The sequence below is a fragment of the Papio anubis genome, chromosome 2 (assembly GCF_008728515.1).
Source record: "Papio anubis isolate 15944 chromosome 2, Panubis1.0, whole genome shotgun sequence".
Lineage (NCBI taxonomy): Eukaryota > Metazoa > Chordata > Mammalia > Primates > Cercopithecidae > Papio > Papio anubis.
In genome coordinates, this window is record NC_044977.1 from 187,279,201 (window position 1) to 187,532,546 (window position 253,346).

Below are 253,346 nucleotides of genomic sequence, written 5' to 3' on the forward strand. Positions count from 1 at the left end.
AACACAGATCCTAAAAGCTTATTCTTCCATAGCGTTTCAAAACCTCTGTCATTCAAATATACCTTGATGATATCTGTCCTTATTTATTTAATAAGTTATTTAAATTAACTTTCTAAACTCTATTTTAAAACATTATATCAAGATGGAAAATAGGAAGTCAATGTCATGGGATAGAGAGAGAATATATACATATGACGAAAAATTGTACAATTACAAGTCATATACATAAAAAATAAGATATAAAATAATAAATCTAATCTATAATTCAAAATAAAAACCTGAAAATAGGTTTTGCAATGAAATTGGAAATTTAGATATGCACTGTATTAAAGACATATTCAACTTTTATTGCCTTAATTTAAAAAGTTAAGTATAAATAAGATTATTCCACTTTTTAAAAAGCATTGATGTAAACTGCATGAGGAAATCCAATTCTCATGGGTAAGAAGTTTTCCTGAAAGTGGAAAAATAATTTAACTGTCTTTTGATAAGGTTGAATACTGATTATTCATTTCTTTTCCTTCTTTCTTTCTTTCTTTCTTTTTCCTTTTTTTTCTTTTTAAGATAGAGTCTCTCTGTCACCCAGGCTGGAGTGCAATGGCGTGATCTTGGTTCACTGCAACCTCCACCTCCCAGGTCCAATTGATTCCCCTGCCTCAGCATCTTGAGTAGCTGGGATTACATACCACCACCCCTGGTTAATTTTTGTGTTTTTAGTAGAGATAGGGTTTCACCATGTTGGTCAGGCTGGTCTCAAACTCCTGACCTCGTGATCTGCCCACCTCAGCCTCCCAAAGAGCTGGGATTACAGGTGTAAGCCACTGCATCTGGCCCCAAAATGAATAATCAGGGCCGGGCACAGTGGCTCACACTAATCCCAACTCTTTGGGAGGCTGAGGTGGGCAGATCACAAAGTCAGGAGTTCGTATTTATAATTTTGTTTCACATCTTTTTTCAACAAAGTCTTGTTTTAAGAAATCTGATATAATTTCCAAAGTATTTTTCTGCCATATTTTAGGTAATATTGGAAAGTGATGAAAACTAAGTCCCTAGCTGTCCTTCTGAAATGAAGGAGATATAAAGACTTTCCCAGACAAGCAAAAGCTGAAGGAATTCATCACCACCACACCAGTCTTACAAGAAATGCTAAAGGGAGCTCTTTGTGCTGAAAGAACTGAGTGCTAATTAGTAACATGAAAGCAGCAATGTATAAAACTCACTGGTAGAAGTAAGTACACAGTCAACTGCAGATACTCTAATACTGTCATGGTGGTATATAAATCACTGATATCTTTAGTACAAAAGTTAAAAGACAACACGTTTAAAAATAGTGCTTTAGATGTATAAGCTACAATAATTTGCTAAGGAATACACAATATAAAGTGATGTAAATTATGACATCAAAAACAAAATGTGAGGAGGAAAAGTAAAAGTGTAGAGTTCTTTTATATGGTCAATATTAAGTTGCTATCTGCTTAGGATAGTATGTTATAATAAGATGCTTTATTTTAGCTTCATGGTAAGCACAAAGCAAAAACCTATAGTAGATATCAAAAGACAGAAAAATATGGAATCAAAGCATACCACTAGAGATAAATTTTAATCACAAACAAAGACAGCAAGAGAAGAAGAAGCAAGAAAGGATATACAAAACAACCAAAAAACAATTAACAAAATAGTAGTAGTAATTTTTTACCTATAATTACCTTGAATATAAGTGTATTAAATTCTCCAATCAAAAGACATAGATGAATAAAGACCATACCCAACTATATGCTGTCTACAAGGGACTCATTTCACTTTTAAAAATATATATAAGTTGAAAGTGGGCCAGGCTTGGTGGCTCACGCCTGTAATCTCAGCACTTTGGTAGGCCGAGGTAAGTGGATCACAAGGACAGGAGATCGAGACCATCCTGGCCAACATGGTGAAACCCTGTCTCTACTAAAAATACAAACATTAGCTGGGCGTAGTGATGCATGCCTGTAGTCCCAGTTACTTGGGAGGCTCTGAGGCAGGGGAATCGATTGAACCCAGGAGGCAGAGATTGCAGTGAACCAAACCCATGCCACTGCACTCCAGCCTGATGACAGAGTGAGACTCCATCTAAAAAAAAGAAAGAAAAGAGAAAAAAAAGTAAAAGGATGGAAAAAGATATTCCATGCAAATGAATAACAAAATAAATGGGATAGTTAAGCTTACATCAGGTAAAATAGACTTTAAGACAAAAACTGCAAAATGAGACAAAAGAAGGTCATTATGTATTGATAAAGGGGTCAATTCATCAAAAGGATATAATAATGTTAAATATGTCTATACCAAATATTAGAGCAGCTAATTATGTAAAGCAAATATTGATAGATCTGAAGAGAGAGATCAGCCGTAATACAATAATAGTAGGTGATTTCAATACCCCATTTTCAACAATGGACAGATCATACAGACAGAAAATCAATAGGGAAGCATGAGACTTAAATGAAACTTTAAACCAAATGAATCTAACAAACATATACAGGACATTTCATCCAACACCAGAATACGCATTCTTCTCAGGTGCATACCAAATATTCTCCAGGATAAGTCATGTATTAGACCACAAACAATTAACAAATTTAAGAAGAATGAAGTCATATCTTGTATCTTCTCCAGCCACAATGGTATGACACTAGAAATAAATAATAAGGAATTTCAGAAAATTCACAAATACATGGAAATTAAACAATATGTTTTCTAAACAGCTAACAGACCAAAGTAGAAATTAAAAGGGAAATATAAGAATATCTGGAGACAAATGAAAATGAACACACGATGTACCAAAATTTATGGGACACAGCAAAAGTAGTTGTAAGGGGCAAGTCTGTACCAATAAATGCCTATACTTAAAAAAAGAAAATATCCCAAATAAACATCTATTACATCTCAAGAAACTAGAAAAACAAATCAAATACAAACTAAGCCCAAAGTTCGTGAGAGGAAGGAAATAATAAAGATCAGAACAAAAATAAATGAAATAGAGACTAGAAGAACAATAGACAAGAGCAAAGTAAATAGGACTTGTTTTTTGAAAAGATAAGAAAAATCCACAAGATGTTAGCTTGACTAAGATAAAAAGTGAGAAGACAAATAAAATCAGGAAGAATGTAATAGAAAAAAATTATAATTGACACCACAGAAATGCAATTGATCATGAGACCACTACAAGCAACTGTATGTCAACAAATTGAATAACTTCAAAAAATGGATAAATTCCTAATTTCAAACAACTGCCAAGCCTGAATCATGAGGAAATAGAAAATCTGCACAGACTAATAATGAGCAAAGAGATTGGATTGATAATTAAAAGCCTCCCATCAAAGAAAAGCCCAGAAAAAATCTGATGGCTTCACTGCTGAATTCAACCAAACATTTAAATAACTAATACAAATCATTGTGACACTCTTCCAAAAAATTTAAGAAGAAATAATACTTCCAAACTTATGAGGCCAGGATTACTCTGATACCAAAGCTAGATGAAGACACTACAAGGAAAGAAAGCTACAAGCCAATATCCCTAACAAACATTGACACAAAAATCTTCAGCAAAATACTAACAAACCAAGATCAACAACACGTTAACAGGATCATTCACTATGATCAAGTGTGATTTAGCCTAGGGATACAAGGATGTTTTACATACACAAATGAATAGATATGATCTACTGAATTAATCGAATGAAGAACAAAACTATATGATAATTTCAACAGATGCAGAAGAAACATGATAAAATGCATACCCTTTCATGATAAAAAACTCTCAACATGTTAAGTATAGAATGAATGTACCTAGGCACAATAAAGCCCATATATGAAAAACCCATAGCTAACATTATATTCAAAGGTAAAAATTTGAAACCTTTCCTTCTAGGATAAGGTTTCATACAAAATAAGTATGCCCACTCTCACCATTACTATGCAACGTTGTACTCAAGTCCTAGCCAAAACAATCAGAAAAAAAGAAAGAAAGAAAAGGTAGCCAGAACAATCAGAAAAAAAGAAAGAAAGGAAAGGCATCCATATAAGAAAGGAAGAAGTTAGATTGTCCCTGTTGCAGATGGCATAATCATATATGTAGAAAACCCTAAAGATTCCACCCAGTAATTTAGAAATACTATATGAGTTCACTAACGTTGCAGGATACAAAATCTACATTCAAAAATCACTGGCCTCTATATATACTAACAATGACCTATCCAAAAATGAAATCAAGAATGTCATTTGCAATGGATATCCCCTCCCAAAATTATTAGGAATACATTTATCAAATAAGGTAAAAGACCTGCATACTGAAAACAATAAAACATTGATGAAAGACCCAAACAAATGGAAAGATAGGCTGCTTTCATGAATTGGAAGAATTAATGTTGTTAAAATGTATATACTGCCAAAAGTGATATATAGCTTCACTGCAATCTCTCTTAAAATTCCAATAACAATTTTTTACAGAAATAGAAATAAAAGCAATCCTAAAATTTGTATGGAACTACAGAAGGCCCCAAATAGTCAAAGCAATTTTGAGCAAAAAAATGCTGGAGGCATCACTGTATACTACATTACTGCAATATACTACAATACTATCATTATCAAAGGAGCATGCCACTGGCATAAAAACAGATAAATAGACAAACGGAATACTATATAAATCCCAGAAATAAATCCCATTTAAGATCAATTGATTTTCAACAAAGATGCCAAGAACACACCACAGGGAAAGGAGAGTCTTTTCAATAAGTGCTGTCAAAAAAAATTGAATATTCACATTCAGAAGAATAGAAGTAGACCCTTATTCCACATGATATGCAAAAATCAACTCAAAGTAGATTAAAGACTTAAGGCCTGATACTGTAAAGCTACTGCAAAATAACTACTTTTTTCCATTTCTGTACAAAATTATATTGGAATTTTAAGAGAGTTGCATTGAAGCTCTATATCACTATTTACTACCTTATCCCACACTATATGCAAAAATCAACTCAAAGTAGATTAAAGACTTAAGACTGGATACTATAAAACTACTGTAAAAAAACACAGGTGAAAAGCTTCATGACATTGATTTGAGCAATGTTTGAGATATGATTCCAAAGCACCAACAACAAAAGCAAAAATAGACAAACAAGTTTACATCAAACTAAGCAGTTTTTGCAGAGGAGTTAGTATCCAAAATATCTAAGAAACTCAAACAAATCAATATCAAGAAAACAGCCCAGCTTTAAAACAAGAAAAAAGACCTTATGGAGGGTCCTCAAAAAATTAAAAATAGAACTACCAGATGATCCAGTAATCCCACTACTGTTTATATATCTAAAAGAAATGAAATTAATGTGTTCGGTGCACAACCATATTCATTGTGGCATTATTCCCAATGGTCATGATACTGAATCAAGCTATGTTTATCATGGGATGAAAACATAAAGAAAATGTGGTATATATGCACAATGGAAATGTCTTCAGTCGTTTAAAAGAAGCAAATACTCTCATTTGTGATAAAACATATAAACTTGAAGAATATTATGTTCAATAAAATAAGACAGGCACAGAAAGACAAATATTTATATTTGTCATAATTTCACTTTTATGTGGAATCTAAGAAAATGTGAACTATTAGAAGCAGAGAGGAGAATGGTAGTTACCAGGAGCTTGGGTTGTGGGGAAGGGAGAATGTGAAAGAGATGTTTAAAGATACAAAATATCTGTTAGATAGCAGGAGTAAGTTTCAGAAATCTACTGTACAGCCTAGTGACTCTCATTAATAACAATGTATTTTGTTGTTGAAAATCACTGAAGAAGTAAATTTTAAGTGTTCTCACCACACAAAAATGTATATGAGGGAATCATATGCTAATTTCCTCAATTTAGTCATAACATAATGTATACATACTTCAGTACATCCTGTTGAACACAATAGATGTATAGAATTTTGTCAAATTTTTAATGAATTGATATTTAAAAACAGAAATAGACAAAGAAGTCCCTTTTCCATGACCATTTCCATCCACTTTGGGGGAAAGTCTGCAAAGACCTTTGGTTAAATATTTTCTCTCTCTCTCCTTAATAAAATACTAAATTCTTGTCATGAGTGCAAAACCAAATCATTCAAATAAAAGAAGACGTTTACTATTGATTGTATTGAATGGATAAATGAAGTTAGAATATTTGTTTGGGGAGTTCTTGTTATACACATTTATAGTATATAGCAATATTATTGTTGCAATTTATTTAGCAATCATCACATGCCAGGCCCTGTACTAAGCACCTCACAAATGGTACCTCATTTAATTTCCATAGCAATCCATCAACAGTTGTACAACAATTATAATTTTTCACATTTTACAGTAAAAGAAGACAGTTTTGGAACCAAAAGTGAAACCCAGATCTATCCAACGCAGAGCTACATGCTTAACCCACATGATCTCTTGCCCACATATCACAATTGGGGAAACACAGAGATGGCAAATGATTGGTCCAATAACAGAGACCCCATTTTAAAGAAAACTTAGAAACATTTTAACTTTGTATTTTCAATAGCAATACTTTAATAACTTAGTCTATATATCAATTACAAGATATAAATGGCATTTCCGTTTTGTCAATGAAGACATCATCAAGTTATAATTTACAGGGAACAGATAGCTTTAAGATTCACTTGCATCTGACTATTTCTCATGATGAGTGAAAAGAAAAGCACAGATAAGTGTTAGTATGGTGACTCAAACTAATTTGAATAATTACTTTCAGACTCTAGTAAGCTCTCGGTCTTACTACTTCTTTTGTAGTAAGAAAATTGAAAAATTTTATTTTTACTTCTCTCTGATTATTAATTCTTGGTAGAATTCCTTACATGTAGTTAAATGAAAGAAAAGGCGGGGGAAGGAAGGAAGCAAAAGTAGAGTTTCTGACATCCTAACAAGACGGTGCTTGGAGTTCTTTTTTTCGTTCAAAAGTGTTAACAATGGCCTGAATTTGTTGAAATAAAGTAGAAACATCTGTTCAAATATTTGGCCTTTTATAAAAATTGAGTCTTTTTATTGTTAAGTTGTAAGAGTTCATTGTATTCTGGATTCTAGTTCCTCATCATATACATAATTTGAAAACATTTTTTCACAATCTGAGGGTAGTTTCACTTTCTTGATCATGTCCTTTGAAGAACAAAGGGTTTTATTTGAAAAAAGTCCAATGTATCTATTTTTTCTTGTGTTTCTTGTTTTTGAGTACCATGTCTAAGAAACTATTACCTACTTCAAAGTCACAAAGATTTATGACTATATTATTCTCTAAGAGTTCTATAGTGAAACTCTAAAATTTAGTCTTTGATCTACTTTTTTGTTTGTTTGTTTGTTTTTGTTTTGTTTTATTGAGACAGAGTCTTGCTGTGTCACCCAGGCTGGAGTGCAGTGGCGACACCTCGGCTCACTGCAAGCTCTGCTTCCTGGGTTCATGCCATTATCCTGCCTCAGCCTGCTGAGTAGCTGGGACTACAGGTGCCTGCCACCACACATAGCCAATTTTTTGTATTTTTAATAAAGATGAGGTTTCACCATGTTCACCAGGATAATCTCGATCTCCTGACCTCATGATCCGTCCACCTTGGCCTCCCAAAGTGCTGGCATTACAGGCGTGAGCCACCATGCCCGGCCTGATCTACTTTGAGTAAAGTTTTATATATGGTATGAGGCTGGGTTTCACCTTTATTTATTTATTATTTTCGCATGTGGATATCTAGTTGTCTCACCACATTTGCTTAGAAGATAATTACTTCCCCCATGAATGGTCTTGGTATCTTGTCATAGATGTATGATTTTATTTCTGAACTATAAATTTTATTCCATTGACCAATTTGTCCATTCTTATACAAGTAAAATATTGTTTATTAATGTAGCTTTGTAGTAAGCCTTGAAATTGGAAAGTGTGAAACTTCTAATGGTCTTTTGTGAAAAGCTGTTTTGATTTCTCTATATCCCTTGCATTTCCATATACATTGTAGGATCAGCTTGTCAATTTCTGCAAAAAAAAAAAAAGAGGTTGCGGGGGGAAGCTAGGATTTTGATAGAGGTTGCACTAAATTTGTGAATTAATTTGGAGAAGTATTCCATCTTAAAAATATTATGCCTGGATCTGTGAACACAGAATATCTTTATAATTAATTAGGTCTTAAATTTCTTTCAATGTTGTTTTGTAATTTTCAGTGAACGAGTCTTATGCTTCTTTGGTTCAATTTACTCCTAAATATTTTATCTTTTTTATGCTGTTTCAAGTGGAATTACTTTCTTAATTTTATTTTTGCATTGTTCTTTGCTAGGACATGAAAGTATAATTGATTTTTGCATAATGATCTTACATTTTGCAATCTTGCTGAATCATTTTATTAGCTCTAATATGTTTTATTTATTTGTTCATAGATTCCTTAGGATTTTGTACATAGAAGATCGTGTCAACAAATAGAGACAGTTTTACTCTTTCCTTTTCGATTTGGGTGTCTTTTATTTCTTTTTCCTACCTAATTGTCCTGACTAGAACCTCCAGTACAGTGTTTAATAAAAGTGGTGAAAGTGGACCTTTTTGTCTTTTTCTTGAGCTTAGAGGGTAAAGCTCTCAACTTTTACTGTTAAGGATGATGTTAGTTCTGGATTTTTTTGTAGCTGCCCTTTACCAGATTGAGGAAGTTCCCTGCAATTTCTAGTTTGTTGAGTGTTTTCATTATGAAACGGTATTACATTTTGTCAAATGCCTTTTCCTCTCTATTGAGATGATTATAGAATAAAATTCTCCCGGGAGGCAGAAGTTGTGGTGAGCAGAGATCGCACCACTGCACTGCAACCTGGGCAACAGGGAAAGACTTTGTCTCAAAAAAAAGAAAAAAAAAAACAGAATAAAATTCTCATCCTTTATTCTGTTAATATGGTGTATAACATTGATCAATTTTGTTTGTTAAATAAACCTTGTATTCCTGGGATAAATCTTATTTGGTGATGTTGTGTGTTACTTTTTATATGTTACTGGACTGTTTACTGGTATTTTATTAGGAATTTTTGCATCTATATTTATAAGAGATGCTCTGTAGTTTTATTTTGTATGTCATTGTCCAGTTTTGATATCAGTGTAATACTGGCCTTGTAGAACGAATTGAAAATGGTCTCTTCTCTTTTAAGTTTTTGAAGAGTTTGTAAAGGATTGGTGTTAATTCTTCTTTCAACATTTGGTAGAATTCAATAGTGAATTCATCTGTAGTTTTTCTGTGGGAAGTTATCTTGAAATACTGATTCAACCTTTTTACTTCTATAGATCAATTCTATTTCTTCTTAATTTGGTTTTGCTAATTTGTGTCCTTCTAGGAATTTATCCATTCCATGTAGATTTCTAATTGTTGGCATTCAAATATTCATAATATTCCTTTATAACTATTTTGTCTCTGTAAAGTTGGCAGTAATATCCCCAAACTTGAAATTTGACTATATTTTTTAAATCTCTAAATATTATGTCTCATCTTTATTAAGAAGAGCCATGAGATATACAGACAGTTCATCCAGAAGTGGTTTTGATCTAGTGTGTGAGCATGGCAGCAGGAATTTTCAAACACAAACATGCTGTAATGTGGAAGTTTGGTCTATTTTCAAGCAGTATCTTCAGTAGTGGTTGAGAACATGGGAAATGCCTAAGTAGAAGTGAGGGCCTGGCACAGTGGCTCATGCCTGTAACTCCAGCACTTTGGGAGTCTGAGGCGGGAGGATCTCCTGAGGTCAGGAGTTCAAGACCAGCCTGACCAACATGGAGAAACCCTGTCTCTATTAAAAATACAAAATTAGCCAGGCGTGGTGGTGCACACCTGTAATCCCAGCTACTTGGGAGGGTGAGGCAGGAGAATTGCTTGAACCTGGGAGGCAGAGGTTGCAGTGAGCTGAGACTGCACCATTGCACTCCAGTCTGGGCAACTAGAGCGAAACCCCGTCTCAAAAATAAATAAATAAAACAAGCGAGTAGGGGATTTTGGTCCAGCCTGAGGATTTCAAGTCAAGGACTAGACATACCGTTCTACACTTGTATCACATGTTGCAAAATAAAACATTATTTAGAATCATTACCTAAGGGAAAACCACTGAGCAAGGATTCATCTGAAATATAAAGACCCTGGTAATAGGAAGAAAGCAAAAACTGGATTCAAGCTCCAGGGTGTATTAGAAGATGCAAATTTAAATTAGCAGTGCCTTTGTAAGGAAAAAAAATTATCTAAGCCTAAGCTTGTGGTAAGCAGCAGGAAACCAGACTCTCAGAATTAAGACCAGAAAAAAACTGTCAAGAAAATGATTTGTGACTCCATTTAAAGGATGGACTCCTTGGCCAACAGGAGCTATGAGCTATGATAAATGTCCATGTTCTCACCTTCTTTCTTCAGCTTCCAGGGTTGATGGTAATTCTAAAAAAGTTCCATCCTATCAAGGATCAGGGTCTCTATATGTATTCTTCCAATCTTCTCAGGAGATTTTATATTATCAATTCCTTTTATAGCTTACATCTTTAATCTCTCTTTCTACACAATTTTCCCAACTATCATTAAAAAAAAAAAAAAAACTTGGCCATTACCCAAGTGTGTTGGCGGGCGCCTGTGGTCCCAGCTACTCAGGAGGCTGAGGCATGAGAGTTGCTTGAACCCGGGAGATGGAGCTTGCAGTGAGCTGAGATCACGCCACTGCTCTCCAGCCTGGGTGACAGAGTAAGACTCCATCTTAAAAAACAACAACAACAAACCTTTTGTCTCCCATCTTAAAAGCAAACAAAACACCAAATAAATTTTATTAGGACACTCATAATCTTCTACCTACTATGTCTAGTCTTTCCATCCCATTCAGACCAAGCTTCCTAAAATAATTTTCTGCCTCTAATACTTTCCACATATTTACTCTTCAACCCATTTGAATCTCACTTTCACCTTTCCCTTTACTGAAATACTAAAATAGCCTTTTCTAAAAATCTTATTGCTGCTAAATTAAAAAAGCACTTATCTGTCCTCATTTTCCAGGGTATCTTTGTAGTGTCTCCATTGCTGACAACAACCTGCTCTTTGCAGAACTCCCTATTTTTCTTGTTTTCTCCTACTTTGCTGGTTATTCTTCTTCAGTTTCTTTTACCATTTCCTCTTTCTCTGACCTTTAAAAGAAGAACTTTCTCAGGGTTTGATTCTAGATTTTCTTTTATTATCATGCTTCAATATATTCCTAGTAGATACATGTGTTTAATCATCTTCTACATGTCAGTGACTCCAAAAGTTAGACCTCTCTCCCCGCCTCTTGAGTACCACACCTGTGCATCCAAAGACACTTTCCCACCTGGCTTTCTGATAAGCTTCTCAACCATGTCACAAACTGAACTACTCATTTTTACCCTAATATATCATTTATTTTTCAGTATTCACTATCTTAGAAAATGGCATGACCATTTACCCAGTAATTCATTCAAGAAACTCTTTCTTCTCTGTTGCCTCTTCTTTTCCAATCAATCACAAAGTCGTCAATTAAGTCTCTTATATATTTCTCAAACTTTTCACTCCTTCTATTTTACCAGCTCCCTAGATTAAGAAAGTATCATCTTAAACACCTGCACCGCTGAAATATCCTCAATAAGAAGTCTTCTCATATTTATTGTTTCTCCCCTTCATTCTCCAAAAAGCTGTTAGAGTAATCTTTTGGAAATGCAATGATCAGTCTGTAATACTACCATTTAAAATCCTTCAACTGTTTTCCATTACCCATAGAATAAATATTGTGAGTCATAACATGATCTAGAAAGTCCTACATTACCTGCCTTCACCTGTCTCTCAATCTCATCTAGATCTGTCTTCCCCTTTTCATAATTCAACCACAAATACCCTTCTTTCAGTTCTTCAAAAATGTCAAGCAACTTTCTGCCACAAGGACTTTGCACCTGCAGGGAGGCATACTCCCTTTCCCCAACTTACACACACACATACACACATACTCCATTTTAAGCCTCAATTAAAGTTGTTGCTTCCTCAACAAAATCTCCCCTGATTTCTCCAGATTAAGCGGGTCATCCTGTCAGAGCCTTTCACTCCACTGTGTACATTTCCTGAACAGCTCACATCTCAACCGTAAATCAATTACTCTGTTTTTGTACAGTGTCTCTCTCCATTACACTATAAGCTCCAATATGCCACTGTGTATATTTACCTTGTTCATGATTGTGAACATATGGTTACTATCTCCAGTAACCACAATTCCTGGTCCATAATTGCTTGCCCAGAAATATCTAAAAACTAAACAAATGAATAAAGAAATAGAGTAAGAGAACACTTGTGGTTCTGTTTGTGCTTCCATGTCTCTCCTTATCAAACTATTTCAAACCCCACCTGCTGGAGGGAAGTCTCTTGACTATTTTACACACAAAAGAGGTCTTTCTTAAGAAAAGCGGGAGGATGAGTGTCTCCAAAATTAGGCAGGGCTGGGAATTTCAAATCCAGAATCTCATTGCCTAGAGGAAAAGATAGCAAGAGAAATCGACGGCTGGCATATTTAGCTGTTTTTCTCCTAAATGGAGGAAATAACTGGCGTTGAGCTAGAGAGGTAGAGAGGAATCAAACATGACTATGATTATTTGATAGTCAAATTAACTAAAAATAGATGAACACCTCAATGCATTCATAGAACAGGCAATAAACTGTAATGATGCTTACTGCGCTTGGGAAACAATGTCAGTATCTGTGAGAAAGAACTGAAAAAAAAAAAACTTTTCTTTAAATGAGAATAACTTCAAATGAAGAGCCTTCCTCTAACTTCTGTGCCTTTTCTCCTTATGTGTGCCTTTTGGATTTGGACTGTGGATTATCCTAAAAGTTTTGTCCCTGAGAGGTATGCGACTCACAGAGTAATATTAATACTTCTGTCCTTGGCCACTTTCCAAACTTTATTCTTATTAGGAACTAATTTCTTGAGTCTCATCTGCTCTTCTCTCACTTCAGCTTTTTCTTTTCTTTGACCCTGATAGCTGGTTTAGACCTTGCCTCCCTGTGCAGTGGAGAGAGGAGAATGCTTTCAAGAGACCATTTCTTTGTTCAAGCCTACCTGGAAAACCCATTATTTTAAAAATCTGAGATCCAAGGTCATATTTTCCAATAAATAATTCCTTGATCCTCTTTTTGGGCCAACATTAATTACCTCTTCTTTCATATTCTTGTAGCTTAATATAATGTGTTGTTTTACCTGTTGCAATATATTTGGTAGTAATTAAGTCAAAGTCTGGATCTCCCTCTAAATTCTGGGTGGCTTGAGGACAAGGATAGTAATTCCTCATTTTTCATTGCACTACATAACTTCTAGCCTGTGGTGGGGATTAAAGGAGAAAGTAGATAATAAAATATTTAGCACAGCACCTGGCACATAGTGTTAGTTAAAGTGGATAATTATTTTATCATTATCCTAATTTAATCTCTATTTACTAAGCAAATTAATTTTTTAAAAACCTTATTTATTGTGATAATGCACTTAAATCAATGTTTACATTGTCATTCAACAGGTTAAGTGTTCTTGGTTACCTACTTTAGAAAATAAATAACACTTTCTACTTCTATCATATAGCATTGAGAATTCCATGCACCGGACTTCTGTCTGTAACATGCAAGATATTTAGGCTAATTACATCTGAGATCCTTTCCCTTTGAACACTCTGTGGCAATATTCTGATGAACCCTTTCTTATCATCAACTGTTGTCTAGTTGTAGCATATATATTCATCTTTTTACTTTTTAGGGAAAAAAGGTAAGTCAAGATTCTTATACATTCAACACCCAAGGTAGTACCTAGCACGGTAATAGACCCACAATAGCCTTGTGAAAAACGTATACATCGAATTCCAAAAAAAGTCACTGCTTTAACTTGGAGACACAGTTTGGATTTTTGCCCCCACCCAAATTTTATGTCAAATTGTAATCCTCAATACCGGAAGTGGGTTCTGGTGGGAGGTGTTTGGATCATGGGGGTGGATTTCCCACTTGCTGTTCTCATGAGAGCGAGTGAGTTCTCATGAGATCTGGTTGTTTATAAATGTGTGGCACCTCACCACTCTCTTTTTCTCCTGTTCTGGCCATATAAGATGTGCCTGCTTTCCCTTTGCCTTCAGGAATAAGTGTAAGTTTCCTGAGACCTCCCCAGAGCCATTATGCTTTCTGTAAAGCCTGCAGAACTGTGAGTCAGTTAAACCTCGTTGCTTTATAAATTACTCAGTCTCAGGTATTTCTTTATAGCAGTGTGAGAATGGACTAATACAGAAAATCAGTACCAAAGAGTGGAACTGCGTAACAAGAAGAGGTTGGAAGAGTGTGGAGGACTCAGAAGAAGATGTGAAGATGAGGGAAAACTTGGCACTTCCTAGAGACTTGTTGAATGGTAATAACCAAAATCTTGATAATGATATCGATAGTGAAGTCCAGGATGGGGTGGGGTCTCAGATGGAAATAAGGAACTTATTTGGAACTGGAGCAAAGGTTACTTTTGTTATTTGTTAACAAAGAGGTTGGATGCGTTATGCCCCTGCTCTAGGGATCTGTAGAACTTTGAAATTGAGAGTGATGATTTAGGGTGGCAGAAATTTCTAAGCAGTAAATCATCCAAGATGTAGCCCAGTTACTTCTAACAACAACATATGCTCATATGCACAAGCAAAGAAATGATCTGAAGTTTGAACTTACTTTTGAATTTTTTTATTTTTTTTTTGAGGCGGAGTCTCACTCTGTCGCCCAGGCTCTGGAGTGCAGTGGCGCGATCTTGGCTCAGTGCAAGCTCCGCCTCCCAGGTTCACGCCATTCTCCTGCCTCAGCCTCCCAAGTAGCTGGGACTACAGGCGCCCGCCAACGCGCCTGGCTAATTTTTTTGTATTTTTAGTACAGATAGGGTTTCACCGTGTTAGCCAGGATGGTATTGATCTCCTGACTTCGTGATCCGCCCACCTCGGCCTCCCAAAGTGCTGGGATTACAGGCTTGAGCCACCGCGCCTAGCCGAACTTACTTTTTAAAGGGAAGCAGAGCATAAAATTTGGACAATTTGCAGCCCAGCCATATAGTAGAAAAGAATACTATATTTTCTGGGTAGAATTTCAAGGCAGCTACAGAAATTTGCATAAATAAAAGGTAGGCAAATGCTAACAGCCAAGAGAGTGAGAAAAAGGCCTCCTAGTCATTTTAGAGACCTTTAGGGGCAGTCCCTCCCATCATATGCCCAGAGGCCTAGGACAGAAGGATGGTTTTGTGGACCAGGGCAAGGGCTCCAATGCCCTGTGCAGTCTCAGGAAACTGCTCTTCACAGCTCAGTTGCTCTAGCTCCAGCCACATCTAAAACAGCCCAGGTAAAGCTCAGGCTGCTGCTTCAGGGGGTGCAAGCCATAAGCCTTGGCAGCTTCCACGTGGTGTTAAGCCTATGGGTGCACAGAGTGCAAGAGCTGGGGCTTGAGAGCCTCCACCTAGATTTTAGAGGATGTATGGAAAAGCCTGGATGTCCAGGCAAAAGCCTGCTGCAGTAGCAGAGCCCTCTTGGAGAATCTCTATCTACTAAGGCAATGCAGAGGGGAAATGTGGGGGTAGAGCCCCCACACAGAGTCCCCACTGGGGTATTGCCTAACGGAGCTGGGAGAAGGCGGCCACCATCCTCCAAACACCAGAATTGTAGATACACCAACAATTTGTGCCCTGCACCTGGAAGGGCCACAGTAAATCAACACCAGCCCTTGGGAGCAGCCTTGGGGGCTGAACCCTGCAAAGTCACAGAGGTAGAGCTGCCCAAGGCCTTGGGAATTCACCCCTTGCATCAGTGTGTCCTGGATGGGAGACATGGAGTCAAACGAGATTATTTTGGAGCTTTAAGATTTAATGACTGCCCTATTGGGTTTCGGACTTGCATGGTGCCTGTAGCCCCTTTCTTTTCTTTTTTTAAAAAATTTATTTTTTTATTTATTTTTATTCTATTTTTTATTTTTTGAGACGGAGTTTTCACTCTTTCGCCCAGGCTGGAGTGCAGTAGTGCAATCTCAGCACACTGCAAACTCTGCCTCCCGGTTTCAAGTGATTCTCCTGGCTCAGCCTCCCAGGTGGCTGGGATTACAGGCGCCCAGCACCATGCCTGGCTAATTTTTGTATTTTTAGTAGAGACAGGGTTTCACCATATTGGCCAGACTGGTCTTGAACTCCTGACCTCATGATCCGCCTACCTCAGCCTCCCAAAGTGCTGGGATTATAGGCGTGAGCCACCGTGCCTGTCCTATAGTCCTTTTCTTTTGGCCAATTTATCCCTTTTGGAATGGGAGTATTTACCTGAGGCCAATAAATCCATTGTATCTTGGAAATAACTAACTTGTTTTTAGTTTTACAGGCTCATAGGCAGAAGGCACTAGCTTTGTCTCAGACGAGACTTTGGACTAACTTTTGAGTGAATATTGGAATGAGTTAAGACTTGGGGGACTGTTGAGAAGGGATGGTTGTATTTTGCAATGTGAGAAGGATGTGACACTTGGGAGGAGTCAGAGGCAGAATGACATGGTTTGGATCTGTGCCGTCACCCAAATCTCATGTCAAATTGTAATGTCCAGTGTTGACGGTGGAGCCTGGTGGGAGGTGATTGGATCATGGAGGTAGAATTCCCCCTTTGAGGCTGTTCTCATGATGGCGTTCTCATGAGATCTGGTTGTTTAAAGTGTGCGGTAGCTGCCCCCTCTCTCTCTTGCTCCTGCTCTGGCCCCGTAAGATGTGCCTGCTTTCTGTTTGCCTTCAGGTGTAATTGTAAGATTTCCGAGGCCTCCCCAGAAGCTCTATGTTTTCTTTACAATCTGCAAAACCATACACTAATTAAACCTCTTTTTAAACTAAATTACTCATTCCCAGGTATTTCTTTATAACAGCTTGAGAAAAAACTAATATACTTGGTATGGTCACTCTTTGTCCTCTATAAATCTATTTTTGTGTGCATTCCATTTTATCACTTTTTCTTCTTTTATTTGTAAAAGTGACTTACTGCCCTAACCAAAATACGTCACCTTCCTTTTCCTGCCTAACCCAGCCTGTTCCTCTTTAGGTGGATTTCAGCTGTCTTTCTGGGTGGTGAAACAGACTCCAGAATCTGCATAAGCTTTAGTGAAACCGGAAAAGATTTGTCTCATTCTAGCTGGTGGCCTAAAGATTTGAATGGAAAACAATACAGTAGTTCAGCCATCCCTGGCTTTGTAAAATGCCACTTTGCTCAGTCTTCGTTGAGTCACAATGCTACTACCTTTTCTTCCACAAGTTTCACCGTGTTTCTCACCACAAGGGTGTTGAATGTTTCACTGTGAAGATTCTTCAGTGTTATCAAAACATTGAGTATAGATGAAGTTAGATACGGAACAATCTGAATTTGTTTTATTAACTAAATTTTTGGTAATATTAATACATCTATGGAACCCCTATTCAAAGAGCAGTGCTCCAGAAAGATGTCATTATCAAAATGAGATTTCTTCCTCTGACAGAATCTGTTAGATGGAGTCAATATTTATGGAGTTTTTATCCTGCTTGTGTCAGAGGCATTTGGAACAGAGTGACATCATTTGAATAGGGGCTGGGTAAAACTAGGCTGAGATCTGCTGGGCTGCATTCCCAGCGGGTTAGGCATTCTTAGTCACAGGATGAGATAGAAGGTCAGCACAAGAGGCAGGTCATGTAGACACTGACCTGACAAAACAAGATGCAACTGAAAAGCCGGTCAAAACCCACCAAATTCAAGACGGTGATGAAAGTCACCTCCGGCCATCCTCACTGCCCATTGTAAGCTAATTGTAATGTATTAGCATACTAAAAGACACTCCACCAGCACCATGACAGTTTACAAATGCCATGGCAACATCTGAAAGTTACCCTACATAGTCTCGAAGGAGGAGAAACTCTTGGTTCCTCGAATTTTCCACCCCTTTCCCAGGAAACTCATGAAAAATCCGCCCCTTGTTTAGCATATAATTAAGAAATAACCATAAGCATAGCCCACCAGCAGCCCTCAGGGCTGCTCAGCCTATGGAGTAGCCATCCTTTTATTCCTTTATTTTCTTAACAAACTTGCTTTCACTTTGCTCTGTTGGCTCACTCTTGAATTCCTTCCTGGGCAAAGCCACGGACCCATGTGGCCTCCCAGGCTGAAACTCAATTCTGGGTTTCAACCTGTGACACTTGTATAATTTATAACTCCTGCCTGGATATAATGGTTTAGCTGAGCTCTTCGTTAAGTCCATTCACTACTGTCACAAGATAAACTCATATTTATTGGCACTACTGGTTGCTTTGCTAAGATATGGAGGTTGAGAAGAAAGGATTCTTTGGAAGGTAGAGGTTGTAGAAACTGTTGGGACTAGAAAAATGATGCCACAGAGTATGGCACTTTTGTTATGCTGAGTGCTTTGAACTAAAGGAGAAACAAAGTCTCTCCAACCGTCTCTGTTCCTCTAGTCTCTTGCTCCTCTTTCCCTCCCAAAGCAGACATGAAGGAACTCTCTCTGAAGTTCCCTTAACTCACTAAGGAAAGTTCCTCTGAAAGGAATGCAATTGTCATGAGCCCCCTCCTTACAATATCATCAAACAGGGAAGATAGTAACAGGAAAGGAGAAAAACGATTGACGCCACCTGTTCTTCTGTGGACTGCTACCTGAGAAACTTTATCTGCACAAAAACAGCATTTGTTCCTCGTGTGTTTCTTCCCTTCAGCACCGCATAACTTGTGGCCACCCGACTCCGGAAGTCCCAATCCCCTATTTCTTTTTGTAGCTCAAGATACCATATAAACTTCAACCACCCAACTCTTCTGGAAGTCTCATACTTTGTGGGACCGACGTGCATAGTCATATGATAAATTTGTGGTATCTTTTCTCCTGTTAATATATCTACTGTCAATTTATTTCACAGACTCAAATTGTCAAACTTTCAGAGGCTGGAAGGAAAGTTCCCCTCATCCCTATAAAACTATCAATTTTGTTGTCTTCTGAGGTTCAGCTCCAATCATAGCTTTAATATGAGATATCACTAGCAGACATCCCATATGTCCCTTGAACAAACATTTGCTCTGAAAAGGAAGAATTCAAGATAAAAATGTGAGCAGTAGTATCTGGAAACACATTTCCTTCAAAAAAATAAAAAATAAAACTCACTGTTAATTCACAAATGCCTATTTATCCCCACCATGTGACTATCAGTGAACTAAATGTTACAAGGTTTAAAATCATTCCAGAAGTCGTGTTCCTTATTGGAAAGAGCCTATCACTAGGACTCAGCATGCCTAAATGTAATCTGTGGTGCACTACTCACTAATATGACATTGGATGAGTTCTGATGTTTTTGTCTTGTTTCTCTCCCGATGTTTTTCCTAGTATTTCAGATTGACAGTACAATGAACAGTTCTCTGCAGAGTACCATATATGGTTTTGACCAATGCTCATGCCATTTAAGATTAGAGTCTGGCCACACAGATGTGGTCAGACATAGAACAGGATGAGGCACACTTAGTTAGGTCCAGCTTGGTCCCAGACTCTTCACTGGGAAAGGATATATTGCAGATGAAAGATTTGGCTGGTGGATTTTTTATTTTTTATTTTTTTCTCTGAGATGGAGTCTTGCTCTGTTGTGTCAGCTGGAGTGCAGTGGCACAATCTCGGCTCACTGCAACCTTCACCTCCTGGCCTCCAGAGAGTCTCCTGCCGTAGCTGGGATTACAGGCCTGTGCCACCATACCCTGCTAAATTTTGTACTTTTAGTAGAGGTGGGGTTTCACCATGTTGCCCAGGCTGGTCAAGAACTTCTGACCTCAAGTGATCCACCCACCTCAGCCTTGCAAAGTGTTGGGATTACAGGCATGAGCCACCGCACCCAGCCTGGCTGGTGGCTTTTAAAGGAAACCCGAAGCAAACTTCATCTAGTGAAAGATCAGAATTTGAGAAATAAATATGCTGCTTTCCTTGATCTTCACTGGGGCAACTCTGAAATGTTATTCACTATCATCCCAGTTCCCTAGTGAGATTATGTTCCAGTTGCCCACATTGGTAGCTAGCTAGTTAACATATTCTATTGGCATTTTTCCTTTCCCAGGTACATTTCTCCTACTCACCATTCTCTCCCAGTATTTCCTCCCAAATAAACTACTTCTACTTGAATCCTTCTGCTTCTGCAGAAAGCAAATTTATACAATGTGAATATAATGCTCTCATATCTTCTTTAACCTCAAATTCTATTGTACACAAACTCACCAAACACCAGCTATTTTTATATTGATTTTCATTTTTTCTTTTTAAACTTTTAAATTCAGTGGTACATGTGCAGGATGTGCAGGTTTGTTACATAGGTAAAACTGTATCATGGGGGTTTGTTATACAGATTATTTCATCACCTAGGTATTAAGCTTAGTATCCATTAGTTATTTTTCCTGATCCTTTCCCTCCTTCCACCCTCAACCCTCCAATAGGCCCCAATGTGTGTTGTTCCCCTCTATGTGTCCATGTGTTCTCATTATTTAGCTCCCTCTTAGGAACATGCCATATTTGGTTTTCCTGCGTCAGCTTTAGTTTGCTAACGATAATGATCTCCAGCTCCATCCATGTCCCTGCAAAGGACATGATCTTGTTCTTTTTCATGGCTGCAGAGTATAACATGGTAAATATGTACTACATTTTCTTTATCCAGTCTATTATTGATGGGCATTTAGGCTGATTCCATGTCTTTGCTACTGTGAATAGCGACAATAAACATATGCATGCATGTGTCTATACAATAGAATGATTTATATTTCTTTGGGTATATATCTAGTAATGGGATTGCTGGGTCAAATGGTATTTCTGTCTTTAGGTCTTTGAGGAATCGCTACACTGTCTTCCACAATGGTTGAACTAATTTACACTCCCACCAACAGTGTATAAGTGTTCCTTTTTCTCCAGAACATCACCAGCATCTGTTATTTTTTGACTTTTTAGTAATAGCCATTCTGACTGGTATGAGATGGTATCTCATTGTGGGTTTGATTTTGATTTCTCTAATGATTAGTGATATTGAGCTTCTTTTCATATAATCGTTGGCCACATCTATGTCTTCTTTGAGAAGTGTCTATTCAGGTCCTTTGCTCATTTTTTAAGGAAGTTGTTTGTTTTCTTGTAAATTTGTTTAAATTCCTTATAGATGCTGGATATTAGACCTTTGTCAAATGTATAGTTTGCAAACAGTTTTCTCCCATTATGTAGTCTGTTTATTCACTCTGTTGATAGTTTCTTTTGCTGTGCTGTGCAGAAGCTCCTTAGTATAATTACATCCCATTTGTCAATTTTTCTTTTGTTGCGGATGCTTTTGGTGTCTTCATCATCAAACCTTTGTCCATGCCTATGTCCTGAATGGTATTGCCTAGGTTGTCTTCCAGGGTTTTTATAGTTTTGAGTTTTACATTTAAGTCTTTAATCTATCTTGAGTTAATTTTTGCATATGCTGTAAGGAAGGGCCCAGTTTTAATTTTCTGCATATGGTTAACCAGTTATCCCAGCACCATTTATTAAATAAGGACTTTTTGCCCTGTTACTTTTTTGGGGGGGTCAGGTTCGTCAAAGATCAGATTGTTGTAGGTGTGCAGTCTAATTTCTAGGTTCTGTATTTTGTTCCACTGGTCTATGTGTCTGTTCTTGTACCAGTGCCATGCTGTTTTGATTACTGTTGCCCTGTGGTACAGTTTGAAGTCGCTGAGTGTGATGTCTCCAGCTTTGTTCTTTTTGCTTAGGATTGCAGTGGCTGTTCGGGCTCTTTTCTGGGTTCCATGTGAATTTTAAAATAGTTTTCTCTAGTTCTGTGAAGAAAGTCAATGGTAGTCTAATGGAAATAGTATTGAATTTATACATTGGTTTTTCTTTTCCCTCACTTACTATTTAAGATAAAGGAAGACTACATTGCTTCAAAGACATAAAAAGCACAAGTTAACTTCAGAGACATATTTAACTGGCTCACTGATTTCATCATTTATATTTAAGTATAATGAGGATTGAACCCTCACATTTTATAATTTTCAAATAATCCATCATCTATTTTGTAGTTTATATTTATCATTTTAATCCCTCCTTCCCAAAATTTAAGTCAAGCATACAATAGCAACCAGATTTCATTTTAGTTTCAGAAATTGCCTAATACAGCATTGATAATTGTTCAGAGACATTGATAATGATTCAGAAGACCGGCCTTGGAGTTCTTAAGCTGCTCTAACACTATGTAGTTTACTGTGTTAAGGAGAGGAATGGTAACTAGGGGAAATTTTGGTTTTTTTTGTTTGTTTGTTTGAGATGGAGTCTCTGTCACCCAGGCTGGAGTGCAATGGTAAGATCTTAACTCACTACAAACTCCACCTCCCGGGCTCAAGCGATTCTCCTGCCTCAGCCTCCTGAATAGCTGGGGTTTCAGGCGCACACCACCATGCCCAGCTAATTTTTGTATTTTAGTAGAGACGGGGTTTCACCATGTTGGCCAGGTGAACTCCTGACCTCAAGTGATCTGCCTGCCTCAGTCTCCCAAAGTGCTGTAATTACAGGCATGAGCCACTGCGCCCAGCCAGGAGGGGAAATTTTGATGTTTGGGCTTGCTACAGATTTTCTCATTAACTAATCCCCTCCAAAACCGTGGTTCACCTCTGGCAGCACACAAGAGATGGGTTACTTACAGGAATGAGAGTACAGCCTATGTAATTAAACAAAAGAAAGGTTTTAGGAAATACGTGAAGAGAATGAAACAGCAATATTCACTCCCCAGTTTATTAGTTAATGAATGCCTAGACAGGCTCTGAGTTACTTTACGTATGCAGAGCTCTGTTCCTAGCAGTCTGTGTGAATACAGAGTCATACATTCTTGGAAACTGAGGGTACTTTGAATCCTTAGCTTGACATTAAAGATTCTCCATGACCCAGCCTCAATCCATCTATACTTCTCCTCACCAGTTGAATTTCCCTAGGCCCTTCCTATTCTAGTACCTAGCATCTTAACTTGAGACCTTTAGAAAGAAAAAAAAAAAACTGAGGCAAAATTATATGCTATTGCTTTACTGAAAGGCACAAAGAAGCATAAGAGGAAAACGAAAAGTGGAGCATGGACAAAGGAAAAGCAAACACAACATGATGTATTTCTGTGCTGGCTGTAGTCTCACGTATAAACAGTCGATTGCTGAGTCCTGCAGGATAAATTTGGACTGGCCATAAGAGATCAGTGCACCTAAGAACAGTTCATGATGGGTAGGATGTTCAAAGGATTCTCTCTTGCTTCCATCTCATCTTTTGTGACTGACTGGTCTACCTCATGGAGTGTTAACTTTCCTGCACTTTCAGGCTGTATTATTCTCCTCCCTGTTCTAGGCACCCAGCAGGGAATCTGAAATCTCCCCAAGTTTGTTCTACCAGTACACCATTGCAGTGGCCTCTCTTCTTTGTCAGTCAGCACCTTAGGTAGGGGCTTTCTCTTCTCTTCTCTTCTCTTCTCTTCTCTTCTCTTCTCTTCTCTTCTCTTCTCTTCTCTTCTCTTCTCTTCTTCTTCTCCCCTCCCCTTCCCTCCCCTTTTCTTTCTTTTCCTTTTTTTGAGTCAAGAGTCTCACTCTGCTGCCCAGGCTGGAGTGCAGTGGCGCACAATCTCCACTCACCACAACCTCCGCCTCCTGGGTTCAAGTGATTCTCCTGCCTCAGCCTCCTGACTAGCTGGGACTTTAGACGCACGCCACCATGTCCGGCCAATTTTTGTATTTTTAGTAGAGATGGGGTTTCACCATCTTGGCCAGGCTGGTCTAAAACTCCTGACCTCGTGATCCGCCCACCTCAGCCTCCCAAAGTGCTGGGATTACAGGCGTGAGCCACCACGATGTAGGCACTTTTCTTTTGTGTTAGTGGAAAAAGTAGAAATAGTTGGCCCTTTATCACAATGCGTATGGCGAGAGCTGTCGCTATAACCTCAGTGGCTTGGAATCCAGGCAAGTGTTAGGGCTAGGAATAAAGGTAGAGTTGAGCCACATGAATATGTCCTAAGTGGCAGGGCAGCTTTCACAGGACTTTGGATCTACTACAGAACCTTCTCTTGTACAGGGCCATATTCAAAACAAGCAGTCTTTAAGTCATTCAGTTAGTCAAAGTAGTATTACCAGTTGCTGTAAGTATTACCTCAACAATTCAAAGGGGTTCACATGCACTATATCTTTTTTTGTTCTTTAGGGGTTTTAAGATGAAGCATCATATTTATTATTTTAAGGCAAAGTTTCTCAATCTTGTAATTATTGAGATTTGAGGTTGGATAATTCTTTATTGCCAGGGGGTTGTCTTGTGCATTGTCTGATGTTTTGTTGTTCCCCTGGCCTTTATCCATTTGATGCCATGCCTCTTCTGTGATTTCTGACAGCCAAAAACGTCTCCAGACGTTTCCAAATTTCTCTTTAGGACAAAATCATCCTTGGCTGAGACCCACTGCTTTAGATGGAATGACTAAATATGCCCAAGGCCATTATCCCTGAATCTTTATGGGGTTTATTTCCACTTTCTACTCTATGTGTGTCTTACTAGGATATTGAGGATACTTGCTACTTCTTAGTTATGAGACAAATCAGAATGATCTTATCTGTAGAGTGAACCAGTATGATATTCAACAGAATGTAAAAACGATCAACATGGTCAAGATAGTTGAGGACTATATTACAAAAGAGGCTAGGACCATTAACATAGTCATGTAAAAGCAAACTATATTTGACCCTCTATCCTAAAGGGATCACTATTTTAATAATAGCATACCAAATGCCAGTAGGTGGGTTAATGTGCTTCAGTAACAATAATACATTTGCTAATGAAAGTCAATTCTGAATGGGTATCCAACGTTTCTGCATCTCTTGTGAGCGCAGGAACTGGCTTCCTTGTTGTTGTTTTTTTTTTTTTAACGGAGTCTTGCTCTCCCCCAGGCGGGAGTGCAGTGGTGCCATCTCAGCTCACTGCAAGTTCTGCCTCCCCGGTATTCACGCCATTCTCCTGCCTCAGCCTCCCAAGTAGCTGGGACTACAGGCTCCCGCCACCACGCCTGGCTAATTTTTTGTATTTTTTTTTTTTTTTTTTTTTTTAGTAGAGATGGGGTTTGACCGTGTTAGCCAGGATGGTGTGGATCTGCTGACCTTGTGATCCGCCCACGTTGGCCTCCCAAAGTGCTGGGATTACAGGCGTGAGCCACTGCGCCCTGCCTCTTTGTTTTAGACTGTGTTTTCAATTTAATATTTTCAAGTTTATGTTTGTATTACAAATAGTCTTGGAAGACTGATATGGTTTGGATCTATCTTCCTACCAAATCTCATGTCTAAATGTAATCCCCAGTGTTGGAGGTGGGGTCTGGTGGGAGGTTATTGGATCATGGGGGCAGAGTTCTCATGAATGGATTGGCAACATCCCCTCTATGCTGTTTTGGTAATAGTGCGTGAGTCAGTTATTGTGAGATCTGGTAATATAAAAGCACGTAGCACCTCCCCTCGCTCTCTCTTCCTCCTGCTCCAGCTGTATGAAATGCCTCGCTTCCCTTTGTCTTCCGCCATGATTGTAAATTCCCTGAGGACTCTCCGGAAGCTGATGCCACCATGCTTCCTGTTCAACCTGCAGAACCGTGAGCCAATGAAACCTCTTTTCTTCATAAAATCATCCAGTCTCAAATATTTTTCTTTTCTCCTTCCTTCCTTCCTTCCTTTTTTTCTTTCCTTCCTTCCTTCCTTCTTTCTTTTTTCCTTCCTTCCTTCCTTCCTTCCTTCCTTCCTTTCCTTCTTTCTTTTCTTTCTTCTTTCTTTCTTTCTTTCTTTCTTTCTTTCTTTCTTTCTTTCTTTCTGTGTGTGGCAAGGTCTCACTCTGTCACCCAGGCTGGAGTACAGTGGCATGATCTCCACTCACTGCAACCTCTGCCTCCCAGGTTCAAGCGATTTTCCTGCCTCAGACACCCCAGTAGCTGGGACTAGAGGTGCACACCACCATACCTGGCTAATTTTTTTTTGTATTTTGGTAGAGATGGTGTTTCACCGTGTTGACCAGACTGGTCTTGAACTCCTGACCTCATGTGATCCCCCCGCCTCGGCCTCCCAAAGTGCTGGGATTACAGGTGTAAGCCACTGCACCCAGCCAGGTTTTTTTTTTTTTTTTTTTTTTTTTTTGGAGCGATGTGAGAATGACCTAATACAAAGTTAGAGATAACATCCCCTTTCAAAACAAATAGTAGGTTTCTTTAGAGGCCAGAATAAGAAAGATAAATCCCATCAAGGCAAAGGTCAAGCACACTTAATGCCCATTATAAAAGATTAATGATCCCTAAGTTTGAGATCCCTATCCTATAACAAATCCTATTTAGTGTGCAAAAATCATTTGACCCTTATACCAACTTCGGGCCGTGTGAATTGACGTTTGGGAAAATGGTGCCATTGTTGATTCTCTGGCCATTGCTATTTCTGTGAGTAATGAATTGTAATTTGTCTCTAACCCAAGAATCTCATGTTTCATCCATGAAACTGTGGCAAGCTAAGTAACTTGCTTGCAAGTGGAATAAAATCTCAGATCCTTCATAGTTCTTGGCATCTGATGTAGTAGCAATGATCAGAGTGATAATTTGGTTAAAGTTATAGTAGCTTCCTGCTATCTACTATGATCCAACTCTCTTTTACAGAGATCGAACAGATGAATTGATCAGAAAAGTGCTGCTAACTTCCCTGCATCTCTTAAATATTTGACAGGGGATCACATCTCTTCGATTCCTTTGAAATATATTATTTATTATTTGTTATCTTTAGGGTCGAGATGTAAATTTCAGAAGCTGCAGTTGGCACTTTAAGTTGGCTTTTATTACAAAGGTCAAAGAAGCAATGTAAAGGTTCTGCCAGTGTCTAAGTATGTCCATCCTGATTATACATATCTTGGCTATAGAAATAACTATAAGGTAGTCTATAGACACAGTGAACCCAATGAGCAACAGACTGGGATCAAAACTCCATTTAACACCTGTCCTCTGTAAATGCCCTTCCTCATCAGGTGTCTAAGATGACATTTCAGGCTCCCTGATAGCACTCAGTCCAGTCCTCACACCTAACAGTCTTTTAAAATCACCTAGGATAAGTTGCCTTGTCAAAGGGTTACAGGTTTCTGTGGGAAAATTTGGAGGAAATTTATTTGATGTACTTGCATGTATCTAGTTCCCCTTTCAATCCATAGGACCTAGGTCTGTGAACAGACTTAGATATGAAAACTGAAAGGGCTGTGATTTTCCGAAGTGGCATTCAGAGCAGATTGATATCTCTCTTTCTCTCTGTCTCCACCTATCTGTCATCCCGAGGAAATCCATGATCTATTGGGCATCACCATAGTTCTCTGATAGCCAAGGTTCTCTGATTGCCACTCCTGTATTTCTGCGCATTAACTTTGCACTTGTACTTCCCGTGGTACTATTCCAATGGCCCATACCATTCCAGAGGCCCATTTTCTTCATACTTATTAGATAGCCTAGTTCTATAGCAGCATCTTCCACTGATGAAGGCAGCTACCACTGAGCTTCTCAATGATTTCAGCGCCTTCTTCCCCTGTGCATTCATTAGTACCTTAGTGAGATAGTATCCTTGGGCGTTAGGTGATATTTCTCAGCTGTGGCATAATAAATTCATTCAAACATTTCCACTTCCCTGAGTCCTCTGACATTCTGCAGTAATGTGGCATGAAAATTTTGACATTTAGCCAGGCACGGTGGCTCACACCTGTAATCCCAGCACTTTGGAAGGCCAAGGCAGGTGGATCACCTGAGGTCAGGAGTTTGAGACCAGCCTGTCCACCATGATGAAACCCATCTCTACTAAAAATACAAAAAAAAAAAAAATTAGCCAGGTGCAGTGGCATGCACCTGTAATCCCAGCTACTTGGGAGGCTTAGGCAACAGAATCACTTGAACTTGGGAGGCGGAGGTTGCAGCTAGCCGAGGTTGCGCCACTGCACTCCAATGTGGGTAACAGAGCAAGATTCTGTCTCAAAAAAAAAAAAAAATGGCATCTCCACTTCATTTACTCTAAGCCATCACCAATGCCAGGCTTCAAGAAATCATCACGGCAAATTCTTGGGCTGTGCTTCCCTACTCAGGTTGTTATCAAAACTTGATTCAGAGTCTCAGCCCTGGAGGCAATGAGGAATGAGAGTCAAGGATCCTGAGGATACCAAAAGTCATATTGCAAGTCATCTGCTTTGAGTGAGGTTATTACATGGTCTTTATGTTGGGCTGCTTTCTTCTGGCAAGTGGACAGGACTGATTCTGCTGGCTGTGAGAGCTCAAGGAATTTAGAAGTTCAAACTCCCCAAAAATCTTTATTTCTGGCCTCAGGGACTCATCAGGTTACTTACTTCTTTTTTGCAGTTCTTGTAACTTTGTAATTATAAACGCCCCTGTACAAATCAATTGCAACAGCCACTTGACTTTCTAATGCCCTTCCTTCTACCCACACCTCATTCTACTTAACCACAGGTGAAGTTTTTAATAATTGTGATTCATTATAGGCCAGTAATTTTGCCACTTCACTTGACAACAGAGATGAAGTGAGTCCTTGTGACTTCCAGAAAGTGGCAGATCTAACCCCAAAACGTCATCTTGAGGATTGGCTTTTGAGGCCCCCTCCTCTCCTTATATCAGTTGTATTTGCCTGGGGCTATAAGAAAAGAGAATAGGTGGCAAAACCTACAAAGTGCTAACGCTTTATTGGGAGTTGTGAGAGCAGCAGGAGTAAAGAGAAAAGGATAATGAGGCACAAAAATGAATATAGGGTGATGTTTTCTTTGCAGCCCACATTTTTATGGGAAGTTCAAGGTCATGGGGTAAGTGTACATTTAACATTAATAACTGTCAAACGGTTTTGTTTTGTTTTGTTTTGTTTTTTGAGATGGAGTATCACTCTGTCACCCAGGCTAGAGTGTAGTGGCATGATCTCGGCCTCCCTGGTTCAAGCAATTCTCCTGCCTCAACCTCCCGAGTAGCTGGGATTATAGGCGCCTGCCACCATGCCTGGCTAGTTTTTGTATTTTTAGTAGAGATGAGGTTTCACCATATTGGTCAGGCTGGTCTCAAACTCCTGACTACAAGTGATCCACCTGCCTCAGCCTCCCAAAGTGCTGGGATTACAGATGTGAGCCACAGTGCCCAGCCTAAACAGTTTTTTAAAATGGTTGTGACTTTAACTTACAGTAATGTGTGAACTCTGGTTCCTTCCCTTTAAAGTTCAACTCCATTTTGAGACTAGCAAAGCACATTCCTTGCTGGTCAGGACCCACATTCATGGGATGTTATAGTAAAGGAAACAGCCCAATGATACCTGCAAGGAAACATTCCTACAATAACAAAGTCCAGGTGTCCCAATATCCATAACGATATATGTTTGTGAGATAATAACAGTTATGCTTTGATGTACTCACACACCAGACTGTCAAAGCCAGGTCTCTTTAAGTCAATAGAGTAATAAATTTGTCATACTGTCTGCTCACCTGCACATAGACACAGATTAGCTTAGTTTTTACATAGACAAGACCCCTATATATGAGAAACGTAAAACTAAGACAGTACATTCCTCCACTTGCTTTTTTTTTTTTTTTTTTTTTCTGTCGCCCAGGCTGGAGTGCAGTGGCGTGATCTCGGCTCACTGCAACCTCCGCCTCCCGGGTTCAAGTGATTCTCCTGCCCCAGCCTCCTGAGTAGCTGCCATTACTGACACCCACCACCATGCCCAGCTAATTTTTGTATTTTTAGTAGAGACAGGGTTTCACCATGTTGGCCAGGCTGGTCTCAGACTCCTGACTTTAGGTGATCCACCCACCTCGACCTCCCAAAATGCTGGGATTACAGGCATGAGCCACCACACCAGGTGCCTCCACCTGCTTTCTGAGGACACCCTTCTCTGTAATGGAGTAGCTTTTAATAAACTTGCTTTTTCCACTGCACTTTGTGACTCATCTTGAATTCCCTCCTGCACCAGTTTCAAAAACTCTCTCTGGGGTCTGGTTCAAGACCCCTATTTCCAGTGACAATTCATTCCCTACTCTGTAGATGCTACTTTCTGTTAAGCCTCATGGAGTTTCATGTTACATATATGCAGTACAGGCTTTGACCAAGGACTTGGGAGCCCCTGTGTGCAGCTCTGTCCTCTTTGGTAGCCTACTCCAAAAGGTCCAATTGGGTCAGCAGTCCTGCATTCTGTTCTTTGCCTTCCCAGAGAGACCCTGCTTGGACTCTACTTGCTTCGTAAACGTTGAGAAATAGGCCCCAAGTACAAAGTTGGCAAGAGTGTGGGAGGCTAAATTGCATGTGTTACTCTTCTCTCGTGGGTCATTGTGATATTGTGAAACATATATTTGGTCTTTGACCTTGTTTCCTGGCATACAACTAAAATCTTTAGATTGTTTTGTATGCTAATGATTGAGTAATGGCAAGCGGCCCCTGTGTCGCTTTAGGAGTGTGAGCGCAAGTTCAAGGGTGGGACTGGTAATCAGAAAAAAACAAGTCATGGTTACAGGGTTGATATTTTCAGGGCCACCCCACAACCTCCAGAGATGGGGAAGGGACTGAAGGTTAAGCTGATCACCAGTGGCCAATGATTTAATCAATTATGTCTACATAATGAAGTTTCCATCAAAACCCAAAGGAGTGGCTTCAGAGAGCTTCTGCATAGCTGGACACATGGAGGTTTCTGGAGGATGGGGCTCCCAGGGAGGGCGTGGAAATTTTGTTCCCCTGCTCACCTGCATTGCCCTATGCATCTCTTTATCTATATCCTTTTGTAATATCCTTTATAATAGACTAGTAAGTGTAAGTGAGTGTCTGCCTGAGTTCTGCATGCTACCCTAGAAATGTTGTTTCTTTTACATTGAGTTCACTCTTTCGTCCAGGCTGGTGTGCAATGGTGCAATCTTGGCTCACTGCAACCTCTGCCCCGTGGGTTCAAGTGATGCTCCTGCCTCAGCCTCCTGAGTAGCTGGGATTACAGGTGCCTGCCACCAAGCCCGGCCAATTTTTGTATTTTTAGTAGAGACGGGGTTTCACCATGTTGACCAGGCTGGTCTCGAACTCCTGACCTCAGGTGATCTGCTCACCTCAGCAGAGTGCTGGGATTACAGGCATGAGCCACCGTGCCTGGCCTACTCTAGAAAATTAATCAAACCCAAGAAAGGGGGTTGTGTGACCCCTGATTTATAGCTGGTTGGTCAGAAGCACAGGTAGAACAACTTGGGACTTGTGGTTGGCGTAGGAAGTGGAGGGCAGTCTTGGGGACTGAGCCCTGAGCTGCTGGATCTGATACCACCTCCAGGTAGATAGTGTCAGAATTGGATTGGAGTTCCCCCAGCTGCTGTCTGCTACAGAACTAATTGTGTGGTGCATAAGGAAATCCCTTCACACGTTTGGTGATGGAAGTCTTCTGTTTAGATGATTGTTATTGTGGTGTGAGAGTGGAGGAAAAACAGTTTGTATTTTTTCCACTGCCAGAGTCATGCCAGCTATTGCCTAGTGCTTCAGAACATTTGTCTCATATGTTCTCTCTAGCTTTTTCATCATTTTTGGAGAAGAAATTGTTTAGAATTATTTATTCCTTCTTGGGCAAAAGTTCAAGTCTAAGTATGTTTTTAAATTTTATTAGTTAGGTAATATTTCCAATGAAAAATTAAATAGTCACCAATGTACCAAACTCAGATTCAAGGTAAACATGCTTCCATATCTGTCTTTACGTATATAACTGAAACATATTCTTTTGGTTATCTGTTGCTGCATAATAGAGCACGCTACAGCTTATTAGCTTTATACATTAGCATGTGTTTATTTATTCAAATTTCTGCAAATTGGGTAAGGTCAGAGAGCTTACCTTACCTCTGTCCCACGTGGCTTCTCTTGCCATAGCTCAAGTAGGTTTTGAAGATCAGTTTCCAAAGTGGTTGGCAATCAGCTAGATGTCAGCTGTCAATTGGGAGCTCCATTGAGTATGTTGGCTGGGGTGTTTGTTTTCTTCCGCATAGCCTTCCCATATAGCCAGTTTCTTACAGCATATTAGCATAGTCTTTTTTTTTTTTTTTTTTTTTTTTTTGAGATGGAGTCGCCCTCTGTGGCCCAGGCTGGAGTGCAGTGGCACCATCTTGGCTCACTGCAACCTCTGCCTCCCGGGTTCATGTGATTCTCCTTCCTCAGCCTCCCGAGAAGCTCGGACTACAGGCATACACCACTACGCCCAACTAATTTTTTATATTTTTAGCAGAGACAGCATTTCAGCATGTTGGCCAGACTGGTCTCAAACTCCTGACCTCAGGCGATCTGCCCAGCTCAGCCTCCCAAAGTACTGGGATTACAGGCATGAGCCACCACACCCGGCCAGACAACTGACTTCCTTAAGAGCATGAGAACAAACAGAAGTTGCCCGGCCTTCTTATGTCAAGGCTTATAAGTCTCAGAATGTCACTTCTGCATTTTATTGGTTAATTAGTTACAGGCCCAGCCCAGGTTCAACAGGAGGGGAAATCGATTCCACATTTTGATGGAGGGTTATAATGTCGTACGGCAGGAGGGCATGTGTGATGAGAATCAATGTTGTGGTCATTTTTAAAGCAATAATCTGTGACATGCATTTTCCTACATTCTGTTTTCCTTTCCTCCATTCTCAGAGGTAGCTACTGTAATCAATGTCTACATTTCCCATTTATATTTGTATAGTTTTACCAGACTTCTCTCTAGCACTGAACGCTCTTCATACTTTAAGCATTTTCCACATAGGGCAAAACAAAATCTTGAGGATATATCACAAATCTGAGATCACAAGAAAAGTAGCCTGTAGAAAAGGAATTTCCTAAACTATAGGCCTACTGCAGAAAAATTGACTGAATTGTTCATACTTTAAATTGGGTTCCAATCTTTTCCAGCTTGAAGATCTACTTTTATTTATTTATATTTTTTATTTTTGAGATGTGATCTCACTCTGTTAGCCAGGCTGGATTATAGTGACACAATCTCAGCTCACTGCACCCTCCACCTCTCCAGGCTCAAGTGATCCTCCCACCTCAGCCTCCCGAGTAGCTGGAACCACAGGTGCACACCACCATGTCTGGCTAATTTTTTATATTTTTGGTAGAGATAGGGTTTCACAGTGTTGCCCAGGCTGGTCTGGAACTCTTGAGTTCAAGCAATCCGCCCACTTTGGCCTCCCAAAGTGCTGGGATTACAGGTGTGCCTGGCTGCTGTGCCTGGCTGAAGATCTTTTAATTAAGATTTCCTCCATACATAGTTTTTTTTTTTTGTAACTGTTGGTTGAAAAATACATAATTGGCCGGGCGCGGTGGCTCAAGCCTGTAATCCCAGCACTTTGGGAGGCCGAGACGGGTGGATCACGAGGTCAGGAGATCGAGACCATCCTGGCTAACACGGTGAAACCCCGTCTCTACTAAGAAATACAAAAAACTAGCCGGGCGAGGTGGCGGGCGCCTGTAGTCCCAGCTACTCGGGAGGCTGAGGCCGGAGAATGGCGTGAACCCGGGAGGCGGAGCTTGCAGTGAGCTGAGATCCGGCCACTGCACTCTAGCCTGGGCTACAGAGCGAGACTCCGTCTCAAAAAAAAAAAAAAAAAAAAAAAAAAAAAAAGAAAAATACATAATTGCAAATCACATGATCTTAATAATATTTGTAAATTTTATATGTATTAATCACAGCTGCAGTTGTATTCATTGAAAAATTCAAAATATGCTTTATGAAAAACTTTTATATAGTCTGTAGATAATTTTTGATGCACATATACATTTGTAGAAATTACCATAATAACTCTATCATACAAGATGTTTGTAGCTAACAGGTTAGGAAACTTATGCCATAGCTCACACTTTGCTGAATTTTCCTCTGTGTTAGCTCATAGCCCTCCTTGCATTATGCTCCTTATACGAATCAGTACCTGTGCCAATATGTTTACTATCCCTAGATATGAAAACTGCTCTCATCCTACTCTAGTCCCTGCCAAGCCTCTTGGCAGAGATGCCTTTGCCCTGGCTCCACATTGACCCACTTTATCATTGTCTCTCGCCTACACCCTCATGATAGCCATAGAAAATCTCTCACATGACAATAGCTATTGATAATCTATTTCTTATTTTACTTCTTTTTCAAACTGGACATTTATCTCTAATAAATAAATGGCTCATAAAGAAAAATTAGACTTCACAACATGTAGGTATAGCAAATGTGCCCTCAGGGCACAGCAGGAGATATCTCTTTTTAACTTAGTTGCTTCTCTAAATATTTTAAATTACACCTTCTGTCTATTAAGGTATACATTCTTTTTTTAAAAGTCCTTTCTTAAAAACTATTTTCGACTGAGCACTGTGACACATACTTGCAATCCCAGCAATTTGGGAGGCTGAGGCGGGTGGATCACGAGGTCAGGAGTTCAAGACCAGCCTGGCCAACATAGTGAAACCCCATCTCTACTAAAAATACACACACACACAAAATTAGCCAGGTGTGGTGGTGGGCACCTGTAATCCTAGCCACTCGGGAGGCTGAGGCAGGAGAATCGCTTGAACCTGGGAGGCAGAGGTTGCAGCAGTGAGTCGAGATCATGCCACTGCACTCCAGCCCTGGTGACAGTGCGAGACTTGGTCTCAAAAAAAAAAAAAAAAAAAAAAGCCACTATTTTTTTTAAAAACCTTACTTTTTGGAAAAGTATTATTTAATCAGCGTAGTCCAGATACACTTCAATTATTCTTTACCAAATGCTTTATCCAGCAATTTACTCAACACATATTTCATGAGCAGCTATTACGTGCCAACACTATTCTACGTACTGACAATTACAGTATTAAATCACATAGACAAAGTTTCAGTCTTTGTGGTAGATTGGACAGACATACAATATTGGCAGGAATAACTGACCTGGAGAGAAAAAAAGAGTGGGCAAGATATGGAATGACAGATTGGGTTGCTATTTTAGATAAGATCAGGGAAAGTCACTAGGAGAAAGTGACATTTGAGCAGACACTTGAATAAAATTGGAGGAGTAAATCATGCAGTTATTGGCATAGGGGGCCTTTCTAGGAAGAAGGACCAGTTAAGTGAAAAGGCCTTGAAGCAAGACTATGCATGGCTTATTCAAAGAACATCAAGTTGGTCAGTACGAGGGCAGGGCGGTGAGAAGGGAATGAGAGGAAGCACAGGAGGTGACTTTAGCAGATGATGCTAACCACTTTAGAATGTATTCTGAGAAGATGAGATACCACCCAAGGTTCATGTACAAATCCATGATATGCTGTGGCATGCTTTAAGATATAAGTCACTCTGGCTCCTGTGTCAGTAAACTCCAGGGAAACAAGAGCAGAAACAACACATTGCGAAGGAGGCTACGACCAAAATCCAAGTAAGAGATGATGAGGGTTTAGACCATGGTGATAGCAGTCAGGAAATGAGATGTGGAATTTTTGTTTTATTTTAAAGCTTGAGTTGACTGAATCTGCTGAAGGATAAATGTAGGGTGTGAAAGAGAGTAAAGAATAGATGACTCTAAAGTTTTCGATGTGACAACTGTGTGAATACAGAGATGAAGTATACAAAGGAGCAATAGGTATTGAAGAAATCACGAGATCAGTTTTGGTTATTCATGAATAAGTGCTAATTAAATATTCAAATTAGTATGAAAAAGTAGTCAATTGGTGCTATGGTTTGAATGTGTCTCTCCAAAATTCAGGTATTATCAATTGATAGTATTAAGAGGCGGGGCCTATAAGAGGTGATTAGTTCATAAGGGCTTCTCCCTGGTTAATGGGATTAAGACTTTTAAAACAAGCTTCATGCAACATTATTCCTCAATAAATCCTCCAGGGTAAGAATAGTTAGGAAGTAGAAGAAGTTTGAGAACTGGAGTACTGTCTGAATCCGAAACACTGTAACATTTAAATGTTTGGAAAATGGGGGCGAAAACACTCAAGACTATGATAAGAAATGATATAAGTGTGTGTGTGTGGGCGGGTGGGGGGTGGTTAGTTTTCGCGTACAGTACAGTGGCAGTCAGTTGCCTAGCGAGGAATTCAAACTGCAGGTATTGTAACCCAGATTGTTATCAGAAGGCTATACTCTAAAGGAAGTTATAATAAGACCTTTAGCTATTTTTAAAATCTTAGATTTATAATAGGAACTCTAAAGCATCATTTAATGAATGCAAGAAATAGGTTTTCACTAGTAAAATTGTGGGTACTCAAAATATGTGGAGCTCTATGAATTGCCTGAAATATTTCAAAGAAATTCTACACTTTTATTTGGACAAGGTATAAGCGCCAAAGGAGATTTTCAGCCTTTACTTTTTGCAATGATTCCCAAGGCATGATTCCAAAATAATGTCTGTGTTTTCACAAATCTTTTATAGACTGTGTAGTCAGAATCCATAAATGATAGGAAATTGGGACTTCAACATTTTTCAAAACTGTCTTTATGACTTCTTTGTATCTATCTGCTAATAAATGTGTATGCATACATATAAATATGTGTATATATGTTATATAAAAATATATGTGATTAGGGTCAGGCTACGCCTGTAATCCCAGCACTTTGGGAGACCAAGGTGGGCGGATCACTTGAGGTCAGGTGTTCAAGACCAGCCTGGCCAACATGGTGAAACCCCTCCTCTACTAAAAATACAAAAATTAGCCTAGCATGGTGACAGCTGCCTGTAATCCCTGCTGTTTGGGAGGCTGAGGCAGGAGAATTGCTTGAACCCAGGAGGCAGAGGTTGCAGTGAGCCAAGATCATGCCATTGCACTCCAGCCTGGGTGACAAGAGCAAAATTCCCTCGCAAATATATATATATATATGGCTATGTGTATATGTACATACATTCATTATGTATGTATAATATATGAACATTCATATATAATGTATAAATTTGATTTCAGACATACTTTTTTTGTAACCTGGTAGAAACATTTTAGGTAGAGTTGATAGCCCATAACTATTTCCAGTAATTGGCAGATAACACCATCCAAAAGAAACTCAAGTGTACAGCATTCATTGACTTAGGTCACTTTTCCACAATGTGGTCAGTGATTTAGAGTTGCCTTGGGAGATAAGAAAAACACAAAACGAAATAAAAATAACAAACCAAAAGCAAAACAATGTTTCAGACATGAAAGTAGAGTCATCTTGGTTAAATGCTGACAATTAGTCAATAAAAGGAGAATGAGATTGATCTCTGTGTCAGCAACATGGAAGTCACTGCTAATGTTAATAAGAACAGTTTGGTTTTGGAGTGGTACAGATAAATGTATGATTAGTATAGATTCAAGAAAGAATGAGAGAGTAGGGAGTACAGACCATAAGAATAGACAAATATTCCAAAGAGGTTTGCTGTGAATAGGAGCAGAAAAATATGATAATAGCTGAAGGGGACTGGAGCTATGGCAAATGTTTGTTAAGGTGGAGGAATTACAGCAAGTTTTAGAGGAAAAAATAATGTAGAGAAAGAAAATGTGGGGAGTAATATCTTTGAGAAAATGAAGAAATGGGGTCTCATCAGGGCTGTTGTTCAACAGACATGCACAACCAAAGCAATAATGACTGTTAAGATACTAACATACTTTCAGGACAGTTTGTAAATAATTGCTCTTCTGAGCCCTTTGAGTGCTCCCGTCTCCAACCTCCTTTCCCTTGGAACCTCCTGAACCTGCCCACCATCCAGAAACTATAGGGTAACAACTGGAACCGAAGAAAGCCCCACAAACTGCTTTGGTGCTATGTTCGTGCTTCTGCCATTCTGATTGTTAAATGTTTTGAATATCACTCAAATATCCAGTGTCCAAATGAAGATGTCAGTCTTAGGAGAAGTAGATGGGTTGATAGATTTGGAAAGGGTATGATATTGAGGTTCTCTGTTTAGTGCTCTTATTTTATTTTATTTTACTTTTATTTTTATTTATTTATTTATTTTTGAGACAGACTCTCGCTGTTGCCCAGGCTAGAGTGCAGTGGAGTGCAGAGTTTCACTCTGTTGCCCAGGCTGGAGAGCTGGGCTCACTGCTACTTCTACCTCCTGGGTTCAAGCGATTCTCAGACTCCCGAATAACTAGGGCTACAGGTATGTACCACCATGCCCGGCTAATTTTGGTATTTTTAGTACAGATGAGGTTTCACTATGTTGGTCAGGTTGGTTTCAAACTTCTGACCTCAGGTGATTCACGCACCTGAGCCTCCCAAAGTGCTGGGGTTAGAGGCCTGAGCTACCGCACCTGACCTCAGTGCTTTTATTTTCTCACAAATCTAAGACACTAAGAGTAAAAAGAGGCTAGGGACCTTGTAGGTATAAGGGAAGAAGGTGTGCTATCAGTGTGTTTTGGAATAGGAAATTAATTGATCAGGGCAATATGTAGAGTTTATAGTAGATTAGCCATGTTTTGCATATTGCTATGCAAGTAGAAAACAGGAAGACAGTGACAAGGGAATTGAGGGTATTGAGTAGGGAGTGATTATCAAAATGAGCTGTCAAATTTAAGCCAATTAAGAAGAAAATGGGTATAGGGTTAAGTGAAAGGCAGTACCAGGGTGGTAGGGCAAACAGATTATAGGTTCTTGTGTAATTGAAGAATTGTTGAACTGGGGTACCCCTAGGAGTGAGTTGGAGAGATAGAAGTGGTACTTGGAAGACATTTGAAATTGACAAAGGATGAGTTTTTAGTAACGACAAATTCTAATGAATTACCCTGAGAGGAGTTGGTGGAGACGGTGCAATGGCTTGAATGTTGTGCCTTCCAAAACTCATGTTGAAATTTAGTCACCAACGTGGCAGTATGAAGAGGTGGAGACTTCAAGAGGTGATTGGGTCATGAGAGCTCTGCCCTTATGAATGCATGAATCCATTGCTGAATCATTAATGGGTTATCATTGGAGTGGGACTGGAGGCTTTATAAGAAGAAGAAGAGAGACCTCAACTAGATCATTTAGCCTCTTCACCACGTGATGCTCTGTGTCACCTTGGGTCTCTGTAGAGATTCTCCACCAGCAAGAAGGCTCTCACCAGATGGGACTCCTTCAATTGGAGGCATTCATAAGTGTAATAAATTCATTCATTTTCTTTACAAATTACCAGTTTCAGATATTCTGTTCTAAGCAACCAAAAATAGAGTAAGACAGATGGGATAGGGTGACATGGCTTGGCTGTGTTCCCACCCAAATCTCATCTTAAATTGTAGCTCCCATAATTCCCACATGTGGTGGGAGGGACCTGGTGGGAGATAATTGAATTATGGGGGCGGGTCTTTCCCATGCTGTTCTCCTGATAGTAAATAAGTGTCATGAGATCTGATGGTTTTATAAATTAGAGTTTCCCCTATACAAGCTCTCTTGCCTGTAGCCATGTAAGATGTTACTTTGCTACTTATTCGCCTTCTGCCATGATTGTGAGGTCTCCCCAGCCATGTGACATCCATTAAACCTCTTTCCTGGTGGCTCAAGCCTGTAATCCCAGCACTTTGGGAGGCCGAGACGGGCGGATCACGAGGTCAGGAGATCGAGACCATCCTGGCGAACACGGTGAAACCCCGTCTCTACTAAAAAATACAAAAAACTAGCCGGGCGAGGTGGCGGGCGCCTGTGGTCCCAGCTACTCGGGAGGCTGAGGCGGGAGAATGGCGTAAGCCCGGGAGGCGGAGCTTGCAGTGAGCCGAGATCGCGCCACTGCACTCCAGCCTGGGCGACAGAGCGAGACTCCGTCTCAAAAAAAAAAAAAAAAAAACAAAAAACAAAAAAAAAAACCTCTTTCCTTTATAAATTACCCGGTCTTGGATAATGTCTTTATTAGCAGCGTGAGAACAGGCTAATACAATGGGGTACAAGCTCATCAGAATAAGGAAGTCAAGGCCAGGCGTGGTGGCTAGTGCCTGTAGTCCCAGCACTTTGGGAGGCTGAGGCAGGTGTATCACTTGAGGTCAGGAGTTCAAGACCAGCCTGGCCAACATGGTGAAGTCTCCTCTCTACTAAATATGCAAAAAATTAGCTGGGTGTGGTGATGCACTCTTGTAATCCCAGCTACTTGGCAGGCTGAGGCATGAAAATTACTTGAACCTGGGAAGTGGAGGTTGCAGTGAGCTGAGACTGTACCACTGCACTCCAACCTGAGTGACACAGTGAGACTCCGTCTCAGAAAAAAAAAAAAAAGCTAAAAATAAGGAAGTCAAGGAAAGAGAGATCAGGTTACCAGAAGGAATGACTCTGTATGTTTATGTATACACTGAAATTATCAAGTGTTCTGTGATGACAGACAGTGAGAAAAAAAGGTCTCATCTGTAAGGAATAAGAAGTTACCCAGAAGTGTACAGATAATTGCCATAAGGATATGTAGTAGGTGATAGAATTTGATGATATGAGCTTTAAAGAAGTTGATAATATTTAATAATAGGAAAGACATATGTTCTAAAAAAGGCAATAAGATAAAAACAACCATGGCACCTCCAGGTCCAGTGGGGTTTAGGGTACGTAAGAAGGAACAGCCTCCAATTTAGAGGATTCCTGGAAGAGCAATGTCCCCAGGTGACACCTGAGTTCCAGTAGGAAAAGAAGGGAAAGGGAATAGTTACAAAGGAGATATGAGGAATTTTGTGAGTAACTGATTATGAATTCCATAGGGCAGAGTGAGGGGACTTGAGCAACTGGGGAAATGTTATATGAGAGTCCAGACAAAAATGCCTCAAGGCCTGGAGTAAAGAAGCCTAAACAGGATGGTTGGATTATTGTCCTAATAGTCTCTATTATGAGCTGAATTATGTCTCCCTAAGATTCACATGTTGAAACCCTAGCCTCCAGTACTTCAGAGGGACCACACTGCAGACAGGGTCTTTAAGGAAGACATTTGGGTTGGCCCTAATCCAATCTGCAAACTAAAAATAGTGATTTCAGAAGAAACCAAATGTTCTGACACCTTGATCTTAGACTTCTAGCCTCCAGAACTGGGAAAACATACATAATAATTTCTGTTAGTTAAACCATTCAGTCTGTGGTATTTTGTTATGGCAACCTTAGAAAATTAATACAGTCTTCTTGGTGAAAGTGAGTAACAGTTCTAATTACATCCTCATTTTTGGAACTGCTCTCTTAGATGTATTATGCTGATGAGCTAGGAAGCAGTGGGGGCCAAGGACGTGGACAATTCCTTCCAGAAGTATAGTTCTGTGGGTCCCCTTTCCTGTTTTGCCAAGGTCCAGTGTAATTTATTCTTTTGCCTATATTGTTTCTTAACTTACTTTTAATTTGTCATTCTTACTGATAATAAAATTGGATAACTATATTTATTTATGCAACAAATATTTATTGAGTGCCTATTATGTGCCAAGCACTATTCTAGATACACGGATATTAGGGAATGAAACAGGTAAATCCCTGTCCTCACAGAGCTTACCTTCTAGTAGCTCTAACTAGGGGTTGCCTTTGTGGAATTTGATAGTTTTCAAACTGGAGTTTTCATTTCTTACGACCAATGTTTCCCTACTCCAATCCAAGTATTTTATTGTTACCAAATTCAATTTATAAAAGTAGAAAATGTATCATGTAACTATCCACCTAGAAAAAAAATCAATTGATGCCTCCACATTGCCTCATAAATAAAATCCTTATTTCTCACTATGGCATTCAAGTTGTGCTTTGATGCTGAATCACTTGTTTGGGATCTGCCCCAAATTAGGGATCTGTATCCTTCCTGAGAATCCTTACGCTTTCTTTTTTATTGCAAAATGGACATTTCAGGACACTGAAAGATGTAAACTTGTTACAGAAATTCACCATATGTTCATTCCCTATAAATACTCAAAAGATACTAGCTCTTCCCCGTGTGACTGTCAGTGCTTTGCTAGAAGTTGCCTGCTCTGTAATGCTGAGCTCTAATTGTTTGCTCAGCCTGGGGGCCTATATGGAACAGGTGTGGAGTAGGAGGAGGAAAGCCCAACCATGCGGTAGATTTCCAGGTCATCTGCTCTAGTACCTGAAAAGGACTCCTGGTTTTCACTACTTTTTCTGGTGAAAGCAGCTGATTCTCTAAACAATAGTTGTGGCTATTATATATGTTTCCATTTTTTTTTATCTAGACCAGTAATGTGGATATTTTAATGCATATCTTATTGTAAGCGTATCATATTTTTAAGCGTATCTTACTTTTGGCATATCTTACTGTAACAGTCACAGTCTAGGTAGGAAACAGGAGGTGCACTGAAAGTGATTTTACTGAAAAGAATGTAATGAAGAGACTATTTACAGAGGTATTAGCTGGGTTAAGAGAACTAGGGGAGGCCGGGTGCCGTGACTTATGCCTGTAATCCCAGCATTTTGGGAGGCCGAGGTGGGCAGATCACTTGAGGCCAGGAGCTCCAGACCAGCCTGGCCAACATGCCAAAACCCTGTCTCTACTAAAAACACAAAAAATTAGCCGGGCGTTGTGGTGCACACCTGTATTCCCAGCTACTTGGGAGGCTGAGGCACGAGAATCACTTGAACCTGGGAGGCAGAAGTTGCAGTGAGCCAAAAGGAACTAGGGGAAGCCATTACACTCTAGGCCTGAAGGGGCACTGGAAAGAAATTGTATTATTATTGACCCATGAGAGCTGAAGCCATGGAAAAGAGGCCTCTAGACAGGCCTTGTAGTCCTAGAGGGACAGGACTGTGGCCAAAATTTCGGGTTAAAGGAATGAAGCATATCCTGATATTTCTCTCCTTCCTTCTTTCGATTTTCTGCCAGTGCTTCCCATTAGTCAATCGCAACAGGAAGCCACAGGTCAAGGGGGCCTAGTGATTTATCTATAGGCTTCCAAGGGCACGGCTTGGTAGAGAAGTAGAAACAACAGATTTGGGGAGGGAAACAGCAAATACTGCCATTATAAATATTCTCTAGACCACAGGAAGTTTAAAAAAAATCACTAGATTGCAGGACAATTAAAAAATCCCTATAAATCTACCTTTCTATTACCACTTCCTTCTTATTCCCACATTTAACTTGCTGAGTGTTATCTCTGCCTAGCACTGGGGTGGGTAAACGTTTTCTGTAAAGCATATTTTAGACTTTGAGATTTAAGAGGCAGGGTTGAAAACATTATGTTCTATTTATGTAGTGATTTAAAATGTAATTATTTGAACATATAAAAAACAGTCATTCAAATTCAGTGGGGTAGATTTGGTCTGTGGGCTATACTTTGCTACCCTCTGGCCTTGAAAGTCTTCTAAATTTTTGCTAGCTTAAAATCCACCTACTTTTCAATGTCAAGTTCAAATAAAACCTCCCCTATGTGGCCTCTCATATTGGGACTCTGAGCTGTGAGTGACAGAAAATCAACTATTACTAGCTTAAGCAAAACTGAGGATAAATTGAGAGTTTGCTGGCTGTCGATCCCAGAATCCAGGAGCTGCCGAAATGCCAGCTGCTCTGGGGATATCCTGCTTTGCCAGGTGGTAACATCAGAACATGCCCTCCTCATCTCCCTTTCTCTTCTCTTTGCTTCTGTCTTCAGTTTGGCTTCATCATCTCCTAGAGGCAGACCTTTTCCACAAGAAATAGAATGTATATCTCTTTATGTGCCCGGGAAAGTATTCTGCTTGACCTGTCTTGGTCATCCAGCCACCCTTTGATGAACCCATGTCGATGGAGGAAGGGCGAAGAGTGATGTGGTAGTGTCGAGGTTCAGACATGGCACACGTTTGGAAGAGAAGCTCACCTCTGAGGAGGGGGGAAAGAGACAGTTTCCCACAAGGAGGGTGCATTCTGTTGCCAGGAGATGAAACAGGAGAGGCTGTCTATTTCGGAGAGAGAGAAATGTCACAATTACAGTCCAGTGTGTGCAGCGCTGTAACAGAGATAAGTCTGACGCCTCGTTACCGCCCGCAGTACCTAACATCACACTTGGTAGACACATTCATGCGATTTTGATGAATGAATGACTCAGTTCTCCCAGCTTATTGTGTACACACTCTACTCCACACTGGCCCGGAATTTTATCAGCTGCTCTTTATTCTGTACGTTATATTCGGGGTTTTTATGGCCATCTATCATCTCTCTTCTAATTTCGGGCGCCAAGAGAGTGTGAGACAGAGGCAGGCATGCAGTAAACATCCTGTGTTAATCTCAGTCCCAGATCCAGACCACAGAATGCTGACTCCCCCGCTCACGGGAACGATTGTGTTTTGGGTGACCCGTATGGCCTTTTTGTTGAGGTCTTTAGGATACAAAGCCCCCACCTAAAGACGCGACCCTCCCGTGGGAGGGGGGCAGGGCCCGGGGGCGGGAGCACAGCGGGGCCCCAGCCTCAGGCGCGTCACTGAGCACAAAGGAGACAACGGAGAGGCGGCAGCGGGCGCTGATCTTCGCTCGCCAGCCACTTGCAATTGCGGTTACAGACCTGCAGCTCCCCCTCCCCCACCCGGCCCGCCCGCCCGCCTTTCTGTCTCCTCTCTCCCTCCGTACTGGACGGCCCCGGCCCATTTCCGGGCTCCGGGTATTTGGCACCGACTGGGGCCGGGGACGCGGAGCAGGTGGTCGCGGCGGGGCAGCGTGGTCGCGGCGGGGCAGCTGGGCCGCCAGCCTGGTGCGTCGGGGACCGTCTCCCGCTGCTTTGGTCACCAGCCCCTGCCCGCCCGACCCGCTCCCTTCTCCGGCCTGCGAGCCCTGCCGGCCGGACTTTGCGCCGCGTCCGGCGCTGCTGCTGCGCTCCGGGACCCCGCTCGGCGCCGGCGGTGGCCTGGAAGCCCGCGTTAAAGGGGCAACCGGGACCCCGGCCCAATATGGCTGAAGTCAGCATCGACCAGTCCAAGCTCCCTGGAGTCAAGGAAGGTAAAGGCCGAGGAGGGAGGGCGCGCGGGACCCTCCCCTCTCGCAGCCCGAGGTTCTCTCAGGTCAGGGGCGTTGCCATTGCGGCTCCCGCGGCCCTCGCCCGGTGCCCGTCCTGCGTTGGCCTTGCCTGGACGTGAAGGGAATTGAATTCAGGTTCTAGTGTGGGACCTTGGGCAAGTCACCGACGTTCCGAGCCTGTTTTTTTTCTCCAGGGGGTGGTTGAGGGGGACTAGCACCACCCCCAGCAAGTGGCTGTGCCCGTGTTCTCGTGCATGGCACAGCCTCGGTGAACGCTGAAGACCTGGGTAAATCTGACTTACCACGCTTCTTAGAAATCGAGGCCCAGCCTGGCTGGCTTGAAGGCTGGGAAGTGGGGAAGGGTTGACGTTCGGTTTCGTGTGGAGCCTTTGTTTTGAAACATGACTCTTTCCCTCCTCTCCCTACTTCTCCTAGGCCAGCGTCTGGCTGGCTCACTGACTTTCCCACCTTCCTCAAGGTTTAAAAGTTTAGTCTTGGCTGTGTTCTGCGCAGTCGGGAAGCCACTATAAGCATTTTCTTACAAACAAAACGAAAAACACGGGGGAGCAGGGGACTGATGATTTTGCCATTGCTTTTTATACCAATGTCCGGGAAAATTGAGATTGATCGGTACTGACCTGGTTTCAGCTGACAGCAAGTAGCCTTTTGACTTCCCTTCTCTGTTTTTCCACCAGCTGCCTCAGGACCTAGCTTTTTTTTTTTTTTTTTTTTTTTACTGAGATCTCAGGTGCTGGATCGCCTTGTGCCTTGAGTTATCTTTGTTTATTCTTTGATCCTAGGAAGCATAGACGTTCCAGAGTGCTACTGCAGACCCCTACGTTCCAAGGGCTTGCAAAGTCGGCTTTTGTTGGGAATGTCATTTGTTTCGATTGAATACTGTAGCCTGAGGTGACGTGGAGATGTGGAATTGAAAATAATATTTGCTTTCTTGGAACTGCTTGTTTTATTGCCAGCTTAATTTGACTCAGTTGGTCTTGTGTGTGCTCAGGCCAGCCCAGAAATCTCAAGAAAATTAGGGACTGCTTGATGGCTTTCCCAGAGTTTCAAGCACTAGGAGACTAGTGACTAGTGGTCACTGATTTGATGTAGAATTTCTAATGGGCCTAGTTCTGTCTTATTGTTCCAGAAGGATGTTAAAGCTTAGGCGTGAGATTTTAGCGTTAATAGTTTTCTACCTTTATGTCCCGGGTATGGCTTTGATGAAGAGTTAGGGCTTTCACCTGTGGAAAACAGTTTTCACTCTGCTGTCAAGACTTAAGGACCCCGAGTGATAGGAAAGGCAGATCAATACTTTGAGAGTTCTTATCTTAGAGATTGGTTATCCTTTGCTTTTGGATATAAGGGGTTTTTTTGTGTGCGTTTGTGTTGGGTTTGTCTCTAGAGAAAGAGTGATCCTTGTGCAGTGTGTAGTGCATGATGAGTAGAATGAAAATTGGAGTTCAAACAAAACCTGGTATGAATAGTATTAATCATATAGTGCTATGATTTTATCCAATCCCCTATTAATTTGAGTGACCTGGAAAAAACATAAAACTCTTTATATACATTTGTATTACTCTTAGGTCTTCTGATTTCTTACCAAGACATGAATGATTTATTTTAACGTATTGTTTCTCAAGGAGTTCCACAAATACCTTCCATCTAAAAATGCAAGATTTTCCCATTTCCACACTCTAGAGTCTAATACATTTAAATTAGCTTTCATTTTGCGTAATACGGTGTTTGGCGATCTCTTTTATGTAATCTGGTAAATTGGTAAGGAAATTTAGTGTGGCTCTTTCATTAAGTTAGAATTAAATATTTGTTACTTTTGCAGATGGTCAGGAATTGATGAGATCCCTGTCTTTGTAAACATCTGACTTTTCTGGTTCCAAGATCATCAAAGGAAATGATGTATTATTCTAGGAATGTCCTATTAATGGTGGTGAAGTTTTTGATCTGAGAAGTGTTCAAGTCAAATAAAGTGTATCCTTCCTTAATATGACTCTTAATTATGGCCCAGTTACTCCCTAACAGTGTCTTTATCCTAATTAAAGAGAATGAAGCTGGTGCCCCTGATAGGGTAAAACATGTACAAACATTGAGACTGTGGTAATACTGAAACTCCAACTGTATTTGAGAAGGGTTAGTAATAGTAATTAGTTTAATATTCTGATGTAGATATTTGAAGCCCATTCAAAAAAATTCCTGTATCTGTCTACTCGACTTCTTAATTTAAACTTTTGGTAGATTTATATACAATTACAGTTTATATTCAAGTTGGTATCGTGGGGTAGATTTCAATAGCGATTACGAATAAAATAGTGTAGTGAATGTGTGCCCCTTTCCATTGCTGTTTAGGAGGGGATGGAGCACCCTGTGACCTTTTGTCGTAAATATTTCAATAGAGGTCGTGGGTAGCAGCTGACATTAGGGTAAGGGGATATTTAAAAATCTTTCCTAGGTTGAAATCTAATGATTGCTTACTTAGTTTTTAAGGAAGTCAAAAATACTCATCATTTGGACAGACCTTTTGAAAATACACACACACATCCATGGTAGTATTTATACCTTGTTAAATCTCTTAAACTGGGAGACGAAGGGAAATGGTTGAGTTCATATGTAGGTGAAAAGAATCGAGTCAACTGAGTGTCAGCACATCCTTTTTTTCTGGTTAAAAGTATGTTTGGAACATCTGTATGCTTTTTGTAATGGAAAACACTGTTGCCAATATTCAGGAATAATACTCTATTTCTTCTGAAACATTTGAGATTCTAGATTTGAAATAATTTCCAGCCATTTTAAACTTCAGTAGATCTGTAACTGAAATGCAAAATGCAATTTGCGAATGTTAGGGAAAGGAACAGGCATGTTTCGATAATATTCTGAAAGTTTCTTAGAGTTCAGAGTTGAAAACATATTTTTCTAAAAATGAACACTTTTAATCACTTGACAAACTTACATTTTTTGGGGGAGGGGGTCAGTTTTAGTTGCTTCTTTGAATTTTTCTTTTCTAAACCAGTAATCAAGACTCCCTACTTTACTTCTGCCCTCCAAGTTCTTGTATGGGTAAATGAATTGTCCACTTGCCATAATTTTGCCGTTTAGCCCTCTCTAACCGAGGTGTTGATCGAAGCCTTTCTAGACATTTTGGCATTTCATCAACTTCTTTCCAATTTCTTAAGCATTAGAGCTTTACCACTTTTAGCCATGCAGTGCATGTTTTCAGCCTCTCCCATTTTCTCCAAGTGTTCATCTTTATTTTTCTTTCCTTACAGCAGTTCTCTCAATCTCGTTTTTTATGTTCTATTCTTATATTCTTTAGGTGGAAAGTTCTGCTGGCTCAAAGTTGGCGAACACTGTGTGTATTGGTGTGCATGTGTCTGCTTAACATCTGAAATCAGTTTACCTAGGAGTGACTTACTTCTTGAAGTACAGGTAGCTAGCTATTCTGGGAGCAAATCCTTTTTCTTTAGCGAAAGGTACAATTTAATACATTTTTAGAAATGTCTGTAAAAGGAGACATACCTAAAAAGCACTCATTTATTTTAGGTTCAGGACACTCCAGTGGCATAATGTGGTAAATTAAGTTAATGGCATACATCCAGAACTTCAAGGGGGAAAGACATAAGATTATGTCTGGTACAGTCAGCTAACCCAGTAGTCTAAGAAATTTAAAGCTTATTACATGCACACTAGGCATCTAAACAGATGGCAGTGTCCATGAGATGTACGTATATCTGGCTACAGGGCAAACTCACTTTCCCTGTTTTTCAAAATTCCGTAACAGTTTTTGTTTTGGTTGTTGCTTTTTAATGAGACCCTGGCTGGGTTTCTTTGAGCTAGGAAAGAAATTAGTTATCTTGCTTTACCCTCATTTGGATGAAGGTCTTTTATGTAGTCAGCAACTATTCAGTAAATATTTGCATGTGTGAATAAATGAATGAGTGAATTGATGAATACATTATTATTCTCTGTTGGTTTAGGAATCTTATCTCTGGCATAATTATTTTGTATTCTTTTTCAGAGTATAAGCTTTTAAAAGGCAGAGATAATACCTTTTAAACCATGTGTATCACTTATTTATACCAGCATTAAATTTATAAAAACTTGGGTATTTTTTCTAATTTTTTATGGGTATGTCTTGTAAATAGAATTCATTCAGCATAGATATGTATTACATAGAAAAATTAAAGAAAGTAATTTGTTGCTTTCTCTTCTGACTTTGGAGATAATCATTAAGAATAGAATTTTAGTAAAATTTTCTAAATGCTGGTTTGTGTTTTTGATTTTTACTTGAGTAATAGGTGTAATTGTTTGTTCTAAGTGCAAAGCAGTATCGCTCAGTTTGGGAGCAGGAAGGACTCTTACATGATTTGCATATCTGCTGTGTGCCGCGCGTTGTGTTGAGGGTATTTCCACAATAAAAAACATTTTCCGTGGCACATGAACATGATCTTTGCTGGGGTATGGAATGCATGGAGTTGTTGAGAGAACTTTCTGAATTCATATGTGCACCAAAAATGGCTTTCACAAAAGGGAAGAAAATAGTTTATTGCCATATGTAGACTTGCAATACTTTTTTGAATGACCAAGGGAATTTTCAAATGGATGTAACTGTTAATTTGTAAAATACATATATTTTTAAACTAACAGGTACTTAACGGACAGCTCACACGTGGGAAACCATAGTTAATTGGTACTTTAAAAAGAGATTTCAGAGTAGAAAGCCTTAAAAAACTCTGTTCTAGGCCAACTTCCTTATTTTCCAGATGAAAATCTGAGGGTCAGGGCGGGCAAGTGAGCTGTATTAGACCACCGAGGATGAGTAGATAGGAATTGGCACGTTGGGGCCTAGAATTAGAAAAGTTTAGAACTGTGATTAGTTACTTACACAGCTTATTCTTCCCTCCTTTTCTTTTTACCTACCTTCTCTTTTCCTTTTCCTCCTTCCCTCTCTTCCCCTTCTTTCTTTTAAATTACTCTGTAGATGCATAAGATTCATTTCTGATGTGTTTCATTTATGTCATATGCCATATGTTTAAGATAGTAGAGTGAAAATAATAAGACTTTTTCTGAGGATAGTTATTTTAAGGGTAATGTATCATATGGATGCTGAGTTAACACAGGTTTAATTAAAATTTTTTACAGCTTTTATTTTTGATTCAGCAAATGAATTACTGAGTGAACTATAGGAAGTCACACTTTTGCCTCACTGTTTTTTCTACCTGAAAAATCTTGTAAAAATGCATGTCTTCTCTGGTATGTTCATTCTAAAGAGGCTAATATTTAAAGGTAGAAACTCTAAAATTAAACGTATTGGAGAAATAAAGTCATTGGCCATGGTCTTTCCTCAGCCCTTGTTAGGGACATAACAGTTTTTGTTGAGATAAGTGAATTTTTCCTCAGTGACAAAAAGCATGTGATACTTTACCATTCATAAAGAAAACAGTTATGGAGACCACCAAACCTAAGCAAATGCTGCTTGAAATCCCGGTTCTCCAAGTACAGAAGCATATTTAGAAATGAATCGCTTTGACCCATAGAGGAGAAAACAAACATTAAAACAACTATATTTGCTGTTTCAGAGATAGCCACTGGAAGTGCCATTGGATTAATGTTTTTAACTGGTGACTCATTTAAAGGGGTCCTGTGCTTCAAAAATGTAAAACCAGGATAACCTAGATCTTAGATAAGACCCACAAAGGATAATTAGTTTTTATATTTAGACTTTGGGGATTACTTAGATGTTTGATTCTAGAATGTTCCAGGTGTTTGAATTTAAAAACCAGCACAAGTGTTCTCAGATATTACTTTTAAAAGGACTGTTAAGCAGAAAACAATCACTATTTCCTTTTGTTATTTCGTTAAAAAAGCATACACACATACATTAAGTGTGTATGCGTATAATAGTTGTTAGCCTACATTGAGAAAAAGGAAAAAAAACAAAGCGGTGGAGACTTTGTAATAAACCAGAACCAGTGTATTACCAGTCTTGTTTATTTATCAGTGGTTCTTTGCTTTTTCTTTGTCGTTTTAGTCAAGTTCAGTGAATTGTTTACATACAGTAAAAATTCCTTCTTTTTTAGTGTGTAGTTCTGAGTTTTGACAAATGTGTAGTCTTGGAACCACCACAACAATCAAGATACAGAACAGCTCCTAACCCCGAAACTTCTCAACCCCCGTTTCATGCCCCCACCGGCCACTGATGTGTTTTCTGCCCTTGTAGTTTTGCCTTGTCAAAATGTTATATAAATAAGATCATATAGTAAGTAGTTTTTTGAGTCTCCACAAACATACTGTTTATCCATTCACTCATTGAAGAACATTTGAGTTGTTTTCAGTTTTGGTGGGTGTCAGTAAAGTCACTCTCAACATTTGTGTACAAATTTTTTTTTTGTATGTGTGTGCGTGTGTATTTGAACATAAGTTTTTGTTTCCCTTGAATGGACTTTCCGGGTTATATGGCGAGTGCATGTTAAAATTGTCAAACTGTTTTTCAAAATGGCTGCACCATTTTGCATTCCCACCAGCAAGCTGTGTGAGCTCCAGTCGTTCTGCATCCTTGCTGGCATTTGATATTTTCAGGGCCGACTTAATTTTTTAAATTTTAACCATTTTAACAGGTGTGTTATGATATCTTATTGTGGCTTTAATTGGTATTTCTCTAATGACTCATGATGTTGTGCCTTTTTTCTTGTGCTGATTTGCTTTCTTATATTATTTGTTGAAGTGTTTGTTTCAAATTTTAGCTCATTTTAAAATAGACTGTTTTCTTATTATTGAATTTGGATGTTCTTTACATATTCTGGATACAGTTCTTATTAGATATACAGTTTGCCCATGTCCGTGGTTTTAAAAACCTTAATTCAATATCAGAATGATATGGGAGATGTAAACACCTTCCTAGCCCTAGTTGATATTAGCTAAATCTCTTAGAGATGGTTTCAGGAATCTGTAGTTTTTATATACAGACTGTGTACTCAGACTTATGCACTGGCATTTGGAAAATACAGAATGAATATACTGTGGCCACCTCAATACAGGGATCTTCTCCTAATTTCTTAAGTTTTTGCAGTGACAGCTCATTTATCTGATAAAGAATGAGCAGTAATCTTCTCTCGTAGTTGGAATTTGTTGCAGGGACCTACACACTGCTGCCACTTGTTTTATATAGCAAGGTAGTTCAGGGTGGCTTTTATATTTTTTAATGATTCAAAAAAATGTTTTGTGATGTGAAAATTATATGAAATTCAAATTTCAGTGTCTGTAAGTCAGTCTACTTACATACTATAGAGGCAGAGATGAGTAGTTGTAGCAGAGACCACATGATTGGCAAAGCTTAAACTTTTTGCGACCTGGTACTAGACAGGAAAAAAAAAAAAAGATTTGTTTTGGAGCCATTTTCAATGAAACTTTCAAAAAACTTTCTTATTTAACCTTTTTTGGACAGTTCATTTATCGGTATAAACACTGTTTATCATAATTTTGCTTTAATATAATGATGCCCTTGGGAATTATTGTTGATTGAACGCTTATGACAGCCTATTTAATTTTTGAAGTGACTTCAAAAAGTACAGACTTAAATCATTTTTCTTTCTCTCTCTTTTTTTTTGAGATGGTGTCTAGCTCTGTTGCCCAGGCTGAAGGGCAGTGGCGTGATCTCTGCTCTCAGCAACCTCCGCCTCCCAGGTTCTAGCGATTCTCCTGCCTCAGCCTCCCAAGTAGCTGGGATTACAGGCGCCTGCCACTACGCCCAGCTAAGTTTTGTATTTTTAGTAGAGACAGGGTTTCACTGTGTTGGCCAGGCTGGTCTCAAACCCCTGACCTCATGATCCAACCATCTTGGCCTCCCAAAGTGCTGGGATTACAAGCATGAGCCACTGCATCCAGCCTCTTTTTCTAAGAAGAAAAAAATTACACTCCCGGTAAATTTCTAGGGACTTTCAAAATCAAATGTAGGTAGAAATCTTATGTAAAATAAGATTATGCCGTATGCTAGCTCTGAGTAAGGGTGTGTGGGGCTTTCAGAAGTTCATGAGTATTCAACAGATTCAACCACCTTAAAATGTTTGCTTATTTTATTTTTTTAGCTTACATTATTGGCCCTGTATAAAACTTATTACAGATATTTGTGTGAATGAAGTATCACTTCATCTTTTTAGAGACTTGTATCAGAGGTACCTAGGCTGATTTATCACCAGAGTTTTCGTCTTGCCTGATGAGCATTTCCAGTCCTGATACAGCTCCTCGGTGACCAAATACCAGGGGAGTCTCCCCTGGACTTTTTTGGCTTTTGTTTTTCCAATGAGTCATAAAGGCTTAGTCATTTTCCATTAACTTCAGGAGTTTTAACTGCATGCAGTAAAACTGTGAATGACTTATAAGGATATCTTTCCCTCTTCACTGCTTCCCCATCAGCAACAAATTCTGTTTTGTTTATTGACTATGGAGAAGTCCATGATTGACTTTAAGTATTATATTCACTAATTTTTGAGTAGCATCTTCCCACCAAATACTTTGAAAATATTAGATTTTTCTTTTTATGTTACGAAGGTCTGTGTAAATATAGCATATAAGAGTTGACAAATACTGTGAAAGACTCTTTTTGTCTAGATGGAATTCCTGACATAAAAGAAAGAGAAAGATAGAGGCTCACTTAATGTTCCACGTTCTTCCCATCTGTACATCTTGAGTTTGCCTTAATATCTGGACCAGTAGCTGTTTGGGAAAGGGCTATTCATGCTCAATGACTACATTTATAGATCGCTTTCTGGCTTTTCCTAGAAAATACTTTCAATTCTGTCAGTGATTGCTGGATTCTAAGTTGACATGTTTGCTTCTGTTCTTTTCCCAGCGTTCTCTGGTCAGACCTCATTATTTCACATTGGTCTTTGGTGTATCCACAAATTGTTCCTTCTTTTTATAGTTTCCCCATTGAAGCTCCATAGAGCGAATCTTTGAAAGATCATTTTGCCTATGTGTGTATGTTAAAGGGGACAGGCTGTAGGTGGAGACAATGGTTAGGGAGTTTTACTGTGCTAACCCCTGAATTCCAGGAATTTGGTTTCCGTGGCACCCAAACTCCCCAAAGTAGAATGACTATTGGGACTTAAAGGCAGGGTCACCAAATAATTTACAAGCCAAACCTAGATACTTTGTGAGTAAAGAGGGATGAGTCTAATAATTTCAACAGAATAGGTGTATTTTGGTGACCACCCAAGTGAAGGGGACTTTGCTGAAATACCACAGGAAGTTGGATATGATGACTGAGCAAAGTCACTGTTACAGAACTTTCTGACTATGCAAATGTAAAGTTTTAATTGGCTCTTAAAACCCAAAGGGTACCTGTCTCCCATAGACTGTCTTGAGGTTCTTAATTTATTTTCTATTTCATAATTGATTACTAAATGAAACATACAATCTGCCCTATAGAATGTAGTTGAAATCATCGGAATTTTATTTATTCCTATTTAGTAGTCACAGAGTTTATCAGAATTCTATTTGGATAGCTTTTTTTTTGGTTCCCAATTTATAGATTCCTCTATGTATTCCCCAAAAATGTGGGGAACAGATGTTGAACCTATTTGTGCAATTGAAGGAAGGTAAGAAATGGACACATTTCTGATTCCTCCTACTTGGCATTCATTTACGTTTTAAATAGAAGTGTAACAGGCCACCTTTTTACTCTCTGCATTTCTGTTATGCATCTTTTCAGTAATTGAGCTTCTCCCAGAATTAATTTTGCAGTATTTTCTTTAGTTTACCAATACATTAAATAATTTATGCATATTGAAATCTATCTTAGAGTATAAAATTCAAGTTCAACTGAGTAACTTGTTTGTAAAGGGAAGTACTTTGAACGTGGATTTGTAAGACCTGGTTTCGCATCTCTTCTTTACTACTTATTAGCTGTAAGAACTCGGAGAAGACGGTATCTCTGAGCTCCAGTTTCGTTATCTGTTCATTGGAGATAATATTTAATGTGCTTTGGGAATTAACTGAAGAACTGGATATGGAAACATTTTGTAAAATGCAGGAGTATACATTTTCTTTTGATGTTACTGTTCAAGTTGACCTGTAAATAATTCCACTTTGCTGTCTTCCACACCATTGATCTGTGAGCCCTATTAACTGTCTATCTAGAATTTCCTTCTTCAATGTCCACATGTATCCTACTTCTGTCCTACCTCCAACCCCTGGCCTCACTCAAATGCTGTTTCTCTGTAAAGTCTCCTGCTTCTTTCCTGTGTATCTTCTCCAGCCCTCCCTTAAATATTTACTTCCTTAAGCAACATGTCTTCATGCTGTGTATCAGGCTGCTATTTCTCTCAAGATGAAGCTGATCGCTGACTGATCTCGGTGTTTCTTAAAGGTCCTCACATATAGGAGCTATTCCAGAAAACTTAGGAAATATCCGATAATTTGTTCTCAGTGAGCACGCTATTCGAGGTAACCAAATTAATGACATGAGAGTAAGAGCTATGATCATTTGCATGAATTCCCTGGCATAGGAGTCCAGGACAAGGAGCAAGTCTTTTGCTTTTTGTTGTGTGAGTTGGTCCAGCTCTCAAATTTCTGTAGGAAGTTGATTGGTGTTGCGATGGACAACTCCTGAAGTCAGAGTAGTCTCCTTTGGAGGCAACAGTCTTCCTTGTTTAAGGATTAATTTTAGTTCTATAAGACCCTAGTAATCTTTGTACACGTTCTAGTAAAGTGATATTGTCATTTTGTTGCTCTTACTAGAGTATTCAGTTAGTTTCTTAGATGGTATTGGGCTCCATCAGAATTTTTATGTGTGCTATTTTCTCTTTTAGATTCATTTTTAGATAAAGGGGGGAAGACTCTTACACAGTTTAAACAAGTCGAACATAGCATGTATTTTTAAAATTCTTGATATAAGGGGAGACAATTGTGAAGAATCTGAAAGTTTTGGGTTGGAAACAATGAATGTACAGATTGCAAACTTGTCTTGGTTTATATTGAAAAGGGGAGAGAGCATGAGCAAAAGAAAGAGCTAAAGCCTTTTTGCTTTGGGGATGATATGTTCAATTTGTACTTATTTTAGAATGATCTCTTTCAGGTTCATATGGTGTATTAGAAGTTAACACTGGTTAAAAATATGCAGTGCTATGAAAAACAAATGTATGCTTCAAGGGAGTTATGATACAAAATTTTCTGAACCATCTAAATAATTTTGACTCCATATGAAACAAGTGAGGCAAGTGATTCCTTTATAGCAGAAAAGGATTTGGACAGCTCGTCTTCCTGTTCACAGATACAGGCTGCCCCTGATTTTCTTTCATTTCCTCTGCAGAGGGTATTACGTGTTAACCAAGCAAACTGTAGGTTGTACTGAAGCCAATTTCAGTAGCAATCGTAGAGAAATCTAGGGCATTTAGAACACGTTCCAGATGAACATAAAAAATTTGCTGATCTTCAAGAAGCCTTCTGAATATGGAAAGTGTTGACTTTCCCAGGCTGTACTCTGATCATCTGGCCCCAGGAAAACCTTTTAGTAAATGTCACAGTCCACATTTATATTCATTGGACAGTTAGTGACTGATAACATGGTCTCCTTTTACTCTGATAGTGAAGACCCTGTGAAAACTGTTAGTTGAAACAGGAAAAGCTCATATTTTTAAAAGGCGCCAGATTGAACAAAAGATTAAAATTTATGGTTAAATATGCTATACAGATGGGTAGAAGCAGATATTTGTTATCTTGGATGCTAGAAATAGTGAAATCAACAAGAATGAAGAAAGCAGTATTTGGTGTAGGTGAAAGTTAGCATGGCAATTACCCTAGATGAATAGGCTTTAATTATTACATTTTTACATGATGTGTAATACTTGTATCCAAGAGACAAATGTCTATCACTAACACCAAATCAACTACATTTCATTCTACCTTATTTTTAAGTTGGATAGATTCTTAAGAGGTAATTTAATCTGTCTCCTCACAGGTCAGGACATGAGGCTCTGATTTGGAAAGTGATTTGTCAAAGTTCATTCACTTGATAAGCTACTGACAGAGCCAAGACTAAAACTCTGACAGGTATCTGGAATTAAGAGGGCTCTTTATACTATAATTTACTTTTGCCTTATATACTATGATAAAGTCCTTATATTTCTGTAAATTGGGCAAGTAAATCTATATTACATTTAAGATGCTAAAGTGTCATGGAGATGTAGCAGAAAGCTTTTACTACAGCAACTCAAAATACAGAATTAGGAAACTACATTTAGATTTAGCTATGCCAAAAAGTTTTAATCTGCATGTTAATATGCTGGTTAGATTTTGGCCGGCTACACTTCTACTCAACAGTTTTCCTTCATACCCTTCTTGATGGTGATAATTTGATGATTCTTCTATTTCAGTAAACTATAATTATATAATTTTCACATAGAATTCAACTTTCTAATCTTGGACATTCAGCTGAAAAAGTTTGGAGTGGCGGAGCTTATTAAACATTTTAGACATTCTGATTTCCGCGTAACTCAGGTGGACAATGTGTATAGGAAACATGTTCTCCCTCAGGTGGACATATGAGGTTAGAAAGAGCTTTAGACGTGCAGTAAGCTATTGATTATATTGTTATTCCTTGCCAGGAAACATTGCTTCAGATTCTATTTCTTTTTCTTCCAGAGACAGGGTTTCACTCTGTTGTCCAGGGTGGTGTACAGTGGTGCAGTCATAGCTCACTGTAGCCTGAAGCTCCTGGGCTCAAGTGATCCTTCTGCCTCAGCCTTCTGAGTAGCTAGGACTTCAGGCCCATACCACCATTCCTGGATAATTAATTTCTTTTTGTTTGTTTTGTAGAGTTAGGGTCTCACTATATTGCCCAGGCTGATCTTGAACTCCTGGCTTCAAGTGATCCTCCCACCTTAGCCTGCACTGGGATCATTTCTGCAGATTCCTAAGAGCAAGTACTCACTGCATATTCCAGCACAGATTTTGTACTAAACAAGTGACTAGATCTGTGTTAATCAGTGACTTAGTGGGACCTCACTAGAACTAATACCTAGTAGAAAATAACTAATTACAAGGATTTATTAACTTTGATGAGGCCAATAATAGGCTCTATTTATTGAGCTGCTGCTTAGTGAGTAGCAGATGCTTTCTTTGGCCTTTCACATACCTTATCTAATTTAGTCCTCACAACATTGATCCTTATTTTACAGATGAGGAACCTGAGGTTCAAAGAAATTAAATACTTGTCCAAGGTCTTTTAGCCTGTAAGTAAGCAGTATTTGAGTCCTGATCCGGACTCAAAATACTCGTAAGTACTTCTTAAACACTTAGCAAAATTCAAAACAGATCCAGGTTGTTGCTCTGTATACTCTGTTTATTTGTATATTATTGAAGTCTTAGCATCCTCCTCACTGGAGTCTCTCAGTATGACTGGCAGCAAAAGGTTTTGCTTTTCTATTCTCAGAGTGCTAGCTTGTTTTCAGCCTTTGTTGGGAATAGAGAACTATCAAGAGTTCACGTGTAACTTAAGTACCCATAAGGGGAATATAAATTTATTTCTTAAAAAAAATTACCCCACTCTTGTGAAACTACTTGAAGAGCCAAAGTCGTTGACAGAATCACTTCTTAAAATCTATGTGTAACGCCCTGTTACCTGTGTGGGGGTTTTCTGGATGTACTTTGAAACACTGGCTGGCTTCCTCAAGTCTACTGTGAGGTCACCTTATTCTGTATAGACTGTATTTCCAGGGGAAGAAATATTATTTTAACATAAGCTTACTTTTATTAAAATTAGGAAGACATAGCTCCTGATCTTCGGTGGAAGTGTCCCTCTAGATTGTATAAAACTGATTTGATTCTGGGAATGTACCCATGGTCTCAAGGTATCTTTTAGACAAACACATTTCTAGTCAGTGAACATGGCCATTTACTGAGCATGTGGTGTCCTAACAGTGGAATTGCAGAAATTTCAAGATGTACACGTTTGTTTTCTGTTCCTACCTTATGATTTTCATAATCCAAGATTTCTAGAAATGTGTGTAGAGTTCTGACAGATGGTTATCACAATGGAATTGTGAGCATTGTGGTTTGCTTTATGGGAGCAAGATTTTAAGAAATTATTTTACCATGCCTGTTTATCCCGTGATTCTATCTAAAGTAAAGTTGTTGGGGAATTTTGAATATTGCTCTCATTCGTTTAAAGTTGAAATGAATTTACTAATTCTAATAAGAATGTGCTAGCGAAAGTATCTAGTTGCAAAAGAGAATTGGAAAATGGAAATATGTGACTCAAAGGATAAATAGAACTCGCAGTAGCTGGTCCTTAAGGAAGCTCTTTTGTCATATGAAGCCAATAAACCAGAATGGGTTTTCTTCCCCTGGTGTAAACTTGTACTTAAGTTGGGCTGGAAGTGATCTTTGGGTTTTAATGGGCGTGACCGGGTTTATCCTACAGAGGTTTAGGGAGATGGGTGGCTTTTCTTTCTAGGCTAAGGCAAACAGAGTACTGGCTGCCAAACCATTTGAGGGCTTGTGTAAGTGCCAGGAAAAGTGCCATTCAAATAGTGAAGCAACAGAAGGTTGGAGTTTCTTCAGGAATACATGGGGGAAAAAAAAAAAAAAGAATTCTTACTATCTGGATATGCTTTGTGAAAAATTGCTTTGGAAAACATTGTCTACTACTGCTTATATAATGGTATTTACCCTTTTGAGGATGCCTCATGGCTATCAGTGGCCTGTTTTTTTTCATAGAATATCTGACTGCCTCCATGAGAATAATTGATAAGTAGCTTTAAAATTTCCTGCAGTGCTCAAGTACAGTTAACCTTTGAACAATATGGGTTTGAACTGTGTGGGTCCTTTTATACATGGATTTTTTTTCAATCAAGTGTAGATCAGAAATACAGTATTTGCGAGGTGCAAGGCCTGTATATACTGAGGTACTTTTCATATACCTGAGTTCCACAGGGCCAACTGCAGGACGTGAGTGTGCACCAATTTTGGTATCTTTGCGGTTCTGGAACCAGTCCCTCTCATGTATACCCAGGGATGACTGTACTTAGGATGGTTATTATTTCTCTCATAGGGGCATAAACATAAGTGATGTTAGTTTGTTTAAGATTATTTAGTTGGTAAATGACAGAGCTAGGATTGGAATCAAAGTAGGAGTTCTCTTGGTTACACCATGCTGCTTCCTTGTGCAATAAATATTCACTGAGTATCTCAAAGAGCCAGTGTTCTGTGCAGTGTACTGCAGAAGCTACTGTATAACAGTTTCATCTTTCTCTAAGTATAATTTTAAGTCATCTCTTTATGTTTAATTATGAAATTTTATAAACCCATTTAAAAAGTAAACTGAACAATTTAAAAATAGCAGAAGTGCTTCCTTTTTACTCATCTTTATGATTTTAAGAGTAATTATTTAGTTGCTAAGTTCATATATTCCTGTATTGTTCTAAAGCAAAGCAACCATGTAAAATGCAGTTGTTTTTAAAAGAAGGTACGGGAGACAAGAAATCTAGGAGAATGTTTCTTCAGTTGTGACTTGTTTAACTTTAAGGGCCAGTCGAAATTCATAAATGTTCACATTTGTTCATCGGAATCCAGGGTACTTCAGTAAGTGTTTGGTAAAGTATTAGAGATTTGGTGGGTTTATTCAGTACCAGTTGTATTTCAAGAATTGAACTCCTCTAACTATGTTGAATACCTGGTTCGCTTTACTTTCTAATCAGGAATTGGTTCACTTTGTATCTGTGACTGTATCTGCACGATGGTTGCTAGATAAATGTAGGACAGCTCTTAACCTTTCACTCTACTGAGGTTAGCAAAACTATTACGTTAGGCCTGAGGAAGAAGCAGCATAGGAAAAATGTAAATATACAAGCACTTTGAAGATAAATCAGTGGCTGACACAAGACCAGTAATAAACTCAAGACCCTTGGTTGTCTGAAATGGCAAAGCAAATTATAACATCATTATGTTTGCAAGCTCACATGCTTGTGCACGCATGCACATACAGAAGGTTAAAATGGTTTTAAATGCTGTGAAGTCTCTAATTCAGGTTCACTGAGTGGTCCAGTTGTCTAAATTGGTTCTGTCGTACTGTCACGTTGTGATTATCGTCTAGAGCAGTGCTATCTAACAGAACAACTGTGATGATGGAAACGTTCTGTATTCTGCACTGTCCAGAGTAGTAGCCACCAGCCCCGTATGGCTATTTAGCACTAGGAATATGATTAGTGAAACTGAGGAGAACTGAACTTTAAAAATTAAATTTATATTAATGTAACAGTTACATATGATTAGTGGCTACCATATATAGTGTGAAACAATTGTTTGTGACACTAAAGGATAGAATGATGTTGGATTGGTAGAACATATTGATTTTGGTTCAGTTTAAGGATGTCATTTCTGTTTGTTTGGTTTTGGAGACAGAGTCTCGCTCTGTCACCCAGGCTGGATTGCAGTGGCACGATCTCGTCTCACTACAACCTCCGACTCCCGGGTTCAAGCAATTCTCCTGCCTCAGCCTCCTGAGTAGCTGGGACTACAGGTGCATGCCGCCATGCCTGGCTAATTTTTTGTATTTTAGTGAAGACGAGGTTTCACCTGTTGTCCAGGCTGGTCTTGAACTTGGGAGCTCAGGCAATCTGCCCGCCTCAGAGTCCCAAAGTGTTGGGATTACAGGCGTGAGCCACTATGCCCGACCAGGATGCCATTTCTAACAGATGTTCCATTGAGCATTAGACTGTGAGGAATGCACATCATTTGGGGTTTTGAAGAGAACCTTAGTGACTGCGTGGTGGGAATAGAAAGACAGAGCCGAGGAATCAATTTGTTGGGCACTCAGAATAAATGACCTCCTGATTGAGCTCATTTTGAGGTTATGGGATGTTTCTTGAGAAGAAAGGAAGCTTAACTTGAGTGCTTTCTGTTAATACCTGCGTCAGCATCTTCTAAGAATAGACAAGGTCTGAGTCTTAACTTTTCTTGGGTAGCTTCTGTTTTGTTACTCCCACCAAAAAAAAAAAAGGTTTTGGATTCAAAGCACCAGTCCATACAGTTGATTCCTTTAACACAGGAAGCTTGTGAGGTTGTCCATGTTTGTGAGCATTTTAAACATGGTTTATGGTAGCCGAATCAGATAAACCTTATATGGAAAGTTTTATCTGTGTTCGACGGTTTAACCAATATAAGTAAAGACTGCTCTATTTCTACCTTGCTACCTTTCCCCTGCTTTTTCACTGTTCCTCTCACTCCAGATCATTTGTCCTGTCAGATGGAAATTCTGACTCAGCCATTTTCTCTTTCCCAGTAAGTTACCCAGTTACTCTGTGGTCGCTGATAATGATGTAGATGGTCTGTGATACTAAAGTAGTACTTCTGATGTGAGGACTTATATCATCTCAGCATTTTCAAAACCCACTTGCCTGCAATCTGGTGTATCTGCGGTTAGCTATAACATATCTATTTGCCAAATAAGTGGTTTGGGTTGCTGGGGTTTTCATTTAACTTTGAATTTAGGGGATTAGAAAAAATGTAACTCAGGAACACACTTTGATAAATTGCGTGAGAATGAAATGTTGGGATTCAATCAGTAGTTTTACTTTTCAAAATGATTCTTTACAGTGTGCTTATTGAAGTGTGCGTGTGTTGTTGGCACACAGTTAAAACTTATACTTATTACCCTTCTTGTAAAACTATCGATGATGCTATTATATAATTTAGTGCTCCCTATTTTAAGTTGCTACATGATAACTGAATTTACTTGTACAGTTGATACTAATAAAACATTTCTTTGCAGTGAAGAGCTGGTGTAATTTCTCCATTCTGATAATGAAAACTGAACAACTTCTCCTATTTCTCTCCTTACATTGCTGCTCAGGAGTATTGTTGACAAATTTGGGACCACATGTTGGCTTTACTTTTGTTAACGTTCAAAGGAGCATTATGAAATGAATCAATAAAATTGCTACTACTACTGATTTTCTTCCTCGTAAATATTTCTTATATTTACTGTTTAGATGCTTATATTAGAATAAAAACATGTATCTCTCTTTATTATGAAATATTTTGAAGAGGATTATCAGGTTCTCCTTCATGGAAGACGAATTGGAAAAAACAGAAGTGTTTAAAAAGGAAGATAAGCTACATTGTAATCCCATAGTATATTGTTAATGTTAGAATTTTAATTATCCTTTCTAGTACCTTCTAAATTTAAATTGAATAGTCAAGTATTTCAGCTATAGTCAGGGTATACTATAGGGAGGCATAAGATCAGCCCTAGACTCAGCCTATAACATGGAGAGTACATTTGGGACTTAACCTGTGCATTAACCCATATGATATGCTACATGGATAGTTATCCAACAGACGTCAGAATATCAGTTGTTTCTACAAAACACCTACATATACTCTGGAGAATGTGAGTGCTTTGAGGCTGGAACTAGGAACCTAATCACCAGAGGTTGGCAGATTTTGTCCTTTCGAAGACAGTTTTACTTCTGGTTATCAGAAAAATGGGCTGTGTTTTAAAGTAAAGGGGGTTTCCAGTGGCTGAAACATTTAAAAGGAGTCCAGATGATTGCTTGGACAAGATAAGGCTGAATTTGACAACTATTAAGACCCTTTCTGATAATGTAGCTATAATTTTAATAAAGTGATAATTGGCATCTTTTTATGAACAGTGACTGAAATTTAGAAGTATTTGAGGAAACTAGGAAGCCTAGTCTGCCATTTAGGACCATTATTATTGGAAATGTTTCCTTGGGATTACAGATTCTTGATACTCTTGACAGTTTGGTACTGGTAACCAAGAAGGTGACTTTAGCAGGTCAGATATTTGGAAGAAATTTGCAGAGGATCATGAGTTATACTATTCTGGTGTTTGTAAAACTTTTTGTGAAAAAGGCAGCTTTCTATCTGTAATGTTTATTGTAGGATAGTTAACCCTGAAAATGTCTTTCTGTTACTAGAATTTCTGAAGGATTTTCTCCTTTCTTCTTCTTCTTTTTTGGATATCAACCTCGAGTTGTTTTTTTTTTTTTTCTATTCACTTTATACTTAATTTATTAACACTTTTTAATTCTTGGGATGATTTGGCAGTTTGCAACTACAGGGGAGTTCTAAGGACGTGGGGCAGTTTTCTGAAACCAGTAATTCAGGAGACTAGCTCCAGATGGTGCAAATTCCTGCTAGCACCTTGGCACATACTGCTTTCTCTGCTTTAAATGCCACATATATCCTAAGCACCCCATTGCATTGTTTAGCTGAACAAATATATCCATATGTGTACACACATTTTTCTTGATTCTGAGCTCTAATCTTAACAGTGCCACTCATTTAACTGTGTGATCTTGGGAATATTACTACAAATCTCAGAGCTATCATTTCTTTGTAAGTTGTGTGATCTGTTTAATTGTGGCCCAAAGAAACCAAGAATTGACCACGTACTTGAGTATATCACTTTTCTAGGTATTCTAGGATTCTATTAGACAACATATCCTTTCATTATAATAAATCTGAAATTCCAGGTGAAGGAATTTACTCTTGTTTGAGGTCGTGTTGATAGACATGTAGCTCCATAGCCTTGTTTCAGATAAGCTGGAGGATGTGGGTGAGTCAATATGCTGGATGGATGTGGGTGGAAAAATCCAACATTTCATGTTATGTCCTGTGCACTAGCCATCATTGTTCTAAGGATCTATCTTTTTCACAAACATTTATTTGAAAATCACTATCCTGGGCACTGGGCTAAATGTTGGAGATAAAATGATCCATAATATTTTTCTTGCTTTTCAGGATCTAGAATGTATGCTGGGGAAACATGAGTAAAATTTTTTAATAGTATAATTAGTGCTACAGTACTATCCTGTAAACTACGTGCTATGAAAGTACTGAAAGAAAATAATAGATGAGTCTGCTGCATGTTTGTGAGTCAGCTACATAGGTGACATTTGAATGGGGTCTTGTAGGTTGATTGTGAATTTTCTAGATGGTAGAGAGGTGGATGGGTGCTTTGGGCAGATAGAACACAGTGATTCCCTCACCACCATCTGTGTAGTAATGGTGACTAAGCTTCTTGCCCATTTGCAGGGCTCTCCCATTCTCTGTGTTTCATTCTCACAACAATCAAGCAACCAAAAACAGAAACCAAAACTAATAACCATAAGAATCTCTAAACAGATGAAATATTGGTAAATATTGCTTGGTTTTTAGTCATCTGTATAAGGTGTAGAATGAAAATCTTCGTCTTTCAGAAAGGAATTACAGAAATTCTGTGCGGACTTTGTGGACAATTTAGTAGTGGGATTATTGTACTAAGGATAGTAACTACAAGACAGTGAATCTGATTTAATTGTATTATGGATCTCTGTTTAGAAGGATCGTCTATCTCCCAGACAGGTGGAGTATCATGGCATATTGGAAAGAACAGGGCATTTAGAGACTTAATTAGAAAAGTAGCCCTGCCGTTGATTACTTTGGCTAGTAACAAAATAAATGAAGATGAAACACCTATGTAGATTATTTGCTTAACTTCAGCCAAAATTAGATGCCACTACCCTCCCACTGTCATACTGTAGTTAGATTTTGTTAATTTCAATGACACGAAAATTTTAGAACACTAGAAAATGGAGAAGGATCAAAAGTTTGTGTTACCCTTTGTTCTCTAGTAAACGAATTGCTCACGCATTGCTTAAGTGTTCTTTTGTTTTCAGCCTTGAGCCTGAAAGTGAGAAATTTTAGTTATCAGTGATCAGCAACTCAGAGCTATGTTTGCTTTTATGGGGCTCATAATTGGGGTATTTGAGTGAGCATAAGAGAGTGTCTGCTGTCTATAGCCAAGCATCTCTAAGCTCCCTACCTGCCCTGCTGATGGGGGTGGAGGAGGGGGTTGGTTTTGCTAATGGTATTGGTGGTAGTGATACTGATGTCATTTTGTTGATCTCTGTATAAACATTGCTGAGGCTGAGAATGTAGAGGATTTGTCATTAGCATAAGCTCTATTCAGTTTCTCTGAATCCCATTTCTCTTTTACTCAGATAATTTTATTAGAACTTCTAATAAAGAGAAGAAACTCTAACCGATTAGGGAGACATTTCTTTTGTAGGGCAGCATAAGAGTTTTACAAAATATGTTTATTGTTTCAAAGTGTCATTAATATATCTTAGAGACACGAGTCTAAAATTTAACAGTATCTTCTCCACCCAAGTGGAGGGAAACTTGTGGATGTTGAAAAGAGGGTTAGAGAGAGAGATGAGGGCAAGTGGTAGGTCCCAAAGAGAGATTTCCCTTGAAATTTCTCACTGTAGTCACCACCTAGGGTGTCCCATAGGTTACTTAGGAAACACTGAAAGAATCGGAAGGATGGGGTGATGGGAAGAGGGCGAGAGATGAGAAGGTGCTTAATGGGTACAGTGTACATTATTCAGGTGGTGATTACGGTAAAAGCCCAGACTTCACTACTAGACAGTATATCCATATAACAAAGCTGCACTTGAATCCCTTACGTGTATACAATTAAGGAACTTTTTATTGCTATTTTTTTCGGGTGTAAATATAGGCCGACTGTGATTGCTAGAAGTCTATTTTTGGGAGATAGTGAGGCAAAGTAAACTAGGTCTCATTTTTATTTGCGTTTTGGGGGACCTGGAAACCACTTTCTGAATACATGTGCTATCTTTACTAAAAATTACTTTTATCCTTGATTTTAAAGAACTTAATGCACATTTATCTTATTTTAACTAGTATTTCATAATACCCCCTCCCCTTTTTTTTCCCTGATACTCTAAGCAGAAATATCTGGGGCCAGAAGAGGTGGATTTGATTTCCAGTTCATTTGTTTTATTTGTTGGGCAGTCTTGCTCAAGCCGTTTTATTTCTCTTGAGCCTTAGTTTCCTTGTAAATAAAATGGGGATGTTGATAAAGCCTTTATCCTCAGATGGTTAGGAGGAATACATGTGAAAGTGCCTTGTAATCTATGAAGTGCCGTATAAATGTCAGTTGTGGCTGTGTTATTACCAGACTTTCACAAGACAAAATGTATCTCTTGAATATCTTTCTCGTACATAGTAGATGTTTTCGTGTATGTAGAACAAAGGAAAGCAAGCATAATCCCTGCTTTCAAAGCGGAGTGTGTAGTCCATTTGCTATTCGTAGCATTTACATAAAAAGAATAATTCACAAAATTCTACCGTTCTATAAAAGGGAAAACAGACATAGGTGAAAGAAATAGCCTCTTGTTAATGTATTATTAATCCAGGCATTTTTATGTGGGTGGAAGCTTGTAAAGATGAATCATGGCAATTGTAATTTCAGAAAGTCTTAGGATGTAGGTAAAAGAACAAGGGAAGGCGAATGGCTTTTTTTCCACTTCCTTTTTAGGTTATGTAGAATTAGTTGGGAAAGCACTGGGAATGTGCACATTATTTGGATAATGTATAAAAGGAACGTGTAGCCACTCACTGAATCAGACATTTCTGGGTTTGGTTGAAATATGTACTCATTCTGCTTACTTGACTGAGGTGAAAAAAGGAGTTCTTGATAGCAGGAGCACTGTTCACTGTTTAGATTTAGTTAATCTTGTGCATAGCTTTTAAACTTTGGAGCAGAATTTGTTTAGCAAAATGTCCCCCACTAAGTTTTTTTCTCACTGGCGTTGCCAGTATAAATACAAGTTAAGTTCTTGATTCTTGTCCAAAATTTGAGACTGTGTTCATTTAGTGGAAGAGTAAACAAAATTTCTGCTGCCCTTAGGGGTATGCGTGTATGTGGGGGATGTGGCAGGGGTTGGGAGGGGCACTTCTGTTTGTCTCTGAGAAAAAGATAAGGGAATTCTAAAGACTCTTACCCCATCACTTGTCAGTCTGAACCACCTCTTTAAAACAGGCTTTCGAAAGATTATTTTGTTTCTGAGTGAGAAAGAGAAACTTGCTGTAAATGAGCTTTCTAAAATAACAATCTTAAATATGTTTTATGAAAAATGCTCAGTTTACTTATTTCTTTGTTGGTGAAAGCTGAGAAGATCTTAATCTGGTACTGTTAATGCCTAAGAAAAAAAAATGTTAAAGACTATTTTAGGCCTCCAAATTTGTTGTCATTTGGGCCAGAATTTTAAGAGACATTCAAATCAATGTTGGTTTGTTTTTTTCTCTTTTCTTTTAAAATGTTGAATTATTAAAGTATACAAATTTTGTCTCTATTTTTCTACTAATTGCCAATGGTAGGGCAGACGAGGGTGTTACCCGTAGAAGGAGAACGAGTAGTTCTACATCGAAGTTTATGGAAAGCTCCTACAGTTACTGGTAGGGAATGGGGGAGTGGGCTGTGTCTGGAGCTGGAGGGGTGAAGTTGGCAAGCAGACGTACCTGGAAAAAGGTGTGTGAGGAGAAGCAATAAAGCGAAAACAAAAATGAGAGACTTAGGAAGCAAATGCAAAAAGAGAAAAAGAAAAAGTATGAGAGGTCGAGTTTGGTTGGCGTGAGGTGGAGCGGGGTGGTGATCACCCGATTTTCCTTGGTACTTTTCAGGTAAGTTGTATACCTGGAATGCCTAGAAAGGAACCAGTTCCTCATGAGGGTGCACCGGGGCTTTCCTATCACATCTCTTGCTGTAATTCCCTTTGGGGGTTCTGTGCCCCAGGCACACACAACTCCAGAATGGCCTGTGGATTTTCATCTTTTTGGCTTTGTCTATAATTGGCCTCTTTGCCAAGAATGTTTACCACTTCTGTCCGTAGGAATTTTAACTTACCTTGAGATACATTTGGTGTTAATTACTTTAAGGTTTCTTGATACAAAGTTTCTGGATGCATTCTGTTTAAATCACCCCCACTTCTTTCATCTACCCCCAATTCATAACAAGCATAACTGCTCCAGTGTTTATGACTTCAAAGAATTTTCTTTAGTACAACAAATTGTCTTTAGTACAGTGTTTATTAACTTACATTATACTTGTTTTCCTCTCTGATATTTCACCTCATTGATGGCTTGGAGATGACTCATTCATCCTGAAATAGAGTTCGACACATGTTTATTGAGTAAATGAGTGTTTATTAGTTGCATACGATGCCATTCATGTATTTAGGGGCAGATCAACATCTCAATGAAAACCATTCTTTAAGGAAATGGATGGGGGGTGTATATATGTACATGTTTATGTACGTCAGCCAGTCGTCCTTTCTGTTTCTGAGACCTGCTTGGCCTATTGTAAATTAATTCACCGTATCCTAATCTGTGTGTACAGGCATCCCTCATTTTATTGCACTTTGGACAAACTGTGTTTTACAAATTGAAGGTGTGTAGCAAGCATTTCTTAGTAATAATGTGTTTTTAAATTTAGGTATGTACATAACCTGTTTCGACTGAATTCCGTCGCACATTTAATAGACTATCAATAGACTATTAATAGACTATAGTGTAAAAATAACTTTTATATGTTCTAGGAAACCAAACAATCATGTGATTCATTTTACTGCGATACTTGCTTTATTGCAGTGGTCTGGAACCAAACCTGCAATATCTCTAAGGTAGGCCTGTATTTAGATTAACATATCATTGAAACTCCTTTAATGAGAATGGGGATAGGGTTCTAGTTTTATGTAGTTTGTTTATTGCTAAATTTGTTTAAATGATATTTGACATATCTTATGTGTGTTATGCTGTCATAATAGCAGAGTTTAATTCTGTTTATGGCATTATTTTCTCCCTTTCTCCTACTCTTGTTTGACTTTATGATCCAGCTTTTTTTTTTTTTTTTTAACTTCTTTCGATTAATGAGCACACGTTGTGTGGAAGGTGCAGAGTACACCCACAAAGTCCCTGCCATGAAGAGCTTGCAGCTGGATAGGAAAGCAGCTGTGTGCTCGAATTTCAGAGCAAAGTGCATTTTTTTCTGTTAATGCTCTTCTAAGCAATGAGGCAGAGTTGCATGGCTTTTAATGTTCAAAAGAGACTTAGCCACCATCCTTAACACTGGGAAAATGGGCAGAGGGGAGAGCCTACAAGACACTTGAGATCTGGGTGGGAACAAAGGAGAATAGTTGTGTAATTGACTATGGGGGGAAGCTCATTTTAGTAGCAGGCTGGGAGTAGTGGGAGACATTGATAGGGTTGGCTTATGGCAAGAAGGTCAGCCTGAGTTCTGGATGAGTGAAAGTAAACATAGGAGGGAAAAAGTTTGAGAAATGGGAAGGTGAAAGGTGGTTCACCTTAAAGGTGCCCACAGGGAAACGTGGGGAGACGAGTTTATGCCGTTTATCCTCAGTGGACTGTTTATACTGTTTACATCAAAGGTAGAGGAGGTTAGAAAAGGAGAAAAGTTCTCTTCAGGCTCTGAGCTTGGCCTGGCTGTGAAATAGTTTCTGTTCTGGTTACCGATTTACAAAGTTGACTGGATATGTGATTGTTTTCCAGGTTGTACTAGAGTACTGATGCAGGGAATACAGAGGCAAATCTTGAAAAAAAACTAGAGTGGGTTCAGAAGAAATTATATATTGGGCAAGTAATATTTCAGTATAAATGAGATTATATGTTTGGAAACTCCTAGTAAACTCTGAAGGGCTGAGTCAGTGCATTTGACAGTGCAGCTCTGTGTGTATGTGTTTGTGTACTTCCTCATAATCACTGAAAACCTTCTGGATCCTCTTGACTAGCTCAGGCCCTGCTCTTATCTTTTGGGTACTAATTCAGCTTCTGCAGATTTAGGGACAAATCACAATAATAGAATATACTTTAGTCTTGCTGTTTAGATACTAAGAAATCATTATGAGGAGTCAAGGTAATCAGTAATTCGTAAATTTCTCACACCTATTATAATGCGTCAAGCCATATCTTCATGTTCATTGTTTAACAATATGTGCTATTGACAACATGAAATTAAGTTAATTTAATTATATAACTTAAAATGTAATATTTAAGACATTTAAAAAGCACAGGAAATAGAGAAACCCATGAACCTACTACCCGCATCAGATGTTAATATTTTGCCTTGTTGTTTGTCTTTTCTGTTTTTGCTTTTGAAGCAGTAGAATGGCTTGTGCAGCCAAGGCACTTATGCCCCTTTTCATCTCTTTGGAGAGAGAACTACTGTTTGGAGTTAAGTTTGTGTCAGTGCCATATTATTAAAAAAATTTTTTTTTTTACCATAGGTATACCTGTCCACAAACAGTATATTTTAATGTTTAATGTTCTGCTGCCTAAAGTTAAGAAATATTTTTAAAATTATTGTACTTCTTCACATTCTCCACATGGAAAAATGTAATAATTTCATAATTCTTAATTTTAGTTAGCATGGTGTTCGAAACATAGAAAATATATTTTTGGCATTAACGTTCTCACCTAATAACGTAAATTGAAGTGGCTTTTAAACTTTTTGTAATCTATAGAATGATGTGTGTTTCACATTTTGACCTAGTACCTATCATCTCTGTGTATTTCTGTGATCTGTATATATATAATACTGGAAAAGTTTCCCCAAACTAGTTTCCTGTACTGTGTGTGATCTATAATAGTCCCTTGGTATTTGTGGGGTAGGGTGTGGAGTTGGTTCCAAGACCACACATGGATACTAAAAATCTATGGATGCTTCAGTCCTTGGTATAAAATGTGTTAGTATTTGCATATAATTCATACACATTCTACTGAATACTTTACATTGTCTCTAGGTTACTTATAATATCTAATACAGTGTAAATGCTATGTAAATAGCTGTTATACACTGTTTCGTTTAGAGAACAATGATAAGAAAAAAAGTGTGTACATGTTCAGTACAGCCACATTTTTTTTTTCCTAAGTATTTTTTATCTGTGGTTGATTGAAACCATGAATCCAAAACTCAGGGCTATGAGGGCCAATTGTCTTCTGTTATTCTCTAGACCATTGACTTTTAAAATGCTTTTCTCAGGCTTAGTAAATTGATTTTTTGACCTGATAATAGGTTGCCACCCATAATTTGAAAATCATTAAGATTAATCTTAAAATTTGATCTAATCATAATCTAAAATTAAGACTGACTTTAATATATAAGCACAAGCGTTTCCAGTATAATAAAGGTGTTTTAAATGATAGGTCAGTGTATTAAAATAACATTCTTCACACAAGATTTGATTATATTTGTTGTAGCTGATTCATTAATTTTTATAAATTAAGTCCATGTATGTCTTACCCATTTAAAAATCAGATATTAATTAATTGAAGTGTTTTAGAGAGTATATACTGGTTAATGTAGAATATTTTCTTTCCATCCATTCTGACCATGGTTTACCTGGAGGGAAGGAGGGCCGTCATTGTGTCAGGGAAGGGGAAAGAGCTCTTGAGCTCTTGCTGGCTTAGACTTTGACGCCAAGTCCTGTCACCAGTGAACTCTGTGCAGCCTTAGAAAATCCCTTCTTCCTTCTGGCTTTCAGTTTCCTCACTTATTAAATGAGGATGCTATCTAGCTCATCTTGAAAGTACTTTTATTCTGTGAAATATAAGGTAACTAGGACCTGGGCTTCAAGATATTAGAATTTGTTGAGAATATAGCTGATGAAAAAGAACAGGGCTTTCTATTCGAATGACTGGTTTTGCTGTTACGTTTGAGTGAGGATTAAGCAGGTTGTATTCAGTTTAATGTAGTTCTTGGGTAAGAATTATTCCTCCGTTCAAAACCGTTTCAAAATAATCTTGACCTCCCCAAGATCTCCCTCCCTTGTTGTGGCATTATCCCTCAGTAGTGAAGGACACAATTATGTTGAGTGTATATGTGAATATACGTAAGTGCAAAGAACAGCAAAGGAATGTTCTTCATTCTGTTTCAGTTAAGTGTGCTCATAGGCAAATCCAAAGCTGCAGAAAAAAATCTACCACTTTTCCTAAGCTCTAGGGACTGTTTCATGAGTCCTACTCAATTGCAATAACCTGAGGCTTTGGGGAGTTTCCTTTTTTTTTTTTTTAAACATGAATTACATGCTTGGAATAGAGTGAGAACATATCACTTAAACTACACGTTCTTAAAACAGCACTTTCCATGATGAATCCTTCATGTTTTGTCTGTTTGTATATTTACGAAGCAGGAGTTTAAATTGCAGCTTGGGGTAAACATGGATGTTTGAGACTTATTTCTTCCCATTTTGCTTCTAAGAAGACAGGTCAGGAAATACCCTTGCCTGCATCTTCAGGTGGAGGCAGAGTTGGGGCGGATTCCTGGTTTCTTTCAGGCTTCCCATTTTCTTTTGGTTTGTAGATTATTTGGGGGCAGCCCAAGGTTTAGAGGGACCTAGAGACCTAGTTCCAACTCGTGTCCCTGGGGATTGACCCACTAAAGAATGTTTAAGAAATTGAGAATTTTCAAAGTAGAACTCTGCCCTACCTGAGGGACTAGTGAAAATATCTTTTTCCTTCAGAGACACCAGGGTGGACATAAATTGCTGGGAGAGGATCGTCTGAACCACAGAGAAGTGTAGGTTAGATTTCTTTTAACACCTCTAATTACGCAGTAACCCACTTCTCTCTCAGTAGCAATATGCAAAGCATGATTGATACTTCTGTTATTTCAGCAGCACTTACCCTCCTTTTATGGAAGTGGATTGGAATTTCTAGACCTCTGGAATCTGATTCTCTAAGTGTTCTCACCTCAGGCCAGGGGCCAAGGCTAACCAGTGTTTTGTGACACCCTGTGCTTGGCACTAAGCAGGATTTTTGTGACTAAAGACTGCATACTTAACTAGTCACTATTTTATGCATTGAGAATTATGAAGTTTGTCATTCTGAAATATTAGAATTGATTTTTTTAAAAGTAAAAGAAAAGTCCTTCCCTTTGTATGTTAAAGATTTACTAATGAGCCTTCCTGTCTCTTTTTCCTCCTTCATCTTCTGTAGTGTGCCGAGATTTTGCTGTCCTGGAGGACCACACCCTGGCTCACAGCCTGCAGGAACAAGAGAGTGAGTAATACCTCTCATTTCTGCTCCTTCAGTTTTCTTTTTTTAGTGGTAGCTTGAGGCTGGTTTCTTAGGGCTTAGGTAGGGAGAGAGCACAGTCACTTGGCGTCACCATCCGTACATTCTGAAGGATTTCTTTAGGCAAATGATGCCTGAGTGAGCAGTGAAGTTTCGGGCATGTTTAAGTAAGACAGGCTGCCAGGGATTAGTAGACTGCTGCATCTCTAGGAGGAAAAGAGGGGTTTGAACCTTTTTTCTTGCCTTTTGTTGTAGGAGGGACACAATGGTTGTAGATTTATCTGGGGTGCATGTGTAGAAGAATCTATTCTTGCTCCTAGGATAGGGACCTGAACAGTTTTCCCAGGCAACCATGGTATAAATGAGATCACATTGTGGATTTTTCTGAATCTTTTTTTCCGTGTAGTGATGGAAAGTAAATCTGAGTTATGCATGTTATGTTAAAGTACATATTTGTGAATATATGATTTGTGAATTCACATATAAATACAAAATTAAAGTTTTGAAAAATGCAGTTAATAAATAGAGTGACAACATGTAGTAGTAGAAAGAGCATTAGCCCTGGCTTTAGAATATTCGTGTAGATGTCCTGGCACTGCCACTTTGTTGCCGTGTGACCAAAGGCAAATTATTTAATCTTTTTGATCCTCTTTTTACTTAATGGAAAAGTGGGGAATATTAATTCCTTGCTCTTTATTATATATTGTTGTTGAGACAATAAAACGAAGTGATGGATGCAAAGCTATTGCTGTGGTAAAGCTCTTAAGATTATTATGGCATTTATTACTAACAAACTAAGGCGTTATTAATTCCTGTCCTCAATCTTTTTGTTCCAGTTGAGCATCATTTGGCATCAAACGTTCAGCGGAACCGTTTGGTCCAGCATGATCTCCAGGTGGCTAAGCAGCTCCAAGAGGAAGATCTGAAAGCGCAGGCCCAGCTCCAGAAGCGCTACAAAGACCTGTGAGGATTTGGGAGGTGGGAGGGGTAGTGTCAAGACTGGTTTTCTCTGTGGAGCTAGCAAACAGGGCAGGGGAAAAGGAGCCTACTTCTGTTCCTCTGATTCCTTTTACTGTTAGATTACAGTCTTACAGTGGATATCTAACAGTTTTTTTGATTTGAAAATATTTTGTTGTTGTTGGAACACTTGACCAGGTTTAAGGACATGTGGATGATGGGGTAAATTCTAACATTTTTTTAGCTGTATGACTTTGGGCCAGTTAGTTAACTTCTCTGAATTTATTTTCCAATTTATTTTCCTTCCCCATAACGTGGGGAAAATAATCTCTGTCCCCTCTGTCGCGTAGTTTCTATGGGGAGTCCAGTGAAATAGTGGACATCAAAGAACTTTGTGGGTTGTGTTGGTTCCTTTACTGTGTTCTAGCTGTGTTTGCTGCTCTTACTTTCCTTGCTTTGCAGTACATGACAGAATGTTCTGAAAAGCTCTGAAGTGTAGACTCAGTTGTCTTCATAACTTCAGTGTCTGACAAAAGTTCTCTCTAGTAGCCTCGTTTAACAGACAGATAAACGGAAGTGATTATTTCTCAGGTTTCTTTTGGCACGGTGACTTTTATGCTGTTTCAGTGTTATAAAGCTCCCAGGATACATTTCTTGTTTGAGAGTGGCTCTTACATCCTAAATCTTTAATGTGGGTAGATTCAACCACAGATACTGTGTTGAGGAGGAAGGGGTAAAGGAAAAATGGAAGGAACCCCTTAATTTAGTTTAGTGTCATATTCAGGTAAAAAGGGAAAGCCAGTCATTTTTGCTAACTTATAGGAAGGGTTTGCCCTTCTGTTTATTATTTGTAGAGAGGACTTTATTAATCATTTTGTTAAGCTTCCTTGCTTTGTAAATAAACACTTTTATTGATTCATGCTAAATCTGGCACCATGAAAGGAGACCAGAGATATGAGTAAGACAGCCGTTACCTTTAAGGGCCTCAGGAAAACACCTTGAGCATTATATATCTAGAGATACATTCGTGAGTCAGAGATAATTGAAATGTAAATTTCATGCCTATTTAGAGAGAAGAGACTGGGAAAAGCTTCACAAGACAGATGATACGTTTAATCTGAAACTTGAAGGTTAATTAGAAGTTTATAGTGATGGGGAAATCCATTCCAGCCAGAAGGAGCAGCATGCATAAGGGCAGGAGGTAAAAGGACTTGGAATCTCATGTTAACTGCAAGAAGTTCAGTATTGCTGGAGTGGAGAGTGTATTTACGGGCAGAAGTAGGAAGTGAGGCCAGAAAAGTAGTCAAAAGCTGGATCATAAAGGTCACGATAAGTTATGTTAAAGATTTCAGGTTTTGTAGAGTTTAAATGATAAGGGATGGAGAACCATTGAAGTAGTTTTAGATTTCCATTTTGGGATCTTATTCTGGAGAGTAGGTGGGTAAAGGCTTGTAGTGGGCAAGATTTGAAGACAGCTATTGTGAGCAATGGTAAAATTAAGAGATGATGAGGCTTGAATGAAGACTGGTGGTAGTGGTGGTAGTGAAGGTCATGGTAATGGAGATAGAAGAGGAAGAGAGATATTTGAGATGTTACGAGGCTCAGTGTCACAGGTTAAGGTGAGAGCCAAAGCTTGAATGTCCTAGAGTTCTAAATTCATTGCCCTTTACGTTATTCACTATTCTCTGTTAGAAAGGCCAGTTCTGAGGTTGATGCAGATGTTTAAAATCCTGAATTAGGTTAATAACAGTATAATGAGCTTATTCAGAAATTATTAAGACAAATCACTCAAATATAAATCAGCAGTAGAGAGTAATATTTTTTATGTCCTAAATGAGAGAAGAAGCAGGTATTATATTTCTGCCTGAGACTTCAAGGTTTTAGAATTGTTCCTGGATGAAATAAGTAAGCTGGAAGGGAAGACTTTCAGTTCACTCGCTGCAATTTGGAGAGCTGGACATCTCAGGAAGGATGAAATGCTGCCGTTCTCATTGAACTGGAACCATTTATTCAGTCTGGATACTGGGGCTACTGTCCCAGGTCAGGATTGTTGCTTGCTTACTGCTGCTTTCTCCGTTGCGCTTTCCCAGGAGTCTGTATAATTAGCTGACTGAACCAGAGCTGGTACTTCTTGGAAATACGGTTTGAAGTCATTAAGCTCAGATGAAGCTTCACTTACTTATTTTCTGTACCAGAAGGTACATCTTCTGTGTCACTTGTGACCTTTAACACTTCATTTGGGTTTGCCTTCTCTGCGGTGCTTCTCCTTTCTTCCCACTTACTATCACATCCAATGCAGTTATTAGTCACTTAATTCTATACAGATTTTACATTAATTTGGGAGTTTCAGGTAGATGCTTGAATGAAGAGAGATAAAGGCCTTTGAAAACTAAGTCCATGATTTTGTGTATGATTCTTAATTATTATAATGAGTGAATAAAGAGAAATATAGGAATTGCTCTGAGTAGATTTTCATTTCTTTGGTTTGAATAGATAAGAATAGTATGATATTAGACTTGTAATGTGAAGTTACTAAGTGTAAACTTTTATAGCTTATAAAATGGCATGACAGAATGATTTGTGGTTATTAGTGGTAGAGGCAGGACCGAGAACAGGCCCCAGTGGGGTGAAGTGATATGGTGATATAGAAGAGGCATGGAGTTTTCCATTGTTGGGTGTGATGATGAGATTCCAGTTCTACCACATATTTTCGTTGTAATCTTGAGAAAATGATTTAACTTCCCTGGGCCTTAGTTTTCTCATCTGTAAATGTGACTGTGTGAGCCTCTTTGCATCTTTATCTTGAAGATAAAGTGAGAAAAATAATGTACTTCTCATATAGTGAGTATTCAATAAATTGTATTTATTATTTTTAGGAAATACATTATTTTTTATTTTCCTTATTCATGTTTTCACCTTTGCTTTTTAGTGAACAACAAGACTGTGAAATTGCTCAGGAAATTCAGGAGAAGCTGGCTATTGAGGCAGAGAGACGACGCATTCAGGAGAAGAAGGATGAGGTATAACTTAGTTACTGCCCCTCTCCCTCATGGAGAAAGGGGTGCTCAGCTTTAGAGCAAAAACTTTCTGTAGTCACGGGCTCAATGAAGGTTGCTGAATGGGAAGCAGAATGCCTCTTATTTGGGCTGCATTTTCCTCTGTGGACCATGGTTTATACCCTCTTGACTATGTAAGTGGTAAAAGTCTTGAGAGATAATGGATAATTTCACATATGATGTGAGTTAATTTCCTATGACTGCTGTTACAGATTACTCCTGCAAACTTGGCTTAACAGAATTTACTGTCTTAGAGTTCTGGAGGCTAGAAGTCTAAAATCTGAAGTGTTGGCAGGGTCACGCTACCTCTTGGGAAGGATCCTTCCTTGCCTCTTCCTAGCTCTTGACTCCTGGCAATCTTTGGCATTCCTTGGCTTGTATCTGCATCACTTCAGTCTCTGCCTCTATTGTCACATGACTTTCTTCTCTGTCTGTATCTTTGTGTCTTCCTGTCTTCCTAGAAGGACATCAGTCATTGGATTGAGGACCCACCCTAATTCAGTATGACATCAGCTAAACTAATTACATCTGCAAAGACCGTTTCCAAATAAGGTCACATTTTGAGGTTTGGGTAGAAATGAATTTGGAGTGGGCACACTGTTCAGCTTACTACAAGGCGTCTGCCCCTGGGTTGTTTTTGCAGCATTAGAGAGAGCCGACTTTTGAGTGGAGCCTGCGCAGGATGCAGGGAGTAGTCCTTGGGAGAGGCCAGGAGCAGGCATTGCTCTCATTCTTTCTCTTTTTCTTAAAGGTTTCACTTTCCTGTGATCCATTGGTTAAAAAGACTAATCAGTTTGATTCTCTCTATATATTTAAGTCCTATTGTTTAAAGGCTGAAAATGACTAAAATTACTAATAGTGTTTGGTTTGTGAGAAGACTTGAATTTACCATTAGCTATTATTTCCATTTGTGTTATATTTTCAGCACTTCTTTTTTTTTTTTTTTGAGATAGCGTTTTGCTCTATCATCCACGGTGGAGTGCAGTGGTGTGATCTTACTGCAGCCTCCGCCTCCCAGGCTTAAGTGGTCCTCTCGCCTCTTGAGTAGCTGGGACTGCAGGCACATGCCCCCACACTTGGCTAATATTTTTAAATTATTTTTTTGTAGAGACGAGGTCTCACTGTATTGCCCAGGCTGGTTTCAAACTCCTAAGCTCACGCTATCTTCCTGCCTCAGCCTCCCAAAGCACTGGAATTCCTGGCATGAGCCACTGTGCCCAGCTTAGTTTCAGCACTTCTTACGAACAATTTATTTCATTTTACATCATTCCTATGCTACCTGCTTTCACACCTGTTATGCCGTACTTGGTCACTGTCTTGATTTATAATAAAGAAGAAAATGATTTATTATTTTTAATAGTTGGATGATGGTATGGTTTGTTATGCACCCAGAAACACTTTTGAGGGTTATAAGCATGGTGTTAGTAATTACATAAACTGAAACTGTACTGCGCAAACTGGCATTTATGATCATCCTGTTAAATAGATATGATCAGGGTCATCAGTAAACAGCCCACATACACTGCTACTCCTACTGAGTCACTCCTGTTCCTGGGAGACTTCTTGTTCAATGCCAGATGAATGTGAGACACCTGGTACGAGTGTAGTGAGTTGTTTCTTAAAGAAACAAATCATGATCGCATGATAATCAGAACTGCAAGTAAAAATTAGGGATTATTTTTGATACTTCCTGTAATACACAGGAGGCTCTTTCTTAGTATTCAATGTGTTGCCTCTTTATAGTCAAGACTTTGCTTTGGGGATGACACTGGGAACTAAAAGAAGTGATTGTATTTTGTAGACAGGAACGCTTCTATTTAAAAAATACCAGAGTAATGAAGTTGGCTTCTTATAAATGCTACTGCTGTCCTGTGGGTTTTTTTTTCTCCATTTAGGGAAAAACAGGATAGAAAGAGAAAATAAAACACTTTATTTAAATTATGTAGAATCTAAACAGTAATCACAGTAAGTAGTCTCTTGGTAATACTATATAAAGTAAGCAGTTCAGTGATTAAGTCCAGTTTCAAGATGTAGAAATTAAGTATTAAAGAAGTAAGTGACTGATTCCAAGTTATAAAATGCCAGAGAAATGTCTGTACAATTCAGGTCTCCTGACTGCTTCTGACTTAGACGTACTGTGGCATACATGAAACATGTGGACTTTGGAGTTACACTCACCTAGGTTTGGATTTTAGCTCATTAACTGTTTAGCTGTGTGATTTTCAGCATCGCACCTAACCACGCAGAACCTCAGGTTCCGAAATGGGTTGACTCACGGTAGTTGTGCATACCCTAAAGGGCTGTTGTGAGGTAAATGAGTTGAGGCACTTCGAGCACCTGGTGCATGTTAAATTTATAATTGCCCTTTCCTTGATTCTGTCATAGAGAGAGATGTGCTGCATAGGGCGGAATTCAGCAGGCTATGGTGTGCTTTGAGAGGTCCTCAAGCGTTCACACACTTGTCTTTACAGGTCTCCCACTAGCTTGCCCTCAGAAGAGTGGAAAAGTTAAATGAGAAATCCGGTTGTGTAGGTGTGTTGACTAGACAAGCCTATATAAACTTCATTCAGACTTTTTGACTTTTTAACTCATAGCTCAGATGAGAAGATGGCTACTGTGCCGAGGTGGTCTTTTATCATAGAAAATTGTGACTCTCAGCTGACTAGTATGTTGTCAGTATTAAATGAAGAAAATTTGCATGAGTTAAGTTTGTCATTGTGAGATATATGAAAATGCTTGTTTATTTTAGTCTGTTGGTAACAGGGTGCCTGAAAGGGAGAGGAAACTAATACTGAGACAGTAGTGCTAATTCTTCCGGCCAATTTTTGAAAAAGAATTGCTTGTTACTCATGAACTCTCTTGGTTCCTTTTTTTTCTTTTTTTTTTTTCTTTTTTTAAGACGGAGTCTTGCTCTGTCTCCAGCCTGGAGTACAGTGGTGCAATCTCCGCTCACTGCAACCTCTGCCTCCCGGGTTCAAGCGATTCCTGTGCCTCAGCCTCCCAAGTAGCTGGGACTACAGGCGCCCGCCACCATGTCTGGCTAATGTTTTGTATTTCAGTAGAGATGGGGTTTCATCATGTTGGCCAGGATGGTCTTGATCTCCTGACCTTGTAATTCACCCACCTCAGCCTCCCAAAGTGCTGGGATTACAGGTACAAGCCACTGCACCCGGCCTCCTTTTTTTTTTCTTCCTTTTCCCCTCAATGCTCTTCTGCTTCCCCGTAGAGTCTGCTTGGTTAATAAGGATTTATTCAGCAGCAGGGCTGTGGGAAATCTCTCTCTGGGTTTCCACCCAAATCTCTTTTAGAGATTTTTGGGGTCAGTTTTCCTGGGTAGTTAACACCCCATAAAATACCAGATGTAGAGACTGAGAACCTTTTTCTCTTGGAACAGAGATTTTTTTTTTTTTTTAATTTTTTCTGAACAACATTGTGTGTAAGAGGTAGTGGAGTTATACAACCTTGCATGTGTAAATTAGCATTTCTAGCTTTGTCATAGTATAATTTTATTTTGTTTGTTAACAAAGCACAGATGTAAGGAAAGTGGCGTTTCCATGCAGGAGACTGATGTGGAAAAGTTAAAAAAAAAAAAATTTTTTTTTTTTTTTTTTGGTCTTTCCTCAGCTTCTTCACCTTCCCTCCCCTCCCCTCACCTTCCCTCCCCTCGTTCCTCTTCTTCACTTTCTTGCTCTCTCACTCTGTCTTGCTCTTCTGTCTCTGTTTATTTATTTTTAGCTCTTTTACATAGTTTCTCGAGTATAGTAGTTCTCTCTAGGCTTCCTATTGGAAGGAGCTTGTTGACTTTGGGTATACTGGACGCTATGAATTGGTGGTTAATAAAAATGGGTTAAGGTTAATCAGTTAATTTAACTTAGTTATTCTTAAATAAAACTCTAAAAGTGTGTGTGTACCTATGTGCATGACTAGATGTGTGTGTGTGTGCGCGCATTTAAACTTAGGTTTAAAATATATGTGAATTTGCAGCTATTTTAGGGAAAAACTTTTTTTCCCCTTAAATAAATATTAGCATGGCCAAACATGTAATGAAAAGTTTGTGGCACTAGTTTAACTATTTGAAGCCCTTTATAAAAGCATAAACTGCTCAGGGTAAGCCTAGTAACCAATTCACATTAAAAAATGAATCTAGTATGAACCGTGGTACTTACACATAGCACTCTTAGATTAGAATTTCATGTTCCCAAAGAATATTTACACATTATTTGGTAATATTTAGAGGCTAGATCAAACAATACCATTCAGCTATTAAAAATTTTCCTGTGTTGTAAGTATTGTAAAAATAAATTTATATATATATATATATGACTAGAAAGGGAGATGGGAGAGAGATGGGAGGCTTCTTGTTGAGGTCTTCCTCTCTTCTTATTATACTGATGTTTTTACATCCATAGAATTGATATTTTCCTGTTTTATCGAACAACCCTTTTGGATTTATACCTGCCTTGACATCCCTACCGAGTTAGATGTTAATTGCTAGTTAATAAGTTTAGCAATTAAATGGAATGATTTTCTTTTTTTTCTTTCTGACAGTCATTTGATAGTCACATTTTTAAATCACCTTAGATTGTTTTTAAATTCCAGATTTCCTCTTTTTGAAATGCACTGCCATTGGAGGATAGAGGTGAAACGTTGAGAAGTAACCCTCTATCCCTTATATATGTATATGATATAATCCTCTATCCCTTATGTGTTTATATGATATAACCCTCTATCCCTTATATATTTATATGATATAACTCTCTATCCCTTATATATGTATATGATATAACTCTATCCCTTATATATTTATATGATATAACCCTCTATCCCTTATATATGTATATGATAAAACCCTCTATCCATTATATATTTATATGTTATAACTCTCTATCCCTTGTATATTTATATGATATAAATCGTATACAAGTTGAGCATCCAAAAATCCAAAATCTAAAATGTTCCAGTGAACATTTTCTTTGAACATCATGTCTGTGCTTCAGAAAGTTTCAGATTTTGGAGCATTTCAGATTTTGGATTTTTGGATTAGGGATGCTCAACTTGTAAATGACAAAAATACCCCAAGGAACCCAACACCGTGTTTCAGTTACTTGTCATCTACTTAGGAAAGATGTGTGGGGATCCTCTGGGTGCCACTGCACCTTGTTTATATTAATGCTTCTCTTAAAGCCTTGTTTTCACGTCTTACATTATGCTAATTGTTTTACCGCAAGATAAGAACTTTAAGAATATTTACCATATATACCAATCCCCTAGTGCTCATAGCACTATTCTTTAAAGCTAAAGAGTTTGGCACAGGGCACATGTCTGGTCTACTGAAGGGAATCACTACATCTGTGTTTTCATTAAAATTACCTTTCTCTAGTATTCTAGAGATCCTTAACTGTTTCCTTCCTTATGGTTATAGTTTCAAATTTTCCAGAGTTAGCTGAGCTTGGGTAACAGAAGGGAGAGGTGAGATACAATGGTAAACTCCCATTTCAATTAATGTGTTTACTAGGAAGTCTTCTATCGAACAAGGTTATTTTTACATATCAGCCCAGAAGTCTATCTCATTAATTAAAATATAACTAAAAATGACTTTAAAAGAGCCTAAGAGTTCATTTAGATTTGTTTTCCCAAGTTATGTAGAACATTAATTATCTGAATTTTTTAAAAATGTGAACAGAAGCTTCTGTCATACATTTGGAAAATTACAGGTTACTGGAAGATAACAGGTGTTTTTTTTTTTCTTTTAAAGTTTTAAAATTTGCTAATATGCATCTTGAAGAGTTAGATATGCTGCATGCTTTCTATTGAAAGTTGTGGGGTTTTTTTTTGGATAAAGTTTTGAGGCCAGTGTTCTCAGGAACAGGCTTGGAAAGTGCTCTTCTAGACTTACCATTAACAGGAAGGAAGCTGAGGACCAAGGAGATTGTTTATATCAAAGGTGACTAAGCTGGTTAGCTACATCCAAGTACTGTGACTGATAATTGCCATCTTCAGCTTGTTGCAGGGGGATTTACTTTATATTGAAATTATCTAACAAAACTCATTGCATAGTAATGTTGGAAAGCAGGGAGGAGAGCAGACTTGTGCTAAACCTCAGCTATAGTATAGTGGCAGTTTTCCATTGAATTTTTGTCCTTTCTTTCCTCAAGCCTAGCAGACCTTTTCTTTCAGAAAAGAGCTGAGAGCTTAGAAGAGCAAAAAAGTTTGGGTGCTAAGGTGCATGACATATTATGATTATTATTTTTTTGACTTGATTAAAAGCACTTTCTTTGACTAACTAATGCATTATAAAGAAGGGGCATAATTCTTTTTTTCTCTCCTGGTTCTTTACACTGAGAGAGTGGCATATTACTATGCTTCCATTAGGACTAAATTCAGTAGCAGGAGGGCAGTTATAAGCAATTATATGAATAGAACTCTGAATTTCTGAGACTTTGATAGAAAAACTATCCCCTAAATCTGAATGTTAAAATGAATCTCTTCTCTTACAGCTCAAGTTAGACATGATTTTAAGAGACACTGGGAGATAAATAGTCACTACTAATATCAATTTTGGGGGGAACTTCAATTCTTTATCTGTACAATGGAAAGTTTGAACTATTCAATCTTAAAGCCAAATGTCTTTGACTCCTTAATTTATCATTTTAATAAAGCTGTGTCTACCAGGTCCGTGGAGCGTAGTTTATAATTTTTGCTGGAAGTTAGACCTGGTAATTTTCCTTTATGTTTTCCTCAGTTATAGTGGGGGAAATATTTGTTTACTGTAAAGCAAAACACTTAGGAAAATATAGTTCTGGTTGCTTAGTAAACATACAGCTCAAGGAAATGTTTACATTTCTTTCTACTTCTGTAGTAAACATTATAGAAATTTGGAAAATTCTTCTGTAACAAATAATAGTTTTTTGGAGAATAGGGTATCTGTCCCTTTCCTCTCTTCCTGATTGATACATTACTTTGTAAGATATTAAAGCTAAAGAATCTGGCACAGGGATTGGCACCTGGTAGACATAGTTGTTAAAATGATACATTAGGGAGTCAAAGATATTTGGCTTTTTTTGAGATTGAATAGTTCAGACTTTTCGTTGTACAGATAAAGAATTGAAGTTCCCCTCAAATTCATATTAGTAGTGACTGTTTCTTTCCCAGTGTCTCTTTAAGCCATGTCTAACTTGAACTGGAAAAGAGATTAATTTTAACTTCCAGATTTAGGAGATAGTTTTTCCATCAGTCTTAGAAATTCAGAGTTCTATTCATGAAAAGTATACTTGTGTTAAGTAGGATTATGTTATCTTTCACCTCTCACTCTGAGTTGCAACATTTTGTGAGTGCCCACTTAAGTGTCTGACACTGTTGCATGGGCGTTTACATAGATTACTTATCAAAAAATATGTATATATGTGTCAGTTACAAGTGTTTTAATGGTACATTTTAAGTTTGTATTTGGCATAAAGTCAGATTTGTAAGGCTATTTGGATGAATAGTTAAAAAAACAGCTGAGGATATGGATAAATATTGCTAACTACCTAGATTGAGCATCCAGCTTGTTTCTGCATAGATGTGAAAAAAATTAATTCACTTAAATTTTTTTTTAAACTGTATATTGCCATCTTAATGTATTTTTCATTTGCACCTATTCATGAAATTTGAAGAATAGTAATTCTTGCTTTAAATGAACGTTAATGTTAACATTTAGTACTTCTTGTTTCCTTATTGATAAATATAAAGAAGTAAGTACCTCAAACTACCAATGATTGTTATTACCATTTGTACCAGTGAGTATCGTTCCCATATTTGTATGAGCCTTTAAGAATCTGATGATAGCTATAGACTTCTCTCCTTAAAAGTGTGCATGAGCTTATAAGTTTATAGGCTATTTTATGGGGCTTTCACAGAAATAATCTTCAGATTCAGAACATTGTCACACTGCAGCTCAAAACCTGTAGTAATCCTTCATCCCCTATGTTACAGACACCAGACTTCTTAAGATTGTCTAAAAGGAATTCCTGTGATCCAGCCTTAGATTGTTTTTCTAGCCTCAGCTTTTTCTGCAGCACTCCGTATCTCATGTTCTAATTGAACTATTGGCTGTTCCTTAGATAGGTGCCCCTTAAAATGTTCACAGCTTTGCTGACGTTTCCTGTTTCGACTTTGCTTGTTGGAATTCAGTTCTCTGTTCAAAGCTGAACACAATGCAGAATCTTGTACTGATTCCTTTAAGCAAAAATCGTATTCCCTCTTTTGTACTCCCATGGACATTTTTTTGAGGCATTTACAATTTAATTTTATTGTAGTTATTTATTTATTTAAAAGTTTCTATGAAACTTTTGTTTTCATAAAAGGATGATGATCTTTTACGGAACATTTCGGAATGTTATTCATCATTCTGTGCCTCACAGTGCCTCTCAATAACTGCTAAAAATTTGCCTGGGGATGAACAGGTGGGAGACAGAAGGAAGATTGTTTTCTCTTTTTCAGTTAAGACAGTGGTATTCTAATGCAAAGTGAAATTAAAATCCCCATAAGAGTTCTTTTCAATAGTTTTTAAATTAAATTATAATTATAAAGTTTTGTAGATTACTACATCCTGCCCCATCTAGACTTACTGAATCATCAGCTTGAAAAAAGGACCCACAAATATGTGTTTTTAAAATTCTGTTGCGTAACTTGCTTTAGGAAGTACTGAGTTTTGAATGTCTTTATATTGTGTTAGATTTAAATTTCAATTAGAAAAAGCCTGTCTCACTTATCTAGATCATGTGCTACTCCTGTTGAGCAATCATCTGGCGTTTGAAGATGTGAAATTAATGCCAGAAAGTCTAGAGAGCCATGGACAGAGCACATACAAACTTGGCAGTGGAATGTCACGCCCCACTGTATGGAGTTTGTTTGCTCTTTGGTAATGCACGTTTCCATTCTCTCTTGTCTTTGCAGGACATAGCTCGCCTTTTGCAAGAGAAGGAGTTACAGGAAGAAAAAAAGAGAAAGAAACACTTTCCAGAGTTCCCAGCAACCCGTGCTTATACAGATAGTTACTATTATGAAGATGGAGGTAACAATTCCTGCATCATGATCTATTCTATCCTTAGACTCGACCATCAAACACTCCTTTGATTTTGTTCATGAAGTGACCTTAGGGATCTGGGAATGTTTCTCTTATCCCCCGGCACTGGGTACATTTAGATATGTGGCAGAATTCTATTTGAATCTAATAAATTCATGTTTTGTTTTGCTTTGTTTTGTTTTGTTTTTGTTTTGTTTTTGAGATGGAGTCTTGCTCTCTCACCCAGGCTGGAGTGCAGTGGTGCTATCTCAGCTCACTGCAACCTCCGCCTCCAAGGCTCAAGCAGTTCTGCTCCCTCAGCCTTCCAAGTAGCTAGAATTACAGGCATGTACTTCCACGCCTGGCTAATTTTTGTATTTTTAGTAGAGACGAGGTTTCACCATGTTGGCCAGGCTGGCCTTGAACTCCTGACCTCAAGTAATCCGCCCGCATCAGCTTCCCAAAGTGCTGGGATTACAGATGTGAACCACTGCGCCTGGCCTTATCTGTTCTTTAGTTGGACAACCAGAGCCACTTTCATGACTGCTCAAATTTGAATATGATTTTGTTAGAATTGGCATGCATTCTTTTAAACTTCAGCAACTTGGAATGCTTTATTATAATCTAAGCACATAAATGGGGTGTGGAAAATGGTGGATGAGTCTCTGGACTTAACCTTTCTCAAGAAGTCTGGGCAGTACTGTTTGAAGCAGGAAAGTGGTATGAAGAAAGAAGGTATACCATGCATCAGTTACTGGGTAACGAAGCTTTGTTCTGTGCTTTCTTGTCTTTTAAACCTAGGCCAATGGTTTAGCCTGCTGATGACAAACAATATTAAATGTTAAGATTTCCGTGTTCATTGTTTTTCTTTTAATCCTTTCTTTGCTATTTGATTACCGTATAGTATGATTTCTGAGGGAGTGATTCCCACAGTTTCGCCTCTCTGGTGCCTGCTTTGCAGTGTGGTGGTGGTGATGTGGTGGTGGCAGTTGTGGTGGTGATTATTTATCTTAAAAATGTGTTGGGAAATGAGTATTTGCAAGTATTGTTGAGTCCTTTTCAAAGACCTGTCAAAGCAAAGACGTTCCTATAGTTTCAAGTGTCAGTATTTAATGAAATTCAGCTTGAGGACCAATACTTAGGATCGCAAGTGAACAAAACCTAAAGGCAACTTTTAGAGAGGAAGGAATTTAAGGTCAGTGATCCTAAAGGGCCTTGCAAACCAGTCATCAACTGCTTTTCTGTAATTCCATTATGAAAGGTAAGTATGTGTTTCTCTGATGAGTAGAATGAAAGCAATGTATATGTAGGTGATGGGATTATTATAGTTTGAGTGTAATTTTGCCCAGTACCATTTTTTGCTCTAATTTGCCGTAATCAGTAGAGCTCAGCCTTTTTAGTCAGCAGGCTGATTCTCAATTTATTGCTTGATGTGTTCTTCCTCTGTATGTAAAACACTCATCTCTTTTTTGATAGCCATTTTCTTTTTGCTGGTTTTTCTGATGAATCTATATGTTATGTCATTTAAAAAGAAAACTTACTGCAACATTTTGCTGTACTAAAGATCAGAAAGTAAAGTGTTACTCTTCACCTTCAATTTAAATCTTAGAAATGTGGTCCGGTGTTTTTCTCTTTTTTAAAAATTCTGCTTTGGAGGTGTATTCACTGTAAACATTATTATTTTAAACTGTTCAGTCTACAAAAGCATTAGGATGACAAGGAATTAAATAAAGTATTAATTTTAGGATTCCCCTCTTAAAGCCTTATACTGACTTGAATTGAGATCAAACCTGTCTTTTTGATCAGAGTACTGTCATCCCAATTTGTTTCTTTAGGGCAGGATACTATGTTAAGAATTCATTGGTTTTTCAGGGACACATGAAAGCTTTTAAAAGTATTCTATATTTATTTTCATTACTCTGATAAATTTGTAGAGAGTAGCATATATGCTTGTTTCTTTGGGGAGAGACAGACTTTGAGGGACTATTGAGGAACAGGAAGTAGTGACCTCCTGAACATGTGCATGTAAATACTCAAATTTCTCTTGCCTCAGCTGTGGTGTTGGGAGATTATATATTGTTGAACATAGAGTCCTTATGAATATACCCTTGTGTTAGACCAAGTTCAGTTCCACAGAAACCATATTACAATTCAGCTCTTATTTACAAAACAGTCCTTCAGTTCTTTGCAGTGGTCCTTTTCCAACACATCTGGGATATTCTTTCATTATACTTCTCTGTGTGTCTTTGTATATCTATTTGATTTTTTGCCTCACTTGCATAGTAATCACAGTATATCATTACAGAAATGGTCGATTTTTCAACTTTTATTTAACTCGAACTTTAATACATTATCTGTTAGAATGATTATTTATAGATTTTCTACAAATTTAAAATTGTATTAAACATTTGTCAAATTTATATCAACTCTTAAATGACATATATTATTTATTAGTGAATCCATGTTTTTCTTTCAAAGCCTCTTACTGAAGTCATATTAGTGATTTTTTTTTTTTTTAAAGTCATGGTCTTTGGAGTCATAAGACTGTGGTTCAAGTCCTATCCCCTCCTTAGAACAATATTAATTTTAATGAAGTTATGTACTAAATAAAATGGAGATTATAAAAGTAAATCCTTCATTTGCATGTTAAGAAGATCAAATAATGCAATTTTGGTAAAGTACTTATCGTTTATACATATATCAGTGTTATATGTGTATAATGTAATATTTTGTATATCTCTCTTGTTTTGAAAGCCGAACATGGAGGCACACATATAAAATGCAGATCTATATGTGTATAAATATATGTGTGTGTGTGTGTGTATATATGTATTATGTATATGCCAATACATAATACCTATATATGTTTTGGCAGTGAGGGAGTAAGTTATATTTGCCAAATAACTTGGTCTCAAGAAACAAGTCTCAGTCCTCAACTGTATGAGGTTTTAAAGCATTCAGATAGATTCCTCACCTCATCTTTTTCTTTCCAAGATTTAAAGCTGTCACAACAAATTTATTATTAGAGAATAAATTTTTTCCAGTCAGCTCTGTAAAAATGTAGTAACAGCTCTGTAATAATTCTGCAACTTATTTCCTAAAAGTAAAACTATGAATACCAATTAACTATTTAGAAGGAATTAAAAATCATAACATCACAAATTCATGTCAAAACCCATTTCTTTTTGTTTCTTTTGAGCTGGAAGGTAGGCTTCACTTGTGCAACTTGTGAGTGAGCCCATTTTTATTAACACTATAAACCATTGTTCCCTGGATGTGGTCATTAAGTAGCTGGTCTGTATTATATAACTTTACAGCAGTAGTCACTTGATTCTCATGTTGTCATGATAGACTTAAAATAATAGTTTATTTAAAAGAGCAGGTAATTTTTTTTTATCACTGGGTAATTCTTCTGTTTTGCTTTTGATTTTATGTAAAATATAAACTTAACCATAAATGATGAAGATAAATGCTTGTACAGACTGTTTAGAAAACAGATTTTAATTTAGTATTGTCTTTGGAAGCAAGCTTTCTTTTCTTCTGGAAAGCTCAAGAGGAAACAATTTGAAATTTTTAATGGAAACTTACATCATTGGTACATTTAGCACATACCTCTTTCTTGCTGTATTCCTTTAACAGATTAATATCAAATGAAACAGTTTAAAGGAAAACATATAGTTTTTTACTTTCTTTATATCTCATCAACTTACGGCAGCTCTTTGATGCAGTTCAGTGAGTGGTTAATGCCATCACGAAATCTTAGCTATCAGAGCAATTTTCCATGGAATTGGGATTTTTTTTATTTCCGAAACGTAGTAAAAGTTTTAGAAAATGTTAAATCAGTATATTCTTGTAAAGTGCATATGAATTTGCTGCCTTTGTTTTCACATTATACTTGTGCCTAAAAACGACCTGAAAAAGCACTATATTTGTGCTGTTTTTGAAGTTTATGTTAAATTTGGGGACATATACTTAGCATATATTGTATTTTTATACAAATAATACAGTTTTTTGAAATGTATTTAGGAAGCAACTCCTTTTTATATATTCCATCAAAGCAACCCTTTGAATTTTTTTCCTTTGCCAAGTTTCAACTAAGATTGATAACAGTTATCTAAAGATAACAGGGTCACGTACTCACTTAAAATTCTCATCTACTTGACCCTCTTTTACGTTGAACTGTAATAGAGGGCTATTTTCTGAAGTGATTGGGTATGTTTGCTTTGGCCACATAAAGTGGACAGATGGAAGAATATAAAAATCTGTGGATCATTCCTCTGAACTCAAGAGAAACTAGCAATATTCTGATACAGTTTATTGACATTTCCAGTAAGAATATTTGAAAGCCTCTGTCTGAAATTACAAAGCTTAATTTTTTTGTTTCACAAGATTTCTCAACCTCTTTTTACTCTATATTAGTTTCAAATTGGTTTATAAATAGAACTTAATGTTTAATGGCTATAATTTTGTTATTGGCAAATATTAAAGTGTTGTTAGCTCTACCTAATCATGATCAAGCTCTTCTTTCACATTTGTTTCACTTAGTCTTAGTTTCTCACCATTTTGACTGTATACCCAGAATTCTTTAGGTATGCATGAACTGTTTCAGTAATGCTCATCCCCTCTTCTCAATTTGTTAAGTTGGAAAAGCAGTTTTCTCCATTTTTAAAGTACCTTAAACTGGGGCCCAGACTCTCCCCTGTGTAATGAGTTCATACTCTCATTAAATTAATCTGCATTTTTATTTTTCACATCCCTCTGCCTCCACTCAGACCAACCAGGGTCAAGGAGGGCCAGGGAATTGGGTTCTGGATTCTCAAGACCTTGTAGACTCCAAAGAGATGGAAAGACTGTGAAGCAGAAGAAAGAGAAACCAGAACATCCACTGGAGAACTTGGAAGAGCCAGAACAACATCGTTCATCAGAGAGATCCCTGTCATCCTCTAGCTCTGGCAAAGAGAGGGACAAGCCCCAAATTAACAATGAGCAGCATGAAAGGAAACGGTCCACTCAGGAGAGGCCCCGGAGACCTCTGCTTCCCACAATCAGTGGTGAAGTGTTTCTGAGCACTGAATGTGATGACTGGGAGGCTAAGAATAACCATCAGACTCGAAATTGGGAAAAACAGTCTCGACACCAAGATCGACTTTCACCCAAGTCCTCACAAAAAGCAGGGCTTCACTGCAAGGAAGTTGTATATGGGAGGGACCATGGGCAAGGTGAGCACAGAAAAAGGAGACACAGGCCCAGGACTCCTCCATTCTCAGAGAGTGCAGAGAGTGAGGAGCAGCTCCACCTCCATGACCCAGGTAATAGAGGACAGTCTCGATGAAGTCCTGGTATCTTGTATATAACTACAAACCAATGAATTTAATAAGTATCTTAAGCAGCCTTCCTTTCTCTCCAGTTTGTGCTCATGACTTTGAAATAAATCCTAGAGCAACATATTGTAAAAGGTATACACTTAATCTCAGATCTGTAAGAAGAAGGAAAACATTTGTCACTTTTCCCTTGTGTGAGAATGCACTAATTCCTTGGAGAGTTATTCCAGGCCCAGGCTCTATTAGAGGTACCCATTCCAGATGTGGTTCTTCATTTACTGAGACTGTGTATCAGAGATTCTGACACCAAATCAAAACTCCCGAATTTCTGGTTTTACTTCAGTGAACCCAGAAGAGCTGATGAGCCTGTCTTGATAGTGTTTGTCTAACCAAAAGGCCGATAGAGCCGGAAATACTGTTATTTTTTAGGCCTCACCTTTCTCATTTGTAAAACGATGAATTGGATAGGCAGTCTTCTAAGAAAGTGTTTGTCAAATAATATGCCTCAGTTCATTTTCATCAGAATCAGCTGTCAACTAAAAATGGAAATTTCTGGGTTTCACATATATTATCATCTCTGGAGTAAGGCCTGGCAGTTTGGACATGCTTTAGACATGGAGGTGGATTCTTAGGAACTTAAAGTTTAAAGTCATTGCATTAAGTTACTTTTTATGCTCTAACTTTCTCCAGCTCTAACTCTACAGTTGGTGTTCTAAAGTACCAATACAGGTAAGTTATTGGTACCTATATAAGAATGAGGTAAATATTGTAGATAAATCTCAAATTTCTGGCACCACTGAGGCTTAACTCTGAAGTTCATCATTGACACAGTAATGGCTCTGTTTTCTATAAACTGCTGAGGTGGTGTTTTCCATGTGGCTGTAACACTAGGAATCATAGTACCAAGGAGCCAGTCGAGCCCTATCTGTAGTCAGAGAACTTGTTTCTAGGTTGTGGATTCAGGTTAAGTTGGTTTTTCCTGTCATGTTATTTCTTATTAAAGGACTTGGTTATGCAGAAAATTAAAATTTAGTTCCAGAAGCCATTCTGAGTAGCTGCCGCAAATATCCTTGTCTTCGGCTTTGTGCTTGGATTTCAGCCAAAAAGATGGCTTTGTAAACAATTCCAAACTAGATACACTTTGTTAGGGAGGCACAAAGAGCTGTGGAAAAACAGAGGAAAGTGTGATATAATCTATCTTGAGTAGGTTTATGAGGAAATTACACCATTTTCAGGTTTGGAAAGACATTTTGGGATTCCAGAGGCGTGGGGGAAGTATGGAGGAAGAATGGTGATACGCTGACCTCTGCGTTTCTGCTTCTGTGAATCTGACTTGCAGGAGTGCTCTGAGGGCTAGTTAGGCTTTATGGCTTTTAGTTATGCTCCAGGATATTTTAAGTAGACTTAGGAAGCATGACACTAAACACTGACTCACAGGCTCCACTACTAGAATTGCAAATGTTTTGTTTTGTTTTTTATTTTGCCACCACAAGGGATTAAAAAACCGTGTTACTAGGCAGATATTAAAATGGCTACAACATGAGCTGCTTTATTTCTATCATTTTATATTCAGCTTGCTTTTTACATTTTACCTTTCTAGCCTCTGTAGGCATTTGATTTTGTAACTTCCTGGAAAACAGGTCAGAGGATTACATTAAAATATAATTACTAGGCAGTGGCATCTATTCTTGCTGTTGTAAAAGCACAATTCTTAAAGTTGTTAGGACAAGCCAAAGTTCCATTTAACTTAATAACGAAGAAACTAGTAGGATGACAAGCAGCTGGTTCTAAGAGCATTTGCGGAGCAGCATTAATAGAATCAGTTGAAAGGGAGTGCAAAATGAAATTTTAAATTAAGTATAAGATAACTATCTACAGGGCAATAGGTGTACCTAACCTTTCAGAGTTACTTCTCTGTTGGAGTATAAATTCTTAACAGCTTATCATTTTCTGCAGGTTAACTTCTCAACTCGTAGGGCCATAAAATATGTGCACTTTTCTGCTGTGAATTGTTAGTCAGATATACTGTGGCATTCCCTAAATGTCAGACTGGCTTATTACAAATACTCTTACATGATATCAAAAAGAATCTATCATTTTACCTTATTCCAAGCTCAGAATAAATTTATCTTGAATATCAGTACTTTAAACAATTTTATTCTGTAAATTTATTTGAGGCTGAAGTTTTGTGTTCATTTAGGGATGTTCTTGTGTTCTCCAACTGAAGGATGATGAATGGAAAAAAAACGAGGAAGTGTTAAATTAAGATATATATGGAACTTGAAAATACCACTCACCCGCTTTTTTGAAAGCTAGTTTCCAGAGTCTGTTTAGGATACTGAGATGAAGGAAGCTAGTCTGTTAATTTCCTTCATTAATTACATTAAAAAAAATTTAGACATCTTTGTTTTCTTTACTGACGGCCTTACACTTCTCTGTGAGTTCTTTTTCTGTATCCTTACAAAAATTTTTATCACCTTGGGTCCAGAGGACACTGCAGAGAATGGGCATCCTGACAATGCAGAAATTTAGTATTCCAAGCTGTGGGGATTTTCTACTTAATGAGATTTACACATTCCAATGATACATCAAGGGTTTAAATAAACCGTTTCCCCTCTAAATATTTGCAACTGAGAGATATTACCTCAGATTCTGACTCTTACTGAGTCATCATTCTCTTTTTAACTGCCAGAGGTTATAGTGTTATCACCCTGTCAAACTGAATTAGACTATTCAATGGAATATTGCCTTTGGTAGAATTTAAAACAATGTGTCTTTAATAAAATTGAAAGTGAAAAATCTTCTTGACTAATTCTGTGGTGTACTTAAGAAGGCGTAATAGTGGAGAAAATTTGGTCTCTTGAAATTTGAGCACATCCCGCTGTATTATTTCCCTGGATGACAAAAGTGAAGGAGCTAGGCATGTTCCGTCATCCTTAATTAAGCTTTGGGCTGCTTATTGAAGCATCATTTTTTCTATACATTGGAACATGGTATATATAGCAGACTATTTGTCCACTGACATTGCCCAGTACTGAGTTCCATATCTAATTTCATTTTCTCTGAAATCTGCCTTCCTAGTTATGACTAAGCTAAATAACTCAGGGAGATTTATATTCTATTTCAGATGGTCCACTCTTGGGACTATGCCACTGTTTTTTTGTTGTTGTTGTTGTTGTTTTTGCTGTCCCAAACCACTCAGAAATCTACATTAAGCCCAGCCCAGCATAAGACTCAGTGGCTCTAGAGATGCTTTGAAGTGGTCTGTGCAATCAGGTTCTATTAGGTCTGAAGCTAAGAAAGCCATGTTTACTAGTGTTTGAAGGAAATACAGATGTGTATGAGTCTGTGGCTTCTGAAGCCACAGAAGCCAGGTTGAAAGTTGTACAAAGATAGGCTTCACAAAATACTTACATTCTCATCATTTGCCCAGTGTTTGCTTGTATTTTATTTTTTTTTAAATTAATAGCCAGTGAGTCAAGTGTGGTGAGGGATTTTGACAAAAAGCATTTTAATTTACAGTAATTTTAATGGATATAATACACTAAACAGGTGATGCCAATATTAATTGCTAGTAAGAATCAACTGGGGAGTTTTAAAACAAACTTACCCAAGGACAGGGCACACCCAGGGTACTTAATTTAGAATCTGTGGGATTGGGGCAAATGTTTTTGTATGTATTCAAAGCACCCTCATGTGATTTAAATATATAGCCCTGGTTGACAACCACTGGCATAAAGAGACAATCAGGAGTACATTTTCTTTGTCCTCTGAATAGTTAATTTACTGAAATGAACTGTTTCAGATGAATAATCTTGTTCACTGTGTTCAAAATTTTTATTAATTCTAAATATAATACACTCACACTGTCGAATAAAATTTTAAGGCCAGAATTGCTTTATAGGAATAAATTGGAATAGAACTCTGGTCATTGTGCTCTCAATATAGTTCTGATGTTATATTTCCCTAAGATGTCACAGTGCCATCAGTCTGATCAAAGCTGTGGGGAAGATCTAAAGTGAGCGGGTTTATTTACTCTCAGAGCAAAAGCCATGGCAGGGCCACTGCTTGTCTAACAGGTATTATCACATGACTACCAGGTGCTGCTGTTTCTGCTCCCTCTGAAGTAGTAAGTTTGCAGACTGAGATAAATAGAAGCCTCTCCTCTCCTCCAGCCTTGACAGTGTAGCCTCTTTTAAACTCTGACTCTGTAATTTGCTTGTCTTTAAATTCTTTTTGTTTTCAATGACTTTTTTTTTTCACTTTGTATTTTTCCGGGGCCTCACTTGCAGCTTCTTACATAATTTTCTGCTGTTGCAGAAACCATGTGAGAGGGGACTTTTTACCGGGCAGGCTTGGTTAGATATCTTTGTTTAAATGCATGCATTTTCTACATTGCCGCTTCCATTCCTAAGGCAAAAATATTTTTAATGCACCCCACACTGAATTCTGGAGTAGAAGTCTTATTGTCATTGTTAGCTATTAAAGAAAATGTCCTTTATCTTAAATTTCATAACTTTTCAGAAAACATCCTCAGTTGTTTTATTACATTGAGTTTTTTTTTTTTTTTTTTTTTTTTTTTTTTTAAAAGGAATTAAGCCAAGAGTGACGAAAGAAACTATACCTGCTCCGTCACGAACCGCCCACAGGGATCAGGAATGGTATGATGCTGAAATTGCCAGAAAACTACAAGAAGAAGAACTTTTGGTGAGCAAAGTTGAAGGCAAAAGTTTAGATATATTGATGGGTATTGTTTTGTGTGTGTGTGAATTTAGTCCATCTTGAAATTATATTAATAGTCCTCTATCAATTGAGAAACCTTTTTTTTTAATGAGTGGAAAAATCAAGACAATACGAATAAAGTATCCAGTTTTGCTTAGTGAGTAAGCATTAACAGTGAAGTCCGTAACTCCATCTCTCCATCTCCATGATAGATCTCCATGACCCTGCTGTAGGATTTGATAAAATCTAGAGTTCCTACTCTGGTTGGTGACAGCCTACCAACTGATTATCAACCTCAGGAACGTGTGTCACAATTAGTTTCATAAACCAGCTTGATTTGTACAGGATATTGAAAATGCACAACATAGACTCCAATTAAATTCTTTGTTTTTGTATTTTTGATACCGTAGGCTACCCAGGTGGACATGAGAGCCGCTCAAGTAGCTCAGGATGAAGTAAGTTAATGAGTTTAGCTGATAATCTTTGGAAATATCCTAGTATATTTCTATCTGCAACTCTGCAGTTAATGATATTGACTGTATTTTGTTTAGGAAATCGCTCGACTTCTAATGGCTGAAGAAAAGAAAGCTTACAAAAAAGCCAAGGAGCGGGAGAAACCGTCTTTGGACAAAAGAAAGCAAGACCCTGAGTGGAAGGTAGAGTGCGTTTTGTTTGTTTTCTAATTAGAAATAACATTAGAAATGAAAAGGGGACTCTGCTTTTAAATTAAGCTCTGCAAATATAGTTAGGATGTATGGATATGTAAATTAACTATTGCATATGTGAATCTGATCTGTGAAGGTTCCATCAGCATGAAAAATCTCTGAATTTTTGAAAATATGTAAAAAGTTACTGCTAAGATTGAAAACTCATTCTGTTCCCTTTAAGACTGACTGAAATGCAAGTGCTTCTGGTCATGAACAGTCTTAGTTTTCATATACAGTACTTTGATTATAGAAGAATGTAGCATTTTCACATGCTTTCATATTATCACATGCTTTCATATTTTCACATGCTTTCATATTTTCACATGCTTTCGTATTTTTCAGAATGAACTTCTCTTCCCGTCTCTACTTTCTTTGTGCTTGCATTATCTTTCATCTCTATCATGTACCCGTTTCTCTTTCCTTTGAAGTAACATGGTTTGTGGCAGACTGAAAGATACATACTTATCACCAACAATTATTATTTATGTCACAGTGCAAGACCTATCTAGAATGAGTTTGACTGTTATCTTCCCCTCATTGATCAGAAACTGTAGACAAAATAAGCAGTTACTGCAGTTCATTCTGCTGTGGTAGTTGCAAGTTCCAGTTTAGCAGACTTTATTCATCAGTGACAGTGCACAGGGCGACACTTTGGACCTCCATGGAAAGACAAAGACATTTTTCTGATAGTAGTGTAAAATGTACAGAGGAAGACAAAGCGTAAACAGATAACAAATAGAAGGTCAAGCTAGGTGGAAAAAGAGTGGAGGAATAGGGAGAGAATTTGTACAATACAGGGTTTTTAGGGAGGGAGTTTAGGCCCAGAAGAATGAAACCTAGGTTGTGTATTCCTGATACAGTTGGTGTTTAGCACTGGTCTCTCTTGAACAAATTCCTCCATTGGGCTTCTGGTCCCACCTCACAGTCTCAGTAATGGTTGTGAGGAAAAAGAAGGTGTAGAAACTCTGCTAATAGTATTACTGTACTCTTTCCTGTTGCTCAGTTACCCAAGTGTTAGTCTCAAAACAATGAATGTATTATTCTCATATTAATTATGTATATTTAGCTCTGTCTTTTAACTAACTCAGTAATTCAGGATTTTTTCTAACATACTGTTTTAGTCAAGGATTCCCAAATACTTCTGTTAAATAAATTAAGCCACAAATAATTGCCCAGGAGTTACTCAGATTCTTTGCTACCTTAACTAGGAAAGGCTGAGTATTTAAGGATTATAAATCAAGTGTGTCAGAGGGCAGTGGCCACATCTCTAGCAAGTATCATGACTTCTGTAATTTTTATTTTATAACTGGTACTGATACAGTACCTCTCTTGGAAAAGTTGACTTGAATGTGCCTTAGTTTACTGGCTGGAAATCAGCCTAAGACAGGTGTGCGGAAAGAAGTTCAAGTGCACAAACCTGGATTCCGTAGACTCTGGGCGTCCACTGGTTCTTGTCAGTTACCGTGTAGCTATTATGTTAATAATCAGTGGCCAAGCACACCCATCTAGGGAAGCATGTTCCTGTGTGTTTAGCCCATTCCTTTGGCTGCTCTGACCAAGGCTGTCAGATGAGTGGGCTAAATACACCTTCCATGTAAGCCCAAAACATACCTTTGCAGCTATAAGTTTTTTACCTCTGGAGTGGCTATATATATAAATATATTATGTTGCTCAAGTAAATATAATTAATCTGAAATTACTGAGGAAGAGCTTGGCATGATAAAACATATTTTCTAAACTTCATCTTTCCCTTTGATGATTCTGGATTGTGTATGTTATTCCCTTTGATGATTCTGGGCTGGATGTGTGTTTGTGATTTTTTTGTTGGTTTGTTTGTATTTTTGTCCATAGCCCAAAGCAGCTAAAGCAGCATATTCAAAGTCGAAAGAGAGTGATGAACCTCACCGTTCTAAGAATGAAAGGCCAGCACGGTAAGATGACACCTGAAAAGGAAAATGAGGAAGTTGACTTTGGGGTGAGTAAGGAGATGTCAGTTGCCTAAGAAGAGTGTATGTTTTTTGGAGAGGAGATCCAAAAGTCTGCATTTGTGAGGTAGTGTCAAGATGTTCGGAGTTTCATTTTTCAAACTTTATTTCCAGTCTTAAATTGAGTTGTGCACATCAAATCAGGATTTTACAAAAGTTGGGGTGGATAAGGAAGGATGTACTTTTTGTTAGGACTGATTCTTACCTCTACATTCACTGAATTTATGCTTTCAGCTTGGGGAATGAGAGTCGTTTTTTTTCCTAAATAAAAATTTCGAGTTGTAAATTTTTACCGGGTTTCATAGCCACACCGATGTGTGTGTGTGACATTTGTACATGCTCAAACTCCTTTCTTTCTGAGTCCCAGTGCCCTTGACAAAATCTTGAATCCTTGCAGACTGTCTAAATCCTGCTTGGCAGATAGGTGTGGCTATGGTGTACATACTTTCTGATTTATCTCAAACAGTCATGCGTCATAGTTATGGAGCAGATGCTGTCTTTCTACCTCACATTGTCAACATTTAAGTCTCTGGGGAAGTAACCTCTTTTTTTTTTTTTAATTGCTTTTTGTTACCTTTCAAAAGAAATCATGATTGGAATGTGAAGAACTGTTAAAAACAAGACAAAAAAGTAACACTAAATTTAACATTTTGAAAACTCTGAATTATTCAAATTTGAATTTTATTCTTGATTATTATTTATCAATTCTTACAACGTTTATTTCATTGAATAATTGACACTGTTGTTGCTACTCATGCGCACACTGAAGTTCCTAGACTTGTTTCCTTCAAGTGAATGTATTTAGTGTCCTTAAAAAGTCATCCTCTATTTTAAAACTCATTTGCTTTCAGAAGATAACCCTTCAGAAAATTACATTGGGTTTGTATTGCTCTGAGAACAATAGTGGCATATTCTGTCTAGTTATATAAAATCTTTCTTTTGTAGCTTTTGGTTAAGCACACAGCAAACATTTTTTTAGAACTCTGTAGGGTTAGTACATTCCCAAAGTATCCAAGTAAAAGAAGCAGCAGCTAATCTGTTCTCACTAAGTAAATACATCTGGATTATTATCTTTTTTTTAGTCAAATGAATTTAAATCATCTTTAGGCTGATTCTGCGGTCTTCAAATCCTTGGTCTCTTTAGAATAGTAATACCATTGACAGCATATATGATGGAACAGTATTGGATGATTTCTTAAGAAAGTTTATTAAAGTCTGAAAATGAGTTTTTGGAATGTAATACATACTTCAGAAATATTTGGCATACTGAAAGAGTGAATAATCAAATGATCCTGTATTAAAAATGACTATTATAAGTGAATGAAAAGTGACTTACAGCTAGTAGAATAGAAATTTTTGTTTTTATCTTAGAGGAACATTTGTCTTTAAATGTCATTTTAGAAGGATTGTATATATGACAAAAAAAAGTAAGAATTTTATGAAACCTGTATTTTCATTATTGAACGTTAAAGCTTATATATCTTGCATATGTAGATACCTTGCACAACTAATATCAGAATGTATGCTTTCTGGTTAGAATCTGTGGTTTTCCTCTTTCACATTTAATCATCGTGGGAAAGTTTAGCTAGCTAGCTATACAGAAAGAGTTGGTTTCAAGGATTGAAAAACATGGCACTTCCTAGGTCAAGATGTTTATTACTGAAGTGTGGTAATAGTAGTAGTAGAGGAGAAACAAATTCTCATGTACAGTTTGTAATACTTATGGTCAACAATCCAATTTCTTTGTCTGTTACAGAATTTTCTACTCTTTGTGTATGTGTGTTTAACTTTTGTTGTTATTATTTTTCAAAAATTGCCATTTTAATTTTAGATTCTGGGGATACATGTGTAGGTTTGTTACAAGGGTATATTGTGTGGTACTGAGGTTTGTAGTTTTGACTTTGTCACCCAGATAGTGAACAGAGTACCCAGTAGGAAGTTTTTCAGCCCTTGCCTCCCTCCCTCCTTTTGGAGTTCCCAATGTCTATTATCCACATCTTTAAGTCCATGTGAACCCAGGATTTAGCTCCCACTTATAAGTAAGAACATGCAATATTTAGTTTTCTGTTTCTGTGTTAATTCACATAGAATAATGCCCTCCAGAAGCATCCATGTTGCAGCAAACGATATGATTTCATTCTTTTTTATGGCTGTGTAGTGTTCTATAGTGTATATATACCACATTTTCTTTAATTAACTGTTGATGGGCATTTTGATTGATTCCATGTCTTAGCTATTTGCCCAGCTAATTTTTGTATAGTTAGTAGAGACAGGGTTTCACCATCTTGGCAAAGCTGGTCTTAAATTCCTGACCTCAGGTGATCTGCCTGCCTTGGCCTCTCGAAGTGCTGGAATTACAGGCATGAGCCACTGTGCCTGACCTGGACATTTTAACAATGTAGATTCTTCCAACCCCATGAGCACAGAGTGCTTTTCCATTTATTTGTGTCATCTATGATCTCCTAGACTTGATAAACAACTTAAGCATAGTCTCAGGAAGCAAAATCCATGTACAAAAATCAGTAGCATTTCTATATTCCAGTAAGGTTCAAGCTGAGAATCAAATCAAGAACTCAATCCCATCTACGATAACCACACACACAGAATACCTAGGAATACTTCTAACCAAGGAGGTGAAAGATCTCTATGAGGAGAACTACAAAACACTATTGAAAGAAGTTTTCTACTGTTTTTAAGGAAATAGAGGATCACTTAGCAATCTGAATTCTAACTCTTGTAACTGGAAAAAATTTCAACCCGTGTTCCAAATTGTTTTAACTACAGGATTTTATAATGGTAATATTGTTATTCTACTTACATTTTTTCCTTAGAAAAAATAAATATTTTATAAATCTCATTTTATTCCTTAAGCATTCTTATGGATGTGAAATACATTTGTCTCCCATTTTTCATTTATCCAGTATTTATTGAGCATCCTAATAATTGCTCACACGTAATTGGGGTACACATCAGTCAACAAGAATGAACTCTGTCATGTTCTCATGAGTTTGTAATTTAAAAAAATAATTATCCAAATAACTATTACGATTGTGTTAAGTACTATGGATGAAAAGTACAAGATGATAACATAGGGAGACATCCTGGTTTAAGTGTCTAGGAGGGTTTCTTAAATGAATTTTGAAGTGAATTATGAAGTATTTGGCTATATCACTAAGTTAAAGATGTAAATTATTTCATGAGAAAGGTAGGAAACAGGCAGTCTTAATACAATAAACTATACAACAAAGTGTTGGTTAATAAGATTTTTCTAACTTGGATATATATGCCCTTAACTTTAAAACAGTTGTCTCCGGTATAACAAAATAATTTGATGTAGGACTCCTGGCAGCAAGATTTGTTCTCTGTGTAACATGAAACTAAGCAGAACAGTATACCTAAGAGCACTGAAGCCATTCTAGATTGATTTGTTTATCCTTACATGGACATGCTAGAAAACTTCTGGGCATCCTGTGCTTTGTTTCATAACTTTAGCATGCTTTTCCGTGATGATGAGTTGATGGTGAGGCAGTAATCATGGATTGTTTTTGTGAGTCCCGCTCAACTTCTGTTTCCTGATTTTTGACTGCCTAATGACATTAGTAAAAGAGAGAGCAACAGACTGGGTCACTGTAACTACTAACTCTGTTTTTTTGGGCCTGAGTCACTTCTGAAGCCACTTGTTTGCTTTTTGAAGCTAAGTTCTTTAATCCTAGAGTCAGATTGATTTGTGTCAATTTTTCCACCAAGTCTTACATTGTTTTTTAAAGATAAGTGTTATAAATATCAGGTATTGAAGAAAAACACTATTTAATTTCCAATATTTGTAAACAAATGATTTAAAAATAAAAATTAGAAAAATGTATTATTCCCTGTTTCCATTACTTATATGTATACAACAAATGCATGAAATGATATTTGAAAGTATAAGTATAGATACTTATGAAAGTATACTTATGAAAATATACAAATGCGTATATATAAATACACATATATACATATAGTCTTGTATACAGATGATGCTGCTCCTGATAAAAATACACACGTATGTAGTAGAGCATACTAGAGTAGTTAAGAACACTGGTTTTGAAATCCAGTTGAGTTTGAGGCCTGGGTGTGCCACTTAACAGCTGTGTGAACATGGACAGATTATTTACCTCATCTAACCTAATCTGACTCTAAAATATGTATGTGATAGTTAGCATGTAGACTTGTCCTGAAAGTTAATTGAGATAATCTGTGTAGAACCTGTAGCATAGTCCTCAGCACATATACCAGTTTATATCCCATGCTGACCTCTTCTGGATGCTGAATACCCGGGGAAAGATTTATTGCTTGAGGACAAGATAAAAAATTTGAAAACACTTGCTTTTATTTTTACATGACAGAGCCCGTTGTACCAAACCAATTTTAACTTTACAAACCTCAGAATACTTATGGCTTCTAGATTTTACATATAAATATACTTAATGGCCTACAGTATGGTTATATATTTGATAAATCTTAATCTGGTGCTATCCTTTAGTGCAAACTTTGAGTACACCTTTGGGAAATAAAGAATGAGAGGTTTTCTGCTTCAGTGCCACATGTTTGCATAAATCTATGTTAAGTAATTAATAAAAAGTTTAGAGTAGTAAAAATTTTATTTTTTATTTTGTTTACAAGTGTATTACATAGAAGTTGCAAATATATTAAGATCTGTTTTGCCACCTAGTGGATAAAGGAACTTTGATCATGAAATTTTGTTTCTGTTTCCTCCCTCCTTTCTGCCTCCTACCCTTCCCTCTTCTCTTTTTTTTCCTTTCCTTTCTTCCTTGACTTTATTATTTTCTTCTTTTCTGTTCTTTATTCTCTTATTTTTTCTTTGACTTGGGAAGATGCACCAAAACAAAGTTTATTTCTTATAAATGGCAGTGGTCACATCATACTAATCTTTGTTTATCTAGCACAGTTCCTAACATGTGTCAGTTGTTGAGGAGATACTTGTTTTTATTGAATTATGACATCAAAACAAAGGAACGGGAAGATAAATCATTTATTCAAGGCCATGCAACTGTCCAAGAACTACAGTGTGAATTCTGAAGCATTTTGGCTTTTGATTTCGCGAGAAAATGTTTTTACCTTTCAATCCAATGAGAGGTGGAGTTATAGTAAGCATTACTTAGAATGCCCCTTTAAATTTTGGCTTTCTTTTAGGCCACCACCACCTATCGTGACAGATGGTGAAGATTTGGATTACACTCATTTTACAAACCAGCAGAGTTCCACACGGCATTTCTCAAAATCAGAGTCCTCTCATAAAGGTAAGAAGAGTGTGTATGGTCAAGTTTAGGATCTTTTTTTAAAAAACTATAAGCCTCACGTTGTAGTGGAAAAATCAAATTCTGTGTTCCACTAGAGTGCAAAAATAAGTTATTCTCTCAGCACATTGCTGTAGCACTCCTCATTTATTAAAACAGTAACAAGACAAAAAACAGAAAACAGAACACTCTAAATTGTATGTAAGATATTCTGTTTATTTACATTTTCCTCTAGAAGCTTTCATCAGATTCACTTTTTTTTTGAGACAAGAGTCTCACTCTGTCCCCGTGGCTGGAACGCAGTGGCATGGTCTCAGCTCACTGCAGCCTCCACCACCTGGGTTCAAGTCATCCTTCCATCTCAGCCTCCCAGGGAGCTGGGATTACAGGCGTGTGACACCATGCTCGGCTAATTTCTGGTTTTTTTTTTGGTAGAGATGAGGTTTTACCATGTCACCCCAGACTAGACTCAAGTAATCCCTCTGCCTCGGCCTCCCAAAGTGCTGGGATTACAGGCATGAGCCACCGCACCCAGCTCTTTCATCAGATTCTTAAAGGGTGATGGTGACCTCCATTTAGATCTGCAGGACTGCATTTTCTAGAGTGGCTCTTGTTTCCTATCTGCCCATGCCTCTTATTAATTAGATTTAAAATATGCATGCACAACTCCCACGTAACTTTTATGCAAAAGAAAAATGGAACAAAGCATAAAGAAAAAATAGGGATATCTAAACTGGATGAAACCTTTAAAATGTGTTACCAGAAAGGGGTCCCGGTTCAGATTCCAAGAGAAGCTTCTTGGATCTCGTGTAAGAAAGAGTTCTAGGGGAATCCATAGAGTAAACTGGTAGAAGCAAGTTTATTAAGAAAGTAAAGGAATAAAGAATGGCTGCTCCATAGGCAGAGCAGCAGTGTGGGCTGCTGGTTGCCCATTTTTATGGTTATTTGATTATATGCTGATTAATACAAGGGGTGTATTATTCAGGAGTTTTCTGGGAAAGGGGTGGGCAAATCCTGGAACTGAGGGTTCTTTCCCTTTATAGACCTTATAGGGTAACTTCTGATGTTCCCATGGCATCTGTAACCTGTCATGGCTCTGGTGGGAGTGTCTTTTAGCATGCTAATGCATTATAGTTAGCTTATAATGAGCAGTGAGGACAACCAAAGTTCAAATTTGTCACCGTCTTGGTTTTGGCCAGCTTCTTTACCACAGCCTATTTTATCAGCAAAGTCTTTATTACTTGTGTCTTGTGCTGACCCCGTATCTCATCCTGTGACCTAGAATGTCTGACCTCCTAGGAATGCAGTCCAGCAGGTCTCAGCCTTATTTTATCCAGCCGCTGTTAAAGATGGAGTTGCTCTGGTTCAGATGCCTCTGACAGACGAACAGTTGGGTTATATTTGCTCTTGCAAGGATCTGGGTTCACTTATGTACATATTTATGAGAGTTGTAGAATGAAATGCTGAAAGAGATAGTTTCTTATATTGATTTCCTCCTCTACAAAATGGAGGCAGTCTAAATGGAAAGCGTCAGAGTTGTCAGGATCATGAAAGATTACATATGTAAAAGAAGTTTGCAGAGTGCAGTAGACTTTGCAGATATATTAGATCTCATTAATTGATGCGTTTTTTGGTTAGGATTTTTGAAGACTTAGGTGATACTGTTGTTATTCATTTCTAAGTCTAATAATAATGTCCCGAAATGTCTTTAAATTACATTTTCTGCTGTTATTTAAAAATACCATTGCAAAAATGACACTCTAGAATACTTAAATCAGAATCTCTGGATGGAGGTTGTCCAGCACTGGCATTTTTAAGAAAGCTTCCCTCCCCACCATTCTGACTTGCATCCCATACTGAGAAGAAGATAAAAGGCATTATTTTAAAAATAAGGTTAGTTGGACATTATAAACATCTTCATCAAAACATCCCACCTCAGCTTCCATCAGTTGGTGGCATTTTCACTGTTCCCGATTTAACAAAGTGGCTCGTATTTTTCTCAAACTATGTGTATCACCTTTTGAGGGGGACCTTACTGTCGTAGACGTACATTTGATGCATAATACTAAACTAACACATTGATTCTGTATATACGTCACAATCAAGAATAAAGTACCATTTGAAATGTATAGAAATAAAGTTATTTTACTTGGGCAGGGAGAAAAAGCTGTCTGAGTTTCAAAGGTTTTTCCTTAATTGTGTTTCCTTTTTTCTTCCCCTCCCCAGGTTTTCATTACAAGCATTAAAAACCTAGGAATCTGCCTTGAAAATGGACTCACTATAGCAAATATTACTGGGTGATACAGAATGAATTCTACACTTATTTTTTTCTCCTGTGTTTGCATTCCTGGGATTTATCCTCAAGTGTATTTCTGACCATAAATAATTTTTAATTCATTTCAAATATTTTGGTTATTTGTAATCACTTGGGCAGTATAAGAAAATGTAGCTTCTGAATATTGGCCACCTCTATGCTGCATATATCTAAGAGCTCTGTAAACTGCCATTTTGTTAGGTATGGAATTTGGTATCTAGGGAGTAGGCCTTAATTAGCAATTCAAATTTTATGGAGATGAATGATTAAAGTAAAACAATGTTTGGATGCAACGCAGAATAAAAGAATATAAGAAATAGCTTTTTGTTGCATTAGTGTATGATATTTTGAAGGAGAGAGGCTTTGCTTTTTGTATTCTTTAGGAAAAGAAAATCAATACCATAAAGTATTTTCAAAAAAGAAACTCTTGAAGCAATTGAAATATGTTATTCTGACTAGATGGACTATAGAGGTTTTGCATATTCCTTCTCAGCCCTCCTGGTGAGATTGGCCTAGATAGCATTCTTTAACAGTTACTCAGCTTTTGACTCAGTAGCAAGGCTTTCCGAAGCCCCTGGGCAATGGACCATTTATTGGTATTTATTGACAAAAATTTAGTTCTCTGAAATTTTAACTCAGATATATGAAAATCTTTGTATTCCATCTCTTGTTTTTGATTTACTTGTAGAGCCAAGGAAATGGAATTGAAAGATGATTGCATAAGTAATGATGCCATCCTTCTCTGGCTGTAGACTGAGGTTTTTCTCTTGCTTAAAGTCATATCTGTATTTGTTGATAACCTCTCAATAATGTTGTGTTTACATACCAATAATTAGATTAATTCAACTTGAAGTTGAATTTGATAAAGTGGTTATTTATCCAAGTTTTTTTTTTTTTTTTGAGGTGGAGTCTCACCCTGTCACCCAGGGTGGAGTGCAATGGTGCAATCTTGACTCAGTGCTACCTCCACCTCCCGGGCTTGAGCAATTCCCCTGCCTCAGCCTCCGAAGTAGCTGAGATTACAGGTGTGTGCCACCACGCACAGCTAATTTTTGTATTTTTAGTAGAGAGGGGGTTTCACCATGTTGGCCAGGCTGGTCTCGAACTCCTGACCTCAAGTGATCCACCTGCCTCGGCCTCCCAAAGTGCCGGGATTACAGGTATAAGCCACTGCATCCAGCCAGCCAAGTATTTGGTTTTAAACATTAGTATTCCTTTGTTCAAGGGATTGTATTTTGTACAAGACCTTCAAGCCCCTCTTCAAGAAATTGAGTCTTTGTGTAGCTGCTGACCTTACTGCCATATTTATTTTCCCATACTGCTTTGCTGACAAATGGCAATCAAGCTCACTTGTACTCCCCCTCTCTCTCTCTCCCCCACCTTCATATATAACTTGACTTGCTATTATTTTTCATTGTGTAAATCTGAAATTCTTGGCATTTCAATATGGCGTTTGTTTAGGAAAGAAATATATAGGTCACTAGAGAAAAATGTTAATTTTTTTCCTACTGGAAATTGCCTTCTGTTTGCCTTATCTTTTCAGATAGTCTTTAAAGTTGGACAATATTCAAGCAGCTCATTTTGAGAAAGATTTGTAGTTTCATAAAGTTTGTGTATTACAGGAATTTAAGTAAAATCATCTGAATTAAGTGTTGGGCAAATGTTAATCAGAAAGATAATCTGCATCCCTTCGTTATATAGTTATTTTGGAGAAATGGAGGAAAAGGAAAATAACAGGACTTTTTATAGCTATGATAAGAAAAACCTCCATTTAAATAAGGAAGTTGGAGACAAAATGGAAGGTCCTGGCCTTAAGTCAAATTCCAGATAGTGGTTTCAATATCCAAAGCTTAGGCCTTGTTTACTTATAGTAATGCTATATTTTTCTTTATCTGCCCTGTGATTTTGTTTCGTGTCCTTCAAAGTTTTTTTATTGTAATTTTAAAGGAAAAAACAGTGTATTTTTATTTGATAACTAGGCAAAATCATTTGCCATTTTTTATTTCATAAATATTTATTTTTCTATCTCATACAATGATCAGTTTTACTTTAAAAATTCTGCATTTCTCTTGCCTCTCATGTACTTCATCCAGTTATTTATTATTGTAAAATGTTAACTGGAGGTACTTTATTCAAAAAAATTTCATACCACTTAACACTTCCCGGAATGGTAGTGTTTCAGCTGTCTTAGTAAGTGACCAAAGGTGGTATTTCCCTTGTCATAGCTAATTCAACATCTTTATTGAAAATTTGTTACTTTTTTTAAAGGTTTTTAAAAGATTACAATTTTAAAATATTTTATGTTTATTTTATTTTTGTGTAAAGCAAACACTTTTTAAATAATATCAGAGTAATTATTACCCTATGAATAAGGAGATAGAAATGCAATTCAGTCAGTTAAATCCTCTTACTCATTCTCATTCAAATAATGTAATAATGTTTGAGACTATAGAAGCAACTCGTGTATTTTAATGAACTGCCAGACACTTTTCACTGTGTTCTCTGCTTTTTACTTGGTCATTTTTATATAAATGTGGAAGCATTTATTTTTGTTGTTATTGTTCCTGCTGCAAGAACACGTGCAGTTTAATTTGTAGGCCCACAATGTGTTACGCTTTAATGTTGTGATGTAACTAATACTTCTGGCCTTGGAAAACCTTTCTGTTTCTGTATCTTTGTCCTTTGGAGGCCAGGCCTCATTAACACCTGTATTGTTGAATAAGCACAATATGTTATGGAGCCTTATCATAAGGCTGCTTGACATAGACACCCACTCTCCTCCACATTTTATAAATCATTGTTTGGAAGTAAAGTTAGGTGAGAGTCAAATTAAATGTTTTGACTTGAAAAACATTTGACTTTTGCGTTCAAACCACTGTTAGACATATGTATTTTATTAGACATAAGTATTTTATTTTGGGACTGGATAGTTGCTTTACATATATTTAAAGGAACATTGTGATTTTCAGAAAGTGGCTTTGCATACTATTGAATTGCTATTTCCCAAGTTACTTTACAACCACCAGCAGCATACCAATAAGTTACAAAAACAGAAAATGAAAATTAACCCTAGGTGTTCTGATGATAGAGAAATAGCTGAATTAGAAAAGAAAGATATGGATAGATGCTCTTAGGAGGAAAACCTTTTTAGAATGGCAATGACTGCTTGGATCTAGGTCAACAGATTCCAAAATGTGTGACCTTGTGTTTGTGTTTACTGAACTCACTCTAGAAAATTCTGGACCCAATTCATTAACCCTCCTTTTCTTTAATGTGTACTGAAGCTGAGCTGGATGATGAGGGAATTCATTGCTGACTGTTGCTCATCACTTTCCCTCAAAGTCAGAACTTTTCAGTATAAAAATAATTAGCTTTTAACTGATTATTAATTTTCTTTAGTACTGTGAAAACTTGTCTGAAATTCGTGTTGTGCCAGATTGGAAATACCTACTGTAATATGGTGCATTCATTTTACCCCATAAGTGGTTAACATTTTAGGTCCTAGATTTTTAATGTCCTGTCTTTGTGTAAACATCACTTCGGGGAATACCGAGATGATTCATTATTCAGTGATTATTTTCTTGAAAGATAACTATGATGATTGGCTGTAAAATCTTCAGCCTAATAAAGGAGTGAGATCTCTGTGTAAACAGCTCTCTGAAGGACTGATAATAGAATAGAACTTGTAGCCAAAGGCTTTTTCCCTTTTGAGAAGACGGTATTTGTGTAGAGAGTGCTAAGGTAGACTTCATTGTATATCGAGTGCCATATTCTGATGCAACAATCATAACAAAATCAAAAGCTCATGCTTCAGCAAAAAGGAAAAAAGATCTTTAAATTACTTTGTCTGTTACTGCTCATAGAGAACTATATAAAATGGTCCCATTTTCTCATTTCTGGTGGTGCCTGTGAGTCTGAAAGCCATATCTGCTTATCTTACTGTTGATAGAATACTTTTTTCTTTTTAGCCCATGGTAAGGAATATGGGCAGGTAGAAGCAAACTGGAGACTGTCCTGTTAATGCTGCATGGGGCACAGTGTCATTCAAATTATTGGTGGAAGAATCTCTTTTATTCATGGTGAGAGGTAAGAATATTAAAGGAAAGAGTCAGGATATTGTTGCTCGTGGTATTTAACAACTGTCATTAGAAATGCTGAAATTTAATTCTAGAGAAGTCAAGAAAGAAGGAGTAAACTGAGAAAATCTCACTACTGCAGAGTAACTTTTACAATGAGACCTGCACTTTATGCCAGCGCTGTTTGTGAGGAGCAGTACTGCCTTAAATTAGTTTGACTCTGACCGATGTCAGTGTACGTTACTTCCTTTATGTGACTGACAGTCAACTTTCCATTGAGATCTAACATTCACAGATGATCCCCAAGCATCCTTGTCATCAGAAGCTTTGGACCTTTTCTGCCACTGACTTATGGCTGATCTGTAACACAATAAATACATAATTTTATTTCATGTTGTCTGTCAACCTCTGAATAAACAGTGGCATGACCAAAAAGACTGGTAGAAGGAGAGAGATTTTCCTGGCCAAATCGTTCATACCAGGTGGCCACTTCTTGAGTAATTGAGAGTTGACTGTCTTCTATGGTGACGATATAGAAGATACTTCCAAAGGTTCTGTTATGCAGTGAAGACATTCAGATTATTTGTAAGAATTTCACCAACACCCTTGTGTATTGAAGTGCTTAACCGTTAACAGAAAAAAAGGAGAAAACCAAAACAGAGACATTTACTTGAAATGGAAGATTTGCTAATGTGAAGAGTGTTTCTATTTTATTACTTTTAAGAGAAAAGCAGGAAAACTTTTGCTGTGATAAGAAAGACACCAGAGTGGTGATTCTATTTGATACCACAAGCTAACACAATCGTGTGAGTACTCATGTTGAGTTGTAGAAATATGTGGCTCTAAAAACCGTTCTCTTTCCCTTACATATACATATGTGAACACTGCCTAGTAACATTTTAATAGGTTTAAGATGCATTTGTACATTCTCAGCAAACTAGAAAATGTTTTTTCTCTTTTTGAGTAACTTCATAGCATAGGGAACCAGCACTGTGCAGGTTTCAGCATTTCAGATAAGGACAGAATTAATTGTGTAACTTAGTGCCCTGTTACTCATTGCTGAGGTTCCTATATAAAGAACAGAAAAATTGAAAGATGGGTTTGAGCAACATTTTCTTCACAAAAGATCAAGGAGTAAGAACAAGTAAGGGAAGACAGCTAAGAGAACATACTATGACATACAGAATTGGGATAAATTTTTGTCGTGCTGGATTTCAGGCTATAATTGCTAAAATTTCTAGCTATTAAATTTGGCGACAGGGTTTTTGACATCAGAATTTTTGTACTTCTGGTCAAAAGTACTTCTGGAACTTGTACTTCTGGAAATCCCTATGGTCTCTAATTTCAGCTCTTGCTGTAAACTGCAAGCCAAATGCTGTTTCTCAGAAAGAGCTGTATTTTTCTCTTCTTACAGGCAACCCAGTACTTATTTCATAAAGTGTTATAAATATTGAGAGGATACACTGGGGAGATAGAATATAAAAGTGATGCTCCAAAATGAGAATTCTCTGTAATGGGGTTTTCCCTAAGAAGAATCCATCCCAGCACCTATTTTGAAAAGGTGCTGAATTAAAAAGTACAAGAGTTTGCTCATATAAATCAAGTTGCTCAGGAAATCTGAGGTGATGCTGTCATTTGTCTCATAATTTAGAAAAGTGATCTCTTGAGAGAGAGACTACACGTTGCCTGGGCACTTTCCGATTCTTTAGTAAGTGCCGCTTTGATACTTGGAATGTGGATATGTTTATAAAACAAATGGATTGTTATTCCAAATGCTCATGGATTTATAACCAAGCCCCAGAAGAATATGCAGCTTTGAAATAGTTATTTCATGGAATTGAACAGAACCTTGATGGAATATAGTTGCCTGTGTGAGGACAGAAAACAAAGAGACTGCCTCAAACTACATGCCTATCTAGACATTAAGTGAAACTGTGAGGGACATTTTGTGGATGCCTTAAAGGTGACCAGTGGTGGGTTCTGATGGGAATATACACACCCATCTGGACTAGGCCAATGGAAGCAGAGTCTCTTTCAGTTCACCTCCATACAGCAGAAGTTGTTCCTGCTCATGACCTCACTGAGGAAAATGAGAATTGTGGTGCTGGTGACTTTCATGTGTCTTGGGAGGTTCAGGTGTTCACCATCGTTAAGGCACTCCCAAAACGCAAACCTCCTCTTTTAAATGCCAATTGTACATCTACATTAATTCATCTATGCAAGCTTGTGCTTTCATGGTTTGTTTTTTACACCATATTTCTCATTGGGTTCTTTAAACATCAAGTTTAATATTGATATTATGAATAATTTTTAAACCAAAGTATTCTCTAAGTCTCTGTGCTTTGTTTTCCTGGATGGTTTGACCAAGGTAAATATCAATCTTGTCCTTCTCTCTTAATAAAGTCATCCATTTGTTAAGTCAGTGGTTTCTGTCTCATGTTTTTGTTGTTTCTTTAGAACATTCAGGGAAAGTTACGTAAATAGCAATCATAAGTATTATTAGGATTGTTATTTTTTACAAAATGACCCTAATAGGTCTGTTTAATAACAGTAAAATTTTCTCTTACTCCATTTCCATACACTTTCTATACATATGTATAACATGATAATGATGCCTGGTGTATTGAAATTCTCAATAAATACTGCCAAGTATGGATCAGTTGGAGAAGTAGCTTTGTTTTGTGTATGGTGTTTGGTGGTTTGATTGATGTATTTGGGAGAAAAAAACAGGTAAATGGGTATTCACACAATAATTCCAGTGATTAAAGACCCCATGCACAACTCTGCGCTATACCTGACACCTTGTGGACACTTAAATGTATTTTGAGAAAATGGATATTTTTAATAACTGATTTATTCAATATTTTACCTTCATAAGAATTTTGTTATCTTATTTGGTTTGATAGACTAGCCATGATGTGGGAAATGATTCTGCAAAAATGTATCAGGTATGTTAAAAATAATATTTTCAATGACTACTAAATTTATTTTTAAAGATGTCACTATTTAGCCATCCTAGAGCAGATTCTTTAGGCCTCAGATTCCTCTATGGCAAATATAGCAGGGAATCTAAATGATTTCTGTAGTCTCTGCTAGATCTTGAGTAGTACTAATGATGTGCAGGTGATACTGTTTTATTTAGTTGAAGAAGATTGGTATGTTGATTTCAACCTTTGATCTTTAAATAAATACTAAAATTGCCAGTGGAAAAAGTTGATGCATCTAGAAGCCAATTAAAAAATTAAATATGCAAGTAAAATAGCTCCCTTTAATCTGTGGTAAGAGGTACTCAAGGTGATAGGGTGGTTTATGGAGAATATGACTTGAGTCTGATTGTCAGGCTATGGCCATGTGGCCATGTGAAGAGGTAGCATACTAGAAAGTTCCTTCTTAAAGCAGCTAAGAAGCCACCGTCCACCTCGCACACCTTAGAAATTTGGAGAAACCTGTAAGAGGGTTTTGGACTACTGCAAATCCTAGAGTCACAGTTTCAAGACAATTTTGCCTCCATTTCAAGGGCAGGAAGACCAACTCCCTCCCCCTCCATTGTGTTTGGGTATCATTCTTTTTTTTTTTTTTTTTTTTTTGAGACGGAGTCTCGCTCTGTCGCCCAGGCTGGAGTGCAGTGGCCGGATCTCAGCTCACTGCAAGCTCCGCCTCCCGGGTTTAGCCATTCTCCTGCCTCAGCCTCCCGAGTAGCTGGGACTACAGGCGCCCGCCACTTCGCCCGGCTAGTTTTTTTGTATTTTTTAGTAGAGATGGGGTTTCACCGTGTTAGCCAGGATGGTCTCGATCTGCTGACCTCGTGATTCGCCCGTCTCGGCCTCCCAAAGTGCTGGGATTACAGGCTTGAGCCACCGCGCCCGGCTTGGGTATCATTCTTAAATGAACGAACACAAAACTAAAGGCTGCTGCAAAATCAGTGTAGTAAAGAAATCTACAGGAATAAGGAGATGTGGGGTCCTAGTCCAGGTTTTGCTATGAGCTTGTTTCAGGAACTTGGGACATCATTTATCCTGCTGTATCTCAATTCACTTGCCTGAAGTACTCCTTCAGGTATAACATTTGAGGATTCCTGCTGTCAAGGGCTGCTGGTTTCTTTTAAGATGTTGCCAGGAAGAGAGCAGCTTTATTCACTGCTGGGTGCCTGCAAAATCACAAAGACTTCCTAGACATTCCATCATGAAAGGCTTCAGCCATGATCTTTTGTTCTTTACTGCACTATTTTGCTACTTCTATCTCCACATCCAGTAGATTGTCATTAACTTGTTACGTGTTTTTCTAACCAATATCCGTCTCTATGTTTTATTCCCAAGGCTGAAATTTGAGCCTCTTTCCTCAAATGGCCTTTGGATGTTCTTGTAAATTAACTCCACTAGTGTGTCTTGCTTACCATACTTCCAGGACACACCCACTTTTCTTATCAATTCCTCAGCCCAATCATGCAAATTTGGTTTTGGTCATGTAGATCATAACATACCCTTAATTATGCCTGCCATTTTAAATTATGTTGTGTCATTACCTGATCTTTGCCATCACTAGCAGTGCTCTTTGTGCCTAACTAATCTTTTTGAAACCTTTCCTGCTGACCTGTCAATCCCTCATTCCTTCACATCCCTGACCAGGCTGCAGGGCTCTCAAACACAGGTGACTCTGTCATTGACTCTAAGGATTTATGTATGTATGAAAACGGCCTTTTCTGGTCTGGACAGTACCAATTGGTGTATATCAATTGGTGTATAAAATTTCTTTTATGGATTATTATTTGGTGTCAAGCCTAAGAACTCTGCGTAGCCCTACATCTTGAAGATTTTCTCCATTTTGGAGTGGATTTTTGTATAAAAGTGTGAGGTTTAGGATAAGCTTTGTGTTTTTTGCCTGCATGTTCAATTGCTCCAGAACCATTTTCCTGATACCTTTTAAAAATCTCCCATTTCTAGTTTGATTCTGTTGTGGTTAAAGAATACACTCTGCATGATTCCAATTTCATTAAATTTGTTGAAGTTTGCTTCATGGCCTGGGATATTGCCTATTTTAGTATATGTTCCATAAGCACTGAAAAGCACATGTGTTGCTGTTGGGTAGTGTGTTCTATATACTCATTCTCCTTGACTTATTGTGGGGTTATGTCTGCATAAAGTCATTAAGTTGAAAGTGCCTTTTCATGTTAATACTTCCAATTTATGATAGATTTATCCAGATTTAGCACCATTGTCATACAATCAGGGGCCATCTTTATGTTAATTAGATCTTGTTGGCCGTTGGTATTGTTGAGTTCTTCTGTATCCTCACTGATTTATGTCTAGTTATTCCATCAGTTGTCAAGAGAGGTGCTGAAGTCTCTACTTCTGGATTTGTCTATTTTTTTATTTCAGTTGCTATCCATTTTCGCTTTACATATTTTGCAGCTGTCATTTGATACTCCATATGTGTACGTGTGTATTATATATATGTATATAGCAGAGTTCTCCAAAGGGACAGAACGAATAGGATATAAATATGAAAGAGTTTATTACGAAGAATGGACTTCCACGATTATAAGATGGAGTTCCACTATAGGCTGTCTGCAAGCTGGGGAAGAGAGAAGCTGATACCGGCTCTGTCCAAGTTCGAACGCCTCAAAACCAGGGAAACTGACTGCAGCTTTCAGTCTGTGGCCAAAGCCCAAGGTCCCATGGTAAGCCACTAGTACAAGTCACAGAGTCCAAAGGCCAAAGGAACCTGAGGTCCAATGTCCAGGGCAGGACGAATGGAAGGAAGCATCCAGCACGGGAGAAAGAAGGCAGCCAGAAAAGTCAGCAGGCAAAGTTGATCCCATCTTCTTCCACCTGCTTTGTTCTGGGTGCACTGGCAGGTGATTGGATGGTACTCACCCATATTGGGGGTGGGTCTTCCTCTCCCAGTCCGCCGACACAAATGTCAATCTCCTCTGGCAACACCTCCACAGACACACCCAGAAATACTTTACCAGCCATTTAGGTATCCTTCAAGTTGACACCTAATATTAATCACAGATACATACACATTTAGGATTGTCATGTCTTAGTGGAGTGATCATTTTATCATGGACAGGTACTGGTTTTTGGCCTGTCAGGAATCAGGCTGCACAGCAGGAGGTGAGCAGCAGGCCAGTGAGCATTACCACCTGAGCTCTGCCTCCTGTCAGATCAGCAGCAGCATTAGATTCTCATAGGAGTGTACACCTTATTGTGAGCTGTACGTGCAGAACATCTAGGTTGCTGTCCCCTTATGAGAATCTAATGCCCAGTGATCTGAGGTGGAACAGTTTCATACCAAAACCATCTACATCCCGCCCACCTACCCTTGTCCATGGAAAACCTGTTTTCTACAAAACCAGTACCTGGTGCCAAAAAAGTTGAGGACTACTGGTTTTGAAAACTTTGTAGTTTTTTTAGTTCGATATATATATAAGAGAACAAGAAAGCCCAGGGAAACCATATTCCTTAGGTTCCGAAGTTCCTTGACTTATTTATTTTTTATTGAGAGTCTAATGTTGGTTTTATAATATGATGTTTAGGTGTTTTAGTTGTATTTAGTGGGAGGGATAGGGAAAAGTATGTCTATTTTATTTCCTAGAAATGGAAGTCTCCAATATTTACATATTTTAATCTCTCATTTTAATTAGGTTTTGAGATTTATTTCACTAGGAATTCATTTTGATGTAATTACTTATTTTCTGTTCATTTCTGCCTATGCTATTTATTAAACAGCCAACCCATTTTTTATAGATTTGAAATCCACTTGTAATAGTTCTAATTCTATACATTTTCTGTTTAAAAAATTTTCTTACCTTTGTCTAGTGCCACATTTTAAATTACTAAATTAATGTGTAGTGAGACATGTTCACTTTTATTACTCTTTCAAAAAAAATCTATTGGTGGTATTTCATATTCCTCCAGTGGAAAATTAAAGCTGTTTTGGCAATTTCTTTTCCTTTTTTTCTTTTAGCATGTTCTGCATTTATTTATTTTGCTGGTGTATTTTTTATTATGAAATCTGCATAACAAAGTATGAAATTTTACTATTTTAAGTGTACGATCCAGTGATACTAATTTTATTCACAGTGTTGGTCATTACTATTACTATGTCCAAAACTTTTCAATCACCCAAAATACAAACTCTGTACCCATTAAGCAGTAATTCCCCATTCTTTCCCTTCCCCAACGTCTAGCAATCTAACCTTTCTGTCTCTATGAATTTGCCTGTTTTAGATATTTCATAAAGGTGGAATCAAGCTACTTCTCCTTTCATGTCTGGCTTGTTATACTTTGCATACTGTGTTCGAGGTTCACTCATGTAACATGTATCAGCAGTTCCTTTTTGTGGCTGAGTATTCTAAGTATATATCACATTCTGTTTATGCAGTTATCTATTCATAGACACTAGATCGTTTCCACCTTTTGGCTATTGCGAATAATGTTTAAATGAACGTTGTAGTACAAGTATTTGAGTCTCTGTTTTCCATTTCTTCTGGTTATATATGTAGGAATTGCTGGGTCACATGGTAACTCTCTGTTTAACTTTTGGAAGAACCACTAAACTGTTTTCTATAATGAGTGTACCATTTTACATTCCCATCAGCAGTTTCTCCACATCCTCATCAACACTTGTTCTTTTCTCTTTTTTTCCCTAATAGTCATCCTAATTGTGTGTGAAATAGGGCTCTAACTTCATTATTTTGCATCTGGAAACCTAATGTGTGTCTCAGCACTATTTGTTGAAGAAATTTTCTTTTTCTCATTGAATCAACTTGGCACCTTTAAGGAAAACCAATTGGCCATAAGTTTGTGGGTTTATTTCTGGACTTCAGTTCTGTTCCATTGGTCTATATATTTAGCCTTATGCCACTACTACACTATTTTGATTACTGGAGCTTTGTAGTAAGTTTTGAAATTGGGGATTGTGAATCCTCCAGTGTTTTTCTCCTTTTTTTTTTTTTTTTTCAGGATTATTTTGGCTGTCAGGGACCCCATTGCAATTCCAAATGAATTTTAAGATTAGTCTTTTCATTTCTACAAAAATACTGTAGCAATTTTGATAAGGATTGCATTGAATCTACAGGTCTTTTGGGTAACATTGCCATCTTAACTATACTGAGTTTTTCAATCCATGATCATGGAATGTCTATTTATGCTATGTTTAATTTTTTTCAATTATGTTTTGTAATTTATTGTGTATAGTCTTTCACACCTGTGATTAAATTTATTCCTTATTATTCCTTGGTATATTAGAAGCTATTGTAAATGGAATTGCTTTCTTAATTTCGTTTTTTGATTGTTCATTACTAGTGTATAGAAACAACTGATTTTAATTTATTGATCTTAGAACCTGCAGTTTTGCTGAATTCAGTTATTAACTCTGGTAACTATCTTATGGATTCATTGGGATTTTCAGTATATAGAATTATATCATAGGCAAACAGGTAGTTTTACTTCTTCCTTTCAAATTGAGATGCCTTTGTATTAGTCTGTTTTGCATTACTAGGAAGAATTACCTCAGGCTGGGTAATTTCTGACAAAAAGAGGTTTATTTGGCTCATGGCTCTGCAGGCTGTACAATAAGCATGATACCAGTATCTGCTTCTGGTGAGGACATCAGGAGGCTTACAGTCATCGTGGAAGGCCAAGGGATAGCAGGTGTGTCATGGCAAGAGAGGGAGCAAGAAAGAGGGAGGAGGTCCCAGACTCTTCTTAACAACCAGATCTCATATGAAATCATTACTGTGGGGAGAACACCAAGCCATTTATAAGGGGCCTGCTTCCATGACCCAAACACCTCCCACTAGGTTCCACCTCCAACATTAGAGATCACATTTCAACATGAGATTTGGAGTTGAAATCTAAATATTTATATAATTCTGCCCCTGGCTTCCCAACTCTGATGTCCTCACATTGCAAAATACAATCATTCCTTCCCAATAGTCCCCAAGAGTCTTAACTCATTCTGGTATCCACTCAAAAGTCTCATCTGAGACTCAAGGCAAGTTCCTTCCACTTATGAGTCTGTAATATCAAAAGTAAGTTATTCTAAGATGCAATGGTAATTCAGGCATTGAGTAAACATTCTCATTCTGGAAGAGATGTTGGCCAAAAGAAAGGGGCAACAGACTTGGCAAGGAAGTCCAAAACCCAGATGGGAAGACATTAAACCTAAAAGCTCCAAAATAATTCTTGACTTCATGTCTCATATCCTGGGAACACTGGTTCAAGGGGTGGGTCCCCAAGGCTTTAGACAGCTCTACCCCTGTGGGTTTACTGGGTGCAGCCTCTGTGGCTGCTCTCCTGAGTTGGAGTCCAATGTCTGCAGCTTTTTAAGTTAAAGGTGCACACTGCTGGTGACTAGCATTCTGGGGTCTGGAGAGCAGTGAACCCTTTCCCACAGCTGCACTAGGCAGTGCCCAAGTGAGGACTCTGTGGAGCTTCCAACTCCACATTTTCCCTTGGCAGTGTCCTAGTAGAGGTTTTCTGTGGACGCTCTGCCCCTATAGCAGGCTGCCTGGGCACCTAGGCTTTCTGATACATCCTCTGATATCTAGGTGGAAGCTGCCAAACCTCCTCCACTCTTGCATTCTGCACACCTGCAGACTTACCACTCTGTGGATTCTTCCAAGACTTAGAGCTTTTATGCCTTTCAGAATGGCATCGTGAGTTGTACCTGGGTCCCTTTGAGCTTTGGCTGCATCTGGAACCACCAGAATGCAGGGAACATCTCTCCAAAGTGGCACAGAGCGGCAGGACCCTGGGCCTGGCCCCTGAAACTATTCTTTGCTCCTAGGCCTCTGGGCCTTTGATGTGAAGAGCCACCTCAGATATTTCTGTAATGCCTTGAGACCTTTTTAAAAATTGTCTTGGCTATTAGGACATGACTCCCATTTATTCATGCTAATATCTCTAGTAATGGTTGCTTGCTCAACTTCCTCACCTGGAAATGCTCTTTCCTTCTCTACCACATGGCCAGGGTGTAGATTACCCAAATTATTATGCTGTTCTTCCCTTTTAATGATAAGTTCCAACTTTAAGTTCTTTCTGTGCTCCATATCTGATCATTGGCCATGAGAAGCTGACACACCAAATCTTGCATGCTTTGCTGCTTAGAAATTTCTTCCACCAGATACCCTAAGTCATCACTCAAGTTCGGTCTTCCACAAAGTCATAGGGCATGGGCAAATGTAGCGATGTTCATTGCTAGGGCATAACAAGAGTAATCTTTGCTCCAGTTCCCAGTAAGTTCTTCTTTTCCATCTGAGACTTCATCAGCCCAGCCTTCACTCTCCATATTTCTATTAGCATTTTGGTCACAATTATTTAAACAGACTAAGAAGTTTCAAACTTTGTCTTCCTATCATCTTCTGAGCCCTCCAAACTATTCCAACCTGTGCCTACTACCCAGTTTTAAAGCTTCTTCTGATTTGCAGCTGTCATTATCACAATGCCCCACTCCTTGGTACCAATTTTCTGCATTAGTCAATTTTGTATTTCTATAAGGGAATGGTTGAGGCTGGGTAATTTATAAAGAAAAGACGTTTATTTGGATCATGGTTTTGTAGACTGTACAAGAAATATGGCACCAGCATCTACTTCTGGTGAAGGCCTCAGGAAGCTCCCAATCATGGTGGAAAGTGAAGGAGAAGCAGACATGTCATATGGCAAGAGAGGGAGCAAGAGAGAGGGAGAAGTTCCCAGACTCTTTTTAACAACCAGATCTCATGTGAATGTATTACTATGGGGAGAGCACCAAGCCTTTCATGAGGGATCTGCCTCTGTGACACAAATGCCTCCCACCAGCTCCACCTCCAACACTGGAGCTAATGCTTCAACATGAGATTTGGAGGATACAAATATCCAAACTATATCAGCCTTTTATATATTTTTTAATCTTTTTTGGCTGGAATTTACAGTACAATATTGAATAACAAGTGAAAGTGGGCATGAAAGGGCAATGCTTACCTCTTAGAATGAGTTAGGAATTGCTACCTCCTATTTTTTGGAGGAGTTTGGGAAGGATTATTTTCCATTCTTATTTATTTAGAGAATTGACCAGCAAATCCATCTGGTCCTATACTTTTTTTTTTTTTTTTTTTGATGGAATCTCCCTCTGTCATTTATGCTGGAGTGCAGTGACGCTATCTCGGCTCACTGCATCCTCCACCTCCCGGGTTCAAGTGATTCTCCTGCCTCAGCCTCCTGAGCAGCTGGGACTACAGGTGCCCGCCACTGCGCCCAGCTAATATTTGTAGTTTTATTAGAGATGGGATTTCACCGTGTTAGCCAGGATAGTCTTGATCTCCTGACGTCATGATCCACCCACCTCAGCCTCCCAAAGTGTTAGGATTACAGGCATGAATTACTGCACCCAGCCTGGGAGTGTTTTAATTACTCATTCAGTTTCTTACTACAGGTCTGTTGGGATTATGCATTTCTTCTTGAGTTGGTTTAGGCAATTTGTGTCTCCAGGAATTGGTTCTTTTCTTCTAGATTATCTAACTTATGGGTATATAATTGTTCATATTATTATAATCCTTTTCAATTTTTGTAAATTTGAGATAATCCTTTTATTTTTGTAAGATTGATAGTAATGTTTCTACTCTTATTTCTAATTTAGTCATTTGCTGCTTCGCTTTTTGTCAGTCTTAACTAAAGGCTTATAATTTCATTTATCTTTTCAAATAAACAACTTTTGGTTTTGTTGATTTTGTTGTTTTTCTATTCTCTATTTCATTTATCTCTACTCTGATCTTCTTTCACCTTTCTAGTTTTTTCCTGTTTCCTCAAAGTATAAAGTTAGGTTAATGGTTGGAGATTTTTCTCTTTATATGGGTATATACAGTTATAAGTTTCCCTCTGAGTATTGCCTTTGCTTCATCCTATAAGTTTTGGTATTGTGTGTGTGAGTGTGTGTTTATCTTTATTATTTTCTATTTCCTGGTTTACCTTTTGATTTTTTTTCTTCATCCCATTGGTTTTATAGGGACGTGTTAATTTTCACACATTTGTAGTTTTTCCATATTCATTATATTGACTTCTAATTTCATTAAATTGTGATCAAAGAAGATACTTCGATTTTGATTTTATTAAATTTATTAAGAGTTATTTTGTGGCCTAACATAGTCTGTTCTGGACAGTGTTCCATATGCACTTGAGAAGAATGTGTGTTGTGCTGTTGATGGGTGGAGTGTTCTATATGTTTGTTAGGTTTAATGGATTTATAGTGTTATTCAAATCCTCTGCGTCTTTATTGGTCATCTGTTTAGATGTTCTCATTAATAAAAGTGGTATATTGGAGCCTCCAACTATTATTGTAAAACTATTTTTCCCTTCAATTCTGTCAGTGTTTGCTTTATATATTTTGAAGCTATGTTTGGTGCAATATATGCTTATAATTTTTGTACTTTCTTGATGAATTTACTTTATCAATATATAATGTCTTTATTTATTTTTTGTAATTTTTTTAGACATGAAGTCAATTTTGCCTGGTACTAGTATAGCTATCCCAGGTCTCTTGATTACCATTAGCATGGAATATCCTTTTGCTTCCTTTCACTTTAACCTATTTGTGTCTTTAGATTTAAAGTGAGTCTCTTGTAGACAGAATATAATTGAATAATTTTTAAAAAATCCATTCTGCCAAACACTGCCTTTTCATTAATGAATATTAATCCATTGACAATTGAAGTAACTTTTGTTAAAGAAGGACTTCTGCCTGTCTGTCTTCCATATGGATAATGCCTTTTATTCCGTTCCTCATTTCCTCTATTATTGTTTTCTTTTGTGTTTAGTTGATATTTTTAAATGAATTGTTTTGCTTCCTTTTTCAGTTTCTTTTATTTTTTTAAATATTATCTTGATGACTACAATGGGGATTACATTTATCATAATAAATTTATAATAGTCTAGTTTGAATTGACATCAACTTCAATAGCATACAAAAGCTTTGTTCTCTTTACACTTGGACACAGGGTGAGGAACTTCACACACTGGGGCCTGTTGTGGCATGTGGGGAGGGGGAGGGATAGCATTAGGAGAAATACCTAATGTAAACGATGAGTTGGTGCAGCACACCAACATGGCACGTGTATACATACATAACAAACCTGCACATTGTGCACATGCACCCTAGAACTTAAAGTATAATTTAAAAAAAACTTTGTTCTCTTTATATTGCTGTGGTGACATATTATATCTTTATACATTTTATGCCCGATAGTATAGATTTATAATTATGTTTTTGTTTTTTAAATAATGTAGGGTGGGGATCCCCAACCCCGGTACTGGTCCATGGCCCATTTGGAATTGGGCTGCACAGCAAGGGGTGAGTGGTAGGCGAGTGAGCATTAACTCCTGAGCTTCACCTACTGTCAGATCAGTGGTAGCATTAGATTCTTAACAGTGTGAACCCTATCACGAACTGGGCATGCGAGAGATCTAAGTTGTATGCTCTTTATGAGAATCTAATGCCTGATGATCTAGGGTGGAGCAGTTTCATCCTAAAATTATCCCCACCCCTGGTCTGTGGAAAAATTGCCTTACACAAAACCGGTCCCTGGTGCCAAAAAGGTTTGGGAATGCTGCTGTAGGACACAAAAAGTAGAGTTACAAATTAAGAATACTGTAGTGCTGGATTTTACATTCACTCATGTAGTTACATTTATCAGAGCCCTTTGTCTCTTCACACAGTTTTGAGTTATTACCAGTGTCCTTTCATTTCAACCTGAAGGTCTACCTTAGTATTTCTTTCAAGACATGTCTAGTGGTAACAGACTCCCTCGGTTTTTGTTTACCTTGGAATCACCTAATTTCTCCCTCATTTTTGCCTGATACAGAAATTTTGGTTTTCAGTCTTTTTCATTCAGTGCTTTAAAGATGTTGTTCCACATGCTTTTAGTTTTCAGTTTCTGACAGGGGAATTGGCTGTTAATCCTAATGAGGCTCCCTTGTACAAGGGGAGTTGTTTCGTGTTGCTGCTTTCGATATTTTTTGATTTTTGAGAGTTTGATTATAATGTGCCTCAATGTGAGTGTCTGAGTTTATCTTAGTTCTGATTTGTTGAGATTCTTGGATGTGTAGATTCATATCTTTCATATTTAAGACAATTGTTTTAAAGTCTGTAGACAAAGACTTACTAGAGTAAGTCCACTATCTGGACTTTCCCAAGGATAGCGTCTGTTCATTTATTTTGTTCCTTTAAGTAGGCCATATTTTTCTGTTTCTTTATATATCTTGTGATTTTTGTTGAAAACTGGACATTTGAATATGATAACCTTGGAAATTAGATGCACACCCTTCCCTGGGGTTTGCATTTTCTTTCTATTTTTATTGTTGAAGGTTGTAGTAGTCCATTGTCTAGTGACTTTTCTAAACTATTTTGGCAGAGACTATATTGCTTGTCACATATAGTTTTTTTTTTTTTTTTTTTTTTAGTCTTGTGTTTGACAGAGATTTCCTTGAACATCAAAGGTGGGGCCAGTGTCAGGAGGCAAAAAAGTACCTCTTTCAGGCTTTGCAGATTGGCTGTTTTCTAGGACCCTTCCCTTCTTGAACACTTAGCTCTATTTTCATTGAGAAGAGATTCACCCAAGGTGAAACTTAAGATCTTTTGAGGTCTTTGTTGAGCATGGTTGTTGCCCTTGGCATATGTATGGCATTCTAAATTCCCCATAAATATGGGTACCTTTGATTGCTAAGAAACTCTCTTTCCAGGTTTCTCTCTTAAGCCTTGGTCTGTTTGTTGTATGTCTCAACTTTAATCTCTTGTCTTAGATGTCAGTGGGTTGCTTATCCACTTTGAAGTGTTTTCAAATAATGCCCACCGCGTTTCTGGCCTTGATGATTTTTTCAGTTAGACCCACTAAGATAAGCACCTTACATGACTCTTTCAGATCACCCTGTCAGGTTAGAATAGGCCTGTATGATAATTTGCGTATAAGGTTTGCTATACTTCCTTTGGTATTAGGGACCAGGATCCCATACTGGGAATGTGGGTTGCTTTCTTCAAGAGTGTTGCTGAGTCAGGAGAGTGTGGGGCGTGAGCAAGTAAAATGCCAGAAGGCTTTTCAACCATTTATAAATTAGCTTTTCCTTGATTCCATGTTCACTAGGTTGCTGTAAGCCTTTGATTGTTTTCCAGAGTTCTGACAATGTTGGTTCTGAAAGTTTCTGCTTGTTTTTTGATTTGTGTGTGTGTGATTGAGATTGGTGGGGGGCAAGGGGTTTGAGACTGCCTACTTGGCCCTTTTGCTGATTCATTAAGGAAATTGACTTATCTTGCTGATTGTTAGAAAATTTATCTTAATACTTTTAATGAAATAATTGTTATTAATACATTGTGGAGCACTGTTTAGCTTTCAAATGAAGAAGATCTCAGCCATAAAGTGATCTACAGGATGTATTTTTAAATGAGAAAAGAAAGGTGGAGAAAACATGAAAGTTTCTCATCATGTATCTGGAAAAGGGAGGTTGGGGGATCATGCCATTATGTGTGCATATTTGCTTATATTAAGGAAAAGGGAGTAACAAAATTTTTGAGTTTGCTATAGGAAGGGAGGAAATATGTGTGCGTGGGAGATGTAGAATCTAGATATAATGGAATATTTCCTTATTTTGTAGATTTGATGTGAGAATTAGGTATTTCAAGTAATCATGAAACAAAATTTTACAAATACAAAGCAAACTTTAAAAGTTAGTGTAAAATGAAAGACATGAACTTAATTGTATACAACTGGTTAACACTCATACAGAAATGAACTATTTAAAATGACCTTATGTCTCTGTCTCCCTCTCTCTCTCTCCCCCTCCCTCCCCTCCCCCTGCCTCTCTCTCTCTCCCCCTCTCTCCCTCCATCCTTCCCTCCCTGTCTGTCTCTCATCTCTCTGTCTCTCAATAGACACATCCACATATTTTAAAAAAAATCTTCAACTGTGTTTGTCCATTGAAAAGGCCTAGAAACAGTGGGCACACAATAGCAAGGTCAGACATGCAAAAATGAATAAGTATAAATAAAAAGTGTATAGTGGTAAATATTAATGAATATTGACTATGCAAACAATATTGCATGGGTTAAAAATGTAAATACATGAAAATGATATATACATTATGAAAAAGTAAAAAGATTCTGATTAATAGGTCTGGGGTGGGGATGGAGATTTTGCATATTTTTTCTATTTCTTTTAAAAATTTCAATGGTTTTGGGGGTACAGGTGGTTGCTGGTTACATGGATAAGTTCTTTAGTGGTGAATTCTGAGATTTCAGTGCATCTGTCACCCAAGCAGTGTACATTGTACTTAATATATAGACTTTTTTATCCTTTAAAAAAAGTTAAATTTTTATTTTTAGTTCTGGGTTACATGTGCAGGATGTACAGGTTTGTTACATAGGTAAATGTGTGCCAAAGTGGTTTGTTCCACCTATCAACCCATCACCTAGGTATTAAGCCCAGCATGCGTTAACTAGTTTTCATTTTTAACAAATTCCCAGATTATTTTTACTCTTTCTGTCTAAGAAAACGTGGTGGTTAGCAAGGCACAGTTTCTTCACTATCTTGGAAGAAGTAAAATAGTATTAGACTTTAATATGTCAGGTGTGACTGATATAATCATTATTATAACTGTAAAAAGAGTAGTAAAAGAATATAAAACTACCTGTGAAGCAGATTCACTCTTCACTCGTCACCTTACCTGAGTCTGGTGAGACAACACACTCATACACAAGTTACATGAAGTGGTTTATTACTTACTGATAGGCATCGAAGGACAACAGTAGCCGAGGATTCTTCACAAGCCAGTCCCCCAAAAATCAGGAAAACGGCCTTGGACAGATGGAGTCTCATCTGTGTGGGTCTAACTTGCAGCACAGCTGAGGGAACCTGGAAAGAAGCTCACCCAGAGTTTTATACCCAGAGACACTGTGTTTCACTGTGATTCAGTGCTAAGGCACTGAAAGACATCCTGTTTCTCTGGGAAGACTGAAACAGAGCCCAGGCTCTTATGGCCAGGCCCCCCATATCTCAGGATGCTGCATTTCCACCACATTCTACAGTTATTCTTGAGAACTACAAGCAAGAAAAAGGAGAGAACTGGATTGGTCCAAGGCCATCTGGACAACTGGCCTGCACTCTGAAGTTAATAGTGAAGGAAATGAAATAATAAAATATAATTGGGTTGAAAATAACTTAAGAAAAATGGAAGAAATAGTAGTTAGATGGTAGACTCAAACCCAAATATTTCAGTTGTTAAATGTTTGTGAACTAAATGTTTCAATTGAAAGACAAGATTGTCAGGCTGATAAAACTATATGCAACTTTATAAAAAATATTTAAAATATATGACAAAGAATGAAAGTAAAGGACAAAAAATAAAAAAAAAAAGATGATCATGGAAACTAACCAGAAGAAAGCCGTGATAAATATCAGAAAAAGTAATCTTTAATGAAGAATGTTACGGCCAGGAGTGGTGGCTTATGCCTGTAATCACAGCACTTTGGGAGGCCAAGGCCAGCAGATCACTTGAGTTCAGAAGTTCGAGACCAGCCTGGCCAATATGGTGAAACCCCTCTCTACTAAAAATACAAAATGTAGGCTGGGAGTGGTGGTGCATGCTTTTAATCCCAGCTACATGGGAGGCTGAGGCAGGAGAATCGCTTGAACCCGGGGAGGCAGAGGTTGCAGTGAGCTGAGATCACACCATTGCACTCCAGCCTGGTTGACAAGAGTGAAACTCTATCTCAATAATAATAATAATAATAGTAATAATAAAAGAATATTACTGGAGAAAAATAGAAACATTTTGTAAAAGTAAAAACTTCACCTGGAATATTTGAGAAACTGAACAAATGAACTTTGGTAACAGTCAAAGCTTATCTAGATTGAGCTGCTCAGGAAGTTGCAAGTTATCTCCCATATTGTGCTCCAACCATTCTAAACGCACTTTCTCCAAACACACAGGCTGTTTTATAATTCTATGAGTAGATACAAACAAAATCTTTTTAATATGAGAATTTCCTCAAGGTACAATCGGACTACAGTGGAGATAGCGATTTCTCACCAAATACAACCTTTTGTCCCTGTTGCCTACTGTAATGCCTGACACAGAGAGCTCAAAAATCATTGATAACTCTGTGGATGGAAAGAAAAGAGGACTCCTAAGGCATTCTCCAATTCTGACGTTCTTGGAATTCCAATTTACTGAGCAGAGCCTTACTCAAGACCTGATGAATAAATTAATGAGTATTAGGAAGGGGCAAGGGATGAAATAGGGATCAGAGGAGATCATCTGAAAATAGCTAGTGTTTTTAATCTATCAGTTATTTATAGTTTGTGTTTGCAGACCTGTTTGGGTTCAGAGATTTGCAAAGAAGGTCCCTTATTTTTCTTTGTAGTTTTTACTAAGGAAGAGGATGGAGAAAAGGGACCGCCTCACCAGGATTGTGAGTGTCAAATGGCATGTCTGTCTATAAGTGTCAAACGGCATGTCTACATGTACCCTCTCCTCTCCTCCCCTATCCCCGGGGGTCATTCATCTTGAATTCCCAGAATCTTTTGCACTCAGCATTCAGTGGCCCACCTCCAGTTTCTACCTACTGTCAATCCTGTTACCCTCTAGGTGGTCCTCTTTGAGAAGCTAAACCACACAAATAGCTGTAAAGAACACAAAAAGCCCACACCTATCCTGGAGGAAGAAGCATTCTGCACCCTGACAAAGTTTGAAAATGCAGTTACTCCCTGTATTAGGCCATTCTCACGTTGTTATAAAGAAATACCTGAGACTGGGTTATTTATAAAGAACAGAAGTTTAGTATGGTGGTAGTGGCTCACACCTGTAGTCCCAGCACTTTGGGAGGCCAAGGGAGGCAGATAACCTGAGGTCGGGAGTTCGAGACCAGCCTAGCCAGCCTAGCCTGTCTCCACTAAAAATACAAAAAGTTAGCCAGGCATGGTGGTGCCTGCCTGTGGTCCCAGCTACTCGGGAGGCTGAGGCAGGAGAATCGCTTGAAACTGGGAGACGGAGGTTGCAGTGAGCTAACACCACTGTACTCCAGCCTGGGTGACAGAGCGAGACTCCATCTCAAAAACAAAACAAAACCCAGAAATTTAATTGGCTCATGGTTCTATGGACTGTGCAGGAAGCATAGTGACAGCTACTTCTGGGGAGGCCTCAGGAAGTTTGTAATCATGGAGGAAGGCGAACGGGAAGCAGCCACATCATGTGGTGAAAGCAGGAGCAAGAGAGCAAGAGGGGAGGTGTCACACACTTTTCAACAACCAGATCTGGGGAGAATCACTCACTATTGCGAGGACAGTACCAAGAGTATGGTACTAAATCATTCATGAGAAATCCACCCCCATGATCTGGTCGCTTCCCACCAGACTTCCCCTCCAACACTGAGGAATACAATTCAATATGAGATTTGAGTGGAAATGCAGATCCCAAACCACATTCCTTCCCCTAGTCACAGCCCCTGTATTTTGCTCCCACAGGCCATGTGACTGGCCTCTTGAAAAGCTCTCACAGTGGTCCAGCTGATGCCCTTCAATAAACCTGAATTAAGGCATAGGCGCTTCCTACCCTGTCCCCACTCTGAGGAGAGATGGTGGTTTTCGGCACTTAACACATCAGTGATTCTCCAAAATCGATCCAAAAATTGATGAAATTGGCTGGGCACAGTGGCTCACACCTGTAATCTAGCACTTTGGGAGGCCGAGGAGGGTGGATCACCTGAGGTCAGGAGTTTGAGACCAACCTGGCCAACGTGGTGAAACCCTGTCTCTACTAAAAATACACAAAATTAGCCAGGCGTGGTGGTGGGCACCTGTAATCCCAGCTACTTGGGAGGCTGCGGCAGGAGAATTGCTTGAACCAGGAGGCAGAGATTGCAGTGAGCCGAGAGTGCCACTGCACTCCAGCCCAGGTGACAGTGCAAGACTCCATCTTAAAATATACAAAAAAATTGATAAAATCTTTCTCAGATTTTTGTTTTCCCAGTGATTTTATACCATCTATCTACATGAGAATTTCAGGTGCCACGTAACCATTTTTTACCACCTACTTTGAAGTTTCTGCCTGATACTATCACTTCAGAATGTAGCATATTGTAAAGTAGAAAAACAATGCAAGAGATATATGTGTTTTACAATTTTCTGGTAACCATATTTTTAAAGGTAGAAAATTATGAGTTGAGAAAATTTTAATATATCTAAAATAGTATTTTAGCATGTAATCAATACATTATTAATTATATATATTTGACATTTGTTTTTGCCACTGTAACTCTTCAAATACGGTGTATATTTACAAGACTTTCAACTTGAACTAAGTACTTTTCAAGTGCTCAGGTGACTAGTAACTACCATATTGGACAGTCCACCTGTTATCTACGTCAGCTTAAATGAGCAACATTTAAACATGTTAACTAGTGTTATACAATTACGGAAGTGAAAGTGTTTGTTTTGTTTGTTTGTTTGTTTTGAGACGGAGTTTCGCTGTTGTCACCCAGGCTTGAATGCAATAGCGAGATGTCGGATCACTGCAACCTGCGCTTCCTGGATTCAAGCGATTCTCCTGCCTCAGCCTCCTGAGTAACTGGGATTACAGGCGTGTGCCACCACACCCGGCTAATTTTTTTTTTTTTTTTTGTAGTTTTAGTAGAGACGGGGTTTCAGCATGTTGGCCAGACGGGTCACAAACTCCTGACCTCAGATAATCCGCCCACCTTGACCTTCCAAAGTAATGGCATTTTATAAACTTCCCAGTAATTGGTAAGTATGAAGTGGTGTCACCTTCACCAGACTGAACTGTTTCTTTACATGTTGTACTCTCATTTTGCCAGCAGAGGGCACCCGGAGATGGCAAGACAGTATTAACCTTGAAGCACTCCCAGACTGAGTCTACTGGATTGGCTGAATGTGAAAACCAAGGCACTAATTCAGTTAGAAGAAAAAAAAAAAAATCCTGCCTTTACAAAAGCAATACTTTATCAATGAGTACGCATATCTCATTGTGTTTCAAAGATACTAGTAGTAGATGCTAACTGTAGAAAATCTGAGAATATTGACAAGTAGGCTTTAAGAGAATAGTTTGAAGAAAACAGAAAAGAAAGTGCATTATTGCAAAAAGTAACCGCTCGTGGTGGTGCGTGCCTACAGTCCCAGCTACTTGACTGGCTGAGGTGGGAGGATCGCTTGAGCCTGGGAGGTTGAGGTTGCAGTGAACTGTGGTCACATCACTGCACTCCAGCTTGGGTTACAGAGCCAGACTCTGCCTCAAAAAAAAGAAAAATAATAAAAGTATGTTATTGACAATAAAATTCCTGATAGAGGAGTCAGAGACATATAGTCATATACGTTTTATATATACATAAAACACAGACCTAAATATGTATCTATAAGAAATTGCCCTTACGTATATGAGAAATTTGCCTAATATACACCTATATGTGCATATATAAGAAACTGGCCTTTTATAGGCATAGCTCATTGCATTTCAAAGATACTGTTTTTTTTTAAACTGAAGGTTTGTGGAAACCCTGCATTGAGCAAGTCTCAGCACCATTTTCCTAACAGTATTTCAGACTTCTTCATTATTGTTGTATCTGTTATGGTGATTTGCAATCAGTAATCCTGAATGTCACCATTGTAATTGTTTTGGGGCATCATCAACTATGCCCAAATAAGATGGTTAATTTAATAGATAAATATTGTGTGTGTTCTGACGGCTCTACCAATAGCCATTCCCCTCTCTCTCTCCCTCTCCTCAGGCCTCAGTATTCCGTGAGATACAGCAATATTGAAATTAGGCTATTTAATAACCCTACAATGGCCTCCAAGTGCCCAAGTGAAAGGTAGAGTTGTGCATCTCACGCTTTCAATCTAATGCTAGAAATGATCGAAATTCAGTGAGGAACGTATGTCAAAAGCTGAGACAGGCTGAAAGCTAGGCTTCTTGCACCAAACAGCCAAGTTGTGAATGTAAAAGGTTTTGAAGGAAATTAAAAGTGCTACTCCAGTGAATACATGAGGGATAAAGTGAAAGAGCCTTATTGCTTATAGGGAGAAGGGTTTAGTTCTCTGGATAGAAGATCAAACCAGCCACAATGTCTCCTTTAGCTAAGCCTAATCTAGAAGAAGGCCCTAATGCTCTTCAATTCTGTGAACTATGAGAGAGGTGAGAAAGCTGCACAAGGAAAGTTTGAAGCTAGCAGAGGTTGGTTCATGAAGTTTAACGAAGGAAGCCACCTCCATAACATGAAAGTGCAAGATGGAGCAGCAAGTCAGCTGCTTCAGAAGCAAATTGTCCAGAAGATCTAGCAAAGATAATTGATGAAAGTGGCTACACCAAACAACAGATTTTCAATGTGGATGAATTAGCCTTGTATTGGAAGAAGATGCCATTTAGGACTCTCAAATTTGGAGTGAAGTTAATGCCTGGCTTAAAGCTTCAAAGGACAGGCTGACTCTCTTGTTAGAAGCTAATGCAGCTGGTGACTTTCAGTTGAAGTCAGTGCGCACTTACCCTTCCAAAAACCCGAGAATCCTTAAGACTTATGCTTAATCTACTCTGCCTGTGCTCTATAAATGGAAAAATGAAACCTGGATGACAGCACATCTACTTACAGCATGGTTTGCTGAATATTTTAAGCCCACTGTTGAGACCAACTGTTCAGAAAAAAAATTCCTTTAAAAATATTATTGCTCACTGATTATGAACCTAGTGACCCTAGAGCTTTGATAGAGATGTACCAGGATATTAATGTTATTTTCATGCCTGCTAACACAACATCCATTCTGCAGCCCATAGACCAAGGAATAATTTGAACTTTCAAGTCTGATTATTTAAAAAATACATATTGTGAGACCATAACTGCCATAGATTGTCATTCCTCTGTTGGATCTGGGCAAAATAAATTGAAAAACTTCTGGAAGGGATTCAACATTTGCAATGCCATTAAGAACATTCATGATTCATGGGAAGAGGTTAAAATATCAACATTAACAGGAATTCAGAAGTTGATTCTAATGCTCATGGATGACTTGGAGGGGTTCCAGACTCCTGTGGAGAAAATAAATGCCAATGTGGTAGAAATAGCAAGATAACTATAATTGGAGATGGTGCCTGAATATGTGACTGAATTGCTGCAATCTGATGATCAAACTTGAGTGGATAAGAAGTTGCTTCTTCTGGATGAGCAAAGAAAGTGGTTTCCTGAGATGGAATCTACTCCTAGTGAAGATGCTGTGAACATTATTAAAATGAAAACAAAATATTGAAAACATTATATAAACTTAGTGGGTAAAGCAACAGCGTGGTTTGAGAGCACTGACTCCAATTTTTAAAGTTATATTGTGGATAAAACTCTATCAAATAGTATCATATGCTACAGAGAAATCTTTCATGAAAATAAGTCAGTTGATGCAGCAAATTTCATTGTCGTCTAATTTTAAGAAATTGCCACAACCACCCCAACCTTTTAGCAACCATCACTCTGATCTGTCAGCAGCCATCAACATCAAGGCAAGACCATCCACCTGCAAAAAGTTTGCAGTGTGCTGAAGGATCTTTAGCAGTTTTTAGCAATAAAATATTTTAAAATTAAGGTATGTATATTGCTTTTCTAGACATAATGCTATTGCACAGTTAAATTATATTAAGGTGTAAACACGACTTTTATGTGCACTGGGAAACGGGAATATTTGTGATTTTTTTTTATTGCAGTGGTCTGGGACTCAATCTGCAATCTCTCAGTGGTATGCCTGTGCAACATTAAATTAGAGTATACATAGGTCATATATAATATGAAGATGAGGGAAAAAAGAATGCAGATGCACATAGATGTGCTAATAGAAAACAAATAGAATTTCTATTTTTGATTTCTTTGTTTTTTGCCTTCCATGCGGTAGAAGGGGATTTCCTGTGTTGAGAACGAGGAGGCAAGGTTGGAAGTTTGAGGAACGTGAAATACGACGACAAGTTATGTTCTACAATAGAACAGTGAGATTTAGAAGCTTGTGGAGAATGGTGACAGTTTAGAGGAAGGGCTGAGGCAAACAATAAAAGGGACTGACTAGGAATTGCTGAGCACTGTCGATTGAGAAAACAGCTGTGATTGGATTGTGCTCATTTATTGTGGCATCAATCTTCACAGCTGCTTGGTTTCAGCAGCCACATGGGCAACCCCTATGTAGAAGCAGAAGATGTGAATGGTGGAGAGTGATGCATTGTTGGGGTTTCGATGGGCATGTGTAACAGGGAGGTCTAGAGCCAGAGGAGAGAAAGAGGTTAAGGTAAAGCACTATGAGATCTTTGGATGAGGCCAGGGGGCAAGAAGTAACGTTCTTGGAGAGTAGGGAACAGTTTTTCCATCAGATCACCACAAGATCAGAGTTCAGGGGTCACGAAATAAGGGATTTAGTGTAAAGGATAAATTGTTATAGTCAGAAAGAAAATATTTTAGATATGGTATAGGTCTTGAGCCCATATAGTAAATAACTGAGGTGGAGTGCAAAGAGAGGCAACTATGGTTGAGGGGCCAAAGACACGTCATCCTACGTTGTTGGAAGTATCATTTTTATGGGCAGTGAGTCCCAGGACAGGAAAAGAGGAATTATCGTGGACGCTTGTATTAATATCAAAGAAAACAGGTCAGGGAAGGGCAACAGTTTCATGGTGCTGATCTCCAAGTTAATCCTTGGATAATCAGGAATTTGTGTAACTTTATAGGCATATGATTTGGCAACGAAACAAATACTGCTAGGACAAAATGAGAATCCTTTCAAGATAATAAATTTTAAATGTTTTCAGTCCATGCACCATGTGGTTTAAGAGCTTCAGACAAATTTGGGTTTAGAATTATGTCCTTGACTTGCCAGCTGTGTGGCTTTGGCAAATTATGTATGGGCTCTGAAAGTTAGCTTCTCTGTCTTTCAAATGGGAATAATAATATAACATACTTCAATAGTTTACAGCGCCCTTTTCAAGGAAAATAGTCAATAAATGATAGCTGCAGAATCAAAAGTAAGAGAAAAAGCCCAGATATGGTTATTGATAAAAGCCAGAGCATGTTCAAACTGCAAAGATGCTCTGAGTTTATTATATATAATAGCCTCACTTGTGGGCAAAGCAAGACTGAAAAAGTAGCTGGGAGATGTTCAAGATTATATACTAGAATTATCAGATTTCCAGCTGTTAGCTGGAATCTATAGCACCATCTTTTTTCTTTTTGTTAGACTTTCTGGTATAATTCTTCAGTGTGTATATTCCTTACTTCCCAGTGTAAGGAACTCAACACTGCTCAAGAAAATCACTCCATTTTGGCGGGGCTGGGAAGAGGGGAGCAACTGTAAGAGTTAGACTTTTTTCTTTATGCTGCATAAGTCTATTTTACTTGGTTTCCAATCATTTTGACCTTCATGTGCCTCTGGCAGTTCTATTTTCTCTTCTACATGACAGCTCTTCAGCCATCTGAAAACAGTGACTGTTGCTCCTGAAATTTTACTACTCTGACATAGACATCCCTGGGGTCATCAGTATCTTTTTACGATACAGCCCAGGGCCTTTGCACTTCTGATTGTCTCCTCTTGCCTTTTTTAGTCTGTCTTTATCCCTGTTGAAATCTCACCTCCAGGCATGGTCTGAATGCCACAAAACTGAGTTCAAGCTATTGCTTCCTAAAGTTGAACACCGTTCGTGCAGTCACAGCTCACATTGATCTTTTATTAAGCTTTCAGTCTGTTTTCTCATACACCATTTTTATGAACATCACCAGAAGTACAGGTGAGTTTTACAATAAGGGGCAAAGCTTGCTGTTTTTCCAGCGTTCATTTTGTTAGATTTGCTTGTTGTCTGTGTTTGATGATTTTTTTTTTTTTTTGGATACTGACTTTGGCAAATCAAATTTATGTGCAGATTTGATGAACACTGGATAAGTCTTCGGTGACTGACAGCTGCTTCATTTAGAGTCCTGGAAAAATGTCATCTCAGTCAAAGCCCCTGAGCTTTGCCTCTTTCTGGCACATATGGGAAGATGGGAAGAAGGAGGGCTGCATACAGTCTCTGGCAATATGCCTCTTTCTTATTATAGATGAGATAAAAACACAGGGCTTTCAAACTCTAGTGCTTGTTACACTGGTCCATGACAGCATTTTCTCATCAGAATCAAAAGTATTATTTGTTTTGGGGAAGGATTATTTTTGGTTTTCAAATTATGCCCTTTATTCTACTTAGAATTTAAGTATTTTTTTTTTAGTTTATAAAACAAAAGTGGCAGTAAGTGAGAATTTTAGAAACTTGTTTACTTGGGAAAATAACATTTTTTCAATCTGTTGATCCACCAAAAAAAAAAAAAAAAAAAAAAAAAATCACGAAAACCTCAATTTTGGGAGATCATTAGTCTCTAACTTATTGAGATGCATTAAATAAGTTGAGTAAACTGTAAATGTTTTACTTCTTCTGAATACCAATTTCTACCTAAGAAATAGTTGATACAAAAACAAACAATGGGGAAAGGATTCCGTATTCAATAAATGGTGCTGAGATAACTGGCTGGCCATATGCAGAAGATTGAAACTGGATCTCTTCTTTATGCCACATACAAAAATTAACTCAAGATGTATTAAAGACTTAAATATAAAACAGCAAACTATAAAAACCGTGGAAGACAGCCTAGGTAATACCATTCAGGGCATAGGAACAGGCAAAGATTTCATGACAAAGGTGCCACAAGCAATTGCAACAAAAGCAAAAATTGACAAATAGAATTTAAGCACTTCTGCACAGCTAAGGAAACTATAAACTATAGACAGAGTGAGCAGACATCCTACAGAATGGGAGAAAATGTTTGCAAACTATGCATCCAATAAAGGTCTAATATCCAGCATCTATAAGGAACTGACATCTATAAGGAACATTTACAAGGAAAAAATAACTACCGCATTAAAAAGCAGGCAAAGGACATGAACAGACACTTTTCAAAAGAAGACATACATACAGCTAACAATCATATAAAAAAAAAAGCTCAAAATCACTGAACATTAGAGAAATGCAAATCAAAACCATGATGAGATGCCATCTCATACTAGCCAGAATGACGACTATGAAAAAGTCAAAAAGTAACAGATGCTGGTGAGGTTGTGGAGAAAAAGGAATGCCTATACACTACTGGTGGGAGTGTAAATTAGTTGAACCATTGTGGAAGACAGTGTGGCAATTCCTAAAAGACCTAAAAACAGAAATGCCATTTGACCCAAGAATCCCATAACTGGGTATATACTCAAAGGAATATACAATTTGTTCTATTCTAAAGACACATGCACACATATGTTCATTGCAGTACTATTTACAATAGCAAAGAAATGGAATCAGCTTCAATGCCGATCAGTGATAGACTGGATAAAGAAAATGTGGTACATACACACCATGGAATACTATGCAGTCATAAAAGAGAATGAGATCATATCATTTACAGGCATATGGATGGAACTGGAGGCCATTATCCTTAGAAAACTAACGCAGGAACAGAAAACCAGATATTGCATGTGTGAGCTAAATGATGAGAACACATGGGTACATAGAGGGGAAAAACATACACTGAGCCTTTCAGAGGGTAGAGGGTGGGAGGAGGGACTGGATCAGGACAGATAACTAATGGGTACTAGACTTAATACCTGAGCAATGAAATAATCTGTTCAACAAACCCCCATGACACGAATTTGTCTACATAATAAACCTGCACATGTTCCCCTGAACTTAACATGAAAGTTAAAAAAAGAAAAAAAAAAAAAAGAAATAGTCGATAAATTAGAACTCACTGTGTTTGGACTGAATAGCATTACCAAGACAGTAGTTGCAATGCTCACAACTCCTCTGCAAGGTAGGGAAGGCTGCACGTTCTCATTGCACAGAGAAGGAAGCTATTGAGTGGCAGGGCCAATGTGGCACAGTGGGCTTGGTTTCGCACCAGCACTGTGATTGCCTCTGGAGCGTTTAGATCAGGCTATTGAAATGTAGCTAGCATAGTCATGAAATAGAAGCGTACATTAAATAGAAAGTGGGGTAGTAGGTAAAGCTTCTGTGTAGCCTTGCATAAGTCAGATCAATTCTCTTGGCCTTAGTTTACTCAACTGTTAGACTCTGTTTAGTGAAGCCCACTTCCAGCTGTGAAAATCACGTTTTTTGCCATGTCGAAGGAATGCAATAGGAAGGAACAAAGGAATAACAAGTATGTAAAATTAAAAAAAGAAATGCGGTTAAGGGCTCTCTCTCTTTCTCTCTTGTAGGTGTGGGTGTGTGTTGGCAGGTGTCTCCTAATGGAAATATGAGGTAGCTGTAGGGACAAATTATAGGAAAGAGAAAATACATGAGAATAAGGGTCAATGTACAGACATTGAAATTGGTTGCTTTTTGTTTATGGTATTGGTGGGAAAATGACCAGCCCATTAATCAGGTAGGACCAGGTGGCATAAAGCCTGGGTTACCTTGGTAAATGCCCAGTCTTTCCTCTCTTCCTCTATCCTGTTCTATCTATTTTGATTGACATGTTCAGCACTTTTTGATCTGTAGCAATTAAAAGGGAGCTTCTGCTGATGGAAGCTTGTCAGGGCTTTGAATCTGACACCAGGACCAGAGGGAGAGCTGCATCTGCCGTGGGAGTCTGGGCTGTCAGGAGATGACAGGGGCTTGCCCTTCCAAGGGGAGATCGCCTTTGGCAGGAGTAAGTGCTTTCACCCAGAGGCAGCCCTGCTAGTGAGATGAGAGCAGTGTGTACTGAGTTAGCAGACTCAAAGGAGCGAGCTGGCAAATAGAATCCCGTCACATCTGCCAGAGAAAGTGATCAAAAGCAGCAGGACCCAGGCAGCTGGCAAAAGGTGACCCCTGGATACTGGGCTGCTTCAAAAACACAGCTGATCCCAAAGATTGTGAGAAAGTGAATGAATGTGCTCACTGTAAGTCTCTGCCAAGTTAAATAATACATCTCTCTCCTTCCTTCTCTCTCTTTTTCTCTTTCTTTACTTTTTAAAAATCCATTCTATCTAGTTTACTACTGATACGGTTTGGCTGTGTCCTTACCCAAATCGCATTTTGCATTGTAACTCCCACAATTCCCACATGTTGCAGGAGGAACCTGGTGGGAGGTGATTGAATCGGGCGGGTCCCGTGCTGTTCTAGTGATAGTGAATAAGTCTCACGAGATCTGACGGTTTTAAAAATGGGAGCTTGGCTGCAGAAGCTTTCTTCTCTTGTCTGTCGCCATGTGAGACTACTTTTCACTTTCCGCCATGATTGTGAGGCCTCCTTAGCCACGTGGAACTGTAAGTTCAATAAACCTGTTTCTTTTGTAAACTGCCCAGTCTCGGGTAGGTCTTTATCAGCAGTGTGAAAACAGACTAATACGACTACTTACAAATTATGAGGAAATAATGTTTTGTACAAGGTATATACTTAAAAAATTTTTTTTTAAATTTTTTAATTTGTTTTTTATTTTTTAATTATACTTTAAGTTCTAGGGTACATGTGCACAACGTGCAGGTTTGTTACGTATGTATACATGTGCCATGTTGGTGTGCTGCACCCATTAACTCGTCATTTACATTAGTTATATCTCCTAATGCTGTCCCTCCCCCCTCTCCCCACACCAGGACAGGCCCTGGTGTGTGATGTTCCCCTTCCTGTGTCCAAGTGTTCTCATTGTTCAGTTCCCACCTATGAGTGAGAACATGTGGTGTTCGTTTGTTTTTTTTTTGTCCTGGTGACAGTTTGCTGAGGATAATGGTTTCCAGCTTCCAAACGACATGAACTTATCCTTTTTTATGGCTGCATAGTATTGCATGGTGTATATATGTCACATTTTCTTAATCCAGTCTATCATTGATGGAATTTGGGTTGGTTCCAAGTCTTTGCTATTGTGAATAGTGTCACAGTAAACATACATGTGCATGTGTCTTTATAGCAGCATGATTTATAATCCTTTGGGTATATACCCAGTAATGGGATGGCTGGGTCAAATGGTATTTCTAGTTCTAGATCCTTGAGGAATCGTCACACTGTTTTCCATAATGTGAACTAGTTTACAGTCCCACCAACAGTGTAAAAGTGTTCCTATTTCTCCACATCCTCTCCAGCACCTGTTGTTTCCTGACTTTTTAATGATTGCCATTCTAACTGGTGTGAGATGGTATCTCATTGTGGTTTTGATTTGCATTTCTCTGATGGCCAGTGATGATGAGCATTTATCATGTGTCTGTTGGCTGCATAAATGTCTTCTTTTGAGAAGTGTCTGTTCATATCCTTTGCCCACTTTTTGATGGGGTTGTTTGTTTGTTTTTTGTAAATTTGTTTGAGTTCTTTGTAGTTTCTGGATATTAGCCCTTTGTCAGATGAGTAGATTGCAAAAATTTTCTCCCATTCTGTAGGTTGCCTGTTCACTCTGATGGTAGTTTCTTTTGCTGTGCAGAAGCTCTTTAGTTTAATTAGATTCCATTTGTCAATTTTGGCTTTTGTTGCTATTGCTTTTGGTGTTTTAGACATGAAGTCCTTGCCCATGCCTATGTCCCAAATGGAATTACCTAGGTTTTCTTCTAGGGTTTTTATGGTTTTAGGCCTAACATTTAAGTCTTTAATCCATCTTGAATTAATTTTTGTATAAGGTGTAAGGAAGGGATCCGGTTTCAGCTTTCTAAATATGGCTAGCCAGTTTTCCCAGCACCATTTATTAAATAGGGAATCCTTTCCCCATTTCTTGTTTTTGTCAGGTTTGTCAAAGATCAATGGTTGTAGATGTGTGGTATTATTTCTGAGGGCTCTGTTCTGTTCTATTGCTCTATATCTCTGTTTTGGTACCAGTACCATGCTGTTTTGGTTACTGTAGTCTTGTAGTATAGTTTGAAGTCAGGTAGTGTGATGCCTCTAGCTTTGTTCTTTTGGCTTAGGATTGTCTTGGCAATGTGGGCTCTTTTTTGGTTCCATATGAACTTTAAAGTAGTTTTTTCCAAATCTGCGAAGAAAGTCATTGGTAGCTTGATGGGGATGGCATTGAATCTATAAATTACCTTGGGCAGTATGGCCATTTCCACGATATTGATTCTTCCTATCCATGAGCATAGAATGTTCTTCCATTTGTTTGTGTCCTCTTTTATTTGACTGAGCAGTAGTTTGTAGTTCTCCTTGAAGACGTCCTTCACATCCCTTGTAAGTTGGATTCCTAGGTATTTTATTCTCTTTGAAGCAATTGTGAAAGGGAGTTCACTCATGATTTGGCTCTCTGTTTGTCTGTTATTGGTGTATAAGAATGCTTGTGATTTTTGCACATTGATTTTGTATTCTGAGACTTTGCTGAAGTTTCTTATCAGCTTAAGGAGATTTTGGGCTGAGACGATGGGGTTTTATAAATATACAATCATGTCATCAGCAAACAGGGACAATTTGACTTCTTCTTTTCCTAATTGAATACCCTTTATTTCTTTCTCCTGCCTGATTGCCCTGGCCAGGACTTCCAACTGGTACCATTCCTTCTGAAACTATGCCAATCGATAGAAAAAGAGGCAATCCTCCCTAACTCATTTTATGAGGCCAGCATCATCCTGATACCAAAGCCTGGCAGAGACGCAACAAGAAAAGAGAATTTTAGACCCATATCCCTGATGAACATCGATGTACAAGGTATATACTTTTGGATTTGGGTGTTCTGATTAGACCCCATTGATTTCTTGAGAACACTCTGCCCCTACTAATCTGAATGCTTCTGCAATAGACTACACTTAATTGTCTTTTGCGTCCCATCAGTTGAGAGCCACATGTTTAAATGAAATGAAAAACTGCTTCATTTCAAATTCAAAAACAGTGTATTTAGCTAAAAGCCATGCCTAAGGAAGAAAAGTAGGGTATATATTTCTGGATATGAGAAGGAATATTTTAATCACCTGATTTATGGTTCTTTGGCTACAATCTTTGTTTGTTCTTTCATTTAGCCTTCAACTTTATGAAGAGAAGAGGTCATTTTCTCTTGAAGGTAATTTAGTTTTCCATTTTCTTTATAATCAGATGGTAATTATTTCAGATGCACTCTCAGCAGGAAAACATTGAATATTTTTAAATAAATACACTTACTGCAATTAAACCAGCCATAGCATGTCTGCTCCTTAAGGTTTGAATTTTGTTAAATGTTTGCTAAAAACATCCTTATGTCCTAGAAAACCAATTCACTCTTCCATTACAGATATACACATCGAGGAAACTGAGGCCCAAAATGATCATAGGATCTGCCTCATGTCACCTAGTTTATTCATGGCAGAGATAGTTCTTGAATTACTTATCCTTGACTCCCACCCTTGTACTCTTTCCAGCCTGCTGTGCCACCTCCCTCTCCAAGTAAAAATGTGTTATCCAGTGAGACTCAATCAATGATTACTACGTTCTTGTTATTCAGAGTGTGGTCTGGGAACTAGCATCATGGACAATCCCTGGCAGGATGTTAAAATAACAAATCTTAGACCCCACCCCAGACCCATGGAATCAAAATCTGCATTTTTAACTCAATTCCCGGAAGATGCACAGATTGAATTGTATGATGAACCTAAGAACCTACGTTCTCACATGAGACTTTTTAATTGAATGTATTTCATTAGGTTTTATAGGATTGTAAAACACATTGTGCAGTTTTCATTTTAACTCATAAGGCTGTTAATTATTCTTTAATTTAGCTTGTTAAGTGACAGAAGTTTAGCACTATCCATTTATTTAAGTGCAAAACTAAGAATGATCTTTAACATTAGGCTGGCTATTGGATAAAGTAAGACCTTTTGGGACTGATATTCAAGGCCTTTCATAATTTGACGTACAATAGGGGGCTCTGATGGTATAACAGATTTTTAGATGTGAAATGGACAGTTGTTAAACTGGACTATCCTTTTTCACTGAGAAATACACAATGTGTTACAAACTCAATCTTAAAACACTCTTTGCAAACATAAGTTGAAGGCAGGAAATTTTCTTGTCGTCTTCCTTACAAGTGAATACCAGTGGTAGGAAAAGGTCTGCCATTACAAACTTAAACTATTTAATTCCTACTTTGGAATGGAGGAGCAGAAGCTGCCTTTGCACACGTCATTTTGATTCATCTCTTATTTTCCCCTCCTCTCCATCTGTATAGTTGGTGCCTTGTCCTCTTGTGTCGTACTGCTCCAGAAATGTATTAAACAGTCTTGTTCTTCCAAATTGTTTTCTGTAATGGTAACAGAAATGCCTTTAAAAAATAAAACAAAACAAAACAAAATTTGATAATCTGAGCTTAAAACTTCCAATGTCTTCTATTCTTATAAGAGTAAGTAGAAACTTCTTAATAGACCTACATCTTAATGTCCACCATGATTTGGCTCTGACCCATTTACTAATGCAGTGTGTTATCCTTGCTTGTGCTCTGGATAAGAAAAAGAACATTCCTGCTCTATAAAAGGCATTATGGAAAAAATGGGAGTAATTTGAATTTATTCTGTAACTTTGATCTGTGTATCACAAGAAGTATTGCATCAATGTTAAGTAATTTTACTAATTTTATTAATTGTAATGTTTATGTAAAAGAACATCCTTCATTTTAGAAAATTACACTCAGGTGTTTAGAGTGTAATTCTGTTTTCAGCTTTCTCTTTAGAAAGTATTATACACACACACACACACACACACACACATATACATACACATGTATACATACGTCTGCGGAGAGAAGGAGTCATATGAGAGGGAAAGAGAGAGAGTATGCATGGGAATGCTGAACACATGCAGTAAAAGGTTAACATTCAGGAATTTAAGACTTTTAGGATTTCTTTGTGCTATTGCCGCAACTATTCTGAGTCTAAAATTTCAAAATAAAAAGTGGAAAAGAAAATAAATTTTTATCGGCTTGTCATGCGGATCGTCCTGCTGCCATTACATTTCTGTTATAAGATAGTAATCCACAAAATAGCTTCATGACTTATTTTTTAATGGAATGAATCTTATGAAGCAACAGGCTTACTATGATTCAAGTTATATATGTTATATACACCTATCTATTTTAGTATAGAAAATAGACTACAACAGTAAATATACAAATGTTAAGGATAGTGTCCTATGGCAGTGGGATGACGGATGATTTTAACTTATATTTTCTTTTGCTTATCTGTTTTTTCATAATTTATTCAAATGACTTTTTGAAAGTTAGAAAATATTATTCATGCAAATTATTTGTTAAACTTTATTACATTTTGTTTTGAAATTAAGATTAGAAGTAATGTATTTGTATCTTACTTTGCAAAGTATTAGTGTCTATTTTAACATTGCTTAATCAGCAATTCAGTAATTTCCCTAGTATTTTGTTTTTCTTAGTTGTTGACAGAGAAAAACAATTGAAAAAAATATTGCTTTTTCCTCAACCATTAATCAATAGTTGTCATCTACTTTAACACTGGAATTTTTACTGTAGCTGCTAGAAATGGACAGACTGAGTGGTTTGAATAAATATATATATACCTTTGTCATGAACCCACTGGAAAAAGTATTATTAACTGCGAAAGAGAACAGAAGTCAGGTATAGAGAAAACCTGAAGAGACAAACACCCTATATGTTCTTTCTATTTAAGGGACAAAAGTAGTTATACGTTTGTTCAATGACTAATTAATTGCCTCAACAATTGCATTTTGGCCACACCAGGACACTCATTGCTTATCAAAAGGTGATTTGCTAATTAGGAGTTTTCATCTAAAAACAATGAAGAACCGAAAATTGAAAAAGGAAAGCTGAACTCTTTCTTAGGGTTGTACTTTTTCCTCTTCCGTCATCAGTCTTGGGAGAAAGACTCTGTACTTTTGACATTTAACAATACTTTTTTTTCTTATTTTTTTCCCTACTTAAAAAAACCACAAATACTGAATCTAAATTAGAAACTTTGTAATTCCAATGCAAAAAATAACTCATTTATGTTTTTCCCAAGCAACACACACAAACACACACACAGGCAGACGTACATGGACACTCACATATGCATATTTATTTTACTAAAATAGGATTCATATTATTTTGAAACACATCTTTTAAAATTGATATATTGTGAATACCAGTCCCTCTAAGCATTGTTCCACTACAATTTTACCATAAACAGCTGAAGTTAATTTACATTTATTTGATACTTATGGCATTTCAAATTCTTTTTACTCCCCTAATAAAGACAGCACTTTGATAACTATCCCTCCAGCTAAATATTTGTTTACATTGTTAAATGTTTCCTTATGATAAACTCCTAGAAATATGAAAAGATTAAAGACTGTATTTAAAAATAATTGTGAAATGTATTTCTTTTTTCAGAGTGTGAATAATGTTGTATACTCAAACTCTGAGAAACACAGGTATGTTGCATAATCCATGTCAACTTGATAGCTTAAAAATCCTATCTTGTTTTAAGACACATTTTCTTGATTACTAGAAAGATTAATCTTTTAAATATGCTTGTCGGCTATTTATATTTTTTCTTTTGTAATTTATCTTTTATTTTATAACTAATACTAAAATATGAAAATGTTAGAGATGAAAAATTTCTTGTTTTATTTCTTTAAAGCCAGAGAACTTATTTTCAGATAAAGCCTTAGAAGAAAACCTTATATGGAATAGATGACGTGTACCTGAACAGGTTGAAGGGAAAGCAAGCCTCGGAGAAGATGTTTGAGCAGGGTAGTAGTTGTTTTCAGAATTAATGGAATAGAGGAAAAATGAGAGGAAAAAAAAAAAAACCAAAAAAACAACAAAAAAGAAAAAACAACAACAAAAAAAGAAGCCCCAAACAGGTAGAAAACAAATATAATTATGTATGAAAGAAAAAATTATTCTAATGCTTATTAAAGACAGTAAGAAAGACTTTGTTAAAGCCTGGTGGGGGGTGACTATCAAGATAAACGTAAAGACCACTGAGATTGGGTCTTGCATTGGGAAGAGAGATTGAGCTTGACCCCGAATGTAAAAAGGAAATGTAGGAATTCATAGCCAAGGAGCACAGTGAGGGTCGCTCGGTGAAAAACTGCTAAGAGGAAACATCAAGGATCCGAGTGGTATTCCGGCGAAGTCTACTTAGTAGGATCCATGCTGAAGGCAAGCCAGTGTGATAAGACATCCAGGATGGGAAATGAGGGATTTGATTAGATATCGAGGGTGCAGGACTTTCAGTAAACTGAGTTAGCCGGATTTGTGCTAAAATTGGACCATGCAGAGATGAACTCAGAAGTCCAAAAGTCAGGCCTTGTTGGAAAATTGCTCATAGGAACCTGAGTAGAGTTTGGCCAAGGAAAGAATCTTTGTCACATACAAGTGAAGAGAGAAAAAGACCTCCGTATGTATCACAGGCCAGGACAATTGCAAGAACACCTTTTTACTACTTTTTTCCTCACCCTCTTTCAAATTCTTTAGGGAATTCTTAAAGCTTGGAGAATATTTCCAATTTAATTCAGTCTGATACTTAGAAAAAAAATTAGGAAAACCAGAATGATGATAACTTAATCATTGGTTTCTCCTATAATGCCAAAGCTGCAGGAATATAAGGGAACACTGCCTACTTCAGTGTTGAATGGACACGTAAATCACCTGTAGGTCCGGGAGGAGGGCCTGGGTTCTACATTTCTATTAATCTCCCAAGTGATACCCTTGTCACTGCTCTAGCAAAGACAGTAAGGGGCAAAAAAACAGCTGAACCCTCTTATTTTATACACAAATTACTTCAGACATGTGGGGACATCTACATCTACCTGTATGGCAAAGTACATGACCATAAACCTTTACACACACACACACACACACACACACACGCACACACCCGTACCTACCCGAGAATCTGGATGAAATGTAATAGAGCTTGAATTAAAGTGAGAGTAATCTCCAGGAACACCGAGGGAAGTGAAAACTAGAGTCTACCTAGCTGAACTGCCGTGAGACAACTGAAAACTATTGACCTGATTTTCCAAATGAGTCCTAGAGAGGGGAAGGTGACTTGCTCAAAATTATATCTTTGTAAGCCCAGTGTAAGCACTTGTACGATTATTCAATAGAACCTGAAGAAAATATTGACAAATAACAATGGGAGAATTCCTGCATTACCATATAGTAAAACTTATTCTAATGCTACTATGTTGAAAACAACAGTAACAACTGGGGAGAGGGGGCAGTGGAGATCAGACACGGTAAGTTTGAGAGACCTGTTAGACCTCCAAGTGGAGGTTTGATGTGGGCAAATAGACTCATTCCTCTGAAGTTTAGGAAAGGTTCCATATGGAGACTTGGAAGCATCAGTGTAGATATGGCATTGAAACCCACAGAACTGGATCAGATCACTAGAGATTGACTGTCTCTTGAGAAAATAAGAGGTCTAAGGGTGAATCCTGGGGAACTCTACAGTTCAGAGCTTGGGAATATGAAGCGGAACCAGAATCAAGACTGAGAATGAGTGACCACTGTAAAGGAAGAAAACCAGGAGAAGGCAGTGTCCTGGCAGCCATAGGAACAGGAGAGAAGGCAGAGAATCTGAACATAGTAGTTGGTAGGAGGGTTGTTGTGAAAGTTCCCTCATGATTATCTAACTTATGGATGAAAGGAAAGTTATTAACTAAGAGCGATGGTGGAGAAAGATAAGGTGGAAAATGTCTACTGACGCATTGATTTAAAAAGACAAAGTGAAACAAGTGAACCTGGAAAAACTTCAATATGTGTGTGTGTTTATGACATAATTTATGTTAAAAACATAGTATCCTATATATTATTTATATTAGATATATAGAGATACATATTGTATCTATCTATCTATATTTTTATATATTAGATATATATATCATAGAAAAGAGTATAAAAAATTCATGTAAGATTTCCCCAGAGAAAGTGGAGAAGGGAGAAACCTAGTTTTGCTTTATAAACAACTATGTTTCCTTTTGAATTGTTATAGCAAACATATTTTGCTTTTGAGTAAAGGTAAGAAAAAATAGTTGGTCTTGCGGACCTTTGTTAAGGAAGTAACAAATCTGATGCAAAGGTAGCAGTAACCTTTGTGAGACTGACTGCAGGATGGCTCAGCAGGTTCCCAGGTCCTTGAAAGACATTTGGGGCTTAATGAAGGCCCTTTGTCCCGTGAGGGATGGTCTGTGTTATCTTAGTTAGCTCATGCTGCTATAACCATGGACTGGGTAGCTTATAACAACAGAAATTGATTTCGCACAGTTCCAGATGCTAGAAGGCCAAGATCAAGGTGCCAGCATTGTTGAGTTCTGGCCCTCCTGGAGGGCCCTCCTCCCGTTTGTAGACTGTTGACTTCTCATCGTAGGCTCCCATGGCAGAAAGAAGGTGAGAGGGTCCCTTTTGTAAGGGCACTAATCCTACTTAAGAGGGCTCCACCCTCATGACCTGATTATTCTTAAAGGCCCCACCTGTAAATGTATCACGTTGGAACTAGGATTTTAACACATGAATTTTGAGGGACACAAACATTCAGCCCTCTGTGTATGCCTTGCAGAGCCATTTCTTCTTTGGATGTCTCACTGTGGGGATAATAGGGTTTTGGGGTAACTGTATGACTTTGTTGTCCTTGTTTGTTTTTGTAGTAAAAACCTCTGACATCAGGTACCTGATACTGAGATAGATATTCAGACATATGGTGTTTCTTCACATTAAGTCAACATTTCCCAAGAAGCTGGCCAAGTTCACCTAGAAGCCTTCTGTTTCACTATTATTAATTTCTCAAGCCTAAGAGCTGGTATATACAGGGCTTTTTTCCCTATCCTAGAGAAGTACTAGGACAAGTTTCTAGAGATCTCAGAATTGAGGGTCTCTGAATGTGGCCAGATTGCAATCTATAATTGCAGGTTTGGAGCTAATTCTTGATAGCATTAACCTCATCCAGAGTTGATCTGTGAATCCTTGTGCCAACCTTGAGATCTTCACAGTCATCTATAAACTCAATAGGAATACTGGCTAATGACTGCTGGCTTTTGTTCTAAGCTGAGGCCATGTGACAGCCCCTATTTACTCCAGAAAAGCTAAAGAAATCTTTGGGATCTCTATCTTGGATTCCAATGCTTCCAGTGGCAGTTAGGACTATGGTGTTCCTGGGATTTTTTTCCCAGGAGAAGATAAGGTAAAAGATTTCTGGGGGCAATCAGGGCACAACCAATCAGTTCCTGGGGGCAGCCTGGACACCATCACTGACCTGGAAGTAGCTCAGGTGCTGATTCTGCCTCCAGGGTGCACACATCCTTATGTGATGAAGGAGGAAACTCATGGGGTTTCTGGACAACCTGGCCTTCAGAGAAGGACCTAGGGTTAGACACTGGGTGTTCCTACACCTACTATGAGCTACAGAAACAATTCTGGGCTCCATCAGAATTCACAAATGATTGGGAATTTCTTAACTTTGGAGCCTTTCAGAGACACCTGATGTGCTGCAAAATAGCTGAACAGATTCTGGGGACATTGGGGATACCATAGCTAATTCCATAGCCCTAAGTCTTTTCATTTTTTTAGGCAGAGTCTGGTTCTCTTACACTGGCTGGAGTGTAGTGGCGTGATCTCAGCTCACTGCAACCTCCACCTCCCGGTTCCCAGTACAAGTGATTCTCCTGCCTCAGCCTCCCAAGTAGCTGGGATTACAGACACCTGCCACCAGACTGGCTTTTTTTTTTTTTTTTTTTTTTTTTTTTTTGTACTTTTAGTAGGGTTAGGGTTTCACCATGCTGGTCAAGCTGGTCTCGAACTCCTAGCCTCAGGTGATCTGCCGGCCTCGGCCTCCCAAAATGCTGGGATTACAGGTGTGAACTACTACTGCACCTGGCCTGGCCCCTAAATCCTCTTAATGGCAGGAATCACCTTAGGGTTTGGGGGCTTCAAGCGAAGGAAAGTGCTCACAATTAAAAACACTGGAGTTTTCTTAAAGAAAAGGAGGCTCCTTCTGACAGCCTCTGGACATTTTGGGGGAACCATCAATTCTGGAGATCCTATCTCCGAGAAGAGTGTCTGTGTCCCTTCCTTCCACTGTGGTAGGAAGAAAGCGTTAAATCAAACCCTCTGAGGTCAGAAAAAACAGTTGGAATTGTGTGAATGAGGTTCTGGAAAACTAGATTTCTGAAGCTAGACACTAGTGAGATTAAATCTGTTCTAGAAGCCATTAGGAAGACCCAAGGTGAGGTTCTGAGGCCCTCTAGACTCTGTGGGAAGAGCATGAGAAAATCCCATTTCCAGGAATGAGATTACTCCTGGAATGCTATTGCAATTCCATTGCTGGCTGGCTTTTGCTTCTGGGCATGGCTGACTGTCTCTGGCAAATTTTCACAGGTTTTGGCCTATTTAAAAGAACAGCTCTACTACTTAGAAGATCCGTGGGTGTTTAGGTAAATTATTTATGGCCTGAAATCTTGTACATTCACTCTCCAAAGGAGTAATGCAAAATGGATGAGGCCTGAGTTCCACCTCAATGCATAAACCATGCTCAGTCTTCTTACAGAATGGTCTTCTCTGTGTGGAGTCTTTTGGCAACCTCTGTGGTTTTTAAACTTTTATGGCCCAGACTTTGCTCAAGGTGAAGCAGGTGTCCCTGTAATTTTATTTTAGCAGTAACATTCTCGTGGAATGGTTGTTTGAGTCTCTTCTCTCATTGGGGTACTTCTGGGCTGAGCTTTTAGCAGGGGAACACTGGCTGTTATGATTATTTAAAATTTTAAAATAATACAGAGAGGAAATATTATTTTCATTTTGCTGAAGAAGAAATTCACAGTATGATAAATTACTGTACCCAATATTACACAGCAGATAGTTGAGTCTATTTACTAATGCAAATTTGACTTTGAGATATTTTTTCCATTAGCCCAGAGGTTCTGAATCTTTAGCATTCATCACAATTACCTAGAGGCATTTGTAAAATACCAATTTCTGGGTTCCTTCTCAAAATTAATGACTCAGTAGGTCTCTGAAATTTGCTTTACTAACAAGTTTCCAATTGATGCTGAACATTATAGATGAAATATTTGTGTTTTTCCAAAATCCATTGAAGTCCTAACCCCCATTGTGATGGTTTCTGGGAGATGACTAGATTATAAGGATGAATGTCTCATGAATGTGGTTGTGACTTTATGATAAAGAGGTTCTAGAGAGTTCCCTGCCTCTTTCCTCCATGTGAAGTTATGCTGAGAAGCTGTCTGTGAACCAGGAAGCAGACCCTCACTAGACACCGAATTTGCCAGCTCCTTAATTTTGAACTTCTCATCCTGGAGAACTGAATGAAATAAATTTCTGTTGTTTACAGGCCACTTTGTTTAGGTATTTTGTTACGGCAGCCTAAACAAACTGATGATGCTGGTACAGGAACCATATTTTGAAAACCACTGGCCTAAACTATGCTGAGATCTTGAAAATGCTTTTCTCCTGTAATTCTGCTTTAGTTTATATTGCTTTTTAGCTTATAGAATGTCATCAACATCTGTTATATATGGGTAATCTAATGATAGTTTCAGGTCATGTCAAATCACAATTCTCATTCTTTGGACTTTCTACTTTGCGAGAAAGACTTTAGCTCCAAAGGAGTGTAGGTAACTTAGTAACTTGATTTTATTTCCTTGTGAATATAGGACAAAAATCTTGCTTGGGTCTGGCTGAAATTATTTATCCTCTGACATCTGTAGTAAAACTTATTTTTCCCTTGAAATATTAGAACTTAAGCCCTGAGTATACCATTTTTGTTTGAGATATTGATGACCACATTTCTCAGCTTTCTGATGATTCTGACTGCTTAGTACTGACTCCCTGTTGAACATCTGTGTGATCGTGCCTGATGCTTCACCTCCGTGAGCATGTATGTATGCATGTATTTGCTTGTCAACTCAGAGTATTGCTTCTGTGTGGATCAAGTTAGGTAAGAGACGTGAAAAAGATTTGTACATTCTTCTAAAAATATGAAGTGATACTATTGTATTTGAAAACAAAAACCAGAATGAGCAGGGGCCAAACTGTTTTCGTGGGATAACCTGCCTCTAAATATATCAATATAATGAACTAATTGGTCTGTCTGCACACTTACAGATGAGTAGGAACGCTCAGCTGGTTTCTAACATCTGTAGGATATACATGTCTCCCTGTTTCCGAGATCCTGTTGGTCCTTGGCTACTTTTAATTGGTTATCTGTTACTTGTGTCAGCAGAACTCAGTGAGGTTTCAATGTGACTGTGATTATTGGAATCTTGAGGATAACTGTGTTACAATTCACTTGTCAATGGCTTATGCTGGGAGTTGCCATAAAATTGTGGCCCAAGTATACCTTAATGGGTGGCCAAGTAGAGATATTATTTCCTTTATTCCAAAAGATATGTAAGTGCCATGATGGTTTCTGAAACTAAAATATTTAACTTTTAAAATAACATGGTCTTTATCCCCACGGGTACATTAAAATGATGGTGCTCAGTTTTCATTTAGTTACTCGCTTGAATGAGAATGTGAGTAGCTGAAAGGGACCGAAATGTGTGAGTTGCCTTTTTGAGAGGAATCAGAAATTGGTTTTTGCTAATGGAGAAAACTTCTGAACTCAGAAACTCATTATATATTCTGTATTTTTTTGCAGAAAATGCCTAAATTACCTATGAAACTTTCATGAACAAGGCAATTTTTGAAGCTGAAAAGCATAAAATAATGTCAAAGCTCTCAAAGTGAAGAAGATAAAATTGTTCTTCACCTCCTTGCCAACCCCACCCCTGCGTTTCTGGCCTAGTTTTTTAGTGGAAAGTTCTCTTTTAAAATTGCTCTTCTTTCACTTCCTCTTTTCTGAGTGATTGATGTCTAGAGAATTTTGTTTTGCCTTGGATAACTTCAGAGAATACATTTTTCTTCACTGGATTCGGTACATATTTGTGTCTGCACTATTTTTTTTTTTTTTTTTGGTTCCAAAGGGTGGGACACCATCTTTGGCTTTTTCTGAATCTTCTCTTCATCCTTATTTTGTGGTTATTATAGAAGATGTCAAAGCATCAGACTAGCATTCATTTGGAAATAGTCTATAGTGTAAGTCAGGGTCCTAATGGGAAAATGGAAACCATATTAGTTATTCACAATAGAGTAGATTTGCTTTGGGATACATTACACAGATATTGATGAGCTGGAAGAGCAGAAAGGGAATACTGGTGACCTAGAATCATAGGCACAGGAAGAGCCTGGGACAAAGAAGAAACAGTGAAGACAAAGGACCTATGTGGCTGGTTTAGTGAATGCCGAAAGAAGTTGCAGGTTTGACCAGGCGTCACTGCCAGCGCAGCTGCAGGGGAAAGGAGTAAGGCGGGAAGGAGCTCCCATCTCCCACTATTGTTCTATTATGGGAGAGTGTAATTGTGACTTTATGATAAAGAGGGCCTAGAGAGCTCCCTCCCTCTTGCCTCCATGTGAAGTTATGCTGAGAAGCTGTCTACGAACCAGGAAGCAGACCCTCACTAGACACCGAATTTGCCAGACACTAGTGAGATTAGATCTGTTCTAGAAGCCATTAGGAAGACCCAAGGTGAGGTTCTGAGGCCCTCCAGACTCTGTGGGAAGAGCATGAGAAAATCCCATTTCCAGGAATGAGATTAATCCTGGAATCCTCCCATCTCCCACTATTACTCTATTATGCTGCCTACTGGCAGAAATTCGGTTCCCAAACTGGGAATTATTGTTTGCCATGTTTTGAGCCCCAACATTACAGAGTGTAGAATGAGTTTAGAAGTAAGGGAAACTGGATAAGAAATCAGCACAATCTCCATAATTTTTGACACAAAGAATAAAATTTGTTAGTATACTTTCTATTTATATACTATCATCAGTGCAGGTTCCTGCAATTAAATATATAATAAAGTTTCATCAAGTGGCACTTTGAATTAGTAATTTTCAACTCAATGCATTTTTATTCTATAATTCATGAGTTTCTATTTGTTTCTCTGTATCTTTGGTAGCAAATATTTTAAATTAGCATTTGGTAATTCATAATGTGGGATTTTCACCTTCTGTGCTGATTGTAGAACTTAATCTCCATGTAAGTTGCAACTACAAACTGTCTAATAATCTAGCAAACATATTAAAACAATTTATAAAGAACCAAAGTGTGTAACAAATTATTTTCCTCTGAAGAGAAAATAATTTGAGAACATATATAGTGAATTTTTAGAGAAGGAATTTAGAGGTCATGTAATCAATGAACCTTGTTTCTAAACCTTGTTTTAGAACCTTGTTTCTAAAGTAACCTTGTTACTTCCACATAATAGTCAATTCCTTCTTTATAGATTTTAGTGCTGGACTGAGATAGTAATAAAAAAATTAATTTAGATATAAAATAAATTGACTCTTAACACACATGTTTTATTAACCCACTTTTCTTGAATTCTATGAATTGGAAATATTTCAGGTGGATGAATAAGTAAAACATATGCAAAGAGAAACAAGAATAGGCTAGACTGGGATGTTAAGTCAGCTTGTTAAAAAAGGCTTATATTTAGAATCTACAACAACAAAAAGGCAAGCATTATCCTTTTTTGCATAATATTATTTGAGGAATGCTCTTCCTATATACTTACAGGAAAATAATTTGATTTTTTTTCTTTTTTTTTTTTTTGAGACGGAGTCTTGCTCTGTCGTCCAGGCTGGAGTGCAGTGGCACGATCTGGCTCAGGGCATGTTCTGCCTCCCGGGTTCACGCTATTCTCCTGCCTCAGTCTACGGAGTAGCTGGGACCACAGGTGCCCGCACCACGCCTGGCTAATTTTTTATATTTTTAGTAGAGACGGGGTTTCACCACGTTAGCCAGGATGGTCTCGATCTTCTGACCTTGTGATCCGCCCACCTTGGCCTCCCAAAGTGCTGAGACTACAGGCGAAAGCCACCGCGCCTGGCCAATTTGATTTCTTTAGTAGAAGAAATTACCAAATAATGCCAATTTGATTTCTTTAGTGGAAGAAATTACCAAATAGTTTATTTCAGTGAGGCAGGAAGTGTGCATAGATTAATTTAGCAAGCAGTTATGAAGGTCTTTCTATAATGGAATAGAACTACGGCCTATTCTTTATATATAAAAACCAAGAGAAACTACGAAGTGGGAAGCCAGGAATGGGGTCGAAAATTGAGTTGCTTTCTGATCAGTGCCCCTTGTTAAGCACTCCCACTCCCCTGAACCATTCAACAGACGTTGAAACATCTCCTTTCCAAAATATTCATTTTTCTTTTATGCATTTGTTCCTGCCTTTCTGTTAGCATGAAATGCCCTCTTTTTCCCCCTTCCTATTGAAATTCAGTCTGTCTTTCAAGACCCAGTTCAAATTCCATGAGTTTCATAACCCCCTCCTCCAGATTCTGTTAATCAGTTGCTTCTTCTTTATCCTAAAAGAATTTGCTCTATTATTTTCTACATCTCCCGCACAAATAATTCCTTATTTCAGATAGTGTTCTCCTTTGATAATAGTACCATGGACTATTATGGATGAAAGCTTTATATTCTTTGTCCCAGAAAACCATACATATTTTTTACATTCAAATGCATTTTCATAGGGTTTGCTAAGAAGAGATAGAGAGTTTGAAAGGTGGACTGTTTAAATATCTAATACACAATTGTTCTTGGCAATGAAATGCCTGATGTTTCCCTTCCCCTCTCTTCTTTTTCTTTCCTTTCTTTCCTTTCCCTTTCACCATCTTTCCTCTTTATTCCCTTCCCTTCCCTCCCCTCCCCTCCGCCCGTCCCCTGCCTTCCGGTTTCCTCCCTTCCTTCCTTCCTTCCTTCCCTCCCTCCCTCCCTCCCTCTTTCCTTTTCTTTCCCTCCTTTGTTCCTTCATTCCTTCCTTTCTTCTCTTTTCTTTCTTTTCAGTTTATTTATCCTTTATTTAATGCTGTTTTTTATTTTTATTTTTTAGTGACTCCAAAATTTGGAAACTTTTTTCTTAGAATAGAAATGTATTTTAATAAAGAAAATTCACTTAGAAGCCAAAATTGATATACTTTGAATAACTTTGTTGGCAAAAAAAAAAAAAAAAAAAAACCCAAAAAACTGCATTACTCCATTTCTAATATTATGTCCTCACCAACATCACAGAATTAAGTAGTGGAAAGAACACTGAACTTGGTGTCCAAAAATATGAGATCAACTTCAGGATCTACCAGATAATAATATTGTGAACTTCAAAATTAATGTAATATCCCTGAGCTTACTGCAACTCTGTGAAATAAAAAAATAAAAATACTATAGGATTGTGGAGATTGTGTGAAATCCATATGAAAGCACTTTGTGAACTGTGTACCACATTATTTAAGTTGTAGAAGTTGTTTTCATTATCATTATGAATAAGAATACGTAGATTATAAGATCATATTTAAACATGAACGTCAAATATTTTCTAGAATATAAAACATTTCAGGGAAACAAGGAAGAGTACTTAGTGACCTGAATCAGTAAACTTTATCTAAAATGCCTCAATTATTGTTCATTATATAATACCTCATTTTAAAAAATCAAAAATGAGATCTAAAGTTAATTTGCATTGTATGTATTGAATTAGCACCAATGAAAAGAACTATAATGCAGTAGGAGTGGAAATGATCTTACTACAGACAATCCTGTCATTTAAAAAATCATTTCTTGACCCAGATTCTGTGTGTCAGATGTAGTATCTCTATATTACTAGGAGTAAAGAGCCCGAGAGTGGTAGAATTGGAAAAAAGCTTTGTTTTTTCGGATATTACTTTTTGTGGTTTAGTTCTCCTCAGAGTGATTAAGTGCTGGTTGGCCTTATCTACCTTTGGGTTTGTACTTTATTAAGAGACCCTGATGGTTTAATGGCACGTAAGTTGTGTTCGTGGGATTCTGCTTGTTAGGAGCTTAATGCTGAAAGCAGATGACATGTAAACTGTCCCTGCAGCACCCATTACACTAAAATAAAATAGTCAATCATGAGTGGGTACTACGTAGAGTCACTGCTCTTCATTTTGGTTTTAAAAATGTGAGACTTTAAACCCGCAGAGAAAAAACCTAGAGGTCACAATATTTTAAATTAAATCTATCATTTACAATAAAGGAATGAACCATACTTAATTTTTAATGTTCCAACATCTTTTGACTTTTCCATTTACAAGCTGTACAATTTTATGCAAGCTGTTTTTTTTTTTCCCTCTGAGTCTCAATTTCCTTTCCTATAATATATGAAGACGTTGAGCTATGTTATTTTTAATAATCTTTGAAGTCTCAGAGATGCATTTGATTACTTAAAATAATGGTTTACTACAAAATCCCTGGAAGATAACCTAGGAAATATCATTCTGGACGTGGGACCCGGCAAAGACGTCATGACGGAGATGCCAAAAGCAATTGCAACAAAACCGAAAATTGACAAATGGGACCTAATTATACTAAAGAGCTTCTGCCCAGCAAAAGAAACTATGAACAGAGTAAGCAGACAATCTACAGAATGGGGAAAATGTTTTGCAAACTATGTAACTGGCAAAGGTCTAATATCTAGAATCTATAAGGAACTTAAACACATTTACAAGGAAAAAAAAGACAAACAACCGCATTAAAAAGTGGGCAAAGGACATGAGCAGACACTTTTCAAAAGAAGACATACCAGCAGCCAACAATCATATGAAAAAAAGGTCAGTGTCACTGATAATTACAGAAATGCCAATCAAAACCGCAATGAGATACCATCTCACACCAGTCAGAATGGCTATTACTAAAAAGTTAAAACAATAACTGATGTTGGAGAGGCTGTGAAAGAAGGGAAGACTTAGGTAGTGCTGGTGGGAACATAAACTAGTTCAGCCATTGTAGAAAGCAGTTTAACAATTTCTCAAAGAACTTAAAACATTACCATTCAACCCTGCAATCCCATTACTGGATATATGCCCAAAGGAATATAAATTATTCTATCATAAAGACACGTGCGTGTGTATGTTCAGTGCAGCTCAATTCACAATAGCAAAGACAAGGAATCAATCTACATGCCCATCCATGGTAAACAGGATAAAGAAAATGTAGTACATATACACCATGGAATACTATGCAGCCGTAAAAAAATGAGATCATGTCCTTTGCAGGAAAATGGATAAAGCTGGAGGACATTATCCTTAGCAAACTAATTCAGGAACAGAAAACCAAATACTGCACGTTCCCACTCATAAGTGGAAGCTACACATTGAGCACACATGGACACAAAGAAGGGAACAACAGACACTGGGGCCAACTTGAGTGTGGCGGGTGGGAAGAGGGCGAGGATCAAAAAACTACCTCTTGAGTACTATGCTTATTACCTGAGTGACAAAGTAATTTGTACACTGAACCCCTGTGACATGCAATTTACCTATATAGCAAACCTGCCTGTGTACCCATGAACCTAAAATAAAAGTTTAAATAATAATATTTTAATGAACCATCTATATATTGTTTCTTTTTAAAAGAAAAGTATTTAAAGAAATTATAATCTCAAAAATATCAATGGAATACCTTTTTCTTAAATAAGACTTTTTTGGTCTAGCATGTCTGGTTACATGTGCCTAATTATAATAACAGTCTTTCTCATTCATGGAAGTATTTTAAATAATTTAACTTGCCTGATGCTCCCTAAGGGAGTATTTTGTATTTCTGCAGAATGAGAAACATTGTGTGTTTGTGTGGGCACACATGTAAAATTATGGACAAGGATGTTAGTGTGTGCAGTAAAAAGACCAACTTAGAAAGTCGTGATTTGCTTTCTGTTTCTACATCTCTCTATGCATCTATACAAAGTGAAACACTTTTAATTTTAAATTAGGTAATGTATATGCTTTATCACATTACTAACTGCAAAAGAATACTAGTAAGTAGTGCTTGAATTCATTCATTCAACATTGATAGAATACAAATATGTGCCAGACATTGCAAAAGACAGTGAGGGTGGGAAGAAGAAAATATGCTACACAACCTCATGGAACACTGAACTTAGCTGCCTAGGAAACACATATTTGACTACATAGAATAATAAAATGACCTTGTAGCTGAGATTAGTTCAATGAGATTGTATGAGAATACACAAAAGGAGAATATTCTCAGTCCCTTAAGAGATAACAGGCACCACTTCCTGGGTGATGTTCAAGCTGAGTCAAATGAGGAGGATGTGCAGAAGTGCAAATGTTTCAAGAGCATTTTTCCCAGAAATTCATTCAAAGCACTCATTTCAATATGACTGAAATGTCAGTATTCAGTATATGCATTTCAGTATGACTAAAATGTGGCCTACAAGGCAAATTTGGTAAGACGAGGCTGCAGAAATTGGCAATGACAGACTGTGGAGGGTCAAGTTGATATTTTATTTTGAAGACTGTGGGAATTCAATGACCTGTTTTAAGCATGGGAGGAAACGGGAAATAGCTTGATTGACTCTGCATTTTAGAAGGATCATCCTGTTAGTTTTGTGGTGAAAATATTGAAGGCAAACAATCTGGGGGCAGGGAGGAGAGCTAAGCTATTAATATAAGAGGCAAGTTTCGGAAGCATCAGGAGTTGCAGGTAAAGGGCATCTGGTAGAACAAAGAGACTTCTCGTGGGTGGCCTCATCAGGGCTCAGTGATTTGTGAAAAGCGAATGAGAAGAGTCAAGTGTAATTTCTGTGTTCTGGGTTAGGAAAGGCAATGGTTCCATTCATTGAAAAGGGAGGAGAGTTGGTGGTAAAGTATTGAGTGATTTTGTGACCCTGAAATAAGTAGACAAGAGAAGCATAAAGCCATCGAGGTTGGAAACATAGATTTGTGCTTTATCAGTACAGTTTATTTGAAATTATAAGAGTGGATGGTGCCACCCAGGGAAACAGAATACAGGGAAATCAAAAGAAGAACAAAGATGAAACTCTGAGAAATGCCATCACTTAAGGTGTAACCGAAAGAAATTGAATCTGTGAAGGAGGTTGAAAAATTACCACAGACATTGAAGGAAAAACAGGCAAGAATTATATTATGGAAGCCCTACAGGAGACAATTTCAAGAAAACTTGATCCAGACATCTACATATTTAATAGATTTCAAGTAAAATCAAGGCTGACATGTGTTCATTTTATTAGAAATAATGGAGTAACTGCTTAACCTTGTGAGAAAAATTTCCCTGAAAAGATAGGGATAGAAATTTTGCAGCTGTAGGGTGAGAGCAGAAAGGGAAGGAGGAAGTGTAGATTGCCTATAAGAAATTAGTTAAGGGGAAATCAGGACAATTAGATGAAGGCTGGGAGACCCTGAAATTAAAGTTTTTTTTTAATAATGAGAGATTTATGTTTATTTATATATGAAGGGAAAGAAAGCAGTAAGGGAGCCGTTGAAGGGACCAAAGGAAGAGGATGTTGTGAGGTCTCTAAGGAAGAAAAGAGTAAGATTTAAAGCACAGGTTAAAGGATTATGTTGAGACTCGATATAAGATAAACCTTCCTGTGAGACTGGAGAGAGAGGATAATAATGAGTGGAAATATAGCTATATTTATTGATGGACAGAGATGGCTAAAAATCAGAGAACTGAGTGATGACTTAATCCTTTTGAAATGAGAGAAATTTTCTTTGCAAATTAATAAACTGATGAGATATCAGTATTTCTGTGGATTTTTAAACTCTGATTTATTTGCACATAATTCCTCAAGGTCTGTGTGGAATTAAAATGCTACCCTTAACATAGAAAATGATTTTCCCTATCAAAAGTTGTATAGCACGATATTCTGACACATTTTTTTCAATTTTTTTTTATTGCTGTGGGTGTCAATGTTTGGTACTTCACCATGGCACGTGTTTACATACAAACGTGACAAGAGAACTACAACAAATAGTTTCCACAAGGTGAAGATTATAGAGGTATCAAAACTCTATGTATTTAATGAAGTGAATGTATGATTAACACAGCTTATAAGAGACTGGAAGTTGGAGCCTAGGGTGTTTCATAATGTTGGGCTTCAAAAATATATTTTTGAAATTGTCTCCAAGATAGGTCACATGTACCATGATTGAATTTTCTAGAGCACAATAATTTGTTAAATGTAAACCTATAACATGTATTGGTTTTGTAGCTATATTTTGGCATTTTTAAAATTCTGCAACTGCAAGCCTGAAAAAATAGAAATGGCCTTGACCTGGCTTGTTCACTGAGATGCCTCATGCTTAGGCAGTGATAGTGATTCTTAGATGCATAATCTAGAAAGCTTCTATGTCAAGATCACATTTTTGAATTTTTTTTCCCCATTTAATAGTCTAGTAGAAACAGAAGAAAGGAGAGATGTTTGTTAACAGAGCTTGTTATTTTATTATATTTAATAACATGTCAGTTGTGTGGAAATTAAGACTTTTCCATTGTGAAACTGGTGAAGTAAATCTACATAATGGAGCTGTCATACTAAATCAATGATCAGACATCAGCCAGTATTGCATGCTTTGGGGTTAATTTATTGTTCATAGCAGCTGAAAAAGGAATATATTTTTTTCTTTCTTGATTTTATTTTTAATTTACAAATAATAATTGCATACAGTTATGGGTTCAATGTGATGTTTTGATATATGTTTACAAGGTGAAATAATTACGTTGGGCTAATTAACAAAATTATCACCTCAGATGCTTATCATTCTTTTGTAAAAAAATTTTATAAGCAGTAAAACTTTACTCATATACAACTCTACTCTTTAGACGTCTTACAGAAAGCCCTACATAGAACTAGAAGCAAAAAAAATAAAATAAAATTCATTCTGAAAAATTTAAAATAGAAACATACAGCTCACTTTTAGCTAGGGTTGCCAGAGAATTTCAATTAAACATTATTGTACTTTATATTAGGTATGATATTGTATAGTTTTTAAACTCCATTTTTTTCTCCCAAAAAATCTCATTTTATTTTGCTCTAAGATAAATGAGAAGCATAATAAGAATATGCAGTGTTCACTTCCTACTATCTGGAGCACTCCATTTGTTTTGTTTTTTAGTCTATACACTACCCACAAGTCTATACATTCTTTTCACACCAGCACTGAAACATTTTATATAATAATGGAACAGCAAGTTCTTTTTTGAAGAGGAATATTTTTATTCATCAAGAGATGCTGTTCTTTCCAGAGATATGAACATTATGTTCAAAGCACCAACTTCAATCTAAAGGAAATGTGGAGGGAGCTATTTTCAAAGTGGCAACAGGAAGATTTGGATATTTCATCAAAATAAGGAGGTTACTCAAAATTAACCAAACCCCTAACACGCAGAGAATAGCATACTGAACTTTAAAAAGGCAACCTGTGTTCAGGTCTCCAGGACCTCTACTGTACATAAGTGCATTACCCCGGAGAGGAATTTAGTTAGTGCGTTAAGAACAACCTGGTCCTGCTGCAAACCGAAGTTGTTTGAAAATGGCCTTTTATTTAATTTTACCTCAAGAAGATTAAAAAACTCAGTAAAAGAAAATACAGATGCCAAATTACAGTAGAGTTTTTTTTGTTTTTTTTTTTTTAAAGGCTGCTAAATATTCCTTACCTTAAATGAGTTCCATACAATAAAAAACAAGATGAAACAAAATGGCTTAAAAGTTTCGGGGGGATGGGTAAAATAAATTTGTCCCTACTGAGTAGGTAATACCCAGTGCTCATAATAAGAACTATTTTAGCGGGCTGGGCGCGGTGGCTCAAGCCTGTAATCCCAGCACTTTGGGAGGCCGAGACGGGCGGATCACGAGGTCAGGAGATCGAGACCATCCTGGCTAACACGGTGAAACCCCGTCTCTACTAAAAAATACAAAAAATTAGCCGGGTGAGGTGGCGGGCGCCTGTAGTCCCAGCTACTTGGGAGGCTGAGGCAGGAGAATGGCGTGAACCTGGGAGGCGGAGCTTGCAGTGAGCTGAGATCCGGCCACTGCACTCCAGCCTGGGCGACACAGTAAGACTCCATCTCAAAAAAAAAAAAAAAAAAAAAAAAAAAAACTACTATTTTAGCCAAATACAATGCATGAGAATTGATTGAATATTGGTTTAAACATATAAAAGACATTTTTGGACAACTGGAGACATTTGAATATGGACTGGATGTTGGATGACATTGTGCAAGTACTGCTCAGCTTTTGAGTGTGATAATGGTACCACAATGTTATAGGAGAATGCCTTTATTTTTAGGAGAGTATGCTGAAGTATTCAGGCTAACATGATCTTAAAAAAAGAAAACAAAACAGACAAAACCAACTAGACATTTAGCTATTTCATTGTTTCTAAGACGCCACTGATTGTCAGATACATCATTATTGTTTATACAAACAATTAAGAGAAAAATGCTGCCAATAAAAAGATAATGTTTTCACATAAATTTGCATTTTTTAATACATACTGGCAGAGCTTTATAAGTCATTTTTGACAGTTTGTAGAATTATATGTCCATTTTATGGATACCTTAAAAATGAACACCAACAAAATAATTGTCTACACTTTCTGGAAGCTCCTCCCCATTCAGAGTCTGACTCTTTGGGATCATGTTTGGACACACTGCCATCCATTTCCATGCCATTTCTCACAGTATCGTCCTTTGTGCCATTAGGAAAATGGATGTTACAGCATTATTTCAAATAATGCTGCACTCATTAGTCTGGGACTTTCTTCCAAGCTGCAAATACCTATTTTGCAAGTTTTGAGGATGATGTTTTTGATATTTGCATTTGGGCAGGCAATGACATTACAACTGCCACCAGGCCACAGCAATTTTAAGATCCCACCAGTTTTAGATACATCTCAGCTTTATTTTATTGTACTCTTTAATTGATATATCATATTTTCAACAGGGCATATATGATATTTTGATATATGAATTTATAATATGTAATGATAAAATCAGAGTAATTTTGATATATATCTCCTCATTTATCTTTTTCTCTTTGTGTTGGTAAAATTACAGTTCTTCTCTTGTAGCTGTTTTGAAATATACAATAAGTTATTGTTAACTATAATTTTCCTATTGTACTATCAAATACTAGAACTTATTATTATTTTTTTTACCTAATGATATTTTTATACATACTAAGCAACTTCTCTTCATTTTACTCTTTTCTTCTCAGTCTCTGGTAGCCACCATTGTACTCTCTACCTCCAAGAATTACACTTTTTTAGCTCCTGCATATGAATGGGACCACGTGATATTTGTCTTTCTGTGCCTGGCTTATTTCCCTTTGTATAATGAGCTAGAACTCCATCCACGTGGTAAATGACAGGATTTTATTTTTTTTATGATTGAATAGTATTTTATTGTGTATATGTACCAAAGTTTCTTTATCCACTCATCTGTTGATGGACACTTAAGTTGATCCCACAGCTTTGCTGTTATGAATAGTGCTGCAATAAACATGGGAGTGCAGATACCTCTTCAATATAGTCTTTCCTTTCTTTTGGATATATACGCAGCAATGGGATTGCTGCATCAAGGATATTTTTGATCTTTGAGGAACTTCTATATTGTTTTCTGTAATGACTATATTACTTTATGTTCCTACCAACAGTGTACAAGCATTTCCCTTTCTCCATCTCATCACCAGCATTTGTATTTTTTGTCTTTTTGATGACAGCTATTCTAACTGGGGTGAAATAATATATCACTGTGACTTTGATTTGCATTCCCCGGATGATGAATGATGTTGTGCATTTTGCATATACTTATTGGCTGTTTGTATGTTTTCTTTTGAGAAATGCCTATTCAGGTCTTTGGTCCATTTTTAATCAGACGATTATTATTTTGCTATTGCATTAAATTTCTTATGTATTTTGCTTATTGATTCCCTATCAGATGGATAGTGTGCAAAAAATTTCTTCCATTCCATATTCTTTGTTTTGCAGAAGCTTTTTAGCTTAACGTAATATCATTTGTCTATTTTTGCTTTTCTTACCTGTGCTTTTGAGGTCTTACCCAAAGTATCTTTGCCCAGACCAATGTGCTATGTTGTTTCCCCCAATGTTTTCTTCTAGTAGTTGCAAGTTTCAAGGCTTAAATTTAGGACTTTAATCCATTTTGAGTTGATTTTTCTATATAGTGAAAGTTGGGAATCTAGTTTCATTATTTTGCATATGGATATGTAGTTTTCCCAGTAGCAAGAGACTGTCTTTTCTCAAATATATGTTCTTGTCAACTTTGCCAAAAAGAGTTGGCTGTAAGTGCGTGGATTTACTTCTGCGTTGTCTATTTTGTTCCATTGATCTATGTGTCTGTTTTTATGTCAATACCATAAATAGTACCATATTGTTTTGGTTAGTATAGCTTTGTGGTACAGTTTGAAATCTGGTAGTGTGATGCCTCCAGCTTTGTTCTTTTTGCTTAGGATTGCTTTAGCTATTCAGTGTCTTTTGTGGTTCCATATGAATTTTAGGATTTTTTTTTTTTATATCTGTGAAGAACATCATTGGTATTTTGTTAGGGAATGCATTGAATCTGTAGATTGCTTTGGGCAGTATAGACATTTTTAACAATATTAATTCTTTTAATCTATGAGCATGTAATATTTTTCCATTTCTTGAGATTTTTTTAAATCATAAAGTGATGTTTGAATTTTATTGAATGCCTTTTCAGCATCTATTGAAATGATCATTTTTTTGTCCTTCATTCTGTTGATGCAATGTAACTCATTGATTGATTTGCATATGTTGAACCATTCTTACATTTCTGGGAAAAATCCCACTTGACTGTGGTGAATGATATTTTTAATGTGTTGTTAAATTTTCTTTACTAGTATTTTGTTGAGGATTTTTGTGTCTATGCTAATCGGGGATACTGGTCTGTTGTTTTCTTTTTTGTTGTTGTGTCTTTGTTTGGTTTTGGTTTCAAGGTAATGATGGCCTCATATAATGAGTTTAGAAGTATTCTGTCTTCTACAATGTTGGGAGATAGTTTGAATGGAATTGATATTAGTTCTTCTTCAAATGTTACCAAGATTCAGCAGTGAATTCATCAGGTCCTGTGCCTTTCTTTGACGGGGTCATTTTTATTACTTCTTTAATCTTGTTGTTAATTATTGGCCTGTCCAGGTTCTCTATTTCTTCCTGGTTCAATCTTGGTAGGTTGTATGTATTCGGGAATTTGTCAGTTTCTTCGAGGGTTTCCAATTTGTTGGTGTAAAGTTGTTCATAGTAGTCTGTAATGATCCTTTGTATTTCTGTGGTAACAGTTTTAATGTTTTCTTTTTCACTTCTGATTTCATTTATTTGTGTTTTCTAACTGTTTGCTGGTCTAACTAAAATTTTATCAATTTTGTTTATCTTTTCAAAAAACAACCTTTTGTTTTGTTGATCTTTTGTATATTTTTTAGCCTCTTTTATTCACTTTTTTTCCGATTTTTTTTTTTTTTTTTTTGAGATGGAGTCTCACTTTGTTACCTAAGCTGGAGTGCAGTGGCACATTCTCAGCTCACTGCTGCCTTCCAGGTTCAAGCAATTCTCCTACCTCAGCCTCCTAAGTAGCTGGAATTACAGGCGTGTGCCACCCCACCCAGCTAATTTTTGTATTTTTCAGTAGACATGGGGTTTCACTATGTTGGCCAGGCTGGTCTTGAACTCCTGGTCTCATGTGATCTGCCTGCCTTGGCCTCCCAAAGTGCTGAGATTACAGGCATGAGTCACTGTGGTCAATCCTGCTCTGATCTTTATTACTGCTTTTCTTCAATGAATTTTGGGTTTGGTTTGTTCTTGCTTTTATAGTTCCTTGAAGTTTACCAATTGGTTGTTTATTTAAAATTTTTCCATTTTTTTGATGTAAGCATCTATCGCTAAAAACTTCCCTGTTAGTACTACTTTTATTTTATACCACAGGTTTTAGTATGTTGTGTTTCCATTTTCACTTTTTTCAAAAACTGTTTTTTTAATCAAAAGTAAGTTTATTAATAAGGTGAAGGAATAAAGAATGACTATTCCATAGGCCGAGCAGCCCTGAGGACTGCTGGCTGGCCCCTTTTATGATCATTTCTTGATTATATGCTAAATAAGGGATGGATTATTCATGAGTTTTCCGGGAAACGAGTGGGCAATTCCTGGCAGTGAGGGTTCCTTCCCTTTTTAGACCATATAGGGTAACTTTCTGATGTTGCCATGGCATTTGTAAACTGTCATGCTGCTGGTGGGAGTGTCTTTTAACATGCTAATACATTAAAATTAGCATATGACAAGCAGTGAGGACCAGAGGTCACTCTTATCACCATCTTGGTTTTGGTGGATTTTGGCCACCTTCTTTACCACAACCTGTTTTATCAGCAAGGTCTTTGTGACCTGTACCTTATGCTGACCTCCTATGTCATCCTGTGACTTGGAATGCCTAACCTCCTGGGAATGCGGCCCCGTAGTTCTCAGCTTCATTTTACACAGCCTCTATTCAAGACGAAGTTGCTCTGGTTCCAACGCCTCTGACATTTCCCGCCTCCTTTTCACAAGGGAACCCTTAATCCTAAGAGTTGTAGAAGTGTAGCAGGACATGCTTCAGACAAAACTCCTCCCACACCGAGTTAAAGAAGGAAGGCGTTTATTAGGCGGGGGCATCAGCAAGACTTCTGTCTCAAGAGCCGAGCGCCCCAAGTGGGCAATTCCTGTCCCTTTTAAGGGCTCACAGCTCTAAGGGGGTGCATGTGAGAGGGTCGTGATTGATTGAGCAAGCAGGGAGTACGTGACTGGGGGCTGCATGCACCAGTAATTAGATCAGAACAAAACAAGATAGGGATTTTCACAGTGCATTTCTATACAATGTCTGTAATCTATAGATAACAGAACCAACTAGGTCAGGGGTCGATCTTTAACTACCAGGCCCAGGGTATGGCGCCAGGCTGTCTGCTTGTGGATTTCATTTCTGTCTTTTAGTTTTTACTTCTTCTTTCTTTGGAGGCAGAAATTGGGCATAAATTGATATGAGGGGTGGCCTCCTCCCTTAGAAGGACAAAGATCCCTCTTCTGTAACTTCTTTAGGGTGAATAGGGGTGATGTTCCTGCCTAACTACTAGGATCTCTTGTATTCAGGGTAGAGAGGAGCTCAGTCAGAAAGCATCAGTATGTCGAGGGCCACTCATACTTCTTGAGTTCTGACAAAAGATGGTATCTAGAAGATTAATAACTGTTTAAGAAAACATTGAGGCCAGGCACAGTGGCTCACACATGTAATCCCAGCACTTTAGGAGGCCAAGGTAGGTGGATCACGAGGTCAAGAGATCAAGACCATCCTGGCCAACATGGTGAAACCCCATTTCTACTAAATGTACAAATATTAGGTGGGCATGGTGGCATGTGCCTGTAGTCCCAGCTATTCAGGAGGCTGAGGCAGGAGAATCGCTTGAACCCGGGAGGTGGAGGTTGCAGTGAGCTGAGATCATGCCACTGCACTCCAGCCTGGCCACAGAGCAAGACTCCATCTCAAAAAAAAAAAAAAAAAAGAAAAGAAAAGAAACATTTAGTAAGCATTTCCTGCATTTGTATGCAAAGAGTACAACAGCAATATATTCCACAACATTAAAGCAAAATAATTAAAATTATCCCAGGTAAACTAAATAAGAAGGCTTTCTATGAACAGGGTAATTATTGGAACCAAGCTAATATAGAGTTGCTAGCCAATTCCAATATGTGCCCAGAATTATAATATTGATCCAGATTTTCCACATTACCTATCTCTCTTGTTTCTTCTGAGCTGCAATCAGAGATCACTGGTTGATTCACAAAAATAAGTAGTGCCAGTCTAATTTACGGAAAAAAACTCAAAAACAACTGATGAGACTAGAATTTAATAACAGGCATACCATAGTTTTTGAAACAATTTTTCTCTCTCCAATCTTCTATTTTTACTGAAGACAAATTATGGTAAGACCGATTCAATTCATTATGCTTGGTCTGATTATTTTTATAAAGTACAGAAAGAATAATTATTTTTCTAACAGGTTTTCTTTTTTTTTTTGTCTCACTCTGTCACCCAGGCTACAGTGCAGTGGCATGATCACAGCTCACCGTAGCCTTAACCTCCCTGACTCAAGCTGTCTTCCCTCCTCAGCCTCCTGAGTACTATTATTTTTTTTCTCTTCTGGTTGTATATTTTCAATAGTCCATCTTGGAGCATGCTGATTCTTTCTTCTATTTGATCAGTTCTGCTGTTGATATCTATTGCATTTTTCATTTCATTTATTATACTTTTAAGCACCAATATTTGTTCAACTTTTAAAATTACTATTTCAATTTCTATTAAATTCCTCTGATAGATTTCTTAATTGATTCTGTGTTTTCCTGAAGTTTGCTGAGCTTCCTGAAACAGCTATTTTGAATTATTTGCCTGAATAATCACATATCTCCATCACTTTAGGGTTAGTCTCTGGTACCTTATTTTGTCCACTTTGTACTGTTATATTTTCCTTGAATGTTCCTGATGCTTGCTGATGTCTGACAGTGTCTTTACGTTGAAGGATTAGGTATTTATTTTAGTCTTCACAGTCTGGCTTTGTTTGTACCTGCGCTTCTTCAGAAGGCCTTCCAGTAATTCTAGGCTGACTAACTTTGTGTGCCTTCAGACTGTGATCACTACAGTCATCACGGCACTAGAGGACGGTCTAAGCCCAGGCTTGCTGTGAGTCTTGGAAAAAGGTCTAAGATTAATGTGGCTTTTTGGTCCAGATAGACTTGGGGAAGATCTAAGGAGGCTACTAAGGCTGTCTGGGAATGTTGGCCAGGAATTTGAGTTCAGAAGATTGTCCCCAGTGGCCCAGGTGAATGTTCTTCACAGCAGGCATATGTACAAGTGGATGAGTCCCTGACTGCAGTGAAAGTGTCTAGAGTTGAGCTTGGGGTCCTTCAGGATCTGCAGGTGAGCCTGTCTCATTGGCCTAGACAGGTGAGTGTCACTCAGCAGGTCCTTGCCCAAGTAGGGGTAGTTCCTTGACTGCAGCAGGAGGGACCGGAGATGAGACGGGGCCCCCTCAGGATCTGCTGTGGAATGAAGGGTAATATGCATGTTACATTGACTCAGATGGGCATGCATCTCCCAGCAGATCTCTGTACAGATGACATAGTTTCCTGAATGCAACAAGAGAGACTGAAGCTTACAGTGAGTCCGCTTGGTATTTGTTGTGGGACAGATGCTGAAGAGCCTAGTCTTGGCTCAGAGGAGTGTGTGTCACTCAGCAAGTTCTTGAATAGATAAGATAGTTCATTGACTTCTGCAAGAGGTGCTGGAGCTGAGACTGGACCCGCTTGGGATCTGCTGTGGGAAGGATGCTTAAAATCGTGGTCTCACTGTCTCAGTCAGGTTTCTCCCAGCAGGTCTCAGCACAGATGGGATAATTCCCCAACTACAGTGAGAGAGGCCAAAGCTGAGACTGGGTCCCCTTGGGACCTGCTGTGGGATAGAGGTTGGCATGCCCATCTGTGAGGCTTAGACTCCCAGGCTGGAGGATATGGGTGAGTCTCCCTCTGGGTCCTTGTGTGAGCATCTCTGAGCTGTAAGGTCAGCTGAGGAAGGATGGAGCAGCACCACAGGATAACTTTCAGATTCACTGCTGAGACCAGTGTCAGTGGGCAGGTGAGAGCCTTTTTACCAAGGCACTAGTGTGCGAGATTCCTTCTGGACGTCTTGGCAGATCGTTTTGGTTCCAGGCTCAAGAACAAATGGAGCTTTAGCCAAACTCCTTGAGAGACTTGGCAATGAACCCAGAAACAAGCTTGGTGGGGCAGATCAGCCACCTGGGTGTTGGTCTGCATACTCAAAAACAACCCTAATAAGTCTTAGGCTTCAATAAGATTTCACAAATTCCTACTTGGCTCCTGAGGCTCCTGAAGAGAGACTGTTGACTGTAAATAGGTACAGAATTCTTGTTGCTTGTATTTTTCAGTAGACACGGGGTTTCACCATGTTGGCCAGGCTGGTCTTGAACTTGCTGTGGAGGCATATGAGTGGGTTACCTTCTACTCTGCCATCTTGGTGACATCACCTCAACGTGTCCCAATTTTAGGAATGTTAAAGCTGTGGAGAAATACATGTCTTTGACTAGATGAAACTTCCTATTTTTGGTTCCATTCAGACCCCTGACAACATTTAAATATCATTTATTGTATTTTATTTTTACTCCTAATTATACTGCTTAATATACTTACCTGGTTCTTAAAGCCATAACTCATCAAAAGGAAGAACTTTAGAAGTGCAAAGATTTAAAATTATTTGCGTATTGCTTTACAATTTGAAAACTGCTTTCGCATGTCCAAACTAATTTAACAACCATTTTTTATTTTACCATAAATAGTACCATTTTGGGTACTATTATTATCTCCATACCCACTTTACAGATAAGGAAACCGAGATTCTAAGTGAGGTTAAATGATAAGATGCTGAACATTAATACCTGCATAAATCTTAATTCGAATGTAGCCTTTGTGATGCCAAAATGTCTGCTCTTTCCACTCACTTTTCTATCAATAAGGAGGGAGTGAACGCAAGAGAAGGCATTGCCAGCATTAGAGAATGAAGATCAAAGCTACACAACCTCACAGAAATGCAAATGAACAGACAATATGTATATAGAAGAGCTCAAAAGACTACTTTATTAAAAATAAAGCAGCCTAAGGTCATTAAGTGTTGAAGTAAACAATGTTAGGCCCCTGGGTATCTATAGTAGATGTTCATGATGTTGATTTGAGTAACTGAGATGAAGTTAACCAGTACTTATTTTTCCTGCTATTTCTTTTTCAATAAGGAAGGAGTTCGGTTTAGAAAGTTCAACATCCCAAGCGGTTAATTTAATAATTATTATTTAGAAAATAATTTTCTTTGGATTTTTTTATATTCAAGATATGAATAAGTTATCACACATGTTACATTGCACTGCAGTAATTGTGACTTTGACAATCTAATGTCTTCATTATTATTTTTCTGATTATAAATGCTTTGTATTTATACGCTTTATAGATTATTTAAAACATGGAGAAAGGTATAAATGAACAGAAAGTAAATGTTGAATTAAAAATTAAAACCAAAATAAAATCTAAACACCTAAAGCTCACCATTGTTAAAATTTGGCATATCCTTCCAGATTCTTTTTTCATGCATTCAGAAATATAACTGATATCATATTAAAAGTATTTAGTATCATGCATTTCTCTACAGACGTAATCATAACCTACATAGTATTCCACTGTAAATAATAATACCTGGTAGTATTCTTAATGGAATAAATTTTATAACATAATTGTATAGATGATGTTTGACATCTAGAAAGCAGGAGTAAAGACTATTTTCCTATTGTCTTTCTTAAATGAAAATGGAAAAAGTTTAGTACACACTGGGAGCTGCCTGGGTGAACAGTCCCCTGGACGTTTGCTATTTCCTTGTGAAGGCACAGACTGGAGTATGTGAGTGCTGCCCAGGGATTGTGTCCTATGGCATGGTGTCATATACCTCCCTGGTAGACATTCTAATTAGGGAACATGATCCTCCTTTGGTAGAAGGATGCTCTGCTTGTCATACGTTTAAAGCAGGAATAAAAGACTTCCTTTAGAACCAGCTTTATGCCAGCTCAGGGTTATAATTATTCAGCACTTTGGGGGAATCTCTTCAAAAGGTTGAATTTGAACAGGCATCACTTGCCTCATCATTTTTAGATGTTTATCTTACATTTTTGAAGTTTTGTTCTGTATATTTGAAATGATTTCAGTATAATTGGACTCAATTGAGAGATGGATGTCTATGAGTTTGATGTTTGAGGCCATGGTAGAACAATTTAGTATTTTACTATTACTTTTTCTATAAAATTGACTTGAAAGCTTCTAAAATCATATTTACTACATAATTACAACAGTTAATTTGCACTACCCATGAAGTAGAGAGCTGAGGGAAGTGTGAGCCTATTGTGAAGGATTAAAATAACGGGGAGCTTGGAGTATGCCTTTTCTGCCTGATGTCTGCTTAAAATAGTCTTTCTCAAAAGCCATTCTCTCCAACTCTCTCTGCTGCTGCTTCCATCAGAAGACTCTTCACTATTTAAAAAAGTAATATTCCTAATAAAAACCTTCATACTCCTTTGTATTTCCTCTAATGCATCTGGTAAACATGTGTAAGCTTAGACAATGTCAGAAGCTTTTTAACGTCTTTTCTATGTTTGAAGGTTTCCCTCAATTTTATTGTGTCCCTATTCTCAATGCAGAATCCAGAAATTTGTCCTCCCAGCCTTTTTTGGAGAAGGGATAGAGGCATGCGACCTGAATATTCCCAACCAGGAACATCCTTAGAAAACTTTGATTCACAAGAGAGAATTTGAGGAAGTCATCACCCTCATGCAAACTAGATGAGGTAAGCCTGATGACTGAGGAATATGGCTTTTGGGGAGTGATGTTAGAAATTTTGGCATCCAGCTCGCAGTGCAGCTTCAGTACCTGTCTCCTTTGGCAGAAACAGTGTGGTCTACATGAGTAGTCCCTGAATCTTGCTGTTGGTTGGACATCTTCCAACCCTGACTCCCAGCTCAGATATGTTTTCAGCAAAGCTGATTTTTTTCTGTAAAAAAAAAAAAGGTGTGGTTTGCAACCCTAAATCCCGAGAAATACACCATATCCCCCTACCCACTATGCTATCCCCCTTTTCCTCTCCAGTGTAAGGCTCTGCCTTATTCTTGTTTATAACTTTCCTCATCTTTATCCAGCATAGTCTTGCATAATTTCTCAGGGCTTACAAGTATATCAACACTGCAATTCTTTTTAGTCAAATCAAATTATTAAGCACCTCAGGCACCTCTGTAAGGGTTGTTTACTTATTTTTTATGAACAAAAAGTTTTCTCTTGTACTCTTTATAAATAATACTTTTTGAAAATTATGTTTTTAAATTCATGAGCAAAATCATCATCTCTGTATAATGTCAGCACAGATTTTTCTGGATGGGACTGGTAGAGGGAAAGTGGAACAGAAAGATTAATGTAAAAGGGGAAATCCATATGATTTCATAAGCCTAAGTAAAAATGAAAAGTTACAATTTAGATTAAATGCTTCAGTTTAACAGTCACATTTTGTTTGTCCTTATCTAAGTCAATGTGGCATAATGGAAACACACAAAAAAATGAGAGATGATTGTATTCAATTCCTTCTTTCCTTAGCTCTGTGATTTTTGATAAATTATGGTTTTTGAAACTTTGCTTTGTTCATTTTCGAAATGAAATTATAACACACTGTCCACCTGAAAAGCTTGTTATGGGGGCAAGAGGGTGAAGGTAGCATTACGATAGTGCTTTATAACTTGTAGGAAGGATTATAAGCATTGTTATTTCCAGTGCTTACTTTTTTTTTTCCTGTAGAATACTATTCATCTCTTGAAAACCTTCTAAGTGCTTCAGAGAATTTAGGATTAAAGTAGGGAACATACCATGCTAAACATCTCCTTACTTAATATAAACTTGCAATTTTCATGGATATATATAATTGGGAGAGCATTATAGATAAGAAAATATACCAACATCTCATAATTAATAATAAATCTAACCTAAATAGCCACCAAAAAGAGAACACTACTATTTTTTTTTTCTTAGAACTGGGAACCAGGGGATGAAATTTTAGGTATAACTAGATTCAGGGACTTAAATACTGTCTTTGACAGCCTTTCTCCTGGACTTTGATTTCTGTTGATTTTCATTTAGTCTCTTTGGGTGTGGGAGCAGAGTTGACTACTGGAAGCTCTAGACTTATACTCATTCAGTTTAGTAAACCCAACAGAAAGTGAGGCTTTTCCTGATAGTGCCAGCAAAGTTCCATGCGTTTTCATTGTCCCAGCCTGAGTTGTGTGCCTATCTTTGATCCAAACAGATCAGGGGGGTAGAATATTCTCTTTGGTCACATCTGAATCACATGCCCAAATACAATAGCTGGTGGAGTCTGCAAGTAATTTTTGAAACTTAGTGATTGAGAATGGGTGGGAGGGGAGATTCACAAAGAGAGACTAGGCATAAAAATTATGCCCATTTAATACATTTTGGGAAGGATCTATGGCCAATGTATTAAGAAACTTATGTAAAAAGTACTTTAACTTGCCTGAATGAAGTCTTGTTCTCTATAGTTATCTCTGATTTAGTAATCAGTAACTTAGACACCATCCCTATTATCTCTAGGGCAATAGGCTATTTTTACAGAGTTACTGACCATATAAATCACATTATAGTGCTCATGGTACCATCAATGTGGACAGATGCATAGAGAGTATTTCTAAAGAAATGCTCATAGAAGAGAGAAAAACATTAAAGTGATTGCAAGAAGAAAACATTGCAGAATGTGGACATGTGTGGCCTACTTTTGTGAATTTTTAATAAAGGGTTTCTGGCATGTAGAACTGCCATGTCTTCATTAGGATAATGTGGAGGCTGCTACCAAGTAGGACACATATTCCATATGACCCAGGGCACCACTGGGAAGAAAGGACTCTGAGTGTATTAGTTTTAAGCATGATGCTCCCTTCCCATAGTACACAGTAAAAGCCAAATGCAGGATTTCCTAACATGAAAAGCAGATATGCAGAACTGGGCAGAGACCTGATTTTGAATTGGAGCATGTGAATGTTTATCTCAATTTTGCCAAGAACTTGCCATGTATCCTGGGGCACATCCTCTTTCCTGACTTGACCTTTGTTTCTCAATTCAAAGATTCAATTCAAAGATTCGAACTTGGCCAAGCACGGTGGCCCACGCCTGTAATCCCAGGACTTTGGGAGGCTGAGATGGGTGGATCACCTGAGGTCAGGAGTTTGAGACCAGTCTAATAACATGGTTAAACCCTGTCTCTACTAAAAATGCAAAAAAAATTAGCCAGGTGAGGTGGCAGGTGCCTGTAATCCCAGATACTTGGGAGGCCAAAGCAGGAGAATCGCTTGAATCTAGGAGGCGGAGTTTGCAGTGAGCTGAGATCGAGCCACTGCACTCTAGCCTGGGCAACAGAGTGAGACTTGCTCATCCACCAAAAAAAGGTTTGAACTTGATGATACCAAGAGCTACTTCCTGCCCAATGATTTTATCTTAGTAAAAATTCTATGTTTTGATTCTTTTTGAAATATGAATTAATTAATGCAAGTAATACATTTGTGTGGTTCAAAATGTATAACTATCAAAGAAGCACTGTGAATACCTCCCTTCCATTCCCATCTGTATCTACCATGTTCTGTACTAATTTCTACTTTTGCTGATTTTTAAAATATCTTTCCAGAGTTTCCTTATGAAAATTCAAACAAATATAATTTATATCCCACCTCCTATTTCTCTCACAGGAGTTACATGTGCCTTGTATTTTTTTTTTTTTTCTTGAAATGGAGTTTTGCTCTTGTTGCCCAGGCTGGAGTGCAATGGTGCGATCTTGGCTCACTGCTACCTCCATCTCCCGTGTTCAAACGATTCTCCTGCCTCAGTCTCCCAATTAGCAGGGATTACAGGCATGCGCGATATGCCCGGCTAATTTTGTATTTTTAGTAGAGATGGGGTTTCTGCATGTTGGTCAGGCTGGTCTCGAACTCCCGACCTCAGGTGATGTGCCCACCTTGGCCTCCCAAAGTGCTGGGATTATAGGCATGAGCCACCGCGCCTGGCCAGCATGTGCCTTTTTTTTTTTTTTTAACTGAATATATCATGGGCGTTTTTACATATCACTATGTAAGCCACCCTTCATCCTCTATTTAGCCTCTTGCTAAATACAACAGATACAACAGATCCTCAAATAACATTTTTTTCAACATCATTTTGTTTAGCATTGGTGAGAAAAAAAAATGTTCCAAACAGTGGCCGCTGTCTGTCTGGAGTTTGCATGCTGGCATGCTCTACTCATGTCTGCGTGGATTTTCTCTGTACTCTACTTTCCTCCCACATCCCAAAGATGTTAGGTTAATTAGTGTGTCTAAATACTCGCAGTCTGGGTGAGTGTACCCTGTGATAGGATGACGTCCGGTCCAAGATTTGTTTCCACCTGGCACCCTGAGCTGCCACATATTAAGCTCAGCCACTCACAACCCTGAATTGGAATAAGTGGATAAAATATTATCTTACTTGTTTTTATTAATCTCTTAAAAATACATGTAGAGCTCACATTTATTTCTATGTTTAATATTAGAAGTGTTTGGGTTTTTGTTTAGAACTTTGGTGATGTTTTTGTGACCAGCATGCCATAGGAATTTAACTCTTGCTTGTATGAGTTAGCCTATGAAAAAATTGTTTTTGTTATACATCATTTCATTCAAAGTTGCAGTTTCCAAGAATCTATTGAGGACATTAAGTGAGTATTTTGTTCTTAGAAATAATGCTATGCAAGCAGACATACCTGTAAGACAAATACTAGAGGTGGAAAAGCCAGGTCAAAGACCAAATGCTCTTGTAGTTTACATTTTTCAGCACTGCCTTCTCTAGGGTTCATGCAAATTTATACTCAACCTGAAACATGCACTCCAAAAAATACAAGCAAATTGAATACAGTGACCTATAGAAAGAATTGTACACAGGGCGGAGCAAGATGGCCGAATAGGAACAGCTCCAGTCTCCAACTCCCAGCGCCAGCGACAAGAAGACAGTGATTTCTGCATTTTCAACTGGTACTGGGTTCATCTCACTGGGGAGTGCCGGACGATGTCGGTGCTGGTCAGCTGCTGCAGCCGACCAGCGGGAAACTGAGCCAGAGTGAGGCATCAGCCTCACCTGGGGCACTTGAGGGGAAAGGGAATCCCTTTTTCCTAGCCAGAGGCTGAGACACACAACACCTGGAAAATGGGGTAACTCCCACCCCAATATTGCTTTAAGCAAACAGGCACACCGGGAGATCATATCCCACACCTGGCCGGGGTCCCCACGCCCACGGAGCCTCCCTCGTGCCCTAACACAGCAGTCTGTGATCTACCCCGGCAAGGCGGCTGGGGGAGGCAGCCCGCCATTGCTGAGGCTTAAGTGGGTAAACAAAGCTGCTGGGAAGCTCCAACTGGGTGGGCACAGCATCAAGCACCCTGCCTGTCTCTGTAGACTCCCACCTCTGGGGACAGGGCACAGCCTACACAACAACAACAACAACAACAACAAAGCGGCAGAAAACTCTGCAGACGCAAACGACTCTGTCTGACAGCTTTGAAGGAGAGCAGTGGATCTCCCAACACGGAGGCTGAGATCTGAGAACAGACGGGCTGCCTGCTGAGTGGTCCCTGACCCCCTGAGTAGCCTAACTGGGAGACATCCCCACTAAGGGGCAGTCTGACACCCCTCACAGGGTGGAGTATACCCCTGAGGAAGCTTCCAAGCAAGAATCAGACAGGTACCTCGCTGTTCCGAAATATTCTATCTTCTGCAGCCTCTGCTGCTGATACCCAGACAAACAGGGTCTGGAGTGGACCTCGAAGCAATCTCAACAGACCTACAGCTGAGGGGTCCTGACTGTTGAAACTATCGACAGGAAGGACACCTGCCCATCAGTACATCACCATCATCAAAGACCAGAGGCAGATAAAACCACAAAGATGGGGAAAAACGGGGCAGAAAAGCTGGAAATTCAAAAAATAAGAAACACATCTCGGCAAGGAGGCGCCCAGCTCATCGCCAACAGGATCAAAGCTGGACAGAAAATGACTTTTGACAGAGATGAGAGAAGAAACTCCAGTCCATCAAATTTCTTAGAGCTAAAGGAGGAATTACGTACCAAGCGCCAAAGAAACTAAAATCTTGAAAAAAAAAGTGGAAAATTGGCTGACTAGACTAATTAATGCAGAGAAGGTCATAAACGAAATGAAAGAGATGAAACCATGACCACGAGAAATACGTGACAAATGCACAACTTCAGTAACCGACTTCGATCAACTGGAGAAAGGTATCAGCGGGTTGAGGATCAAATAGATGAAATAAAGCGAGAAAGAAAATAAAAAGAAAAAAAAGAAAAGAAAAATGAACAAAGCCTGCAAAGAGAGTATGGGATTATGTAAAAGACCAAATCTCCGTCTGATTGGGGTGCCTGAAGTGAGGGGAAAATGGAACCAAGTTGGAAAACACTCTTCAGGGATATCATCCGACAACCAGTAGGGCAGGCCAACATTCAAATCCAGGAAATACAGAGAGCATACAAAGATACTCCTCGGAAAGAGAGCAACTCAAGACATAATTGCCAGATTCTGAAAGTTGAAATGGAAGGAAAAATCTTAAGGGCAGCCAGAGAGAAGGTCGGGTTACCCACAAAGGGAAGCCCATCAGACTCACAGCAGATCTCGGCGAAACTCAAGCCAGAAAGTGGGGGCCATATTCAACATTCTTAAAGAAAATTTTAAGCCAAATTTCATATCCAGCCAAACTAAGTTTCATAAGTGAAGGGAGAAATAAATCCTTTACAGATAAGCAAATGCTTAAGAGATTTTGTCACCACTAGGCCTGCTTACAAGAGACCCTGAAGGAAACTCAACATGGAAAGGAACAGCAGTGCCAGCCATTGCAAAAACATGCCAAAATGTAAAGACCATCGAGGCTAGGAAGAAACTGCATCAACTAACGAGCAAAATCACCAGTTAATATCATAATGGCAGGATCAGGATTCACACATAACAATCTTAACCTTAAATGTAAATGGACTAAATGCTCCAATGAAAAGACCCTGGGCCAGCAAACTGGATAAAGAGTCGAACCCATCAGTCTGCTGTATTCAGGAGCCCATCTCACACACCAGAGACATACATAGGCTCAAAATAAAGGGATGGAGGAAGATTTACCAAGCAAATGGAGAACAAAAAAGCAAGGGGTTGCAATCCTAGTCTCTGATAAAACAGACTTTAAACCATCAAAGATCAAAAGAGAGACGAAGGCCATTACATAATGGTCAAGGGATCAATTCAACAGGAAGGAAGCTAACTATCCTAAATATAGCCACTATTACAGGAGCACCCAGATTCATAAAGCAAGTCCTTGAGACTTACAAGAGACTCAGACTCCCATGCAATGTAATGGGAGACTTCAACCTCCACTGTCAGCATTAGACAGATCAACGAGACAGAAAGTTAACAGGATGTCCAGGGTGGGCACTCATCTCTGCAGCAAGCAGACCTAATAGGCATCTATAGAACTCTCCACCCCAAATCAACAGAATATACATTCTTCTCAGCACCACATCGTACTTACTCCAAATTGACCATATAATTGGAAGTAAAGCACTCCTCAACAAATGTACAAGAACAGAAATTATAACAAACTGTCTCTCAAGACTGGTGCAATCAAACTAGAACTCAGGACTAAGAGAAACTCAATCAAAACCGCTCAACTACATGGAAACTGAACAACCTGCTCTGAATGACTACTAGATTTTATAACAAATGAAAGAGAATAAAGAATGTTCTTTGAAACCAATGAGAACAAAGATACAACATACCAGAATCTCTGGGACACATTTAAAGCAGTGTGCAGAGAGTTATAGCACTAAATGCCCACAAAGAGAAAGCAGGAAAAGATCAAAATTGACACTCTAACATGTAATTAAAGAACTAGAAACAGAAACAAAACACATTCGAGAAATAGCAGAGGCAAGAAAGAAATAACTAAGATCAAGAGCAGAACTGAAGGAGATAGAGACACAAAAACCCTCCAAAATCAATATGAATCCAGGAGTTGGTTTTGAAAAGATCAACAAATTGACAGACCACTATGAGAGACTAATAAAGAAGAAAAAGAGAGAAAGAATCAAATGTTATGAGTAAAAAAATGATAGGGATGTCACCATAAACCCCACAGAAATACAAACTACCATCAGAGAATACTATATAAACACCTCTCACATAAATAAACTGGAAAGACCTAGAAGAAATGGATAATTTCCTGGACACTTACACTCTTCCAAGGCAACCAGGAAGAGTTAGTCTGAATATAGACCAATAGTAGGCTCTGAAATTGAGGCCAATAATTATTAGCCTACCAACCAAAAGTCAGGACCAGATGGATTCACAGCAATTCTACCAGAGGTATAAGGAGGAGTTGGTACCATTCCTTCTGAAACTATTCCAATCAATAGAAAAGAGAAGTCCTCCTAACTCATTTATGAGGCCAACATCATCCTGATACCAAGCCTGGCAGAACACAACAAAAAAGAGAATTTTAGATATCCTGATGAACATCGATGCGAAATCCTCCAATAAAATACTGGCAAACCGGATTCAGCAACACATCAAAATCTTATCCTGCCATGATCAAGTGGAAAACCATCCCTGGGATGCGGCGCTGAGTTCCAACATTAGCAAATCCAATAAACATAATCCAGCATATAAAGCAGGCAAAGACAAAGAACCACATGATTATCTCAATAGATGCAGAAAAGGCTTTTGACAAATTCCAGCAGCCCTTCATGCTAAACTCAATAAATTCGGTATTGATGGAACGTACCTCAAAATAATAAAACTATTTATGACAAACCCACAGCCAATATCATACTGAATGGGCAAAACTGGAAAAAATTCCCGCTGAAAACTGGCTGAGACAGGGATGCCCTCTCTCACCACTCCTATTCAACATGGTGTTGGAAGTTCTGGCTAGGGCAATTAGGCCAAGAGAAATCAGGGGTATTCAGTTAGGAAAGAAGTCAAATTGTCCCTGTTTGCAGATGACATGATTGTATATTTAGAAAACCCCATTGTCTCAGCCCAAAATCTCCTTAAGCTGATAAGCAACTTCAGCAAAGTCTCAGGATACAAAATTAATGTGCAAAATCACAAGCATTCTTATACCAATAACAGACAAACACAGGCCAAATCATGAATGAACTTCCATTCACAATTTATCTAAAGGAATCAAATACCTAGGAACCCAACTTACAAAGGGATGTAAAGGACCTCTTCAAGAACTACAAACCACTGCTCAGTGAAATAAAAGAGGACATACAAACAAATGAAGAACATACCATGCTCATGGATGAAGAATCAATATCGTGAAAATGGCCATACTGCCCAAGGTAATTTATAGATTCAATGCCATCCCCATCAAGCTACCAATGAGTTTCTTCTGGGAATGGAAAAAGCTTGCTTTAAAAGTTCATATGGAACCAAAATATACATCTCAGACAATCCTAAGTCAAAAGAACAAAGCTGGAAGCATCACGCTACCCGACTTCAAACTATACTACAAGTACAGTAACCAAAACAGCATGGTACTGGTGCCAAAGGAAACAGAGATATCGACCAATGGAACCAGAACAGAGTCCTCAGAAATATTACCACACATCTGCAGCCATCTGATCTTTGACAAACCTGAGGAAAAACAAGAAATGGGAAAAGGATTCCCTATTTAATAAATAGTGCTGAAGGAAAATTATGGCTAGCCATAAGTAGAAAGCTGAAACTGGATCCTTTCCTTACTCATATACGAAAATTAATTCAAGATGGATTAGAGACTTAAAATGTTAGACCCTAATACCATAAAAATCCTAGAGGAAAACCTAGGTAGTACCATTCAGGACATAGGCATGGGCAAAGACTTCATGTCCTAAAACACCAAAAGCCAATGGCAACAAAAGCTAAGAAGAATTGACAAATGGGATCTCATTAAACTAAAGAGCTTCTGCACAGCAAAAAGAAACTACCATCAAGAGTGAACAGGCAACCTACAGAATGGGGAAGCCTGCAATCTACTCATCGACAAAGGGCTAATATCCAGAACCACAAAGAACTCCAACAAATTTACAAGAAAAAACAAACAACCCCATCAAAAGTGGGCAAAGGATATGAACAGACATTTCTCAAAGAGAGGACATTCATATAGCCAGACATATGAAAAAATGCTCATCATCACTGGCCATCAGAGAAATGCAAATCAAACCACAATGAATACCATCTCACACACCGGATTAGAATAGATCATTAAAAAGTCAGGAAACAACAGGTGCTGGAGAGGATGTGGAGAAATAGGAACACTTTTACACTGTTGGTGGGATTGTAAACTAGTTCCAACCATTATGGAAAACAATATGGCGATTCCTCAAGGATCTAGAGCTAGATGTACCATACATGACCCAGCCATCCCATTACTGGGGATATACCCAAAGGATTACATAAATTATGCTGCTATAAAGACACATGCACACACGTATGTTTATTGCAGCACTATTCTAATAGCAAAGACTTGGAATCAACCCAAATCCATCAGTGACAGGTGGATTAAGAAAATGTAACATATACCATGGAATACTAGCAGCCATAAAAAAAGGATGAGTTTGCGTCCTTTTGTAGGGACATGGATGCAGCTGGAAGCCATCATTCTTAACCAAACTATCCACAGAACAGAAAACCAAACACCATGTTCTCACTCATAGGTGGGAACTGAACAACAGAGATCACTTGGATCAGGAAGGGAACATCACACACGGGGCCTCTGGGGAGGGAGGGAGGGATTGCATTGGGAGTTATACCTGATGTAAATGACGAGTTGATGGGTGCAACTTGAACTAACATGGCACAAGTATACATATGTAACAAACCTGCATGTTATGCACATGTACCCCTACAACTTAAAGTATAATAATAATAAATAAATTTAAAAAAAAAAAAAAAAAAAAAAAAAAAGGAAAGAATTGTACACAGTGACCAAGTGGGATTTATCCCAGGATGGCAAGGTTGGTTTGAACATATGAAAATCAATTAATATAATTCATCATATCAATAGAATAAAAACAAAAATTAAATGATTATCTCAATAAACACAGAAAAAGCATTTGACAAAACCCAACTTCCTTTCATGATAAAGATACTACCAACTGGAAAATAGAAGGAAGCTTCCTCAATCTGATAAAAGTCATCTATGAAAACTCATAGCCAAAATTATATTTAATGGCAAAATGAATGCTTTGTCCCAAAATCAGGACCACCTCAATGCTATCTCCTCTTAGCATGACCATACAGCATTACATTAGTGGTGCTAGCCTTAGCAACTAGACAAGACAAGAAAGGCAACTGGATTATAATGGAAGTGAAACTATCTGTATTAGCAGATAACATAATTTTGTATATAGGAAATCCTAAAAAATTCACTTGAAACCTGTTAGAACTACTAAATTAATTCATCCAGGTTTCAGGATACAAGATCATATATAAAAATCAATTTTACTTCTACACACTTGTAATGAACAATCCAAAACTAAAATTAAAACAATTCCTTTTAGAATCATATCAAAAAGAATAAAATACCTAGAAATAAATTTTAACAAAGAAGTAAACCTTAGACTCTGAAAATTACAAGACATTATTGAGAGAAATTAAAGATCTAAACAAGTGGAAAGCATCTCATGTTTATAGATTGGAAGACTTAATTTACGTTGTTAAGATGGCACTACTCCCCAAACTGATCTACATATTCAGTACAATCCCTGTCAGAATCTCAGCTTACTTTATGTAGAAATGGGCAAACTAGTTAGAAAATTCAAGTAGTATTGCATAGACCCAGTACAGCCAAGATGATCTTGAAAACTAAGAGCAAACAATGACAATTCACCTTTCCTTATTTCATGACTTAATACAAAGCAATGGTAATTAAGATAGTGTGGTACTGGCACAAGGACAGACATATCGCTCAATAAAACAGAAATGAGAGTCCAAAAATAAGCCCGTATATCTGTGGTCAACTGACTTTCTTTTTTTTTTTTTGGGCCTCTACATAGTTTATTTTATTTTTTATTTTTAGATAAATTTATCATTACAATATAACAAGTTGTAGGTACATGTGCATAACGCAGGTTTGTTACATATGTATACTTGTGCCTTGTTGCGTGCTGCACCCATCAACTCGTCATTTACATCAGGTATAACTCCCAGTGCAATCCTCTCCCCTCCCCCCTCCCATGATAGGCCCCGTGTGTGATGTTCCCCTTCCCAGTCCAAGTGATCTCATTGTTCAGTTCCTCACCTATGAGTGAGAACATGCGGTGTTTTGGGTTTTCTGTTCTTTGTGATAGTTTGCTAAGAATGATGGATTCCATCCATGTCCCTGGCCAGCGACTACTGGAAACTCATCCTTTTATGGCTGCATATATTCCATGGTGTATGTTACATTTTTCAACTCAACCTGTCACTGATGGACACGGCTGATTTCCAAGTCTTTGCTATTATGAATAGTGCTGCAATAAACATACGTGCATGTGTCTTTAGAGCAGCATAATTTATAATCCTTTGGGTATATACCCAGTAATGGGATGGCTGGGTCATATGACATCTAGTTCTGTGATCCTTGAGGAATCGCTAAGTACTGTTTTCCATAATGGTTGAACTATTTCATAATCCCACCAACAGTGTAAAAAGTGTTCCTATTTCTCCACATCCTCTCCAGCACCTGTTGCTTCCTGACTTTTTAATGATCGCCATTCTAACTGGTGTGAGATGGTATCTCATTGTGGTTTTGATTTGTTTCTCTGATGGCCAGTGATGCATAAGCATTTTTCATGTGTTTGTTGGCTGTATGAATGTCTTCTTTTGAGAAATGTCTATTCATATCCTTTCGGCCTAATTTTATTTGTGGGCTATGGTTTTTTTCTTTGTAACTTGTTTGTGTTCCCTCTTTGTAGGTTCTGATATTAGCCCTTTGTCAGATGAGTAGATTTCAAAAATTTTCTCCCATTCTGTAGGTTGCCTGTTCACTCTGATGGTAGTTTCCTTTTGCTGTGCAGAAGCTCTTAGTTTAATGAGATCCATTTGTCAATTTTGGCTTTTGCTGTTGTTGCTTTTTGGTGTTTTAGACATGAAGTCTTTGCTCATGCCTTATGTCCTGAAATGGTACCAATACCAGGTTTTCCTCTAGGATTTTGTGAGACAGGTCTAACATTTGTCTCTAATCCATCTGAATTAATTTTCGTATAAGGAGGCGAAAGGATCCAGTTTCAGCTTTCTACTCTCTATGGCTAGCCAATTTTCCCAGCACCATTTATTAAATAGGGAACTTTTCCCTATCATTTCTTTGTTTCCTCTTCAGGTTTGTCAAAGATCAGATTGCTGTAGATGTGTGGCATTATTTCTGAGACTCCTGTCTCTGTTCCATTGGTCGATATATTCTCTGTTTTGGTACTCAGTACCATGCTGTTTTGGTTACTGTAGCCTTGTAGTATAGTTTGGTATCAGGTAGCGTGATGCCTCCAGCTTGTTCTTTGACTTAGGATTGTCTTGAGAGGCCTTTTTTGTTCCATATGAACTTTAAAGCAGTTTTTCCAATTCTGTGAAGAAACTTGGTAGCTTGATGGGATGGCATTGAATCTATAAATTACCTTGCATATACATTTTCACGATATTGATTCTTCCTATCCATGAGCATGGTATGTTCTTCCATTTGTTTGTGTCCTCTTTTATTTCAGTGAGCAGTGGTTTGTAGTTCTCCTTGAAGAGGTCCTTTACATCCTTGTGTTGGATCTCAGTACTGATTCTTTGAAGCAATTGTGAATGGAAGTTCATTCATGATTTGGCTCTCTGTTTGTCTGGTCAACTGACTTTCAACAAGGGTTTCAAGACCATGCAATGGGATAAGAATAGACTCTTCAATAAGTGGTGCTTATGCTGCGACTTCTTATACATGCAGAAGAATAAATTTGGAACTCTACTTCATGCCATATACAAAAATTAACTCAAAATATATCAAAGACCCAAATGTAAGAGTTAAAGTTGTATATTCTTACAGTAAATGATAGGGGTAATCTTTATGACCTGAGATCATAAAAGATTCTAGACATGACATCGTTAAGCAACAAGAGAAAAATGGATAAATTTGGTTTCATCAAAATGAAAAACATTTGTGCCTTAAAGGACACTATCATTAAACTGATAAGACAACTCACAGAATGGGAGCAATGATTTGCATATCGCATATCTAATGAAGGACCTGTCCCTAGACTATATAAAGAACTCTTACAACTCAGCAATAAAAAGACAATTAACTCAATTTTAAAATGAGCAAAAATCTGAATTACTATTTCTACTAAAAAGATATAAAAATATATGCTTATTAGTGTTTTAATTTAAATTAATTTGGCACTAACTGTTTTGATTTAATTTAATGTAACTTAATTTAGGAGAGCTAAGTAATTAAACATGAGGCCAAAGTACATAAGAAAGTGGCAGTCTTTTATTGCAAATATGCATACACTCTCGGACGAGGTTCTCTGGTCCTCAGGTGTGGGGGGCCAGGGAAGTCGCGCCGGTGCTCTCGGGTGATGTTCTCCGGTCCACAAATGCGGGGGCCGAAGAAGTCACGCTGGCTCCTGCCAGTGGCAGACTTTTATGCATTGGTACTGGAAGGGGAAGGGCAGTGGGCAGGATAAGGGCGTGATAGGGGCGTCTCCATAGGCGTGGCCGGGTAAGTTTTGATCTCTTCGGATTGACATCACCTGGAGCATGCTCGGTTGATCTGCATCTTCCCACGCACGGGAAAGTTGGTGAGGAAGAACCCGGAAGCAACATGGATTATGCCTTCTTGTTCACCTTCCTCCATCTTGTCCTTTCTCCTTCACCCAAACAATTAGTATATGAAAAGATGTAAGAACCAGCGGGTAGGGCCAGGCATTGGGAGAGCTCCCCACGCAGGACAAGATGGCATCTTCTGCACAGCTGGACTTCAACCTGCAGGCTCTTCTGGAGCAACTCAGCCAGGATGAGTTGAGCAAGTTCAAGTCTCTGATCAGAACAATCTCCCTGGGAAAGGAGCTACAGACAGTCCCCCAGATGGAGGTAGACAAGGCTAATGGGAAGCAACTGGTAGAAATCTTCACCAGCCACTCCTATAGCTATTGGGCAGGGATGGCAGCCATCCAGGGCTTTGAAAAGATGAACGAAACCCATCTGTCTGAGAGAGCTGATGAACGTCGTGTGATGCCCCTACTTTCACCCCTCTGGGATAGTGAGTTGATGGCTGAGCTAGATGTTGCTTTAGCCTTGGTTCTGCCTCTGTTTTACATGCACATGTCACTTAACCTTGTTCTATATGAAATATCTATATCACCAGTATATTGAGAGAAATAAAGGTGAAATAATTCACATCCCCCCACTCAAAGGACTTTGATCCAAAAGGGCAGAGAAGAGTGGTAGATAAACAATAAGAGCACGTGTGATAAGTGTCTTGAATGAGATACGGAAATAAGGCTAGGGGATTCCAGGGGATGGAAACATTCAAGCCTTCAAGAACGTCAAGCAATTCTGTATCGGTAGTTGGCATTTCAATAGACTTTGAAGGATGGAGAATTTGCCACTCTCGACTAGGGGAAAGGATGCCCAAGTGGAGGAACAGCATGAGCAGAAGTAGGAAAGTAAAGGGCAAGACAGTGAATAGTGACAAATTCAGTTTGATAAGGGTAGCAGTAGAGATTGTAGGGAAGGATTTTGTGCAGCTAAAGGAATGACAGGGGAGATATCTTCACAAAGAATAGTCAGTCTAGAAGTCCTTTTAGGTAGTCCCAAATTTATAACCGTAAACAATGGAAGAAGGACAGTACAAAGAAGAGCTCTACATAAGAAAGCATGAAACTGCTTCAGAATTGCTGTGAGGCTTCTTTCCTCTGGAGATGAAATGTCACCGCATTTCTCAGATGACAATAGTGTGATACTGCTCCAAAGGGAAAAGAAAAAGTACTGACTCTGACGACCATAATTGTATCTGGCCATTTTCCCTTTATATCATTGGCTGTACTGCAGGCGTTCAATATAGACTTAGAGGATGACTGGTCCAAAGACTCACCTATTCATGCTCTTGTCCAGAAAAAAAAAGATAAGATGTCCATAGAGTGAATAAGTAAGAAATAGCCCAACCAATTCAAACATACTAGGGTATAGCCAAATTTCTTAATTTATTACTTGGTTAGCATAAAATGATAAATATTTCAGAAAAATAGAGGCAATAATCTTTCCCAATATATTATTGTTTTGAAATATATGAATAAATAAAACTAACATCTTAAAGTTGGTAGCTTTTTATTTTCAAAGTGGGTTCACATCTATATTCTCACAGCTTAAGAGATTATCAGAGCATGAAATTTTTGCCCTATTTTACAAATGGGGAGACTGAGAATAAGGTATTCATGATTTTCTGAGAAATAAAAGGCTTTTGAAGTGACCAAAGAGCTAGTGTTAACTTTCCTTTTACAGATGTGGGAACAGAGGCCTGTGGGAGTAGTTGACTTGTCCAAAGACTCAGAACTAGTGACTGATGAAGGGGCTCAAATCCTACATTCTACCTCTTAAACCAGGAAACTTCCCTCTACACCCCACTGTTTCTGAAGAGTAAGTAAGAGCTTTCCTTTTGATCATTGCCTCTATATGATTCAGCAAATACCCAATTTCTATTTCACAAGAATGTGGTCGAGTCTATTAAACGTCCCGTAGACAGTGAGCATCCGCACAGTTTCTTCCCTCCTGCGCTCTCTTAAATGATACATTCCTCACCTGCACAGGGGTGACATTTAAAATAAAGCCAAATAATTTTCTGTTTTTTAAAATGTCAAAGATGATCAGGGATCACATCCAGGCTTGGAGCTACGGTAACTTTTTTTTTTTTTTTTTTTTTTTAATGACTGCGCAGTTTAAACACATATGGGTAGATATAATCTCTGGGTTTCTTCTGGTGAGCTGAGGTTTTGAAATTCACTTAATCCCTTGCTATCTTAGAATCAGTATCATGCACGATATAGGCCAACCAAAATTTAGTGTTTATGGTTATATAAAAAAAATCATGGCAGGTTGTAAGTCAACGAAGGACAAGAACAGTTTGCCACTTCATAAGCTTTAGATGATCCAGATAATTTAGAAAATTCTTTCCTCAAGGAAAAATAACATTCATTACAGACTGAAAAAAAAACAGCTGATGACAGTATTTGTGATACACAAAATATCCTATTTTTAATAGTCATCACATATGGATTGTAATTTGAATACAGAAAAAATATTTTTATAGTTCTACCTTCAAAGAGGATGGTAAAAGTTTTATGCGCAAGTGACTCATAGCTTTTCTTTCCATCCTCATTTTCTGTGATCTTAGGAAAAAAACCCTTCATCTCTATGGTGATTCAGTTGACCATTTTTGATCATGTATTTATAGTTTCTCTGTCAACAAATGCTTTTTTTTAGGGCTTCCTAGATGTTGTGATATAAAAATTGTATGGCTACTGGTTAGTTAACAAACACTTGCCTTATAATTTTGGAAGAGAGCAAATTTTCTTTTGTATACTTTTTATTAACATGAATATAGTGGCTCCAAAGGGCTGGACTGGTGCCTGGCATTCCCCCAAGTGATGAAGCAGTGCATGGGTAAGTTGTCAGACAGCGCAGTCACCAGTCACCAGAAAATGACTGAAGGCAGCACTCTTTCTTCATATGGGGATTTCCATGTTTCTTCATCAAGCTTGTGTCATGTTTCTACTTAGCTGCATTACAAAATTTTCTTTTGTGGAGAGCATGGGATTTAGCTATGCATTTTGTGAAAGCATGTTTATAATTAACTGAGTAACTATACTGCTTAGGAATCACAGGAGGCCATCACTGGACCTGGTCTTGGGCTCTGGCAAATAGCATGGGTAATGAGGCAGAGGAGGTGACGGTAGAGAAGTCAGGGTAAGATAAGGATTTAGCCTGGGCACAGTGGCTCAATGCCTGTCATCCCAGCACTTTGGGAGATAGTGGATCACCTGAGGTCAGGAGTTCAAGACCAGCCTGACCAACATGGTGAAACCCTGTCTCTACTAAAAATACAAAAATTAGCTGGATGTGGTGGTGGGCGCCTATGGTCCCAGCTACTCAGGAGGCTAAGGCAGGAGAATTGCTTGAACCTGGGAGGTAGAGGTTGCAGTGAGGTGAGATTGCGCCACTGCACTCCAGCCTGGGCGAGAGACTGAGATTCAGTCTCAAAAAAAAAAAAAAGAAAAAGAAAAAAGAAAAAAGAAAGGTTTAGTTTCTGATCTTTAGGCATCATCATGGCAACAAGTGACTGATCTTTCTTGCTTTCTTGCCTGTCAGAGACACGTAGTGAGAGAAACTTCTGGGGATCCCTGCTGTGTGTTACAACAGGCTGTTGCTCCTTAACCTGTAGTTCAAGGGTATCACTAGAATAGGTGAATTCCATAAGAAAATGAAAAAGAAGTTTATTAAAGTCTATTAAAGCAAACCCAAGGACTTAATCCCTAAAATGTTCTCATAAGATGGCAGGCAGAGCATAAAATCAAAAGTAAGTCTCCTATTCCACCTCCTCATTGCAGATTCACTGCCAGAAGTGACTTAGTTTACCTTCTCTGATTTGCGTTTTTCTGGTGGGCACCTATAGCTACTCACTCCATTGCCCATAAGTTTGAGAAATAAAGATAATTTTTTCAATTTCTTGATCCGTCAGTGTTCAGCAGTAGTAGGTGATTCCAAAAACAAAAGATGTAGTGTTTGCTCTTGCATAATACAACCTTACTCCCATCTCTCCTTCTCTCCTGTCTCCTAGTTCATAAGAGTTTTATCATTTTAAACATTTTAACATTTCCATGGTTTATAGATTTCAGACCTTTTTTTTGAAAGGTGGAGTCTCGCTCTGTTGCTTAGGCTGGAGTGCAATGGCGTGATCTAGGCTCACTGCCACCTCTGCCTCCTGGGTTCAGGCGATTCTCCTGCCTCAGCTTCCCAAGTAGCTGGGACTACAGGCATGTGCCACCATGCCCAGCTAATTTTTGTACTTTTTAGTAGAGACAGGGTTTCACTATGTGTTCGCCAGGCTAGTCCCAAACTCCTGACCTCAAGTGATCCACCCGCCTCGGCCTCCTAAAGTGCTGGGATTACAGGCATGAGCCACTGTGCCCGGCCCAGATTTGATACTTTTGTGCTTTGCTTACAACTTGAAAAAATAAAATTCAGCAGTGTTTACATTATTAGGATAAGGCAAATATTATTCACTGCAGAACCAAGTAGTGAAATTTGATCTGTAGAAAAAAGGAAATGTAATCTTAAAGCATTATGTTTGAGTCACATTAAAGAGAATTTTCTGCAAGTCAAGAACAAGTGAATTCTCTTTTATTACAGCCTGTTAATTGTTCATTGTAATGCCACATTTTATATCAATTCATATGTAAACCATGAGGGGGTAAGGCTTTCAGATATCTGCCTGGGAAACTGAGGCGTTTGGAGAAAATGTCTAAGAGAAGAGATAAGGAATGAGTGAGGACTGTTTGATCAATGAGGTTTTAATTGTCACAGCAAAGAGATCTTTCATAAACCTGTTCCTGGCTCCGAGACAGGAAGCAAACAGGTAATAAATAAGACAATTATTTTCAGTGAAACTTCTGTAGGTTAGTTAAGGCATAGGGTATTATTGCTTTGATGATTTGATATACTGCTAACTGAATAAAATATAAAAAGGGTAAGAGAAATAATTACGTAACTCTATCCAGTGAATTTTCCAGGACTTGAACAAAAACATTCAATGATACTGGCTTACAGGGCCTAGTGGAGATGGTGGAGTTAGTGAACATAGTGTACAAGGGTGGCTGGAACATGGCAGAATGTAGTAGAAACAGCTACTTTATGCAGTGGACATGGGGCTCTCAAGAAGCAGATGTGGACCAAGCAAAAGTGGCAGTGCCTAGAAAGAGCTATAGCTCTCACTGAAAGCAATTCACACCTGGAAGAAATTATAGCACCCACTGTACGTTGTTGTGCCCAACAGATTTTACTGTCCCTAGAAAAAGAAAATTGGTTTAGAAGATGGGAAGAAGGGGTGGATGTCATATGAAAAATGAGATGGGAAGAAGGGGTGGATGTCATATGAAAGATGAGATGGGAAGAAGGGGTGAATGTTACATGAAAAAGATGAGCAGCTTTTTCATGAGATTTCCCTGAGGACATAATTAGGAGAGAGAGAGTAGAGGGAAAAAACACTAGTCAAAATTTTGTGTGTAAATATATATATATATATATATATAGTTTGTATAGATCCTTGATAAATGTAAACACTTTAATTTGCAGTTGTATGAAGACATTTTTCTAGAGCAATATTACATTGTGGGAAAAAGTGTGAGATTTTGGTCAGAGGAAGAACTATGTTTGAAAAGCTCCTGCACAAGTCTCTCTAAGATGATCTGAGCCTCATTTTTTCTAACCTGTAAATTGGGAATAAGAAACCCCCTCTTTCTTACTAGGTATAAGAATGAACTGGAGAGATGTGAAAATCACATGTGAAACTCAATGGGTTATAGGACTATTGGCTTTTCTTCTACAGAATAATCTAATTTTAGAAATACTCTTCTTCGGATACCTGCTCCCCAAAATCTGGAGCTCAGATAAACCTTTTTATCCCTTGTTTACTAAGCAGCAGTGATAAATGTAATATTTACCCACCTCATTAATACAGTTATCTGGCTTGGTCCACTCTAGGGTCAAATGTATCTTCGGTGTTTTGACTTCTTTCAAGAACACTCAGAGAAGGGTATAGGTTATGGTCCTGAAAAATAATAACTTTATTGCCCAGACTGTCCTAGGCAGAATTTTCTCCTGAGATGACAGTTCAAATTCCCTATTCCTGACTACCAAATGAATCAACGCAACTTATGAAAGCAAATAAGTAATAAATATATGACAGTTCAAATTCCCTTTTCCTGACTACCAGGTGAATCAACACAACTTATGGATTTATTAACAAACCTATTGGTATTGTTGAGGATTTTAAAAATAAATTAATTTTTGTTATTATAAGTCGTTATCTAGATTTTTTCAATACTTATTGATTGTACTTATGTGAGGGTAGTAATCAGTATGGTAGAAGAGGAAGAGCACTAGAATACAATTTCAAAAAATGGGGAATTTAAACTGGGTTTATTCTCTTCCTTCCTTTCTCTTATTTCCTTGTTTTCTTTTTCTTTTTTTTTTTCTTTTTGAGACAGAGTCTCTCTCTGTTGCCCGGGCTGGAGTGCGATGGTGCGATCTTGGCTCACTGCAACCTCAGCCTCCTGGGTTCAAGTGAATCTCCTGCCTCAGCCTCCTGAGAAGCTGGAATTTCAGGCGCCCACCACCACGCCTGGCTAATTTTTGTATTTTTAGTAGAGACGAGGTTTCGCCATGTTGGCCAGGCTGGGTGATTCACCCGCCTCGGCCTCCCAAAATGCTGGGATTACAGGCATGAGCCACTGCCCCCAGCCCTTCTTATTTCTAATTAATAAATAATATTTGTATTTATTTACGGGGTATACAAAAGGCCATCAGGAAAACATTCACTGAAGTCTTACTTGTAGAACTTAAACTTGAAAAATGAGTAGAATTTGGACATGTGGAGATAGACCTAGATTGTGAGACTTAGAAACTACACATGCAAAGGTTCTGAGGTCAAAAATCATGGCCCGTATACAAGAAATGGTGAAAGAGTATCATTTGGCTTGAGTTTGAGCGTGAGAAACGGAATGTTAAGCTGCCATTTCACACTAATGACTATAAGGCAGAATTAAAAAGTGTTTCCTAATATGCAATGTAGAAAAGCCAAATGTAAAATTACATCTCTATGCTGACTTCAGCTTCATAAATTATGTCTGCTCATGAGCAAAGGCTGAAAGGAAATGCTACCCACAACAAAATTTATAAACAGATGATATTAGACTAGACAAATTTCCATTTTTAATTTTTTTATTGTTGTTACACATTAAATAGTTGGAAATGCATGAAAGTAGTTTCTGGATGGGTACATTTTATGAATGTGAGACTTTCAGACATTTATACATACCTTACAAATATAACTAAATTGCACATGAAACTCAGTGGCCATTATTCACACTCTAATTTCTAGGAATCCAGCACGATGAAAATTCTAGAAATTCTCCTTTCCTTTCTCATTTGAAAGGCGGCATAAAGTACATATGCAAGGTGTTCCTGTTTATAGCAAAGACACATCTAATATGTAACCATCTGAGAGGAAGGGCTGATTTTTTAGCAGGGCATTATGATGACAAAGCTTGGCGATCTGTCAAAAAAGTAAAACATGGAGAATTATTTAAATTAAAGTGATAAAATTCAAAGATTACATAACATTTCATAGAGGCTGAGTCATGCTCAAGGGACTCACTTATTAGGCAGTCTTACGATAGGAGGTGAAATATATCCATCTATTCAAAAAGCAGTTTACTGCTCACCTCATTGTCGTGCTAACCTCAGCATTCTCTCAAGGTAGCTCGAAGCAGAATTAGTTGCAACAGTGTTCATAGGTCTATCCACATCCATCTTATCGCCAAGATGAACTACATTTGTTTGCAGGAAAAAAGGGAGAAGATGTCATTGATTGCTATAACTTATTGTAAAGCTGCATACTTATTTGGTGCTTTTATTAAATTCGTTTTTTCTAATCATCAAAATATATACGTATGTATTGTTGTCTTGTGCGATGCGTTTGACTTCTCAGAAGCTATAGTCAGACATTAAGCAGAATAACTTACTTGACTAAATCACTAAATTTTGTGCTGTTAAGACTGGAAAAAATTACACATCAAACCACCTCATTTTATACAGGGAAACTGAGGATCAGAGAGAGCAATATTTCCATGCAATTTCACAGTAAAATTCAGTGGTAATGAAAGGCTGAAAAAAAAAAAGCCTCTTCCTTCCCCATTTAGTACTCTCTTTCTAAGTAACATACCATGTTTTTATCGGAAATACAGAGTAGGTTAAAGGAAAACAATTATAAGCATGTCTTAGAACATTAAAGTAGGAAATTAAATTTGATTTACGGAAGAAAAAAAGAAATTAAATTTACCTCCCTTTTAGAAGAGTAGTAATTATCACATTGCTCAATGATGGAAATGGGCATTGTTAGAGAGTGACTTGGGGCTGATATGTGTCATCTTTATCTTTCTTATGTGTCCTTCACTATGATTACTCACTAATATAAACTAAAATGATGCTCTTTGAAAATGGCAATAGAAGGAAACAGTCAATAGTTAATACTGAAATATTTATTTACTTTCTAACTACAGTGAGCCCAGTAAAAGGCTCTAGAGGGCTACTACAGCATGATAGGTTCTTATTCTTGAGGAAATTAAAATCTAGTTAGAAAAGGAAGTATAAAATATACAATAAATCAACAAAAATAACAAAAGAATGCACTTATTTGCAAATTTATTGCATATAATCACTAAGAAGACATACAAGTGACCAACAGACATATGAAAAAGTGCTCAACATCACTAATCATCAGAGAAATGCAAGTTCAAACCTCAATGAAGTACCATCTCACACCAGTCAGAATGGCTATTATTAAAAAGTCAAAAAACAAAAAACAGCTGTTGGTGAGGATATGGAGAAAAGGAAATGCTTATACACTGTTGGTGGGAATGTAAATTGGTACAACCTCTATGGAAAACAGGATGGAGACTTCTCAAAGAACTAAAAATAGAACTATCATGGAATCATCAATCCCACTATTGGGTACCCACCCAAAGGAAAATAAATCATTATATAAAAAAGACACCTGCAGAAAGAGGAGGCAGAGCAAGATGTCCAAATAGAAGCCTTCACTAATCATCCTGACTGCAGGAATATTAAACTGAACAACTATTCTCTCTGTTTCACACACACACACACACAAACACACACATACACACAAACACACACACACACAATCACCTTCATAAGAACCATAAATCAGGTGAGTAATCACAGTACCTGGTTTTAATGTGATATCACTGAAGGAGACACTAAAGATAGGAGAGACAATCTTGAGTTGCCAGTGTCACCCCTCTTCCATCCCCCAGCAGCAGCCACATGTCACAGAGAGAGAATCTGTGCACTTGGGGAAGGAAGAGCACAGTGATAAAGGGATTTTGCTCTAGAAATCAGTGCTGCCCTGTCACAGTGGAAAGCAACACCAGGCAGAACTCAGCTGGAGCCCGTGAAGGGATTATTTAGACCTAACCAGAAGAGAAGTACCCATCCTCCCGTCAGAACCTGAATTCTAGCAAGCCTCACCACTGTTGCCCAAAGTGCTCTGGGATTCTAAATAAACTTTAAAAGCACAAGGACTGCAATTCCTGGGCGTGTCCTGGTGCTGTGCTGGGCTCAGAGCCAGCAGACTTGGGGGACAAGTGACCTAGTGAGATACCAGCTTTGTCCGCCGAGTGATTGCTTGCACCGCACCTCCCAAACTCCAGGCAGTACAACTTGCAGCTCCAGGAAAGACTCCTTCCCTCCTCATGAGAAGAGGAGGGGGAAGAGTAAAGAGGTCTTTGTTTTACAACTTGGATACCGGCTTAGCCAGAGTAGGACAGAACACCAGCAGAGGTGTGAGGCTCTGATTTCAGGACCCCACTCCTAGACCACATTTCTAGACATACCCTAGGCCAGAAGGGAACCTGCTGCCTTGAAGGGAAGGACTGACTCCTGGCGGGAGTCATCATCTGCTGACTAAAGAGCCTTTGGGCCCTGAGTAATCAGCAGTGGTAGCCAGGCAGTGCTCACTGTGGGCCTTGGGTGAGCCTCGGTAGCCAGTTCGCCATGGGCCTTGGGTGAGACTCAGAGACGTGCTGGCTTCAGGTGTGACCTAGTGCATTCCCAGCTATGCTGGCTATGGGAAGAGACTCCTTCTGCTTGAGAAAATGTGATAGAAGAGTAAAAGGGACTTTATCTTGCAGCTTAGGTATCAGCTTGGCCACAGTAGGATAGAGCACCAAATGGGCTCTTGGGGTTCACAATTCTATACATTGCCTCTTGGATGGCATTTCTGAGCCTGTGTTATGTCACAGGGGAGCCCACTGCCCTGTAGATAAAGCCCCAGGCATTTACAAGAAGTTAACCGAAGACCACTTGGGCCTTGAGTGAATGTTGGTGGTAGACTGGCTGATATGGTTCAACTCTGTGTCCTCACCAAAATCTCATCTTGAATTGTATTCCCGTAATTCTCACGTGTTATAGGAGGGACCCAGTGGGAGAGAACTTGAATCTTGGAGGTGGTTTCCTCCATCCTGTTCTCACAGGAGTGAGTAAGTCTCACGTGATAGGATGGGTTTGTCAGGGGTTTCCACTTTTGCATCTTTATTTTCTCTTGCCGCTGAGATGTAAGAAATGCCTTTTGCCTCCTGCCATGATTCTGAGGTCTCCCCAGCCATGTGGAACTGTAAGTCCAATTAAACCTCTTTCTCCCCAGTCTCAGGTTTGTCTTTATCAGCAGCTTGAAAACAGACTAATACAGTAAATTGGTACCAGTAGAGTGGGGCACTGCTGAAAAGATACCTGAATACATGGAAGCCACTTTGGAACTGGGTATTAGACAGAGGTTGAAGCAGTTTGGAGGGCTCAGAAGACAGAAGAATGTGGGAAAGTTTGGAACCTCCTAGAGACTTGTTGAATGGCTTTGACAAAAATTCTGAGAGTGATAAGAACAATAAGGTCCAGGCTGAGGTGGTCTCAGATGGAGATGAGGAACTTGTTGGGAATCAGAGCAAAGGTGACTCTTGTTATGTTTCAGCAAAGAGACTGGTTGCATTTTGCCCCCACCCTAGAGATTTGTGGAACTTTGAACCTGAGAGAGATGATTTAGGGTATCTGGCAGAAGAAATTTCTAAGTGGCAAAGCATTCAAAAGGTGATTTGGGTGATGTTAAAAGCATTACATTTTAAAAAGGAAACAGCATAAAAGTTTGGAAAATTTGTAGCCTGACAATATGATAGAAGAGAAAATCCCATTTTCTGAGGAGAAATTCAAGCCAGCTGCAGAAATTTGCATAAGTAACAAGGAGTTGAATGTTAATCCCCAAAGCAATTGGAAAAATGTCTCCAGGGCATGCCATAGGTCTTCGTGACAGCCCCTCACATCACAGACCTGGAAGCTTAGGAGGAAAAAATGATTTGGTGGGCTCGGCCCAGGGTCCCCATGCTGTGTGTAGCCTAGGGACTTTGTGCCCTGCATCCCAGTGTCCCAGCCATTGCTAAAAGGGGCCGAGGTACAGCTCCACCCATGGTTTCCAGGGGTGCAAGCTCCAAACCTTGGCAGCTTCCACATGGTGTTGAGCCTGAGGGTGCACAGAAGTCAAGAATTGAGATTTGGGAGCTTCCACCTAGATTTCGGAGGATATATGGAAACAACTGGATGCCCAGGCAGAAGTTTGCTGCAGGGGCGGGGCTTTCATGGAGAACCTCTGCTAGGGCAGTTTGGGAGGGAAATGTGGGGTTAGAGCCCCCACACAGAGTCCCTACTGAGGCACTGCCTAGTGGAGCTGTAAGAAGAGGGCCACTGGCCTCCAGAGACCAGAATGGTATATCCACTGACAGCTTGCACTGTGTGCCTGGAAAAGCCACAGACACTCAATGCCAGCTTGTGAAAGCAGCCAAGAGGGAGGCTATACCCTGCAAAGGCACAGGGGTGGAGCTGCCCAAGATTATGGGAACCTACCTTTCTTGCATCAGTGTGATCTGGATATGAGACATGGAGTCAAAGGAGATCATGTTGTAGCTGTAGAATTTAACCACCCTGCTGGATTTCAGACTTGCATGGGCCCTGTAACCTCTGTTTCGGCCAATTTCTCCTATTTGGAATGACTATATTTACGCAATACCTGTAACCCCATTGTATCTAGGAAGTAACTAGCTTGCTTTTGATGTTACAGGCTTGTGGGTGGAAGGGACCTGCCTTGTCTCAGATGACACTTTGGACTTTTGGGTTAATGCTGAAATGAGTTAAGACTTTGGGGGATTGTTGGGAAGGCATGATTTGTTTTGAAATGTGAGGACATGAGATTTGGAGGGGCCAGGGGCGGAATGATATGGTTTGGCTTAGTGTTCCTACCCAAATCTCATCTTGAACTGTACTCCTATAATTCCCACATGTTGTGGGAGGGACCTGGTGGGAGACAATTTGAATCATGGGGGCAGTTTCCCCCATACTGTTCTTATGGTAGTGAATCAGTCTCACAAGATCTGATGGTTTTATCAGGGGTTTCTGCTTTTGCCTCTTCCTCATTTTCTCTTGCCCCTGCCATGTAAGAAGTGCCTTTCACCTCCTGCCATGATTATGAGGCCTCCCCAGCCATGTGGAACTGTAAGTCCAATGAAACCTCTTTCTCTTCCTGGTCTCGGATATGTCTTTGTCAGCAGTGTGAAAATGGACTGATACACTGGTGGTATTTGCTGTGGGCCTGAGGCAGTGTTGACCATGGGGAGAGACTCCTCTGCTTGTGGAAAGGGGAAAGGAGAATAAGAAGGACTTTGTTTTGTTGCTTATGTGCCAGATCAGCCAGAGTAGAAGAGAGCACCAGGTAGATTCCTAAAGTTTCTCACTCCAGCCTTGGATCCCAAGTGGACTCTCTGGACTTACCCAGGGCTGGAGAAAACCTTCTGTCTCGAAGGAAAGAACACAAATAGCAGAAGTAAGTCCTTAAGTATAAATAACAACATTTAATGTCAATAGACTATCTATTCAGAAGACATAGAGTGGCTGAATGGATTTAAAAAAATCACCAACACTCTGTAGCCTAAAAGAAACACACCTCACCTATCAAGACAGACTGAAAATAAAGGGAAGACACAAAGAGGTTATTATATAATAATGAAGGGTTCAATTCAGCAAGAAGGTATAAGAATTGTAAATACAAATGCACGTAACCCTGGAGCACCCTGATTTATAAAGCAACTATTATTAGAGCTAAAGGGAGAGCTTGATCCCAATACAATAATAGCTGGAGAGTTCAACATCAAACTTTCAGGATTGAAAAGATAATTCAGACAAAATAAAGATGCATTGGACTGAAAAGGCACTGTACACCAAATGTCCCTAATAGAACATTTCATTCAATGGCTGCAGAATACACATTTTACTCCTAAGCACATGAATCATTCTCAAGAATATACCATATAGGCCACAAAATAAGTCTTCAAAAACTCAAAAAAAAAATTGAAATTATATCAAGTATCTTCTCTCTAGAATGGAATAAAATGAAAATTAATTACAAGAGGGATTTTGGAAACCATAAAAAAGCAGAAATTGTACAATATACTCCTCAATGACCAGTGGATAAATGAAGAAATTAAGAAGGAAATTAAATATTTCTTGAAACAAGTGATAATGAAAATACAACATACCAAAACCTATGGGATACAGTAGAAGCAGTACTAGGGGGAAAATTTATAGCTATAAGCACTTACATCAGTAAAGTAGAGAAAGTGCAGCAAATACACAACTAATAATACTTCTTAAAGAACTAGAAAAACAAGAAAAAAACAGAACCAAAATTGGTAGAAGAAAAGAAATAAGAAAAACCCAAGGATATATAAACAAAATTGAAACAAAATTCAAAAAATCAGAACAATGAAAAGTTGTTTTTTTCTGAAAAGACAAATAAAATTTACAAACCTTTAGTCAGACTAAGGAAAAAAAAAGAGATAAGACCCAAATAAATAATATCAGAGATGAGAAAGGAGACATTACAACTGATACCACAGACATTCAAAGAATTGTTAGAGGCTACTCTGAACAAGTATATGCCAATAACTTGCAAAATCTAGAAGAAATGGATAAAGTTCTAGACACATATACCCTACCAAGATTGAATAATAAAGACATAGAAAAATTCAACAGAGAAATAACTAGTAACGAGAATTAAGCAGTAATAAAAAGTATTCCAATAAAGAAAAGTCAAAGGCCTGATGGCTTCACAGCTGAATTTTACCAAACACTTAATGAAGATTTAATACCAATCCTACTGAAACTATTCAAAAAACTAGAGGAGAAATAAATGCCTCCAAACTCATTCTAGCAGGCCATTATTACCCTGATACCAAACCATGCAAAGACACATTACAATAACAGTAATGACAACAAATAAACAAACAAAAAACTTCAGGCCAATATCCCAGTGAATATTTATGCAAAAATTCTCAGCAAAATATTAGCAAACTGAATTGAACATCACATTAAAAAGGTCATTTGTTATAACGAAGTGGGATTTATCCTAGGGAAGCAACACATACAAATCAATCAATGTGATACATCATGTCAACAGAATAAAGGACAAAAACATGGTTATTTGAATTGATGCTGAAAAAGCATTTAAAAAAATTCACAATCCCTTCATGATAAAAACACTCTAAAAACTGTGTATAAAAGGACCGTTACTCAACAAATAAAAGCCGTATACAACAGACTCACAGATACTATCATACTGAATGCAGAAAAACTGCAAATCTTTCCTCTGAGATTTGGAACATGAGGTGGAACAGTGGTAAAAGGATGTCCACTTTTACCACTGTTATTCAACATATTATTGGAAGCCCTAGCTAGAGCAATCAGACAGGAGAAAGAAATAAAAGGCATCAAAATTGGAAAAGAAGAAGTCAAGTTATCCTTGCTTGCAGGTGCCATAATCTTTTATATTTGAAAGAAACCTAAAGACCCCACCAAAAAACCATTGGAACTGATAAACAGTAAAGTTTCAGGATACAAAATAACATAAGAAAATCAGTAGTATTTATATATGCCAGCAGCAAACAATCTAAAATAGAAATCAAGAAAATAACCCCATTTATAATACCTATCAAAAAAATAAAATACCTAGGAATTAACATAACCAAAGGAGTGAAAGATCTCTGCAATGAAAACTATAAAATGTTGATGAAAAACATTGAAGAGGAAACAAAAATGGAAGGATATTCAATGTTCATGGATTGGAAGAATCAATATTTTTAAATGTCCACACTTCTAAAGGAATCTACAGATTCAATGCAATCCTTATCAAAATAACAAAGACATTCTTCACAGAAATAGAAAAAACAATCCTAAAATATACATGGAACTAGAAAAGATGCTGGATAACCAAAGCTCTCCTGAACACAAAGAGCAAAACTGGAGGAATCACATTACCTCACTTCAAATTATACTACAGAACTATAGTAACCCAAACAGCATGGTACTGGCATAAAAACAGACACACATAGACCAATGGAACAGAACAGAGAAACCAAAAACAAATACAAACACCTACAGTGAACTCATTTTTGACAAAAGTATGAAGAATATAAACTGGGGAAAAGACAGTCTCTTCAATAAATGGTGTTAGGAAAACTGAATATCCATATGCTGAAGAATGAAACTAGACCCCTATCTCTCACCATATACAAAAATCAACTAAAAATGTTCATATACTTAAATCTAAGACTTCAAACTATGAAACTACTACAAGAAAACATTGGGGGAAACTCTCTAGGACATTGATCTGAGCAAAAATTTCTTGAGTCATATACCACAAGCACAGGCAACCAAAGCAAAAATGGACAAATAGGAAAACCTTAAGTTAAAAAGTTTCTGCACAGTAAAGGAAACAATAAACAAAACGAAGAGGGAACTCACAGAATGGGAGAAAATCTGCAAACTATTCATCTTACAAGGAATTAATAAACAGAATATATATGAGGAGCTTAAACAACTCTATGGGAAGAAATCTAATAATCTGATTTTAAAATATACAAAAGATCTGAATAGACATTGTTCAAAAGAAGACATACAAATAACAAACTGGTATATTAAAAAGTGCTCACCATCGTTGATCATCAGAGACACGCATATTAAAACTGCAATGAGATAGTGTCTTACCGCAGTTAAAACAGCTTTTATCTAAAAGACAGGCAATAACAAATGCTAGCAAAGATGTAGAGGAAAGGGAACCCTTGTACACCGCTGGTGGGAATGTAAACTAGTACAGCCACTGTGGAATACAGTTTGGAGGTTCGTCAGGAAAATGAAAATAGAACTACCATGTGATCCAGCAATTCCACTCCTAGGTATATACCGAAAAAAAAGAGAGAGAGAGAAGTCAATGTATTGGAGAAATAGCTGCACTCCCATGTTTATTGTGGCACTATTCACGGTAGTCAAGATTTGCAATCAACCTAAGTATCCATCAACAGACGGATGAATAAAGAAAATGTGCTAATATAGACAATGGAGTACTATTCAGCCATTAAAAAGCATGAGATCCTCTCATTTGCAAATGAGATGTTATCTATTTACAACATTGATAACTGGAGGTTATTATGTTAAGTGAAATAAGCAAGGCACTGAAAGAAAATCTTCACATGTTCTCACTTATTTGGGAGGTAAAAATTAAAAAAAATTGAACTCAGATTCAGAGTAGAACAACAGTTATCAGGGGCTGAGAACAGTAGTGAGGTGTTGGGTGATAATTAGGGATGGTTAATGCATACAAAAATGTAGTTAGGTATAATGAGTAAGATCTAGTATTTGATAGCAGCATGGTGACTGCAATCAACAATAATTTATTGCATATTTTAAAATAAAAGAGTATAATTGGATTATTTGTAACACAAAGGAAGGATAAATGCTTGAGGTGATTGCTATGGCATTTATCCTGATGTGATTATTACACATTGAATGCTTGTATCAAAATACCTCATGTACCTCATAAATATATATGCCTACTATGTATTGACAAAAGTTAAAAGTAGAAATTAAAAAGATACCTGCAATCTTATATTTATTGCAGAACTATTCACAGTTGCAAAGTCATGGAATCAACGTGCGTCCATCAGTGGGTGGTTGGATAAAGAAAATGTGGTATACATACACCATGGAATACTGTGTAGCCATATAAAAGAATGAAATCATGTCATTTGCAACAACATGAATGGAGCTAGTAAGTGAAATGACTTGGAAACAGAAAACAAAATGCTGGACGGTCTCACTTATAAGTGGGAGCTAAAGAATGGGTTCACATGGACATATAGAGCAAAGTAATACATTCTGAGGCCTCCAAAAGAGGAGAAGGTGGGAATGGGGGATGAGAGCTTAAATAGTGTACAATGTTCATTCTTTGGGCTATGGGCAAACTACAATGACAAACATCATCATTATGCAATATATCCATGTAAAAAATCTGCACATATACCCCCCGAATCTATAAAAATAGAAAAAGAAAGATAAGCATCAGAAGACATTATACCAACTGACTTTATATTACTTTCTGAATCTTGACAATAAAAAAAAATGCTTCCATTTGCCTTTTATTGTTGAATTTCTCTACTTGACCTTGTGAGGCCCAATATGGAAGGAAACATGTTCTAATAACATATTGTTAATATGTGCTTGCAAAGGTGTTTTTCTATCAAACTCTTCCATTCACTGAAATAAAGCAGCTTATTATGAATTTTTAAGAAAGCCTCCTTATATTTGTCTTTTATAAATGCATATGTAAACCCATGTAATATGAACCAATAGAGAAAAAAATATTGTAATGACGTATTCTCCATGTTTACTAACAAAGGTGTTTTTCTTTTTTTTTTTTTTTTTTTGAGACGGAGTCTCGCTCTGTCGCCCAGGCTGGAGTGCAGTGGCCGGATCTCAGCTCACTGCAAGCTCCGCCTCCCGGGTTTACGCCATTCTCCTGCCTCAGCCTCCCGAGTAGCTGGGACTACAGGCTCCCGCCACCTCACCCGGCTAGTTTTTTGTATTTTTTTAGTAGAGACGGGGTTTCACCGTGTTAGCCAGGATGGTCTTGATCTCCTGACCTTGTGATCCGCCTGTCTCGGCCTCCCAAAGTGCTGGGATTACAGGCTTGAGCCACCACGCCCGGCTAACAAAGGTGTTTTTCTATTAAATTCTTCCATTCACTGAAAGAAAACAGTTTATGATGCATCTTAGAGAAAGTATGCTTGGCCAGCCGCGGTGGCTCACGCCTGTAATCCCAGACTTTGGGAGGTCAAGAAGAGCAGATTACCTAAGGTTGGAATTTCGAGACCAGCCTGGCCAACGTGGTGAAACCCCGTCTCTACTAAAAATACAAAAATTAGCCGGGCGTGGTGGCGCACGCCTGTAATCCTAGCTACTGGGGAAGCTGGGGCAAGAGAATTGCCCGAACCTGGGAGGTGGAGGTTGCAGTGTTGCAGTGAGCGGAGATCACACCATTGCACCCTAGCCTGGGCGACAAAAGCAAAACTCCATCTCAAAAAAAAAAAAAAAAAAAAAAAAGAAAACAGAATGTATTGTTACATTTTATTGCCTTTTCTTGCTGGATTTCTTTTGGCCTTATAGGGCCCAGTAGAAAAATAAACATGTTTTAAAAACATATTCTCAATCTGCACTTACAAAAATGCATGTGTCTAACTTTCATTCATTCAAGGAAAATTTCTTATGATGAATCTTTGAGAAAACATACTTATATTTACCTCTTATAGCTGCATATGTAAACCCATGTGATATGAATAGATTCTAATAAAAAAATTACAAAGCAGCAACAAATGATATTAAAAGAATACTCTTCATTGCAAGTTTATCTGGCATAATCTCTAAGAAAAGGAACCAGAGACAGGAATGCTAGTAATGGCTGAAGACTTAGTAATGATTTTAAAGGAAACAAGAGTATTGAACTGAGTCTTAGAAGACTAGGAGGCTCAGGGTAAGAGTAGGGTAGAGAAAATAAAGAATTTCTTGTCTTTTGTTACACTATTTTTTTCAGGGCTTCTGTCTCCCTTTAATGACAGTCCTTTCATCTTCATGGGCTCGAAACTTTTTTTTTTCTTTTTAAATGTTACTCAGGATCTCGTTTCTTGAGGTCCAATAAATTATCTTATTTCTTTACTTTCAGTTGGGTAACTGTTATTTATAATAGAAGGAGTTCTACCTTATCCACTCATTTCGGATTCTTAATTTTTTTCTACTTTATACATGTTTCCTGGGAGATCTTCACCCTTATTTAGACACCATTAAAAAGGCTTTAGCAATTACTAAAAAACATGATTTCCAAACCTGTTTCTTGAGTTCATAACTTTTTTCTGTACTTTTGATTGGGTGATTCTAAACCTGGAGCAACTTTGTCTCCTAGGAAATGTTTGGCAATGTTGAAAATCACCTTTGATGGGCCCACTGGGGTTGGGGATGGCTACTGGCTTCAAGCGGGTAGGGACCAGTGATAGGCTAAGAATCCTACAGGCACAGGCTACTCTCCACCTCCTAATCTCTCTCTCTCTCTCTCTCTCTCTCTCTCACACACACACACACATACACACACACACACACACACGCAGGCACATCTCAAAGAATCAAAGAGTGATCCCATCCCAAATGTCAAAAGTGCTGAGATTAGAAATCCTACTGCAACCCTCTATGTCAAACTGCTAATCGGTTTTTGTAATTTTAATATATCTGAAATGTCTCAAATTATACTTAATCAAAATGGAATATTTCATTTTTATCACCCAGGCTGTAACGAATGTTCTGACAGGGCTTAATATGGTTTAGCCTTCATAATATTTTTTTTAATGATTAGCAGTTTCTTTAAGAAGTTAGATCATACAAGTAAGAATTGACTCAACATTTCGTTTTTCGCAAAGCCACAGCAACAAGTTGACACAGAAGAACTTAAAGCAGCCGGCCAGTGGGAGTGAAAACTACTGTTACCAGGTTGAAGCTTCTTTGGGAATCTGTTCTCTTTATTTTACTTTTCCTTTGGATTCTTACCACCTCCCACCCTATTCATGCTCTTCTCCAGGTTGTGCCTATTATTTTTTTGATCCGGTTAACTAATCATCATATCCTTGCAAGATTACCATAAAAATCACTCTGCTGTTGTGAAATAGCTATGCCTATTTCTGATTTGGTAAGGACAAGTTCCTGTACTGTGGACTGACATTCTCTGTCAGACTTACGTATAAATTTCACATACGTTCACATCTTTAGAAATATAGAATATTATTTCTAAGTTTTTCCCAAATGAGTACAATATACCATTTTTTCTAGAAATGCTAAGTATAAACTTAAAAATATCAACATTCCAATCTTTAGTATAAAGTTTATTTTTACATGACACTGGCAACTACTGTATATAATTGCACCTTGAGGGCTGGGACCAGTGGTGTGTTGGGAAAACAAATCTCTGAAGAAAAAAAAAGGGAGAAAAGAAGAAAGAAAGAAAGGAATAAAGAAAGAAAATCCATATATGAAGTATTTGCCTATTTCTGTGGAATAAATACTCCCACTGTTGCCAATTTCAAGTTGCCAGTGGTTTAATACCTGACTCATAGCCTTCCTGAATATTTAAAAATTGGCTCCCATGGGCCAGGATGAGTCTGCTCCAGCACATCACTGACTACTGTGTTTTGCTATAGGTAAAGCAGCAATGAAGTGGGAATCTCATGGTATGGAATTATTGTCCTGGTTAGCTAGTTCATGTTTCAGCCTCTCAATTGCAGAATGTAATGGTTGCACTGATGATCCCCAAGATCTATTTTGGTTGCAGCAGTCAGAGGTACAAAGTGTTCTGTCAGCAATTACAATGACTCTTACCATGAAAACATCAAATGTCACAAAATTTGGAAAGGAAATTGCTATAAATGGGGTTTCGTTTTCTTTTTTTGTTCATTTTGTTTATTATAGATTAAATTCTGAATAGGCATCCTACTTCTCTAAAATAACTGTATATGCATTGAAATAATTATTTGTATTATTGAAATATTTTTGTTAGTTTATATATTCCTTCATTAATGATGCTTTCTACACTAAGTAAAACATCCCTGTACCATTAACTTTGGTGTCATTATTTTTATCTAAAAGTAGCCAATTTTTAAAATTGGGTATCTTTTTATGGAATTTTGGCAATGCAACATGAGTTTGATGATGTCACATCTGAGAGATTTCATGAAGAGGCAATCAGTAGTAGGAAGCAGAGACTGTACTTTTTATGTGCTTTATCTAAATAGACATATGCTTCTATTCTTCTCTGCTATAAATAATTGCTGGCATCTGTGACATACAGATATTATTATGCTAAGAGTCTGTTTTTGTGAAATGTAACCAAGCCAAAGGAATAAGCCAAGTTTTTATTCCCTCTTTCTGGTCAAATGCAAATTTTCTATTTAAAAGGCAAAGTTTTCATTATCAAAAGATGAATGAGATGTCACTAAATTTCATTTGGTTCCTTTATTTTTTATGTAGACAATAATGTGTCATAGAAAAATATGCAATAGGCAATTTTCCTTGACTATGAATTTGACACTTATGAAAGTAAAAATGAACTAATTTAACTAAAACTTTCTGCTTCTTTGTTAATCTGCCAGTTAGCCCACGCTAAAACCATATTGATGGCATCATAGAAGGTCAGAACTGAATGACCCTGTTGAAGTAATAATTCAATTTATTTACTAAGTGTATGGGAAAACAACCCATAGCTAGCAAATGACTTGACCTAAATAATACAGAAAGGATCATTCTGCTTTTTTCTACTCTATCCCAGAGCATCTTGGCATTTAGCAGTATCTATGTTTTCTATTACAAGAACATAAACTTAAAAAGTATTCTTTTATCCACCTTCTTATACTACCACTCACAAACAACCTACTTCTTTTTACCTATTTAGATTCAAGGGCCATCGATCTCTTTTATCTCTTTTCTACAAATTTCATACCAGAATTTGATCATAATCTTCTCTGCATACTACAGTGAAGTGACTGATAAGAGATAAAAGAAAGCTCCTTCTAGTAAGCATTTGCATTTTCACAGATATTCAAGAGAACCTTAGATTATCTCTCATAACCTTATTATTTTAGAAAATGTAAGATTTACAGAAACATTTTAAGATACTACAGAGCTCCCATATATCCCACATCCACTGCCCTCTATTGCTAACATCACATTGATATGGTGCATTTGTCGTAATTAATTAACCAACATTGATATTTTATTATTAACTAAAATGTAGACTTTATTCAGATTTTCTTAGTTTTTACCTAGTTTAATTTTTGTACAGCAGAACCTCATCCAGGATGACATACTACATTTTTTTGGTCTTAATTTCTTAGGTCCCTCTTGGCTAAGAGAATATCTCTGACTCTCTTTGTTTTTATGGCTTTGACACTTTTGAGAATTAGTGGTCAGGTATTTTATAAAATGTTTCTCAATTGGTATTTGTCTGACGTTTTTCTTATGATTAGACTGGAGTTATAGGTTGTTGGGAGGAAGACCGCAGAGTTCAAATGCTGTAGAGTTCAAATGCTTTTCCGATAACATTATATCAAGGATATATACTATCACTGGCTTATCACCGTTGATGTCAAGCTTCAATACCTAGTCAAAGTAGTGTTTGTCAGGTTTCCCCACTGTGCAGTTACTCTGGGTTTCCATACACTCTTTGGAAGGAAGTCACTATGTGCAACCCATATTTAAGAAATGGGGGTTATGCTTCACCTTCAAATCAAAGTATTTACATAAATTGTTTGGAATTTTTCTGCACAAACGATTTGTCCATTATCTTCGATTTATTTATTTTTTCAATCATTTATGTCACTATGAACTTATAGATATCTGGGTATAATTTAATATTACTTTATTTATGTTGTTGTTCTAATCGTTGCAGCAGTAATCATTGGGCGCTCTTTTAATTAGTTACTGGGTCCATATGCCATATCCCCATTAGCATGTGGTTCTATTGATCACTTTTTTATTTTATAGCAATACCAGAGGGTCCAAGCCCATCTTGTGTATTTCCTTTCCTAGTCCTAGAATCAACCATTTCTCAAAAAGTCTTGGTGTCACTTAAAATGGTACCAGAAACCAAAATCTAGGTGCTAGTTTTACTAACTGCTACTGGGATGTCATTGATTTCAGGCCCTCTCATCTGACACAGCAAATAAATATATGTATACTAACACATTGCACATTCTTATAAATATTACTATTTGTAATCATCTATGCATACATTAAGTTAAACATGAGTTTATACTGATGTCTCCAATTCTAATCCATTACCACATGAATTGGCCTCCTAATCTTGGTTATCCCACTACAAAAATGAGACACCTTGCTCCTACCATCTGTCATCCATTTATTCAATTGTTCAATTGCAGTACATAAGTATAGTAGTTTCAGAATTGTTAACCTAACCCATGTGGAAAATAACCTTTTTTTTTTTTTTTTGAGACAGAGTCTCGCTCTGTGGCGAGGCAGGAGTGCAGTGGCGCGATTTCTGCTCACTGCAAGCTCCGCCTCCCGGGTTCACGCAGTTCTCCTGCCTCAACCTCCTGAGTAGCTGGGACTACAGGCGCCACCACCTCGCCCGGCTAATTTTTTGTACTTATTTTTGTTTGTTTGTTTAGTAGAGACGGGGTTTCACCGTGTTTGCCAGGATGGTCTCGATCTCCTGACCTCGTGATCCGCCCGCCTCGGCCTCCCAAAGTGCTGGGATTACAGGCGTGAGCCACCGCACTCGGCTGGAAAATAACTTTTGAATTACAGCACAGTACTTATATACAGTTCCTTTTGACTTCAGTCTTAATTTCACTCATTCCAAAGTTAGTTAGGTCAGTACTTTTTCCCCCATCCCCACTAGTGAGATTATTTCATAAATTTGTAACACAATTAGTTTTTAGTCATACTCTATACTCTATCCCAGGACTCTTCAACCTCATAAATGTTTTTCTTCATTGCATACATGAAGGTTCACTCTTTGTACTGTAAATTTCTGTGAGTTATCACAAATGCATAGTGCCGTGAAACCACCAGGTAACCACCGTTATAGTCTCATGCAGAATATTTTTACCACCTTAGAATTTCTTGCTCTTCACCTATCAATTCTTCCGGGCCACCCAAACACCTGCCAACCATCATTATAGTATAATCCAGAAGAGTTTCACCACTTTAAAAAACTCTCCTGTCCTTTGCATATTCAATCCTCTAACTGCCCTCTGAGTCCCTGCCAACCACTGATCTTTTTATCTCTTCAGCTTTGCCTTTCCCAGTATGTCACATCATTAAAATCATACAGAATACAGTCTTTTCCGACTAACTTCTTTCACTTAAAAATATAGACTCAGATTCATCTTGTTTATGTATGGCTTGATAGGTCCTTTCTTTTTAACACTGAATAATATTCCATTATGTGAATATACCACATCTTGTTTATCTTGTCACCTTTTGAAGGACACTTTTTTTCTTCCAGTTTTGGGATATGATGAATAAAGCTACTATGGGTATAAGGCTTCAAATCAGTTAGGTAAAGATATAGGTGTGCAATTGCTGACTGATATGGTAAGAGTATATTTAGCTTGTAAGAAACTGCCAAGCTGTCTTCCAGTGTGGCTGTACCACTTTGAATTTCTATCAGCAATGAATGAGAGTTCCTTTTACTTTGCATCCTTTCCAGCAATTGCAGCAGTAATCATTGGGTGCTCTTTTAATTAGTTCTTATGTATTCTTATGTTTTAGGTATTAGTTATTCTAATAGGATTGTGGTGAAATCTATTTACTGTTTTAATTTGTATTTCCCTGAGGACAAATGATTTGTGCATCTTTTCATGTTCTTATTTAACATGTATATCTTCTTTGATGGAAATGAATAGAGGAACTAAAAATAGACCCACATGTATACAGCCAACGGATTTCAAAAAAAGGCACAACTGCAGTTCAGTAAAGAAAAAACAGTTCTTTCAACAAATAATGGTGGAACAATTGGATGTATACAAATGCAAAGAGAGAGACGGAACCTAGACTCAGAGCTGTGTGTATCTTCTTTGGTGAGGTGTCTGTTCAGAGCTTCTGCTTATTTCTTTGCGTTGTTTGCTATCTCACTGTTGAGTTCTAAGAGTTCTTTGTATGTTCTGGATACGAGGCCTTTATCAGATATGTGTTTTGTAAATATTTCGTCCAAGTCTGTGGCATATATTTTCAGTCTCAATATCTTTCACAAAGCAGAGTTTTTAAATTGTAATAAAATTAAATTGATATGTTTTTCTTTTATGGATCACAATGTTTAGTTGGTATTGTACCTAAAATCTCATCATTAAACTCAAGGTCATCTACATTTTTCCTATTAAAAGATCTATTGTGTTACATTTTCTATTTTGGCCTGTGATCTATATTGAGTTAATTTTAGTGTGATGTATTAGCTCTGTGTCTATGTTGTCTCACTCTCTCTTTTTGCATATGTATATATCCAAGTGTTCCACCGCTATTTGTTGAAAGGACTATTTTTTCTTTATTGAATTTCATTTGTACCTTTTTCAAAATCAGTTGATTATATATGCGTGGGTCTATTTTTAGTTCCTCTATTCAGTTCCATCAAACTAAATGTCTATTCTTTTGCCAGCATACTATGTTGGCTTCACTACTGTAGCTTTGTGGGAAGTCTTTAAATCAATTGTTCACTCTCAGTTCTCTGATAAGTCCAAGCAAAGTAATTGTTTAGGTTTGTCCAGCTTTTTCTCATTGATGACTTCTAAGCTCTTAACATATCAAAGCTGATTCCAGAAGCTTTTCTTCAGGTATTTTTTGAACTTTTGGGCTCGAGTTGGTGGAGTTGCTGTTTGATGGTGGGTATGGACTTCAGGTTGTACTGATGATTCAGGTTACTGGCTTATTCATGTTTAAACTGTTATCAGAGGGAAAACAATCTCTCTGTGTCTCAATTTTCCCAAGTTAAAATGAAAGAATTCCAATATACTGTCTTTAAGGTCCATAAAGTCATGTAGTAATCTACCATTTCTCTCTGGTGTCTGGTTCCACCCTGAACTTTTGGGTCTGGGAATGTCCTATTCTGGTGCCTCACCATATTTCCATCAGGCTTTCTTCTGGCCTGAAATAGCCTCTAACTCACGTTGCATTTTATATCTTTCTATAGTTTTGGAGACAAACTATGGTATTATATCATGTCAAAGACAAGCAAGCATGAATAATCTGCCAGTCTGCATACCTGTGGAACAGATAGTTGCTTTATTCCAACCTATACTTCTTGTAGATGTTTTGTGGCTTTACTGCTACCACAGTTACTAGCTATTATATCTTGAGCTCTATGTGCAAAACAGCATTATATACCTGATACACATTATCTCATTTATTCTATATATCATTATGCTAAGCTAGATATTTCTCCATTTTATTTATATGCCAATTGTCATTTTGAGTTTATAAATTATCTCATGTATTCTGTGTACCATTTTTTCTAAATTAGATATTTCTCCATTTTATTTATATGCCAATTGTCATTTTGAGAGAATAAGTGGTTTACCTGTGCACTGTTTAGATGTGAATGACCTGGAATTTGAACTCAGCTCTATAAGGCTTGAGCTCAGTTTCTGGTTGGCTTAAATGTGTATGTTCAATTATCAGCTACCTTTAATCAGAGAATGTCTTTTTATGTGATTTACACTTACATTTTATAGCTCTAAAGGTTTGTAGGGTAGAAATGCCATCCTTCATAACTAAGTAAATAGAATGTTCTTCTGCCAGGTATTGCTTCATGATCCTGAACTAAAATGTTAAAAGATATGAATGGTGATTACTGAACTACAATGTTACAAAATATAAATTGCCCAGATCTCTAAATAGCTATGTGACCATAAGTAAGTCATATTTCTGTATTCTCACTTTCCAGATACTATTCTAAGAGCTTTATTCATATTAGCTCATTTCCCTCCCTCACAGCAACCTATAAGACATTATACTATCAGTAATGCAATTTTATAGTTGAGAAAACTGAGGTACAGAGCAGCTAAATAACTTGCCCAAGGCACACAATTTGTTGATGTCATTGTCAGGATGGGAACCTAGGGAGAATGGCTCCGGGGTCCATGTTTCCAGCCACAATGCAATGCTGCCTCTTAGGTGTACTAAGTAATTATTTGACAAACGTTTATTAAATACCTACTGGATTGATGTTGTCAGGTGCAGGGAACACAGTAAAAAATAACTGGCTTCGCCTCAGTGGGGCTTATGATTTTCTAGCTACTTGATACTAAAAATATGCTTCGTGGAACGCCACCGTCAGTAGGACTTGGGGCTTCTTAGAAATGGACACTCTGTAGGGTCTCACCTGAGACCCACTGAATCTTATGCCCATTAAGAAGAGAAGAGCCGATTCAGAATACTAGGACCCTAGACTGTAGACTGCAGCTCTTTGTTTCTTTCTCCGGATTTTAGTTTCTTCACCTGTAAAAAGCAGGGGGAGTGCCTAGATAATATCTGCAGTTAAGTTCACCTCTAATACTCCTTAATGGTATCCTCTAGGTCACATTGCAGAAAATGGCAAAGTGGAAGTGACTGAGAAGATGGATGTCCATAGACTTTTGCCCAGGTGTGTGGGCTCTTGTGTGCGTGATAGAGTGAGTGCCTTTTGCAATAAAGATCAAACACATTGGTGCTGGGTTTCTTTGCTTTTCCTTGTTTCTGTAGGCGGCTGAAAAGATTAGATTGTGTCCCAGCAAGCTAGATATTGCCTCCAGACAATTTAGATGGCTTTTATATGTATTTAGAGAGCAGGAAGCCTAGCCCAGCTTCTGCTGTATGAGGCAGTGACAGGAGAATTTAAAAGGGCTGTTTCATTAATTTTGGAGGGAATATATTGCTGACAAAACACTGCATTATTGATGGCTGGAAGGCAGCAATTGTCTTGTCTCTGAGGAGCTGCGTGGGAGTGCCGCCCCCGCTTGCCTGCAGCCTCCTTGGAGCTGCTGCTGCTGCGGCCGAGGGAAACCCTTCCCAGGCGAGGAGGGAGTCATTCTGGCACAGTGCCCGCCTGCCTGCCCGCCCGGGGTGCCGGGCTGTCATGGCAGAGCCACTTTCTGACTGTACCACTGCAATCTCTGAACAGGAAGGACACTTAGAGGTCACACAGCTCCATCTCGGCACTTCACAGATGGGCTCCTGGACATCCACAAAGGGCAAGAGATGTACTCACATGCGATGTCAGAAATCAGGTAGAAATCAGGTCCAGCAGCATAGCTTCCTCGCTCCTGTTTATTTATTTATTTATGTATTTTTTTTTTTTTTTTGGAATTAAAACTCTTTCTAAATGACAGTGGCAGGATGTGCGTGGGCAGTGTTCTATGTGTTCTTTGCACAGCGCTGAACTTTGTTTCTCAAATAACGACAATAACATTATAGTTTTACAGACTTTAAATGATGTAAAAAGGAATTAATCTCTCACACATTCCTTGGAAATATGAGGCATTAATGGTTTCCAGTCATTTGCAACGAGCCACGTCTGGGACAGTCTTTGCACCTCATCATCTTCGATGCCAACACAAATTTTGTGAGGTGGGTGTTGTAATCCTCAACTACAGAGGCCCAATACAATTAAAAAGCTTGTTCAAGGTCTCAGAGAATGTAAGTAGCAGAGCTGAATTTTTTTTTAGCCATCCTATTAACTTTTGGAAGTTCAGTTCTAGGTTTACAAAATATGCTTTTGTGAAAGGTTCCAAGCTGGGTTTTTGAAGGTGGGAGAAAGGACCTTTCTGTTAGGAAGGGAGGAGAGAGTGGTGACTACTATGAAACCAAGAGATGACAATAATGTCTATGAACTAGATTAGCTTTGGAAACACAGAAGTTCAGTGACCTTGAAACTCAGGCTAGAATGAAGAGTGTGGGAGATGAAAGGAATAGGCTTAGCCATTGTAAGTATTAAGGTAAGTAATTGCCTCAGTTCCCACTTTCCTGTGCCAGAACAGAAGCTGTCAATGCAGACTAGAAATGGGCTGAACGTGGAATTATGGTACAATCTCTCCTATGGACAGATCACTTTCTAGCTTTAAAACGGTGCCTATTTGATCATTTAGAAAGCGCGCAACTTGACCCCTCTGTGACCTTACGATTCCCATGACACTTGGTCTGGAAGGAATCTCAGACCCCTCTAAACTATCAAATTCAAACCCAATTTGGAATATGAGGACTGAGCCTAAGGAAGGAAAGGAATGTTGCATAAAGCTAATGGCAGAATCAAGGTGTTGCTCAACAGCCACTGTAAAGAGTTCTCTCTACCGCACCATGTGGCTTTCTATTATTTATATGCATATGTGTGTTATAGGTTTACATACATTTATAATGTGTACACTATATATACAATGTATACCTATATATTATGTGTTTGTGTATATGTGTGTGTATGCATATATATATATATATATATATATATATATATATATAAAAAATGCTTTTTCCCTACCTATTTTTTCTTCAAATTGTGGAGGCTAGTGACCTACCTTCAGTGTGGTGAAAACAAAATTACTGCAAATACTCTATAAATGCCTAACTGTAGAAACTTTAATTAGAAAAGTTAAAACAATTGTAGTAAATAGAGCTATGCTTAGAGTACAGCTGTGCCTGTTCTTTCTGCTTAAAGATTTTACTCAGGCAGATTTTGAAGTTGGAGATAATTAGATTTAGGAGGCTGGAGGTCACAGAATAGGACTGGAGAGGTATCAGCACTCAGAAATCCTCAGTGTTTTAGGAAAGTCAGCCTGAACAGAATTGCACATTAGTTAAAAACAACAATGAGTAAATTGCCGTAAGGTTATTTAGTTTTAAAACACCTAGATTGTCAGCTATACAGTGGAGGGAACATTACTATGGAGTATAATATAGATTTATTTTTCAGTGTCTGACTGAAAAAGAAATTCAGAAGATTCAGTAATATAAAAATAGAATAGAAATAGATCCAAGGACAAAATATTACATGGAAAACATGGTAGGAGAGGAAAATTAACTGATTAAATGGGGGAGGGAGAAGGTACACACAAATCAGAAATCCCACAAGAGGCCAACAAATTCAAATGGCAAAATGAGATCGTTTCGAATCAGAACATTATACCTCAAAGTGTTGCCATGGGTCACCCACTTTAGAATGATCTGCGAACTGGTTGAAATGCAGATTAGAGGGCTCCCACTTCAGTTGTCTGGAACCAAAGCCTGGGAATAGGGTTTGGTAATGAGTGACAAATACTCTAGTTACTTCTTATGCACACGAAAATCTGGAACCACCGGGCTACTTAATTTTACACACTGCAAATAAACAGAAAAAGAAAACATCTAGAATGACAGTTTGCACAATTTAAGGAGTAAATCATTTGGGAATCTTATTCCTAAAATTCAGAAAACCAACTTAATAATAAGCAGCACAGTATCCATGTGTTTTCCATTTTTAATTTGTAGAACAAATATTGATTGGAATACTAGATAATACACACACTATTTATGTTGCTCTGATTTATGCCCTGCTGTGATAAACTATTAGACATGAATTCCCTGGCCTTTATTTTTTCCATTTATTAAAAAAAAGGAGCATCTTGGTATCTATGGCATTATAAGAAAAGAGGTTCAAAGGAGAGAAGAGGGGGATACAGAAAAGGAATATAATAAGTATTTTGCTTGCATATAAAACCATATTTATTTGTGTAGGCACAATACATACAGCCTTTATTTTATGTGGCTCTGATGATTAATAGTGAAATAATTGTACTGAGAGAAAAATATTGAAAATAAGTAGAAAAATTTTCCAAACTGAGTTGTCCATGTACATACACATATATAGTGAAATGACTAATAGATAATGAAAAAGAAGTTAAGCATTTGAAAAATTTCCTTTAATGAGTTTAGAAAGGTTCGCTTTTGGCTCCTTACCTTGGCAAGCCTGTTCCTTATTCTTTTACAAGGTGGTGCTGTAAATGTGATTTCCCTTGACTGACTGAAAATAACCTTTGTTACTTTTGGAATAATTGGAAGTTTAGCTTGCCAGACCCTCTGCTTTATGGTTTCTTGCCAGGTAACAGGAAAGCATTTGTTAGTGACTTTCTGATCACTTGTTATTGGCCATGAGAGAATACAGAATGTACAGGAAGTCATCTGGAGAAAAACGTGGCATCTACTTTGATCTGTAGGTGGAGAGGAAAACCCTTACCATAGTTGCTTATGTATCCCAAAGAGACAAATCTCCAGTTACAATTCTCACAAAAATAATAATGGGACCAAAACGCAAGAGCAGAAAATTCTCATTGTGTTTGATTTATAGGAACTAAGGCTAGTTTCTTTTTTTCCTTGCTTCTCTTTCTTTTTAACTTTATTTTTAAATTTGGAATTTTATAATTTGTGTTTTGATGATTAGGTAAATTGGTGTGAGTAGCTTATCATTACTTATATTTTTGTTCACAAATATGGATATATATATATATATTTGATGTTTAACTTCACTGTCCTACCTGATTTTAAGCAGTCCCCTCAGAAAGTAGTTTATTTACTTGAACAGCTGTGGAAAAAACATTTGCTATTATGTACAGTCTAAGATATGATGACATCTAGAAGGAAGTCAGAATTAATGAGATTATTGCATTGTTTTCTTCCTCCACCTCTCAAATAGTTATTTTTGTTTAAATGTCTCTTTCTTCTTAATCTTGGGTAATTTTATTAGCATCAAGAATCTTTTCCTTTTGCGATAGTGGTAAGGAATGAAGAGCTAACCATTTTTATCCTACTATTGTGTTAAGATTAATATAATCCACATACATCTATACCCATGTGGTTTTGTGCTCAATAGTACAGAACTGACTTTAGGAACTGGAGTATAAATAAAAATTAACCAATGGCAGAATATTTAGAACTGGAAGAAAAATTAGAAATAACCTAATTGATTGCCATTTGTGGTATAATAAAAGTATGTCTTTGGTCTTTGTCACTGGTTCCTGACACAAACCACCTACAACCCTTGGAATTTTTTTATTCATAATGAGCCCCTTTTGACCATTCCTGATTTTACACTATGTGATAACACTTGTTGGGCACCTAGATAGCTTCAGGATGCAGGCTAGTTGCTAGAAGAAAAACCATCCACGTGGTTAAAGAATGAGAACTATTAGCCCCATCTCCAACCTCGTGGAGGGGAGAAGAGCTGGAGAGTTTAATAACTCATGCTTTAATCGATTATGTCTATGTAACCAAACTTTTATAGAAACTTTGAAACATAGCCAGGTGCAGTGACACGTTCCTGTAGTCACAGCTACTTGAGAGGCTAAGGCAGAATAATTGTTTGAGTACAGAAATTTGAGTTTGTAGTGCATCATGATCATGCCTGTAAATAGTCACTGCATTCCAGCCTGGGCACATAAGACCTTGTCTCTACACACCACACACACACACACACACACACACACACTTTGCCAAGGGAGCTTCCGTGTTGCTGAACATGTCCATGTGCCGGGAGAGTGGTGTACCCAGAGAAGGCGCGGAAGCTCTGTATGCTTCCTCTCCCCCACACACCTCTTCCATTTGACTGTTCCTGAATTGTTTCCTTTATAATAAAACGGTAATTGTAAGTATCATGATTTCCTGAGTTCTGTAAGTCATTCTAGTAAATTATGGAGCCTGAAAGGGGGATTGTGAAGAGCCTCCAGATGTATAGTTGTTAGGCCGAAGTGCAGGTAGCCTGAAGACCTCATTGTGACTGGCATCTGAAGTGGGGGCAGGCTTGCAGGACTGAACCCTTAACCTGTGGGATCTGTGTTAATTCTGGGTAGTTGGTATCGGAATTGAATTGATGTTAATTCTGGGTAGTTGGTATCGGAATTGAATTTGAGCACCAATTAATGTTGGAGAACAAGATAATTGGATGTTGTAGGAAATCCAAACACCCTTTTCTAGTCTCCTCAATATGATAGAAAGTTTAGACAGAAGATATGGTAAGTGATATGCCTAATTCATGCTGCAAACTATATTAGAAGGTGATAAAACCAAAAAGAGATTTCAGGCCTCTGACTGTAAGTGCTGTGGTCTTTTCTCTACACCACACTGCCTTTATTCCACACATTTATTTATGTGTCAGCTTTTGATTCATGAATAGAACCCAGTCTTCTGCATGAGAGAAGAATTAGGGTGGTTGGAAAATTTATAAGGAGTAGGAATTATCTGTGATTTCTAAACCACCACCACCTACAGCAGGTTGGGAGGAGTAAAGGATCATTCTGCACTCCCAAATCGCCAGGACATTTCCTAAGATTTTCAGAGAGACACCTAGTGAGTTCTAATTTGAAGAAAAAGAAATCTTTCTTTCCAATATAAAAAGCTAATATTTAAGAAGAGGAAACAGAACTGATAATAATGCTTTGCAATCAATGGGACTTTGCAATGTAATTTTACGAAGCCCTTTCTCATTCATTTCTAGTTTGTTATTAATAGGACTGTGAGCTTGACAGGTGAATAAACTGAGGTTAGGGGAATATTGTGGTCAAATAATCCACCCAAGATGAAGAGCTATAAGTCGTGGACTAAGGTTGGTATCATAGGTTCTTGACTGATACATCAATGGTACTTTTCAGGATCATGGGAAAAGACCATTCTACTGTGATCTATGCTACAAACATTTTTTAAGGGTCAGCTCTGCATTGCACCCCGAACGATGGGGGCTAGGAAGATGAATAAAATATAGCCTCAATCTTCAAGTTGTTCATTGTCCAGCACAGGCGGCAGGCACATATAAATTAGAATATCCTTCAGTGTGATAATTCTATAGTATAGGTTCACTCAGTACTAGAGGAGGATGATGAAGGTAACATTGCTTCTGTTCTGACTCAAAGCCACCAGCAGCTCACACCTGAACTATTACAGTTTCTGTCTTCTTTCTCTTCTTTGGTCTTGCTTTACACTGTCCATTTACCTCACAGAAGTAGGTTCTTTTAAAATGCAGATCAGAACATATCAATCCTCTGTGTAAAGTCTTCAAAAGTAATCCTTTCTATCACTGAACTTAGAATCAAATTCAGTCCCCCTTTCAGGACCAACTATACCTTTCAACCGCTGACCTCTGCCAACTATTCCACCTTTCCATATTTAGCACTTTTCACTTTGTTCACTGTGCTCCAACTACCGTGGCTTTCTTTGTAGTTGGCAAATAACGCAAGCTTATTCCAATTAATTTCCACTTTAGGGCTTATATTAGTCTGTTCTCACGCTGCTAATAAAGACATACCTGAGACTGGATAATTTATAAAGGAAAAAGGTTTAATTGGCTCACAGTTCCACATGGCTGGGGAGGCCTCACAATCATGGTGGAAAACAAAGGAAGAGGAAAGAGACTTCTCATATGGTGGTGAGCAAGAGAGAGTGTGCAGGGAAACTCTCATTTATAAAACCATCAGATCTTTTGAGACTTATTCAATACCACGAGAACAGCACGGGAAAGCACCACCCCCATGATTCAATTACCTCCCACTGGGTCCCTCCCATGACATGTGGGAATTATGGGAGCTGCAATTCATGATGAGATTTGGGTGGGGTCACAGCCAAACCATATTAGGGCCTCTGTACCTTAGTACACTTGGACCAGAAATATTCTAGCATTATGGACCATTCACTTAGAATGCTCTGGGTTCAAGGTTTCTCTCTTCTCTTCCTCTCTTTTCCCCTTATCTCTCTCCCTCTTATTTGACTAGTTTTGCCTTTAGATCACAATTCAAATATCTCTTTTTCAGAGAACCCTTCCCTGATGACCTTAATTACAGCACCCCATCCACAGCTGGCAGTTCTTCTCTATCACATCACTTTATACTCTTTAGGTCGTTTCACATTCTCCAAAACATCAGGCTTATTTATGTTTATCTATGTATTCCTTTCCTCTCCTCATTTTACTCACTGGCCCCTGCTCCCGTTACTAAAATACATGTTCGATGAGGTCACAGACTGTGCATCTTTCATTGACAGTTGTATCCACAGTGTTTAAAATATTGCCTGGTATATAGTAAGCTCTTGATGTTTATTTTATAAATAAATACATTTTTCCTAGGAGGATTGGGTGAAGGTGTTAAGTAGGAGGTTACATTTTGAAGACTGAAGCTCCAGCTACAGAAATTTTCAAGAACAGAGAAAGTCCAGGTTTATATATTAACCTAGAATTACACATAAATAATTATTTACCCAATCCCCAAATCTGATACAGAAACCCTTTGTTTTTCTGGTGAATATGCTACATATGTATAAAATATGTTCTGCATTAAATGTCTCATTATTTTACTTTCTCCTGATTGAAATGTAAACTATAACATCTACTCAAATAGGACTAAATTTTGAAGGAGTTTTTCCCATTTTACAAATACGACTCTTTTGCAGAGGAGTGAGCCTGTGGTGTTCCATTTCACCACTGAGTTGCTCTGTCTTATATTTCTGACTTCTCCATCCTTTCATCCCAGTCTTCGTTTTTTTTTTTTTTTTTTTTTTCCTGTCTATGCTCAGGCTGGCCAGCGACACCTATAGGCCATCACTGTCGGCAGCTCCCAAGGACTATGCCTTTGTTGCTGTTATTCAAGGAGGCCACACACTGCAATTATACCTGCCAGGTCACCTAAGTTAAAGCTAAAGAGAGGATAGAAGCAATTCGAGGCAATTCAAGTGAAATAAAGCATTTTAATATTGGGCAATTTTCCTTCTTTCACTGCTTTGTTCTGGCTGTGGGGACAGTTTGAACTGAGCTTCTGAGAGAGCCAAAGGTACCTTTGTGAAACTCCCAGCTGTTCTTCCATTTTCTCTTTTATGCCATCTGTGACTTGGAAAAAAACAAAGTTCCCTCGGTGTATGGTGGAGTGGGAATGATGATTATGTGAAAGTACTTATCGCACCAAGCTCGCCTCTACTTCTGACCTTACATTAAATGAAGTCAGGCAGTTTTATGATTATAGAAAAGTACTGTAGTACTCACTCCTAAGTATACTGGTATGCAAACATTGGGACATCTTTTCAATCTCTTACAAAGGGTGCTTTATGTTTCTTTTTTTTTTTTTTTTTTCTGAGGCGGAGTCTCGCTCTGTCGCCCAGGCTGGAGTGCAGTGGCTGGATCTCAGCTCACTGCAAGCTCCGCCTCCCGGGTTCACGCCATTCTCCTGCCTCAGCCTCCCGAGTAGCTGGGACTACAGGCGCCCGCCACCTCGCCCGGCTAGTTTTTTATATTTTTAAGTAGAGACGGAGTTTCACCTTGTTAGCCAGGATGGTCTCGATCTCCTGACCTTGTGATCCGCCCGTCTCGGCCTCCCAAAGTGCTAGGATTACAGGCTTGAGCCACCGCGCCCGGCCTTTATGTTTCTTTATTGCAAGCAACACTTCCAAAGTACTTGTTGTTATTAAAACCCCATACTATGAATGAAAGATGAGTAATTGAATCTAGAAGGGATATGCAGGGCAACTCTGTGTGTGTGTGTGTGTGTGTGAGAGAGAGAGAGACAGAGAGAGACAGAGAGAGAGAGAGATACATACTATAATAAGAATATTTTAAGTGACATCTTAGAAGGAACTTAAAGATGGTCAAAATCTCAATATGGTGATATTGCAAAACAAGAACAGGCTTTAGGACTGCAGATTCAGTGGTGGTCAGTCTTCAATGATCAGCTGAAGTAAAATAGGATAACCCTGTATTAGGAAAGCCATCGTCTTAAGATAATAGTCTAGAGCTAAGAAAATTCAGCGTATGTTTGGAAAATCAAATAGGTCAGTTTGGCTGCCATGTGTGGCATAAATGTGGGATTATGTGAAATGAAACTAGAAAAATAGAAATGAGAAATACTGTACAGCTCTTTAAATGACAAGCAAATGACTATCTTATAGGTAATGGGGGTATCCAGAAGCTTAGGCGTAAGTAGTAGACATGTTTGGAGGCACATTCTAAACAGATTAACTTAGTAACTAGGCAGCATATCCTGGAAATGGAACATCCAGAAAAGACAGAGTGACACCAGATGGAATGTTTTCTTGGGTAACACCATGGAGCTGAATGAGGTATGTGAAGGAGAGTGGCTCAGGTGGACCAATGGCCATTCGGAGGCCATGAATCCAGCCTCCTCATTTTTTCATATTTAGAATGGAAGGGGAAGGATGGTGATATCCACAGAAATAGAGAATTTATAAGACGATGCTAATTTGAGGGTAAAATAATAGATCCACAAAAATAAAGTCCCCTGGTAACTTCCTGGTGTCCCATTCTGTCCTGAAACACTCTGCTCAGTGAGTAATTTAGAATAGACTTTGATCAGTCTTTATGATATGTCTTCATGCCCCAGATTACAGGGCTAGTTGATACCTTAACTGAAATGGTAAATAGAATGAGAAAATTCCTTGGCTGGCAGCAGAATTCATTGCCTTTTCTCCCTTTTCCGGAGGTCTTGGTATTAAGGAAGCTGGGTATAATGAAAAGTGCACAGGCTTTAACCACAGCCTTGAGTTTGAATCTTGAGTGTTCCTCAGTTACGGTGTGATCATGAGAAGATTTATAGAAATAATGATATAAACCAAGGCTCTTAGGAGGGTTCACAACATATTGTGTCTCCTTCATCACTATAGGCCTGACAGTTTACAGTTTTAAGTACCATTGCTTTTCAGTAAGGATTTTTTTTTTTTTTTTGTAGATAAGACTTCTATTTCATGTGGCGTGTTTTTTTTTTTCTCCTGAATTTTATCTCAAAAGGACACTTTCTTGAAATGCCAAGATGGTATTGCCATAGGACTGTCTTCCCATGAGCAGTCTTTTAGCTGATAATTAATTTTCCACCAAAAGTTGACCATGTCAGAAAGCATTGCCTAATCCTTAAAAGAAATCAGAGCTAATACAAGTCAGACTGATGGTTTGATAAGACATTTACCAAAATGCCAAACCATTTAATCTTAGTTCCTATTCTTGGAATTTGGGGAGAATAAGTGTGTGGGAGGGTCTGGGATATAGTACAAAGTTATGAAAGTATAGACTGCTGCTACCGTATATGAACACTAGATTCCTAATTTAAGGAAGAAATTTAATTTAAGAAAGAAACTGACACATAGAGGCAGTCAGTTTAGAAGGGTGTGCAATAATATGAATATTATTCAAGTACCTAGGATTGACTTGTCAACAAAAGAATAATTTTGGCTGGGTGCAGTGGCTCATGTCTGTAATCCCAGCACTTTGTGAGGCCAAGGTGGGTGGATCACAAGGTCAGGAGATCGAGACCATCCTGGCTAACATGGTGAAACCCTGTCTCTACTACAAATACAAAAGTTAGCTGGGCATGGTGGCATGCACCTGTAGTCCCAGCTACTCAGGGGGCTGAGGCAGGAGAATTGCTTGAACCCAGGAGGCTAAGGTTGCAGTGAGACAATATCTCGCCACTGCATTCCAGTCTGGAGGCAGAGTGAGACTCCATCTGAGAAAGCAAACAAACAAACAAACAGTTTTATGAGGGACCTGAGAGCTGTCTTAAATGCTTAAAGATCTAGCATATAGACCTTTAGGTCAGGTTCGCGTTGGCCCACATTGCGTCAAGGTGGCTGAGTACAACCATTTACTGGTTTGGCTGTAGAGGAAAGTTCCACATTTATTGGAAGGACTAAAAGAGCTCTAAGCTTTAGAGCTTAGAAAAGCTTATGAAACAGTAAAGCTGCTATAAATTGCTTAAGGAAATTGGGATATTTGTAACTTTAATTGTAGGAAAGAGCCAGTCCTTGAATCATCTTAATCTGTTAATGCTTCCATTTACCTTTAACTTCAACTAGAAAAGGGGTTTAGTGATGATGGTTTAACTTCAGAAGGTGATGGTTTAACTTCAGAACCCTTTCTCAAAAATGTTGAGACTTCTTGATATAAAGAATTGAAAAAAATACACAGGATTAGATTCACTGTTGACCTCCATGTTGAACACATTATTCAGTAGGTTTTAGAAACGTGCTGATGGAACAGGTGCTATAGACTGAATGTTTGTCCCCCATGCCAGTTAATGGCAGCTGGAGGCAGAGGAACTCCAATACTATAACGTTTAACAAAAAGCATGTTACTACACTGGTGAGCAAAAGCCAGAATGAAAGACAATGAGACATACCTATTAAATGCATATTTTATCATTCCATGAAAAAAAAAATCAAAGGCGTCATGGCACTGTCATGGCAACGATGCAATATTTCCATCTATAATCACTGCATGCAGATTTAGTAACATTGATTTCATTTCAACTATTTCTGGGGCTACAGTTCACTGTATTTCTGCCTGGTTAGTTTGAAAATTGTTAATATAGTATAAATGGAAGTAAATTGAAGATGCAATATAGAGAATTGAACCATAGCTTAAAACATGTTGCGCCTAAAAATAATAGGAGGGATAATGTTCAGGAAAGGGATGAACAGTCAACACATTTATTCAAATTATTTCTAAAGCTTGAAGTTTAAATGAGAGGTTCTGTTTTGGATATGGCATTTAGTGATCATAAATAAGTATAATCTGTTAGAAATTATTAGGATTCTAATTTTATACTAAGGACCCAGTGTCAGCCTAATAGTCAAATATGAACTTCTCTAAGATATACAAATATTTTCTTATAGGAAGAAATAATTCGGGGAAGCAGTCTCACATTGATTTCTCTGTACATCTTACACAGAATTTCCTTGTGCTATCCCTACCATTATTCTCCTTTCTTCTTTCACTGTTTTTTTTTTTTTTTTTCAGGATTCCTAAAGGAAGAGGATCAAATTGATAGCAGTGGGTCCCTCCTGCTTTCCTCACAGACATGCACATTATCTACAGACAGAAAAGGAACCCTTTCTCAAAAATGCTGGACTTCTTGATTTAAAGAATTGAAAAAAAATACACAGGACCTCCCATGTTGAACACATTATTCAGTAGGTTTTAGAAACATGTGCTGATGGAACAGGTGCTATAGACTGAATGTTTGTCCCCATAAAATTCCTATGTTGAAACCTAACCCCCAGTGTGATGGAATTTGGAGGTGGGCTCTTTGGGAGGTGATTAGGTCGTGAGGGTGGCGCCCTCAAGGATGGAATCAATGGTCTTACGAAAGAGGCCTCAGAGAGTTCTCTGCATTTCCCCATGCAAGAACATAGAGAGAAGATGGGCATGCATGAAGCAGAGAATGATTGGCCCTCACCAGATGCTGAATCTGCCAGTGCCCTGACCTGGGACTTTCCAGTTTCCAGAACTGTGAGTAATTAATTTCTATTGTTGATAAGCACCCAACTTATGGTACTTAGTTATTGCAGCCTGAATGAACTAAGAAAACAGTTGACAACAGCATAATTTTTACATTGAGGGAATATAGTTTTATTTTGCGTTGTTACAATATTGAGAATATTATAGTCATGCATAGGCTACAGAGTCATCAGGAGGTAATCGAATCTTAGGGATTAAAAATAGATGTCCCAATCTATTTTCCTTAGCATATAAATATTACAAGCGTTCTGCATTTTAGATCAACTAGAATTGTCAGGTGATAATGACCACACTAGTGTTTCAATGATTAAATGACATGCCCTTGGTCTATGGCATGAAAGGATTGTTCCACATTTATTTTCTAAATTAAAGTTAATACCTGAATATCAAAAGAATAACCAAACAAGGAAACAGGAAAGAATAGTAATATAATTCAGAAACAGGACTTATCTTCTGAAGGTGCAGTCATGTTTTTATAATTTTATTTTTCTATAGATAGAATTGCTGTGGATGTTGGTATTAACTTTTTTAATAATTGAAGAGGTAATAGATAAGAAATGGCTGTATTCTGCAACATTAAAATGATATTTTCCTCCACTTTTTTCTTATCTAGCTATTCCACTTTAGAAGTTATTTGAAAGTACAGAGGAAGATGAACCAACATTAGTAAGTGACCACAATGAAGGTTAAGATAGGCAACTTGAAAAAAGAGTGTTTTGTCAGTAAGTTAGGAATTTGATTTTATCTAAGGTAGAACATTTTTACAAGAGGAAAGACAGAAAAGATTATCTTTTAGCATCAACCTCTCTAACAGTAAGAATGAGGAAATACAGAACAAAACCAGTCACAGGGATGATACAAGAACCATCTCCAAAACTCCTATGTAGAAATCCAAACATCTGAGTTTTTGTTCCAAGTCCATTCAAGTTGAGTTGTGTGACCTTGGATAAATCCTTTTCTGTTGTGATTCTTGGGGTCCATATGTGTCAAATAACTTGGTTGGAAATAAGGAACTTAAATTCCTTGAATCTCTGGCATTCGATAGCCTGGCTTTTCAGTCTGGAAACACAAGTGATGATGCAGTTTTTGATATGTTTTTGTTTTCTTTCCTTTTGTTTTGTGGGAATTCATTATTTCACTGTAGATCCTTTGAGAAGCACTATTTTAGGAGATGGTACCAATGGACGAAAGTCATTTTGAGTTTATGTAAAGTGAAGCAGAAGTCATTTCTTCTTATTAAAGTCATTTAGGGTTTCTAGAGTCTTGAAGGTTATTTGGAATTTGCAATGTTCAACTTTTGTAATTTGGTCTTTGATGTACCCATTAACCTCTCTTACTGGATTTAAGGGTAAGATAATCTTTGAACACCCCCACCGTCTTTTATCAACGTGTATTTCATCGTCAAAGATAACAAACTTGGTACAATTGTCTTTTGTGATGGATTATTAGACATTCCCCTTACCTAGAAAAGGGGAGAAATGATGGAGTAGAAATATGTCGTGCTAGACTATTAGGCAAAGACGATGAGTCTTCTAAATTCCCTTGTGGAGAGAGAGCAACACACTTTCATATCCACTTAACAGATGCTCAATTGCTCTCCTTTGCACTCTGATTTTGATGAGAGCTGTATAACATCTCAATTTAGACTTCCAATGTGTCAGTTATTTAACTTTCGAGGCAGAGGTATGATGCCCATCACAGATGTGTTTTGAGGATCAGCTCTTAGAGTGCAAGGCTCTAAAATATTTTGCATGAAGATACTATTTTTAAGATTTTACTGCTTATTGTTTACTCAGCAGGTTGGCACTTTTCTCTCCATCTTTCTGATAACAGGAGAAGAGATAAATAAGAGGGAACTGAAAGGGACAATAGCGCAGATGAAGGTGAGAAGGCTCAGAGAAAGCAACTAATGTGCCTGAAGTCACACACAGTTAGTAAAAGGACTGACACTGAGGATGAGGTGCCCTCATCCCAGTTGCTGCCCTGTTAACCTTTGGGTAGCTCAAATCAGTTTGAAGCCTCTACTTGGAATCCTGTGTCTGGTACTCACATTGTTCTTTCCTTAGAAATACGTAGATCGACATTGACAATTGAAAACATAATTTCATCTATTAGCAAAATTGGAGAGGTTTGTTTTGATCCAGGGTCTGAGGTGCACCATAGAGCTGACATTACTGCCACACACTGTAAACAAACAGCATTGTTGCCCAGGCTGGAGTGCAGTGGCGCGATCTCTGCTCAATATATATATAGCAACTACTATCTTCAGGAACCTTTCAGTCTACTTGAGACGTCAGAGAAAAAAAACAGATAATTAGAATTCATTGTGATAGAGGTGCGCTTAAGTGGTTTCTCTATAACAAGCATTTTCCTTTTAGTCACCAGTTTCGTGTATTCTTGCCAATATCAACTGATCATTAGTATCAGAAAACGTCTGCTTTTATGCCCACCAGTTTAGTAGCAGCTTAAACTTTCAAGCTGGGGAGCTATGTAGAGGTTCTGAATTTATATTAGCATCAAATGAGTGTGACATATAATCCCATGGTCAGAGAAAGCCATTTCTCCCAGCAATTTAATATACTTTATGGGCATGAAAAATCATAAAAGTGTTTCAGTCAGCAGTTCAAGAGTCAGACTTCTGTTACATATACATATATATATATATATATATATATATATATATATATATATAACTGAAGGAAAGTGATAGAAATACATTCATTAAGAATTTTAAAGCTTAGGCATAATTTTATCCATATCTAGTTTTACAGATGATGAAACTGTAGCCCTTACAAGGAAAGTGGCTTACCCAGAGTCCTCCAGCTTTTAGGTGGGAAAGCTGAGGCTCTAAGGATCCATTATATAGCTTTATAAAATGTCTTACTATAACACTTACATCTTTAGACCATTCACCTTAAGACTTTAAGTAGCCTTGTCACACTTAGTACACAAAAAGAAATTGCTTCAGTCACCCCTAGTAGATAATCCTCTATTCTATGATTTGCCATGTATAGTAATGGGAACTCATTACTATTCTAGATTTGTTTCACTATTAGACAGCTTTCAATGTTAAAAAGTTATCTTTCACTTATTTAACGCCTTCCCACCTCTGGCTACTTATGAGCAATACAAATCAAATGTGATGCTTCTGTTCAAACTAACACTGTGAGCCAAGAAAGGAAGGGAAATTTTCAAGTGTAGAAGATGAATGCATAGCTCCATAGTGAGTAGGAGTAGTCATCTTATTTCAGATACAACAGAAGAACAAAGCCATCATGGCTCCTAGCATGTTGAAGTCCACGAAGAGGTCAGGATCATTACTGGCTTTCTAAGTAGGCTTCCTTCATAAACTAGGAATCTGCAAGGTCATCACCACCATCATCATCATCATCATCACCACCACCATCACCATCATCATCCTAGAAGAACTTAGCCAAATGGCTAAGGATATAGTTACCGGCCCCGTCTTTGGGTATGAAAATAATTATTTGGGGCGAGGAGCATGTTCAAAACCTTCCGTTTTTGCTGAATGAAGATATAGAGTATAAATTTCACTCACTATTCAATGTTGATAACAAAGAAACATAAACATTGAAAACTTAAAATTGCTATGCAACCAGTGAGCCCCATAGTCATGAGTAAATACCACTAGAAAACTATGTTTCAGGGTGGAAGAGAATGACTACTAAAAATATTTTTTTTTTTTTTTTTTTTTTTTTTTTTTTTTTTTTTTTTTTTTGAGACGGAGTCTCGCTCTGTCGCCCAGGCTGGAGTGCAGTGGCGCGATCTCGGCTTACTGCAAGCTCCACCTCCCGGGTTCCCGCCATTCTCCCGCCTCAGCCTCCGAGTAGCTGGGACTACAGGCGCCCGCCACCACGCCCGGCTAGTTTTTTGTATTTTTAGTAGAGACGGGGTTTCACCATGTTAGCCAGGATGGTCTCGATCTCCTGACCTCGTGATCCACCCGCCTCGGCCTCCCAAAGTGCTGGGATTACAGGCTTGAGCCACCGCGCCCGGCCTAAAAATATTATTAAAGGCACAAATTCCACCATGTACACAGTTGTGAGAAACAGCCAGTGGATATAACACATAGGTAAACTTCTCTCTAGGTAGCAGAGAATATGGACTTACCTGATAGAAACTTTAAGTATGTTTAAATTTTGACAAAGAAGAGAATTAAAAAAAAAGATAATCTAGAAATTAAGATTAAGATTTCAAAGAGAAATTGAGAAATACATCTGTGGATGGGCCAAATAGAAATCTTAGGAGTGATACATAGAATTGTCAAAATGAAAACTGTATGGAGCAAAATAAACACTGTATTTGGTGATAGCTTTGGAAACAAAGTTACCAAAAAGTATACATGGACAAACAATAAAACACCTTCCTAAATAATTTCTGGATTGTGTAAAAATCATGGTATCTTTGGGTCAAAAGGTACAGTAAGTTCATATATTGCAAGCCCCCTTGGTTCCAAATATTTAGCAACCAATTTTTATATACCAGATGGATAGATCAAGATAAAGCAAATAAGGCAATAAGACAGAGCCAGAGTAATAAAAACAACATGAATATCTCAGTGGGTGAGACACAGAGAGGCATACAAAGTGGTTAGCAGCAAAAGAGCTATAATGAATTCTGTGGTCTGGGTTGACAAGCAAATAATAACTGAAGGCTTGGCTCTTGCAGGGTTACAAGTAATAAGAGAGTTCCATGTAAGTTGGGTGCTTGGAGCTAGTCTTGTTACTTGGTATCAGAAATAGATTGTGATATTCTTTTTTATCTGAGGAGGCTGAATGTAACAGTTACATATTGTAACCAGGGCCACAGTTTCTGTGGAGTCTTGAACTTGAGAGGTGAAAGAATAATAAGAGACAGTCTTGAGAATAAGAGCTGAATTAAATCACTTGCTGGCTGAATGACTGGATCTGCAGGGTTCCTATATGGTTGCATGGTTAGACTTGGGGAGTCTTATTATAAATGTTCTAGATTGATGGGTTAGAAGATGTCAGTGGACACTCCTAGACAGTGAGAGGTGAGGACAAATGGAAAGTAGAAAATTCTCCCTTAAAAGGAACCTGACATTCCTAATTCTCATGGCATGAAGGTATTTAATGGTAAGAAATACAGCCAAGAAAATCAACAATTAGATCATTAATTCACTCTACAAGGTATTCGTTTTGTTTAGCAGTTTTAAAAAGGTTTTCTTTTTCTTTTTTGAGACAGGGTCTCACTCTGTCACTCAGACTGGTGCAATAATGGCTCACTACAGCCCCGACCTCCTGTGCTCATGGCATCCTGCCACCTCAGCCTCCTGAGTAGCTGAGACTATAGGCATGTGCCACCACACCCAGCTAATTTTTTACTTTTTGTAGAGATGAGTTTTCACCATGTTGCCCAGGTTCGTCTTAAACTGCTGGGCTAAAGCGATCCTGCAGCCTTGGCCTCCCAAAGTGCTGGGATTACAGGCATGAGCCACCACACTTGGCCAATTTTACAAGACTTTAAGCATATTATTTATTTCTAATTATTTATTATGACACTAATAAGTTCATTCAAAATAAAGCATGAACCTGGGAGGCGGAGCTTGCAGTGAGCAGAGATCGCGCCACTGCACTCCAGCCTGGGCAACAGAGCGAGACTCCATCTCAAAAAGAATAAATAAATAAATAAATAAATAAATAAATAAATAAAACTAAATACAAATAAATAAAAAGACGTTAAAAAAGTGACGGATGACAGATTGAGAGGATTCAGTTTATGTCTAATAAAAGTTCTAGAAGAAGAAAACAGAAGGAATGCCAATGAAGCAATATTTGAAGAGAGAGTATTGGCAGATCATGATTTAGAATTGAAGAAAGGCACGAGTCACAAAGCTTCAATATATATCAACAGCCAAAAAACATAAGTAAAAATACAAATAAGATAAATAAAACTGCAAATACAAACCGGGTTCCCTGCTCAGAGTTTTCACAAAGTTGCAGTTAAAATGCTGGCCAGAGCTGGGGTTTTATCTGAGGATCAAAGTTCTCTTTCAAGGTCAACAGTGATTGTCAGAATTCAGTGCCTAGCTATTCCGGGGCTCTCCTCTCTTTTGTGCTGGTTGTCAGCTGCAGGTTGTTCTCAGCTCTTGCAGGGCACACTTTACCTTGCCACACTGCCTTCTCTGCAACAGGACAGTGTGCTCCTTCCAAGTCGGCGGTAGAGTCTGGCATCCTTACAACCACTTTTTTACGGAAGGGTCCTCTTCCTTTTAAGGGTTTACCTGATTAGGTCAAGCTTAGGCAGGATAATGTCCCCTTTAGCTAATTCAGAGTTAACTGATTTAGGACCTTACTGACATGTGTAGAATCTCTTGACCTTTGTCATATAACAGAATCCAATGCTAGGAGTTAAGTCATCATATTCATAGTCCCACTAATACTCAGGTCGTGCTGCTAGTGCTGGAGTTACAGAGGGCATCTACTCCAGCGGGTGAGAATCTTTGGGGCCGTCCTAGAATTCTGCCTACCACAGCTGGGAGGACTCCAACGTCTGTGTGCTGGAAGAGCTGGACCTCCTCAAGCATCAGTCTTTAGGTCGTCTCTTCATGGTGACCTCAAACTTACTGTTTCTTTTTGAATAGCAGCTCAATCAAAAGTTTCTGAGTGAGGGTCCCAAGAGAAATATGCAGAAACTACATGGGCTGTTTTTACCTTATCTGTAAAATTACTTCTAGAGAAAATAATTTAAACATTGACTCAAGAAAAGTTGAAAAGGGAATAAGTCAAGAAAATATTAAAAGTTCCATTGGTAATCAAAATTATACTATTATAACATCCCAGAAAAAAAGATACCAAGTCTAGATAATTTTATAAATGACTTTCTTTTAAATTTCAAGAAATAGATCTTATAGACATAGTTTCAGAGAGCAAAGAGGGAAAACTGGTGATTTATTTTCTTGAGATAATATAAAATAAAAACAGAAGAAAACTTTTTTAACTTGATAAAATATATCTGTGAAATCCTTACAAAAATTACATTGAAGGATAAGTATTAGAAGGATTATTATTAAAGTCAGGAAAAAGACAAGGTATCTATGATAGCTGCTTAAACTCAACATTATAATGGAAGTACCAGGTCATACAATATTAAAGATAATAATCTGAGAATTGGAAGGGACTAAATACAATGTTTATTACTTTTTTAAGAACATATTTATGCAGTTTTCAAACTATAAAAACTTATCAAGGAGACCAATAAGGTGGTTGGTACAAAGGCATCATCATTGTTCATAAGAAATTACCGAGCACTGGCTAGGCGCTGGATGCTACTGAAGTTGATCTCCATGAATTAATCCATTTTATCCTCTGAGGAACTGAGAGCTGTTTCTAGCCAACAATTGACAGGAAAATGAGAACTTCAATCCTATAATTCCAAGGAAATGAATTCTGTAAACAACCTAAATAGTGTCCAGAAAACTTGTAGGTGATATGACTTAAGGAATTAGAGCTAGAATGGCCTTCGACAACTTAACACAATCTGCTTATTTAACAGAGGACAAAACCAACAGAGACATGTAAAGCCACTGACATGTAAAGCTGGGGGAACAGAGAGCCAGGCAACACATGCCACATTGTGGGGCTCTCATTGTTTTGTACTTTTGGCATTATTGTGGCATAGAATCTGATTTTCATAGTTATAAAACAAAAGGAAAGAGATATACAATCTCTCAGTGTACCTCTAGTTTAACATTTGAGGATTTAAAAAAAATACAAGCTGTATTTTATTTTTCTCAACCCACTAAAGCAGTCTCCTTTTATATATTTAGAGCATTTATGTATCAGTATCCTTTTATGTGTCTACTGAGCAGTATGTAGGCTAGGTAGAGGACAAGTAGTGATGTTTTGAAGTAAACAAATAAGATTTGCCCTTGTGTAAACAATTCCAGATGGATCTCAGAAGAACAGCTTGAAAGGGTAGCCTTATAGAATCACACCACTGCAGCAAGAACAAGCGCTCGGTAATGGGGCAGGGTTTATTTGCCTGCACACTTTGCATTTGCTTTCGGTTAGATGCAAAGGCGAAGCTTCTGTCAGACCAGCAGAAAGAGACTCTGTTTCTGTTTATGTCTTAGTCCCCTAGGTAGTAGGTTAACTTTGGGGATGACAGATGAAATGCTTTGGTTTGTCATTTATACCACTGTGCACAGATGGTTCTTAGGCATCTTTATGATCTTTTCCAGTATTATTTACTGCACTTCCATCCTGTCCCAGGAGACCAGGTGTGAAATCCAGCACTAAGCAATTTTTGCTAGCTGTGAATTGCATTGAGTCAAAGGGGCCATGTGGCTGGACTTTGGAATTTGAAATAACGTCATTACTTATACCATGAAATTCAACTGCCTGTTAACTGAAGTTCTAAAATATGCCCCCAAAGAGAAATTTTCTCATTTTAAAAGATATTATTAATTTGGGTTATCACTTAAGAAATATGACAATTTATTTTTCCTGGTATAAACATGGGCATTTTTAAAATGTACTTTTTTATTTGCTAATATAATTTATTATTTTTCTGAGACAGGGTCTTATTCTGTCACCCAGGCTGGAGTGCAGTGGTGCAACATGGCTCACTGCAGTCTTGATAAATAGAAGCTATGAAATAGAATCAGTGGGGCGGGCATGGTGGCTCACAGCTGTAATCCCAGCACTTTGGGAGGTCAAGGCGGGTGGATCACCTGAGGTCAGGACTTTGAGACAAGCCTGGCCAACATGGCAAAACCCCGTTTCTACCAAAAATACAAAAATTAGATGGGCATGGTGGTGGAAGCTTGTAATCCCAGCTACTCGGGAGGCTGAGGCAGGAGAATTGCTTGAACCTGGGAGGCGAAGGTTGCAGTGAGCCGAGATTGTGCCACTACACTCCAGCCTGGGCGACAAGAGTGAAACTCCATCAAAAAAAAAAAAAAAAAAAGAACCAGTGGAAATTCTAGGACTAAACAGGGTAAATGTGTACTTCATCTTGTGATGGGGATGGGCCCACGTTGTAATGGGACCTCCTGGGCTCCAGTAATCCTCCAGACAGCTTCAGCCTCCTGAGTAGCTAGGACAACAGATACACACCACCATGCCTGACTAATTTTTAAATTTTTGCTAGAGACAGAGTCTCACTTTGTTGTCCAGGCTAGTCTTGAACTCCTAAACTCAAACGATTCTCCTACCTCAGCCTCCCAGTGCTCATGTAATTTTTGAGTACTGTGTTTTAGTTCAATTCAACAGATATTTATTGACACTATGTATAGATATAGCTACAGATGCAATGATAGATAAATTGCAGTGACTATTGTCAAGTAGTCCACAGTCTAAAGAATATGGCATGAATGGAAAATCTACATAAGAAACGTAAGATGTGCCTCTTTGGAAGGTTAGAGGAAGAAGAGATCATTAGTTGGATGAGATCATACATGATTTTAGGGTGGGTTGGTGTTATGTTTGCTTAGCCATAAAGAAAGGCAAGAATTTCAACAGATAGAAATGTAAGATGGTCTTTTCACACATGAAAATCATCTTGATGTAGGAAGGTATAAACTGCATATTATACAGAGCAAGAAGTGACAGGTAGGTCTGTACGGCTAAAGCTGAGTTCTGTGCCTTCACATTGGAACAGTGTTTTCAATTTTTTAACATTCATTGCATGCGAACCATTAATCTTTCAAATAGAATTATGTCCCATATTTTATGGAGAATGCAACCAAGACACAGATAATGATAGTAGCTAACGGTGACTGGGGCATCAGGTGCCAGGCACTATCTTAAGATGCCTTCAAGTGTTCTCTTAGTTAATCTGTAAAACAACCCCATGAAGTTGCATTATATTAAACCCACTTTACTGGTAGGGAACTGAGCTACCGAGGTTAAAGTACATATCCATACTTACACAATTACCAAGCATAAAGCTTAGACTCGAACCAGCTTAGATGACTTCGCTGCTTCCTTATAGAAATTACTTCTCTGAGCTCACATATATTATAGATTGTGGAATTATGCACTGATTTTCTCAGTCCATGTTGTGTATATTTTTTAAAACTTACCAGTTATAAAGTGAAAAGTGAAAAAAAGGATCAGATACAGAAGCTTAGAATTAATTAGGTAAATAATAACCAATTAAAATGTTTGAACAGAGAGATGCTCAAAACTAATGTTCAGCCCAGATTGAAAGGAGAGATAAGCTGTAAGGGAGAATTTAGAAAGCAACTGCAAAGTCCAGGCTTGCGTGTATGAGGTCTGTATTTGTATTGTTCTAGAACTCTTGGCATGGTCAGGCTACAGGTAGGTGCCTCCTGAAAGGTCATAAGGTTTACTTGAAGGAGTTTGCTCTTCATTCATAAAGAAATTTCTCAGGCCCAAGTTGAGCATAAATTGAGGGATCTTCATGTGATTGGTTCAGTTTGGACTCTTTTGGGGTATTCAAATTTATTTCCTTTGTCTATATAGAGATTTATAAAGAGATTTATAAGTCAAGATTCTGCTTCTTCTAATGGCCAAATGAGCTCATACCAGACTTCCTTTCCCATAGATAACAACTATAAACTCTGGGCAAAATATGAAAAGTAACTATGTAAGAGATCTGGAGAGTGAACATGAGGGGAACTGAAAGTTGGAGAAAGGGCGTTCACAGAGTGAGTGTTCTAGTATTTCAGCCTGAAGGCAGTGCCACACGTAAAGACTACAACCCCAATAACTTCAGACTTTCTGACCTGAACAATCAGAGGATAGAGTTTAGTGTATTTACAAATCTGGAGAGTGAGGGTAGAATCCCAGAAAATAGAAAGACAGAGAGGAGGACCTCTAACTCAGTGTAGAAACTTTGCTCACATTTCTGGTTAACTTCTGAATCACACATGTGTGGGCAGACTATAAGCCCTGTTGAGACAAACAAAACAAAACAAAAAACAAAAACTGGGTTAAGTTGAGCTACTGTTTAGAAGACAAAGTTTGCAGTTTATGACCAACCAAGTAATCACCTACCATAGAAGAATATTATCATTCTTTTGAAGAATAAATCTGACCTATTCTTAAGAGAATAAACAAACAATGGAGGCTAAACCTGAGATGGCCCAAATATTAGACGAAGCAGATAAATACTTCGGGGCAGTTAATACACTATGCTTAATGAGATATAGGAAAATGCGCTCATAATAAATGAAAGATAGGACATAATAGTGGAGAAATAAAAGCTATAATATAGAACCAATGGAAATTCTAGGACTCAATAGGGTAAACATGTACTTCATCTTGTGGTGGGAATGGGTCCTCAATGTGATGGAACCCACAGCAGAATAGACCCGAGAATTGTAGTTTGCGAAATGCCTGGAAGACGTCATGACGATGAAAACTTTCCCAGCCCACTCCAAAATGCCGGAAAAGTAACTGGGACAAAGTTGTAACCGCATTTCAGTGGTTGAAGAAAGTCCTTAAAAGTATTTCTCTGTGAAGTAAACTTGATGGAAATTTCATGAATAGAAAATAACCCTTTTAAAAGCTGTTGTCGGCCAGGCGTGGTGGCTCAAGCCTGTAATCCCAGCACTTTGGGAGGCCAAGACGGGTGGATCACGAGGTCAGGAGATCGAGACCATCCTGGCTAATACGGTGAAACCCCCATCTCTACTAAAAAATACAAAAACTTAGCCGGGCGTGGTGGTGGGTGCCTGTGGTCCCAGCTACTCGGGAGGCTGAGGCAGGAGAATGGCGGGAACCCGGGAGGCGGAGCTTGCAGTGAGCTGAGATCCGGCCACTGCACTCCAGCCTGGGCAGCAGAGCGAGACTCCGTCTCAAAAAAAAAAAAAAAAAAAAAAAAAAAGCTGTTGTCCTTTGCACTATATTCTGAAAGCCAAGACTTGTCACCAGGATAAAATGTGAGTGAGAGATCTAACACCAATGAGATGAAGACTTCAGAGTGAAAATACTGATCCCCTCTCCATTTTTGCCTGCTACCTCCCTCATCCCTCACCTAGAACAAAATCCAAGCATGTGATCTTTAGGATATGTTCATTTGCTTATCTCATCTAATTAGGTAGATTTCTCATCCTTTCAGGAATAATTTGAGAATACTTAAAATAGGGCATATAAATAACATAAATAGATAGCGATACAGATTTAGAAATCATACAGAGAAAAACACACAATAATTACTCAAAAATCCTGGGATACAATGGTTATAAAATTGAATATTCTGTTTCAGTTTGACAAAAAAAAAAAATTCATGTGCAACAAGTGACTCAATAATTATTTCTTAGTAATTAAAATGTTAATTATGAAGAATATGTATTGACATGAAAAATGCTTCTGCTATGATTGACAAAATCCTCATGTAATTATTATGTTTATGTAATAAATAAACTTTAAAATGGCTTTGTCCTCTGGGAACTAAGAATGAAAGGAAAACAGGATTGGGTTTTACTTTGATCATTAAATGAATAGTAATCTCTGTTTAAAAGAAAACTGTTAAAAACCTAAGAGTTTTTGAATTGCTTCAGGCTTGGAGAAGCTCTAAGATTCTTGGTGTGGATCTGAGGCTACCCAGGTGCCCTAATAAAGAATGCAGGTTTGAGAACTCTATCCCTATTCCATCAACCCACAGCAAACCAGATTATAGTCTGAAGATGGGCGAGGCCACATTAACTGTCTTGTGATTTGATCATGCTAATGAGACATGGACATTATGGCCATTTTCCAAGACATTCTTTAAAAAAAAATTTCAACTCACAAGCTACCTTAGAACAGAGGCAATTTAAATTACAGTTCAATCAATAATGCAAATATAGTGTTCCTTCAAGCCCTGGAGTAGGAAAATAACTCATTATAAATGATTTCCTGAGTTTCAGATAACATTTGCAGATTTTTGCAGTTCTTGGAGAAAATAAGGGGATAGCAAGTCCTCCATTAAGTTTGTATCTTCTCTGTAAATAAGTCCCAAAGGCAGTGCCATATTCATAATTCAGTTGGTAACTTGCCTGGCTCAAGGGAGAGGCCAAAGGGATTGAACAAAATCCTTTAAGACACAGGGATTGAATTATGCCTTTAGGCTAGTTTGATTCTCCTCTGTGATGGTTCATTTTGCTAACTGGACTGGTCAATGGGGTTCCCAAATATTTGGTTAAATATTATTTCTGGGTGTGTCTCTGAGGGTGTTTCAGATGAGATCAGCATCTGAATCAGAAGACTATGTACAGCAGCTCCCCCTCACCAACATGGGTGGTGTCATCAATCCTTCGAAGGTCTAGATAGAACAGAAAGATAGAGGAAGGAATAATTTCCTCTCTCAGTCTAACTACTGAACTGGGATATCTCCTCTTGCCCTCAGTCTGAGACTTACACCGTCAGCAGTCATGGTCCTCAGGCCTCTGGACTCGGCCTGGCTTTCCTGGGTATCCAACTTGCAGATGGCAGATGGTGGAACTTTTCAACCACTATGATCACATAAATCAGTTCCTTCTAAGAAATCAATTAATCTCTCTCTCTCTCTGTCTCTGTGTGTGTGTGTGTGCGTGTATGTGTGTATAGACAGACCAGCAGATAGATAGACAGACAGACAGATAGACAGATAGATAGATAGATGATAGATAGATAATCTCCTATTTGTTCTGTTTCTCTAGAGAATCATGACTAATACAGTTGACCCTTGAACAATATGAGTTTTGTATTACTCAGGGTTCTCTAGAGGAACAGGACTAATAGGTCAGATGTATATATAAAAGGGAGTTTTTTAAGGAGTATTGACTCACACTATCCCAGAGTGAAGCCCCACAATAGGCCATCTGCAAGATGAGGGGCAAGGAAGTCAGTCTGAGTCCCAGAACCTCAAAAGTAGGGAAGTCAACAGTGCAGCCTTGTCTGTGGCCAAAGTCCCGAGAGCCCCTATCAAACCACTGGTGTAAGTCCAAGAGTCCAAAAGTTGAAGAACTAGGAGTCTGATGTTTGAGGGCAGGAAGCATCGAGCACAGGAGAAAGATGGAGGCTTATCCAGTCTAGTCCTTCCGCGTTCTTCGCCTGCTTTTATCCTAGCTGCACTGGCAGCTGATTAGATGGTGCCCACCCAGATTGAGGGTGGGTTTGCATCTGGGTTTGCATCTCCCAGTTCACTGACTCAAATATTAATCTCCTTTGGTGACACCCTCACAGACACACCCAGGAATGATACTTTGCATCCTTCAATTCAATCAAGTCGACACTCAATATTAACCATCACAAGTTTGAACTGCATGGTTCCACTTATTGGCAGAAGTTTTTCCAATCAAATGTGGATCCAAAATACTATATTCTAGGGATGCAAAATCCATGCCCATAGAAGGCGAACTTTTCATTCACACAGGATCCGGAGGGCCGACTGTGGGGCTTTGAGTGTGTGCAGATTTGAGTCTATGTAGGTGGTCCTGGAACCAATTCCCTGAGTATACCGAGGGACTTTACAATTTTCTTATATACTACCTGAATTTTAAAGCTTTTTCTATGTCTCTATCTCAGAGAATTCTCTCTCTCTTTTCCCAATCCAACAGTTCTTAATTTACTATCTTCTCATGGCACCTGTCATCTTCTGACTTCCATTATTGTTATTTGAGGCAATATAAAATAATAATCGTTGACTTTGATATTAGATTGATTTGGTATGAAATTCCAATTCTCTGACCAATATTTACATAACAGATTAGTTTTCTTAAATTCTTAAAGCCTCATATTTTTCATTAATAAAATAGAGACAATCATACCAAACTCATGTTCTTATGAGGCTTATGTGAGATAATATATGTAAAGTGTTTAGCACAAATCTGAAAAAGAATAAATGCTCAGTAAATTGTAGCAGCGTAAACTTTCATCATCTCTTTTATTAAATTTCAGCCTCTGGAGAGTGAACTTCTCCGTATTAATCTATTTCTGCACTATAAAGCCAGAGAAGTTAAGAAATAATACCAACATGGTTTCCGTAGAGAGTAGATTCCTGAATTGTAAGCACATGTTATATAGATAGAGCACTTGTTAATTACCCTCTACCAAGGCCAGTCTCTGTCTGAGTGAATATCGATTATGGAGAAGTTCTCGACCTTTCCTGTTGGTTCATTGGTTTGTTTGCTTCTTGTGTTTTGCTCTGGCACATCTGATAGATGAGGTTGTGCAACACCTAAGGAGTTGCTCTAACTTTGTCTCCCTTATAAGACAGTAAACGGAAAGGCAAGAAAGTGTGACGGAAGTTATTAAAAGGGAAGCTTTATATCTGTTCCAATTTATAAAGGAAAGACACAGCATTAAAAAAAAAGACTTCTCACGCTTTAGCTATTACTGTACCCGAATTATTTGTAATATACTCCACAACTGATACAAATCATGAACATGTGCCATGACTCAGTAGTTGAAAGAGGTTTTAATAATTTCCATTTTTCAGAGATCAACTTTATTTGACCTAAGCGAGGAGGATTTTCAGTTCCTTAATTTCTTTCTATTATCTTTTTAGTGTTTCGATTATCCAATAACATTTCTTTCCTTTTACAATTTTTATTCTTATAATCATATCTGAGGTTGTTTTCTGTATAGTTAATACACTTCAGATAATTCCAAATTTTTACAATACCTATTTTCATTTTTATGTATTTTCTACATGTCATTATAATTGCTTAAATCAGTCAACTCTTGTTCATATTCATTTTCCCAGAAGAAAAACCTATTTAGTTTATACATTTGTCTCTCACGGTCTCTTACACAATACCCTTTATATTTACAGTATTTAAGTCAACAGATGGAAGAGTGTCATGGAAGTTAAATCAGACAGTGCGAGAATTCACCAGAGACTCACATCCAGGCGTATGTATTGTTCCCTCTATAAAACTGAGCTGTAGTATTTCTATTTAGTTCAGAGCAATAATAAAGAAACTTCAGAAAGATTCAGAATTTTAGCAAAATTTGTTAACTTCTTTAGCCTTGATGATGTCTATTTACTTAGTCACAGTGGAAACTCTGCCTCGTTCTACTTTCAAGGACACATCTGGTAACTCTAATTGTGAGGTGCTTGGAAAGATAGAACAATACAAGAACTGAGCCAGAAAATGATATTTCTTACTGTTTTTGGTGCATGCTTCTTTGGGGACAACTAAACAATGTACATCTCCAGAGAAGGTGACTTTGAAATTCAGCTCTGAAAAAAATGGCTCCAATTTCTTGGATGCGGTGAGTGCATCTGGAGACCGCAGTAGCTGCAGCATTAGGAACTAGGGCCTTCATTCTCTAGTGTAATAATCCTGGCCCACAGATACGCTCTGATGATCACGGAGAAGAATTTAATGATCTACTCATTGTATCCATCTATATTGTTTCTGAGGAACAGGCTGTCTGCTGAGAGGAAGATCTGCCAAGTTCAGATTATGGATAAAACCATGGGAGAAACAATTAGCCTCACAAATTGTCAGGGGCTTTTAAGAGTTACTCACTCTTAAAGTACTTTAATGCTTAGGTATCTCAAAACTCAGCCATTATAGAAGCAAAAATAAATGTCAGTTTGAATCTCCCAGTCCGTGATTTCTCAAAATGAATCTGGCAAACTGTCTAACATCTATCTTCCAGCGTGCCTGTGAGGCAGAAACTGGAGCAAAAAAGATGGAAACCCCAGCAAGGTAGATGAGTAATGATGATTGCATCTTTCCAATTTATCTTCTCTCTCACAAAATAAATGCTGGAGTTCGAGATTACGGTGGGGCTGTTTGTTAGTGATGACAACTGTATGGGCTTGGTTTGGAAAATGTGTTTTCTCCTGAGATGTTGAGTCATGTGAGGCCGCTTGTGGTTCTTTTTCTTCCCCTAAAAATGACAAAGAGTGATAATTTAATTTCTGAAGTCTAATGGCCACAAAGCTATTTTTTGCCTAGATTCCTTTCTTTTTCAAATAAAATAAGCAATTCTCCCTAGATACCCTTTGTTTCAGATACAAATCTCGAGACATGATTTCAAAGAATATGATGTGTTGAGAGGCAAAATGTTAAACATAGAACAAGAATTAGAAATTTCTAGAAAATAGTTTATTCAAAATACTTATTAAACATATTTTATGTGAAGTTTCATGCTAAAAACGTGGAGGTGGAGGTGACAAATATACAACATATTTCTGAATTCAAGGAATTTTTCATTCTGTAAGGGAAGCAGACATGTAAAAAATAATGAAGAAACAGAAAGGAAACAACTGCCAGAATAGAGTCAGGGCAGCTTTGTTATAACGAGTAGCCATTTAAAGACAATATGATTATATAGAGATAATATGTATTAGTTTGTTTATATATATAAACAGCAAATAAATATTTTCGTAATTAAGCAGCCCCCACTTACATCTCGAATCCTAATCAAGGACACACAAGGGATAGCAATCATTCTCATCAGTAAGCCTCTCCTCCATAGGCAGCTATATAGAACTTGGGCTACAACCAAAGCTTTGCTAGTTTTCATGCTGAATGCCAGAAATGGGTTTTCCTGGTGAATTTGGTGTACTCTTAGTTAATATGATTAGTAGATGAATATTAGAAGGAGTCCTGTATTAGTAAAATTATAGTTTTCTAAACGAAATTGATTGTCAAGTATATTTAAGAGACACTTCAGGTGCACACATGACCCGTGTCTAAGAATCTAGCAAGACCACTGTTTTTTTTTTTTTGAGACTAAGTCTCTGTTTTTGCCCAGACTGGAGTGCAATTGCACGATATTGGCTCAGTGCAACCTCCACCTTCTGGGTTCAAGCAATTCTCCTCCCTCAGTCTCCCAAGTAGCTGAGATTACAGGCACCCACCACCACACCCAGCTAATTTTTGTGTTTTTAGTAGAGACAGGGTTTCACTGCCTGTTGGTCAGGCTGGTCTTAAACCCCTGAGCTCGGACGATCAATACTCCTTGGTCTCCCAAAGTACTGCGATAACAGACGTGAGCCACTGCGCCCAGCCCAAGGCCACCATTCTTAATCAAAGAAATCCCCAAAGATCTGTTAGTTAGCTGGAAACTCTGATTTCTGCAAGCCCTGTGAAAACTGTAGGGGTAATAACTCTAAGGGCAACAGAATCCTGCTTCTGGAATCTTGATATGGCGATATCCAGTGAATTGTTCTTGTCCTATGGCATTTTGATTGCTGGAAGAATGAGAAGTCTGTATTTTTTAAAGCCCTAATACAGATTGCATAATTTATATTGTGCTAACTTGCTAATAAATGTGTAATTAATAAATGTCACTATGTAGGCAAATTGGTCTGAGATTTGCTCTCTTTATGACTTGGTAACAAGGTTGTTGATGAGAGCTAACCAAACTCTAACTTCTTTAGCAGCTACTGTTCCCTACCAAAAGACCTTGGGCTTGGGTATGACAAATAGGCTGACGACAGTTCAAAAGAACATCTCTACAGTTTGAAAGAGGGAATAATTAAGCATGTGAGTGGAGAATATATCTATGTACCAGTAAATACTATAGCTCATAATTATGTCCCCTTTTTGGTATTGAGCCTATCCAACATAAATGTTTTTCTTTCACCTTTGGAGCTGTTTTTCAACAATTGAGAGTCATTTTCTGGCAGCTGTAACTATATCTTATAGGGCCATCCACCTTGGCTATTTTCCTTGTTGCATATAATATAGTCAGTGTTTCACTGGAGAGAACATGGAGTCCAGAAAGAGAAGCCACATGAATGTCACATTGAGCTAATTGATTTTTGCCTTAATTTACATTTTTATACATTAGTTTTTATGCATTAGGCTTCTAAACAGGTTTTATAATTTGATTTGCAAATTCATGCCTTTAGATAGCTATCACTTAGCTATCTAAAATCGTTTGTTATGACTTCCACAGAAATATAAAAAGCAAGAAAGTAGAAAACGTGTATTCAATCTTAGTATATTATAAGAAGAGTTGGAGTGTCTAAAAATAATGAAGGAAAAGTGTAGCTATATTTATAGTGGATGGGAGCAAATGGTCAACATTTTAGATGGCTATGAGAGGTAATGGGACTAGTATCTCTGGATGGTGGTAACTGAGCATTTCCGTTTCCTTCTCTTCCTGGAAATGGCTTTGGCAGGTCATTTACTATTATTTATCAATGCCTTATTAAATAGGTCATCTGTGTCCAGATTTAAAGTCTCATTTTCAGAAGGATTTCATGAACTTGGAGAGTTTCCAACAAGAAAAATCTGAAATAAAATGGAAAAGTGGAGACTAGGATTCATGCCATTAGTACATCTAAGTTTAAAAGGGTTATTAAAACTCATCGTTGAAAAATTTGGTCAAAATACTTGTTTTTCAACCTTGTCTGCATCTTAGAATTATGTAGAAAGATTTAAAAAGTGCCGATCCCCAGGCCACATACAAGATGAATTACATATGCGTCTCTGAAAGTGGGCCCCAGACATTAATATTTTTATGTGTCCAGGTAATTTCAGCATATAGCTACATTGAGAAATCACAGGTCTGAATGATACCAAAAGTGTTGTCAAATTATCTGACAATTTAATTGGCAAAGACATTTATGAAAATTTAAAACAATTTAAATATAAAACTTATGGCTGGAGAAAGTTGTGTTAAAGGTGAGATTGTTCAATCACTGTAACCAATATTTAAACAACATTTGAAAAAACATAAAGTAAGTCATTATGAAACTTTTCTGTTCTAAGGATCCTAAAATTCTAGTCCATATATTTCTGGAACCATTAATAAGAAATACTCTAGAAATATATTTTTGTCCTTTGGTAGGAAGCAGAAAATGAAAGATGTAGTCATAGAGATTGGAATATGGAGTCAACATGTCAGATAAATGTTGATAAATACATGTCAGGGATTCATGAAATAAATATACCTGCCATCTTCTTTTAAGTCTTTGGCCATAAGATCACTTTTCTCCTCCATTCCATTCTAAAGTCATCCAGTAGGAAATAGAGGGATGCTTTATCATTGACTTTGACAGAAAACCAACATTGCTGGGATATAATAAGAAAATAGTGTCTACATGACCGTGTCTTATTCTTTTGAATTTCTCAACATTAATAAAGTGATATAAGATGTCCCAATATATTTATGGAAATAGTTTAAGAACAATCGGTCAGAAATATTTTCACAAATAGCCAATCAACTTTGACATAGTTTTCAATGAATTCTAACATGCTAATTAGAACCATCTGTTATAGTGGATTCTGTGGCTTTCTTTGTTGTTTCTCAAAATTATAAATGCTTCTAAGACTTCAAGAAATAATAAAAATACTTTTCTACTTGCTCACCCCATTTTATTTCATATTTTTCAAGGAAGTAGAATAGAATACACTACATCCAAGACCATCACTAAAGCAAGTTTTCCTAGACTAGTTTGAACTTAATAGGTGCTTCCTTATTTCTCAGACATAACTGACAGTATGTTAAAGATCCCTAGTTAGTCAACCTATAAAACAGGAGTTTCCTTAGCAATAACAGCATAGTGTTTTTTTTGTTTGTTTTGTTTTTTTCTTTTTATGATGCTGTTTGGTTCTAGATTGTCACCTATCCAGCCAGAGAATAATACCATTGTGGTGTTCTGTCTCTTTTGGCTAGGATTCTTGTGTTCCCATTGAAAAGGAAGAAATGTTGATGATTTATCTAGGTAGGCACTGAAAGCCTGAATTGTCCTAAATTTATCTTGAGTGACTTATCACTCCCTATTATTAAAAATATCCCAAAGTGTGACGTGCAGAGCAAATGATACCTGTAAGAAGCTCTTTAAAAAAGCTACTTGGGCATGTAAAGTTTCCAAACTTCTCCATACAATATCTTCTTTAGAGATTCATAATTCACATTCTGCAAAGACTACTCTTTGTGAAAATCTGATCTAAAGCTATCGAAAGCAGACAGAGTATAAACATACTGACTATACTAAGAATACTGACTTGACCTGGTTAAGCATAAGAAATTGTTAGAAGAAAGACAAAAAAATTACATACTATACACACAGCTCTGATAAGGCTTGTGTGAATATTACAGAAGTGAATTGCACATGTATATTAGTCCATTCTTGCATTGCTATTAAGAAATACCTGAGACTGGGTAATTTACAAAGTAAAGAGGTTTAATTGGCTCATGAATCTGCAGGCTGTACAGGAATAATGGTGGGACATCTGCTCAACTTCTGTGAAGGCCTTAGGAAACTTACAGTCATCATGGAAGGTGAAGCGGGGAGCTGGCATGTCATTTGGCCAGACCAGGAGCAAGAGAGAGAGAGGGGAGATGCTACACACTTTTAAATGACCAGCTGTCAAGAGAACTCACTCAGTCACTCACATGAGGACAGTTCTAAGGCGGATGGTGCTAAACCATTTATGGGAAATCCACCCCCATGATCCAGTCACCTCCCACTAAGCCCCACCTCCAACACTGGGCATTAGATTTCAAAATGAGATTTGGGTGGGGACACACCTCCAAACTGCATCAGCATGAATCCTTTTCTAACATAACTTATCATCTGATAGAGGATAGAAAATAAGTTTAGAAAACGTGAAGAAGATTGTTAAATGGGCTGGAAGAGAGATACAGATAGGATGCTATGAGTATTCTGTGCTGGGACAAATTATTACCAGCTGGATATGGGGTGGAATTAGAAATCTTCACAGTACAATAGCATTAACTGAACGTTAGCCAATATACTTGAACATGGAAGGAAAGCATGTTAGGGAGAGATGGATATATAGGTAAAGAGGCTAGAAGGTGTGGATCATACATGGAACAGAGCACTCTATATTTGGGTAGAGTGTAGGGTGGGAATAAGTGGGAAAAGGCAAGAAATAAATCTGTTTAGATTCTGAAGGGTCTTGAATTCCAGGCTCAGCAGTTAGCTTAGTAGATAGCTAATTAGTGATAATTAGCTATAATTAATCATGTTTGTGCTGTGTGGCCATTAGGAATACATGGTAGCAATTTATCCCAATGGTCCCTATCAGTAGAACATACTCACCCAAACTTGAGAGAAGCATCAAATGAGAAGAAGAAATGGGAGAAGAAGAAATGGAAGTTAACACTGTCCTCAGGGCTTTAGAAAAGCAGTCGAGAACAGAGCTGCTCATACTTTATTGTGCATACTCAGTACCTGGAATCCTTGGTAAAAGGCAGATTCTGACTCAGTACCTCTGGAGGGGAGTCTGAAACTCTTCAATTCTAGTAAGTTTTCAGATTCTAGTTGTTTTTTGTTGTTGTTTGCTTGTTTGGTTTTGCTCATTTGTAGACGACATACTAAATTGTAATTGTTTTTAGATAAATGATTTCCAAACTTGACTGCACGTCAGAATCACTTATAGAGCTTTAAAAGTCACCAACGCTGGAGCCTATTCAGATATTTAGATTCGGATTTAATCGGGTATTGGTATCAGTATTTTAAAAAGTTCCCCTCCCCACCGCCCAAAATTCCAATGCATGGCCAGTGCTGAGAGCATCGCTCTGGGCTATGTCTTCAGTTGGTGTTTCCCAACCCTGAATGCATATTCGAATCACTCAGGGAGGTTTTAAAACTACACCTGCTCAGACAGCATGGCAGATCAATTAAATAAGACTCTCTAGGGGAGGAACCTGGGTTAGGCATGTTTCAAAAACTCCCCAGGTGATTCTAATGTGCAGTAAAGTTTGGAATTCCTTACCTGGAGAGATTTTAGATATTTAAAAAAATTTCTTCTGTCCTGGCTGAAGAGATAATTTCAGAGGAAGTCTAAGCCTTTAAAGCTGTTTAAGAGCCAGGTGCACATACTACTCCATTGTCAAATTACTGAAATTTAACAACCTGTATGTAGCTCATCAGGCTACAAATCCTGCAGTATCAATGCAAACAAGGGCAGCTGTTTCATCTTTAGTTTAGAAGTGAAGAGATAAAATGGATTTATTTTGTTTTCTGAAATAAATGGTTTTCAAAAATAAATACCTGTGAAGAGAGGATCCTATTATTTTGTTGAAAGTCAGTGCACTTGAGTTCAGCGATCCCTTACAGGTCTGCATTGTGAATACGCGGCTACAGATATTCTCACTGAAAACCCAGAAAATAAGTATAAAATCACTGTAGACTCGTGTAAAGAAAGTGGCATTTGAATTAGGAGAACATGATCCGGCAGTGGGGATGGTGGTGAGATGGGAGGGAACTCAGAAGTTTTGGCCCTTGTTCTATTATTGACACACTTTTGTGCATCTCAGTTTCATGGCATATCAAATGGGGGAAAAATGGCAACTATGTATAGGGTTGTGTGAGGACATAATATATATCATCACTTTGTTGTAAGCTTAAATGTGCGATACAAATGTCAAAAATTAAAGGAACATTATATTCAGTACCCTAGGAGTGATGATAAATAACACTGATGTTGTTCAATCATTTTTTCCCCTGTAATCACTGCTCTCAAGTGTGCAGGTGCTTGATACTGGTACTTAAAACTGTTTGAGATTTAATGAACAATCCTTAACATGAAATGATCATTTGGGAGGAAATCAGAGATGGGAGAAAAGTTGAAAAAAATTTCCATTCTGATCCAGCCTTACTTTATTTTTATTTATTTATTTATTTTGAGACAGAGTCTCGCTCTGTTGCCCAAGCTGGAGGGCAGTGGGGCGATCTCGGCTCACTGCAAGCTCCGCCTCCCAGGTTCACTCCATTCTCCTGCCTCAGCCTCCCGAGTAGCTGGGACTACAGGCGCCCGCCACCATGCCTGGCTAATTTTTTTTGTATTTTTAGTAGAGACGGGGTTTCACCATGTTAGCCAGGATGGTCTCCATCTCCTGAACTCGTGATCTGCCCGTCTGGGCCTCCCAAAGTGCTGGGATTACAGGCTTGAGCCACCGCCCACGGCCTACTTTATTTTTTATACCACTCAAGATGGTTTTATTTGTAGGGGTATAAATTATCATTGTGTCATTATTCGTAAAAAGTGAAAGTCATTATGCAGACATGGGTTAACAAGATTAAATTTGTGTTATTTGTGCTGAATAGATGGGTTAGAAATATGTCTTGTTTATGAACTTGGACTAAATAGGAAATCCATCGGGAATCAGAATTATTAATAGCAAACATTAAAACTGCTTAACATTGAGATATCATTCTGGTCTCTCAGAGATACTAAGCGGAATAAAAGCATGTTCTTGATCTTTATAATATGATTGTGTACTGAGTTGTCATTTCAACTAGGTTAATTAGGCATAAAAAAGTCACCCATGGTATTGAATTTAGAGATAAACAAAACAAAACATGGCAAAAACCATACAGATTCGTGATGAACAGACTTCTTAATGTCTTTTGTTTTTAACCTGGTCCTTTTCTCATAGTATGAATCATAAGATTCATATGATACCCAGAATTGGGGTGATACCAAGTACAGTCCCACATACTCAGATGACTGGATTCGCCGATATACTCAGACACAGAGATGTGAGGAAAGGCTTGACTGTTAGACTTCTGATCTATAGTTTTTGTAATAGCTGGAATCAAACAATA

At 38.0% G+C, this 253,346-nt stretch overlaps 2 protein-coding genes and 1 long non-coding RNA gene across 14 annotated transcripts; 2 read left to right on the top strand and 1 right to left on the bottom strand.

Moving 5' to 3' along the window:
- Positions 1-12,695: 12,695 nt before the first annotated feature.
- CCDC50 (coiled-coil domain containing 50) lies at positions 12,696-113,697 on the top strand. 7 transcript variants are annotated; one of them, XM_031663883.1, is made up of 13 exons: positions 12,696-12,735; positions 12,879-12,893; positions 73,717-73,779; positions 74,631-74,757; positions 77,681-77,771; positions 86,745-86,862; positions 91,626-92,162; positions 96,766-96,881; positions 97,307-97,351; positions 97,448-97,552; positions 99,455-99,534; positions 104,782-104,888; positions 107,112-113,697. In XM_031663883.1, the coding sequence occupies exons 1-13, from the start codon at positions 12,708-12,710 to the stop codon at positions 107,129-107,131; spliced, it is 1,452 nt and encodes a 483-aa protein (XP_031519743.1). In that variant the 5' UTR covers positions 12,696-12,707; the 3' UTR covers positions 107,132-113,697. The 7 variants fall into 7 exon arrangements, with proteins under 7 accessions (XP_031519743.1, XP_031519744.1, XP_021790675.2 ...); XM_031663884.1 differs by adding an exon at positions 14,285-14,426 and having other exon boundaries at positions 12,709-12,893; XM_021934983.2 differs by lacking the exons at positions 12,696-12,735; positions 12,879-12,893 and adding exons at positions 14,154-14,168; positions 14,285-14,426.
- LOC108584746 lies at positions 47,627-53,651 on the bottom strand. Its single transcript, XR_001900236.1, has 3 exons — positions 53,546-53,651; positions 52,174-52,250; positions 47,627-47,709 (listed from the first exon to the last, which is right to left on the bottom strand). It is a non-coding gene; the product is annotated as an uncharacterized LOC108584746 (long non-coding RNA).
- Positions 113,698-131,927: 18,230 nt separating the features above from the next.
- PYDC2 (pyrin domain containing 2) lies at positions 131,928-232,571 on the top strand. 6 transcript variants are annotated; one of them, XR_644324.4, is made up of 7 exons: positions 131,928-132,042; positions 142,762-142,933; positions 143,242-143,282; positions 146,610-146,650; positions 174,413-174,558; positions 190,331-190,465; positions 228,378-232,571. XR_644324.4 is itself a non-coding variant. In XM_021934986.2 (3 exons), the coding sequence occupies exon 1, from the start codon at positions 188,783-188,785 to the stop codon at positions 189,200-189,202; it is 420 nt and encodes a 139-aa protein (XP_021790678.1). In that variant the 5' UTR covers positions 188,683-188,782; the 3' UTR covers positions 189,203-190,465; positions 216,176-217,204; positions 228,378-232,571. The 6 variants fall into 6 exon arrangements, 4 of the variants coding, with proteins under 4 accessions (XP_021790678.1, XP_021790679.1, XP_021790680.1 ...); XR_002520626.2 differs by lacking the exon at positions 190,331-190,465; XM_021934986.2 differs by lacking the exons at positions 131,928-132,042; positions 142,762-142,933; positions 143,242-143,282; positions 146,610-146,650; positions 174,413-174,558 and adding an exon at positions 216,176-217,204 and having other exon boundaries at positions 188,683-190,465.
- The last annotated feature ends 20,775 nt before the right edge of the window (positions 232,572-253,346 follow it).

Bases quoted from the DNA above. Each gene is read 5' to 3' on its own strand.
- CCDC50 (XM_031663881.1), top strand. From the start codon at position 43,976: ATGACTCAGTTCTCCCAGCTTATTGTGTACACACTCTACTCCACACTG. The intron at 44,055-73,716 runs GTACGTTATATT...CATCTTCTGTAG, and splicing joins TATCAGCTGCTCTTTATTCT to TGTGCCGAGATTTTGCTGTC. The intron at 92,163-96,765 runs GTAATAGAGGAC...TTTTTTTAAAAG, and splicing joins GCTCCACCTCCATGACCCAG to GAATTAAGCCAAGAGTGACG.
- PYDC2 (XM_021934986.2), top strand. From the start codon at position 188,783: ATGGCATCTTCTGCACAGCTGGACTTCAACCTGCAGGCTCTTCTGGAG.